General features: G+C 40.5%; 3 protein-coding genes and 1 long non-coding RNA gene across 4 annotated transcripts; 2 read left to right on the top strand and 2 right to left on the bottom strand.

Annotated features, from left to right (window-relative positions):
* Positions 1 to 14307: 14307 nt before the first annotated feature.
* LOC145655655 (protein NDRG1-like) lies at positions 14308 to 16296 on the top strand. The gene is made up of 6 exons (XM_081709150.1): positions 14308 to 14533; positions 14645 to 14765; positions 15203 to 15265; positions 15379 to 15439; positions 15793 to 15879; positions 16288 to 16296. The coding sequence occupies exons 1-6, from the start codon at positions 14470 to 14472 to the stop codon at positions 16294 to 16296; spliced, it is 405 nt and encodes a 134-aa protein (XP_081565276.1). The 5' UTR covers positions 14308 to 14469.
* Positions 16297 to 16385: 89 nt separating this feature from the next.
* On the top strand, positions 16386 to 17253 carry LOC145655664 (uncharacterized). The gene is made up of 3 exons (XR_014121666.1): positions 16386 to 16444; positions 16992 to 17095; positions 17201 to 17253. It is a non-coding gene; the product is annotated as an uncharacterized LOC145655664 (long non-coding RNA).
* An 83303-nt stretch (positions 17254 to 100556) lies between these two features.
* Positions 100557 to 107778, bottom strand: LOC145655654 (homeodomain-interacting protein kinase 1-like). The gene is made up of 10 exons (XM_081709149.1): positions 107562 to 107778; positions 104263 to 104735; positions 103559 to 103932; positions 102777 to 102900; positions 102231 to 102350; positions 102024 to 102110; positions 101542 to 101723; positions 101166 to 101396; positions 100783 to 100909; positions 100557 to 100655 (listed from the first exon to the last, which is right to left on the bottom strand). The coding sequence occupies exons 1-10, from the start codon at positions 107776 to 107778 to the stop codon at positions 100557 to 100559; spliced, it is 2034 nt and encodes a 677-aa protein (XP_081565275.1).
* A 31303-nt stretch (positions 107779 to 139081) lies between these two features.
* Positions 139082 to 285775, bottom strand: LOC145655653 (homeodomain-interacting protein kinase 2-like). Its single transcript, XM_081709148.1, has 9 exons — positions 285699 to 285775; positions 145476 to 145827; positions 144542 to 144909; positions 143865 to 143988; positions 143473 to 143577; positions 143270 to 143356; positions 142787 to 142968; positions 142455 to 142555; positions 139082 to 139116 (listed from the first exon to the last, which is right to left on the bottom strand). The coding sequence occupies exons 1-9, from the start codon at positions 285773 to 285775 to the stop codon at positions 139082 to 139084; spliced, it is 1431 nt and encodes a 476-aa protein (XP_081565274.1).
* Between the last annotated feature and the right edge of the window lie 2583 nt (positions 285776 to 288358).

Below are 288358 nucleotides of genomic sequence, written 5' to 3'. Positions count from 1 at the left end.
TTGTAATGTTTCTGATATTGCTTCTCTCCTGAATAGCTCAGTCAGTACAGCATCAGACTTTTAATCTGTGGTCCCTGTTCAAGTGAAAATATTGTTCTTTGCCACTAAAGTGCGCTTGAGAAGTTTCTTGAAATACCTCTAGATCAACCTAAGTCAAGGGACAGGACCCTGTTGCCTTGAGCCTTGCCGATTAAACTGACATTTCACATCCGTTTCCCCCAGCTGTGATGCTGTGCATTGGCTGTCATCCCAGGTTAGGCTAGCTAGTTCTGCTGGCAAGCTTGAAATATCAAAATCCTTCCTACTTTAAAAAAAAATCATCACTTCTGAGCCTATCCTTTTTGAGTTAATTACTGAGATCATTCTCACAGCAAGTTCATTAGACCTTGTTCACTCATTGTAGTTCGGTGAGCAATTTCTATATTGGATGAGAGAAGGAGCAGACTTGTTCAAGTCACAAAATCCATTTACACTTAAACAACAGGAGCTTGTCAGTGGAGGGTGTACTTGCTCACACCTTTCTTTTCGATTCCTGTTGCATAAGGGAATAAGTGACAAGGGAAGTCATTTTGGAACAAACCTGTGAGGCAACTGTCTTTGAGGCAAAGTGTCTGTATCCAGGGAAGAACATGTGCATGTTCAAGTGCTTGCCCTGTACTTCATTCTCTGAAGTTTACTGAGAAAGACCTGACAGCAGTTGAACACCATTGGTTGTTGTCTGCTACCTTGTCTCTGTCTCTCTCTGTGTTCGCATGATAGGCACCACTGCATGCCATGCACCAGGCCTCCTTTCTTGTGAGGCTGTCCCTCATGACATCTATGGAGTGCATAATTGAAGACTAAGTAAAAGGATTCCCTTAAGATCTGAATACCTTTGGTTGTTGTCGTACATCGTCTCTGGCTCTCTCTGTGTTAAATGCAGACTGCTCAGGTCATGGTGTTGACAGCTTCTAGTATTTTCACTAGATCCAAAGCAGTGTCAAACCTGTTTTTACATTTAAATGTTTTCACTTGGTTTTACATTTTAATGTTAACAAAATAAGAAACAATACACATTATAAATGTTAGATAGCTACATATTTGTACTTCTTGTACAAACTAAGAAAATAATAGAACACTAATTTAGTTATGTGACATATTGACACCTGAGCAAGACATGAGTGAGGGATAAAAAGGCAGGATATTAGTCACACAAAGCACTGCCAAAAAGTTTTAAAAACAGATGTGTGGAAGCTCATGAAGACAGGCTCAGCTTTAGTCCACAGTATGCTAAATGGGAAACACTGGAGGATGGTACATGAGGGGTTTAAATAGGGAGAGAGTTAATTAGAAGCAGGTGATCGTGATGGTTGATAAGTGTGTGATTGTGAACCGAGCAGTGGTCGTCGTGGGTGATTTGTGCGGATATGTGTGTACGTGTCTGTGTCTGCGTTCCTGGTTCGGTGCGGACCAGAACCTGACAACTTGTTTCCACTTGATATCAGAATTAGTTGAAGAGAATTTCTGGTCCCGTCCTTTATTGCAACTTAAATATAAACATGCTTTTGAGGGACCCTCCGGAGAATGTCGGAGGGGTACACAAGAGTTTAATTCTTATAAACTTTTTCAAGGGCAATTATGTAAACAACCCTCCTTTTTTCCATATTGTTCTTTGAAGTTTCCACCATTATGCTCAAATTACAAATGAAATTATAAAAGCTAGTCACCTATGAACCTGCGGGCTTATATAGAAGGGAAAATAAACTATGGACTATTTGTGCTCTGCATTCTTGCATATTTATTTATGCTAGGCTGTACATAACGCAGCCTTAAAAACATGGGATAAAAATCCCCATGTAACACAATTCAGGTTCTGTTTAAATACATGGCTAGCTAGCTAGTTATTTTACAATCCCATTTAGCCCATATATCGTCGTGAATGTCCTGAATAAAACGCGCTGTACCTAATCCCCATAAATGACATATCTCTCAGTGAATAAAAACTCGTATGCTTCAACAGTATACAATGGGAGAAATGGCGATCACCTTTAAAAGGATTTCTTACTGTAGGCCTATTATAAACAACATGGAGGAAATTAAAATAAAAATACTTGAGTCAGACCGTGGGCACAGGCTGCTAATAAATCAGGTAAATGAAACTGGATGGACTGCTTAATTTTGTAACAACACAACATTTATGGTGACAAGGATGTTTCACACATACACTCTTAAGTGATGCTGACCTCAATATCCATATTTCACATTGTTACTGTAACACTATAGATGAACCTAAACCTCGCATTCTCGTCACGTTGATAAGCTTTTTGAAAGTTCCGCTCTGCACGTCTCTGAAAGGCAGGTGAGTTAATCTTCTGGAAACATAAAAGCATGATCTTAAATCTTTCACTTTGTTCTTATATGCGAGTTGTCAATAAGTCAAAAATTCTTGTTAAAACTCTGGAACTCTGTTGCAGCTCAGTCTCTCTGTTTTGCATTGCCAGATCAATGGACAGGAGTATGTCCGGCTTTGACACACGCGCCCTGCGCTGACCAGTACCGCCAGCAACCACAACACATGTGGAGACGAAATGCTCTTTAACTACTTGTCCTTCCTCCACGTATATACACTGAAAACTCCAGTTTAGAGTGGTTAATGGCACTTACGCCAGCGCACTGTACCGGTTTGTTCACCTGTAGTCAGAGATGCACGGACCCGTTGGTGCGTATGCGTAACTCGGAGCAGGTGCTGCTCTACAAGGTTATGCTGCTGCTTATTGTCACTCTCTCACGACCACAAGCCCTCATCTACTTTAACAAGGCTAAGTCACTGATAATGTAATAACAAACATGTTTGACAAAATACTAGGTCATGGTTTGCAGTCTGAAGCACTTCTGACCTGCTGAGAGTTAGCCTGATTTGATTTAGCTTGTTCTTAACCTTTGTTTAGTATGTTACGTAAAAGCTTACTCATTAGGTTTTTTTTTTAATAGGCTGTAGTAATTTCAGGAGCTCAGGCAGGGGCATACTTATATTTATGAGTGGCTATGCAACACCCACTGAAATAAAAGCTGAGGATGTCATTGCAGAGGTAGGAGGAGCCAGAGCAGAATATTACAGAATATTACATTGCTTGAATAGTGGCTCTGTCTGCCCTGGGGGTATTATTGAAACCCAAAGGCTGAAAGGATGGGGAGAGAGAGAGAGAGAGAGAGAGAGAGAGAGAGAGAGAGAGAGAGAGAGAGAGAGAGAGCATGTGTGAACATATTCTTGTCACGGTACGGCCCCTCCCCCCAAACGTCTCCCCGTGTGCGTTTGCTTGTGTGTGTGTGTGTGTGTGTGTTCATCCGTGTGGCCACGCTCCCTTGTGTTTCACGCCTGCCCTTCGTTATGTTGTTATTGTTTGCGTATATAAGTCCTTTGTGTAAACGTTAACGTTGTCAGTGTTTGATCCCACGATAGCCTTATTGCTACGTTGTCTTCCATGTCTCTAAATAAACATCGTTGTATGCATCATGGCTCCTCTTTTGTATCCTGCCAATCCTCCCTGCGTTACAATTATGATAAAATTTGATAAAATACAAGATCATAGTTTGCAGTCTGAAGTACTTTTGACCTGCTGAGAGTTAGCCTGATTTGATTTAGCCTGTTCCTAACCTTTGTTTAGTATGTTGCGTAAAAGCTCATGGAAATATTTCAGATGTAACATACATGTAACTGACCTAGTAGAGCAAAATTACAGAATTTTAAGGAGGAAGTGACGTTCTTGGGGCATATCATTAAGGGAAATACACACAAGCTGTCTCAAAACCGACCACAAGCCATAATTTCGCTACCTAAACCATAGTGGCATACTCCCATCTTACTCTTTTAGTCCCACACGCAGTACACCGAATACTGCAGGATTAAAGATTGTCACACTTCTCAGCCCAGTGGTAGCTGAGATACCACACCACCCTCTTAGATATGCCTAATATAACTGTCAAAAGGTGTATAACACTGAACCCAGCTACACTCCTTCCTACGGAGGAGGATGGAGATCCACAAGACTGCACAGCAATCTTAGCTGAAGTATATATACCGCGGGTTGATCTCTTTGAAGAAGCCATAAGTAACCCAGACCTATGCCTCTATGTGGATGGGTCAGCCAGCAGGGACGACACAGGGGTCAATAGGGAAGCATACGCGGTAGTAACAGATCATGAAATACTTAAAACAGAAGTATTACCATCCTCCTATTCAGCGCAGGCTGCTGAACTAATAGCACTGACGGAAGCATGCAAACTAGCTGCAGACAAAACTGTTAATGATTTTGGAGCCATATGGAAACATAGGCAATTCCTGACAAGCTCGGGGAAATATATTAGACATCGCCATCTTGCTAGAAGCCATTTTGCTGCCAAAGACAATTGCAGTTGTTAAGTGTGCAGCTCACAAGACTACAGAAGACCAAATCAGCAAGGGGAATAATTTTGCAGATAGAGTAGCAAAGGCAGCTGCAACTAAAACCGCTGTGCAAGCAATACAGGAAACCGCTGCTACCCCGCAGGCCACATTACGGGAGATTCAGTCAGGGGCTACCGCCACCGAGCGCACCAGGTGGAGATAACTAGACTGCACAGTGTACAATGGTGCTTGGACACACACACCTACGGGCAAACCTTGCCTACCCAAATCATACGTGCAGGGCCTAATCAGAATTGCTCATGGGCGTAGCCATGTGAGCAAAGGGGGAATCGTGGACAGCATATTAAAGTACTGGTTGAGTTGGAACTGTGTTGAGTAGGGTGTTAAAGGCAAGGCCTACCCTTTCGACACTCGGAACCGTCAAGAAACCCATAAGATGGGTGTGTTGGTGCTTGTGATACTTGGGGTCTGGCATAGTGTCCACTTGAGTACATCCGAACGTATAACCTGGGATACCTCCTCCTCCGCTTATTGGACCAGGTTAAACAACGGCTATTTTAGCACCTCTAACAAGGAACAAATCCCATGGTATCAAGCCTTCAATAAGCCAGTGCAGCAGACAATTACAGGTCACCTAAGAGAAAACACCACAAAGCAGAGTCAAATCATTAGGGTTCCGTCTGGTTCTTATGATTATTCTGCAAACAGAAAATATGTATGGGACATCAGAACTGATAGTGAAGTTAAACAGTCAATCTTACTATTGCCAGTGCGCCTGGGGATGGAAATGCCATTCAGGTAAAGTTACGAGGAAACTGGAACAATCCCAATGGTAGCTATCTGTGCTGTATAGAAAGGGTGGGGGCTGACATTTGTGTGCCACTGACACATGTAGCACTGCCACATAGAGAAAATCAGACACAGCTAACACAGTCAGAACATAGACTGCATATTAACATGGATGAAGAATCCCACCACTTATCAGAAGACTTGTTACCATTTCAGGGTCCCAACGCCACTGAGGCAGAACGATTAGCAGCTAAATGCCAGCAAAATACAGCGTGTATGTCAGTCATTGTGCATGCCCAACATATCGAGCAAGAGTGCCTGGTGTGCCAGCATACCAGTGTTCCATGGACTGTAATCCCTCTGAAAAACGCAGACGTAGGAGAAGTGAATATGACAATCTCTATGTGCCAGGTTATTAACCAGACCTCAAACTGTCCCAGTCCCACTAACCCTGCACCACCGAAAATGATGCTGCATGTGGCAGCTAGTAAGGGTGAGATATTTGTATAGCAGATGAAGCAGCAGGTGCCGGAAGCCTGGTCCAGATGCGTCGACTATGTGCAGGTGCACAGCAACGGCACTTGCAGTGACTCCAATAGCAGTTCCCTCTGGAATTGTTCCATGACAACCCTGCAGGGGTATTGGAATGTAATGTGGGTCTGTGGTTCGGTGGCCTATGGTGAATTGCCACAGAACCGGATTGGTTGTTGTTATCCAGCTGTAGTGCGCCCAAGGACACAGGTGTATACACTTCCCCATGCCAAGCAGCACAGGGTGAGGAGAGACATAACCAGCACAGACTATTGTGGTAGAATTCTGAGGGACCCATGGACCACTCCGGGTGAAACCATTGGTTGGTCCCTTTTCCTGGGCGGTGGCACAGTAGCAGCCCTGCAAAAGATCAATGGCTTAGCTTATCAGTTACTGCAAGTAGTTAATGACACCTTAGCAGCAATAGGTGCCTTAAAGATAGAACAACAAGTGATAAGGGCAGCAGTGCTTCAACATAGATTGGTATTAGATCTCCTAACCATGAAGGAAGGAGGAGTGTGCAAAATGATTAACACTTCCTGCTGTTTTTACATTCCAGATCTCAGCGCTAATATTGCTGATTATATGAATCATGTGTTATCTGCCTTCACTCCGCAGCCTACAGTTCCAGGTGGATTCTGGGACTGGCTGACGGCCTGGTTGGGCAGTTGGGCAGCGAACCTAGCAGCTGTAGCGTTGCCCATTCTGCTACCCATTCTTCTTCTTCTTCTGTGTTTACCTCCTTTTTTGTCATTGCGTGTCAGACGTCTTTCTAGTGTGTTCACCATGCCAGCGCTCAGCAGTCATGCCAATGACCAACCCCAGCTCTGTGAAGACATTCCGCTCCCCAAGATGGGCGGTGCCGGTGATCCACATGAAGACATCGTAGTGCTATTTGCTGAATAAATGTGTGATAATGTGTGATATAGAATAAAAGGGGGAAATGTTGTGGAAATTTACTTTGCTTCATTTTGTGGAAATTTACTTTGCTTTATTTTACTTTGCTTTATGTTTCTATAGTCACAGCATAACAGTCTGCAGATAAGCGTGTGAGTCAGGGACTCCAGCTGCTCACATACCGTTCTAACCATAGAGATAGAAGAAGCCTTCAGCGCTCAGGCTAACCAAAACATGAATTAGCAGATACTCTGTAGGAGTCGTTTTTCTTTTTTTCTCTTTCTTCTGTTCTGTGTATAAGGGGAGGGGGACCGTACTGCGGGTCAGTCCTCTTACTCTGTTATACAGGGGACAGAACTCAATAAACTTTTACTCTTTACTACTCAATGCATAAAGCTGTCTGTGTTTGATGTGCTCTCATTTTCCCACCACATCCATTTAGCAGTACTTCTGAATAACCGAAATGGCTTAAAACAGCTGAGGGGATGTTTGAAACTGAGTGATAAGATGTTCAGCAATTTATATATGATAATACAAGGCAGTAAATTAAATTTGGCTGAACTGGACAATAGTACCTGGCATGAAAAGTATGTCGTAGAAAGAGTAACAAAAAACTCAACCTCTCACCTCGCGCTCTGAGATGTCTTCGTCACTGTCTGTAGTGTCCTCTAGGATACTTCTGCCCTCACTAAAGTGTGTCAACCTGACCGGGTCAAACATCTCTTGAACATAATAACTACACAATGGAAAATCAGCTTCAAGTGCTGCATTGAGCAAGAGTGCACTGTAAATGGCCAGATATAAATGGCAATGTCAGTAGTAAATTTATATATGCAGTCATGGAACAGGACCTAGCTGTAGAGCACAGCTTTAAGGTGCATATTATGATGTGCTCTTACCAATCATCCTCCTGGCTGTGTCTTGCTCTTTTGGCCAAATGTTTCTCTTCCAAAGCAGACAGACCAGACTCGCTGCATATTACTCTGTGCACTATAAATAAACCACATGTATAATGCCTTGTAAACAATGGAAGAAGGGAAATTTGAACTGTGACTACTCTGTTAAAGGGGCGGATAAGGCACCCCACCCAAACCCCCGAAAGCTGTTCTGTTATCCCTAATTGCTATGCAATAGTCCTGTGATTAACTCAAAGGCTGGAGAAGTTTCACCTTTCTCTATTTGAATCCTGAAGGCTGTTCGGTTCCGTCGCCCACAATCCATCCTGTGTAATTAAACATTCACATCATAACTCGACACCGTGTAATAGGGCAAACTCACTCGGATCGGGGAAAGGATCACAGACTACCTGTACTGCTGCTGCAACTCTGCGGCCATTCCAACAACATCCACATACATTCCAGCAACATCCTATTATAGGACACAGTGTATCTGGCTTAAGTACACCCATTTAATAGCATGTTGGACCTTCTTTGGCCTCCAGAACTGCAGCAATTCTTTCTGGCATAGTTTCCACTATATGCTGAAAATACTCTGCAGGAATCTTGGTCCAATCTTCATAGGATATTTTCTCTCAAATTACATAGAGGGACTGACATGTTCTAAACTGCCTGTTATACCTTTACCCAGGGATGTTCTATAGGATTAAGATCTGGGGACTGTGAAGGCCAGGAAAACATTGAAAATTTGCTGTCTTGATACTGGAACAAATCCGTGATTATACAACCCTTGCGGCAGGGTTTCTTGTCTTGTTGAAAGTGTCCTTCTGCCATAGTTTAAGCAGCTGCATGAAGGGATGCACTCGGTCGCAATACATAGGTAAGCCCTTCTGTTCAAACATCTACTGATTTCAGAGGACCCATGGTGTGCCAAGAAAACATTCCTCACACCTTTATGCCACCTCTACCAGCTTGAACTGTTGACACCTGACAGGAAGGACTCTTTAATTCATGCTGCTTATGCCAAATTCTTACCCTCCCATCATCATAGTGCAACAGAATTTTGGATACATCTGACAAGATGATGTTCCACTGTTTAGTTTTCTGCTCTTCTGCCCACTGGAGTCTTGCCGTTCTGTTTGCCTCAGACAGCAATGACACTCGAACAGATCATCTGAACAGGTCATCCAAATGTGCTAAGGTGATGACCTGTGCATTCAGACATGTTAGTTGGAGCAACAGCATTGTATCTGGCTGCAATTTGCTTGACCGTGCACCACTTGATCATCAGAATTATTCTTGATGTCATCCTCCTTTGATCCCTTTCAAAATATTGGTCCTGGTTAGTCTGGTCCATGCCTCGTTCGCAGTTCGCTTCGCTCAGACCACTTGACTTTCCCATTCTAATGTTTACATGGCGTTTTTTGCAATTAGTCAAAACTGACCTTTCATGACCTTCATTATAAACTTTTCTAAGCAGTCATGACCTCACCCTGTCATAATATTTACTATCATATCTTCCCTGTGTCCAAAGTGATCTCATGGCAGGAATTTTCTAGCCAACCATTTCTAAGTCAAGCCAATTCAAGCAGAAATGCCACTGAGAGTGTTTCTGATGAACTCCTGTCATTGTACTAAGTCGGTAAGAAAGGGTTAACTACATAAAAATAAAAGTGAATGACTTAAAAGTTTGATCATTTTAACTGAATCTATATTTTATGGAATGGTGTAATTAACCTTCATTATAAACTTTCCTTAGTCGTCATGGCCTGTCCCTGCCAGAATATTTACTATCAGATTTTCCCTGTGTCCAAAGTGATATCATGGCAGGAATTTTCCCAAGTGTTTACATTAAAGGAATCTGACTATACTGATTACTCTTTGCCAGCTAACAGCAAATAAAAGATGCTGGATTTTGGATTATGTGAGTATATAACGCGTGACTGTGTTTGTGTCAGAGAAGGGAGAGGAGAGGCTTTGTCTCCAGCCTCCCGCTGCTTGCCGCTGTTCAGCTTCTCACTCCTGAGATCCTTCTCGTTCTCCTTCTCCCCATTGCGTCCCACTCCGCCAATGCTGCTGCAACTTCAACCGCTGACAAAGTGCACCAGCTCAAAGCGTGGTCTAGAGCCAAATTTCAACACGGGCATCTTCCTCATTGGCTCATCTCCTCAGAGGGGCAACACATGCACAGTTTCAGCTCCTATCGATGCCCACGTAGAACCTTATAAAATCAAACTGACAATGACAAGGAAACCATATTTTCAACACCTCCAGCACAAGTAGTAGTTTTTAGCAATGCACTACTTTTAGTGGTTGTTGAGCATCTGGAAAGAATGCAAGTCACCAGGGTAACATCATCAAGAAGCCCTTTTAGACTTACTTCCATCAGATGAATTCGGCCTCTTTTTTGCTTCAGTATTTGGGACTAATTCGTAGGAGGGCATTTTGCCAACATGAATCCCCTCTGCCATGTCATGCACTCTCTGCATCAGTTGTGGGCCATACCTGCTAGACCAAACATTTACATTCTGAATACTTTGGCTCAAGTTGTTAAAATCTTAGTATAAAAATCAACACTTTTATCTGTATCTTAATTTCAGGCTGATTTAACAAGTAGATAAGCTAACGTAGTGAGCGGTTGTCTTGGCTTGTCCTAATGGCAGTCAGGGGCCAAAACACTTACTGTAACACTTTATACTTATAACACACTTTCCTTAACTATTACAGATGCCGTTTAACAATGTTCTATTTTTAAAATATGGAAACAGCAACTCAGCACATAAGGCGTTAGACCATACCTGCATGCTAAGAACACATGGTTCACTCAGACCATCGATAGAGACAACAGCTGATCTAAGTCTCTTGCTTCGTAATTTTCAACGTGCTTGTTTATGAATAACTTTCGAGCTAACCACTGCTTATCACTTTCAAAGTGTTGTCAGAATTTATTGATATGAAAGGCTCTCGTCATGCTGATAATTGTCTGGTAGGACCAACTGACAACGTTATTGCCCCGACATACGCCCGGTGAGAAAAGCATTGTGGGAATTTCAAATATGGCCTGTGCAATGCTCGGTTTGCCTGCTAGTGCCTGATCTTCGAGCAGGGAACCTCCAGCTTTGGTCACGTTCTGCCCAGAAATCTATCCGCTTCAAGATTGGTCTAATGGGCCAGTCATTGCTCATCCTCCGCCGCTCTTGTTCAGTCGGCAGAGGGTGGATTTTCGTCCTGCTCTGTCTCTGTCCCATTGTCAAATGCGCTAACATTTGCTGAACTTGAATCTTTTTAATTCTATGGCAGGGGTAACATTCCAGAACTGTTGTCAGTGTAGATCATTTGAATAAATGACTGTTCTGTTTGCCTGCTACGAGCTGCCATAGCTGCAGGTGTTTGGTGACTAGACCAGTCAGCATGCAGGAGTCTGCCTATGTTCAGTTAGAACAGGCATCAGTAAGACAAGACTCGCTGTACTCACTCATTATCTTAATACTGTTCATTAAATTAAGTCAGCGGTTTATATTGAGTTTACGTCATTTGGTACGACGACTCTACAGTCTTGAATTGATTTATGCAGTGTAATATGGATATAAATGTTAAAATGTTCTATTACAGAACACGACACCTGTTGCGTTTTATATTGGTAAATATCTGATATGACCGCTGTAACATAAAGTTGCGGTTATAAGTACGTGAAACATTTTGATCGACTGAAATGTAGATGTATGTACATGCAATATATTTGTGATTATGTAAATCAAACAGCTATTCTTATTCTTATGGCTAGCTAAATTGATTGCAATTTCGTCGTCTTCAAGGCATGGCATGGTGTTTATTCATTCTTTGGCATACAAAATGACACCTTTTCACGTTTTGGAACTACAAATATGGCGGCCTTTTTTCTTTAGCGTTTTAATGACGTAAAAGCAGAGTCTCACCGTAAAGTCGGGCAGGAGGATCTGGACTCATTTATTTCTTCGTATCTTCCCCCATCTAGCGGTCAATAACGGGTAGTCTTGAACTGATTTCTATCGCGTAATACTTCGGATATAAATGTTTAAATTTCCTGTTGCAGAACAGACAAAGTATAGTCAACCAGTTCTAACCTTTTGATAAAAACTTGAACTTCAAAGTAGGTGAATCTATTTCCTTAAACCAATGAGATCACAGTTCATTTACATAACATCAATGCTTTGAGTGCTTTAGATATGAGAACATCACAGTGATCTTTCTGCTCACACATCAGTCAGTCTATAATTCTGTATTATGTGTTTCTATAGCTTCCAACTTTCATGAGTTCCTTGAATCTGTGGAGAAAAGTGCAGACCAATGTAGTTTCTTATTTGTGAACATTTATACATTTATTGTAATTTATTTATCATTTAAATGTTTTAATTCTTTTAATTTATAGACATAAGGATACAGAAAACAGTTCATATATGTATAGTACATCAATCAATGTATAACACTTTTAGTACTTAGTATATGAATCAATGTATAATATTTGGACTGCTTTAACACCAGTACAAAAGTTTAATATAATAAAGAAATAATGCACTGTGATTACGTGTGGCGGCACGAGTGCCGTAGGGCGAGGGGCAGGACGCACAGACTCCACTGACTGGGACGAACATTTATTAACATAAATGACAGCGGCACTCATGTATTAGAAACAATAAACATGGACCTGAAACAAATGAAGTTAAACAAACATAATACACAAGAATACATCTAACATAAACACGTTACATTCAGACATTACACCGACAATGACCAACACCCTGTACACTTTAACACGGGTTTATATACATTGAGACGAACAAGGTGCAGGTGTGGTTACAAACACAGCCCTCCCACTGAACGTGGCAGGCCAAACCACATGACTCGGGGGAGGCTAACATTCCATGACATTATGCTTCATCTTGTAAAAGCTTTACATGACTGACAATTTCAGCTTTTTCAGAGGACCTATTTAATTCTTTCTTACATTGTACTTCTTTCCATTCCTAGTCTAATCTTGAAATAAATTTAATTTTAATGGAAGTCTTCATAATGTGTGTTTCAGGTTATGCAAATACTTTGGGAGTTGTTTAAATCAGTCAATCCACTGAATTCCCCACCAACAACAGTATGAATAATTAATTGTCATTTACATTTATAACTTTTAACATACTAGTAGCATGTGAGTTTCATGAATTTGTACTTCATTAACTATTTGTATCACATTATTTACATTACTGTTGTAATAGTAATAGTAAAAATTCAATGGTAATAGGGCACATTGATTTGACACAGTTCAATGGCATTAAACTGCTATTAAATGAGTTCCAGTGAAGTAACTTGCTACTTGAGTATTCTTGTAACAGATACTTTCTTACTTTTACTTAAGTAATAATTTAAATGACTACTTTTACTTCTACTTCAGTAGTTATTATTTTAAAGTAACAGTAATTTTACTTGATGACAGTTTTGCCTACTCTACCGACCTCTCTCTGTATTACAGTTAATGTCTTGATCTTTATCAAAAACCCATGTAGTGCCTGCATGGAGGGACTTCGTGTTGTATTGGAAAACTGTAATAAATGTCTATATAACTGTACCCATCTTTCAGCTACGTACTCAGCTGCCGCTAAAAATAGGGATTTCACATATTTTTTAAACTTTTGACTTATTTTCCCAATGACCAAAATGTCAGCGCAACCCTGTAGTAACATCACAATGTCTATGACGTCACAATGGCTATGACATCACTACATCTATTTTAAAGGTGAGCGCAAGCATCTATATGTTATTTCACTTGACACACTTCAGCAGTTCAAAGGTTGGGAGACAATAGGGTGAATTAAACCTAACCATAGGTGGTGGATTACTACTGAATTTTACAGAACAAGGTACAGTGGAATCTTTAGTCTCTTAGGGATCATTTTGATGCATTTCAAACAGAGAAGGTCTGTCAGAAAAACAGCTGTAACATCCAAAACATACTTCATCAAGCATTAAAAAGTGGCATGGTGTTCTTGTCATATAGATTTTAGGGAATCTGTCATTAAACTGCTCAAAAGTATTTTAGTGATGTCATAATATTACTATTACAGGAGAGCTGCAAATATTCTAAATTGGAACTGCACAGCCTAATATCCAAATAAGTCTGTACTGAATCTCTGTGACCAAAAGGAAACGACCCTTACAGTGGCACCAGCAATGCAGACGGTATTCAGACAGGGAATCGATTTAGCGAGGAATATTTGCTCGTCAACTTTTGGGATAATGGCAAAAAGGGTAGGTTGGGCAAATGTTTTAAAAAGAGAATACTTGTTTAATACTACCTTACAACCAAGTTTTATCTAACTTTGTACTGAGAATTTTTGCTTCTTAACCCCCAGGCCCTCTATAACCCTCTATTGGAGGATGATGAAGAAACATCTGATGATGCCTTTTGTATGGACCCGTTGTGTCCGGTAAAATAAGGCTGTATTTTCAGACATTGAGTACTGTTAATAGAATAAAGTCTATGGGATGGATCTTTTCACATCCAGAATGAAATGTTACCACTCCAAAATCTATTTTTCTCTGTGTTTTGTCTGAAGGATTTTAAGGGGGCATTTTGGGGTCAAGTTGTGGTAAGTAGCACTACCTTTTCACAGATGTTTCAATAGGCTAAAGCTTTTACCCATAAAGCATGTTTTCAAGCACTGTCATGTGTCTTCTGAGTCAAACATGATCTTTTGTAAACAAATTAACTTGGTTAATGATAAATAATAAATAAATGATTGACATTCCTCGTGATAAGAGGCTCATTCCACAGAAGTAGTTCTAAGTGTGACAGAGTAATGTCCTGACACACAAAACCACTGCAGTGGAATCAGACCTCTTTTTAGAGGTTTTTCTTATACATCTAGACCTAGACCTTTATACTCCACCTGGGTCTTATAGGAGGACAATGTGGAGACCCCCTTTGGCACTGTATGCTGCACCATGGCAGGTATCCCCAGGGATAACCGACCGGTCATCCTCACCTACCATGACATCGGAATGAACCGTAAGACTCTGATACTGTTGCTTGTGGCACGTAGCTGATTGCTCTAAAGTCTAAAACTTAGCATAAGCATCATTTATTGTGTTGTAATGACCCTGGAATGCATGTCTGCAGACAAAACTTGCTTCGACGTTCTTTTCTATGATGAGGACATGCAGGAAATCATGCGACACTTTGCCGTGTGTCAGGTCAACGCTCCTGGGCAACATGAGGGTGCCAGCACCTTCCCTGCAGGGTGAGCGTGAGTGCACCATATGCCACAATGTTCTTTCAGGGGCTGAAAGACATTCCAAGGTTAAATCTAATCTAAAATGTGACCTTCAGCTACCCCATACAATTTTTTCCAGAATGTATATTTATCAGAACCTACTCCATAGCCCTCCGTCTGCCCTCAGACCACTCCTTCCTGGCAGTCAGACAGGACGACTCTATGCCATGGTGTTGGTGCCCACCTAAACTAACATCTGGAGGCCCTGACTGTCAGCATGTCTAGCTGGCACCGGCTTGTCATGCACCAGGGTTTCTTTCATGAACTTTTTTCTTAGCGTTCATATGCTACATTGATGGCTGTGGCTCCCAGTACATCATAGCTAGGTTTAGCAGGTTCAAATCCTGAAGAATCAGTGGCGTCCCTTAGAATTATAACTCACTCAGGGCAATTTTTTCCTGTAGATTCACATATCCCTCAATGGACAAGCTCTCCGAGACCCTCCCAATTGTGCTCAAGCATTTTAAGTGAGTGAACCAGATTAGCCATTTACTCTGAGATTAAACTGTCAATCCTTGTTCTAATCTGAAACCTTGCGCTTTAATGGTTTAAAGTTATGTACATTTTTTTCTCTCCACAGAATTAAGAGTGTTATTGGAATGGGTGTTGGAGCAGGAGCAAACATCCTCACACGGTTCGCTGTGAGTTGTAGCACTGTCTTTCTTCCCAATAGATTTTAACACAATGATCAAACAAGGATTACTCCTTGGTGAAATTCTTGCTTTGTAACAAAGTGTTGATACTTGCAGCATAATCCTAATCATTACACTGTCAAGCTAGCTAGACATCAACTCTCCAGAATACTGACACTTCACTATTGTTCCTCTGCTTGCACATGTAAACAAACCTTTTTCTAAGTGCAATGTAAAGTGCAAGAATGCCAAATATGGAGACTCTTAATTGCTCATTTAACTACAACAGTTTGACATATAGTAAGTAATTTTGCCCTGAAGGTTCATCTCCCTTTGACTGCTCATGCATAAATGTCTTGCAGTTGAAGTACCCAGACTTGGTTGAGGGCCTTGTCCTGATGAACATTAATGCTCAGGCAGAGGGCTGGGCAGACCGGGCAGCATCCAAGGTATCACAGTCTAATGCAATAGTAATTATCATTCTGTTAACACCCTGCTTAATCATCACGATCCCTGTATCTCTACAATTATGTCGTTTAGCTGGTCCCACCTAGCGTCCATGTCTATGGTTTCCCTGTCTCATGTCTTTTGTTTTGCTTTACTTCCTTGTTGTGGTTCCGTTCCTTAGCTTCATTTTCTCCGCTCCTTATTATTTGCACCTGTCTTGTTTAACTCTTATTACTTCATGTATTTAAACTGTCTTGTTCCCTGTGTCTTGGCTGTTCACTGAATCCATATAACTTTCAATGTGATAACAAATAGTTCTCAGCATATTACTCTTAGTTTTCTGCAGTTTCCAGTTAACCTTTCATGCCAATCATATGGTGACAATCGACCCTATATTTTTATTCTTTTAGGATCCTTAGAACAGTGTCAAGCCTCTTTTAATAAAGTAATGTATTTGATCAAAGCTTATGTGTACTCCAGCCACTAAAGATCAACCCACACTTTCCACAGATTTCCAGCTGGGCCCTTGGTCCCCCCAGTGTTGTCATCTCCCACCTGTTCGGTCAGGTACGAAATAACGCCTAAAATGAAATGTATATTGTATGTATTATTGAGCAGTACTTGTCAACCCAGTCCTTGTGATACATCTGACATCCCACATTTTCCCTCTATCCCAGCTCCTGACAACATCATCCTAGCTCCTAAACCAAGCCATTAGGAAAATGAACACCTGGTACAGTTGTACTGGGCTGGGTTAGAATAAACATGTGGGCCATTTCATGTGTACTGTGGACTGGGTCACTAAACACTGAACTAGAATATTTAAAAGTTAAATGCCTTATTACTAAAGATGAGTGTTCCAAATGAGCTGTCCTGAATTTAGACTGTGTCCTTTTCGTAACTAAAGAACCAGATGCCTACATTATTGTCCATCAAAAGGTCAACAATGTTTTTTTTTTTTTTTACATATTCCTTTTATTATACATTTCTGTCTCGAGTGCCTGTGCAGACTGTGCATATAGAGGAAGAGACATTTAAATTCATATTCACATCAAGTTTTAATGTTTTGTGACTGATTGTGTCTTGGACTGACTCCTTTATGGCACCGTGGCAGGAGGAGATTAAGAAGAAGGCAGAATTTGTAAAGACCTTCCGTCACAACATCAGCAAAAGGATTAACCAGACCAACCTTCTGCATTTTATGAAGTCCTACAACAGGTATGACTGACATCTGCATTCTATGGAATCTTCTGAGCTCTCTGCTTCTAGACTTGTTTGTCATATGAACAGCTCCCAGTCTTATTAGATCTGATCAATTTTCAGCCGAAGTAAACTGAACATTAAGAGAACTTCTCTGGGTAGAAAGACTCTAAAGTAAGTGAGAAACTGTTTCTCTTTTATCCTTATTCCATGTTATTTTTTGATGTAAAATGCCCCTGTGCCACCACATGCCTGAAAGGTTTTGTTGCTGTAGGTGTCACACTCTTCTGGTGGTAGGAGATGACTCTCCTGTGGTGGATGCTGTGGTATGTACAGCTTGTTTTACATGCAGAAGTTTAAAAACAACATTCAAAATCCAACCCAGCATTCAAATCAAACTTCTATATGTACCTGGGAGCCTGCGTGCAAATGTTTGTGTTTTCCGTCGTAGGTTGACTGCAATTCCAAAATGAATCCCTCAAAGACAACCCTCCTCAAAGTTAGTGACCTTCAAACCTCAGCAAAGCGATACTTAAAATGTTATGTTTTGCTTTTTTTATTTGACTCTCATTATAAATGCAGAAGTCATTATATGTCACTGGGGGCTTATAAATCTAGAACTTTGTGATGAACTTGTGGTGAATAACATTGTCCTTCATGTTGTCCCTCATGAAGATGGCTGACTGTGGAGGTCTACCACAGCTTGATCAGGTCTGTCGTTACCCATTAAAATAATGCTCTTGCATTCAAACTGAGTGATGCACTGTGTAATCTATTGTGTCCTGTTCTTACCTTATAGCCTGGCAAGCTGGCAGAAGCCTTGAAATACTTCATTCAAGGACTGGGCTACAGTAAGTAAATACTGTAAACACACTGACAAAAGGTCGAAATTAAAAATCGTTCAGCCTCTGCGCAATGTAAAACCCATAAATCCAGTTTAGAAAAGTTCATTACTGCCTGTTGTAGACCTTCAGGCTTTCACAACTATCTTTAAGTTATGCATGCTTTCTAAATGGTGCAGTTAAGTAGGGACCTTGAGCTATGTTACTTCACCTTGTCCTTCTGCTTATCTGCCTCTGACAGTGTCTTCTGCAGGCATGACACACCTGTCTCATTGGCACCCCACCTTCTCCACCAGAATGGCATTCTTCCACCCCTGGGCCATCACTTCCATGGAGAGCACCTCCAAGCAACGCTGAAGATGAGGCTCTCCTACCCGCTGCTCCATCCCAGTGTTGTCATGCTCAGTTCGGCTCCATTTCAAATAAAAAATACTCTAAATTGAGGGACCATTGATGTGTTGGTGTTAGTGTTTGTGTGTCATTGTCCCAGTGGACTAATTTAGACTTGCACAAAAGGAAAAAAAAACCCTAAACGATAAAAAGCTGTTTAAAATGTTTATACTTATCAGGCTCAGTATTGTACCTTTATTTAGTAGCCATAAAAAAGTTGATGTATAGTTTTCTCCGCATCAATCAATGTATAACACTTTTAGTACTTAGTATATGAATCAATGTATAATATTTGGCCTGCTTTAACACCAGTACAAAAGTTTAATATAATAAAGAAATAATGCACTGTGATTACGTGTGGCGGCCCGAGTGCCATAGGGCGAGGGGCAGGACGCACAGACTCCACCGACTGGGACGAACATTTATTAACATAAATGACAGTGGCACTCACGTATTAGAAACAATAAACATGGACCTGAAACAAATGAAGTTAAACAAACATGATACACAAGAATACATCTAACATAAACATGTTACATTCAGACATTACACCGACAATGACCAACACCCTGTACACTTTAACACGGGTTTATATACATTGAGACGAACAAGGTGCAGGTGTGGTTGCAAACACAGCCCTCCCACTGAACGTGGCAGGCCAAACCACATGACTCGAGGGAGGCTAACATTCCATGACATTATGCTTCATCTTGTAAAAGCTTTACATGACTGACAATTTCAGCTTTTTCAGAGGACCTATTTGATTTTTTCTTACATTGTACTTCTTTCCATTCCTAGTCTAATCTTGAAATAAATGTAATTTTAATGGAAGTCTTCATAATGTGTGTTTCAGGTTATGCAAATACTTTGGGAGTTGTTTAAATCAGTCAATCTACTGAATTCCCCACCAACAACAGTATGAATAATTAATTGTCATTTACATTTATAACTTTTAACATACTAGCAGCATGTGAGTTTCATGAATTTGTACTTCATTAACTATTTGTATCACATTATTTACATTACTGTTGTAATAGTAATAGTAAAAATTCAATGGTAATAGGGCACATTGATTTGACACAGTTCAATGGTATTAAGTACCCAATGCTCTGCTTTGAAGAAGAAGAAGTACAACATTGAATTATTTTACTGCACTTGTACTGCATATTTTCAATGTATTTACATCATTTTAGAGAATGCCATATTAAGGAATAAATAAATAAATAAAGTTTATTTACCTGCTATTGTTCTTACGTCCACTGAAGTCCAAAATAATCTTTAAGGCTCTAGGTTACTTAATAGCAAATACATTTCTGTGGTATTCTGATTTATTTTCTACTTGAAAGACAGGGAATATTCTGATGTCTTTATTAGTAACTTTAATGCACCTAATGCACCCTTTTGGGGCACCCTAAAACTCTGACTAGTATTACGTGAGTAATCGCTCTAGAGCAGGGAATTGAAGATAACAGGATAATTGAGGAAAAAAGGGGAAATTTTGTTTTTTTTTCTAAAATGAATGATGTAGCCAGCGATATGAAGCCCACCCAGCCTGTTTCACTATTTGGTATCTATAGGCCACCACGGCCCTACTCAGAATTTATTAAGGAATTTTCAGATTTCCTTTCTAATCTAGTCACTTTTGTAGAAAGAGCCATTATTTTTTGTGATTTCAATATTCACCTTGATAATGCCCAAGACCCTTTGAGATTGGCCTTTAGCTGTATATCAGAATCAATTGGTTTCATCCAATGTATAAGAGAACCCACACACTCTGATGGACATGCGCTTGACTTACTATTGACATACGGTGGACACGGAGAACATAGTCAGACTACCCCAGTCGGATGCCATCTCAGACCATTCCTTAATTTCATTTGAACTACATACAAGCCACAATATAATAACCTCGCCTCGCTATCATAGCAGACGCACGATCACATCAGCCACTGCATCCCCTGTAGATTCACACACTGTTCTTTATAAAGGCATCTCTCACAGTTTAGTTACATGTAACATTTTAGCTTTTAAGCATGTAGCCACCTTTCCATATCCTTTTCTAACCTTTAAAGGGAGATGTTTCTAGCATCACCTTTGACCACATTTCCATACTTTCAAATGCAATAAATTCTTTACAAGAGGTGGTCCCTGTTATTACTGAGGTAATAACATGCGTGTTTACAGGGAAAAGAGGCCTAACAGTGCATTGGACAGATTAATAACATAAAACATAAGGGAGTTTAGAGATTCTGTGTCCTTTCAGAATGACTTACATACAGGGCTTCAGGCTTCAGTAAAGGATCCTGCGTAGGCTTTTGGTGGACCTCAGGGTAAGATATATGAACTCTCCACCAGGCTCAGGACCATATAGAAAAACAATCTTCTTTAGGACAAGGCTAATACAAATCTTCTCTTGGAATGTAGTGGTAATGGCTTCCAACTGGTGTGGGTATTGAATAGCAGTTTGCATATATTGACTACTGTGTGGTTCAGATGTAATGGTGGTGAATGCAAACACTAATATGTAAAGGAAGGTGGGGTGAATACATAACCACTTCTGAAAAGTGTATAAAAATATGGGTTCTCTGTTTGACAGTTAGACCTTCACGAAGGGTGCCTCAATAATGTTTGTTAAGGTTAACCGGCAATAAAGGATGGGACCAGCTATTCTCTTTAACTAATTCTGAAGGCTGACTCTTCATGTTATGTTTGAATGTTTAACTTTAAAACTAACTGACTGGGTATTTAGGAACGACATTACTTTCCAAACTTCATTACTACTTTTCATCCCTTCTCATACCTTTCGGTTTCTACCCTTTATCATCTTTGTTAGCTGCACAGCACTCAATGCAGTATGAGGATGGTCAGATTGTTGTATTTACTAATAGTTACCACTAGTATTAAAATAACAGTAAGCCCAAACTGTTCGACTATGTCCTCTTAAACAAACCTGTGATTTTTTAAATATTTGGACCACATCCTCCTGCAGAATAAAACAATCAGGAAATACAGTTGAGTTGGCCCATACCGCCCTCACATCAGTGTGATTTCCATCAATGACGTGTTATGGCTCTGGGTAAGGAACAATGTTATATTGTTCAATAAACTTTTCACAGGATGCATATTTTTCATTGTTTTAGCAAAGTTTTCGCTACCTCTATACAGCAAACACCAGAATCGACAAGGTTTACATTAATTATAGTCAGTAGAATTAAAGGGAAGAGGCCATATAAAAGGCTGGGATCTACGTTTAGCAGACTCGGCACTGTGTTACTAGATATTGCCCACATTCCAGTAATTTTATTAAGTCCTCTTTAAACAGAAAATAAAGATGCAGACTCAAGAATTAATTGAAGAGAGTAGTAGGTCCATTATTTATTTTGAGCTCAGCGTTACATACAAACGAGGCATAGTCCAGAATATGTCTAATAATCACACAAGGAACACACATTTTTATCCAGTTTTCACAACTGATTATGTGATTGCCACACCTTCTCTACATACTGGTGTTTGAAATCTCCACCACTGTGTTCAACCATACATTATTCAATATATGCAAATTGAGATCTATCATTGTACAAATTGAAGCTTGACCCCAGTATATCCTATTGGAAGATTTTCCTGTTTTTTTTTTTTGTTGTTGTTTTTTTTGTTTTTAACAAAGATGATCTCAACTCATACCATCAAACACCTGCAAGATGATGTTGCAGGTCAGTATCACCCTGCTCTTATGGTAAGATAATGAACCTTGCTTAGCCACAGAACTCTCGAAGAGGCTTTCACGTCTTTTAAAAGCCGGGATCTTTCCCAATACTTAGGAAGCTATTTCTCACGGGAACAGTCCAGAGTCATCTGCCGTAGACTTCCACAGAGGCCTTGAAACCACCTGCATCAGAGCCTCTGCTCTGCACTTACAGACCCAAAAAGGCCTTGAGATACCCCAGAAACATTATTCCTCTTTATGCTTTCAAACACAGTCTTGCACCACTCTGCACCTGTTGCAGAGAGCTTCAAAGCCTATTATAATTAGATCACAGATCGCCTCATGAAAATACCTTTACCCCAAAACATTTTATTACCTCAGGTGGAACAGTGTGTATAGGCCTAGACCTCTTTAGATGTAACTTAGAACCGCCGGTGACCGCTGTATGCGTTTCTTTGGTTGTACAAGCTCCACTGGAGGACTCGATGAATAGTTGATGATGGAAGAGGGGTATATCAGATTCACCCCTTCTGCCTCCATGTGACAAATTAACAAACTGCATAAACCTTTAGAAATAAATCAGTCTTTTAACAAATGGTAAACATTCTCTAGAAAAGATTATCTTGTAACAATTCATTGAGTATATGAACTGTTTTTGTGTCCTTATATCTATAAATGAAAAGTAATGAAACATTATAGATGATAAAAAAATTACATAAAATGTATAAATGTTCACAAATAAGAAAGTACCTGAGTCTGCACTTTTCTCCACAGATTCAAGAAACTCGTGAAAGTTGGAAGCTATAGAAACACATAGTACAGAATTCTAGACTGACTGAGGTGTGAGCAGAAAGATCGCCATGATGTCCTTATATCTAAAGCACTCAAAGCATTGATGCTATGTAAATAAACTGTGATCCGATTGGTTCAATCTAAGTAAATAGATTCACCTACTTTGAAGTTAAAGTTTTTCTCAAAAGGTTAGAACTGGTTGACTATACTTTGCCGTGTTCTGTAATAGAAAATGTAAACATTTATATCTAAAATATTGCACGACAGAAATCAATTCAAGACTAACCTCTAATGACCGCTAGATGGGGTAAGATATTAAGTAATAAATGAGTCCAGATCCTCCTGCCCGACAATACGGTGAGACTCTGTTTTTACGTGTGATGGAAAATGATACGAAACTATGTATTATGTGATTCATATAAAATCACACTGATCCTTGTGTTCTTAAATTAATAATGCTGTTTGCACATTTATATCCGCCTGTTGCTGATTAAGTTGAACATGTATCAGGAACTGTTAACATCAAGGTCAACTTGACACACAACCCACACTGTTTGGAGACAGTTTGGGTTGGTTTGTGGAAAAAAACAAGCTGAGAGCTGATTGGCTTATAGCCACAGCAACAAAGGAAAGAAGAGCTGCTTAAGAAAAGATGATTGGTTAAAGACAGCACAGGAGTAGTATAACTAGCCACGGTTTTGTATACTCGGGGCTCCCTACCTGAGGAGAGCCAAACATTTATTTTATTCTTTTTCTTATTAAATTACTCTCTTAATCACGTCTGACTTGCTGTTTGTTCAAAATTCCACAACATATGTCTTTACTACGCCGCACAAAAAAGACCGCCATATTTGTAGTTCCACAATGTGAAAAGGCGTCATTTTCTATGCAAACGAATGAATAAACACCATGCCATGCCTTGCTGTATCCCCTCTTTGCACCGCTGGACAGACACACTCATGACACTGTACTCATCAAAAGCAGCACCAGAGATGCACTGAGTCATATCCCGCTACACACCTCTCAGGCCAGCTTGTTTGCACGTTTTGTCATAAAACTTAAAATGTCATTTGTTGCCATTATATATAAAATTACCTATTTAAAAAACCAAATAAATCAAAAAGTACTTGTGACTAGAGAAACACGTGGCTAATCACCTACAAGAAATAATGTCAGTGATGTTTAGGGCAGGTGTTTCAAACTTGCCCAGACTCTTGAGAAGCACCTAAACGCTCACACAAGGGTGTCCGCTTGCCATAGTGCTGCAAATACTGCAGGAAGGGCTTTGGTGAAACAGGCCACATGGAGGAGCAGAAGACAATCCACACAACTGAAGAAGCCCATAGCTGCCCAGTATGTCAGAATCCACACGGGAGAAGAACCCTGTAGCTGCCCAGTATGTCAGAAGCAATTTGTGCAGCTGGGTAATGAACCATATTTGTACCCATTCGTATGTTGGGAGCAAATCAGTTGAAGACTTGAACAGTATGTTAACAATCAGTTAAAATTACTGTTGATGACAAGAAAACAATGGCTAATATGTTCCTTCACAGCTATGTCATTGGTTGATCTATTTTTGTCAGATTTAGTGCTTGTTTGGGCAAGTGTGTTAAAGTCTTCCTTTGTTTTTGGTTTTGTTCCTTTTCATATAGTTGTTTATTCCTTTTTGTCTAGTGATGTCCATTATCCATTTAAAATCTGTCAAATTAAACAAATGTGAAACGAATTCCATAGTATTCAGATTTGATTGCAAAAGAGACCAACCACTCCCCGTATTTTGAATTTTGCATATACAGTATATGTGCAGTTCCAGCCTAGTCCATTGATCCAAAATCTGGCCCAGATGTATCTGTTGACTGCAAATTTGAATGATTTCTGTGCTCTGCAGCAAAGGAGCGTTTGGTTACTATCTGATGGATTAAAATAGGCTTGTTGGTAGCAAAGACATCACTAAAGTGTACAGAGCAAAGGTACTCCAGGACCAGGATGGGTAAGTAGCAGCTTGATCAGTGGAATCTTCTGTGAGACGTAACAGGATTTCGGTCTTAAATGTAATGTTAGATCAAGTGAAAAACTTTAGTGGATTGAAATACAGATAAATAAATCCACTAAAAGTGCATCTGCATCATTGGTTAAAAAGTTGTTCTGCTAGTTGTCTGATTTTGTTCCAGTAATCTAATGTTTCCTGGCACTAGGTGGTTCAAGATTATATTGGTGTTTGCTTTATTTCTGTGATTTTTTTAACCATAGTCTGCTTGTTTATACTGTCTACCAAATGCAATACTGAGTAGTGAAACACTGACACAATCCCTTTTGGCGTCAGACATTTGTAATAATTTCAATAATCTACAGTTGTAAGTCAAGAGGGCAGCACCATTTTAAAGTCTAGTTTCCTTTCTCTGTCTCACTTTCTGGAATTTTTCCATCTGTGTTTTTATTAAAGTTAAAAATGGAAAGGGTATTAAAACTCCCTTTCACTGACCTCTCTTCCACTGAACTTGAAGAGAAAGTGATGATATGAAGATGATTATGTTTATCGTTTTCACTCAGAGATCATTGTCTGAGGGTCATGTTGTACAGTTCACGATGCCCCGGGTTGCAATCAGGAGGTTTAACAGTGATGTGCCACACAGTTGTCTGTGGTGTTCTATATGATCATCACAGAACATCACACATAACTGGTCAAATTGTATCTCCAGTAGTATATTTGTGTATTATACTATATATTAGCAGCATATCTTTATGATGCAATTAAAAACATTCCCCATCCCCCTGAATACCAATCATATTACATATCTGGGTATTAAATTCACTTCCCAGTTGTCTGTTATTCAGAATAAATAGTCATCCAATTATTAAAACAATAAGCGACGAACTTCATTGATGGACAAAGTTGCACCTTATACTCTTTGGACAAACTGCAATAATTAAAATGAGAATATAACCTAAACGAAATTGTTTGTTTTCAATTATTCCAGCGCCACCAACCTGTCTAAAATCTTTGGACAACATCATAACTTGATTCTACTGGAAAAATAAATCACATAAAATCAAACTCACAACATTACAGAACTGTAGTTGATTATTGCAAATCAACTACAATATGGAATAAAATGGATAAAACCTAGTATATCAGACAGAATATGGATAGACATAGAGCAAACATTATGCAAAGATCTAAAAGTCAGACTTACCATTTATCAGTCAAATCAATTAAAGAACATTCATGATCAACAATTTGTGGGTGGCCATGATACTAACAGCGTGGTGGAAATTCCACAAGATATCAAACTCCACACTAACATAAACATAACACTGCTTTCATGTCACTTCCACAAGTAGCCCAAACATAAGATATAGAAAGCAGGTAAGAGCGGAGCAGTCAATGTGCCTAATATGACTGCAAAAGCCTGGCAGGACAGGAGGTATTCCTGCTTCTGCTAATCAGCAAAAGGAAGCTCCTGGCAAAGTGACGTGGACTGCAAAAAAATCACCAGGAAGGTCAAGCTACAAATGCCAGAGAGGAGCAGGGAGCACCAAAAGTTCCATAGCATCCTGCGGAAAGAGTACCACATAAGCATGGAAACAGTACAGCAACCCATGGTATGAGCATGGACAGATGAGGAAGAGCTGCTAGAACAGTACGTCCCCAATAAGCAGGCAGGATGTGGATCCGTCTCACTATTTCATCGGCAGAAATGCAGGAGCAGGTGATAATACTCCTGGGCCCAGCACTCTTCAACCTGGGTACTTTAAGGAGAACACGGCAGCCTCCCAAAAGTGATACAAAGTCCCAAAATGGCTATTACCTGTGCTGAATAACAGTATGAAGGACAAATCTACCCCTGTCCAAAGTTTAATTGATTTAACTGAATGCCAACCATACTACCACCATCAATCTGTGTAAGGTGTACTTGCAAGTGCCTTTAGCACCAAAAGCAAAAGAACTCAGTGTTTTCAACACATTTCATCCAAGCATCATCATGTGAAATGTTGTTCTTTTCGGAAATTCTTCATCTAAATATGGTTGTGTTGCTAATGAGATCATATTATTTGTTACTCTTTAAACCTTATTATTCCTTTAAGATTCAGTCTACTGTGTTAGGAAACCTATGTGAGAATATAAAATCCGCAGTTTCTGCATGCTTGTGTGATGAATACAGAAAGTGATCTCTTATACCTGCGGAATTAAGGCTTCAAATGTCTTGGTGTTCAGACGATATGGAGAGGCTCTGGGAATCTGGAAGGATAAACGTTTGTTTCATTTTCAGGGACTGTTGATCATTTATTTGTCCATTCATTTATTACACTATTAAGGGATTATTAATGTGCACTGGGAGAACAGTATAAAGTTATCAGTCTTCTTCATCAGTCTTCTAACTAAATAGCCTGGTCTTGTAAGGTAACCACATCCACACCTTTCCCTCAGTGATGGCAAGGAGTGGTTTAAACTCACCATGTCGTCTGTGATTCTGAGTGTGAGTGCTCCTGCATTTTTCTACACAAAGCCTGCTGAGTTGACAGTGAAGGCAGAGATGCCCATATACAGCATGTTGCTTTCATCAGGTGGCAGTGAAAATGGTGTCGGGGCAAAAGCGGGTTTCTTGTGCACTCCAATGTTGTAAAACTCCCCCTATATAGAGAGCAATGCAGAGATTAACTTATTCTTTTACAGCTCCTGGGTCTTGATTCTTCGTTCAGATTAAACTGTTTTATCAGTGTAACCTTTGTGTAACCTTTTTTTCCTACAAAAGCCCAACAGTGCTTTCTGGATACACTTAGGCACAGTTTTGCAAGTGCTCCTGTTATTCCCTGTTAATTCAGATCTTTGGCTCAGAAAGGCTTTCTTATGATCATTATGGTCATTATTCTTATGCTTTGACAACTTGTGCCTTTTTTAACTTGTGCCTGAAAACCCCTTTACCTATGCCAATGATAAAACACTGATGAACTCCTGCAAACAAGTTGTAGTTTATTAATTAGTGCATTAATCTTAGTTTGGGATCTTTAATGGCCATCTTAATCTGTGTATATTATTTGATTGTTGGTTCTTTCCTAGCTGAATGTAACTTCCTCTCACAGTAGTGTACAACTTCCAAGCTTATCAAAGGATAGTGTTGTAGTCAGGACCATTAAAAAATCATTCAAGCAAAGACCAAGATTTTGTAGTGTTTGAATCTGAGACAAGAATGAGACTTATTTAACAATGATTTTACTTTAATTATACCACTCACTGAAAATGTATTGTAAATTGTCATTGTCATAAATTGTCATAAATAATTGTCATTATAAAGGCAGCTGAATATAAACAAATATAAAGCAAAAAGGTTCATATGGTCATTTTTATTATTAAATTAAAACATAGTAACACTTAAATAATTGCTATCTGCCCTTGGGTCAATCATGGAAAGGATTAACTAGATGTGTTCTGTAATGTGTTAAATCCTCTTGATAAATGCATAGCTTTAGCTATATCATAAAACATATGATGAGTCCTTTTCTCATTATTACTTGTGTACAACAAAAGTTTGTGTGACAAGCAGCAACATGTATATTTACCAATTTATGAAAACGGGAGTATGCGCAGTGGGAGAGTAAAAATATTTTAAAATGACTCTCAATTAATGGCAATGCATTTACAATAAGTCTCTTGCCACAATAACAACACTGTCTGGATTTGCCATCAGCTGGTTGATTGCAGCATCGTGCAGCCTGCAGCCTAGCATTTGTTTGCAGGGGAACATATACTGCCATAATTATTACCATAATGAATTTTTTAAGGAGAAAGAATAGTCTGTACATTAATGTTAAAAATTCCAGATCCAGATAGCAGTGTTTATGTATGTCAGTGGCTGTGCACCAGGACTTGTGAATGTACACACACAAACCTCACCCTTTGGGTCTTCCCCAAGTCCCCTGTCCTGTTCGCACTACTAGTTAAGAGCAACCAGCTAACTTGATAGCAGTTTGACTCAATAATAATAAAAATAATAAAAATAATAGTAATAATAATAATAATAATAATAATAATAATAGTAATAACAATAATAGTAATAATAATAATAGTAATAATAATAATAATATGGTGCTTCCATGCACATCAGCAAGCAAATAGGAACACTAGCACTTGCATGAAATTAAGCATATTAGCATTTCTGAAGGTAGATTATTTAGCCTGCTAAAATAGCAGGTGTGGCAGCAAATGTCTGTTCAAAACACTATGTCACAGGTATGAGTATCATGTATTTGCTATAGTATGATTGTTCATGTTTGTAAATTTAAAGCTTACAAATGCTGTATTTACAGTGTATTACAGGTTATTAAAATGTGGCAGTAATTATTAGGATATAGAGAATTGTAGTGTTTAAACAAATCATTATGTCAGAAGTATGTTTAGGGGAGAACACACCCTGACCCACCCAGAGTTGACACACACTTACCTTACATTATTGATCATAAACTTGAATAGCTACAATACTGTCTGCTAATCATGCAGTTTGAAGTTTGCAAAGTGTGTACCCAGACAAAATCTGTGTTAAAACTTTCCTTTAACACCGAGTCATACATGAGTCAGACATGATTCTGAATAAATGAATGAATGAAAAAATGAAAAGCCTTATTTCATTTCAAACTGCACTTCAGGAACACTGAGCTCAAGTTCTGAGGAAACTTCCCTGCATATTTTCAGGGGTTTTCTGCCTCACCATGCCTGAATCACCTCATAATGAGCTTGATAATGAGGAGACAGGGTGACTGAGGCAGTGAACACTCCTCACTGAGCATACTGGCTTCCAAGAGCTGGAGCTGGGAAGACCTATAGGTCTGTGACACACACTCCCACCCAGTCCTGATACTAAGAAGGTGGAACCTACAGGCTAATATGCAGCTGCTTGTGCATCAATAGGCGTCTGGGGTGTCCATCACTCAGGGAGGCGTGGCTGAAGGCGTGGCCTTGCAGACTCTGAGAGCTGGCTGAGGTAATCTCTAAAGGAGAGAGTAGTCACCAATAATTATGGAAATGTAGCCACAACTGTACAGTATATTTCACAGCCATGTATATTACATATCACAGACAGGCTTACCAGAATAAATATTCCACACATACAGCTCATATATATCTGTGTGTGTGTGTGTGTGTGTGTGTGTGTGTGTGTGTGTGTAAAAACATGCTCCTGTTTTAGTCTCAACACAGACAGATATACATGTAGGAGTAGCAAACTGAAGTAAGAGCTCACCTTCACCAGTACATAGTCTCCAGCTTTAACAGTGACAGGTACGAATTGATGTGCGTAGACAACTACACAGGGTGGCCGGAAGCGTGGCCAACAAAACGGGAAGACAGTGCTTCAGTGGTAAAGTTCCTGGTGAACCAGTACATTCCTCACCATGGGTTTCAGAGAAAGGTGAGATCAGATAATGGCACTCATTTTACAGCGCGCAATTTGCAGGAGTTAGAGAAAATGCTGGGTCTGAAACATTCATTTGGGGCAGTGTATCATCCTCAGTCTCAAGGTAAGGTGGAAAGGATGAATCTAAATGCGAAAAACAAAGTGGCCAAAATCTGTGCACAGACAAAATTAAATTGGGTTGATGCCTTACCTTTGGCATTAATGCAAATTAGATGTTCAGTGAATGCAACAACTGGTTTTACCCCTTTTGAATTGCAGACAGGTTGAGGATTTCCAGGACCCCAGGGACCCTTAACAATAAATGAGAAAAGAAAAACATCTCACACACACATCATACTTTAATGAATTGCAAAGTATCGTTTCAGCTTTCTCCACGCAGGAGGGGGACCGGATGGGGAGCAGACAAACCCAGACGATACCCATTACGGACTCGGGGCTGCTGAGAGTCATAAAGAGAAAATGGAGTGAGCCGAGGTGGACAGGTCCATTCCAGGTGACAGAAAGAACCAGCCACGCCGTACGCCTGAAGGGTAAAGGGGAAACGTGGTTTCATCTGAGCCAGTGCGCCGCCGCAGAGTCACCGCAGAGGAGTCTGCAAGAGACAGCGAGGGACCTTGCTGAAACATCACCTAACTCACCTGACCCGGAAGGGGCAGAATAATCCCCGGGAGCAAAAGGGTCAAGGTAGTCCACCCTTAGACCCCGAAGTAAGAAGAACAGAACACCAGTGATGACTTCTGGACAATTGTGTTGTTTGATTATTTGTTGGTGTATTGTGTTGTGTGTTTCCATTTACAGTTTGGTCACGCTTGGGTTAAATAATAGCATGGCAGTAGGAAAGGATTAAAACATTAACAACAAGACGGTGAAGAAGAATGGGGGTAGAGATTGGTGGATGTGTAGCATGTGCAGCCGCAAGACCCAGACTTATAACCACCCCGGCACCCCTATTCCCACAAAAAGACCCCAAGGGTTATGCGTGCATGATTGGCCTGACTAAGGAAAGAAACCCTAAGAATTGTGACACTTTGAGCGTTATTTTCCCCCCCATCAGTAACAGAACCAGGACAGGACTATTTTCACCCGAAAAGGGGGAGGGGAACTACACGTGCTTCGTTAGAAGTTCAAGCACACCTCAAGTACGCTTGCCGCACATCCCGGCGGAATGGTGTAACCGCACGGTCACTGGGAACGAGTCTGTGGGTTCATGGGCACGAGCAGGATTGTATGATTATTGTGGAAGGATGACTTTGGTTGTTAACATGCCAGAGAATTCGGAGGCGACATGCGCCATGGTCAGGTTAGCAGCTCCTTTATTACTGATAGGCAAAAAACTACACAGGGACCCGGTAACTGATGCAGCAAGACAGTAGCGAGAGGCATACCATTTTGATTTAACAAGGAATACCCCCACATACATAGATGCAATAGGAATACCTCGCGGAGTTCCGGACAGATATAAGTTAGCAGACCAGATAGCAGGGGGATTTGAGAATATTCCGATACTTTCTGCATTATTCCCCATTACTCCAAATAAAAATGTGGATCGGATTAACTATGTACATTATAATGTCCTCAGGCTAGCCAACCTGACTAGGGATGCAGTGGAAGGACTTAGAGATCAGCTGGGACCAACCTCACTGATGGCGGTGCAAAATCGTATGGCATTAGACATGTTGTTGGCGGAAAAGGGGGGTGTCTGCGCTATGCTTGAGGATATGTGTTGTACATTCATTGCTAATAATACCGCTCCGGATGGGTCAGTTAGTAGAGCATTGGATGGTTTGAAGACCCTATCAGAGGAAATGCATGAGAATTCAGGCATAAACAACCAGTTGGAATCCTGAATGGTGAGCCGGTTCGGTCAGTGGAAAGACTTAATTGTGTCATTGATGGTTTCATTAGCCACATTCACGGGAATTGCTGTGACATGCGGGTGCTGCTGTATTCCATGTATTAGGGCGTTAATGGTTAGACTAATCTCAGCTATGATAGAAAGGAAAGATGTGCATGAGGGTACCACGATGATGCCACTGATACAGGGGGAAAGGGACGTAGAGACAGGAGATGCCAGAATAAAGGAGTGTGATTGGTGATCTCTTTGTAGAGATCAAAAGGGGGAATTGTGGAGTTTCAGAAATTAAATGAATGCTAAGCTTACACTAGTAGAGAATAATGTGCAGAATGGAATAGGACTAATGCTTGAATAAATAAAATAATTACTGTATGTCCAGACATAACAGGAAATGCCCTAGACGTGCATATGTGTGATTATGCAAGAAGACATGTGTACGAGACGGTCAAACAGAGGTGACGGCTGAGATGGAAAAACACAAAAGCAGAAGTGGCACAAGGCGAGAGAAATATGTCTGTCTGTTGCAAAGTTATGCTTTAGATCTCACTCGCACTGTGTTGTGAAGTGACATCTCCAGAGCTCTGCATTAATAAAAGGCCACAGGGTAACACACTGTTTCCTGTCTCTTCTTTCCTGCATCAACGGACACGACACTAACTAATGATATAACAGAATCTGACCCTTAGCTATTTTATTAGCTTTTTATCAGGGCACGCTTAGTAAAATGTCACATCTCTACATCAACTTTTTAAAAAAATTAACAGGCAATCAAATTATTTTGGCTATACTAAAACCTGTCCTGGAGCAATGCCTAGCTAGCTGGATAGCTAACACTAACATGCAAGACTGGGTTTGTTTTGCAGAAGTAGCAGATGCGAAATAGCTGCCTTGTAAAAGAGGTTTGCATTGGGGACTGTTTGTATTTGATGCATGCACTTTAGGTATTATTGCATAACGCTATTTGTGATGTATTTTTGTTTTTCAATCAGTCACATTCCGAGCCAAACTTCTCTTAGGTATCTTGTATCAGTGGAGAACTACTTTTGAAGGCATTGTTACTAGCTAACTGTTAGCTAGCAAGGTAACAAGGTAACTCTTTTTAAACAACAAAAAGAAAAAACACTTTACTGTGATTAACAACTATGAATTTACTAAGTTGTGATTGTTTCATAGAAGGTCTGATTAGCTAGCCTAGCTAAAGCTATGTTTGATACGTTTTGATATGTCTAACGACACTAGCATTTTTGGACAAGAGTAGCTTTATAGTTGCTTAGCTAATGTCACATAATTAAAAGTAGAATCAGAGGGAAATGTTGAATATTGTGTCATTGCACCAGCCATGAGGCATTAAAGTGTCTGGACAAGAACATAGCTAGCTAGCTAACTGGCTTAGATCACTACTGCAGCTCTCACACCTCGGTTTATTACATCATAATAGGTAATGTGGAATTTTTAAGGACCATTGTTGCGTCTGATAACGCGTTCAGAAAAGGTGTTCTTCAGCTGAATGAACAGATACTGAAACGAACACTAAAGAGATCATCCAACATTCAAGATATTTCAGTAGACACACTAGTGGAAGAGCTGCTGAGGTTCCTGAGCCATGAATGTCCGGCCTCCAGCATCTACTCTGGACAGGTATGTCACCGCCTTGCACCAGGACGCAGAGATCCATGAGCATGACTGAGATGTAATTATAACTATATACACCTCATTAGTCTGATGCTAATGAGCACACATGCACACCTGCCGTCCAGTTCTTTAACATCCATATCCGTCACCTTGATTTATCTTAGTAAGTTGCTGCTGAAGCTCTGTCTCTCTTTCTCTCTTTCCCCATGCCTCCTTCCCTTCCTGTAGGAGTGTGGATACACCACTGGCGTTGTTGCCTGATGCACCTCCTTTGGAAGAGGACACGGTCCACTGTCAGAACTGGCAGGAGACAGTGGAGCTGCACACACTCGCCTCTCTCGGCTCCCGGGAGATCGAACGGCAGGCTGTCATATATGGTAAAACAGCAAATGTGGTGCACAGCAACTGACTATAAAAGACAACTCCCAGTACACAGTTAACATGTAAAATGAAAAAAATTATTTACTGATCTAACTTAAACTAAATAGCTACTAAATCTTTTGAACATACAGTATTCTATTTATTATGCACATATGATAATTCTATCCTGACTCATGAAAATGTGGAATTCTGAATTGTGTAACGTTTGTAAGAAATTGTAGTGACTTTGCTATATCCTCTTCCTCAGAGCTGTTCACAACGGAAGCATCTCACTTGCGGACTCTCAGGGTTCTCGATCAGGTGTTCTTCCAGAAGATGAGGAACCTTTTGACCGTCGAAGAACTTTCCTGTATCTTCCCCAACCTGCCCCAGGTCTACAGTCTTCATGGTCAGTCTCTCTGTGTGCGAGGTTTTCAAACCTAAATTTCTGAAGCCTACTTGGTGTCTAAATCATAATCAAGATTAAAGAAGTGTAAAACCCACCCAAACTGAGAATTTAATGACAGAACAATATCAGCTATCGGCACCATGCCATTACTGTGAGCAGGTATGGACTGGAGGCTGTACATGTTGTTTCTGCTGTGGCCTTCATGACACAAGTAGAGTTCTGTTGCCCACTGACACAACTTTCTAACAAACCACATATACACTGGCTCGCTTAAACAGATTCTGTTTTGTGGTGTTGCATTTGTGTTTCAGCGAATCTGTGTGAGTCCATGAAGAGGCTGAGGGACTCTTCTATAGTTCAAGGCATCGGAGACATCATGGTGTCTAGAGTGAGAGCTGGCTAGTGTTACTCCCTTTCTAGTTCACATCATCTTTTGGTGCTGTCTAAAATGAAGGGGTTGTTCTGTGTAGTGTGGGATATACTTGTTGCTTTACTTGATATGTCAGTAGCTCATGTGTTTGTGTGTGTGCGTGATAGTTTGAAGACGCTGCAGGAGAGGAGTTCCAGGAGCAGGTGTCTCACCTGTGCAGTCAGCAGAGTCAGGCACTGGAGCTCATTAAAAATAAATGCAAAGACCCGCGTTTCGCGCACCTTATACAGGTAACACTTTTTAGAGGTATAAAGCCTTTGGACAAACCTACAAACACTAGAGCTTCTGCCATATTTGTTAGTGGGCTGGGTTGTGAATTGGTTGACCCATACTTTGAATTGGAGACTATCCAGTCTTTTATATTTGACTTTTATTGCAGCACATAACTTCTAGTGATGCTGTTTTAGGTATAAATTGGTGTTGCTGTCAACAGAATCCACATTTGGACTTAGATGTCCTTGGCTCATTCGTGTGTGTGTGTGTGTGTGTGTGTGTGTGTGTTAGGAATGTGAAGCCAGCCCTCACTGCCGCCGACTACAATTAAAGGACCTTCTAGTGTCTGAGATGCAGAGACTCACCAAATACCCCTTGCTGCTGGATAACATCATCAGACACACAGAAGGCATGTATAGAAACACTCACACACAATGTATTGAACCATGAAAACACTTCAGTATACACACACATACCAGTTTACCAAGGAGGCAAGCACACACACCCTTTCTCCTGGATTAACACTAGTATGTGCCCCCACAACAGCTGGTTCTCCAGACCTGCAGCCATTGGTGAGGGCACAGGCGTGCTGCCGTGGGATACTGCGAGCTGTCAATGAGGTCGTCAGGGAGACGGAGCACCGGCGACTGCTCAGCCGTTATCAGCGCAGGCTAGACTTGTCCCCTCTGGAGAGGCAGGCCAGTCCTGTCGCTGCTCAGTTCAAGGTACGGCCTTACTATGTATCCACCATCTGCCTTCCAAACAGCTTCTCTGGTCTTGGAGCACCTGATCCAGAGTATGAATTATTAACTATATTCTTTTTCTATGTAGAATCTGGACCTGACCACTAAGAAAATGATCCACGAAGGACCGTTGACTTGGAAAGTTAGTAAAGATAAAGCTATAGGTAAGAGATCATCACAGCTGAACAAATCACTGTTCACTCTGGGGAATGCAGCTATTGAGAGCATGGTGCTATGCTGACTTGGAGTTATTTGGTTCCCTGCTACCTCACACATGACATGGTCTGAATAACTGTGTGTGTGTGTGTGTGTGTGTGTGCACCTGCATCTGCCTGTATGCTCATACGTGTGTATGCACATGTTTCAAGGACTTTTAATGTGAATGGATGCTTTCAGTGATCTGTGTGCAAGCTTGCATACATTTTTGTTTTTCCTCTTGCAAATGATTACTTGACAGGTCCATTCTCACTCTGTGTGTGTGTGTGTGTTCCAGACATTCATGCTCTGCTTCTCTCAGACCTGTTGGTGCTACTCCAAAGGGGTCCAGGTGACCGTTTGAACTTGCGATGTCCAGCGCGCTCACTGGGTGGGGTTTGGGGTGGGAACACACACCTCAAAACCACCTTTTGCCCCGTTGTTCGCTTGGATTCATCTCTTGTCAGATCTGTGGCTACAGGTATATTTGTAGTTATTCTTACAGCTATGAATAGCCAGAATAGATGAATGGGTCTGGAATAACTATGTCTTTATTTTATTTTTAAAAAATTAAGAAGCCAGTTAGAAATTGCATGTGGGTTACTTTGAATACATTGTTTGACAACCTGCTCTTCTCTATCAGATAACAAGGCCTTGTATGTGATCAGTACATCAGAGAGACAGATATACGAGCTGGTGGCTGGGACTTCCTCTGAGAAAAACACGTGAGTTTGTTTTTTTTCCTCTCTCTGACCCACCATCTTGTCATCAAGGTCAACCAGTCAGCACTGCTGTGTCTGTATTGTGATTACATTTATGGTGTCGGGCCATTTATGGTTTAAATGACAAACCAGGCACCCAGAAGTATAGAAACCAAGCCTTAAGTGAAGTAGATATTGTGCATGAATGGATAACCATTTGAATTTCCCGCAAAATCAGCTCAGAAATATGGCAAGTATTTCTTTGAATACTATGCCCATATGTTCAGATGATTTTAACAACATTGTGCTGTTGTAGAAATTGGGACCTGATGGCTTTAGCGATGTTTCCACAGATGGAAGAACCTGTTAGAAAAGACCATCTCCTCGGCCTCTGGAGGCATTGAAGCCACCGAGCAAGGATCAACAGCTCCGTAAGTACTCAGGATTTTGAAAGTTTTCTAATGCTGCTGTAATGCTGTTAAGAGAAGGCAGAATTTCAAAGATGCACTTACAATGATTGGACTCCTGACATCTCCTCTAGGTCTGCGGTCCTACGGTTGCACGGTAATCAAGTCGGTCGTCTAGGTAAGCCCATGTTTGTTTTTGTTTGTATACAATGTCATAGGATTTGCTCTCTGTGGTACTTATGGCTGATGCCTTTGGTCCCTAGATGGCTCCTTATCAGAAGAGTCTGGTTCGATAGAGAGAGATTCACAGAGTGATGATGAAAATGTTCTCACACCTACTATCCCAACTGACCAATCAGAAGCCTACATGCATACTGGTGGGCAGGGTTATGTGGGAGGACAAGCTAAAGTGGCTGATGCTGCTCTTCAAGATGGTAAGAATTTGTTACACTCCGTTACACAGTCATTGTTGCACTATGATAGTTAAACAGTATATTTCTGGTGGTGGTGGTGGTGTTTTTATAAATAGAATTTTAGCAGGCTCAGATATTTACCAACTTTTTTGCACCCTTTGTGTTCTGCCAGTCAGGACACTAAGACTGTTGATCCTTGGATCCTTGGATCCTTTAGAGGCTGCCAGTCAGAAGCAGAGAGTGATATCATTGTCCTCACAGCAAGAAGGGCAGGAGATGCCTTGCCAGTCACCAAAAGGCCGTTCACACCTGGAGATGCTGAGGCATGAAACGAGGCCCTGCCAATCACGAGCAAGCATACGGCAGCGCATGATAAAAAATGTGGATGGAATCTTTCAAAGAATGGAGGGACTGATGAAAAACCTGCATCAGCTTAGGGTAAAGTGGATATATTACTCACTCTCTCTCAAACACACACACACACACATACACACACACACACACACACACACACACACACACACACACACTATCATTGCAGCTAACTAGCACTTTCATGTTATGTTTTAAAAGAATGGCTTTGTGCACTTGTGAGATCCTGGTTAACTCCTTGTTTTCATTTTCATAGGAGATTGAAGCACTGTAGACTGCTTACAATGGTGTGAAAAATGTTACCTGTCAGTCAGTTCAGATGACACCATCCATGGGTCTTCCTCCATTATCAGGACACCATCTATTTATCTTGGGTCGAGCGATGGTAAGTGTGTCAAAGAAGCAATTTATAAATACTGGGGCTAAATCTGTTTAATGCTGTACCACAATTCTTTTTGATTGTACCAAAAAAAAGATCTAGTCTGGAATCACTGGGATAATTTTGGGTTGAGTTTAAATGGAGCCCACTGTTTCAGTTGTGAACTGTCTTTTGTGATGTTTCTTTAACCCAGTCCCCCACTGCGAGTAAGCCTGAAAGGCTGGGCCAGGCCAGCACTGAAAGCATGCCTAGACTGCTCATGCAGTCCTCCACCAACGAGCTGCTCACATGCCTGGGTGTGTTCTTGTGCCGGCGTTGCTGCCTGCTGAAGGACCTGACTGCTGACGAGCCTGTGCAGTGGCTGCACATTGTGGACCGCTACGTGACACTGACAGAATGGCAGGAGCAAAGCTTCCTCATTCCAAGCACCATGGTCTTTCTCTACATGCTGTGCCGTGACATCATTTCAGCTGAGGTGGCCACCAAGGAGGAGTTGCAGGCCGTGCTGCTCACATGCTTGTATGTGTCTTGCTCCTACATGTGTGAGGAGATCAGCTACCCAGCCAAAGCTTTCCTGGTGGAGGAAAACAAAGGGGCCTTCTGGGCCCGATCCCTGGACATTGAGTGGCAAGATGCTGCAGATTAACAATGACCCGCAGTATTTTTGACAGGTCTTCACTGACCTGAAGAACAAGATGGTTCATTAAAGGATTAAACAATAAAATATTTTATTAATTAAACATTTTGTTAAAAAGTTCAAGTTCAAGAGGTTTTATTGTCATTTCAGCTATATACAAGTACACAAAAAAAACAAGACAATGTTCCTCCAGGACCATGGTGCAACATAAAAACAACAGTGCAACAGACAACATGCTACACAAGTGCAAACAGTCCAATATACTGCAAAATGTCATTAAATAAACATTAAATAAACAATAATAAATACAGGACAGGACAAATACAAAATACAAAATGAGTAGACAGTGCAATTTAGTACAGTACACAGTACTGGGCATATGTAAAGCGAGTTGTGCATAGCAATCAGTGATATGCTACCCTGAACATAGCAGTCACCGGTAGCAGCCAGAACAGTTCAGAGTACACTGCTGGTTTAGTACAGCACTAGTCCGATGCAAAACAATGTGTGAGTGTGTGTATAGATATGTATGTACGTATGTATGTGTGTATGTGTGTGTGTGTGTGTGTGTGTGTGTGTGTGTGTGTGTGTGTGTGTGTGTGTGTGTGTGTGTGTGTGTGTGTGTGTGTGTGTGTGTGTGTGACTGTCTATAAGCATGTATAAAAGTGCTCATTTTGGAATCTGAATTGGAATTGGAGTTAGCCAGAGTTCAGGAGTCTAATGGCTTTAGGAACGACACTAGCGTTGATTTTGATTCTAGCCACAGTTCTAGTAATAAGCAGAGTTACAACTCTGCATGCAAAGTCACTGAACGTTTGACTGTTAATTCTGTAGCAAGCATAATTGAAAAAATTACATGTCCTAAATGCATGTGTGGTAAATACATTGACATTAGTATTTTTAATTAATTTCTAACATTCGGAGACATTCAGAGGTGTTTCTATTAGGCCCAGAGTTAGCTAGGTCCCCACTGTCTAATTACTCAATGAACCTCAATGGTCTCCCAATCACATCTTATCTAACGGTTAAAGATCTTGGAGTTATGGATCCCACTCTCTCGTTCAAAGCTCATGTAAATAAATAATGTTTCTAGGACCGCCTTTCTCCATTTTTAAATTGACTTTATTAAGAAAATTCAATTCAATTCAATACAAACACTCCATCACAAAAACCTCACAAACAATATCTACCAGAGGACACAGACTACCTTCACTCTATACATTAATAATTAACAATACAATTTACATCTGTAAATTAGGTATACATCCATTTATATGTCCAAAAGAGTCCAGGGAATTTTTCCTCTCATATCAAACGTCTTCAACCTTTTTAACTCACACACAATCTGTTTAAAAACTATTTCTGCAGGTATTATACATTGCTCAATAATCATCTTACATCGTGTTTTCCAAATCTTCGAATTTGGCACACAAACAATCATCCAACAAAGGTCCTTCACATTCTCAGTCAAATTCTCATTAAACACTCCATACATAATACTTTTCCTGTTACGATCCCATTTAAACCCAATACCTCTCATTTTCTCCCAAATTTCAATAGTCCTTGTGCACTGCAGTAATATATGTTCTATCATTTCATCAGCTATGCAATTTTACATCGTACAGGCAATCTTCCAACAGATATAAGCCATGCAGTATCTCGAACATTTTCCAAGATACTTTTAGACTGTACATTTTTAACACAGGTTTCACATTCTGTCACTGTCAGACCCTTATAATTGACATTCCCCCAAAATCACAGTCTTGTATTGTTTTATATATCATTTTATTTGGGGACTTATTCCAATCAATATTAAGCTGCCTATATTTAAACAAAAAATCTCCATATAGTAATTTAAAATAAGGAGCATGTTTCCTTGACTTACCTCTTTTCTTTCCACTGATTTACATCTCCTACCCAAATTGCTTTCTGAAATATAGCTTTCATTACATTTTTGCAAAAGGCATTTTCTAATTTCTGAGCTAACTCAACTCCCCCTAATCCGCCTTTATCTTTTGACTTGTACATAATTTCCCTTTTTGTCACTTCTCTGTTATTTCCCCAAATAAAACGAACACACATTTTATTCAACCTCTTAATACATTTCTCATCCGGAGGGAAAACCGTAGCCAAAAACAACAATTTCGAAAAAATAAAGGTCTTAACCTCCTGTATTCTAGTCTTATAGTTTGACACCCTCCATTTTCCCAATTCTAGTTTAATTTCACACTCCTTTTTCTCCCAATTCCGTTCGCTACATCTACCATTTACTACCATCAAACCTAATATTTTAATTTCAGTTTTTATTTCTACATCTATTGGTACAGGTTGCCCATCTCCTATCCATACCCCTTCACTTTTACTTTCATTTAATTTTGCTCCAGCCACAACTTCATACATTTCAAAGTGCCTCTTAACTATATGAAACTCATTTTGATTCTTGACATAAGGCGTCACATCATCTGCGTACGCAGATATTTTCCATCTTTCCATACCTAACATGTGAACACCTTGTAATTGCTGATCATTTTTAATTTTATATAATAGTGGGCTAATAGCGATGACATATAATGCAGCACTCAATGGGCATCCTTGTTTAACCCCTCTATGTATTTCAAAATCTTCAGTTAACACACCATTAACATTAATTTGGACTTTTGATTTACTATACAATAATTTAATCATATTTACAAACCTCTCTGGAAATCCATAATGTTCCAATCTACACCATAAGTAGTCTCTAGAAATATAATCAAAGGCCTTTTTCTGATCCAGTCCTATTATATAAAAATCCCTCTCAGACCCTTCAATAACCAAACTCCTTATTACTCCTAAACTATCCCACATGTATCTTACTCTTATCGCACATATCTGTTCCAACTCTATGATATCAGTCAATATTTCTGACATCCTATTAACAATTATTTTTGCACAAATTTTGTACTCCAAGTTTAATAGGCTGACCTGTCTCCAATTATCCAACTTACAAGGATCTCCTTTTTTTATATATTAATGATATCACACTATGATAAAATGAATCATGCAATTGCCCCCCATCTAATGCTTCATTAAAAACATCAGCTAGAAGATCAGCAATTTCACTAACGCACACCTTATGAAATTCAGCAGGTAAACCATCGGCTCTAGGATTCTTGCGTGGGTTTCATTCCTCTATTGCTCTGATAACTTCTTTTTTCCTAATTAATTCTTCCAACTCCTTGAATTCTAAAATAATCACCTGGAATGTAAACCTAGCCGAGGTCCACAACGAGGTGAAATTTGTAAAAGGACATTTTTTTTCTCTCAGAGTTAGAAATCTGGAGAAATAAATATATTAATTTATTACCCCTCATCAGAGGACCTTTAGAGCTTTATTATAAAAAAAAGACAGACAGATGAACAGAAAAACGCAAAATGTATATAGAATATTTTTAAGTATTCGCCATCTGCACCAGGAATTAGGACACTTGCATTATGCTTTGACAGGTGTAAAGCTCCCCCCCCCCCCCAGTCAATGAAAACATTTTTAATATCTGTGGGAAAAGAGGGAGACATGTATCCAACAACTTTCTTTTTTAATGTGCAACACAGTCAAAATTGTGAACTCATCTACATGCAAAAACCACAAAAAGCCTTTACAAACTGGAAACTCTTACTGCATAATTAAAACATTATACAACTTAAGAAAAAACATAACATAAAACATAAAACATCGGTAAATATGAGAATTCAAACAACAAAATGAACCAAGCTTATTCAAATTGAGAAGTAACAACAGTAACTCTAGGCATGACCCATGGCCTTGAGGACCTGTTCGGCAGCGGTGTGGTGGGCCTCCTCCTCCATGTTGTTGTTGTTGGGGCAGGGGAGAACTTCGGCAGCACCGCAGAACGGTTCGGATAACCCTGGTACCAGCACGCTGTAGTTGACACAGAGTAAGCCATTGGTGTTGGTATGATAGCGCACGTTGTAGAATGGCACGCCGAACCCATACATTTGACACAGGAAGTGCACAGCATTGCACGTCCGCGAGAAGTGCTGTGGGCGGGGGTCGTGGGAGGCCGCCCCCACTGACTGGAAGCGCGTGGGTGTGAGAAGAGCCTGGCGGACAGGTGTAGGACCCGGAGAGGCGAAGGCGCCCACTTCTTCACGCTCGTCATGTCTGCGCTTGGAGCTGCCAGAGAACCAGTGGGCAGTGATGAAGATTACTCATATAAACCTTACTCATATAAACACCACCTGGATTGGCTTTGACATATTCAGGTGGATTTGGGCATGTCATCCAAAGCACACAGAAGCAATAATCTGTTAATACACCATAATTCTATAATCCCAACCCATCAATAAGAACCCTTAATGGCAATTGAATAGAGAAGGCAGCATACCGTACTGAGTCTGCATTGTCTAGGGTGTTGGAAATTCAGGTTACTGGCCATCATAAATATATTCCAGGTTTACAGTTAATGAGAGGGAGTTTGGTACTCTCTCTCCATCCATCACTACACCTACGAGACAGTCTGTAAGGAGGCCACACTCTAAGTGACGTGAAGGCATTTACTCCAGACCTTTTTGTGTATTAAATGGGTTTGTTCTAGACCTTTGCTAGCTCTCTAGTGCAGGATCTAATAACGTAATGACAAACAGCTAGCTGAGAAACAAGCAGACATGGGGCCAGTTACTCATGGTCCCTTTAAATAAGAGGATTCAGAACAAACTGAGCAGTTATTACTGTATAGTTCATCCATTATTGATGTTAATTTCTCAAATTAAAGATGTGGTTTTGCATCTTAATCTCAATGGAATTTTTTCAATTTAAAATGCTCTGAGTTAGACTACAGAGTCAGTACAGCATATGTGTGTGTGTGTACACATGTGCATGTGTGCGCGAGTGTGTGCGTGTGTGCGCGTGAGCACAAGTGTGTGTGCGTGAGTGTTTGTGCGTGCGTGCGTGTCTAATTGCGCACAAACGTTTCTTGTGCAATGTGAAAAAAACAAAGAGCTAGATAGAAAAAGAGAGGGAGATTGATCAAACAAGGAGGGAGGACCTAGCTAAGCTAGGACTGAGGGGAATGACTTCAGGACAGAGGTGGGGAGATGAATGGCTAAGATGATGGACTATTGGATGGACTGATGGTGTTCAGTGTAGACCCAAAACAGGGCCTTAAAATCCAGCCTATGGGGAAACCCACTTAAAGACAGACAAGTGAAGGTTGTAGGTCACATACCTACAATGTGCTTCCCTCACTGTCTATCCATCGGTACGTTACTGATACATACCTGTAGATGGATAAACAGATACATACATAACAATACATACCTATAGAGCGATAGATACATACAAACATACATGAACACAGAAAGACATAAAGAAGAATTTTAGGTCTACCTTTGATATCGAAGAAATCAAGAATTGTCCTAACTATCACACACACAGGCACTAGGTTAGCTAGCTAACTATTTGAGGAAACTGAGTACACAAACGCTATGGTAAAAACCTGTGTAAAAAGACCAAAACCTGAAGTAAATTGTTAACTGGAGATGGTAAATGTCATTAATGCATTATGAGCGAAAGATAAACTCGTATGTCAAATGAGCCAGTATGAAGCAGAACTAGCTAGCTAGGTTTACTCTTTAGCTTGCTAGCTAGCTGGTTTTTGTGGCTCGTTTAATGGGGGCGAGTCTGCACGCTAATTAGCTGCTATCACGGCGAGCGTATTATAGCAAAGAAACTAATGTTAGACTATAGGCACAGTCTATATTGTGAGAGACACATTACCCCCAGATATTCAGATATGCTCAAAATGTCCCCCATATAACGAGGTAATAAATTAAAATATTGCACACACTAGTTGTGTCAGCTGCTGTTGGTGAGACATTTTATGTTATAACACCCACCACTGCTGTCTATTGTCGCACTTAATTTCAGACAATATTACTTTTTTTCTGTGTAAAGTCCCCTTTACTGTCTTGCTGGAAGCTTAATTCTGGACATGGACATGAGTGTGCCAGTGCAGTGGTGACTTCTCTGGGTTTTAGCCTTTTGAATTTTCCTGTGCCCATAATTACAATAATTTTCTAATAATTAATCTTTTTTTTTTTTTTTTTTTTTTTTTTTTTTGTGTGTGTGTGTGTGTGGTAGAGACATGTTAGGCAAGACAGTACAGGTTGTACCCTTACTGCTTTGCTCAGAACTGGCTTTCAAAACACATGTATTTCATTTTTTTAGCTCTAACATGTTGGCTTTACCTGAAGTTCTTCTAACGACACTTCAGTGTGGCAGATTCTCTTCTGACTGGTTATCACTGGGCTACTACACTGAAGTATTCTCATATGCTATCAGTAAATATGCCACTTACTTCTGTGTCACTCCACATGTAAACATGGTTCTCTTTACAGAAAATAGTTTAGTGGTGCAATAGCTTATCCTCTTTCCTGTCAACTTCCATATCACTTCAACTAAGTCAATCAAATCAAAATCAAAATTTATTTGTATAGCGCTTTTTACAACAGTTGTCACAAAGCAGCTTTACAAATGTCCAAGTCCAAGCCTCCAGTGAGCAAGACAAAGGCAACAGTGGCAAGGAAAAACTCCCTAGAACATGAGGAAGAAACCTTGAGAGGAACCAAGACTCAAAGGGGGGCCCATGCTTCTCTGGCCAACAACGGTCACCACAATAATGACAATTTTAAGAGGGAAAAAAAAGCAATTAATTTCTAGTCTAACTTTCTAGAGGTCCTAATCTTGTCCCTAAGTACACAGAAAAAAAACCAAACAAACTCAGCAGGATTACATGTATATTTACATTTACAGCATTTAGCAGACGCGCTCATCCAGAACGACTTACAAAAGTGCTTTGTCATTTACTCATAGAATATATCCAAGTTCAGTATAGTAGGTTAGAATTAAACATACCATTGAACTAGAATACTGTGGAATACAGGGATAAATGCTGATACCTAGAAGTGCAAAATACATAAGGTCTATCTTAAACAACGATAAGTGATATAAACAATAAGTGCTAGTTTGTATATTTACCCCTAACTAAGCATTTCCTTCTAGCACTAAGTGTTTTCTGCAACTTTACTGTTAATGAAAGTGACTTTAATCCATTGTTTAGGCTACATACTCATCAGTTCCTGGTTCTCACAAAATATGCCTTTAATTGTATTGGAAGCTACATGGTCAGTGTAGTATGACTAAGATGTTAAGTCTCATTTCCTCCCTAGATTGGAGAATTGTCAAGAAGGAAGTGCTTGGGAGGTCTAATGATTTCCAGGGTTACGTTCTCAGGAGTGTTAGCTCCTGGTAGGGTCTCCCATGGCAACCAGGTCTGAGGTGGCGACTAGACAAACACAAGCCATTAACACCCTTATGATCAAAAGTATGAGAAGTATGAGAGGATCAGCCCAAAGAGACAATGTGGGGGGCTGTGCAGTGCCCGGGCAGTGAAACAGATGATCTCTTAAAGGTTAAATCCCTTAAAGGTCTTAGTCCTGCTCATCCCACATGCTGATGTGTGAGTGAAACAGTGCATAGGTGTAGAGACCTGGACTTGGCGAGATGCAGGCCTATCCTCGCAGTCTGGTGCTATTCTGTTACTAGAGGACCTGAACACGCTTCTCCAACAGTACGTTCTTCTGGGCCTGATGACAACGCACACACACATGAACACGCACACACTCGGGCACACAAACAGACATACAGATACTGTTTAATTTCTTCACATCTGTAGATACACTAGCATAAGTTGATATATACGTTTATGAGTTTGATTATGAGCTGATTTCAACTTGACACGTACAGAGTATATAATATACATAGAGAGTGCATAGTTTTACCAGATTGAGTGCTACAGATTCTTGTAATGAAAGGTGACAAACCCAGCCATATGAAGAAAACAAGTACAGGGTTAATCCCTTAAAGGTTTAAAGAAGTCTGCCTTAAAGGTCTTAGTCCTGCTCATACCACATGCTGATGTGTGAGTGAAACAGTGCAGAGGTGTAGAGACCTGGACTTGGCGACATGCAGGTCTTTCCTTGCAATTAGTGCTGCATTCTGCTGCAGGAGAACCAGAACATGCTACTCCACACACACAAAGACACACAGGGGCACAAATATACAGACACACATTCTGTTTAATTTCTTTAAATCTGCAGACTAGAGTAAGCTGAGGGTATAGTGTTAAACCAGGTACTACATACAGAGTATATAGTTTTACCAGATGATCGTGGTGATCTTTGATCTCCTGGTTCTTCATCTCCAGTGCCACTTTCAGGCTCATAATGTCCTCCTCTATGGGCTGGTATAACACACACACACACACACACACACACACACACACACACACACACACACACACACACACACACACACACACACACACACACACACTGATCAATAATACAAAAAGAAAATAGAAAAAAGTGAACACCACCCTCTAGCGATGAACCTCAACCTCAATTATTTCAAGATAACTGTAAAGCATGGCTAGGTTAAGTCGGCGTTAGTTTGCAGCTAGAACAAAAAAAAAAAATGCTCAGATTAACTTGTGTCTAATGGCACGCAGCTGAGTTTAAAATTAAACTCAATTAAATCAAATTAAATCGACCCAGCTGCAACAAGCTCAGGAACCACATTTAATTTCACTGATTGGTCAGTTAGCCAGGCTATACAAAACAGGCTATTGTTAGAAATTCTGCACATGTGATTCGCTTAGCTTCACATCTCACACTGCTTATAATTATAAGATAACGTATCCACGTTCGTAATAACGTGGTGAAATCTGCCAAAAATGCTGAGACTGAGCATAATAAATAATAAGACAATCTGAGCACTTAGTGAACATATTTCTAAATGAGAAGAAAAAGTTCCTCCAAACAATAGAAAGCACACAATTCTATCTGGGAAAACAGTTACATTTGTCATTAAGAGAAGCACTACTTATTACACAAATGTCAATAACTGTCCTAATATTAATAGTTCAACAGTCTTCCTCTGTCTATTATACGCACTGTACACATGTTAAATATCTGCCTTGAAGTTACAATGAAATGACTTCCAGGCGCCCAGAAAATTGTTATATACACACAGACACCCCCATACCAACATAAGCATAGTGCAACTCTATGTTTACGCACCAGGGATTGAGTGGGCAAGTGCGTGTATATGCAAGTTTAAATTATTATACACAAATGTAAGTAGTAGGCTATTTATGTGAAAATGTTTCATATGTATGTACAAGTAGTGTTTCCCTGATTTGTCCCTAAATGGCCCCTCATAGTTCAGCAGTAATGAGGCTAGTTAGATTTTGCTCAGAATGAAGTACACTTTGGGATGTTATATGTATCACAGTCTCCGGTGAGCCGTACATGGTTAATCAATCCAGGTTGAGGTAGAGTCACTGCATTAATGACACATCTGTTTGCATTGCCAGTTGTTGCTATGGCAGCAATGAAATTAGGAAATTCAAAGAAAAACGACTCATCTACACTCTTGGAACTTTAGAACCCCATATGTCCTGTGGCCTGATGTCACATGTGAGGGGAATCCCATCAACACCTTTACAAATCAGTCTGTGGAAAGACACTGAAGAGGACAGAAAAAATGAGGCGTTTCTGGAGATGGTGTACTGGACGCATCGAGGACGAATATACAGACACAAAGGATGTGGAGGGTAAATGTAAATATAATGCCACTCACGCCTGCGGTTGCTGGTGCTGCCACTCATAACTGCGGTTAAAATTCCTTTTTTGTCTTTAGCGCTGCATTGTTGCCTCTATCTCCCAATAATTCATACTCGAGTCTTTAGAAATCAAATTTTTTGGGGAATATATGCCATTTCCTGTTATTTGTGCAGAATACACACACTTTCACTTTGGAATCCACAAAGCTTTATAAATGAGGTCCCTGAATAACATCAATCTATTTCTACCCTATATCGCTTTCTAATTTCATATGTCTGTCTCTCTTTCTGTTTGTCTCTCTGTGTTTGTGTGTGTGTGTGGTTCTGTGTCAGTAGTGGGGCCTGTGGCCCGATTGGAGTGTTTGCGGTGTGAGAAGGAGGAGTTGGAGAACATTTTGTTGGAGCAGCTGAAGGAGTTGAGGTTGCAGAAGCAGAAGGAGCTCCAGGTTCTTCAGGAGATGCTGAAACACGAGCAGCAGGAGGAGACAGAGCTCCTGCAGAAACAGCAGGAGGAGGAGGAGCATAACAGGTCCATCAAGAGTAAGTACTATGGAAATGCAATAATACTAACATAACTAATAATGAATGTTAGCCTTTAGGCTCCAATAAAAGTGATACTAATATATGTATAGTACTATATATAGTATATTTTATATATCCAGTAGTAATTATGCAGTATATAAAATCTGTGTTCTATATATATACAGCAGCAATGATACTTGCTCTGGCAGATATGAAAATGGCCTGTGAACTGGAGAAGAAATCTCTGGAGGAAGAACATGAGAAGCTCAGACTGTCACTGCAGGTAGAGATCCCTTATAGTGTCAGTACACATCCACCAGTACCTCCACCTTTCACTTATAGCAGCAGTACACATTCAGTACACATTCCCACCTTTCCATTGTACTGGCTGTAGTAATGATTCGTGTGTGCGTGTGTGTGTGCGCGTTTGTGTGTGTGTGTGTGTGTGTGTGTGTATGCGTGTGTTTGTGTGCGCGTGTGTGTCAGCACGTGTGTGTGTGCGCGCGTGTGTGTGGGTGTGTGCGTGCGTACGCGTGTGCGTATGTGTGTGTTATACCAGCCCATAGAGGAAGACATTATGAGCCTGAAAGTGGCGCTGGAGATGAAGAACCAGGAGATCAAAGATCAGCACGATCATCTGGTAAAACTATATACTCTGTATATATACTATACACTCTGTATGTACTACCTGGTTTAACACTATACCCTCTGTATATATACTATATACTGTTTATGTAGTACCTGGTTTAACACTATACCCTCAGCTTACTCTAGTCTGCAGATGTGAAGAAATTAAACACAATGTGTATCTGTGTATATTTGCGCAACTGTGTGTGTGTGTGTGTGTGTGTGTGTGTGTGTGTGTGTGTGTGTGTGTATCTGTTTGTGTGTGGAGTAGCATGTTCTGGTTCTCCTGCAGCAGAATGCAGCACTAATTGCAAGGAAAGACCTGCATGTCGCCAAGTCCAGGTCTCTACACCTCTGCACTGTTCCACTCACACATCAGCATGTGGTATGAGCAGGACTAAGACCTTTAAGGGAGACTTCTTTAAACCTTTAAGGGATTAACCCTGTACTTGTTTTCTTCATATGGCTGGGTTTGTCACCTTTCATTACAAGAATCTGTAGCACTCAATCTGATAAAACTATGCACTCTCTATGTATATTATATACTCTGTACGTGTCAAGTTGAAATCAGCTCATAATCAAACTCATAAACGTATATATCAACTTATGCTAGTGTATCTACAGATGTGAAGAAATTAAACAGTATCTGTATGTCTGTTTGTGTGCCCGAGTGTGTGCGTGTTCATGTGTGTGTGCGTTGTCATCAGGCCCAGAAGAACGTACTGTTGGAGAACCGTGTTCAGGTCCTCTAGTAACAGAATAGCACCAGACTGCGAGGATAGGCTTGCATCTTGCCAAGTCCAGGTCTCTACACCTATGCACTGTTTCACTCACACATCAGCATGTGGGATGAGCAGGACTAAGACCTTTAAGGGATTTAACCTTCAAGAGATAATCTGTTTCACTGCCCAGGCACTGCACAGCCCCCCACATTGTCTCTTAGGGCTGATCCTCTCATACTTCTCATACTTTTGATCATAAGGGTGTTAATGGCTTGTGTTTGTCTAGTCTCCACCCCAGACCTGGTTGCCATGGGAGACCCTACCAGGAGCTAACACTCCTGAGAACGTAACCCTGGAAATCATTAGACCTCCCAAGCACTTCCTTCTTGACAATTCCCCAATCTAGGGAGGAAATGAGACTTAACATCTTAGTCATACTACACTGACCATGTAGCTTCCAATACAATTAAAGGCATATTGTGTGAGAACCAGGAACTGATAAGTATGTAGCCTAAACAATGGATTAAAGTCACTTTCATTAACAGTAAAGTTGCAGAAAACACTTAGTGCTAGAAGGAAATGCTTAGTTAGGGGTAAATATACAAACTCTAGCACTTATTGTTTATATCACTTATCGTTGTTTAAGATAGACCTTATGTATTTTGCACTTCTAGGTATCAGCATTTATCCCTGTATTCCACAGTATTCTAGTTCAATGGTATGTTTAATTCTAACCTACTATACTGAACTTGGATATATTCTATGAGTAAATGACAAAGCACTTTTGTAAGTCGTTCTGGATGAGCGCGTCTGCTAAATGCTGTAAATGTAAATATACATGTAATCCTGCTGAGTTTGTTTGGTTTTTTTCTGTGTACTTAGGGAGAAGATTAGGACCTCTAGAAAGTTAGACTAGAAATTAATTGCTTTTTTTTCCCTCTTAAAATTGTCATTATTGTGGTGACCGTTGTTGGCCAGAGAAGCATGGCCCCCCTTTGAGTCTTGGTTCCTCTCAAGGTTTCTTCCTCATGTTCTAGGGAGTTTTTCCTTGCCACTGTTGCCTTTGTCTTGCTCACTGGAGGCTTGGACTTGGACATTTGTAAAGCTGCTTTGTGACAACTGTTGTAAAAAGCGCTATACAAATAAATTTTGATTTTGATTTGATTGACTTAGTTGAAGTGATATGGAAGTTGACAGGAAAGAGGATAAGCTATTGCACCACTAAACTATTTTCTGTAAAGAGAACCATGTTTACATGTGGAATGACACAGAAGTAAGTGGCATATTTACTGATAGCATATGAGAATACTTCAGTGTAGTAGCCCAGTGATAACCAGTCAGAAGAGAATCTGCCACACTGAAGTGTCGTTAGAAGAACTTCAGGTAAAGCCAACATGTTAGAACTAAAAAAATGAAATACATGTGTTTTGAAAGCCAGTTCTGAGCAAAGCAGTAAGGGTACAACCTGTACTGTCTTGCCTAACATGTCTCTACCACAAAAAAAAACCAAAAAAAAAAACAACAAAGATTAATTATTAGAAAATTATTGTAATTATGGGCACAGGAAAATTCAAAAGGCTAAAACCTTGGCATTCACACACCCCTGTTGACCCTGACTATCCTGACCCAGAGAAGTCACCACTGCACTGGAACACTCATGTCCATGTCCAGAATTAGGCTTCCAGCAAGACAGTAAAGGGGACTTTACACAGAAAAAAAGTAATATTGTCTGAAATTAAGTGCGACAATAGACAGCAGTGGTGGGTGTTATAACATAAAATGTCTCACCAACAGCAGCTGACACAACTAGTGTGTGCAATATTTTAATTTATTACCTCGCTATATGGGGGGCATTTTGAGCATATCTGAATATCTGGGGGTAATGTGTCTCTCACAATATAGACTGTGCCTATAGTCTAACATTAGTTTCTTTGCTATAATACGCTCGCCATGATAGCAGCTAATTAGCGTGCAGACTCGCCCCCATTAAACGAGCGACAAAAACCAGCTAGCTAGCAAGCTAAAGAGTAAACCTAGCTAGCTAGTTCTGCTTCATACTGGCTCATTTGACATACGAGTTTATCTTTCGCTCATAATTCATTAATGACATTTACCATCTCCAGTTAACAATTTACTTCAGGTTTTGGTCTTTTTACACAGGTTTTTACCATAGCGTTTGTGTACTCAGTTTCGTCGAATAGTTAGCTAGCTAACCTAGTGCCTGTGTGTGTGATAGGTAGGACAATTCTTGATTTCTTCGATATCAAAGGTAGACCTAAAATTCTTCTTTATGTCTTTCTGTGTGCATCTATGTATGTTTGTATGTATCTATCTCTCTATAGGTATGTATTGTTATGTATGTATCTGTTTATCCATCTACAGGTATGTATCGGTAACGTACCGATGGATAGACAGTGAGGGAAGCACATTGTAGGTATGTGACCTACAACCTTCACCTGTCTGTCTTTAAGTAGGTTTCCCCTAAGGCTGGATTTTAAGGCCCTGTTTTGGGTCTACACTGAACACCATCAGTCCATCCAACAGTCCATCATCTTAGCCATTCATCTACCCACCTCTGCCCTGAAGTCATTCCCCCTCAGTCCTAGCTTAGCTAGGTCCTCCCTCCTTGTTTCATCAATCTCCCTCTCTTTTTCTGTCTAGCTCTTTGTTTTTTCACATTGCACAAGAAACGTTTGTGGGCAATTAGACACGCACGCACGCACAAACACTCACGCACACACACTTGTGCTCACGCGCACACGCACACTCGCGCGCGCACACACACACACACACACATGCACATGTGTACACACACACACATATGCTGTACTGACTCTGTAGTCTAACTCAGAGCATTTTAAATTGAAAAAATTCCATTGAGATTAAGCTGCAAAACCACATCTTTAATTTGAGAAATTAACATCAATAATGGATGAACTATACAGTAATAACTGCTCAGTTTGTTCTGAATCCTCTTATTTAAAGGGACCATGAGTAACTGGCCCCATGGCTGCTTGTTTCTCAGCCAGCTGTTTGTCATTACGTTATTAGATCCTGCACTAGAGAGCTAGCAAAGGTCTAGAACAAACCCATTTAATACACAAAAAGGTCTGGAGTAAATGCCTTCACGTCACTTAGAGTGTGGCCTCCTTACAGACTGTCTCGTAGGTGTAGTGATGGATGGAGAGAGAGTACCAAACTCCCTCTCATTAACTGTAAACCTGGAATATATTTATGATGGCCAGTAACCTGAATTTCCAACACCCTAGACAATGCAGACTCAGTACGGTATGCTGCCTTCTCTATTCAATTGCCGTTAAGGGTTCTTATTGATGGGTTGGGATTATAGAATTATGGTGTATTAACAGATTATTGCTTCTGTGTGCTTTGGATGACATGCCCAAATCCACCTGAATATGTCAAAGCCAATCCAGGTGGTGTTTATATGAGTAAGGTTTGTATGAGTAATCTTCATCACTGCCCACTGGTTCTCTGGCAGCTCCAAGCGCAGACATGACGAACGTGAAGAAGTGGGCGCCTTCGCCTCTCCGGGTCCTACACCTGTCCGCCAGGCTCTTCTCACACCCACGCGCTTCCAGTCAGTGGGGGCGGCCTCCCACGACCCCCGCCCACAGCACTTCTCGCGGACGTGCAATGCTGTGCACTTCCTGTGTCAAATGTATGGGTTCGGTGTGCCACTCTACAACGTGCGCTATCATACCAACACCAATGGCTTACTCTGTGTCAACTACAGCGTGCTGGTACCAGGGTTATCCGAACCGTTCTGCGGTGCTGCCGAAGTTCTCCCCTGCCCCAACAACAACAACATGGAGGAGGAGGCCCACCACACCGCTGCCGAACAGGTCCTCAAGGCCATGGGTCATGCCTAGAGTTACTGCTGTTACTTCTCAGTTTGAATAAGCTTGGTTCATTTTGTTGTTTGAATTCTCATATTTACCGATGTTTTATGTTTTATGTTATGTTTTTTCTTAAGTTGTATAATGTTTTAATTATGCAGTAAGAGTTTCCAGTTTGTAAAGGCTTTTTGTGGTTTTTGCATGTAGATGAGTTCACAATTTTGACTGTGTTGCACATTAAAAAAGAAAGTTGTTGGATACATGTCTCCCTCTTTTCCCACAGATATTAAAAATGTTTTCATTGACTGGGGGGGGGGGGGGGTTTACACCTGTCAAAGCGTAATGCAAGTGTCCTAATGTGAGCTCGGGCAGGACAGAAACCTTCCATGGAGCAGAACAGCAAAAGCTCGTTTAATTTTCATTTTCAGTAGGTATACAGACCGTGAAAATGGGGCTTCTGGCTTTTTGGGTTTTAAGCAGGACGTGTCAGAAAAGTTACCACAGGGATAACTGACTTGTGGCGGCTAAGCGTTCATAGCGACGTCGCTTTTTGATCCTTCGATGTCGCCTCTTCCCATGATTGTGAAGCAGAATTCACCAAGCGTTGGGTTGTTCACTCACTAACAGGGAACGTGAGGTGGGTTTAGACCGTCATGAGACAGGTTAGTTTTACCCTACTGATGATGTGATGTTGCAACAGTAATCCTGCTCAGTATGAGAGGAACCGCAGGTTCAGACATTTGGTGCGTGTGGGATTATGACTGAACGCCTCCAAATCAGAATCCTCCCGGACCCCAGTGAGCAAGGACACGTGTGAACGGACCAGGGATTCAGCTGCAAAGCATGTTTGTGGAGAACCTGGTGCTAATTGACCTTAAATGACCTGATTCTGGGCCAGGTTCTTGTGAGTGGCAGAGCAGCTACGTTGCTGCGATCCATTGAAAATTAGCCCTTGATCCAATCTAAGAGATTTAGCCCGAGGATGGGGGCTTAAGTGTGGTCCCTAAAGGGTCGGCTGGTGCGCTGCATTCCTGGAGGTCTGGAGCTCCGGAATGTAGCGTGGGACATGGTGAGGAGTGTGTCCAGGTGAGTATGTGCTGTGCTGGGCATGAGTGATGGAGCGTAGTGCCCTGGAGGTATGGATGTTCCATAAGGGGAAATGATGTGGAGTGTGTCCAGGTGAGGATGCACTTAGTCGAAGCTTTCTCTCTCCTCCTGCCGTATACTCCCCAACTCGTTGCAGTGCCGACGTAGAGCATGTGGCCGCACGTTTGCTTGCAGCGTCCAGTATTAGTATATCCTATACACACAAACCCCATTCAACCGCCCAGCACGGCTGTCAGAGGGGGTGTGTGACTGTCAATCTACAACAGGTGGTAGTAACACTGAAAGAACTTTTTTAAAGCCAGAATTTACCGAATTTATTTTTTCACATTACATTCTATATTACATAAAGTCATTTACTTCAGATCTCAAGGCAGAGCTGTATGGCAAATAGTAAATTGTTAATACAGATTTTTTTTTGTATTATTAATAGGTTAATAATATTAGTTTATTCGATCAAGTAGGCTAACGCTGGGTATTGTTAACACCATCAACTACAATGTGTTTATTTCCTTACCTTTATTTACATTCTGAGTGTAAAATCTCATATTTACGTAAACATTCACATAAAAGATTCACAATCTTTTCATCATGACTGGGCATACAGAGAAACCGCTTTCCCAACGCGTCAGTCCGGCGGGATCCCAGAGTTTAGAGCATGGACCCCTTCAGTGCACTGGTAGCCTTTACCAGAGCTGAGCTCAAGACCTGCACCACTGGGTTGAGCTCCGGTCCCGGTGACCAGAACAATTTAATCAAATGTGTTGTGTTTTTTGTTCCTCTCCAAGATGTTTCAGACGCGGATATTCAGATTTGAGTCTGAGCAAGTTGAGAAACCCACTATGAGGGTTTCTGGGTGCTCTGGAGGAGCATTCAGAAGTACTTGTGACTAGAGAAACACAGCCAATCACATAAACAAGAAATAATGTCAGTAATGTTTGCGGCAGGTGTTTCAAATGTGCCCAGACTCATATTCAAAAATATCCATGTTTCAACAGTTTGAAGGAGGCCATGACACTAACAGTCTGGTGGAAATTCCACAAGATATCAAACTCCACACTCACACAAACTAGTCATTCTCCCATTTGGAACAGTCCAGACTTTACCATGAACAAAAATATTAAACTTTACCTCTTGGATAGAAAAAGGCATTACACACCTTAAACATATTTATCATAAGACTTCTTTCATGTCACGCCCACAACTAGCCCCAAAATATGGTATAGAAAGCCCCAGTTCCTACAATACCATCAGCTAAGATCACCTATGTGTTCAAAAATCAATTCCGATACCTACATCCATATCAGATTTTATAAACAAACATTCTTAATACAAAAAACCTATTATCTAAGATATACAAAATAATAGTGAAATCAAATCTCACAGTTACTCTCCCATCGAGACAATGGGAGGAAGATTTATTACTAGCCCCCGATGCCACAGTTTGGATTAAAATGTGTAATAATAATTACCACATGACAGCAACACTAACCCACAATGCATTCAGTACAAAATAATACAGAGTACATTATACTACACATTGGATGTTTAAAATTGGTTTCACAAGCTCAGCAATCTGTACATATTTTACTCAAAACACAGCTGACGATTACATTCACGCCACGTGGCAGAGCACACCTATCAAGCAATTTTGGCAAGTCATCATCACCAACATATCCCATGCTTTAAATAACCATATCCATCCAACACCATCTTTATTTCTCCTAGGAGATATATCATCAACCAATATGACAGGATACTATGTATAACATTATTATATTAATATAATAAAAATATTATTGCAAAAAAACAACAAACAAAAAAAACATACTCATGAACTGGAAAACAAAAAATAATATTAGTGTCACCCATTAGAAAAATCTATTGATAGACTATGTATCAATAGAATAATTCTATTAATTATTAATCAATAACAGAACCAATCATCTAGACTGGACACCATTGATAAAATCCATACAGAGCCAATCCATAAACGATAAATATCACACTCTAATACGTGTACATATACAATCCAACATACATGTACTCGCACATAACCATATATATATATATATATATATATATATATATATATATATATATATATATATATATACATACATACATACATACATACATACATACATACATAAACACACACACACACACACACACACACACATCATTCCTGTAATGGTGCAGATGGCGAATACTTAAAAATATTCTATATACATTTTGCGTTTTTCTGTTCATCTGTCTGTCTTTTTTTTATAATAAAGCTCTAAAGGTCCTCTGATGAGGGGTAATAAATTAATATATTTATTTCTCCACATTTCTAACTCTGAGAGAAAAAAAATGTCCTTTTACAAATTGCACCTCGTTGTGGACCTCGGCTAGGTTTACATTCCAGGTGATTATTTTAGAATTCAAGGAGTTGGAAGAATTAATTAGGAAAAAAGAAGTTATCAGAGCAATAGAGGAATGAAACCCACGCAAGAATCCTAGAGCCGATGGTTTACCTGCTGAATTTCATAAGGTGTGCGTTAGTGAAATTGCTGATCTTCTAGCTGATGTTTTTAATGAAGCATTAGATGGGGGGCAATTGCATGATTCATTTTATCATAGTGTGATATCATTAATATATAAAAAAAAGGAGATCCTTGTAAGTTGGATAATTGGAGACAGGTCAGCCTATTAAACTTGGAGTACAAAATTTGTGCAAAAATAATTGTTAATAGGATGTCAGAAATATTGACTGATATCATAGAGTTGGAACAGATATGTGCGATAAGAGTAAGATACATGTGGGATAGTTTAGGAGTAATAAGGAGTTTGGTTATTGAAGGGTCTGAGAGGGATTTTTATATAATAGGACTGGATCAGAAAAAGGCCTTTGATTATATTTCTAGAGACTACTTATGGTGTACATTGGAACATTATGGATTTCCAGAGAGGTTTGTAAATATGATTAAATTATTGTATAGTAAATCAAAAGTCCAAATTAATGTTAAGTTAACTGAAGATTTTGAAATACATAGAGGGGTTAAACAAGGATGCCCATTGAGTGCTGCATTATATGTCATCGCTATTAGCCCACTATTATATAAAATTAAAAATGATCAGCAATTACAAGGTGTTCACATGTTAGGTATGGAAAGATGGAAAATATCTGCGTACGCAGATGATGTGACGCCTTATGTCAAGAATCAAAATGAATTTCATATAGTTAAGAGGCACTTTGAAATGTATGAAGTTGTGGCTGGAGCAAAATTAAATGAAAATAAAAGTGAAGGGGTATGGATAGGAGATGGGCAACCTGTACCAATAGATGTAGAAATAAAAACTGAAATTAAAATATTAGGTTTGATGGTAGTAAATGGTAGATGTAGCGAACGGAATTGGGAGAAAAAGGAGTGTGAAATTAAACTAGAATTGGGAAAATGGAGGGTGTCAAACTATAAGACTAGAATACAGGAGGTTAAGACCTTTATTTTTTCGAAATTGTTGTTTTTGGCTATGAGAAATGTATTAAGAGGCTGAATAAAATGTGTGTTCGTTTTATTTGGGGAAATAACAGAAGTGACAAAAAGGGAAATTATGTACAAGTCAAAAGATAAAGGCGGATTAGGGGGAGTTGAGTTAGCTCAGAAATTAGAAAATGCCTTTTGCAAAAATGTAACGAAAGCTATATTTTGGAAAGCAATTTGGGTAGGAGATGTAAATCAGTGGAAAGAAAAGAGGTAAGTCAAGGAAACATGCTCCTTATTTTAAATTACTATATGGAGATTTTTTGTTTAAATATAGGCAGCTTAATATTGATTGGAATAAGTCCCCAAATAAAATGATAGATAAAACAATACAAGACTGTGATTTTGGGGGAATGTCAATTATAAGGGTCTGACAGTGACAGAATGTGAAACCTGTGTTAAAAATGTACAGTCTAAAAGTATCTCGGAAAATGTTCAAGATACTGCATGGCTTATATCTGTTGGAAGATTGCCTGTACGATGTAAAATTAAATAGCCGATGAAATGATAGAACATATATTACTGCAGTGCACAAGGACTATTGAAATTTGGGAGAAAATGAAAGGTATTGGGTTTAAATGGGATCGTAACAGGAAAAGTATTATGTATGGAGTGTTTAATGAGAATTTGACTGAGAATGTGAAGGACCTTTGTTGGATGATTTGTGTGCCAAATTCGAAGATTTGGAAAACACGATGTAAGATGATTATTGAGCAATGTATAATACCTGCAGAAATAGTTTTTAAACAGATTGTGTGTGAGTTAAAAAGGTTGAAGACGTTTGATATGAGAGGAAAAATTCCCTGGACTCTTTTGGACATATAAATGGATGTATACCTAATTTACAGATGTAAATTGTATTGTTAATTATTAATGTATAGAGTGAAGGTACTCTGTGTCCTCTGGTAGATATTGTTTGTGAGGTTTTTGTGATGGAGTGTTTGTATTGAATTGAATTGAATTTTCTTAATAAAGTCAATTTAAAAATGGAGAAAGGCGGTCCTAGAAACATTATTTATTTACATGAGCTTTGAACGAGAGAGTGGGATCCATAACTCCAAGATCTTTAACCGTTAGATAAGATGTGATTGGGAGACCATTGAGGTTCATTGAGTAATTAGACAGTGGGGACCTAGCAGACTCTGGGCCTAATAGAAACACCTCTGAATGTCTCCGAATGTTAGAAATTAATTAAAAATACTAATGTCAATGTATTTACCACACATGCATTTAGGACATGTAATTTTTTCAATTATGCTTGCTACAGAATTAACAGTCAAACGTTCAGTGACTTTGCATGCAGAGTTGTAACTCTGCTTATTACTAGAACTGTGGCTAGAATCAAAATCAACGCTAGTGTCGTTCCTAAAGCCATTAGACTCCTGAACTCTGGCTAACTCCAATTCCAATTCAGATTCCAAAATGGGCACTTTTATACATGCTTATAGACAGTCACACACACACACACACACACACACATACATACGTACATACATATCTATACACACACTCACACATTGTTTTGCATCGGACTAGTGCTGAAGTCAAACATCACACAAATAAACTATGCACTCCTGTTGCAGTCTTGCACATTATCCTACTTGCTGCTAGAGTACTGTACTAAACCAACACTGTACTCTGAACTGTTCTGGCTGCTACCGGTGACTGCTATGTTCAGGGTAGCATATCACTGATTGCTATGCACAACTCGCTTTACATATGCCCAGTACTGTGTACTGTACTAAATTGCACTGTCTACTCATTTTGTATTTTGTATTTGTCCTGTCCTGTATTTATTATTGTTTATTTAATGTTTATTTAATGACATTTTGCAGTATATTGGACTGTTTGCACTTGTGTAGCATGTTGTCTGTTGCACTGTTGTTTTTATGTTGCACCATGGTCCTGGAGGAACATTGTCTTGTTTTTTTTGTGTACTTGTATATAGCTGAAATGACAATAAAACCTCTTGAACTTGAACTTTTTAACAAAATGTTTAATTAATAAAATATTTTATTGTTTAATCCTTTAATGAACCATCTTGTTCTTCAGGTCAGTGAAGACCTGCCAAAAATACTGCGGGTCATTGTTAATCTGCAGCATCTTGCCACTCATGCGGTTAGCAATGTCCAGGGATCGGGCCCAGAAGGCCCCTTTGTTTTCCTCCACCAGGAAAGCTTTGGCTGGGTAGCTGATCTCCTCACACATGTAGGAGCAAGACACATACAAGCATGTGAGCAGCACGGCCTGCAACTCCTCCTTGGTGGCCACCTCAGCTGAAATGATGTCACGGCACAGCATGTAGAGAAAGACCATGGTGCTTGGAATGAGGAAGCTTTGCTCCTGCCATTCTGTCAGTGTCACGTAGCGGTCCACAATGCGCAGCCACTGCACAGGCTCGTCAGCAGTCAGGTCCTTCAGCAGGCAGCAACGCCGGCACAAGAACACACCCAGGCATGTGAGCAGCTCGTTGGTGGAGGACTGCATGAGCAGTCTAGGCATGCTTTCAGTGCTGGCCTGGCCCAGCCTTTCAGGCTTACTCGCAGTGGGGGACTGGGTTAAAGAAACATCACAAAAGACAGTTCACAACTGAAACAGTGGGCTCCATTTAAACTCAACCCAAAATTATCCCAGTGATTCCAGACTGGATCTTTTTTTTGGTACAATCAAAAAGAATTGTGGTACAGCATTAAACAGATTTAGCCCCAGTATTTATAAATTGCTTCTTTGACACACTTACCATCGCTCGACCCAAGATAAATAGATGGTGTCCTGATAATGGAGGAAGACCCATGGATGGTGTCATCTGAACTGACTGACAGGTAACATTTTTCACACCATTGTAAGCAGTCTACAGTGCTTCAATCTCCTATGAAAATGAAAACAAGGAGTTAACCAGGATCTCACAAGTGCACAAAGCCATTCTTTTAAAACATAACATGAAAGTGCTAGTTAGCTGCAATGATAGTGTGTGTGTGTGTGTGTGTGTGTGTGTGTGTATGTGTGTGTGTGTGTGTTTGAGAGAGAGTGAGTAATATATCCACTTTACCCTAAGCTGATGCAGGTTTTTCATCAGTCCCTCCATTCTTTGAAAGATTCCATCCACATTTTTTATCATGCGCTGCCGTATGCTTGCTCGTGATTGGCAGAGCCTCGTTTCATGCCTCAGCATCTCCAGGTGTGAACGGCCTTTTGGTGACTGGCAAGGCATCTCCTGCCCTTCTTGCTGTGAGGACAATGATGTCACTCTCTGCTTCTGACTGGCAGCCTCTAAAGGATCCAAGGATCCAAGGATCAACAGTCTTAGTGTCCTGACTGGCAGAACACAAAGGGTGCAAAAAAGTTGGTAAATATCTGAGCCTGCTAAAATTCTATTTATAAAAACACCACCACCACCACCAGAAATATACTGTTTAACTATCATAGTGCAACAATGACTGTGTAACGGAGTATAACAAATTCTTACCATCTTGAAGAGCAGCATCAGCCACTTTAGCTTGTCCTCCCACATAACCCTGCCCACCAGTATGCATGTAGGCTTCTGATTGGTCAGTTGGGATAGTAGGTGTGAGAACATTTTCATCATCACTCTGTGAATCTCTCTCTATCGAACCAGACTCTTCTGATAGGGAGCCATCTAGGGACCAAAGGCATCAGCCATAAGTACCACAGAGAGCAAATCCTATGACATTGTATACAAACAAAAACAAACATGGGCTTACCTAGACGACCGACTTGATTACCGTGCAACCGTAGAACCGCAGACCTAGAGGAGATGTCAGGAGTCCAATCATTGTAAGTGCATCTTTGAAATTCTGCCTTCTCTTAACAGCATTACAGCAGCATTAGAAAACTTTCAAAATCCTGAGTACTTACGGAGCTGTTGATCCTTGCTCGGTGGCTTCAATGCCTCCAGAGGCCGAGGAGATGGTCTTTTCTAACAGGTTCTTCCATCTGTGGAAACATCGCTAAAGCCATCAGGTCCCAATTTCTACAACAGCACAATGTTCTTAAAATCATCTGAACATATGGGCATAGTATTCAAAGAAATACTTGCCATATTTCTGAGCTGATTTTGCAGGAAATTCAAATGGTTATCCATTCATGCACAATATCTACTTCACTTAAGGCTTGGTTTCTATACTTCTGGGTGCCTGGTTTGTCATTTAAACCATAAATGGCCCGACACCATAAATGTAATCACAATACAGACACAGCAGTGCTGACTGGTTGACCTTGATGACAAGATGGTGGGTCAGAGAGAGGAAAAAAAACAAACTCACGTGTTTTTCTCAGAGGAAGTCCCAGCCACCAGCTCGTATATCTGTCTCTCTGATGTACTGATCACATACAAGGCCTTGTTATCTGATAGAGAAGGGCAGGTTGTCAAACAATGTATTCAAAGTAACCCACATGCAATTTCTAACTGGCTTCTTAATTTTTTAAAAATAAAATAAAGACATAGTTATTCCAGACCCATTCATCTATTCTGGCTATTCATAGCTGTAAGAATAACTACAAATATACCTGTAGCCACAGATCTGACAAGAGATGAATCCAAGCGAACAACGGGGCAAAAGGGGGTTTTGAGGTGCGTGTTCCCACCCCAAACCCCACCCAGTGAGCGCGCTGGACATCGCAAGTTCAAACGGTCACCTGGACCCCTTTGGAGTAGCACCAACAGGTCTGAGAGAAGCAGAGCATGAATGTCTGGAACACACACACACACACAGAGTGAGAATGGACCTGTCAAGTAATCATTTGCAAGAGGAAAAACAAAAATGTATGCAAGCTTGCACACAGATCACTGAAAGCATCCATTCACATTAAAAGTCCTTGAAACATGTGCATACACACGTATGAGCATACAGGCAGATGCAGGTGCACACACACACACACACACACACACACAGTTATTCAGACCATGTCATGTGTGAGGTAGCAGGGAACCAAATAACTCCAAGTCAGCATAGCACCATGCTCTCAATAGCTGCATTCCCCAGAGTGAACAGTGATTTGTTCAGCTGTGATGATCTCTTACCTATAGCTTTATCTTTACTAACTTTCCAAGTCAACGGTCCTTCGTGGATCATTTTCTTAGTGGTCAGGTCCAGATTCTACATAGAAAAAGAATATAGTTAATAATTCATACTCTGGATCAGGTGCTCCAAGACCAGAGAAGCTGTTTGGAAGGCAGATGGTGGATACATAGTAAGGCCGTACCTTGAACTGAGCAGCGACAGGACTGGCCTGCCTCTCCAGAGGGGACAAGTCTAGCCTGCGCTGATAACGGCTGAGCAGTCGCCGGTGCTCCGTCTCCCTGACGACCTCATTGACAGCTCGTAGTATCCCACGGCAGCACGCCTGTGCCCTCACCAATGTCTGCAGGTCTGGAGAACCAGCTGTTGTGGGGGCACATACTAGTGTTAATCCAGGAGAAAGGGTGTGTGTGCTTGCCTCCTTGGTAAACTGGTATGTGTGTGTATACTGAAGTGTTTTCATGGTTCAATACATTGTGTGTGAGTGTTTCTATACATGCCTTCTGTGTGTCTGATGATGTTATCCAGCAGCAAGGGGTATTTGGTGAGTCTCTGCATCTCAGACACTAGAAGGTCCTTTAATTGTAGTCGGCGGCAGTGAGGGCTGGCTTCACATTCCTAACACACACACACACACACACGAATGAGCCAAGGACATCTAAGTCCAAATGTGGATTCTGTTGACTGCAACACCAATTTATACCTAAAACAGCATCACTAGAAGTTATGTGCTGCAATAAAAGTCAAATATAAAAGACTGGATAGTCTCCAATTCAAAGTATGGGTCAACCAATTCACAACCCAGCCCACTAACAAATATGGCAGAAGCTCTAGTGTTTGTAGGTTTGTCCAAAGGCTTTATACCTCTAAAAAGTGTTACCTGTATAAGGTGCGCGAAACGCGGGTCTTTGCATTTATTTTTAATGAGCTCCAGTGCCTGACTCTGCTGACTGCACAGGTGAGACACCTGCTCCTGGAACTCCTCTCCTGCAGCGTCTTCAAACTATCACGCACACACACAAACACATGAGCTACTGACATATCAAGTAAAGCAACAAGTATATCCCACACTACACAGAACAACCCCTTCATTTTAGACAGCACCAAAAGATGATGTGAACTAGAAAGGGAGTAACACTAGCCAGCTCTCACTCTAGACACCATGATGTCTCCGATGCCTTGAACTATAGAAGAGTCCCTCAGCCTCTTCATGGACTCACACAGATTCGCTGAAACACAAATGCAACACCACAAAACAGAATCTGTTTAAGCGAGCAAGTGTATATGTGGTTTGATAGAAAGTTGTGTCAGTGGGCAACAGAACTCTACTTGTGTCATGAAGGCCACCGCAGAAACAACATGTACAGCCTCCAGTCCATACCTGCTCACAGTAATGGCATGGTGCCGATAGCTGATATTGTTCTGTCATTAAATTCTCAGTTTGGGTGGGTTTTACACTTCTTTAATCTTGATTATGATTTAGACACCAAGTAGGCTTCAGAAATTTAGGTTTGAAAACACACTAAGACAAATGGAGCGGATTTGCACGCACACACACACGCTCGCACACAGAGAGACTGACCATGAAGACTGTAGACCTGGGGCAGGTTGGGGAAGATACAGGAAAGTTCTTCGACGGTCAAAAGGTTCCTCATCTTCTGGAAGAACACCTGATCGAGAACCCTGAGAGTCCGCAAGTGAGATGCTTCCGTTGTGAACAGCTCTGAGGAAGAGGATATAGCAAAGTCACTACAATTTCTTACAAACGTTACACAATTCAGAATTCCACATTTTCATGAGTCAGGATAGAATTATCATATGTGCATAATAAATAGAATACTGTATGTTCAAAAGATTTAGTAGCTATTTAGTTTAAGTTAGATCAGTAAATAATTTTTTTCATTTTACATGTTAACTGTGTACTGGGAGTTGTCTTTTATAGTCAGTTGCTGTGCACCACATTTGCTGTTTTACCATATATGACAGCCTGCCGTTCGATCTCCCGGGAGCCGAGAGAGGCGAGTGTGTGCGGCTCCACTGTCTCCTGCCAGTTCTGACAGTGGACCGTGTCCTCTTCCAAAGGAGGTGCATCAGGCAACAACGCCAGTGGTGTATCCATACTCCTACAGGAAGGGAAGGAGGCATGGGGAAAGAGAGAAAGAGAGACAGAGCTTCAGCAGCAACTTACTAAGATAAATCAAGGTGACGGATATGGATGTTAAAGAACTGGACGGCAGGTGTGCATGTGTGCTCATTAGCATCAGACTAATGAGGTGTATATAGTTATAATTACATCTCAGTCATGCTCATGGATCTCTGCGTCCTGGTGCAAGGCGGTGACATACCTGTCCAGAGTAGATGCTGGAGGCCGGACATTCATGGCTCAGGAACCTCAGCAGCTCTTCCACTAGTGTGTCTACTGAAATATCTTGAATGTTGGATGATCTCTTTAGTGTTCGTTTCAGTATCTGTTCATTCAGCTGAAGAACACCTTTTCTGAACGCGTTATCAGATGCAACAATGGTCCTTAAAAATTCCACATTACCCATTATGATGTAATAAACCGAGGTGTGAGAGCTGCAGTAGTGATCTAAGCCAGTTAGCTAGCTAGCTATGTTCTTGTCCAGACACTTTAATGCCTCATGGCTGGTGCAATGACACAATATTCAACATTTCCCTCTGATTCTACTTTTAATTATGTGACATTAGCTAAGCAACTATAAAGCTACTCTTGTCCAAAAATGCTAGTGTCGATAGACATATCAAAACGTATCAAACATAGCTTTAGCTAGGCTAGCTAATCAGACCTTCTATGAAACAATCACAACTTAGTAAATTCATAGTTGTTAATCACAGTAAAGTGTTTTTTCTTTTTGTTGTTTAAAAAGAGTTACCTTGTTACCTTGCTAGCTAACAGTTAGCTAGTAACAATGCCTTCAAAAGTAGTTCTCCACTGATACAAGATACCTAAGAGAAGTTTGGCTCGGAATGTGACTGATTGAAAAACAAAAATACATCACAAATAGCGTTATGCAATAATACCTAAAGTGCATGCATCAAATACAAACAGTCCCCAATGCAAACCTCTTTTACAAGGCAGCTATTTAGCATCTGCTACTTCTGCAAAACAAACCCAGTCTTGCATGTTAGTGTTAGCTATCCAGCTAGCTAGGCATTGCTCCAGGACAGGTTTTAGTATAGCCAAAATAATTTGATTGCCTGTTAATTTTTTTAAAAAGTTGATGTAGAGATGTGACATTTTACTAAGCGTGCCCTGATAAAAAGCTAATAAAATAGCTAAGGGCCAGATTCTGTTATATCATTAGTTAGTGTCATGTCCGTTGATGCAGGAAAGAAGAGACAGGAAACAGTGCGTTACCCTGTGGCCTTTTATTAATGCAGAGCTCTGGAGATGTCACTTCACAACACAGTGCGAGTGAGATCTAAAGCATAACTTTGCAACAGACAGACATATTTCTCTCGCCTTGTGCCACTTCTGCTTTTGTGTTTTTCCATCTCAGCCGTCACCTCTGTTTGACCGTCTCGTACACATGTCTTCTTGCATAATCACACATATGCAAGTCTAGGGCATTTCCTGTTATGTCTGGACATACAGTAATTATTTTATTTATTCAAGCATTAGTCCTATTCCATTCTGCACATTATTCTCTACTAGTGTAAGCTTAGCATTCATTTAATTTCTGAAACTCCACAATTCCCCCTTTTGATCTCTACAAAGAGATCACCAATCACACTCCTTTATTCTGGCATCTCCTGTCTCTACGTCCCTTTCCCCCTGTATCAGTGGCATCATCGTGGTACCCTCATGCACATCTTTCCTTTCTATCATAGCTGAAATTAGTCTAACCATTAACGCCCTAATACATGGAATACAGCAGCACCCGCATGTCACAGCAATTCCCGTGAATGTGGCTAATGAAACCATCAATGACACAATTAAGTCTTTCCACTGACCGAACCGGCTCACCATTCAGGATTCCAACTGGTTGTTTATGCCTGAATTCTCATGCATTTCCTCTGATAGGGTCTTCAAACCATCCAATGCTCTACTAACCGACCCATCCGGAGCAGTATTATTAGCAATGAATGTACAACACACATCCTCAAGCATAGCGCAGACACCCCCCTTTTCCGCCAACAACATGTCTAATGCCATACGATTTTGCACCGCCATCAGTGAGGTTGGTCCCAGCTGATCTCTAAGTCCTTCCACTGCATCCCTAGTCAGGTTGGCTAGCCTGAGGACATTATAATGTACATAGTTAATCCGATCCACATTTTTATTTGGAGTAATGGGGAATAATGCAGAAAGTATCGGAATATTCTCAAATCCCCCTGCTATCTGGTCTGCTAACTTATGTCTGTCCGGAACTCCGCGAGGTATTCCTATTGCATCTATGTATGTGGGGGTATTCCTTGTTAAATCAAAATGGTATGCCTCTCGCTACTGTCTTGCTGCATCAGTTACCGGGTCCCTGTGTAGTTTTTTGCCTATCAGTAATAAAGGAGCTGCTAACCTGACCATGGCGCATGTCGCCTACGAATTCTCTGGCATGTTAACAACCAAAGTCATCCTTCCACAATAATCATACAATCCTGCTCGTGCCCATGAACCCACAGACTCGTTCCCAGTGACCGTGCGGTTACACCATTCCGCCGGGATGTGCGCCAAGCGTACTTGAGGTGTGCTTGAACTTCTAACGAAGCACGTGTAGTTCCCCTCCCCCTTTTCGGGTGAAAATAGTCCTGTCCTGGTTCTGTTACTGATGGGGGGGAAAATAACGCTCAAAGTGTCACAATTCTTAGGGTTTCTTTCCTTAGTCAGGCCAATCATGCACGCATAACCCTTGGGGTCTTTTTGTGGGAATAGGGGTGCCGGGGTGGTTATAAGTCTGGGTCTTGCGGCTGCACATGCTACACATCCACCAATCTCTACCCCCATTCTTCTTCACCGTCTTGTTGTTAATGTTTTAATCCTTTCCTACTGCCATGCTATTATTTAACCCAAGCGTGACCAAACTGTAAATGGAAACACACAACACAATACACCAACAAATAATCAAACAACACAATTGTCCAGAAGTCATCACTGGTGTTCTGTTCTTCTTACTTTGGGGTCTAAGGGTGGACTACCTTGACCCTTTTGCTCCCGGGGATTATTCTGCCCCTTCCGGGTCAGGTGAGTTAGGTGATGTTTCAGCAAGGTCCCTCGCTGTCTCTTGCAGACTCCTCTGCGGTGACTCTGCGGCGGCGCACTGGCTCAGATGAAACCACGTTTCCCCTTTACCCTTCAGGCGTACGGCGTGGCTGGTTCTTTCTGTCACCTGGAATGGACCTGTCCACCTCGGCTCACTCCATTTTCTCTTGATGACTCTCAGCAGCCCCCAGTCCGTAACGGGTATCGTCTGGGTTTGTCTGCTCCCCGTCCGGTCCCCCTCCTGCGTGGAGAAAGCTGAAACGATACTTTGCAATTCATTAAAGTATGATGTGTTTGTGAGATGTTTTTCTTTTCTCATTTATTGTTAAGGGTCCCTGGGGTCCTGGAAATCCGCAACCTGTCTGCAATTCAAAAGGGGTAAAACCAGTTGTTGCATTTACTGAACATCTAATTTGCATTAATGCCAAAGGTAAGGCATCAACCCAATTTAATTTTGTCTGTGCACAGATTTTGGCCACTTTGTTTTTCGCATTTAGATTCATCCTTTCCACCTTACCTTGAGACTGAGAATGATACACTGCCCCAAATGAATGTTTCAGACCCAGCATTTTCTCTAACTCCTGCAAATTGCGCGCTGTAAAATGAGTGCCATTATCTGATCTCACCTTTCTCTGAAACCCATGGTGAGGAATGTACTGGTTCACCAGGAACTTTACCACTGAAGCACTGTCTTCCCGTTTTGTTGGCCACGCTTCCGGCCACCCTGTGTAGTTGTCTACGCACATCAATTCGTACCTGTCACTGTTAAAGCTGGAGACTATGTACTGGTGAAGGTGAGCTCTTACTTCAGTTTGCTACTCCTACATGTATATCTGTCTGTGTTGAGACTAAAACAGGAGCATGTTTTTACACACACACACACACACACACACACACACACACACAGATATATATGAGCTGTATGTGTGGAATATTTATTCTGGTAAGCCTGGTCTGTGATATGTAATATACATGGCTGTGAAATATACTCTACAGTTGTGGCTACATTTCCATGATTATTGGTGACTACTCTCTCCTTTACAGATTATCTCAGCCAGCTCTCAGAGTCTGCAAGGCCACGCCTTCAGCCACGCCTCCCTGAGTGATGGACACCCCAGACGCCTATTGATGCACAGGCAGCTGCATATTAGCCTGTAGGTTCCACCTTCTTAGTATCAGGACTGGGTGGGAGTGTGTGTCACAGACCTATAGGTCTTCCCAGCTCCAGCTCTTGGAAGCCAGTATGCTCAGTGAGGAGTGTTCACTGCCTCAGTCACCCTGTCTCCTCATTATCAAGCTCCTTATGAGGTGATTCAGGCATGGTGAGGCAGAAAACCCCTGAAAATATGCAGGGAAGTTTCCTCAGAACTTGAGCTCAGTGTTCCTGAAGTGCAGTTTGAAATGAAATAAGGCTTTTCATTTTTTCATTCATTCATTTATTCAGAATCATGTCTGACTCATGTATGACCTGGTGTTAAAGGAAAGTTTTAACACAGATTTTGTCTGGGTACACACTTTGCAAACTTCAAACTGCATGATTAGCAGACAGTATTGTAGCTATTCAAGTTTATGATCAATAATGTAAGGTAAGTGTGTGTTAACTCTGGGTGGGTCAGGGTGTATTCTCCCCTAAACATACTTCTGACATAATGATTTGTTTAAACACTACAATTCTCTATATCCTAATAATTACCGCCACATTTTAATAACCTGCAATACACTGTAAATACAGCATTTGTAAGCTTTAAATTTACAAACATGAACAATCATACTATAGCAAATACATGATACTCATACCTGTGACAATGTTTTGAACAGACATTTGCTGCCACACCTGCTATTTTAGCAGGCTAAATAATCTGCCTTCTGAAATGCTAATATGCTTAATTTCATGCAAGTGCTAGTGTTCCTATTTGCTTGCTGATGTGCATGGAAGTGCCATATTATTATTATTATTGTTATTATTATTATTATTATTATTATTATTATTACTATTATTATTATTATTATTATTATTATCATTACTATTATTATTATTATTATTATTATTATTATTATTATTATTATTATTGAGTCACACTGCTATCAAGTTAGCTGGTTGCTCTTAGCTAGTAGTGCGAACAGGACAGGGGACTTGGGGAAGACCCAAACGGTGAGGTTTGTGTGTGTACATTCACAAGTACTGGTGCATAAGAGACTTATTGTAAATGCATTGCCATTAATTGAGAGTCATTTTAAAAGATATTTACTCTCCCACTGCGCATACTCCCGTTTTCATAAATTGGTAAATATACATGTTGCTGCTTGTCACACAAACTTTTGTTGTACACAAGTAATAATGAGAAAAAGACTCATCATATATTTTATGATATACCTAAAGCTATGCATTTATCAAGAGGATTTAACACATTACAGAACACATCTAGTTAATCCTTTCCATGATTGACCCAAGGGCAGATAGCAATTATTTAAGTATTACTATTTTTTAATTTAATAATAAAAATGACCATATGAACCTTTTTGCTTTATATTTGTTTATATTCAACTGCCTTTATAATGACAATTATTTATGACAATTTATGACAATGACAATTTACAATACATTATCAGTGAGTGGTATAATTAAAGTAAAATCATTGTTAAATAAGTCTCATTCTTGTCTCAGATTCAAACACTACAAAATCTTGGTGTTTGCTTGAATGATTTTTTAATGGTCCTGACTACAACACTATCCTTTGATAAGCTTGGAAGTTGTACACTACTGTGAGAGGAAGTTACATTCAGCTAGGAAAGAACCAACAATCAAATAATATACACAGACTAAGATGGTCATTAAAGATCCCAAACTAAGATTAATGCACTAATTAAAAAACTACAACTTGTTTGCAGGAGTTCATCAGTGTTTTATCATTGGCATAGGTAAAGGGGCTTTCAGGCACAAGTTAAAAAAGGCACAAGTTGTCAAAGCATAAGAATAATGACCATAATGATCATAAGAAAGCCTTTCTGAGCCAAAGAGCTGAATTAACAGGGAATAACAGGAGCACTTGCAAAACTGTGCCTAAGTGTATCCAGAAAGCACTGTTGGGCTTTTGTAGGAAAAAAAGGTTACACAAAGGTTACACTGATAAAACAGTTTAATCTGAACGAAGAATCAAGACCCAGGAGCTGTAAAAGAATAAGTTAATCTCTGCATTGCTCTCTATATAGGGGGAGTTTTACAACATTGGAGTGCACAAGAAACCCGCTTTTGCCCCGACACCATTTTCACTGCCACCTGATGAAAGCAACATGCTGTATATGGGCATCTCTGCCTTCACTGCCAACTCAGCAGGCTTTGTGTACAAAAGGAGCACTCAGGAGCACTCAGACTCAGAATCACAGATGACATGGTGAGTTTAAACCACTCCTTGCCATCACTGAGGGAAAGGTGTGGATGTGGTTACCTTACAAGACCAGGCTATTTAGTTAGAAGACTGATGAAGAAGACTGATAACTTTATACTGTTCTCCCAGTGCACATTAATAATCCCTTAATAGTGTAATAAATGAATGGACAAATAAATGATCAACAGTCCCTGAAAATGAAACAAACGTTTATCCTTCCAGATTCCCAGAGCCTCTCCATATCGTCTGAACACCAAGACATTTGAAGCCTTAATTCCGCAGGTATAAGAGATCACTTTCTGTATTCATCACACAAGCATGCAGAAACTGCTGATTTTATATTCTCACATAGGTTTCCTAACACAGTAGACTTTGAATCTTAAATGAATAATAAGGTTTAAAGAGTAACAAATAATATGATCTCATTAGCAACACAACCATATTTAGATGAAGAATTTCCGAAAAGAACAACATTTCACATGATGATGCTTGGATGAAATGTGTTGAAAACACTGAGTTCTTTTGCTTTTGGTGCTAAAGGCACTTGCAAGTACACCTTACACAGATTGATGGTGGTAGTATAGTTGGCATTCAGTTAAATCAATTAAACTTTGGACAGGGGTAGATTTGTCCTTCATACTGTTATTCAGCACAGGTAATAGCCATTTTGGGACTTTGTATCACTTTTGGGAGGCTGCCGTGTTCTCCTTAAAGTACCCAGGTTGAAGAGTGCTGGGCCCAGGAGTATTATCACCTGCTCCTGCATTTCTGCCGATGAAATAGTGAGACGGATCCACATCCTGCCTGCTTATTGGGGACGTACTGTTCTAGCAGCTCTTCCTCATCTGTCCATGCTCATACCATGGGTTGCTGTACTGTTTCCATGCTTATGTGGTACTCTTTCCGCAGGATGCTATGGAACTTTTGGTGCTCCCTGCTCCTCTCTGGCATTTGTAGCTTGACCTTCCTGGTGATTTTTTTGCAGTCCACGTCACTTTGCCAGGAGCTTCCTTTTGCTGATTAGCAGAAGCAGGAATACCTCCTGTCCTGCCAGGCTTTTGCAGTCATATTAGGCACATTGACTGCTCCGCTCTTACCTGCTTTCTATATCTTATGTTTGGGCTACTTGTGGAAGTGACATGAAAGCAGTGTTATGTTTATGTTAGTGTGGAGTTTGATATCTTGTGGAATTTCCACCAGGCTGTTAGTATCATGGCCACCCACAAATTGTTGATCATGAATGTTCTTTAATTGATTTGACTGATAAATGGTAAGTCTGACTTTTAGATCTTTGCATAATGTTTGCTCTATGTCTATCCATATTCTGTCTGATATACTAGGTTTTATCCATTTTATTCCATATTGTAGTTGATTTGCAATAATCAACTACAGTTCTGTAATGTTGTGAGTTTGATTTTATGTGATTTATTTTTGCAGTAGAATCAAGTTATGATGTTGTCCAAAGATTTTAGACAGGTTGGTGGCGCTGGAATAATTGAAAACAAACAATTTCGTTTAGGTTATATTCTCATTTTAATTATTGCAGTTTGTCCAAAGAGTATAAGGGGCAACTTTTTCCATCAATGAAGTTCGTCGCTTATTGTTTTAACAATTGGATGACTATTTATTTTGAATAACAGACAACTGGGAAGTGAATTTAATACCCAGATATGTAATATGATTGGTATTCAGGGGGATGAGGAATGTTTTTAATTGCATCATAAAGATATGCTGCTAATATATAGTATAATACACAAATATACTAATGGAGATACAATTTGACCAGTTATGTGTGATGTTCTGTGATGATCATATAGAACACTACAGACAACTGTGTGGCACATCACTGTTAAACCTCCTGATGGCAACCCGGGGCATCGTGAACTGTACAACATGACCCTCAGACAATGATCTCTGAGTGAAAGCGATAAACATAATCATCTTCATATCATCACTTTCTCTTCAAGTTCAGTGGAAGAGAGGTCAGTGAAAGGGAGTTTAAATACCCTTTCCATTTTTAAATTTAATAAAAACACAGATGGAAAAATTCCAGAAAGTGAGACAGAGAAAGGAAACTAGACTTTAAAATGGTGCTGCCCTCTTGACTTACAACTGTAGATTATTGAAATTATACGAATGGGTACAAATATGGTTCATTACCCACCTGCACAAATTGCTTCTGACATACTGGGCAGCTACAGGGTTCTTCTCCCATGTGGATTCTGACATACTGGGCAGCTACGGGCTTCTTCAGTTGTGTGGATTGTCTTCTGCTCCTCCATGTGGCCTGTTTCACCAAAGCCCTTCCTGCAGTATTTGCAGCACTATGGGAAGCGGACACCCTTGTGTGTGCGTTTAGGTGCTTCTCAAGAGTCTGGGCACGTTTGAAACACCTGCCCCAAACATCACTGACATTATTTCTTGTAGGTGATTAGCCACGTGTTTCTCTAGTCACAAGTACTTTTTGATTTATTTGTTTTTTTAAATAGGTAATTTTATATATAATGGCAACAAATGACATTTTAAGTTTTATGACAAAACGTGCAAACAAGCTGGCCTGAGAGGTGTGTAGCGGGATATGACTCAGTGCGTCTCTGGTGCTGCTTTTGATGAGTACAGTGTCATGAGTGTGTCTGTCCAGCGGTGCAAAGAGGGGATACAGCAAGGCATGGCATGGTGTTTATTCATTCGTTTGCATAGAAAATGACGCCTTTTCACATTGTGGAAGTACAAATATGGCGGTCTTTTTTGTGCGGCGTAGTAATGACATATGTTGTGGAATTTTGAACAAACAGCAAGTCAGACGTGATTAAGAGAGTAATTTAATAAGAAAAAGAATAAAATAAATGTTTGGCTCTCCTCAGGTAGGGAGCCCCGAGTATACAAAACCGTGGCTAGTTATACTACTCCTGTGCTGTCTTTAACCAATCATCTTTTCTTAAGCGGCTCTTCTTTCCTTTGTTGCTGTGGCTATAAGCCAATCAGCTCTCAGCTTGTTTTTTTCCACAAACCAACCCAAACTGACTCCAAACAGTGTGGGTTGTGTGTCAAGTTGACCTTGATGTTAACAGTTCCTGATACATGTTCAACTTAATCAGCAACAGGCGGATACAAATGTGCAAACAGCATTATTAATTTAAGAACAAAAGGATCAGTGTGATTTTATATGAATCACATAATACATAGTTTCGTATCATTTTCCATCACACGTAAAAACAGAGTCTCACCGTATTGTCGGGCAGGAGGATCTGGACTCATTTATTACTTAATATCTTCCCCCATCTAGCGGTCATTAGAGGTTAGTCTTGAATTGATTTCTGTCGTGCAATATTTTAGATATAAATGTTTACATTTTCTATTACAGAACACGGCAAAGTATAGTCAACCAGTTCTAACCTTTTGAGAAAAACTTTAACTTCAAAGTAGGTGAATCTATTTACTTAGATTGAACCAATCGGATCACAGTTTATTTACATAACATCAATGCTTTGAGTGCTTTAGATATAAGGACATCATGGCGATCTTTCTGCTCACACCTCAGTCAGTCTATAATTCTGTACTATGTGTTTCTATAGCTTCCAACTTTCACGAGTTTCTTGAATCTGTGGAGAAAAGTGCAGACTCAGGTACTTTCTTATTTGTGAACTTTTATACATTTTATGTAATTTATTTATCATCTATAATGTTTTATTACTTTTCATTTATAGATATAAGGACACAAAAACAGTTCATATACTCAATGAATTGTTACAAGATAATCTTTTCTAGAGAATGTTTACCATTTGTTAAAAGACTGATTTATTTCTAAAAGTTTATGCAGTGTGTTAATTTGTCACATGGAGGCAGAAGGGGTGAATCTGATATACCCCTCTTCCATCATCAACTATTCATCGAGTCCTCCAGTAGAGCTTGTACAACCAAAGAAACGCATACAGCGGTCACCGGCGGTTCTAAGTTACATCTAAAGAGGTCTAGGCCTATACACACTGTTCCACCTGAGGTAATAAAATGTTTTGGGGTAAAGGTATTTTCATGAGGCGATCTGTGATCTAATTATAATAGGCTTTGAAGCTCTCTGCAACAGGTGCAGAGTGGTGCAAGACTGTGTTTGAAAGCATAAAGAGGAATAATGTTTCTGGGGTATCTTAAGGCCTTTTTGGGTCTGTAAGTGCAGAGCAGAGGCTCTGATGCAGGTGGTTTCAAGGCCTCTGTGGAAGTCTACGGCAGATGACTCTGGACTGTTCCCGTGAGAAATAGCTTCCTAAGTATTGGGAAAGATCCCGGCTTTTAAAAGACGTGAAAGCCTCTTCGAGAGTTCTGTGGCTAAGCAAGGTTCATTATCTTACCATAAGAGCAGGGTGATACTGACCTGCAACATCATCTTGCAGGTGTTTGATGGTATGAGTTGAGATCATCTTTGTTAAAAACAAAAAAAACAACAACAAAAAAAAAAAACAGGAAAATCTTCCAATAGGATATACTGGGGTCAAGCTTCAATTTGTACAATGATAGATCTCAATTTGCATATATTGAATAATGTATGGTTGAACACAGTGGTGGAGATTTCAAACACCAGTATGTAGAGAAGGTGTGGCAATCACATAATCAGTTGTGAAAACTGGATAAAAATGTGTGTTCCTTGTGTGATTATTAGACATATTCTGGACTATGCCTCGTTTGTATATAACGCTGAGCTCAAAATAAATAATGGACCTACTACTCTCTTCAATTAATTCTTGAGTCTGCATCTTTATTTTCTGTTTAAAGAGGACTTAATAAAATTACTGGAATGTGGGCAATATCTAGTAACACAGTGCCGAGTCTGCTAAACGTAGATCCCAGCCTTTTATATGGCCTCTTCCCTTTAATTCTACTGACTATAATTAATGTAAACCTTGTCGATTCTGGTGTTTGCTGTATAGAGGTAGCGAAAACTTTGCTAAAACAATGAAAAATATGCATCCTGTGAAAAGTTTATTGAACAATATAACATTGTTCCTTACCCAGAGCCATAACACGTCATTGATGGAAATCACACTGATGTGAGGGCGGTATGGGCCAACTCAACTGTATTTCCTGATTGTTTTATTCTGCAGGAGGATGTGGTCCAAATATTTAAAAAATCACAGGTTTGTTTAAGAGGACATAGTCGAACAGTTTGGGCTTACTGTTATTTTAATACTAGTGGTAACTATTAGTAAATACAACAATCTGACCATCCTCATACTGCATTGAGGGGTGATGGGGTGATGGTACCAGATGATGTTTAGGTATGTGGTTATGTTAATTTATTTTTGTTCCTTTATATTCACATATTTTGCAAGTGCGTATGTTATTGAGTTTAAAACCATCCATATATTATGCAATTATAGAAAATACAGAAACTGCATGAGACTTCTCTTGACTTGCTAGAAGTTCAGACGTTCAGGTGTCATTTTAAGGATTCATTTAAAGTATTCATGAGGTATTTCTCCTAACATCGATGTATCGACAGTACCAATAAAATAAATAGCATAACAAGAATTACAGGTGTATAATAGTGTAGTTACCCACAATGGTTGAAGTGTTTGAAAAGAGTTGTATAAAAGAATAGTTGGTTGGTTCGTGGCATAAAGTCATGAAACGGTGAAATGAGGTCATAAAAAGAGTGTTTACAGGGGAAAGTGCTTTAACATTGAATTAGACAAACTAATAACATAAAACAAGGGAGTTTAGAGATTCTGTGTCCTTTCGTAATGATTTGTGCATATGGCAGGCTGCTGCAAAGGATCCTGGGTAAGCTTCAGCAGACCTCAGTGTAAGATATATTAATAATATTAATCATAATAATACTATTCAGAGGTTACTTGACTAGTAATCAGAATGTTGCTAGTTCAAGCCCTACCACTGCCAAGTTACCACTGCTGGGTCCCTGAACAGCAATGAATCCTCAATTGTATTATTAATACAATCCAATACACATGCCTAATGCTCAGCTGTCAACTGCAAAAACTGACATTCTGAGCATTCGAACAGTAAGAGGAACAAAAAGAAAGGAGTCACCGACTGTACACGTGTCAATCATTTAGCCTTTTTACATGTTGTTTTAGTTTACTGTAATCAAGGCCTGAAACTGGAGTCTATGGACCAGGCAAAAATATTTCAATTTTTAATGCGTTTTTATTTTTTCAGTTTCAATGTTTCAATGAGACTCAGGAGACTCCAGCATAAGCAGAAGCTCCAAGTTGTCGATCTCCAGGAGCAAACCCGTCCCTGCAAGGTTGGGGTGCATGTTCTGGATCACGGGAAACAGACCATCGATCACCCAACATCTGCTTCTGCTCCTGCGGAGGTTCCAGATCCAGCACGGAGGCAGTGAGAGGTTCCTGGCCCAGAGATTGGTCTGCAGCGGGCCTGATGGTACTCGGCATGTATTGGAAATGCTGTGGCTGAATGCTGTGCGTAGCCCAGCGGGTGCTGGGGTGGAGCTGTGCCAGTTGCCTGCTCGGGTAGCAGGTAGCCCAGGTCTGAGCCTGTGGAATGGCCACCATGAAGTAGCCGGAGGGCGGGGCGGGCTGGTAGGGGATGAGCACTGGGTTGGGCACGGCACTCACGCTGGCCATGCGCTGCTTGTACTGGTGGGTGAGGTGGGCCTGCCGCTCCTCCTTGCGCTGCGCCAGGGCCACGTACAGCGGCTTGGTGCCTACGATGCACCCGTTCATCTCCTTCATTGCCTCGGTGGCCTCCTCCGGCGAGGAGAAACACACAAAGCCGAACCCTTTGGAGCGGCCGCCCTCCGTCATCACCTTGGCACTCGTGATTGTCCCGAATAGAGAGAACTCTTTACGCAGACGCTCGTCGTCCAGACTGTCGTCTAGGTTTTTAACGTACAGGTTCACTCCCTGGTAGCGAGTCGTGCCGTCCTGCTTCATCTGCTCAAACTTGCGTTTGAGCTCTGTCTGCCTCTCGCCTTTCTTCTGGGCACGAGCCACATACAGCTGCTTCCCATTCAACTCCTTCCCGTTCATCTCATCCACAGCCCTTTTGGCATCCTCGTGCCTCTCGAAGCTCACAAAGCCAAAACCCTTGGACTTGCCGCTCTCGTCTGTCATGACGCGACGGCTCAGCGTTGGGCCGAACTTGCTGAAGATCTCATTTAGCTTGTTGTCGTCCATGTCCTCTGCAATGTTCTTAATGTACACATTGATGAACTCCTTGGCCTTGGCCCCCATCTCAGCCTCACGCTCCTTGCGAGACTTGAAGTGGCCAATGAACACTTTGCGGTCATTGAGCAACATGCCATTAAGTTTCTCAATGGCTCTCTCCGCAGCCTCGCCGGTCTCAAAGTGCACAAAGCCGTAGCTCTTAGAGCCATTCTCATCACACGCCACCTTGCAGGAAAGGATGTTTCCAAAGTTGGAGAATGTGTCGTAAAGGGCTCCGCAGTCAATAGACTTATCCAGGTTCTTGATGAAGATGTTGCCAACTGCGCTCTTCCTCTTCCATCCACCGGCTGCTGAAAGTTCACATACGCATATTCGAGTGAGCGACTGGTCATCATGTCCCTGCAAACTCGGATAGAGACAATTGTGCCAGCAGGGCTCAATTTCTCGAATAGCATGGCCTCGGTAACGTCTGGATGAAAGTCACCCACGTGCAACAAAGTCATCGGCGAACTTGGAGCACTTGGATTCATTTTCGTGAGTATCGTCGGTCAACCTTTCTGGAAATCGTAGTTGAAAGTAGTAAATGAACAAAATAAAATCGTAAATGATTTAACCAAATTATCTAACTACACGAATTATAAAACAGTTTGAAACAGCAATTCAACAGAGCCAGGCAAGTGTCGACCGACCAAAGCGATCAAAGCAACACTTTAGCTTTTGAATAAAAATACATGACAACTTGGTTGTTACGTAAGAGTTATTTTACGTAAATGTTTATTTTTTAATATTATCCAAACGCTATTTATTTATTTATGAATTATTCAATTATTTTAACTTATAACGTTAATAGCGTGAATGAGAGGCTTTAACAACACCTTATATTTCAAAATATTACCTAGTCAAAGCATTTTCCAAAAATCGTCCATATGCTGCTCACACTGGATCACTTACCGCATGGCTCAGAATAAATATTGTAGGGTATTGTTTATGAGGTTTAACAAACTCTAGGACTTATTGTTTATAGCACTTTTCATTGTTTAAGATAGACTTTATGTATTTTGTACTTCTAGGTATCAGCATTCATCCCTGTATTCTACAGTATTCTAGTTCATTGGTATGTTTGATTCTAACCTACTGTACTAGGATATATTTTATGAGTAAATGACAAAGCAGTTTTGTAAGTCGCTCTGGATAAGAGCATCTGCTAAGTGCCATAAATGTAAATGTAATAATACTTTATTAGTCACTTAATAATTAATTAAATAATTAAATAATTTCGTCTCATGAGCTAGTGAAGTCCTGCCCCCTGGGGAGATTTGCTCGCCCAATGTTCAGTTCATGGCTACAGCCTTGACGTAACCTACATCACATGAGGTTATTTTAAAAGCTACAAGTGTGTAAACTAACAAACCCTCTCATAAGCAAAGTAAATAAAAAAAAGGAAGATTTTCTCCACCTGAAATACTATTGTAATGTTCTGAGCACATACAAAGGCGGAGTCGCTCGCAGTAAGACGAATGCAACTTTATTAGAGAACACGCTTAGCCCACAAACAGAAGCCAAAAACAGCAGACCGGGCGTTATCCAAAACACAGACGCTCCAAAACGGAACCCGAGCCAACGGGACTTACCTACCGAGAGCGCTTATATACAGAAAGACTAACGAGGACTAACGCGCTGCAGGTGATTACAGTAACAGGAGGCGGTACTAAGCAGGGGGCGGAGCCGACAGGGACCAAAACAAGGAAGTAAACAAACATGGTGGCGTCGCCGTGGGAACCGCGACCACAATTACGTCAGAAGCACGATGTCATAGAACACTGATAGCGTCTAAATTCTAAAGTCATTTCCAAACATTCATTCGGAACACAGTCACAGCAAGGTGAACGTAGCGACAGTGTTACTAGTTTATGTTTTCAAACAAAACCACGAAACAATTCTGGACTTTAAAAAATGTTCCCGGTCATTAAGCTGCATCGGGTCGACTGCAAAGGTATGTACATACAAAATATTTTACTTTACTGTATTTTTAGAACAAAACCCCAAGTTGGAAGAAAACATTTAACATGAAGGAAGCATGTTTGTGCTTGTGCCACGTTTGCCAGATTTGCCAAAATGACACATGCCGCTTGCAAAAAACAGACCCACATGACCCATTTCATTGCAAAACCTGGCAACAGTGGAGACCTGATGAATTTTTTTCTTTCCTCAGTGTGCGGATCCAATCTGCATGATTGTGTTCAGTGTGGTGTCCCTCTGACCCTTACTGAGAAAGCACCAAGTGAAACCACTGGGCCTCAGCCCCCCGTCAACAATGAGGTAGAGGATGCAGGTCAGGTACCTCTCCCACCTCTCCCAGAAAGCCCCCAGCATCAGGGTGAACAGGCTGAAGAGTCAGAGGATGAAAGCGATTATGATGATGATGAAGCTGATAATGATGATGACTGGACTCTTCAGCAGCAGAGCAATTTCTCATTTCAGCTTCCAGCAGCTTCCACTGAGGGGAACACACAGTTTGTCAGACATCCGGCTCTGGACGGCGTGAGCAAAATCATAGACGATGTCCACGAATATCTACGAAACAGAATTCCAAGAGAGTCCTTTGGCTACATGGCCCCAGGATATGGCAGGGACCACCCTCTGCTGAGCAGGAATGCTTGGAAGGCTGATGCATGGGGTGCCAGCTTTGGGGTGGCAGGGAATAGTTCCACACTTGGATGGTATCCGCTTTACAATACGCTGCAGCAGAGTGTATTGTACAATACACCAGCTACTTATGCCTCCAGTGCACCTAAACCTGCTTTCTTGGTGATGGCACAGAATTACCAACCTCAGTACAGCTCCTGGTCTGGAAACACTGTCAGATTTCCTAATGAGGTCAGAGCTCACAGTTCCAATGCTGCTCCTGCCGTGGGCCAGAGCTGTAGGAGCCAGACGGAGCAAAGGAGCTCCAGGAAGAGGAGGAGAGAGACAAACTCCCCGAGCTCCTCTCACTGCTCCGAGACAGAGAGCGTCCCCAGGAAGATGAGAAGATGAGAGCATGAATGAGAATGAAAAGTCACGTCGATCAAGCAATAATAATAAAAACTTACGCTTGAAGTTTTGTAGAAGTAATAAAGATAAAATAAAATGCAATTATTTCATGTTTAACATAGCCTGTGTTCAATTGTTTTTTTGAGGGTCCAGCTCATATTTTATGATACAAATATAACATCTTTAAGAAATTTCTGTAATCACAAACAATACAGTCCAAAGTCTTAGATGATTACCAAGAACTTCAAGTTTATTCCATGATTTATGCAAAGCTAATATAAATTCAAATTCAAAATTCAAATTCAAAATGTATTTATTCAGTGCCATTTACAACAGATGTTGTGAAAAAGCAGCTTTACAAATGTCCAAGCCAAGAGCGACAGTGGCAAGGCAAAGCTCACTAGAGCATGAGGAAGAAACCTTGAGAAGAACCAAGACTCAAGGCGGGGGGAAGGGGGGGGCATCCTCCTCTGGCTGACAACGGTCACCACAATGATAACAGTTTAAAGAGAAAAATAAATTAAAAATGAAATAAGCAAATGTACAAGTTTACTTAGCTGATACGTACTATTCTGGAAAATATTATTTCATTCATTTTTGATTTTCTTGAGAATTCTTTATAATATACTTCAATATATCTGAATATCTTGAATACATAATATTTTTTCAATTTTTAAAACTGTTGATACAGCACATATTTAATTCAAACTATAGTCTATGTAGACTTCCAACACACACTGTCAGCTGTTAGCATCTCTTAAAGAATAATACTTGATATTGACTCAGTGTGGTAATAATTCTTTGGCTCCCTGTAGCTGCACGCATCAGATTCAAAACCTTGATGTTTGCCTACAAAGCCAAAAATGAACCAGCCCCTTCATACATGAGGTCAATGGTCAAAGCCCGATCCGTACCTGGAGTACTTCGAACCTCAAGTCTGGCTCGGCTTGAAATACCTTGCTTCAGATCTCATGGATGACAAGCATCGAGACTATTTTCTGTCCTGGCTCCAAGATGGTGGAATGAACTCCCACTTGCTGTCCGGACAGCAGAGTCCCTTGCGGTCTTCAAGCGCAGACTGAAGACCCATCTATTTGCAGAATATTTAAAGAACAACTGACACTGCTCCCATATTGACTGACTAAATTAATACTTATTGTAGGGTATTGTTTATGTTGTTTAATAAACTCTAGGACTTATTGTTTATAGCCCTTTTCATTGTTTAAGATAGACTTTATGTATTTTGTACTTCTAGGTATCAGCATTCATCCCTGTATTCTACAGTATTCTAGTTCATTGGTATGTTTGATTCTAACCTACTGTACTGTACTAGGATATATTCTATGAGTAAATAATAAAGCACTTTTGTAAGTCGCTCTGGATAAGAGCATGTGCTAAGTGCCATAAATGTAAATGTAATTATACTTTATTAGTCACTTAATAATTAATTAAATAATTAAATAATTTCATCTCATGAGCTAGTGAAGTCCTGCCCCCTGGGGAGATTTACTCCCCCAATGTTCAGTTCATGGATACAGACTTGACGTAACCTACATCACATGAGGTTATTTTAAAAGCTACAAGTGTGTAAGCTAACAAACCCTCTCATAAGCAAAGTAAATTAAAAAAAAAGGAAGATTTTCTCCACCTGAAATACTATTGTAATGTTCTGAGCACATACAAAGATGGAGTCGCTCGCAGTAAGATGAATGCAACTTTATTAGAGAACACGCTTAGCCCACAAACAGAAGCCAAAAAACAGCAGACCGGGCAAAGAGCGTTATCCAAAACACAGACGCTCCAAAACGGAACCCGAGCCAACGGGACTTACCTATCGAGAGCGCTTATATACAGAAAGACTAACGAGGACTAACGCGCTGCAGGTGATTACAGTAACAGGAGGCGGTACTAAGCAGGGGGCGGAGCCGACAGGGACCAAAACAAGGAAGTAAACAAACATGGTGGCGTCGCCGTGAGAACCGCGAGGCCAACTACGTCAGAAGCACGATGTCATAGAACACTGATAGCGTCTAAATTCTAAAGTCATTTCCAAACATTCATTCGGAACACAGTCACAGCAAGGTGAACGTAGCGACAGTGTTACTAGTTTATGTTTTCAAACAAAACCACGAAACAATTCTGGACTTTAAAAAATGTTCCCGGTCATTAAGCTGCATCGGGTCGACTGCAAAGGTATGTACATACAAAATATTTTACTTTACTGTATTTTTAGAACAAAACCCCAAGTTGGAAGAAAACATTTAACATGAAGGAAGCATGTTTGTGCTTGTGCCACGTTTGCCAGATTTGCCAAAATGACACATGCCGCTTGCAAAAAACAGACCCACATGACCCATTTCATTGCAAAACCTGGCAACAGTGGAGACCTGATGAATTTTTTTCTTTCCTCAGTGTGCGGATCCAATCTGCATGATTGTGTTCAGTGTGGTGTCCCTCTGACCCTTACTGAGAAAGCACCAAGTGAAACCACTGGGCCTCAGCCCCCCGTCAACAATGAGGTAGAGGATGCAGGTCAGGTACCTCTCCCACCTCTCCCAGAAAGCCCCCAGCATCAGGGTGAACAGGCTGAAGAGTCAGAGGATGAAAGCGATTATGATGATGATGAAGCTGATAATGATGATGACTGGACTCTTCAGCAGCAGAGCAATTTCTCATTTCAGCTTCCAGCAGCTTCCACTGAGGGGAACACACAGTTTGTCAGACATCCGGCTCTGGACGGCGTGAGCAAAATCATAGACGATGTCCACGAATATCTACGAAACAGAATTCCAAGAGAGTCCTTTGGCTACATGGCCCCAGGATATGGCAGGGACCACCCTCTGCTGAGCAGGAATGCTTGGAAGGCTGATGCATGGGGTGCCAGCTTTGGGGTGGCAGGGAATAGTTCCACACTTGGATGGTATCCGCTTTACAATACGCTGCAGCAGAGTGTATTGTACAATACACCAGCTACTTATGCCTCCAGTGCACCTAAACCTGCTTTCATGGTGATGGCACAGAATTACCAACCTCAGTACAGCTCCTGGTCTGGAAACACTGTCAGATTTCCTAATGAGGTCAGAGCTCACAGTTCCAATGCTGCTCCTGCCGTGGGCCAGAGCTGTAGGAGCCAGACGGAGCAAAGGAGCTCCAGGAAGAGGAGGAGAGAGACAAACTCCCCGAGCTCCTCTCACTGCTCCGAGACAGAGAGCGTCCCCAGGAAGATGAGAAGATGAGAGCATGAATGAGAATGAAAAGTCACGTCGATCAAGCAATAATAATAAAAACGTATGCTTGAAGTTTTGTAGAAGTAATAAAGATAAAATAAAATGCAATTATTTCATGTTTAACATAGCCTGTGTTCAATTGTTTTTTTGAGGGTCCAGCTCATATTTTATGATACAAATATAACATCTTTAAGAAATTTCTGTAATCACAAACAATACAGTCCAAAGTCTTAGATGATTACCAAGAACTTCATGTTTATTCCATGATTTATGCAAAGCTAATATAAATTCAAATTCAAAATTCAAATTCAAAATGTATTTATTCAGTGCCTTTTACAACAGATGTTGTGAAAAAGCAGCTTTACAAATGTCCAAGCCAAGAGCGACAGTGGCAAGGCAAAGCTCCCTAGAGCATGAGGAAGAAACCTTGAGAAGAACCAAGACTCAAGGCGGGGGGAAGGGGGGGGCATCCTCCTCTGGCTGACAACGGTCACCACAATGATAACAGTTTAAAGAGAAAAATAAATTAAAAATGAAATAAGCAAATGTACACGTTTACTTAGCTGATACGTACTATTATGGAAAATATTATTTAATTCATTTTTGATTTTCTTGAGAATTCTTTATAATATACTTCAATATATCTGAATATCTTGAATACATAATATTTTTTCAATTTTTGAAACTGTTGATACAGCACATATTTAATTCAAACTATAGTCTATGTAGACTTCCAACACACACTGTCAGCTGTTAGCATCTCTTAAAGAATAATACTTGATATTGACTCAGTGTGGTAATAATTCTGCTGAGAAGTTGCAACAATGTCATAGGAGCTCAGTGCAGCAGTATGAGGTCACTCTGTTTCACTGGCAAACTACAGCAGCACAAAATCCCTTCAGTTCTTCAGAGCACCCATCAGACGTTTTTGGACCTGACTGAGCATAGGATGCAGAATATAATGTCATTCAGATAAAGAGGGCCTATGAAACGTCCTAGTGCCTACCAACGGATGGCTATGATGTACCGTGACAACCTGCGCACCGTTGGCTACGTCTACGTCCCACTGACTTTGCTGGTGGAATGCCAGGAATTGGACATGGAAGGCATCTCTGAGTGGATAAAGTAGGCCAAGCCATGCATCTGGTGGAAAGCCATCAGATACTACTATGTGCAGGTTACAAGTGACATGCTAGGGTTGAGGTTGGGGTTGAGGTCGGGGTTAGAGAACTCCTGCCTGACTCAGCACACCTGCGGGTGTCGGCGACTACATGGAATCCCAGGAGAGGATGCACCTAAAGAATGTAGACTTCAGACAGTACACGACTGCCTGTGTGGTGTCTTCTAGAGAAAAGGCAACTTCTCAACATGTACTGTCACTCAGGAATTTTGTGTTCTTGGCCCAGTACCTGCAGGCCAAACCCTGCTATGGGAAAGACGCTTCGTTATAAGACACGCGGGTTTAAACTGAACGGAGAATGCCCTCAGCCCTGTATTGATTCAAGCAGAATATTTTTTTCCTCATTGACATTGACATCCCATTCACTTTAACAGCAATAATCAAAACATAGCTTTGTGTTCTGAACCTTGTTAGAAGTAATAATCTTTTTGTTATGTGGTCCCAATTACAGCTGTAAACTCGCCATGTTAACACCCCATACAAAGAAGCTGTGATTAAAAAGTATTAACCAAAAGCGACGTTTAATTTTATCCAGTGCTTTTTCAAGATGTGGATGATAGGACGTACTGCATTGTGAACATAAGCTGTATATATACAATCTATAGTTATGCACATGCTGCCACCATGTGGTGGTTCTTTAAAATATTAATAAAATTTAAGTAATTATGCATGATTCATGGGACACATTTTACGTAAGAAAATATATGAACAAAAAAACCCATCAAGCATATTTTGAAAAGTGAAATTTCAAGGGTCCTCTATATTTTAGTCAGGCACCAAAAGTCAGTGCTTATTGAAAGACCAAAATCATAGAGAAATGTATCATTCTACTGCATTCAAAACCGGCAGGGTGGTACCAATCCTGAAGAAGGCCACACTTGACAGCTCCAGCGTTACCAACTACAGACCGGTATCACTTCTCTCTTTCCTCTCAAGAGCCCTTGAACGAGCAGTTTAAAATCAATTGTCTCTTTTTCTCACACAGAACCAGCTGCATGATCCCAATCAGTCTGGCTACAAACCGGCACATTCTATAGAAATGGCCCTCATAGCAGTGACTGAGAAACTTCATGCTGCTAAAGCTGTCAAACTGTCATCTGTTTTGATTCTTCTAGACCTTTCAGCAGCCTTTGACACAGTGAACCACAACATTCTTCTCTCTGTTCTCTCCAGGCTTGGTGTGACTGGCTCTGCTTGGAGATGGTTTCAGTCCTACCTGGAGGGACGGTCCTATCAGGTGACATGGAAAGGATCCACATCCAAACCGTGTAGACTCTCCACTGGTGTTCCACAAGGCTAAGTATCAGGCCCCCTTCTCTTCTCTTTGTATACTCGTTCTCTTGGTGATGTAATATCTTCTCATAGTTTGTCCTACCACTGCTATGCTGAGGACATTCGATTATTGCTTTCTTTTCCACTCTCTGACATGCAGGTCTCCAGACGTATCTCAGCATGCTTGACTGACATCGCATCATGGATGACAGTCCAACCCTTGAAGCTCAACCCCAGTAAAACCGAGCTTCTGTTCATCTCAGGTAATCCCAACCCTTACCATGACCTCACAGTTTCCTTCGAGAACTCCCTGGTATCACCATCCGAAGCTGCCCGTAGCCTGGGCATAACTTTGGACAATAGGTTGTCGTTCTCAACTCATGTTTCTAATCTAACACGGTCTTGCAGATTCCTCCTTTGTAGCATACAGAGGATTCGACCCTTTCTCTCGCAGGAAGCTACCCAGGTGCTTGTGCAGTCTCTTGTGATCTCAAAGCTATACTACTGCAACTCGCTACTTGCTGGTCTTCCTCTAAGAGCCATCAAACCTCTACAACTTGTCCAGAATGCAGCAACCCGACTGGTCTTCAATCTTCCGAAGTTCACACGTTACTCCACAGCTGCGCTCCCTGTAGCTGCATGCATCAGATTTATCATTGTTTTTTTGAGGGTCCAGCTCATATTTTATGATACAAATATAACATCTTTAAGAAATTTCTGTAATCACATACAATACAGTCCAAAGTCTTAGATGATTACCAAGAACTTCATGTTTATTCCATGATTTATGCAAAGCTAATATAAATTCAAATTCAAAATTTAAATTCAAAATGTATTTATTCAGTGCTTTTTACAACAGATGTTGTCAAAAAGCAGCTTTACAAATGTCCAAGCCAAGAGCGACAGTGGCAAGGCAAAGCTCCCTAGAGCATGAGGAAGAAACCTTGAGAAGAATCAAGACTCAAGGCGGGGGGGAGGTGGGAGGCATCCTCCTCTGGCTGACAACGGTCACCACAATGATAACAGTTTAAAGAGAAAAATTAATTAAAAATGAAATAAGCAAATGTACAAGTTTACTTAGCTGATACGTACTATTCTGGAAAATATTATTTAATTCATTTTTGATTTTCGTGAGAATTCTTTACAATATACTGCAATATATCTGAATATCTTGAATACATAATATTTTTTCAATTTTTAAAACTGTTGATACAACACATATTTAATTCAAACTATAGTCTATGTAGAGTTCCAACACACACTGTCAGCTGTTAGCATCTCTTAAAGAATAATACTTGATATTACCTCAGTATGGTAATAATTCATTGGCTCCCTCTAGTTGCACGCATCAGATTTAAAACCTTGATGTTTGCCTACAAAGCCAAAAATGAACCATCCCCTTCATACATTAGGTCAATGGTCAAACCCCGATCCGTACCTGGAGTACTTCGAACCTCAAGTCTGGCTCGGCTTGAAATACCTTGCTTCAGATCTCATGGACGACAAGCATCGAGACCATTTTCTGTCCTGGCTCCAAGATGGTGGAATGAACTCCCACTTAAAGACATTGAAACAGCGTTTCCAAGCAGTGTATTCGCCCTAAACACTGTTTCAGGGCAAGAGATTATGTTTTAGACTAAAATGTAATGCATTTTAAATGGTATCTTTACATCGCTACTCTGTTCTTTACCTTTTAAACACATTGAAACAGCATTGTAATCGCCCTAAACACTGTTTCAGGGCAAGAGATTGTGTTTTAGACTAAAATGTAATGCATTATAAATGGTATCTTTACATCGCTACTCTGTTCTTTACCTTTTAATCACATTGAAACAGCATTGTAATCGCCCTAAACACTGTTTCAGGGCAAGAGATTGTGTTTTAGACTAAAATGTAATGCATTATAATTGGAATCTTTACATTGCTACTCTGTTCTTTACCTTTTAAACACATTGAAACAGCATTGTAATCACCCCAAACACTGTTTCAGGGCAAGAGATTGTGTTTTAGACTAAAATGTAATGCATTATAATTGGAATCTTTACATTGCTACTCTGTTCTTTACCTTTTAAACACATTGAAACAGCATTGTAATCACCCTAAACACTGTTTCAGGGCAAGAGATTGTGTTTTAGACTAAAATGTAATGCATTCTAAATGGTATCTTTACATGGCAAGTCTGTTCTTTACCTTTTAAACACATTGAAACAGCATTGTAATCACCCTAAACACTGTGTCAGGGCAAGAGATTGTGTTTTAGACTAAAATGTAATGCATTCTAAATGGTATCTTTACATTGCTACTCTGTTCTTTACCTTTTAAACACATTGAAACAGCGTTTCAAAGCATTGTATTCGCCCTAAACACTGTTTCAGGGCAAGAGATTGTGTTTTAGACTAAAATGTAATGCATTATAATTGGAATCTTTACATTGCTACTCTGTTCTTTACCTTTTAAACACATTGAAACAGCATTGTAATCGCCCTAAACACTGTTTCAGGGCAAGAGATTGTGTTTTAGACTAAAATGTAATGCATTATAATTGGAATCTTTACATTGCAACTCTTTTCTTTGACTTTTAAACACATTGAAACAGCGTTTCAAAGCATTGTATTCGCCCTAAACACTGTTTCAGGGCAAGAGATTGTGTTTTAGACTAAAATGTAATGCATTCTAAATGGTATCTTCACATTGCTACTCTGTTCTTTACCTTTTAAACATATTGAAACAGCATTGTAATCACCCTAAACACTGTGTCAGGGCAAGAGATTGTGTTTTAGACTAAAATGTAATGCATTATAATTGGAATCTTTAGATTGCAACTCTTTTCTTTGACTTTTAAACACATTGAAACAGCGTTTCAAAGCATTGTATTCGCCCTAAACACTGTTTCAGGGCAAGAGATTGTGTTTTAGACTAAAATGTAATGCATTATAAATGGAATCTTTACATTGCTACTCTGTTCTTTACCTTTTAAACATATCGAAACAGCATTGTATTCGCCCTAAACACTGTTTCAGGGCAAGGGATTGTGTTTTAGACTAAAATGTAATGCATTATAAATGGTATCTTCACATTGCTACTCTGTTCTTTACCTTTTAAACACATTGCAACAGCATTGTTTTCGCCCTAAACACTGTTTCATGGCAAGAGATTGTGTTTTAGACTAAAATGTAATGCATTATAAATGGAATCTTTACATTGCTACTCTATTCTTTACCTTTTAAACAGCATTGAAATCGCCCTAAACACTTTTTCAGGGCAAGAGATTGTGTTTTAGACTAAAATGTAATGCATTCTAAATGATATCTTTACATTGCTACTCTGTTCTTTACCTTTTAAACACATTGAAACAGCATTGTAATCGCCCTAAACACTGTTTCAGGGCAAGAGATTGTGTTTTAGACTAAAATGTAATGCATTATAATTGGAATCTTTAGATTGCAACTCTTTTCTTTGACTTTTAAACACATTGAAACAGCGTTTCAAAGCATTGTATTCGCCCTAAACACTGGTTCATGGCAAGAGATTGTGTTTTAGACTAAAATGTAATGCATTATAAATGGAATCTTTACATTGCTACTCTGTTCTTTGACTTTTAAACACATTAAAACAGCATTGTAATCGCCCTAAATACTGTTTCATGGCAAGAGATTGTGTTTTAGACTAAAATGTAATGCATTATAAATGGAATCTTTACATTGCTACTCTGTTCTTTACCTTTTAAACACATTGAAACAGCGTTTCCAAACATTGTATTCGCCCTAAACACTGTTTCAGGGCAAGAGATTGTGTTTTAGACTAAAATGTAATGCATTTTAAATGGTATCTTTACATCGCTACTCTGTTCTTTACCTTTTTAAAAAACATTGAAACAGCATTGTAATCGCCCTAAACACTGTTTCAGGGCAAGAGATTGTGTTTTAGACTAAAATGTAATGCATTATAAATGGAATCTTTACATTGCAACTCTGTTCTTTGACTTTTAAACACATTGAAACAGCGTTTCAAAGCATTGTATTCGCCCTAAACACTGTTTCAGGGCAAGAGATTGTGTTTTAGACTAAAATGTAATGCATTATAAATGGAATCTTTACATTGCTACTCTGTTCTTTACCTTTTAAAGACATTGAAACAGCGTTTCCAAGCATTATATTCGCCCTAAACACTGTTTCAGGGCAAGAGATTGTGTTTTAGACTAAAATGTAATGCATTATAAATGGTATCTTCACATTGCTACTCTGTTCTTTACCTTTTAAACACATTGCAACAGCAATGTATTCGCCCTAAACACTGTTTCATGGCAAGAGATTGTGTTTTAGACTAAAATGTAATGCATTATAAATGGAATCTTTACATTGCTACTCTGTTCTTTACCTTTTAAACAGCATTGAAATCGCCCTAAACACTGTTTCAGGGCAAGAGATTGTGTTTTAGGCTAAAATGTAATGCATTCTAAATGGTATCTTTACATTGCTACTCTGTTCTTTACCTTTTAAACACATTGAAACAGCGTTTCAAAGCATTGTATTCGCCCTAAACACTGTTTCAGGACAGGAGATTGTGTTTTAGAATAAAATGTAATGCATTATAAATGGTATCTTTACATTGCTACTCTGTTCTTTACCTTTTGAACACACTGAAACAGCATTGTAATCACCCCAAACACTGTTTCAGGGCAAGAGATTGTGTTTTAGACTAAAATGTAATGCATTATAATTGGAATCTTTACATTGCTACTCTGTTCTTTACCTTTTAAACACATTGAAACAGCATTGTAATCACCCTAAACACTGTTTCAGGGCAAGAGATTGTGTTTTAGACTAAAATGTAATGCATTCTAAATGGTATCTTTACATGGCAAGTCTGTTCTTTACCTTTTAAACACATTGAAACAGCATTGTAATCGCCCTAAACACTGTTTCAGGGCAAGAGATTGTGTTTTAGACTAAAATGTAATGCATTATAATTGGAATCTTTACATTGCAACTCTTTTCTTTGACTTTTAAACACATTGAAACAGCGTTTCAAAGCATTGTATTCGCCCTAAACACTGTTTCAGGGCAAGAGATTGTGTTTTAGACTAAAATGTAATGCATTCTAAATGGTATCTTCACATTGCTACTCTGTTCTTTACCTTTTAAACATATTGAAACAGCATTGTAATCACCCTAAACACTGTGTCAGGGCAAGAGATTGTGTTTTAGACTAAAATGTAATGCATTATAATTGGAATCTTTAGATTGCAACTCTTTTCTTTGACTTTTAAACACATTGAAACAGCGTTTCAAAGCATTGTATTCGCCCTAAACACTGTTTCAGGGCAAGAGATTGTGTTTTAGACTAAAATGTAATGCATTATAAATGGAATCTTTACATTGCTACTCTGTTCTTTACCTTTTAAACATATCGAAACAGCATTGTATTCGCCCTAAACACTGTTTCAGGGCAAGGGATTGTGTTTTAGACTAAAATGTAATGCATTATAAATGGTATCTTCACATTGCTACTCTGTTCTTTACCTTTTAAACACATTGCAACAGCATTGTTTTCACCCTAAACACTGTTTCATGGCAAGAGATTGTGTTTTAGATTAAAATGTAATGCATTATAAATGGAATCTTTACATTGCTACTCTATTCTTTACCTTTTAAACAGCATTGAAATCGCCCTAAACACTTTTTCAGGGCAAGAGATTGTGTTTTAGACTAAAATGTAATGCATTCTAAATGGAATCTTTACATTGCTACTCTATTCTTTACCTTTTAAACAGCATTGAAATCGCCCTAAACACTGTTTCAGGGCAAGAGATTGTGTTTTAGACTAAAATGTAATGCATTTTAAATGATATCTTTACATTGCTACTCTGTTCTTTACCTTTTAAACACATTGAAACAGCATTGTAATCGCCCTAAACACTGTTTCAGGGCAAGAGATTGTGTTTTAGACTAAAATGTAATGCATTATAATTGGAATCTTTAGATTGCAACTCTTTTCTTTGACTTTTAAACACATTGAAACAGCGTTTCAAAGCATTGTATTCGCCCTAAACACTGTTTCAGGGCAAGAGATTGTGTTTTAGACTAAAATGTAAAGCATTATAAATGGAATCTTTACATTGCAACTCTGTTCTTTGACTTTTAAACACATTGAAACAGCGTTTCAAAGCATTGTATTCGCCCTAAACACTGGTTCATGGCAAGAGATTGTGTTTTAGACTAAAATGTAATGCATTATAAATGGAATCTTTACATTGCTACTCTGTTCTTTGACTTTTAAACACATTAAAACAGCATTGTAATCGCCCTAAATACTGTTTCATGGCAAGAGATTGTGTTTTAGACTAAAATGTAATGCATTATAAATGGAATCTTTACATTGCTACTCTGTTCTTTACCTTTTAAACACATTGAAACAGCGTTTCCAAACATTGTATTCGCCCTAAACACTGTTTCAGGGCAAGAGATTGTGTTTTAGACTAAAATGTAATGCATTTTAAATGGTATCTTTACATCGCTACTCTGTTCTTTACCTTTTTAAAAAACATTGAAACAGCATTGTAATCGCCCTAAACACTGTTTCAGGGCAAGAGATTGTGTTTTAGACTAAAATGTAATGCATTATAAATGGAATCTTTACATTGCAACTCTGTTCTTTGACTTTTAAACACATTGAAACAGCGTTTCAAAGCATTGTATTCGCCCTAAACACTGTTTCAGGGCAAGAGATTGTGTTTTAGACTAAAATGTAATGCATTATAAATGGAATCTTTACATTGCTACTCTGTTCTTTACCTTTTAAAGACATTGAAACAGCGTTTCCAAGCATTATATTCGCCCTAAACACTGTTTCAGGGCAAGAGATTGTGTTTTAGACTAAAATGTAATGCATTATAAATGGTATCTTCACATTGCTACTCTGTTCTTTACCTTTTAAACACATTGCAACAGCAATGTATTCGCCCTAAACACTGTTTCATGGCAAGAGATTGTGTTTTAGACTAAAATGTAATGCATTATAAATGGAATCTTTACATTGCTACTCTGTTCTTTACCTTTTAAACAGCATTGAAATCGCCCTAAACACTGTTTCAGGGCAAGAGATTGTGTTTTAGGCTAAAATGTAATGCATTCTAAATGGTATCTTTACATTGCTACTCTGTTCTTTACCTTTTAAACACATTGAAACAGCGTTTCAAAGCATTGTATTCGCCCTAAACACTGTTTCAGGACAGGAGATTGTGTTTTAGAATAAAATGTAATGCATTATAAATGGTATCTTTACATTGCTACTCTGTTCTTTACCTTTTGAACACACTGAAACAGCATTGTCATCGCCCTAAACACTGTTTCAGGGCAAGAGATTGTGTTTTAGACTAAAATGTAAAGCATTATAAATGGAATCTTTACATTGCTACTCTGTTCTTTACCTTTTAAACACATTGAAACAGCAATGTAATCGCCCTAAACACTGTTTCAGGGCAAGAGATTGTTTTAGACTAAAATGTAAAGCATTATAAATGGAATCTTTCCATTCTACTCTGTTCTTTACCTTTTAAACATATTGAAACAGCATTGTAATCGCCCTAAACACTGTTTCAAGGCAAGAGATTTTGTTTTAGACTAAAATGTAAAGCATTATAAATGGAATCTTTACATTGCAACTCTGTTCTTTGACTTTTAAACACATTGAAACAGCGTTTCAAAGCATTGTATTCGCCGTAAACACTGTTTCAGGGCAAGAGATTGTGTTTTATACTAAAATGTAATGCATTATAAATGGAATCTTTACATTGCTACTCTGTTCTTTACCTTTTAAAGACATTGAAACAGCGTTTCCAAGCATTGTATTCGCCCTAAACACTGTTTCAGGGCAAGAGATTGTGTTTTAGACTAAAATGTAATGCATTATAATTGGAATCTTTACATTGCAACTCTGTTCTTTGACTTTTAAACACATTGAAACAGCATTGTAATCGCCCTAAACACTGTTTCAGGGCAAGAGATTGTGTTTTAGACTAAAATGTAATGCATTATAAATGGAATCTTTACATTGCTACTCTGTTCTTTACCTTTTAAACACATTGAAACAGCATTGTAATCGCCCTAAACACTGTTTCAGGGGAAGAGATTGTGTTTTAGACTAAAATGTAATGCATTATAATTGGAATCTTTACATTGCAACTCTGTTCTTTGACTTTTAAACACATTGAAACAGCATTGTAATCGCCCTAAACACTGTTTCAGGGCAAGAGATTGTGTTTTAAATGGCCCCCTCAGCCATTCAGAACACATCAGAACCTCACGCAGTACCCTGCAGGAACTGCACATGGCCACCTTTGTTTTCTCACCGTGCTGCTGTTGAAGTCCAGGAGCAAATCCTCCACTGATGTTCTCCTGTGCTGTCCTCCACAGGATGCTCATGAGTTCCTGATGCTCTGCTTACTGCAGCTGAAAGAGGAGGGAGAGAGACTCAGGGCCTCTTTCTTCTCTTACATCTGCCCTGTGGCAAACTTTGAGTTTCATATCAAGTCTGTGCTCACATGCACCAGGTAATTAGGTATCACTGTTGCATATCTCCTTTGTGTTAATTGACTGGTCTTAACCAGTCTTAACGTGTTTGTTTAAAGTACATTTTCTCACCGAGAGTAGGCGCTTTCTCCGGACATCTCTGTTTAAAGTATTCATGAAAGTTTCATAACATACATAACTTAAATATGAACATGTAAAATGCTCACAAGTTCAGCTTGTATTCATCATATAGCTTTCAAATCTCAGAGTGTGTGTGAATTTGGGAAAACATAACAGGAGAGAGGAGAGAGAGAGACCAAAAAGAAGAGAGATGCAAGCTGAGAGAGACACAGAGACAGAATGAGAGAGAATGAACGAGGCCTGTTAATACAGAGATGGCGTTCGATCCGTGATGCGTTTTCAGTTAATCGTATGAAAAAAAAGTTGTATTTGTTTGTTGCAGGAATGTGCACCCACTGGCACCTACAGACTCCAGGCGGTGGTTTCTCATTTAGGTGACAGCATGGACCATGGTGAGTAATCTGACATTATTTATACACGTGCAGTGGAAACTATTAAATGATTAAGGACCACCGACTACTCCGACAGGCCACTATATCAGTGACACAGCTGAGGGAGAAGGACAGAGCTGGTTGTCATTCAGTGACTTAAAAGTATCAAGAAGCACTGAGCCAGCCATCCTGAAGAGCAGGACAAAAACAGCCTACCTGATTTTCTACGTGCACAGGTAGAATCTCACCTTTCAGACTTGGGAATGTAGGTACCTCAGTCTAGGAGCACTCTAACAGAAACAAGTTTTACAAGCTTATATATGTAGGGAGTAAATTAGCCTTTACTGTGCCCTGGGACTGCAGGTCTCTTGTGCATGACAGGTGAGTGAGGCCTACTCCCAGCACCGGTTGGCAGGTGCTAACCTTCTTTCTCAGTCCTTTCACCCTTCCCTCTCTGTAAAAGAATTAAAAAAAATTTAACCCATTAAAATGAGCCATTTTTTATTCTCCACAAAATAGTAAATGCCCCCTCTGGCGTTCTTGTTAAAACACTTTTTCCATATTTTTATGCCATAGATTTATAACATGAATAATACTATACTTGTCAAGTCAACTTATTTAGATGAGGTGTCCTAGTGTCAGTTATTGTCTTCTAATCGCTATTGGAGATGTACAAGTCCCCATTCTTTATCCCCAACATTGTTCATACTAAAAGATTAATTTCTTTTCCAAGTAGCACATGGCAGGGATTAAACACCTATTTACATGGACGTCACTTCCATCGCCACATATGAGAACACTACCAGGGTGCTTCACTGACAGAGGAAGAGCTTCAGTCCTTTTTGAGAAATAACCAACTTGTATTTTAATTTGCAGATGTTAGGAGTGAACCAGCATCTGTCTATAGTTCTTTTAATTGTGAGCACACATATTTAAACCCTTGTTTTGTTGTTGCTTGTCAGTGTTTGACCCCATGTATGCTGCTTTGCTGTGTTTTAAGACTGCCTGTTATGTTCTAAGTAGTGTTAATGCTTAATGTTCTTCGTGTTTGGTTTTGTCTTGTTCTGTATGATAATAAACGTCTGTGGCATCTGAACCGCAGCTCATCTTTGCATCCGTCTTCACGTCACAGGAACACCGACCGTTGAAGGTTGCCTCGAGCCAAGGGAAAGAAGAAAAAGGGGAAGAAGCAGTGTAGCTGCTTCTACCCAACCCATGCAGGAGAATCCTCCATGCTTGTGGGAACACTCCCTGTCATCACATCGGGGGAGAGTATCTCTGGAGGATTTTGGGGGGGCCCTGGTGGTGGTCCAGGATCAGATGCTGCAGAGTCCTGCCTACCTTCACTGGATTACCGGGACCCGTACGATTACGACTACCAATATCCAGGGTCTGACTCTGCAGGGTCCTACTCTCCCCCCACGGACTACCAGGAGGACTATGAGGATTACAGCAGGAGTGAGGAGTATGTTGACGTCGGCCTCAGGTCGGACACCGAATCCGACCGCTCTGAGGATCCATCAGTGGAGGTGGAGGAGGCCCGCCATGAGGATCCTTCCTGTGGTTTATAGACCGGGTCAGAGGACTCTGAAAGCAACGAGCCTCCGATGTTAGTGCTTAATGTTCTTCGTGTTTGGTTTCATTTTGTTTTGTGTGTTAATAAACATCTGTCTCATGTGAACCACGGCTCGTCTTTGCATCCTGCCTTGTCTCCCACGTCACAGAACAGCAATTCATCTACACTTCTCACAGATAAAACTATTGCTAACGGCGAAGAATAAACATGTTGCAAAAAAGCAGTAAGAGCTAGTATGCAGAAACAGTGGTGTTAGCGTGAAACAGTTTCAAAAACAGGAGTCTCCTTATGAAGGAAGGAGGTCCTTATGAACCTCTGTATTTTGACAGCAAGTATTGACCATGTGCCATTAAAACCATGCCAGGTATGGTATTAATCCACAAAATAGCACATCAAATCTAATTATTTGGCTAGTACAGGGTTATGCAATATTCCCTCAACTCAGCAAAATGCAACAGCTTGAATTACTTAACTGATTAATAATAATAAAAAATCTTTCCTGACTATAAAAATATAGCTGACCCATTCGAAAGATTAAACATCCAGTGAGTGTGTATCCTGGCATGTTAAGGTAAAAGGCATCTCCGACTGGAATACATTTAAGCGGTTTCGGGCGCCATCTGGTGGCGACTTGGAGTCCTTATCACGCTCTCATTTCTTTTGTATGGCGGGACAAGTGTTTTGTTATCCTACCTATCGAACAGTTCTACCTAGATTTAATGCACTTATGTACATTAGCATTAGTCCAGGCTTCTGGTGTTTATTTTGGATGCATATATTATAATTAGGCTACTGTGGACATTTGTATTTTGTATAGCTACAGCACCTGTACTTCACACACGTGTAGTAATCGGATCTAGAAAGTTGCCAGCCCTATTAAAATATTAGATTTATAGTATAATAGTTTCATTAAACAGACAACGCGTTAATCACAATAATTTGCATGATGATTAATCTTGAACCAAAAATCTCGCCGGGAGCTGTAGTTCTCTTTCCAGACACACACCCAATAAAACTGTGCTTGATCATTTCTTATTGATAGCCACTGACTATAGGATCAATAGAATAGTACAACCAAATAACCTTTAATGTTTTGCTTTACTGTAATACAATTTAGAATTGCGATGTTACCCTTTTAAGAAGAACTGAACACATTGTGACAAGAGCAACTAGATGAAGCTTTATTGACATGCTGGTCAAGGACTCACATCCAATATGTTTAAAATACATTAATTGAGGCCAAGTGCAGCATAAAAAAATATTTTAACTTCACACAGAACCAAAACCATCAACATCAAAATATAAATGTATAAAAATATGGGTATTGTTAAAAAAAATGTTAAAAATGGGGCCTCCCACAGAAAGGCATGGCACAGTCAGCGACTTCAATTCAAAGTTTTTTATTCAAAGTAAAAAAAAACAAAAACAAAAAAACACTTGGGCAGGTTGGTGGCGCTCTACACGAACTTGGACAGACGCTTGGGGCTGAGCGGGATGTATGTGGACATGTCGGAGTGCTGCGCCGTCACCCAGCTCATGACGTTCGCCCGCCGCAGCTGGGAGTTGGGGCCAAGGAAGGGAAGGAAGGGTTAAACAACAAGATGAGTGACAGCAAGGAAAGTGTTAGGAAGGGTTTCATAATGGCTTTAAAAAGACGAGGCGAGGGCACCTGGTGGGCTGGACTTTGGTGTCATCTTCGTCCTCCGAGTCGCTGGAGATGATGATGACGCTCATAGCTGGGCTGGGCGTGTCAGAGATGATAATGGGCTCCGATGCGTCGCCCATGCCATGCACGGGGGAGGACACAGGTCTGGCACAGGGTCAGAGGAGCACGTCAACACTCTCAACACACACTGCACACTCGAGTGAACACACACAACCTATCACCAAAGTGTGATGCCACAGAGCCATCCAGCACTTGTTACAACAGTTGTACCCACAATGCAGACCCACACACTAGACCAGTAGGTCTCGAGTCCTGTTCTAGGGTTCCCTTGCACTGAATTAGTGTGGAGTTTTAGCGTTAATGCCAGCCATTATAAAGTGCAATAAGAAGCAGGGAGTACCTAGCCCGGCTCTCTGCTTGGCGATCTTTTGACCTCTTGAACCCGCCCTGCTGTGCCGGTTGTCCCACCTGGCTGTGCTGGGCGAGCCAGCTGCTGAAGGTGTCATTGAGGTTGGCAGCTGTGCTGGCCCCGCCCCCCGCCCCACCCCCACTGCCAAACAGGCTCTTGCTGCCATCACACCCTGTGCACTGCCGATTGCAGATCTCCATTTTCTGGAAGCAAGATTTCACACTGCAGCGAGAGAGAGAGAGAGAGAGAGAGACATGGGCGGGGGGCAAGTTACAGTACTACCATTTGGATTTGTAAATTAAGATGGTGTTCCTTAATTTTTTTTAAAAACTGTGACATGTAGATTGGAAGGCCTGGAACAACTCACTGGGCACTTTGAGGGAACTGGAGGAGGTGGCTCATGGTGACAAACGGGTGCTTCAGGGCCTTCATCGGCGTGATCCGTTTGTCAGCGTCCAGCGTGAGCATCTTGTTCAGCAGGTCGATGAACTCCCGCCGGTCTGCCTTCTCCGCCGAGACATCTGCGCCTTCCAGACTGGTCGCATTGACCTGCGTGAGAGACCCAGGGGTGAGTCATATTAAACACCAGCAGAGGGCACCGATCCACCTAAGACGCAGCAAGTTCTGCAGCAAGTTACTATGCATTGCTCTGCCTTTCGTAGATGCCGTTCTCCAGAGCGATTCATGTGCGTTCCTCATTATAACGGCACGAACGCTCGACCTTTGAGCTAGCACCTTGCTCGACCTGCTCTACAACGTGAGCCGTGGAAGCTGTTTCTCACGTTCTTCAAATTCACATCACAACAGTAAAGCAATGCGTACAGTTATGTGCACAAAAGCCAAAATAACCTGCATCATGTCGTCAAGACAGGTGAAAATGTACTTCCGTGTCTCTTTGGACTTGATGCCATGCTCTGCCTCATGCTCTGAAGGCGTCTGGAGAAAGGAAAGAAAAAAAATCAACCATTCAGCTCCACCATAAAGTTACATGACATCATTAAGTTACATCCCTTATGAAACAAACACATGGTATTTGGCATTTAAAGACTGGCAAACCTTGAGTCTCCACAGGGGGCAGCTGGAGTCAGGGCTCCTGTGGAAATAATAGTTGCTCTTGGTCCCTGCGCTCAGCAGGTACTCTGCTGGTAGGCCCTGCGTCTGGGAGATGTAACGGATCTGCAGAGACACCACACGGCAAGAGGATTACGACTTTATTTTGTGTTCATCCTTCCATTTTCAAAATGCATGTATAAAAAAAAAAGAAAAGAAAAACAGGCCATAGAAACTCTTATTTATATTATTCCTAAAAATAAGCTAGCCAAAGCAGTAGCTAAAAGCTCAAACCATACATTCACTCTCTTCCTTGCTAGCCATTATGGACTCCCTAACAAACTGCATAGTTAGAAGAACGGCCATTTCCATTAGCAACACTACGCCACTCTTTTCACAAACAAGATTTACGTCTTCATCACACAGTGAGAAAAGTGTGAAAAGAAAGTGAAAGAACCGACCCCAAATCAGCGAAATTCTACAGAGCTCCGTGAATCCAAGCCCAAGATGCGTGAAAAAGACTAGGCACAGCTCAAAGGCCCGTGTGCTTACCTGATCATATTCAGAGGCTCCCGGATACAGGGGGGAGCCCAGAAACAGCTCGGCGATGACACAGCCCAGCGACCACATATCCACGGCCTCGCAGAAAGGGAGACCCAGGATGATCTCAGGTGACCTAGACCAAAAACACAGATATCGCCATCATGAAATCAGTCTCGGCTGATTCCCTAGTTTGTGGTGATTCGGCGGCAATTGCTTTAACACAAAGGGTGCTGAATTCATTCATGAAAATGTAAAAGGTTTAAATAGTATTTTGTTGATGAGTCCAGGTTTTTTTCCCCCCCTACACACCACTTTACATTACACACCCACTATTCTAACATGGAACTATATGCAAAAATGCACTGACACTACAATGATGTTCTGTTTTCCATTAAGTAAATACAGAGTATCAATGCAGTTAAACACTGTTACTCAGTAAACAACACTGTTAATTAATGGTATAGCTACAATGCAACAGCAGTTTTGTATAGACATGACCAATACTAATATTACCAAAGCCTGCAACTCGGAGCATCCTAACTAATCTCAGACACTGAAGAGGGTTCATCAGGTATTTTGCTAAATAACAGCACTCACATGAATCACTAAAATTAAATCACTTATAAATCAAATATGAATCAGTCGTGCTCCAGTTAACTGTAATGCTTATCACGATTTTAATGTGTAGCAGGGTCATCGCAACTGCCAAAATGTGCAGCTCTACTCTAAAGCACACTCGAGTGCAACAAGTGCACACTTATTTCTAACACGCCTCAGCACGTGTCCCTCACCGGTAGTATCTGGTCTGCAGGTAGCTGGAGCACACGGCCTCGGAGACGTGGCTAGCCGAGCCGAAGTCGATGACTTTGACCCTGTACGGCTGCCTGACGGGGTCCACCAGCATGATGTTTTCGGGCTTGAGGTCGGTGTGGATCAGGCCCAGGCTCTTCAGCTTCATGAGCGCTTTGGCGACCTGCTGCAGCACGGGCCGGACGCACTTCAACAGAAGCGGGCTGAACATGCTGTCCTTCAGGAAGTCGTAGAGGCTCTGCCCCAGCATCTCGAACACCAGGCACATGTGCTTCTTGTGCTGGAAGCACTCATACGCACGCACGAAGTTGAACTCGTCTGCGTTCTCCCTGCTCAGCCGTCTCAGGATGCTCACCTGAGGAGGAGCAAATGAGGAAAGACAGATTTAATTTTTCTGCACTTTTTTTTTTAATACACATCCAAACAGGTATGGCTTATGCAATTGTAGCTAAGCCTTCTTTTTATAGTAAGCTTCAAGCTGTCGATGTGTTATCTGAACTAGTTCCTACTGATGCTTTGAAAATTAGAACTAGTGTGCTGATACCAAACACAAGTGTTTTTGTGCTACCCTGGCTGTATACAGATTCCACAGTGTGAGTTAGCACATCTGATACCAACAAACAGAATCGGGGCTACAGCTGATTCCATATCAAAAGCTCCAAAAAAGCAGGCAAAACTTTCCCACCTCGATCTGACCCTGTCGAGCAAAGAATGGATGGTTTTTCAGTATCTTGATGGCAACCATTTCATTGGTGTCCTTCTTGGAGCATTTGGCCACCTGGCCAAAACTTCCACAACCAAGGTAGTGCAGAACCTCGTAGCTGTTGGAGGCAGAGCAGAGGATTTCATTCTGCACCAGCTGGTATTCGCAATCACTTATCGATTTGCTGCTATCTGCGGTACAACCGGAGTACGCAATGGACTGGGTGGAAGAGGTGGTTGTTCCGCTCCTGGCCACGCGCTTGGACAACGAAGGGGTGTAGAGATCCTCCAGGATCTGTACGCTGTCGCTGCTGTGTTCCCCTTCTCTCTTCCTCTTCAGGCTGCACCGCTTCTGACGGGCGTCTTCTCCCCGCTGGCTGGACGACGACGCAGCCTTGTCTGAGGCTCCAGAGGGGGAAAAGACCAGGGCAGGTAAGCCATCGGTTGAACTGAACCCTGGATCCGAGGGCCAGGGCGTCCCCGGCCGAATCCGAGGACCAGGACTCCGCAGGTAGTAATTGCTCTCGAATTTTACTTTCTTGGCGATCCCACTGGAGGAATCTGAAGGGGAAGAGAATATACCTTTAGGGAAAGATGAAAACAGGGCCACTAACCAAAGGAATGCTATGCAGATCTAGTTAGGGGCTATATTCAAAATTAAAACTAAAACAGCAGATTAAAAAACAACAACAACAACAACAAAAAACCACGATCTATGATTTAGCTAACGCTAGCTAGCTAACGCTAACGCTAACCGCTAGTTAACTTCATAACTTACCCTCAGTGTTGATTATTTTCCCACCTTTAACCTTACGGAAAGAAGGCTCAAGAAAACCGAACGGATATAATTCATGATCATCCATGTTGTTCTGTGGTTCTTAATTTAAAGAATTGAAATTATTAGCATGCTATATCGACCGGAGTGAGATTTCCACCAAATATCAATTCGCTACTCTACGGACTCTTCGTTCCATGGCAACAAGGTGACATGGACAGGTGTAACGTCATAAAGTGGAATTTCAAGTGCACGTATTGAACCTGGCCAGTAGACAAGATAAAAGCTCACATTTATTTTACTCTTTGTCCAGACATAATCAAAACTAGTGTCTGCTTGTCCGCCTGCTGCACCTACGGGCCCAAACTGGCAGACTCATATAAATCACTTGATAGCATCGAATATTAAGTACTACATTTATCAACATAACATTTCTTAGGACTAATACATGTACCTGCTTACCGATTTCAGCCGTCTACATGCATCCGTTCTCCAGAATCCCACGCTAAATATTTCGTGCTTTTCTGGTAAATTTCCACAACAATCGTGCCTGTCATTTTAAATGGCATTTTAAAACATGCTTCCAGTATAAGATAACTTCAGATTTTGTCAAAGAAAATTCAATTACATAAAAAGTGGGGTGGGTGACTATTATTTACTTCATATGTTTCCTGGGCAAGTGGCGTGATTGGCAGGTGTTTCAACAAATGGAGGAGGTGTAGATGAAAACGTAGACCCTTCACTTGTCTTATTTAGTTCTCCTTTTAACCGTTTAAAGGTCCGCGTGCTGTCAATCAGCTTCCCATTTATTTGACGCTGTTTGGCGAAACTCATGCAGCCATAAGAATGATTTGAACGCCAATACTTTTGGACATCATGGAAAGGAAGAGGCTTATTTGAGCTGAAGTTTATGTGGAGTTGTTTGGGAGCTTCTAGCATGGACTAGCTACAATGTATAAAGTATACTATTTCTTTACAGTATTATGGTATAGATTCTGTGGATTCCATATATACATTAAATGTAAAATGTTGCCCAGTTATGTCAGAAATAGCAAACAAAAACCACAGGCTCCAAGTTACTGAAAGAGAAGTATTAAATGAGGTCCTGGTAGAGCATACGTGCAGGTTTGTCAGACATGTTCATGAGGAGTTTAACTGAAGCAAAATCCTCATCACACACCCAAGGAGTCAAAGCCTGCAAAATCCCCAAGTAGCAAGACTGCATCCAGGTAGCACTTGCTGATGGAAAGCAAAAAATAGTGCTGTATCCTGCTCTGTGCCTCATCCACTGTACCAGTCTCTTAGTATTGGACTTAGTGTGGTTAATCAATCTTTGACTGTGCTGATTACATTTATGTCATTTAGCTGACACTTTTATTCAAAGCGACAATTATGACTGAGTACGATTTGAGCAATTGAGGGTTAAGGGTTTTGCACGGGGGCCCAACAGTGGCAACGTGGCAGTGAACCAGCAACCTTCCGAGAACAAGTCAAGTACCTTAACCGCTGAACTACCACTGCCTGTGTTTATATATTGTACTATTTAAAGATTTTGCAGTTACTTGGATTTTGTCAATATAGCAACATGCCCTCAGTCCAGCAGAACAGGAAATCTGAAACCTGATAAATTACCCGTTTCAATTTTTGTTTTCTATTTTAAACACACACAATCCCAAAAAGATTTCTCTGTAGTAATACAGTTCACTACTATAGTTATAGAATTAGCTCCAATTAGCCCACAATATCCCTTTAAATTAAGCCAAAATTCAAAGTCTGAGGTGAAGATCCTATAAAGGTTACATAAGAGCTTGATGTTACATGTGTTTTGAACAAATACTGCCACTAAGTGCCAAAGAACTATTTTTTATAGTTACACCTCCCATGGAATTCAAAATACAACAATCAACTTGTTAAACACATTAATCACACATTGCATTTGAGATACATTTAATACAGTTTGTTAGTCTGTTTGTAAAAAACACTATTTTTTTAAAAAAAATGAAGGCATTAAAACAATAAGCCCAGAAACTACAATAATCAAGTTCAATAATCGAGCTGATGTTCAATGTCCGAATCCCTCATGTCTCTCCGTGTTCCTCTTCCTCTCACAGGTAAGGATACAGGCTTTCCTCTGGCTGAGCGAGTAGGCCACGGGCCAATGGTAGGGCTGGTCAGGGAGCTGGTGACGAAGGGAGCTGCTTCCTGATCTATCGTGGGATGACAGCACAGACTGCTGGACCTGTAGGAGGAGCCAAAACAAAAAAAAGGGCACCAAGATATCGATAGGTATGTCAATATTCCCAGCACCCAGCTGAACTACTGCCCAACATTGGAAACCTATTATAGCGTGTAATTATTATAAACCTATTATAGGGTCTAGATTCCACTATTACTGCCTCGTAGTAGCAGGGCTCTGCTGTACTATAAATGTGTTTCTGTCTTCTACTAAAAGTCTCTTTTGGTAGTGTAATTTATGTTGGTCAAATGGCTGCATGACCGTTTTCAACACACATTTATAGAGGTGTTGGTGAGGTGATCCTTCCTGAGTTCCCCGGCCAGCAGAGCATGAATGACCTGAGTGGGCGAGCAGCTCTGCACCATGGCACCGAGCGCAAGGTCCTTGTCCTCCCTGATGAAGAGGTTGCTTTCGCCCGCCTTGTGCGGCAGCATGCAGGGAACCAACTCCGCCTTGGCGTCCATGGCCCTCCACAGGTCGGTGGACATGTGCGCCAGTGTTGTCATGGAAGCACGCGACACCATGGAGCTCAGATTCTTCAACTGGGACAGTGGACATGGGGCTCAGGTGTTCAGGCACTCCATGGGGATGTGCCTGCTTAAACACGCCGATCGGACTCATCCGATATGTGGCAGATTTAGTTGGTGTGTCAGAGAAGGAAAAGCATCAGTTTGTACTACCATGTTTAAGGACAACATATTCCTCGCTAGAACATTCCAAATTGACTCTTCATCAGGTTAGAACCATTTTGGTCACAAAACAGAGCAATTCCAGCTCGGACAGCAAAATGCGAAGCTCCTTTTTGGGCCATTGTTTATATGATTTGATTAGAGAATCTTTTGTCCCTGAGAGGGCCCCTCTGGACCACAGTCAGGCACACATCGTGGATCTTGGGAAGCAGGATGTTGGTGTGGTTCTGGGCCAGAGACTGCACCAGAGTCAAGCTCCCCTTCTTCTTCTCCCTAAAACAGCGTTAGAAAACGGTGTACATACCTGGTGTTATGATATCGGTAATGCTAAACAGGTTTCATTAATAAAATCAACTTTTAAAAACACAGAAACAAATGTATTCGCTGTCAGGGTGACCCTCACTAATTTTTATATTTATTTTTCCAAAGCATGCCATTTGTGTATTTTTAGGTATGCTCTGTAATTATAGCTCTTTGCCACCTGCCTGAAGTGGGGCCGCTCTTCTCTGACAGCAGCCTGTGGGCCGCGGATCCTTCGCTCTCTCTGGGGCTCATCCAGTGGTGGGAAATGGCTCACAGAGGAAGCATCTGCCTCAGAGTGGGAGCTACTCTGGCTTTTCCTCAGGAGATCAAATCAAAAATCAAAATCAAAAGTTATTTATATAGCGCTTTCTAGAACAGATGTCACAAAGCACCTTTACAAATGTCCAAGTCCAAGCCACCAGTGAGCAAGCCAAGGCTGACAGTGGCAAGAAAAAACCCCACTAGAGCATGAGGAAGAAACCTTGAGAGGAACTAAAACTAAACGGTGGGCCCATCCTCCTCTGGCCGACAACAGTCACCACAATAATAACAATTTAAAGAGAAAAATATAATTATAAAATGAAAAAACAAGTAAAGTGTCTTGGTACAAGTAAAGAACCTGCACCTTTCGATCTAAGCAGACATGGTGGTTTATAATGAACTAAGAGTTCTCTAAGGAACTGTGGGGCAAGACCATTCAATGCTTTGTAGGTAATTAGAAGTATTTTATAATCAATATGAAATTTTATTGGGAGCCAATGTAAAGTATCTTAGATAGCCGTGATGGATTCAGATTTTGTCGTTCTAGTGAGCACTCTGCCTGCTGCATTTTGAACTAGCTGGAGCTTGTTTAACCACTTAGTAGTACAGCCTAATAGTAGGGCATTACAATAATCCAATCTTGAAGTAATAAATGCATGGACTAGCTTTTCTGCATCATGTGAGGAGAGCATGTTTCTAATCTTAGAAATGTTCCTAAGGTGGAGAAAGGCCTTCCTAGAAATATTATTTACATGAGCTTCGAACGAGAGACTGGGATCCATGATACCTCCAAGATCTTTATCTGTTAGGGAAGATGTGACTGATTTCACTGAGGTTCATTGAGTAATTAGAGGATCTATTTGTCTCTGTGTCTAATAGAAGCACCTCTGTTTTGTCAGGATTAAGTGAGAGAAAGTTTCTCAACATCCTTTATGCATTCGGTTCTGATTCAGATATGCGCTTAGCTGCTGAACTACAGCTTTTTCTAGGATCTTGGAAATAAATGGTAGGTTTGAGATCGGTCTGTAGTTTGACAGCTGACATGGGTTGAGGTTAGATTTTTTGAGAAGTGGTCTGATTACTGCAAATTTGAATGATTTAGTAACGTAGCCAATATTTAAGGATTAGTTTATTAAATTTAGTAAAGGTTCAATAACTTCAGGTAGAATTTCTTTAAGAAAGTGTGTGGGCAGTGAATCTAGTAAGCACTGGAGGACTTTGAGCGCGACATCAGATATGCAATTTCTGGCTCTTGGACAGGTGTAAAGGATTCAAAAGTCATTTTTGGCTTGGTTGTTCTTGGTTGTACCTAAGTAGTTGCCCGATGTCATATTAATGCTCTTAACGTTATCTCTAATGTGCTTTATTTTCTCATTGTAGAAATTCATGAACTCCTTACTACTATGGTGGTGATGTAATCTGAGCATTGGTGTCAATCTTATTCTTAGTTAGATGGGCAATTGTACTAAAAATAAATCTAGGATTATTTTTTTCTTTTTCTATTAGGTTTGAGAGATAAGCTGTTCGAGCGGTAATAAGTGCTTTTCTAAACTTGAGAAGGTTCTCCTTCCATGCAAGCCGGAAGACTACAAGCTTAGTGTGGCGCCATTTACGTTCAATTTTTTATTTAAAATGTGAAAGTGTTTTGATTTAAATTGCAAATGTGGTCATTATACCAAGGTACCAATTTTTTGTCCCTAATGTTTTTATTCTTAAGTGGGGCAACATCATTAAGTGTGCAGCAGAATACTGATTCTAAGCATTCAGTTATTTGATGAAGTTCTGTGGCGTTTGAGGGCATCCTAGTCACAAATAGTATGTCTGGGAGACTGCCAATGTCATGTTATGGCCCCACCCCCTCCTCAAACGTCTTGGTTTGTGTGTGTGTTCATCCGTGTTGCCATGTCCTCTCGTGTTGTCCACCTGTTCTGCATTATGTGTAATCGTCTTTAATGTATATACATCTCCTGTGTCGTAGTGTGTTTGTTGATGTTTAAGGTGTACAGAGCATGTGGGTTGTTTTATGTATCATTCGTGTGTGTAATAAACGTCTGGTTAATCGTGCCTCTTCCCCGCATCCTGTTTACCTCGAGACGTTACAGAAACACCAACCGAAGAAGGATGCCTGGGAAGGGTAGGAAGAAGGGGAGGAAGGGGAGTAGACACACTTCCCCAGCTCGTGCATGCAATTCCCCCGTGTTCTTGGGTACCCTGCTGACTCCCACAATACGGGAGTGTGGTCCTGGGACGGAAGTGGAGGAGTCACAAGGGACTACGTCCGACTACCATGACTGGTATAATGATTTCCAGTCCTCGGAGTTGTGTGCAGCAGAATACTGATTCTAAGCATTCAGTTATTTGACCAAGTTCTGTAGGGTCTGAGGGCATCCTAGTCGCAAATGATATGTCTGGTAGATTGCCAATAAAACCAGGTGCAGTGGCTGATGTGATTGTGCGTACATAGTTCAAATGAAATTAAGGAATGGTCTGAGATGGAGTAGTATAACTACATCTACAACATAGCTCAGTACTAAGTCAGGCGTATGTCCACCAGAGTGTATGGGTTCTGTTATACATTGGGTAAAACGAACTGATTCTAATATAGAACTAAAGGCCCATCAGAGGGTCTTGGCCACTATCAAAGTGAATATTGTTGAAATCACCAACAAAAATGTAAAGGAAATCTGCAAATTCCTTAATAAATTCTGAGTAGCGTCCTGGTGGCCTGTAGATGCCAATTACTGGAAGAGGCTGGGTGGGCTTTTTATCGCTGGCTACATGATTTATGCTAGTAAAAATAATTTCAAAGGCTTTCTGGTTTATGCTTAATGTGTCAATAGAAATAACTGCAATGTCACCTCCACGGCTAGTTAGACGAGGGTGGTGTACATAGCTGTAGCCAGAAGGACACGCTGCATTTAAAGCTATGTACTCGTTTGGCTTGATCCAGGTTTCTGTTAGGAAAAGTACATTACATCTATGATCTGTTAGTATTTCAGTTATCATGAGCATTTTAGACGCTGATGATCTAACATTTAGTAAACCCAGCTTTAGATAAAAGGAGTTTTCTGTGAATCAGTTACTTTAATACTAATTATGTTATTAAGCGCATACTACAGCATCGGACATCGCCTTCGCTAATTGACACACCTCTTCAATATTATTTTCAGTAATCTCTGACTGACGAAGGCGTATATCGTTAGCTCCTACGTGAATAACTATCTTAGAAAACCCATGCTTGCCTAAAACCTTAACACTACCTGCAACATCCGGCGCCCTGGCACCTGCTATACAGCTAACTGTTGCTGCTGGTCTCCCTAAAGGCCTGCTAATTTCACGTGTCGCAAAATAAAGTCCCCTATAACCAGAGCACTTCTAGCGCTTGAGTCTTCTCCGTCAGACTAGCAATTCAACTACACTTCTCACAGATAAAACTATCGCTAACGACGAAGAATAAACATGTTGCAAAAAGCTAAATGTTAACGTTACTTACGTTTCTGGTAGTTCCTTAGATGTAGTTTGTGATGATAAAGTAGTTTTCGATGGAAGTTGCCACCATACCTGGTATGGTATTAATCCACAAAATAGCACATCAAATCGAATTATTTGGCCAGTACAGGGTTATGCAATATTCCCTCACCTCAGAAAAATGCAACAGCTTGAATTCCTTAACTGATTAATAATTAAAAAAAAATATTTCCTAACTATAAAAATATAGCTTACCCATTAGAAAGATTAAACATCCAGTGTGTGTACCCTGGCATGTTAATGTAAAAGGCAGCTCCGACTGGAATACGTTTAAGCGGTCTCGGGCGCCATCTGGTGGCGACTTGGAGTCCTTATCACGCTCTCATTTCTTTTATATGGCGGGACAAGTGTTTTGTTATCCTACCTATCGAGCAGTCCTACCTAGATTTAATGCACTTATGTACATTAGCATTAGTCCAGGCTTCTGGTGTTTATTTTGGATGTATATATTATAATTAGGCTACTGTGGACATTTTCTATTTTGTAAAGCTACAGCACCTGTACTTCACACACGTGTAATAATCGGATCTAGAAAGTTGCCAGCCCTGTTAAAATATTAGGTTTATAGTATAATAGTTTAATTAAACAGACAAAGCGTTAATCACAATCATTTGCATGATGATTAATCTTGAACCAAAAATCTCACTGGGAGCTGTAGTTCTCTTTCCAGACACACACCCAATAAAACTGTGCTTGATCATTTCTTGTTGATAGCCACTGACTATAGGATCAATAGAATAGTACAACCAAATAATCTTTAATGTTTTGCTTTACTGTAATACAATTTAGAATTGCGATGTTACCCTTTTAAGAAGAACTGAACACACTGTGATAAGAGCAACTGGATGTAGCTTTATTGACATGCTGGTCAAGGACTCACATCTAATATGTTTAAAATACATTAATTGAGGCCAAATGCAGCATAAAAACTTTTTTAATTTATACAGAACCAAAACAACATTAAAATATATAAAATATATAATGTATAAAAATATGGGTATTGTTAAAAAAAAAATAAAAAAATAACCCTAACCCTAACTCTACCCTAACCAAACCCTAATCCTAACCCTAAACCAGTAGCACAGACGTGTGTCCCAATTTGTCTGGGACAGCAAGAGATAGATAGATAGATAGATAGATAGATAGATAGATAGATAGATAGATAGATAGATAGATAGATAGATAGATAGATAGATAGATAGATAGATAGATAGATAGATAGATAGATAGATAGATAGAGAGAGAGATAGATAGAGAGAGAGAGAGAGAGAGCTACTTGAAAAGAAATGTGAGCTATGTCCTAGTTTCCTTTCTTTACTGCAACACTGTCATGGGACCCAATGTTAATGCCTTTCTTTTGTTCCACTTTCCCACTGTTCACTTTACTATGTTATGAGATGCTATGAAAGGAAAAATAAAACATGCCACAACTACTGTACGCATAATAAAGCACAAATAGAACATGAAAGTCCAAGCTATTGTGATCTTTGGCGTCCCAAGAGCTCGTCTGCGACTGCCTCTTGCCGTAGTTGTGACAAGTCACCACAAGAGGTCTCTGTTAAAGCAAACACACAAAAAAGACAGGTCTTCTGTGACCTACGGCATTAATTCTGCTTACTCCAGATACAAAAACAAGTAAAGAATTTTGCAAAAGGTGCAGTCTTGTATGTGAGATTTGTTTATAGATCTGGGAAATGTCAAAGTATATGTATCCATACCCTGCCTGTTCAGACACAGAACAAATGTGTAAATATAATAGATAAATGCATTTATTATAATAATTTTAACAGAATTCAATACATATATTTTGCATAATTGATGAGAGAAACATTATCAAATAAAACCAAGACAAACAGCTGGAAAAGAATCGCGAGGATCCCTTTTTAAGTGCACACTGTTCAAGTTCAAGTTTGGTTTATTCGTCACATACATAGTCATACACAGTATAACTGTTTGCACAGACAGCAGTGCGAGCCACTGCTAACCAGACTGGATCTGCTTCTCCAGAAAGTTGGTTATTTCAGTGATCAGTAACATATAATTTTCTAATTTAAGGCATATGTTTTGAACAGTTTGCATACTTTTAGGGCACGCACACTGGCTTTGAAAATTACGTGAACTGGCTTTGATGTGGTATGAATGAACAAACAGAAATAAAATGGATCATTAACAATGCATTGGTCAAGGAATGTGCAGTCATGCAACCCGCAGTCCCTCGGCCAAAACTAGTCGAGGAATAGCAAAGCCATTCCTGATACGGTAGGCTTGGACAAAACTCCAGTTGTTTCTGCACAGTCCGAGTTCGCTACGTCTCAGCGCCACCGAACCAGAGACAGTAAATCCTCTGGCACTGCAGGTACACGGGCATCTCGTCGTTCACGGAAAAAGCAGGATGTGGTTACTTTACAAGTTTTTTCACACTAGGTTCTTGTCCGTTATCACACTTTGGGCCCTTAACACTTTTCAGTGCATTCCACATCTGAGAGTGGTGTTGGGGAGGGGTGGATTGTAATTTACAGCTTTTATCTGAAAACCATTTCTTTTTTTCCCACCTACACTTCTTTCTTAAAGCCGTGTTTTACGGTACTTCACTCCTTTAGTTCACAGTCGTAATTGTAAGCGATACATCTAAAAACTTTTGTCAAGACCTCTGAACGAACATGGGCATGGCTCATCCGTTTTGAACAGGTAAGCAATTCAGTAATGCTTAACTAATTCATGCTATACTTTATATTAGTATAAGTTACTAAAAAGGCTAAAGTGTATCTAGTTATTTATTTAGCTAATGGTTGAAATAATTTATCATGCACTGTATGATTTAACTCGGTAGGGCTTAGCGTCATAATTAATTTTTAGGTCTAGATAAAACATACATCTTAACAAACGATCATTACATATTATGTACATTATGTACGTATCTATTCTTTTTGCGAGCTAGGAAAGGATATTATCTTTATTCTGATTATTTTTGATCAATATCAAATATGACCATTGTGTTTTAGAGTACGTTAAACATTTTGATTGACTGAAACTCAATGGCTATTCTTATTCTCATGGCTAGCTATACAGAAAAACTTTAACTTCGAAGTAGGTAATTCTATTTACTTAAATGAATCATTAAATGATGTAACATCCATTTGTTCTGGTAAAGAAGATACCATCATGATGATCTTTTTATGCTCACGGTTTATAATTCTATTTTATGTATCTCCGTAGGTTCACACGATCACGAGTTCCTTGTTCCTGATAACATTGTATGGTGTTATACATGTTGGCAACCTCTGTATGATGAGCTGATGAACAAAATAAACCCGAGTTACAATTTTTTTCAGTTTTAAAGGCCACTAAAGTCTTTTGCAGCTCCTCTTCATAAAAGATCCCATCTATATTTTCCCCATCAAAATCCCGTAATTTGTATACAGGAGGGTCTCTCCTTAGACATTCAGAAACGGTAAAATATTCATCCATAAAGTGATTCATCCTGCTTGTACCCTTTCTCAAAATGTATTTTTAATCGTGACATTCTGATGGTATCACCGACTCTAAACTTCAATCTTAGTTTTTCCACCTTTTTCGGTTGAAACAACCCATACAAGGTTTTAAACACTGTGAAGGAATTTCCTTCGTTCACTTCAACGGGTTTCATTTGAATGCTTCTGTGAAAGCTGTTGTTATAAGCATGAACCAATTCTTGTACCACATCGATGTATTTTCTCGTATTGATGGCTGTGAAGTATCTCCACATTCTGGTTTTCAACATCCTGTTGAACCGTTCACACACTGATGCTTTTTGTCCCGTCCCAGTAGCAAATTGATTGACGTTGTTTTTTTCATTAATGTTTTGAAACTTTTATTAAAAAATTCTTTCCCTTCATCAGTCTGAAGTTTTTTAGGAACTCTGCCTTCTTTTAGAATTGAAACAAAGGCTTTGGTAACCTCAGCACCTGTCTTGTTTTTCATCATGCATACCCAAGCATACTTGGAAAGTATATCTATACACGTTAGCATAAATTTCATGTTCCCGTTATGTTGGTCATGTCCACCAAATCGGCCTGGCATTGTTCATCTGTGTTTTTTTACAATGACTCTGTTTCTTTTAAATTTCACAGAGATTGGTTTATGTAGCATGTATGCATCCTGAGCTGCTAACCAGTTTTTGATTTCCTTATCATCAATCCGTTTACCGATTTCATCCACCACGGAACTTTGCAGACTCTTGACCCCTCCATAGGATCCTGGGTTTGAAGGAGTGTAGTAAATATTTTTCAGCAGATGTTCAGTCATGGCGAAATGATTGAAACACAATGAAAAGAGTGCTAGATTGGATTATGGTTTTATTAGCATCTTTTCAGCAAAAGAGGTTATGTTTACATTACATTCAATTAAAAATGAAAGCATGCAATTAAAGGTTTTATATACATCAACCTTTTCATCGTTACTTAGTTTCAAAACACATACATCTATTACATATGTGAATATAGATATATAATGTATGCCCGTTTTTACATTCATCGGGTTTTCAAACATATGTGAAATAACATGACATATATATATATATATATACATATACATATGTGTAAAGGATAACATGTATTATTGGCTTCCGATACTAGAGAACTCCACTGACTAGACTCACATACTACACACATCAGCTTTTCCAAATTATATGCGGATTTGATATTATCAGTTTACGGTTCTGACTCTATTTTCAAGGGTTTTACAGAACAGCGTGATGAACTTCGTCCTCAGCACTCTTTTTTTTTTCTCGGTTAAAGGACCAGCGCTGGTGTCCATGCAGATTCCCATTTGGCTCAAGTACCAGGGTTCAGGCTTGTGTGCAGCTTCCAGTAGTATTCGACATTGTCGTATACCTGCTCCCCGCATGCTATCGTTTTCATTGTTCAGGTTTTCATGCAGCTTCCAATAGTCCATGACGTCGTCTTGTACCTGCTCCCCGCACACGCTATTGTTTTTTACTATGAACTCTTTGAGAGTGCATTTGATATTCTGTTCTTCCTGCAGGTCGGTTACCACTACCTCAGCGATTGCCTGAATCTTGCTAGAGGATGGAGGTATCTGAATGCCACACAGCTTCAAAGCTCTGGCTAGAGTATGTATGAACCACGGCTTGAACAGTTTATTGTATCAGCTTAGGTGCGTTGAGGCTGAAATAGGATTCATCCGGATCGTACAGGCATGTGTGCTGACGCTGACTAGGATGGTCAATAGCACAGCCGTGACAGTTTTCTCTCATATCTTCATCAATAATTCTATACATCAGATTCCTGATCACAGCTCGAACGACGACTGCTAGCACCGGTGGGTTGATGCACCCATCGGTTTCATTGTTATTCATGTTTTCACTAAAGCTTGTTTCAGCGGGTCCGCTCTCACTGTCATTCACACCTGCAAGAGCCACTTTATTGTCATGAGTTCATTGTTGGAGTATAAAATATCGGACCTGTTTCTAGACTCATTGTTTCAAGCTGTAATATTTCGGCGGGTCCATGCCCCCCCTATGCATATTAGATGGGCGGGAGTGTGTGAGGTGGGTGTAGGAAATGTTTCTCTTTGTCTGTTGTTCGTAGGCAGTTGGTTAGGCAGAAGGAATTGTGGGTCTTACCAGGTGGGACCACAGACAAGTTCAAGTTCAAGTTCGGTTTATTCGTCACATACATAGTCATACACAGTATAACACGCAGTGAAATGGTGGAGAGTGCTCTGTCCAAACTGAGGAAGAGAACCAGGGCTGCATAGAGAAAAAAATATATATACAGATAAATATATATATTCTATGTATGTACAAAAATATATTAACAATGTATGTACAATATATGCATATTATGATTATATACACAATGTACAATGTACAATGACAGCACAAGGGACCTTGCATCAATAGATTAAAAATTGCTTCACCAGAGCACTAAAGAATCAAGTTCATTTACGTTCATTTGCGTTTTTATTACATTTTGCTGTTACTTCAACCCAACCCTGCTGGAAGCAGCTTTTGTGCATTGCCAATTGGGGGAGCCTTGCAATGCCATCCATGGTTGAGCACTTGTTCACCAACCTCTGACATTCAGAACTCTAAGGATTGGAGACACCATTCTTTTACTTTGGGAGGAGAAATTTTGAATGAATGCAATTTTGAATATAATCAGTAAATTAATCAGCCTGTGATATTGCTGTTTCTGTCCTTTTCTATCCACCTGTTTCCTGTAGGATGACTAAAGAAAGTTTCGTTCCTAGAGCTTCCTAAGTTCAACACTGTTTAGTCAATACACAATTCAATTCAATAGAAATAAAGATCCAGACTTTGAAATAATTGAAGAGAACTGCTGGTCCTGTCTTTATTCTGAGCTCAATGTTACAAATGAGGCATTGACAGGAGAATGTCTAATAGTCTCAGGTGGGCACATCTTTTATACATTTTCTTCAAGGACCCTTACATAACCATTTTTATTTTTTCATACTTGTCCAGGTTCCAATATTGTTCTCCAAACCATACATTATTCGGTGTTTGCAAATTGATATTCAATACTTACACCAACCGGTTCTTGGTACCATTATGTTCTACCTGAACTACTTTTTTTTTTTTTTTAAAGGCGATCCTATTCTATATCACCGGATGCCCATATTGGTTCTTCCGGTGATGTCCATATTGTTTCTACCAGTGTATTTCTCCGCTTAAGATATCTTTATTACCTCATTTCCCCTCTTTCATGACTTTTGTCATGAACCCATTATAGTCAGCGTTTTTGTTTGCAATCTATCGATGATATATTTTTTTATTGATAGTGTTTTAATAGTTTGTTTATATACTTAATATAACTCAATTGGTTAATTGACTATCCCCAACCTTTCATTCCTTCTTACCTATACGTTGTGTCCAAGGTGGCTATCTCTGCCAGCAGAGACCCTATCTAATCATCATCAGGCATGGGGCAGGATAGTTGAGTTGTTCCTTCTACTAAGATATTACACTTCATAATTTTACTAATACTGTGAGTAACTGTAACCTATTGATATGAACTACTGTATGTGAGCTCACTAATACATTCCTAACCATCTAGGAAGTCAGGAAGGTTCTCTTGCTGTGCTGATTCGGTACACTGGATGATTAGACATAATGTATAAAGCAAAGTAAAAGAAAACAACAAAAGTAACTGGGAAATGCGAGATAAGTAGGAACAAAAAACAAAATTGGATAAAATAAAATAAAAACATAAACTGCCATCAAGTAGGAGCTGAATTTATATCCTTACCCAGCAAGACAAGACAGTATTACCATCGCTCTAATTTAGAACGAAATCTACTGCATCACCATGAATGGTCATGCTAAACATTTTATCCAGCCTCTACCTTAAACAAAAATGACCTAATGTCAATCAAATAGAAGAAGACTAAAACAAAGAAAGTCATCATGTAGTCAAACAGTAAAGAAATGATAACAAAACAAAAAACAAGAAAAAATAAATAAAACCATAAAAGCGAAAAAGCCATCATGTAGCCTCCATGCTCCTCCTCATTTCCCCGAATATCAAATACACAAATTTAAAGACATAATTTATGCTGAGGCCTAGAGAGGTCTTTCCTCTATGAAACCAGTTTATTCCGGACCATCCACACTTTTCTGATACAATATCATTTTATTACCTCAAGAGGGCCCCCAGTACAAATGTAGAAATGTGTCTACATATTTGATCTTTTTATTAACCACTGCTCCTCTAACACACATAGACACATATTTCTTATTGTTTAATTTCTTTCTACTGGACAAATTTGTAACTTGCTATGTTTTTCTCAGAACGACGACTGGTTTCCAAAGTTCTGTCCAGGCAACGAGCAGCTTTTACCTTCTCCTTACCATCATTACTTGGTCTTAACCATCAATATTTGCTCCTTTTCTCACTCACATCCATATCACCCACTCTCTCTGACCTGTCAACATCCTCATACTTTCTGAATGAACCAGAGTGAACAGGAAATAAAAAGTATAGAACGAAATCTAAAAACATTAACGTTGTCTGAATATGACCGAGACCATTGATGAACACTGCATGAATGTGTGACTATTTAACTTTCCAGGAAACTTAGACATGATAAGCTAAAGTCAGTAGTAATGGTTGATTGATTTCGCATTTACAAACTGACCCATTCTCACCAAAAATGTCTGTTTCCACTTAACACAATTACTGACACTTTTAAGTAAAATATTTATTTCTACAACTACAGTTTCAGCGCGAAATGCCGTATTGACGTTAAGGTTGCCTTTTCCTGCAAATCAAGCGTTAGATAGTCAGTAATAGTGAGTGTTATAATAAAAAGTGAATCATTAGCAGATGAGAACACTGATGCATCCTAACACAGCTGGTGAGTGGAATATTTAAATGTATTACCTCGATATAAAGGGGGGGGGGGGCTAATTTGAGCATATCTGAATATCTGGGGGGGATGTGTCTCTCACAATATGGATTGTGACTACAGTCTTGCATAACATTCATTTTTGCAGACTTGCCCCTCAATTAAACGATACACAAAATCAGCTAGCTAGCAAGATATAGAGTTAACCTAGCTAGCTAATTCTGGTTCATACTGGGTCATTTGACATACAGCTGGTCATAACGACATAGCTACAAGTTTATCCTTCGGTCATACAGTTTGATGCATTAATGACATTTACCATCTCCAGTTAACATTTTACTTCACGTTTTGGCATTTTTACCACAGGTTTTTACCATAGCGTTTGTGTACTCAAAGTTTCGTTGAATAATTAGCTAGCTGGCTAGCCTAGCTAACGCTAGGCCAAAGGCAGTGATCTAACAGAAAGAAACAAAGCAGAACAAAAATGGATTTTCACATGAATCATTGAAAAATAATTAATCATATTGGTGACCCTTGTTAATAAAAGGGGACAGAATAGCCTCGCCATTACTGGAATTTTCTATGTTTACATTGTGTTTTAGTGCCATTTCTGACGATTTTGTATCATGGCAAGTTTTAGCCACCTACCGTTAGCTAACTGAAGGCTAATCGGTTAATGTAGTTATAACAGGAGGAAAGCAGCATAGGCTACGGTGAAATTTAGGTTACCTTCACATTACGATATATTAATTAGTTAACGTTAGTTTAGTTTGTTTAAGATAAATAAATAATACGATTAGTTTAATTTTAAGTAATTAACATGTCACTGGCCAAATGAACACAGAAGTATCAAGAAGACGTGGGCAAAGTAATGTTAGCTTTATTACTGGCTTGGCCCACAATGTGAGGAGGGTCGAACTGCTGGCGTGTGGTTCAGTTTAACATCAATATTAACGAAAAGGTAACCAGTATTCTGGTTATTCGATGTATCCTGTTTTGTCGAAATGTCATTTTACTTTTTATGTTATGGTTAAGCACAACATCGAAAAGAACTACGCGGGTCCACCAGAAACCTGACCTGATGGTGATTGATGTACCTGTGTGTTAACGCGTGGTTGCACCGCTCCGTAGGTAATAGAAATCGACCGAACACTGGCGCTTTATGTGGACATAATTTAAGCCCTGCCCTTGAGAGAAAGCAAGATATTTATAACTTGGCTATAGAGCAAAACATCCGTAACCCAGTCCCGTAAGTAGCATATTTTAATCACGATAAAACGAGACAGTCGTGTGTATATTTATGGCATTTGGCGGAGGCTATTATCGAGAACGACTTACAAAAGTACTGTTGTCGTTTACTCATAGAATGAAAACATTCTAGCCAGTATAGTAGGTTAGATACCAATGAACTAGAATACAGTATATTAGCATACAGTAGAATACAGTATATTAATGTGATGCCTAGAAGTGCAAAATACATATAATCTCTCTCAGACAACAATCGGTGCAATAAACAATAAGCACTAGAGCTTCCTTTAGTCAGCATCAGTGCAAAAAACAATACCCTATAATAAGTACTAGAGTTTCAGTTAGTCAGCATAGGAGCATGGAAAGTGTTCATTTAAATATTCCACAAATAGATGGGTCTTCAGTCTGCGTTTGAAGATTGCAAGGGACTCTGCTGTCCAGAGAGCAAGCGGACATTTGTTCCACCATCTAGGATACAGGACAGAGAATAGTCTCCATGCTTCTCTTCCATGAGACTTGAAGCATGGTGTTTCAAGGCGAGCCGTACTTGAGGTTCGAAGTACTCGAGGTACAGATCAGGCTTTTACCATTGACATCATGTATTGAGGGACTGGTCCATTTTTGGCTTTGTAGGTTAACATTAAGTTTGTAAATCTGATGCAGGCAGCTACTGGAAGCCAGTGAAGGGAGCGCAGCAATGGAGTAATGTGTGAACCTTTGAAGACTGAAGACCAGTCATGCTGCTGCATTCTGGACAAGTTGTAGAGGTCTGATGGCTCTTAGAGCAAGACCACCTAAATGCTGTCACCTAAATGAGAAACCACAGCCAGGAGTCTGTAGGTGGGTGCACATTCCTGCAACCAACAACTACATCTGTTTTTTTCATACGATTAACTGAAAATGCATCATGGATCGTTGAAACCCCATCTCTGTATTAACAGGCCTCTTTCATTCTCTCTCATTCTGTCTCTGTGTCTCTCTCAGCCTGTATCTCTCTTCTTTTTGGTCTCTCTCTCTCCTCACCGGTGGGCTTACGTGCTGTCTTCTAGCTCCCTGTCCTTCTCCTCTCTCATTTACTACTGATGGATTAAAAGAACTTAGTCATTATGGCAGATACTTATACACAGCCATATTATCACTCCACTGAAAGAAAATGGCACAACTCTACCTGGCTGGGGACTGGAGTTTTCCCCCAGTTTATCATTTTGCTTTTCTTGGGGTTTTTCCTGGGTTCCCGCTGCTCCACTGAGGACAAACCACAAAGCCATTCAGTCAGCATTTTGTAGCTAAATGGGAATGGGTGGACAGAGAAGTATGTGGGCACGGGTTGATGGTACGAGCTCACCTCGACTGCTGTCTGAGAGAAGCCACCCCAGGAAGGGCAGAGAGATCCAGCTCGGACGGGACGTCCATCACGTCTGAGAGCTTTTGGCCCAGCATGTCAAACCGCTTAATATGGAGGATGAGAATACTGTTCCAAGAGGAAAAGTGACTTAAGGACTGGAAGTGTGTGTGAGTGGAGGAGGGTGTGTGTGTTGGACTGGTTTAAAACTCATTCTTTAAGGTCATCTACGTCAGACGAGACTCACTGTGGCAGTGTGAAAAACTCCACCTCTTCAGTTGCCTTGCAGCCTACTTCACACACAAAAACGCTCAAGTAGTGTTGGCTGAAAAAAGAAAGAGACCCTTTCATTGAGAGTGATAAAATCAAAATGGCAGCATGTCATAACTGTATTCTCTCCTTTACAACACAGTAATGAAGCGTTATCCAAAGAGGGTGTGTGACGTGACAGACCTTAAAGTAAGTGTGTAGACTGTCGGTCATAGTAGGGCTCAGATTAACAGAGAGGTAGTTGTAGACATCCACTCTGCAGCTCTGCTGTCCACAGCTTTCACAAAATGGAGAACAGAAATATTAAAACATTTGCACAGAAATAACTTGCTGCATCCCTTATACAGTGTGTGAGTTATCACATGCTAATATGCTTGTGTATGTTTTACTAGTAGATAACAGCTTATCTAATGTGGAGCATCAAAACAGTAAACATGTACACTAATGCAAAGCCAGCAGAGCACGTAGAATGCTCAGTCCATGTCAGTTATGTTTTCCCAAACTCACACACTCTGGGATTTGAAAGTTATGTGATGAATAGAAGCTGAACTGGTGAGCATTTTAAATGTTCACATTTAAGTTATGTATGTTATGAAACTTTCATGAACACTTTAAACAGATGTCCGGAGAAAGCGCCTGCTCTCGGTGAGAAAATGTACACTTTAAACAAACACGTTAAGACTGGTTAAGACCAGTCCATTAACACAAATGAGATATGGAACAGTGATACATAATTACCTGGTGCATGTGAGCACAGACTTGATATGAAACTCAAAAGTTTTCCGCAGGGCAGATGTAAGAGAAGAAAGAGGCCCCGAGCCTCTCTTCCTCCTCTTTCAGCTGCAGTAACTCAGGAACTCATGGGCATCCTTTGGAGGACAGCACAGGAGAACATCAGAGGAGGCTTTGCTCCTGGACTTCAACAGCAGTGAAAAAACAAAGGTGCCCGTGTTCAGTTCCTGCAGGGTACTGCGTGAGGTTCTGAGGTGTTCTGAATGGCTGAGGGGGCCGTTTAACTGGACATGATCATAATCTTCTTCAAATGCAGGGCAGCGGGCTGAAACACACTCAAGCAGGGCTCCCAGGAGCTGAACCTTCTGCTTTGTGCTCCGACTGGTGAGGCGGGCCTGCTGCAGATCTGCAAAACATCTACACCCAGCAACAGGGAGACCAAGTGGTTTATATCTCTGAGCTTCACAGCACCTCCTTAAGCACTCATGATTAAACTGTTCATTTAGACCCATGTGAAGCCTCTGGTTCTGAACGGACATGTGTGCTGGTGTGTGTAGACATGCCTGGAAGAGCAGGATGTTCAAATATATGGCACAGAAATCCAACCGGAGGGCTCTCGATTGGAAGAATGTGGTTGGACCAAATCCATATAAGAGTCTGAAAGTGTGTGAGTAAAGTGCACTTTTGCGGCAATTAAAGTGTGTAAGGCTCACTCTAGCAATGATGAAAGTGTGTAAAGTGCACTCTAGTGACGATGGTGCGCTTTAGCAGGCCCGTCCAGAGCGCTCTGTATTTGTCCATGACGTCTGCAGTGTGGATCAGCGCTCAAGGAACAGCTCACATCACACCTAACCTCAGCAGAAAACACCAGACTCCACATGCTGATTGCCTTGCGAAAGCACAGACTGCCTGCATGATCCCAGCAATGTTCCTCTTTAGGACTTTGGGAGCAAGTCCCTCCTACCACACAGTAAGTCCAGTGCTCCCAAATTATATAATCATTTCTGCATTAACCTTTGAGTTTTAATTGGGTTTTTCAGCAAAACATATTTACTGAGCTTTTGCTGAAATTTAGGATATTCTATTAGTCATATAATGCTAATGTTCTTCTTGCTGTCCTGGTTGCCATGCTGGTTGCTGTTCTTCTTGCTGTCCTGGGTGCCATGCTGGTTGCCATGCTGGTTGCTCTTCTTGTTGCCATGCTGTTGGCCGTTCTTGTTGCCATGCTGGTTGCTTTTCTTGTTGCCATGCTTGGCGCTGTTCTTGTTGCTGTGCTGGTCGATGTGCTGGTTGCCATTCCTGTTGCCGTGCTGGTTGCCATTGTTGTTGCTGTCCTGGTTGGAGTGCTGGTTGCCGTGCTGGTTGTGGTTCTGCAGAACTGAGTCTTTGCTCCTCCATTTCCTGTACCATGTAGGTATGCTCAGAGATTGCCCTGTATGCACTCTCAACATCATTTGGTCTTTGCAGCCTTACAGCTACTTCCAATTCATTCCTCATGATTGGTGTTGTGTATTTTGAATACGCTATGTCTGCTTTTTCCCTGGCAATTTTCTTCATTTCCTGCAACAAAATGCTGTTGGTTGTCTCAGAGAGGAGTGTATCGTAGTGCTGCTTGTAGCTGTTCCATTCACAATTGCATTTAAAGCAAACCTAAAGGCAAAATGAGTCGTGAGTAACACCACAGCTGCTTAAGAGGTACCATAGAAACAATCCACCAGCCATGAGGATCAAGCCATACGTCTACATTTTCTCTTTCATGAGCATAATTTCTTTCTCTGTTTATAAACAGTATAATTACAGGAGGTAAAAGCAGATACAGTACTCCATTTACATGTACACCAGGTTTGCAGGAGCAATGAAATTCCATTTCAAAGATGCTCTGGAGGATGTAGAAACTATGAAGATGAGAAAAGCGTTGGCAGCCGTTGAGAGGAGGCTGAATAGTTTCTGTGGTACATGAGGTTACTTCACTCAATTCACTCAGTTCAACTTCAGATGAAGAAAAATTGTGAGAAAAAGTTGATGTCCAGCTGCCCAAAAGCCCTGCATCCCGTCTTTAACTTGTGTGATCGGTTTAGAGGTGTCAGCAGTCCAAACAGAGTCTGATTCCAAAGGCGAATCCCTCGGAATGCTTCAATTATGGAATGTATCATGAGGAGGACATTGGGTATCCACAGGTTCCTCTTGGAAATATTTCCAACCACATTAGCAAGTTTCAGTATAAGTAACATATGTTAGAGACTTATTGTTAATTTCATATTGATGTGTAAAATTTCTTTTTGTTTTCAGTACCTATGAAAGATTTTGTCTGTTTTCTTGCTTTTTTTTTACCAAGTTTATTTTTTTGTATGTCATGTTGTTATTAATTCCATTCTTTTCTAGGCTTATTTACATTTCCATTCACGATATTTAGCAGATGTTTTTATCCAGAGTGACTTACAAAAGTGCTTTATCATTTACTCAAGGAATGAATACATCCTAGCCAGTGCAGTACGTTAGAGTCCAAGATACCATTGAACTAGAATACTGTTGAAATACAGGGATCAGTGCTGATGCCTAGAAGTGCAAAATACTCTATAACAGATATCGATAAGTTCGGAAAACAATACTCTATAATAAGTACCAGAGGTTCAGTTACTCAACATAGGTGTAGGATCAGTGCTCATTTAAATATTCCACAAATAGATGGGTCTTCAGTCTGCGTTTGAAGACCACAAGGGACTCTGCTGTCCAGACAGTAAGCAGACATTTGTTCCACCATCTAGGATCCAAGATAGAGAATACTCTCGATACTTGTCTTCCATGAGACTTGAAGCATGGTGTTTCAAGCCAAGCCATACTTGAGGTTCGACGTACTCAAGGTACAGATCGGGCTTTTAACATTGACATCAAATATTGAGGGACATTTTTGGCTTTGTAGGCAAACATTCAGGTTTTAATCTGATGTGTGCAGCTATTGGAAGCCAATAAAGGGAGACCAGTCGAGACCAGTCTTGCTGATGTGTTTTGGACAAATTGTAGAGGTCTGATGTCTCGGAGGAAGACCAGCAAGTAGCGAGTTGCAGTAGTCTAGCCTTGAGATTACAAGAGACTGCACAAGCACCTGGGTAGCTTCCTGTGAGAGAACGGGCCGAATCCTTCGTATGTTACAAAGGAGAAATCTGCAAGACCGTGTTAGATTAGAGAAGAATGTCAAAGGCTGCTGAAAGGACTAGAAGAATCAAAACACATGACAGTTTGGCAGCTTTAGCAGCAAATTTTTCCGTCACTGCTATGAGGGCCGTTTCTGTAGAATGTGCCGGTTTGTAGCCAGACCGATTGATCACTTTATGCAAGTGCATGTACAACCAATGTTTCAGGAACTGCTTAAATATTAGGTTTCATACCTCAAATGTTAATCAAAATGAAGATTTTGAGGAAAATAAGTTTAATATGTAACTTTTCTCTGAAATATACCACCACTTTACTGGATATTATTGTTACTGACTTGTTCACAAACAGTAAATGTCATTCTTTGCAGTACAAATCTTTGTAAACTTTGCAGAGAATTAATTTATTATGATTATTCTTTATGTCTTTGGTTTGGCCTTTTTTGGGGCAAATATTGTTTGAAACTGGATGTTTGACAAATCACATTATTTTTTTTTACACACAAAAGGGTCTCTATACGAAAAAAAAGTTGATAGTCATATAAGGGTTCTTTTGAAGAAAGATGCGCCCATCTACCAGTACCCATCTATCAGCTACTTACTTGGCTGCTGCTAAAAATAGGGATTTCAAATATTTTTTGAACTATTGACTTATTTTCCCAATAACCAAAATGTCAGTGCAGCATTCTAGAAATGTCACAATTGTCACAATGTCACAATGATTATTCTTTATGTCTTTGGTTTGGCCTTTTTTGGGGCAAATATTGTTTGAAACTGGATGTTTGACAAATCACATTATTTTTTGTTACACACAAAAGGGTCTCTATATGAAAAAAAAGTTGAAAGTCATGTAAGGGTTCTTTTGAAGAAAGATGCACCCATCTACCAGTACCCATCTATCAGCTACTTACTCGGCTGCTGCTAAAAATAGGGATTTCAAATATTTTTTGAACTATTGACTTATTTTCCCAATAACCAAAATGTCAGTGCAGCATTCTAGAAATGTCACAATGCATATGACATCACAACAGCTTTGACGTCACTACAAGTATATAAAGGTGAGCGCAAGCATTTATATGTCATTTCACTTGACAGATTTCAGCAGTTATAAAGTTGGAAGACAATAGAGTGAATTAAACCTAATCGTAGGTCAACTTTCCAGAACAAGGTACGGTTGAATAAGTCAATTTTGTAATTACAGAAGGCTATTTTCCATCTAATTGTATGTGTATGTATCTGTCTGTCTGTCTAAATGTCCGCTTAGCTACTATAGCTAGAGCTTTTCTAATTTTATGATGAACGGTCTGTCTGCTGTAGTTTTATATAGTTATGGAATGCACTGACGTTCCACCTGTTTTCTCACACAAGGCTTTATGTCAAGCATAAGCGACTGCTTTTTATGCTATTTAGATTTTGCTGTTTTAAAGGTACAAGACAAGTAATATAAGTGATTAAACCAAATTTCATCACCATACCCGCCCTTTCTTGTCTGCCCACAATTGGTGACGTATTTCGATGTGGTACGTCCACGCTGCAGGTGCGTATAAGGTTCCTAAGTGCGGGCAGTTTGAGACGAACAGCTCTACTTAGCAGAGAAGAGTCGATCCACAGTAGCGCCCCTCTCTCTGCGTCTACCTCTGTTCACTCACTAGAGAGAATCTGCTTAATATAAACAATTTAATTTGATAATTTTGACCATTAACACTTTGTGCGCTGTGTGAGCAAAAACAATGTATGTATTCTGTGCTTTCTAACTTTCACAGCAGTTGTCGGTTATGTGTTGATTCTGTCAGATGCCCTCACGGTTATAAAATCATTTTAGCGGTGCCGAGCCACAGGTTGAATATTTGGAAGTGACTGTTGGTTAACACGTAAGCTAGTGTTAATGGGTGCGTTTCAGTCGCTGTCATACTCGGCCCGTTGTCTGAAACGGAAAAAAAATATATGTAATAGAATTATCAAAAAAAAAAGGACTTATTACTTGAAGCAGTGAAGCGAAAACGGGTTTTATGTTAAGAGCAAATTTTTTGGCCCTTAACTCAAAAGAGAGTTCCATTTGAGAGTTCCAAAGTCTAGAGTTTAACAGTACCTTGTTAATGGCTATAAATGAACAGTTTAAATGCGTAAAAAGAGCAGCTGACCTGTTGCTTGCCATATGGGCTAGTTAGCTCACCTTCATATGTACCGCTAACCTGACTGGTTACTTATCTTAGTTTGCCTTCTCCAACAGTCACCATTACGTGGGGTCAGATATTTGTTAGCTAATAAGTTACTTCCATATACCCACCAACACATTCTACAGGTCGACACATTCCTGCTGCCCCTTTTGTGTATGTGTCATGACTGTTTACTTAATGATGTTTAAGTTGTTTGTGACCTAATTATTAACCACTAATAAAATCAGTTTAAACCATTCATAAACTTTTTGTATTCAATGCAGTAAGATTTAGCCTTTGGAACTAATGGTTTAGGGATATGCATACCCAGCTGCTTGCCTGTTGAAATTTGCCTGTAAAGGTGTCCTGCCATTCTGATTGCTTTCTTGCCTGTTTTCTGTCCTCCATGAGTGTTGGTCTGCATACTGACAGTCTTTCTGAACTGACTGCCATTCACATGTATAACTGTCTGCCTTCTGATCCTCAAGCCTGCCTGCTTACATGTTAGATTGCTGTCTGTCCACCAAACTGTAAAAATGATTTATGCTTTTGACTTCATATCGCCTTTTCAGAACAAAGTATTCCAGGAGAGTCCTAAGAAAACTTGGACCAGGACAAATGGAGAAACAGAAGCGTCTTTTTGGCAGGAAGATGTAAGGCCTTTGCACTACAATGTTAAAAAAATCTTAGAATAACAATATTAATTTAAAATGATTCTTATTTATATAGCATATTCCTTATAGAACCCAAAATCTCAAGGTGCTTTACACTGCAATGAACGAACAGTATTCAGTAATAAAACATTGATCAAATAAAACAGTTAAAAGTCACAAAATATAAATGTAGAAAATGAAATTAATTGAAACAGAATTTAAATTAAACCGGCTAAACAAGCTGAACAGTTAGATCAAGCTAAACAAGCCACTCTTTAATCTGTATTAAACACCAATAGAGCTTGCACTCTAAATACTTTCTGGACTATTCCAAAGTATCGGAACGATGAAACATGAAACAGATGAAACATGTTTCATCAGCCTTGTTATTTTAAAAGATTAGGAAGTAATGTTAAAGGAATTAGTCTTATTTTCCTTATAATGTGCTAAAGTAGAATAAAATAATTTTGATTGTATTGTGCAATTAACAAAATACAACATGGACCTGAGCTCTATGAGTGATTCATCCATTAAATAGAGAATAAGAATAACAATCTATAAACTTAGACACAAGCTCTCTCAAAATAATTTTATCATGGATTTTAGTTCAGGCTGTTGATGTTTGAAGAATAACAAACGAACAACATTTCCTTATATATTTTTGTTGTTTCCATAGTAAAATTCCTTCACCTCCAAAAGTGGCACGGGCTTCTTCAGTATTTAAAAAGGTGAGTTTAAAATGGCCAAATTTGTTTTTCATCAGAAAATCGAATTGTTGCTAATAAGTGAGATGTCAGCACAGTTGTTATGTTATCCTGATATTTAATTTCTTTTTATTCAACCTCTTCTATGGTTCTCAAAACAAGAGCAAGTCAAAAAGCACAAGACAAGACGAGAATAAACCTGTGAGGAATGACAGCAAAATGCTCCTTGATAGAGCCAAAAAAATCATCCCAGACTTGGAGAAGCTCGATATTGCACCAATCTTGACCCATTTTGTGATGGATCTGACTAATGAGTATGCCATTTTTAAACCTTTTCTTCTTCTTCTTCTTCTTCTTCTTCTTCTTCTTCTTCTTCTTCTTCTTCTTCTTCTTCTTCTGCTTTTTCAATTTATCATTTTTATTTTTGGTATACTTTTGAATGTATGAGATTTTTAGAATAAATATTAATTGTAGTTCTAAAGAATGCTTTTATTCACATTCTTTTAGGCAGTGGACATCTATCCGGAAAGCAATCCCTAGTCCAGTAAGTCATACTACATTGCTTACACATCAACATATTTTAAATGGGATTCATATTAATTCTAAACCAAACAACCAAAACCATTTTGGAGCAATTTTCAATGTTCGCCTTTCTATGTTATCTCTCCTTTCTTTCACAGGAGACAAAGGTCATGATCTCTCATATGGGTTCATTCATTGCCGACATTGTCAGTGAAGTAACTGTGATGGGTCTTCTTTCATCTCTGGAAGAAATGTTAGATGTTGATCTAAGATCAGTGTTGCTTGCAAATTCCAAGAAGGAAACTGCAGATTTGCTGAATGCTTTCCGTACCAGATCTTGTGAGATAAATCATTCAGCTTCAGTCCACGTGAAGGAGGGGACAGCTCATATAGACTCTCTAAGCAGAGATGTTAGGACTGCAGTTATTGATACGCATCGCAGTTGCCTGGATGACCATGAGAGAGACCAAATTGTGATGAAATTCCACTCGACTATGGAAGATACAAATTCAGAAGCAATGAGTGAGCTTCTGATAGGAGATACTGAGAGTTTGACATCGTTATCCTCAGATGTCCATGACGATGGTACATCTAGACCTATAAGTACCATTCCTATAGCTGGCTCTCCGGTTTCGGATATGCTTCAGCGCTTTGATGATGAGATGGAGGAATTTGCTGAACTGTCGCAAGACATCAATCCCCGCATAAAAGGAAGGACACATTTTTTGTCCCGTCATTTAATAAATCCTGACCTTGAAGGGGTCTCATCTTGTGAGCTCTGTGGTATGGTCATGCCAATCTACCTAGAGCAGGATGACTTGAAATCATCACAGGCATCATCAGAGCTATGCACAGATAGTAGGAACACCTCCTCCGACGTCATGGCAAGCCAAGTTATGGAGTTGGTTGTCCCACCCTCTGTGGAGAAGGCTCAAGAGTCCCCCAGTGTACACAATGACTGGTCTTCCCTGTTCAGCATCGATATACATAGCTCTCCATCACTACAGTCTGAGATGTCTGCTAGGTCACCATGTACTGAGCCTTCTCTGGACAATCAGAGCAAAACCATGAAAGCCCAGAAGGGGAGATTGCATTTCCTATTCCCCTTCAGTAAGGTCTCAAAGAACTTAAAGGTAAAACATTTGACTTATTTCTTATTTAGATTTTGTTACATTATTCATTTTTAAAGTAGTGCATATTTGAATTTCATTTCACACTGAATGTGTATATATCACTTTGCATAAATGACATAATTTGTTCTAAATTATATTCTGTTACATTATTACTGGTTTGTATCTGTACTTTTAGTTATAAATTTACTTATGCTCTGATATTTTTCTACTAAATCATTGTTTTGTTTTTGTTAGAAACTCAAAAAGAAAAGCAAGGAGCACCCTAACACTGTAGCTGCTGCTGCAACTACAGGTAAGAACATATTGCTAGAAACACATATGACAATTTAGTTGTTAGACAGAATATCACAGTTATATCCATTTTTTAAAAATCAATAACTTTTTTGTCTTATGATAGGTAGTGAAGATGTTTCGCCCATCTCGTCACGTTTCACGAGGATGTTATCGTTCTTTACAAGGCAACGCTCAAATCATCAATAAAGCCTGAAACATCAATTTGCTGAAAATGTGCAAAAATGGCTGGTTTTTGATTACATTTACATTTACATTTACAGCATTTAGCAGATGCTCTTATCCAGAGCATCTTACAAAAGTGCTTTGTCCTTTACTCATAGAATATATCCTAGTACAGTACAGTAGGTTAGAGTCCAACATACCAGTGAACTAGAATACTGTAGAATACAGGGATCAATGCTGATACCTAGAAGTACAAAACACATAAGGTCTATCTTAAACAATGATAAGTGCAATAAACAATAAGTGATAGAGATGTAATGTGGCCATAATTATCATATTTTTACATTTGATATTGTTTTGCAATACAGCAGAAGTTCAAATTTGGTTATGCTGCTGTGTTGGTTACAGATCATCACAGACTGGTCCCAAACAACAAACAACAAATTAGGGCATAGTTCACAACATAATCTACAAATAGTTTTAACGAAAATAAAGCATCTGCAAGTCCTAAAATGTGTTTTATATTTCTGTTGAAACATGAATCATATTAATTGCCAGCCCTTTTAAAGTTTCATATATTTTTTTTCCTATTTTAAACACACAGAATCCCAAAACGATTTCTCTGTAGTAATACAGTTCACTACTGTAGTTGTAGATTTAGCTCCATTTAGCCCACAGTATCCCTTTAAATGAAACAAAGATTCAAAGTCAGAAGTTAAAATCCTATAGGAGTTAAATAAGAGCTTGATGTTGGATGTGAGATGTGTTCTGAACACATACTGCCAGTAAGTGCCAAAGAACCATTTTTAAATACAGTTACACCTCCCATTGAATTCAAAATACGACAGCCATCTTGTTAAACCCAACACTCACACATTGTATTTCAGATACATTTAATAGAGTTTCTCTGCCCAGAAACTACAATAATCAACTTCAATAATCCATCTGATGTTCAATGCAGGAATCCCTCCTGTCTGTCGCTGTTCCTCTTCCTCTCACAGGTAAGGGTACCAGTTGACTTTCCTCCGGCCGAGCGAGTAGGCTGCGGGCCGGTGGTGAAGAACGGAGCCGCTTCCTGACCTATCGTAGGATGACATCACAGACTGCTGGAACTGTGGCAGGAGCCAAGGCAAAAAAAAAATGGCAACAAGATATCGATAGGCATGTCAATATTCCCAGCACCCAGGTGAACTACTGCCTACCATGGGACTGTTGGAAACCTATTAAGATAGTATTGAGATTTTTATTTTAATTTTTTTACAAATCTATAAACTAAAAACAACATTATCTACTGACATACAACAATGTACAAAACAAGACACAACATATAAGAATTTGAATTTTAAAACATGTAATACATATCGATCTTCTTTCAGCCCTACAAAAGACTTCTTGATGAATCAGAAAAGAAGATCGACGGCCGTGGCCCGACGACGGAGGTGGTCGTAGCAGTGGTGTTGGTTCGGGCGGGCTGAGGACTCACACAGTGGCATGCCCTTGAGGTAATAAGGAGTGTTTACAGGCAAAAGAGACCGAACAATGCATTAGACATATTAATAACATAAAACATAAGGGAGTATAAAGATTCTGTGTCCTTTCAGATTGATTTGCGTACAGGGCAGAGGCATCTGCAGGCTTAAGCAAAGGATCCTAGGTAGGCTTTGGTGGACCTCAGGGTAAGATATATGACCTCTCCACCAGGCTCAAGACCATATAGAAAAACAATCTTCTTTAGGATAAGGTCAAGAGAAGCCTTCTCTTGGAATGTGTTGGAACATATTGATTAATGTATGGTTTGTATATAATAGTGCCGAATGCAAATAACAATATGTAAAAGTAGATTTGGTGAATACATTGTAACATTGGTAGTGGGATGGACAATTCTTTGTGCAAGAATGATGTTATTGGTTCATTTTTCTGCGGTTGCATTTAATATCACTATCCTTATGTATTTATATATCGCTTTTTACTGCAGATGTTGTCACAAAGCAGTTTTACAAATGTCCAAGTCCAAGCCCCCAGTGAGCAAGCCAAGGGCGACAATGGCGAGGAAGAACTCCCTAGAGCATGAGGAAGAAACCTTGAGAGCAACCAAGACCCAAAGGGGAAGCCCATCCTCCTTTGCCTGGCAACGCTCACCACAATAATATCAATTTTAAGAGAGAAATAAATAAAAAATGAAAAAATAAGCAGTTAATGTCCAGTCCAATTTGCTAGAGGCCCTAGTCTTGACGCGATGGTGTGCATGTGTCCAAAGCCCATCCCACAAGAGAGCATCCATTAAGGGCAAGGGAGAAGCAGTTGGCTAGGGTGGAGCTGTGGTGGCCTACAGCAGGGCACATCAGGGGGTGGTGGGAAGAGCCATGGCAGCTGAGACGGGTTGAGGCTCAGTAACATCATGACATCAGGAGTAGGTGTACCTCGGCAGAAAGAGAGACTAGATTATTAGGCATGTCCAGGTACAAGGGTGTGTAAATTAGGGAACTATAATGTGCAAAGATGGGCTCCGGCAGATCTAGCTATGGCAGCACAGCTAAAAGGAAAGAGCCAGAAGGAAACACAGGCACGAGGGCACCCTGGAACATCAGCACTCCGCCGCTCTCAGTCAACACACTCGAGTGACAAAAGAGAGGTGAAGTGACAGCATCATAACATCCCAGTTTATCATAACTCTCAAAACCCATGGACCCCCAAGATGGGAAGTAGTTAATAAAATACCTGACTGTACAGATACTAAAAAGAAATCTAGGATTATTTTTGTTATTTTCTATTGGGCTCAAGAGATAAGATGTTCGAGCAGTAATAAGTGTTTTTCTATAGGTGAGTAGGCTCTCCTTCCATGCAAGCTGGAAGACTACGGGCTTAGTGCGGTGCCATTTATGTTCTATTCTTTGAGTGTTTTGTTTTAAATTGCGAATGAGATCATTATACCAAGGTACTACATTTTTGTAGCTAATTTTTTTATTCTTAAATGGAGCAACATCATTAGGTGCACAGCAGAATACTGATTCTAAGCATTCAGTAATTTGATCAAGTTCCGTTGGGTTTGAGGGAATCCTAGGCGCAAATTATTAGTCTGGGAGATTCCCAATAAATCCAGGTGCAGTGGACGATGTGATCGTGTGTCTGGTATGATAGCGAGGCGAGGTTACTATAGTGTGGCTCATGCATAGTTTAAATGAAATTAGGGAATGGCCTGAGATGGCACCTGACTGGGGTAGTATAACTACCTTCTCCATGTCTACACCGTATGGCAGTACTAAGTCAAGCGTATGTTTACATTTACATTTACAGCATTTAGCAGTACGCTGTTATCCAGAGCGACTTACAAAAGTGCTTTGTCATTTACTCATAGAATATATCCTAGTACAGTACAGTAGGTTAGAGTCCAACATACCAGTGAACTAGAATACTGTAGAATACTGGGATCAATGCTGATACCTAGAAGTACAAAACACATAAGGTCTATCTTAAACAATGATAAGTGCAATAAACAATAAGTGATAGAGTTTGTTAATCAACATCATTGTAATAAACAATACCCTACAATAAGTACTAATTTAGTCAGTCAATATGAGAGCAGGGTAAGTATGTCCACCAGAGTGTGTGGGTTCTCTTTGTACATTGAAACCAATTGATTCTAATATAGAACTAAAGGCCAAGCTCAGAGGGTGTTGGGCACTATCAAAGTGAATATTGAAATCACCAACAATAATGGCACTTTCTACTAGAGCAGATCCCTCTCAGTATCTACAGCTAGACAAAACGCACCTGCCACCTTGTGGTCAGTTGAAGTATTTGCTAGTGATTCTAGACAGGTTTTCCAAGTGGACTGAGGCGTTTCCTTGTTCTAAGGAAGATGCCCGCGCTGTGGTTAAAATCCTAGCCAAGGAGATAATACCGAGGTACGGTGCGCCTCGGGTAATAGATTCAGATCAGGGACCCTGCTTCATTTCTATGGTAACTCAGAAACTATGCACCTACCTAACTATTGACTGGAAGTTTCACATCCCTTACCATCCTCAGTCATCTGGCATTGTTGACAAAATGAATTATACATTGAAACAAAGGCCATGATGGAAAACAGGAAAGAAATGGATAGATCTTGTCCTTCCTAGGTCTTCCTAAGTTCAAGACTGTTAACTCAATACACACTTTAAAACACTCAATACACAATTTAATTTTTTAATAATACTTGTTCAGGTTCCACTATTGTTCTCCAAACCATACATTATTCAATGTATGCATATTAATATTCAATACTTACACCAACCGGTTCTTGGTACCATTATGTTCAACCTGAGCTACTTGCATTTTATTTAAAAGGCGATCCTCTTCCATATCACCGGATGCCCATATTGCTTTTATTACCTCAATCTACTGCCAGCAGTGTTGTGTGAGATCAGAATGATGCCCAGTGCCACCACCAAATTGTCACTATTTGAGGTCGTTTTTGGTAGACCATTTACCACCCCATGGGTCAGAGGTAACCCAGGTGTTTCTCAGTCAGGTGACACAGCCATAACTGATGACTGACAGACAAATCCTCTAAGACTTGGCTTGCGTTGCTTTGGTGTTACAGGAAAGGTTTGAAGCCCTTGTTTTTGTCTGTCTGGCATTCAGATTTCCTGAGCAGCCATGTTGTGGTTCCTAATTAGGAACATGTTCCAGCCTACTCCATGCAAGCTGGAGCACTGGATCCACTCTTTAAATGTGCCTTTTTAAGGTGACGGCTTATAAAAGTCATCTCTGATTATTTTTTTTGTTGTTAGCTTTTTAATCTGTCAAGTCTGTAATTTTCCAGATTTATATCCATTAAAAAAACAGATGCTCTAAAGGGAGGGGGTGGACTCCTTCAGTGGTACAGCAGAAGTTGATAACTTCAAAATCATTTACAGCAGCTTCAACCTTGTACTAACAGAACAAATACGGACACAGCATTAACTAAACTATGGCCTGAGTGATTTAAGTAATTAGTGAAACTGGCACAGCACCACCAACCGTTTATTAAAGAAAACGTGTATGACACATGATTATCTTAATTCTTTTAATTAAAATAGTCCCTTGCAAGGCATATTATTCAATTATGTTCAAAGAGGTACATAGAGCATGCTGGCAAAACCGAACCGTTGAAGATACTACAGGAAATAAGAAATTTCCATAATGTGAATGAAACATTTATTTAAATGTATTGAATATTGCACATCTCAGAGCCTCCAGAGGTGGAAAAGACCAGGCCAGGTGAGCCATAGGTTGAATTGGACCCCGAATCCAAGGGCCAGGGCGTCCCCGCCAGACGCATGACGCTCAAATTTGATCTTCTTGAAGCAATTAACTAGAGTTAATTGAAAGCGGAAGAGGATGCCTGGAGCTGCGATGCCATACCTTTAGGGAAAGATGAAAAAAGGAACACGAATCAAATAAATGAGACTGTTTGTTCTTCGAGGCTCAATGGGATGTGCCATAATAACCTTCAATTACTATACTGGTGTCCAAGCTGAAATTCAACTTGATTACAACAGCCGCAAGCCATGCAGATCTAGTTATGGGCTTTATTCAAAATTAAAACTAAAACAGAAGTAGATTTTAAAAAACACAACCACAATTCTGTGATTTCTCTAATGCCAGCTAGTTAAATTCATCACTTACTCTCTGTTGATTTTCCCACCCTTAATCTTGCAGAAAGAAGGCTCAAGAAAATCAAGCGGATGTAAATCACAATCTTCCATGTTGTTTTGCCTCCACATCACCCTGAAAGCGCTTTATTTAAATAATCTAGCTGTGCTGTATCGACAGGTATGAGAAGATTCCCACAGAATATCAATTTACTACTCTATGGATTCTTCATGACTTGGCAGTAAGGTAATAATAACAGGCAGGTGTAGCATCTAAAAGTGGAAAGTCCAAGTGCACGTGTTATTAGCTAGCCAGTAGACAAGATCAAATACAAGGTCACAAATTTTAACCTGCCCTTTATATGGAAAATCTGCAATATTTTATATTTGCCACATCGTTAGTGGATAGGTAGCTAGCTATAGTAATTAACCTGCAAAATGTGTTCTTAATCTGTTGATTGCAACTGTCAAACATTTTTTAAAAATGTGTTGAATATTACCCACTCACAGCCTACAGAGGTGGAAAAGACCAGGCCAGGTGAACCATAGAACAAGTTGAACCCTGAATCCGAGGGCCAGGGCGACCCCGCCCGAACCCGAGGGCCAGGGCTCCCGCCAGACGCATGACGCTCGAATTTGACCCTCTTGAAGCAGACGAGCCCACTAGAGGTAACTGAAGCGGAAGAGGATGCCTGGAGCTGCGATGCCATACCTTTAGGGAAAGATGAAAAAAGGAACACGAATCAAATAAATGAGACTGTTTGTTTTTCGAGGCTGAATGGGATGTGCCATAATAACCTTCAATTACTATACTGGTGTCCAAGCTGAAATTCAACTTGATTACAACAGCCCCAAGCCATGCAGATCTAGTTATGGGCTTTATTCAAAATTAAAACTAAAACAGAAGTAGATTTTAAAAAACACAACCACAATTCTGTGATTTATCTAATGCCAGCTAGTTAAATTCATCACTTACTCTCTGTTGATTTTCCCACCCTTAATCTTGCAGAAAGAAGGCTCAAGAAAATCAAGCGGATGTAAATCACAATCTTCCATGTTGTTTTGCCTCCACATCACCCTGAAAGCGCTTTATTTAAATAATTTAGCTCTGCTCAATTTCAGCTTGATTACAATAGCCGCAAGCCATGCAGATCTAGTTATGGGCTTTATTCAAAATTAAAGCTAAAATAGAAGTAGATTTTAAAAAACACAACCACTATAGTAATTAACCTGCAAAATGTGTTCTTAATCTGTTGATTGCAACTGTCAAACATTTTTAAAAATGTGTTGAATATTACCCAAGTCACAGCCTACAGAGGTGGAAAAGACCAGGCCAGGTGAACCATAGAACAAGTTGAACCCTGAATCCGAGGGCCAGGGCGACCCCGCCCGAACCCGAGGGCCAGGGCTCCCGCCAGACGCGTGATTCTCAAATTTGACCTTCTTGGAGAGGGAGATCCCACTGGAAGAAACTGAAGGGGAAGAGAATATAACTTTAGCGAAAGATGAAAACTGACCACTAACCAAACGAATGAGAGAGATTGTTCTTTGAGGCTGAATGTGATGTGTCATAATAACCATCAATTACTATAAAGGTGTCCAAGCTGAAATTCAACTTAATTACAATAGCTAGCCAGCAGCCAAGATAAAAGGTCACATGTCACAATTTTAAGCTTCCCTTTATACGAAAGAACTGCAGTATTTTAAATTTGCCACATCGTTGGCAGGCAGGTACCTAGCCATAGTAGCTAATTATCCTAGCTAGTTCACACTTCATTCTCCCCCAAATGATCCCATTATCGACAGGTATCCGTGCTTAGACATGAAGACAGTTCAGCGACCGAGGACTGACATGCAGCTGTCACAGCTCTTTTAGAGCAATCCGACGGTTAGCGAGCCAATGCTAGATAATAACGTTAATCGCAGCTACAGTAAATAGTTGGCAGTTAATCTGCTAGTTAACTAACGTGCTCCATCGCCATGAAAATTAGAGTCTGTTACCGCAAGAGATGTGCATAAGTAATGTGTGAACTAGCTAAGTTAACCATCTCAAATAGACAGCTTGTCTGCTAGCTAACCTAGCTAGAGAGCCCAATGTTACCTGAGTCGTTGAATTCAAGTCCGACTTGACACTTTAGCCTTTCCCATTAGGCCTCATCGTCTTTTTAAACAAAATTAACATACTATTCATAAAATCCATATAGAGCAAGTTTTATGGATGATCTGCTCAGTGAAGCTGCATTATTTCTGTTATAATACGGACACGGCAGCATTTTCACGGCATGTTTTCTTAATCTGTTTATTGCAACTGTCAACACATACGAATGATTAATAATTAATGTAAACTGTTATGCAGCGAATTAAAGATACTATATTTTCCTGTTTCCCTAGAAATAATCCAAACTGCAGTGTCTGCTTATTTATGCTGAAGCACACTTAAGTGGGTATATTTTTTGTGGATTCCACATATACATTAAAAGGAAAATGTTGCCCAATCATGTCAGAAATAGCAAAACAAAAAAACACAGGCTCCGAGTTACTGAAAGAGAAGTACGCGATGAGGTCCTGGTAGAGCATAGGCACAGGTTGGTCATACGTGTTTATGAGGAGTTTAATTTAAGCAAAATCCTCATCACACACCCAAGAAGTCAAAGCCTGCAAAATCCCCAAGCAGCAAGACTGCATCAAGTTAGCACTGGCTGAAGCAAAAATAGTGCTGTGTCCTGCTCTGTGGCTCATCCACTCTACCAGTCTCTTAGTATTGGGCTTAGTGTGCTTAATTCATCTTGATGTCCTAACTGACATTCAAAAAGAAATGGATGTGAGAAGACAGTGTAGGAGTTCAAATTTGAATTGGCTTGAAATGTAGGTTGAAGTGCTCTTCTGCAGCTGAGCAGCTCATTTTCTGCTGAGCATCTTCACAGCCCTTACAAGGAGAGCATGAAAATGATGGAGGGGACAAGAAAAATCAGAATAATGCTTTAAGGACTGGACACATTTACAGCTTCTCACACTAAACAAAGTACTCCAAGGTAAAAAGTTCATCAAAGTAAAACATGTTTCATCCATCTTTCTGTGAACTGATATTTTAATGACTGACAGACAAATCCTCCAAGACTTGGCTTGGGATGCTTTGGTGTACAGGAGAGGTTTGAACCCCTTTCATTAAAGAAAACGTGTATGACTCAGGTGCTAGGGTATTATCAGAATGTAATTTATTCCAAATGTAAACACATGATTCTCTTAATTAGAGATTCCCTTATAAGGCATATTATTCAATAATGTTCATAGAGGTACAAAAAACAAAACAAAACAAAACAACAAAACCCTACTGAGTCTGGAAAAGAACATCTTTATCAATAAAAAGTATCAAATGACCTGAACACAGTTGTACCACCATTACAAACTCCTTGCTTGAGTCTGCATGTATACATGTATGATAGTAACATATCAGCCAATGAATGATGGACTCGAGTTTGTACTCGAGGAAAGAAAGAAATTTTCATAATGTCATAAAGAATCAAGTGTTTGGAAAACGTCTAGGAAAAGAAAGAAACATTTATTTAAATGTGCTGAATATTGCACAAGTCGCAACCCTTGAAAAACCAAGAAGAGTTCTCGGTCTGCTTAAGTACTGTGTACTGCAAAAACACAAGTAGAATTGAATTTTCCACAAATACACATACAAGAACCATAGAAGAAAGCATAGTGTTGGTCTTATAGAACGAGAGACACAAAAACCTCAGCTACAATGATCAACAATTACACAATGAAGTTTGGATTCAACGGAATTTCGTTTTGAACTACGGTAGAGGGGCCTCTTTATCGGCTACTCGAATACTAGGCAACAACCTGATTCACCATTTGTGGATCACATTTGAGCAGTAACATGATTTGGTAGAACACTTGCATTTGAAACCATTTTTGTCTTCTTTTATAGGTGGAATCGGAGGCCAGTTTGGTGATGTTTTAAATCTACTTGAAGAATAACAAACAAACAAAAAGCCAACCCTAATGTAACATTTAAAAGAAGCACCAAAGTGGGCATCAGATTTACCATCAAACAGGGTCTTGCTGCTGTCGAAGCCTGTGCACTGCCGCTTGCAGATCTCCATGTTCTGCAAGCAAGATTTCACACTGCAGCGAGAGACACACACACACACACACACACACACACACACACACACACACACACACACACACACACACACACACACACACACACACACACACACACACAGGTGGGGGGGGGGGTTACAGTACTAGCAGAGAAACTCTGATGCTATTTGGATTTCTAAATTAATACGGTGTTCCTTAAAATGTTTTTGAAACACTGACATGTAGATTGGAAGGCCTGGAGCAACTCACTGTGCACTCTGAGGGAAGTGGAGGAGGTGGGTCATGGTCAGAAACGGGTGGTTCAGGGTCTTCACTGGCGTGATCCTTTTGTGAGCGTCTAGCCTGAGCATCTTCTTTAGTAAGTCGATGAACTCCCGCCGGTCGGCCTTCTCCGCCAAGACGTCGGTGCCTTTCAGACTGGTCATATTGACCTGCGAGAGAGACCCATGGGTGAGTCATATTATTCACCAGCAGAGGGCGGCAATGCACCCAATACGAACGAAGTTCTGCAGCAAATTTCTACGCACTGCTCTGCCCTTCGCAGATGCCGTTCTCCAGAGCGACTTACATGCGCTACTCATTATGACAGCAGAAACGCTCGACCTTTCAGCTAGCACCTTGTTCTACCTGCTCTATAATGTGAGCTGCGGGAGCCCTTTGTCACGTTCTTCAATTTCACATCGCAACACTAAAAGAAATGCGTATAGTTACGCGCACAAAAGCCCAAATAACCTGCATCATGTCGTCAAGGCAGTTTAAAATGTACTTCCGAGTCTCTTTGGACTTGATGCCACGCTCCGCCTCATGCTCCGAAGGTGTCTGGAGAAAGGAAAGAAAAAACAAACCATTCAGCTCCACCATTAAGTTACATGAAGTCATTAAGTTACGTCCCTTATAAAAAACACATGGCATTTGGCATTTGAAGACAGGCAAACCTTGAGTCTCCACAGGGGGTAGCAGTAGAAATAGTAGTGCGTCTTGGTCGCTGCGCTCAACATGCACTCTGCTGGTAGGCCCTGCGTCTCGGAGATGTAACGGATCTGCAGAGACACCATACGGCAAAAGGATTATGACTTTATTTTGAGTTAATCCTTTCATTTTCAAAGTGCATGTCTAAAAAAACAGGCCATAGAAACTCATTTATATTAATCCTAAAAATGAGCGGGCCGACAAAGCAGCTAAAAGGTCAAACTATACACACACAAACACACACACACACACACACACACACACACACACATATCACTACAGCCACAAAACCACTACAGGTCTGCACCACTGATGCTGTACGGGCGTTAAGGCACAGCTCAAAGGACCATGTGCTTACCTGATCATATTCGGAGGCTCCGGGATACAGGGGCCAGCCCAGGAACAGCTCAGCAATGACACAGCCCAGGGACCACATATCGATGGCCTCACAGAATGGGAGACCCAGGATGATCTCAGGCGATCTGGACCAAAAACACAGAGATCGCCATCATGAAATCAGCCTCGGCTGATAATTCCGTGGGGGGGTGTTTGTGTTCCTAGACATTACACACCCACTATTCTAGTGTAACATGGAACCAACACTACAATGCACCAACACTACAATAATGTTCTGTTTTGCATTAAGTAAATACAGAGTACCAATGCAGTTAAACACCCGTTACTCAGTATATTACACTGTTAATTAACAGTGTAGCTACAATGTAATAGCGGTTTTGTACAGACTCGCTAAATACTGATATTACCAAAGCCTGCAGTTCAGCGCATCCTAACTAATCTCAGACACCGAAGACGGTTCATTAGGTGTTTTTGCTAAATAACAGCACTCACATGACCCAATAAAAATAAACCACTTATAAATCAATCGTGCTCCAGTTAACTGTAATGCTCATCATAGGCTTTTAATGTGTAGCAGGGTTATTACAACTGTCCACAACATGCAGCTCTACTCTAAAGCACACTCGAGTGCAACAAGTGGACACTTATTTCTAACACGCCTCAGCACGTGTCCCTCACCGGTAGTATCTGGACTGCAGGTAGCTGGGGGCCTTGGAGAAGTGGCTAGCTGAGCCGAAGTCGATGACCTTGACGCGGTACGGCTGCCTGACGGGGTCCACCAGCATGATGTTGTCGGGCTTGAGGTCGGTGTGGATCAAGCCCAGGCTCTTCAGTTTCATGAGCGCTTTGGCGACCTGTTGCAGCACGGGCCGGATGCATTTCAGCAGCAGTGGGCTGAACTTGCTGCGCTTGAGGAAGTCGTAGAGGCTCTGCCCCAGCATCTCGAACACCAGGCATATGTGCTTCTTGTGCTGGAAGCAGTCGTACGCGCGCACGAAGTTGAACTCGTCGGCGTTCTCCCTGCTCAGCCGGCTCAGGATGCTCACCTGAGGAGGAGCAAAGGAGGGAAGACGGAATACGCGTTAAGCCGAAGCTACGTGGTCACAGCTTCAAAGTTTGATACTGCTGACAAATAGCCTACTTATTTTCAATAGCATCAAGCACTTTGTGTACTTCCCTTCAACCATTTACTTCTACAGGATTTGGGAGATGCAATTATGGAAGTGGTCCCTTGGAAATGAACCCATGAACTTGCTTTTGGTACTCAAACAATGCAGATTAATGCTCTTTCATAACAATAACATTTTTAATGCACATCCAAACAGGTATGGCTTACACAACTGAAGCTAAATCTTCTTTTTAGAGTAAGCTTCAAGCTGTCCGTGTGTTATCCGAACTAGTTCCTACTGAACTAGTGAAAATTAGAACTAGTGTGCCAAACAAGTATTTCTGTGCTACCCTGGCTGTATACAAATTCCACAGTGTGCGTTAGCACATCTGACACCAACAGAACATATGTTGTAAAAACTGAAACAAACAATAACAGAATCAGGGCTACAGCTGATTCTAGGCCATATCAATAGCTCATTTAAAGCAGGCACAACTTTCCCACCTCGTTCTGGCCCTGTCGAGCATAGGACGGATGACTTTTCAGGATCTTGATTGCGACTACTTCACTGGTGCCCCGCTTCCAGCACTTGGCGACCTGGCCAAAGGTTCCACGGCCCAGGGACTCCAAAACCTCGTAGCTGTTGGAGACGGAGCGGAGGATCTCGTTCTGCACCAGTTGGTACTCGCAATCGCTGCCCCTGGCCACACGCTTGGACAACCCAGGGGAGGAGAGCTCCTCCAGGATCTGTACACTGTTGCTGCTGTGTGCCTCCTCTCTCTTCCTCTTGAGGCTGCCCCGCTTCTGATAGCCGTCAGCACGCCGCGAGGTCAATGCCTCGTCTCCGCCCTGCCAGCTGGAAGAGGAGGAAGACGACGACGAAGCCTCGTCCGAGGCTCCAGAGGGGGAAAAGACCATGGCAGGTAAGCCATCGATTGAATTGAACCCCGGATCCGAGGGCCAGGGCTCCCGCCCCGCGCAGGATTCTCAAATTTAACCTTCTTGGAGTGGGAGATCCCACTGAAGGAATCTGAAGGGCAAGAGAATATATCATTATGGAAAGATGAAAACAGGACTACTAACCAAATGAACGAGAGAGATTGTTTGTTCTTTGAGGCTGAATGTGATGTGCCATAATAACCATCAATTAGCTAAATTAGCTAAATCACAGAGCTTTGATTTTTTTTAAAACATCTACTGCTGTTTTAGTTTTAATTTTGAATATTTCTGTCTGAAGCAGAGCAGAGCCCTGATCGATGCCATTGTTTTTTGGGCAGGCTTTAGCAAGTGATTGCTTTCTCTTTACACGCTTCTCAGAAAAGACAAGTTCTTTGTCTTGCGTTACTCAAAGGTGGTTCTGTGTGCTAAAACAACATCTTGACCTTTCAGCGATGCTGCCACACTGAAAAACAGAAGGCCAAGAAAAAAACAGCTTCTATTCTTAGACTCTCTGGCACTCTAAGTGCTTGCTGATACCTTGCTGACTGCAGTATTTCCTACACCTTTCCAACTGAGAGGCTCCTGAACTTGCAGCACCTCTGTCAATTAATCAATTGCATAACAAGAGTTCATCCACTCTATAATTGAGGGAGATACCCCCTCTAATCATTAATGCTCATCATTACAAAGACCATTAGTGTAAGCTGATGAAAAATGTTTCAATGTATTTAAAAGGTAAAGAACAGAGTAGCAATGTAAAGATACCATTTATAATGCATTACATTTTAGTCTTTAACACAATCTCTTGCCCTGAAACAGTGTTTAGGGCGATTACAATGCTGTTTCAATATGTTTAAAAGGTAAAGAACAGAGTAGCAATGTAAAGATTCCATTTATAATGCATTACATTTTAGTCTAAAACACAAACTCTTGCCTTGAAACAGTGTTTAGGGCGATTACAATGCTGTTTCAATGTGTTTAAAAGGTAAAGAACAGAGTAGCAATGTAAAGATACCATTTATAATGCATTACATTTTAGTCTAAAACAAAATCTCTTACCCTGAAACAGTGTTGTTGGGCGATTACAATGCTGTTTCAATGTGTTTAAAAGGTAAAGAAGAGAGTTGCAATGTAAAGATTCTACTTATCATGAATTACATTTTAGTCTAAAACACAATCTGGGTTTGTGTGTATATAAATGATGTAATGTTACTGTTGTGGAACAAATTACTTCCATTTCCATTTTTTAAGGCAAAAATATTAAATGTTGGAATTTATCATTACATATTCATATGAATATGACTTTAATTTGTATACATATTTGTTGACATTAGCTATTTTGATCAGTCATTTTTGTGTCTGGTTGTTCTAGCTCATATTTAGCACGTTGTCCTTGACCATGTCCCTCTGTCCACAGGGTGGTGGTGTTGGACTGTGTTACAGACACGCTGCTGTTTTCCTGCAAGGTGCTAGTGGTCGGATTTGTAGGTGAGAAATATAGAGTGAAGTCATGTGTATATTACCCATACTACACTTCATCACATTCTGACCATGATGGCACATGGCAACACACTTTAATAGGTAACTCTGAGGGTTTTTCTACATTCCCTGTAAGGTCTGCTGGCTTTCTTCTTCTTCTCTGGGAGAATCAGGCTGCCATATGACAATTTCCAGCTTCAGCTGCTGCATTATTACTGGTTGCCCGTTATTGTACGTATTGTAACCTCAGAAAAGCTCAAGTGCTGACACTTGCGTCTGTGTGAGAACAAAACATCAGCATATTCAGTACACTGAAGAAATGGTTCTTTCTTTTTTAGATTCCAAAATGCTTATTGACAGTGATTGTAAAGTCACTTTGTTTGTAAATAACCATGATTTACACATTTATTCTGGACAGCAGTTCCTCTCATAATACTGAAGGCCCAGCATGTATATCTACTACGGCTGTTTTTTTAGACGGTGATTGTGGGAGCTTATTTCATCGCGCAGGGCTTCTTTAGTGTGTACAGCATGTGTGTGGACACCCTTTTCCTATGCTTCTGTAAGCTGCTGCACACACACACACACACACACACACACACACACACACACACACACACACACTCTCTCTCTCTTCATTCCAGCAGTTCATAATGACATTGGGCACACACAGTCGAAAGCTTGTATGGTCTCGTCCCTTTACTTCAGGGAGAATAGAATTATAAAAAACATTATTAGCTCACATTTCACTCTCAAGCTACTACACATATGCCAATCATGAGGACTATATTGGTTTTATTTCCACTATGATGTTTCTGTCTCCTCTAGTGGAGGATCTGGAGCGTAACGACGGCACCGTGCAGAGACCATACCTCCGATTTACTCCTCCACATCAGCCGACTTTAAAAAACTATTTAAAGCTCTACACATCATGGATCACAGAATGTCTGTTATTAACGCTATACAAGAACTATACTAAGGCCATAGATCTAGACTAAGACTATAAAGTTATTTCACTTAGCTAAATAACTTTAATACATAATTTAAATCATGCAATGTGTAATAATATTTCTTGTTTTTGTTCAGGAGATGTGCAGACATTATCTGCTGTATTATTTTTGTGGCTGCCATTGTCACCTATATTCTTATTCGCTCCCTGGGTAAGAAACATTTCCAACTACACTTTCATGGGGGAAAAAAAATCATTATTATTGTGGGCTCAAGCGGAAGGTCTTTTACCCATGTATGGCTTGTGAGATATCCTTCTAACGGAGGTTCTAACACAGCGTGGCTGCTTGGAGACTCTCGTCATGTCGTGTTGCCCCAGAACTCCACTGGGATGTTTTGTGGAGCTGGAGTCAATGTGTAAGTCCCTCACATACTGGATAAGTATTTATATCTTCACAGGAATACCAAAACAGCACACCCAGTATGTAAGGAACACCGTCAGTATTCTTTCGAATGGACTTTAGTGAGTCGGACTAGGGTTACAATGGAGCTGTGCAGGTGCAAATCATGTGGAAACATGAAACATCAACAAGACAAGATGGGTTAGACTTTAGCTTTAAGATTTTCATGATTGGCACTGCACAGCAACAAGTGGAACCAATCAAATCACTTGTGTTTAATGATTGTCTCTAAACCAAGGGGTCCAAACTCAGGTCTAGGAGTGTCACAACACTGCAGAGTTTATTGGTTACCCCAGTCCAATTCACCCTCGAAGAAAGAACACTTAGCTGGGTAGTGGTGTGACTCTCCAGCACTGAATCCTGATACACATACTCAAAAAATTGAATAAAAATTGTTTATTTAATTGGCTAATATTCATGTGTCAAGCTGCATTTGTTTCCTGCATCCTCTCGTGTTTCAGTGACAAACCAAACGTCCTCTACTTTGACCTTCTGAAGTGTGCCAGAGCAACGACAGAAATGGACGCCATTCTAGAGGGTCTCCAGTGTCCAACCACTCAAGTGAGATTTCCACACAAATGTCCTGTTGACATTGTACAGAAACCAAACACGTATGTCAGTAGCCTTTTAGAAATATGCACATGAGACTCATTTATTACAAAACAGTTTAGCATGTAGTATGTGAATGCCAGTTTGTAAGTCTGGGGGCTTGGGTCTCCTTTTGCTGCTTGGTTTGGGAGCCTTTTGCTCTATCATGCAATGAACAATGTGTAAATAGTGTAGATAGAAATATAAAAAGCAACACTATGTTTAGCTACTCAAATAAGATCTCCTTCACTCTGTGTGTTTGTGCGTTGGTTTGCAGGTCTGTGTTAAAAAATGCCCTTCAGAGTTCTGGAAGTTGCCCCCAGAGGCGTATGCCCCAAATGCCCTGCCTAAAGACTTCTTTCAGCAGCAGTATTGTGACCCTAGACTTGACCTCGCCCAAACCACATTGGTAAAACCTCACACTGCAAATAAGCAATGTAACCAGCTTCATCTCTGAGAAATAAACCCTCACCTCACTCTTGACAGAACAGAATTTGTCGTATCAAAAGTCTTTGCAATATGCAACTCTTTGTACATGTAATTCATGCATTGGCTTAGCCACTCACGCATACATAGCATTTGTGCATACATAGCATTCTGCATGTTAATGAGATTTTCACATGCATTTCCACTACAGAGTGTCCAAGACATCCTCAATCAAGAGCTTTGTCCATATTTCTACACGCCAAGTAAACCAGGTAAAGACAGCAGGATTACACAACTACCTGTTAATTTGTCCATTCTGTTTTGTAACAGTTTGACTATGCTATGTACCAAAACATAACCAAACCACCAGGAAAGTACTTATACCTGCAGTGATAAGTCAGCAGGTTTAATTGTTAGTCATATTATTTTCTGTCTCTCCCTCCACCCAGAACTAGGGAGATGTCTGCCTAGCTTTGACTGGCAGGACGTTCCTCCAGACTTCTCTCTCCCTGGATTCGCTTCCGTTAATGAAACAGTCGAGCACATAAAGGGATATATGGAGTAATCCTTCACACACACTCACACACACATTTCACTCTCAAGCTACTACACATATGCCAATCATCAGGACTATATTGTTTTTATTTCCACTGTGATGTTTCTGTCTCCTCTAGTGGAGGGTCTGGAGCGTAATGACGGCACCGTGCAGAGACCATACCACATGCCCAGGTCTCTGTGGCAAATCCTCCACAAGAGAGACAGCTTTCTCCCTTAATGAATAAACCATCCAGCATATATTTGAGTCTTTTTTCTGTTGTTGTAACTGTAAAACTGTTCTCAACAGCATTTCGACCACTGTTTTGTTCAAAAGAGATCTGACGGGGCGGCCTCTGGACTGATCCAGTTTTGACCGAACGGCAGACACACACTGGATGTTCTGGCAAACATTTACATATCTGGCTGGACCTTAACCATGTTGCTCTGTTTATTTGATACGCCTACTCTTTTCATATACCGCACTGCTTATTGTGTAGGAGTAGGCTTGCTCCTAAATGTGGAGTATATGAGAGGCTTAAGGGGAAGTTGATATATTTAATTGAGTTTTAGTTCTTTGCCAACCTCTCTCATTATGTGTGAAAGATCACATTTCATGGGATGCTACAATATATATTTTTTAATTCCTGAGTGTAATAATGTCAAGATTGGCCACCCTCCTGGACTCCCTCTTTCCGTGGTTTCACGTCTTGCGCTGCAGGCCGCTCCCCCCTGCAGCGTTGGTCAAGACGGGTAGACGCTTACCTGGGATCTCGTCGTTATCAAAATAAACGTGAGCCTGCTTCTTCCGGGAACGACGAGATGCCCGTGTACAGGCAGCCACGACCAAGGCACACAGCAGGGTTTAAATACATGAACTAGAAACGAGGGACAGGTGTACGCAATCAGTGTGAGGACAAAATGAAACCGTGGAACGGAACAAAACACAAGACATGGAAAACACGGAACATGGAAGGGACTGATCGTGACAATCAGCATAGATTATTTAACACAAAGATTCAGAACTGCTGGTGCTGTGTATTTAATCATCTAATATAGACACCAGTACCTCCACTAAAGCCTGCCATAATGATATCAACATCAAATGCAAAAAAAGTAATTTTGTTTCCAATAGTAAAACCAAAAAAAAAAGCCAAACAAATAAAACGTGATGATGGACATGCGCCTCTTTAAAGGATTTTCTCAATAAATATATGTAGAATTTATGACTATAACAGAAAACAGCAAAGAGAAAAATGCAAGAATGCATATGGCGAAGGACGTATGGCAAGTATGGCAAATTCCTCCTAAATGTCTATATGGTTCCATCAATGCAATATTTGAAGCTCTATGAAATAAACAAACCAAATTGTTATCAGAACACTCCACTATATTCATGAAAAACACTTTCTCATGTACTCATGGTATAACTCATTTTTACTGTAGGAATTTGGAATAATAGGATGGCAAAATCCTGTTCATGCCTATTCTGTTCCATATATGCAATAGTTGAAGCACTATAAAATACACAATTCATATTGTTATCAAATCCTTCCAATATATTCTTGAAATACACTTTCTTGTGTATCCATACTATTACGTTCCAATGTTTTTACTTTAATTTGGAGTAAAAGGATGGCAAAATCCTCATAAACATGTATTCGTTCCACTATATAATCAGTTTTTGAAACTCTAGAAAACAAACTAGTCAAATTGTTATCAGATCCCTCCACAATATTCATGAAATCCACTTTCTCATGTACCCATGGTATGACTTTCAAGTGTTTTACTGTAGGAAGCTTGAGTAATAGGATGGCAAAATCCTCTTAAACATCTGTTCAGTTCAACATATATCACTACTCGAAGATCTATAAAATACACAATTCAAATTGTTATAAAATCACTCCACTACGTACTTGAAATAAACTTCCTCCTGTACCCATGATATGACTTTCAGTCATTTTTACTGCAGGAATTTGGAATAATGGAGTAGCAAAATTCTGTCGAATGTCTATTCAGTTCCATATATGTAATAATTGAAGCTCTATAAATAAATCAAATCAAATTGTTATCAGATCACTCCACTAAATTCTTGATATACACTATCTTATGCACCTGTGGTATGACTTTCAGTCATTTTTACAGTAGGAATTTAGAGTAATAGGATGGCAATATCCTGTGAAATGTCTATTCAGTTCACTATATATCACTACATGAAGCTGAGTGAAATGCACAAATCAAATTGTTATCAAATCACTTCATTAAATTCTTGAAATACAGTTTCTCTTGTACTCATGAATGACTTTCAGTCATTTTTACAGTAGGAATTTAGAGTAATAGGATGGCAATATCCTGTGAAATGTCTATTCAGTTCACTATATATCACTACATGAAGCTGAGTGAAATGCACAAATCAAATTGTTATCAAATCACTTCATTAAATTCTTGAAATAGTTTCTCTTGTACTCATGAATGACTTTCAGTCATTTTTACTGTAGGAATTTGGAGTAATAGGATGGCAAAAGCCTGTTAAATATCTATTTGGTTCACTACATATCACTTTTCCTTGTACCCATAATATAATGTTGAATATATTTACTGTAAAAATTTAAAGTATTGGGATGGCAAACTCATGTAAATTGCCTGTTTGGTTATATACATGCAACTTTAGAAAGTCTTTAAAATAAACAAATCAAATTGTTATCACATATCACTACTATACTCTTGAACTACTATACTATACTACTATTCTCATAGTCAGTGTAGACGTAGTTTAGGTAGGGGACGGGAGACGTTGTCACTTAGGCTCACAGGTTACATCTTGGCGATAAGCCTAAGGTTACATTATTATGTAAAGATTATTTTATTATTTGTGTAGCTTTTTTTGTACGTTAAAAGCACAGTAACCACGGACAGTTTAATCGTATAGGCCTAAATATTCGATACAGGACATGGAAAATTGAGCGCGAGCATCCCATAGCATGGAAAGCAGGTGCTCGTGACCAAGCTGCCTTTGTTGATGAGCTAAGAACGAGAACGTGCTGTGACTTCCAACATCACAATGTGTCAATAACCTGGAATGATGCGTCATAAGAATAGATTATCGAATGCAAGATTATTTTTTACTGAAACATTACACATTGCGGACTCTGTGTGATGGCGCTTATCGAAAGTGCAAGGGAGTGTACTGTAGTCAGCATGCCAGATTATTGCGGTGAGTTTTGTTGTTGTTGTTTTTTCCAGATATAGCCATATGCCAAAGATTTTATGAGAACCCATACGTCAAATACAATGGTTAAAAAAGAAAAAAAATGTACAAAACTAGCTTGTACATTTCATGTTAAAATAATAAATGTTCTTACGTACTTGGTAGGTCTACCTTATATTAAAAACATTTATATAGTCTACGATCTGTAACTGTGTATCAGATCGAAAGCGTATGTGTGCAGAAGGTGTCATAAAAAAAAAATAAAAGTGTTGTAACGGCCCTAGTGTCGCTGGACAAGGAGCAGGACGGACAGACGTGTATTAACACACGATAAAGACACCGGCGCTCATATGCAACATAAACAGTGAACATAAAACACGAATACAGATAACGAACTATGTGAACACGAACATGGGCATTGACCGACTAAGATGCACACTCCCACAGCGGTTTAAACACACAGACGTTACAAGACTAAACCATGTGCAGTTGCGCGTTAATTACACAGGCGTGGTTACAAACAAGACTATGAACTCCCACTGCACGCGGCGGGCCGTACCACATGGCTAGTGTGAAGGGGAGCGTTCCATGACAACTGTATATAAAATGTGTTAGACAAAATATAGCGTACCGGTCAAAGGTTCAGACACGCGTGACTGAATATATGTTTTTCATAGGTTTAAATTCATTCTAATGTAATGGTATATACTTAGAATTTATAGAATATATATATTCTTCATTTCTATCTTCTCAGGGGAACCTCCTCCGTATGAGCCCATTTTCAGGCGACCAGTTAACAAGAGGCGAGTCCGGCAATCTCTCAGTGCTTCTCCGATTTACTCCTCCACATCAGCTGACTTTAAAAAACCATTTAAAGCTCTACACATCATGGATCACAGAATGTCTGTTATTAACGCTATACAAGAACTATACTAAGGCCATAGATCTAGACTAAGACTATAAAGTTATTTCACTTAGCTAAATAACTTTAATACATAATTTAAATCATGCAATGTGTAATAATATTTCTTGTTTTTGTTCAGGAGATGTGCAGACATTATCTGCTGTATTATTTTTGTGGCTGCCATTGTCACCTATATTCTTATTCGCTCCCTGGGTAAGAAACATTTCCAACTACACTTTCATGGGGGAAAAAAAATCATTATTATTGTGGGCTCAAGCGGAAGGTCTTTTACCCATGTATGGCTTGTGAGATATCCTTCTAACGGAGGTTCTAACACAGCGTGGCTGCTTGGAGACTCTCGTCATGTCGTGTTGCCCCAGAACTCCACTGGGATGTTTTGTGGAGCTGGAGTCAATGTGTAAGTCCCTCACATACTGGATAAGTATTTATATCTTCACAGGAATACCAAAACAGCACACCCAGTATGTAAGGAACACCGTCAGTATTCTTTCGAATGGACTTTAGTGAGTCGGACTAGGGTTACAATGGAGCTGTGCAGGTGCAAATCATGTGGAAACATGAAACATCAACAAGACAAGATGGGTTAGACTTTAGCTTTAAGATTTTCATGATTGGCACTGCACAGCAACAAGTGGAACCAATCAAATCACTTGTGTTTAATGATTGTCTCTAAACCAAGGGGTCCAAACTCAGGTCTAGGAGTGTCACAACACTGCAGAGTTTATTGGTTACCCCAGTCCAATTCACCCTCGAAGAAAGAACACTTAGCTGGGTAGTGGTGTGACTCTCCAGCACTGAATCCTGATACACATACTCAAAAAATTGAATAAAAATTGTTTATTTAATTGGCTAATATTCATGTGTCAAGCTGCATTTGTTTCCTGCATCCTCTCGTGTTTCAGTGACAAACCAAACGTCCTCTACTTTGACCTTCTGAAGTGTGCCAGAGCAACGACAGAAATGGACGCCATTCTAGAGGGTCTCCAGTGTCCAACCACTCAAGTGAGATTTCCACACAAATGTCCTGTTGACATTGTACAGAAACCAAACACGTATGTCAGTAGCCTTTTAGAAATATGCACATGAGACTCATTTATTACAAAACAGTTTAGCATGTAGTATGTGAATGCCAGTTTGTAAGTCTGGGGGCTTGGGTCTCCTTTTGCTGCTTGGTTTGGGAGCCTTTTGCTCTATCATGCAATGAACAATGTGTAAATAGTGTAGATAGAAATATAAAAAGCAACACTGTGTTTAGCTACTCAAATAAGATCTCCTTCACTCTGTGTGTTTGTGCGTTGGTTTGCAGGTCTGTGTTAAAAAATGCCCTTCAGAGTTCTGGAAGTTGCCCCCAGAGGCGTATGCCCCAAATGCCCTGCCTAAAGACTTCTTTCAGCAGCAGTATTGTGACCCTAGACTTGACCTCGCCCAAACCACATTGGTAAAACCTCACACTGCAAATAAGCAATGTAACCAGCTTCATCTCTGAGAAATAAACCCTCACCTCACTCTTGACAGAACAGAATTTGTCGTATCAAAAGTCTTTGCAATATGCAACTCTTTGTACATGTAATTCATGCATTGGCTTAGCCACTCACGCATACATAGCATTTGTGCATACATAGCATTCTGCATGTTAATGAGATTTTCACATGCATTTCCACTACAGAGTGTCCAAGACATCCTCAATCAAGAGCTTTGTCCATATTTCTACACGCCAAGTAAACCAGGTAAAGACAGCAGGATTACACAACTACCTGTTAATTTGTCCATTCTGTTTTGTAACAGTTTGACTATGCTATGTACCAAAACATAACCAAACCACCAGGAAAGTACTTATACCTGCAGTGATAAGTCAGCAGGTTTAATTGTTAGTCATATTATTTTCTGTCTCTCCCTCCACCCAGAACTAGGGAGATGTCTGCCTAGCTTTGACTGGCAGGACGTTCCTCCAGACTTCTCTCTCCCTGGATTCGCTTCCGTTTATGAAACAGTCGAGCACATAAAGGGATATATGGAGTAATCCTTCACACACACTCACACACACATTTCACTCTCAAGCTACTACACATATGCCAATCATCAGGACTATATTGTTTTTATTTCCACTGTGATGTTTCTGTCTCCTCTAGTGGAGGGTCTGGAGCGTAATGACGGCACCGTGCAGAGACCATACCACATGCCCAGGTCTCTGTGGCAAATCCTCCACAAGAGAGACAGCTTTCTCCCTTAATGAATAAACCATCCAGCATATATTTGAGTCTTTTTTCTGTTGTTGTAACTGTAAAACTGTTCTCAACAGCATTTCGACCACTGTTTTGTTCAAAAGAGATCTGACGGGGCGGCCTCTGGACTGATCCAGTTTTGACCGAACGGCAGACACACACTGGATGTTCTGGCAAACATTTACATATCTGGCTGGACCTTAACCATGTTGCTCTGTTTATTTGATACGCCTACTCTTTTCATATACCGCACTGCTTATTGTGTAGGAGTAGGCTTGCTCCTAAATGTGGAGTATATGAGAGGCTTAAGGGGAAGTTGATATATTTAATTGAGTTTTAGTTCTTTGCCAACCTCTCTCATTATGTGTGAAAGATCACATTTCATGGGATGCTACAATATATATTTTTTAATTCCTGAGTGTAATAATGTCAAGATTGGCCACCCTCCTGGACTCCCTCTTTCCGTGGTTTCACGTCTTGCGCTGCAGGCCGCTCCCCCCTGCAGCGTTGGTCAAGACGGGTAGACGCTTACCTGGGATCTCGTCGTTATCAAAATAAACGTGAGCCTGCTTCTTCCGGGAACGACGAGATGCCCGTGTACAGGCAGCCACGACCAAGGCACACAGCAGGGTTTAAATACATGAACTAGAAACGAGGGACAGGTGTACGCAATCAGTGTGAGGACAAAATGAAACCGTGGAACGGAACAAAACACAAGACATGGAAAACACGGAACATGGAAGGGACTGATCGTGACAATCAGCATAGATTATTTAACACAAAGATTCAGAACTGCTGGTGCTGTGTATTTAATCATCTAATATAGACACCAGTACCTCCACTAAAGCCTGCCATAATGATATCAACATCAAATGCAAAAAAAGTAATTTTGTTTCCAATAGTAAAACCAAAAAAAAAAGCCAAACAAATAAAACGTGATGATGGACATGCGCCTCTTTAAAGGATTTTCTCAATAAATATATGTAGAATTTATGACTATAACAGAAAACAGCAAAGAGAAAAATGCAAGAATGCATATGGCGAAGGACGTATGGCAAGTATGGCAAATTCCTCCTAAATGTCTATATGGTTCCATCAATGCAATATTTGAAGCTCTATGAAATAAACAAACCAAATTGTTATCAGAACACTCCACTATATTCATGAAAAACACTTTCTCATGTACTCATGGTATAACTCATTTTTACTGTAGGAATTTGGAATAATAGGATGGCAAAATCCTGTTCATGCCTATTCTGTTCCATATATGCAATAGTTGAAGCACTATAAAATACACAATTCATATTGTTATCAAATCCTTCCAATATATTCTTGAAATACACTTTCTTGTGTATCCATACTATTACGTTCCAATGTTTTTACTTTAATTTGGAGTAAAAGGATGGCAAAATCCTCATAAACATGTATTCGTTCCACTATATAATCAGTTTTTGAAACTCTAGAAAACAAACTAGTCAAATTGTTATCAGATCCCTCCACAATATTCATGAAATCCACTTTCTCATGTACCCATGGTATGACTTTCAAGTGTTTTACTGTAGGAAGCTTGAGTAATAGGATGGCAAAATCCTCTTAAACATCTGTTCAGTTCAACATATATCACTACTCGAAGATCTATAAAATACACAATTCAAATTGTTATAAAATCACTCCACTACGTACTTGAAATAAACTTCCTCCTGTACCCATGATATGACTTTCAGTCATTTTTACTGCAGGAATTTGGAATAATGGAGTAGCAAAATTCTGTCGAATGTCTATTCAGTTCCATATATGTAATAATTGAAGCTCTATAAATAAATCAAATCAAATTGTTATCAGATCACTCCACTAAATTCTTGATATACACTATCTTATGTACCTGTGGTATGACTTTCAGTCATTTTTACAGTAGGAATTTAGAGTAATAGGATGGCAATATCCTGTGAAATGTCTATTCAGTTCACTATATATCACTACATGAAGCTGAGTGAAATGCACAAATCAAATTGTTATCAAATCACTTCATTAAATTCTTGAAATACAGTTTCTCTTGTACTCATGAATGACTTTCAGTCATTTTTACAGTAGGAATTTAGAGTAATAGGATGGCAATATCCTGTGAAATGTCTATTCAGTTCACTATATATCACTACATGAAGCTGAGTGAAATGCACAAATCAAATTGTTATCAAATCACTTCATTAAATTCTTGAAATACAGTTTCTCTTGTACTCATGAATGACTTTCAGTCATTTTTACTGTAGGAATTTGGAGTAATAGGATGGCAAAAGCCTGTTAAATATCTATTTGGTTCACTACATATCACTTTTCCTTGTACCCATAATATAATGTTGAATATATTTACTGTAAAAATTTAAAGTATTGGGATGGCAAACTCATGTAAATTGCCTGTTTGGTTATATACATGCAACTTTAGAAAGTCTTTAAAATAAACAAATCAAATTGTTATCACATATCACTACTATACTCTTGAACTACTATACTATACTACTATTCTCATAGTCAGTGTAGACGTAGTTTAGGTAGGGGACGGGAGACGTTGTCACTTAGCCTCACAGGTTACATCTTGGCGATAAGCCTAAGGTTACATTATTATGTAAAGATTATTTTATTATTTGTGTAGCTTTTTTTGTACGTTAAAAGCACAGTAACCACGGACAGTTTAATCGTATAGGCCTAAATATTCGATACAGGACATGGAAAATTGAGCGCGAGCATCCCATAGCATGGAAAGCAGGTGCTCGTGACCAAGCTGCCTTTGTTGATGAGCTAAGAACGAGAACGTGCTGTGACTTCCAACATCACAATGTGTCAATAACCTGGAATGATGCGTCATAAGAATAGATTATCGAATGCAAGATTATTTTTTACTGAAACATTACACATTGCGGACTCTGTGTGATGGCGCTTATCGAAAGTGCAAGGGAGTGTACTGTAGTCAGCATGCCAGATTATTGCGGTGAGTTTTGTTGTTGTTGTTTTTTCCAGATATAGCCATATGCCAAAGATTTTATGAGAACCCATACGTCAAATACAATGGTTAAAAAAGAAAAAAAAATGTACAAAACTAGCTTGTACATTTCATGTTAAAATAATAAATGTTCTTACGTACTTGGTAGGTCTACCTTATATTAAAAACATTTATATAGTGTACGATCTGTAACTGTGTATCAGATCGAAAGCGTATGTGTGCAGAAGGTGTCATAAAAAAAAAAGAAAAGTGTTGTAACGGCCCTAGTGTCGCTGGACAAGGAGCAGGACGGACAGACGTGTATTAACACACGATAAAGACACCGGCGCTCATATGCAACATAAACAGTGAACATAAAACACGAATACAGATAACGAACTATGTGAACACGAACATGGGCATTGACCGACTAAGATGCACACTCCCACAGCGGTTTAAACACACAGACGTTACAAGACTAAACCATGTGCAGTTGCGCGTTAATTACACAGGCGTGGTTACAAACAAGACTATGAACTCCCACTGCACGCGGCGGGCCGTACCACATGGCTAGTGTGAAGGGGAGCGTTCCATGACAACTGTATATAAAATGTGTTAGACAAAATATAGCGTACCGGTCAAAGGTTCAGACACGCGTGACTGAATATATGTTTTTCAAAGGTTTAAATTCATTCTAATGTAATGGTATATACTTAGAATTTATAGAATATATATATTCTTCAATTCTATCTTCTCAGGGGAACCTCCTCCGTATGAGCCCATTTTCAGGCGACCAGTTAACAAGAGGCGAGTCCGGCAATCTCTCAGTGCTTCTCCGATTTACTCCTCCACATCAGCTGACTTTAAAAAACCATTTAAAGCTCTACACATCATGGATCACAGAATGTCTGTTATTAACGCTATACAAGAACTATACTAAGGCCATAGATCTAGACTAAGACTATAAAGTTATTTCACTTAGCTAAATAACTTTAATACATAATTTAAATCATGCAATGTGTAATAATATTTCTTGTTTTTGTTCAGGAGATGTGCAGACATTATCTGCTGTATTATTTTTGTGGCTGCCATTGTCACCTATATTCTTATTCGCTCCCTGGGTAAGAAACATTTCCAACTACACTTTCATGGGGGAAAAAAAAATCATTATTATTGTGGGCTCAAGCGGAAGGTCTTTTACCCATGTATGGCTTGTGAGATATCCTTCTAACGGAGGTTCTAACACAGCGTGGCTGCTTGGAGACTCTCGTCATGTCGTGTTGCCCCAGAACTCCACTGGGATGTTTTGTGGAGCTGGAGTCAATGTGTAAGTCCCCAACATATTGGATAAGTATTTATATCTTCACAGGAATACCAAAACAGCACACCCAGTATGTAAGGAACACCGTCAGTATTCTTTCGAATGGACTTTAGTGAGTCGGACTAGGGTTACAATGGAGCTGTGCAGGTGCAAATCATGTGGAAACATGAAACATCAACAAGACAAGATGGGTTAGACTTTAGCTTTAAGATTTTCATGATTGGCACTGCACAGCAACAAGTGGAACCAATCAAATCACTTGTGTTTAATGATTGTCTCTAAACCAAGGGGTCCAAACTCAGGTCTAGGAGTGTCACAACACTGCAGAGTTTATTGGTTACCCCAGTCCAATTCACCCTCGAAGAAAGAACACTTAGCTGGGTAGTGGTGTGACTCTCCAGCACTGAATCCTGATACACATACTCAAAAAATTGAATAAAAATTGTTTATTTAATTGGCTAATATTCATGTCAAGCTGCATTTGTTTCCTGCATCCTCTCGTGTTTCAGTGACAAACCAAACGTCCTCTACTTTGACCTTCTGAAGTGTGCCAGAGCAACGACAGAAATGGACGCCATTCTAGAGGGTCTCCAGTGTCCAACCACTCAAGTGAGATTTCCACACAAATGTCCTGTTGACATTGTACAGAAACCAAACACGTATGTCAGTAGCCTTTTAGAAATATGCACATGAGACTCATTTATTACAAAACAGTTTAGCATGTAGTATGTGAATGCCAGTTTGTAAGTCTGGGGGCTTGGGTCTCCTTTTGCTGCTTGGTTTGGGAGCCTTTTGCTCTATCATGCAATGAACAATGTGTAAATAGTGTAGATAGAAATATAAAAAGCAACACTGTGTTTAGCTACTCAAATAAGATCTCCTTCACTCTGTGTGTTTGTGCGTTGGTTTGCAGGTCTGTGTTAAAAAATGCCCTTCAGAGTTCTGGAAGTTGCCCCCAGAGGCGTATGCCCCAAATGCCCTGCCTAAAGACTTCTTTCAGCAGCAGTATTGTGACCCTAGACTTGACCTCGCCCAAACCACATTGGTAAAACCTCACACTGCAAATAAGCAATGTAACCAGCTTCATCTCTGAGAAATAAACCCTCACCTCACTCTTGACAGAACAGAATTTGTCGTATCAAAAGTCTTTGCAATATGCAACTCTTTGTACATGTAATTCATGCATTGGCTTAGCCACTCACGCATACATAGCATTTGTGCATACATAGCATTCTGCATGTTAATGAGATTTTCACATGCATTTCCACTACAGAGTGTCCAAGACATCCTCAATCAAGAGCTTTGTCCATATTTCTACACGCCAAGTAAACCAGGTAAAGACAGCAGGATTACACAACTACCTGTTAATTTGTCCATTCTGTTTTGTAACAGTTTGACTATGCTATGTACCAAAACATAACCAAACCACCAGGAAAGTACTTATACCTGCAGTGATAAGTCAGCAGGTTTAATTGTTAGTCATATTATTTTCTGTCTCTCCCTCCACCCAGAACTAGGGAGATGTCTGCCTAGCTTTGACTGGCAGGACGTTCCTCCAGACTTCTCTCTCCCTGGATTCGCTTCCGTTTATGAAACAGTCGAGCACATAAAGGGATATATGGAGTAATCCTTCACACACACTCACACACACATTTCACTCTCAAGCTACTACACATATGCCAATCATCAGGACTATATTGTTTTTATTTCCACTGTGATGTTTCTGTCTCCTCTAGTGGAGGGTCTGGAGCGTAATGACGGCACCGTGCAGAGACCATACCACATGCCCAGGTCTCTGTGGCAAATCCTCCACAAGAGAGACAGCTTTCTCCCTTAATGAATAAACCATCCAGCATATATTTGAGTCTTTTTTCTGTTGTTGTAACTGTAAAACTGTTCTCAACAGCATTTCGACCACTGTTTTGTTCAAAAGAGATCTGACGGGGCGGCCTCTGGACTGATCCAGTTTTGACCGAACGGCAGACACACACTGGATGTTCTGGCAAACATTTACATATCTGGCTGGACCTTAACCATGTTGCTCTGTTTATTTGATACGCCTACTCTTTTCATATACCGCACTGCTTATTGTGTAGGAGTAGGCTTGCTCCTAAATGTGGAGTATATGAGAGGCTTAAGGGGAAGTTGATATATTTAATTGAGTTTTAGTTCTTTGCCAACCTCTCTCATTATGTGTGAAAGATCACATTTCATGGGATGCTACAATATATTTTTTTTAATTCCTGAGTGTAATAATGTCAAGATTGGCCACCCTCCTGGACTCCCTCTTTCCGTGGTTTCACGTCTTGCGCTGCAGGCCGCTCCCCCCTGCAAGCGTTGGTCAAGACGGGTAGACGCTTACCTGGGATCTCGTCGTTATCAAAATAAACGTGAGCCTGCTTCTTCCGGGAACGACGAGATGCCCGTGTACAGGCAGCCACGACCAAGGCACACAGCAGGGTTTAAATACATGAACTAGAAACGAGGGACAGGTGTACGCAATCAGTGTGAGGACAAAATGAAACCGTGGAACGGAACAAAACACAAGACATGGAAAACACGGAACATGGAAGGGACTGATCGTGACAATCAGCATAGATTATTTAACACAAAGATTCAGAACTGCTGGTGCTGTGTATTTAATCATCTAATATAGACACCAGTACCTCCACTAAAGCCTGCCATAATGATATCAACATCAAATGCAAAAAAAGTAATTTTGTTTCCAATAGTAAAACCAAAAAAAAAAGCCAAACAAATAAAACGTGATGATGGACATGCGCCTCTTTAAAGGATTTTCTCAATAAATATATGTAGAATTTATGACTATAACAGAAAACAGCAAAGAGAAAAATGCAAGAATGCATATGGCGAAGGACGTATGGCAAGTATGGCTAATTCCTCCTAAATGTCTATTTGGTTCCATCAATGCAATATTTGAAGCTCTATGAAATAAACAAACCAAATTGTTATCAGAACACTCCACTATATTCATGAAAAACACTTTCTCATGTACTCATGGTATAACTCATTTTTACTGTAGGAATTTGGAATAATAGGATGGCAAAATCCTGTTCATGCCTATTCTGTTCCATATATGCAATAGTTGAAGCACTATAAAATACACAATTCATATTGTTATCAAATCCTTCCAATATATTCTTGAAATACACTTTCTTGTGTATCCATACTATTACGTTCCAATGTTTTTACTTTAATTTGGAGTAAAAGGATGGCAAAATCCTCATAAACATGTATTCGTTCCACTATATAATCAGTTTTTGAAACTCTAGAAAACAAACTAGTCAAATTGTTATCAGATCCCTCCACAATATTCATGAAATCCACTTTCTCATGTACCCATGGTATGACTTTCAAGTGTTTTACTGTAGGAAGCTTGAGTAATAGGATGGCAAAATCCTCTTAAACATCTGTTCAGTTCAACATATATCACTACTCGAAGATCTATAAAATACACAATTCAAATTGTTATAAAATCACTCCACTACGTACTTGAAATAAACTTCCTCCTGTACCCATGATATGACTTTCAGTCATTTTTACTGCAGGAATTTGGAATAATGGAGTAGCAAAATTCTGTCGAATGTCTATTCAGTTCCATATATGTAATAATTGAAGCTCTATAAATAAATCAAATCAAATTGTTATCAGATCACTCCACTAAATTCTTGATATACACTATCTTATGTACCTGTGGTATGACTTTCAGTCATTTTTACAGTAGGAATTTAGAGTAACAGGATGGCAATATCCTGTGAAATGTCTATTCAGTTCACTATATATCACTACATGAAGCTGAGTGAAATGCACAAATCAAATTGTTATCAAATCACTTCATTAAATTCTTGAAATACAGTTTCTCTTGTACTCATGAATGACTTTCAGTCATTTTTACTGTAGGAATTTGGAGTAATAGGATGGCAAAAGCCTGTTAAATATCTATTTGGTTCACTACATATCACTTTTCCTTGTACCCATAATATAATGTTGAATATATTTACTGTAAAAATTTAAAGTATTGGGATGGCAAACTCATGTAAATTGCCTGTTTGGTTATATACATGCAACTTTAGAAAGTCTTTAAAATAAACAAATCAAATTGTTATCACATATCACTACTATACTCTTGAACTACTATACTATACTACTATTCTCATAGTCAGTGTAGACGTAGTTTAGGTAGGGGACGGGAGACGTTGTCACTTAGCCTCACAGGTTACATCTTGGCGATAAGCCTAAGGTTACATTATTATGTAAAGATTATTTTATTATTTGTGTAGCTTTTTTTGTACGTTAAAAGCACAGTAACCACGGACAGTTTAATCGTATAGGCCTAAATATTCGATACAGGACATGGCAAATTGAGCGCGAGCATCCCATAGCATGGAAAGCAGGTGCTCGTGACCAAGCTGCCTTTGTTGATGAGCTAAGAACGAGAACGTGCTGTGACTTCCAACATCACAATGTGTCAATAACCTGGAATGATGCGTCATAAGAATAGATTATCGAATGCAAGATTATTTTTTACTGAAACATTACACATTGCGGACTCTGTGTGATGGCGCTTATCGAAAGTGCAAGGGAGTGTACTGTAGTCAGCATGCCAGATTATTGCGGTGAGTTTTGTTGTTGTTGTTTTTTCCAGATATAGCCATATGCCAAAGATTTTATGAGAACCCATACGTCAAATACAATGGTTAAAAAAGAAAAAAAAATGTACAAAACTAGCTTGTACATTTCATGTTAAAATAATAAATGTTCTTACGTACTTGGTAGGTCTACCTTATATTAAAAACATTTATATAGTGTACGATCTGTAACTGTGTATCAGATCGAAAGCGTATGTGTGCAGAAGGTGTCATAAAAAAAAAAGAAAAGTGTTGTAACGGCCCTAGTGTCGCTGGACAAGGAGCAGGACGGACAGACGTGTATTAACACACGATAAAGACACCGGCGCTCATATGCAACATAAACAGTGAACATAAAACACGAATACAGATAACGAACTATGTGAACACGAACATGGGCATTGACCGACTAAGATGCACACTCCCACAGCGGTTTAAACACACAGACGTTACAAGACTAAACCATGTGCAGTTGCGCGTTAATTACACAGGCGTGGTTACAAACAAGACTATGAACTCCCACTGCACGCGGCGGGCCGTACCACATGGCTAGTGTGAAGGGGAGCGTTCCATGACAACTGTATATAAAATGTGTTAGACAAAATATAGCGTACCGGTCAAAGGTTCAGACACGCGTGACTGAATATATGTTTTTCAAAGGTTTAAATTCATTCTAATGTAATGGTATATACTTAGAATTTATAGAATATATATATTCTTCAATTCTATCTTCTCAGGGGAACCTCCTCCGTATGAGCCCATTTTCAGGCGACCAGTTAACAAGAGGCGAGTCCGGCAATCTCTCAGTGCTTCTCCGATTTACTCCTCCACATCAGCTGACTTTAAAAAACCATTTAAAGCTCTACACATCATGGATCACAGAATGTCTGTTATTAACGCTATACAAGAACTATACTAAGGCCATAGATCTAGACTAAGACTATAAAGTTATTTCACTTAGCTAAATAACTTTAATACATAATTTAAATCATGCAATGTGTAATAATATTTCTTGTTTTTGTTCAGGAGATGTGCAGACATTATCTGCTGTATTATTTTTGTGGCTGCCATTGTCACCTATATTCTTATTCGCTCCCTGGGTAAGAAACATTTCCAACTACACTTTCATGGGGGAAAAAAAAATCATTATTATTGTGGGCTCAAGCGGAAGGTCTTTTACCCATGTATGGCTTGTGAGATATCCTTCTAACGGAGGTTCTAACACAGCGTGGCTGCTTGGAGACTCTCGTCATGTCGTGTTGCCCCAGAACTCCACTGGGATGTTTTGTGGAGCTGGAGTCAATGTGTAAGTCCCCAACATATTGGATAAGTATTTATATCTTCACAGGAATACCAAAACAGCACACCCAGTATGTAAGGAACACCGTCAGTATTCTTTCGAATGGACTTTAGTGAGTCGGACTAGGGTTACAATGGAGCTGTGCAGGTGCAAATCATGTGGAAACATGAAACATCAACAAGACAAGATGGGTTAGACTTTAGCTTTAAGATTTTCATGATTGGCACTGCACAGCAACAAGTGGAACCAATCAAATCACTTGTGTTTAATGATTGTCTCTAAACCAAGGGGTCCAAACTCAGGTCTAGGAGTGTCACAACACTGCAGAGTTTATTGGTTACCCCAGTCCAATTCACCCTCGAAGAAAGAACACTTAGCTGGGTAGTGGTGTGACTCTCCAGCACTGAATCCTGATACACATACTCAAAAAATTGAATAAAAATTGTTTATTTAATTGGCTAATATTCATGTGTCAAGCTGCATTTGTTTCCTGCATCCTCTCGTGTTTCAGTGACAAACCAAACGTCCTCTACTTTGACCTTCTGAAGTGTGCCAGAGCAACGACAGAAATGGACGCCATTCTAGAGGGTCTCCAGTGTCCAACCACTCAAGTGAGATTTCCACACAAATGTCCTGTTGACATTGTACAGAAACCAAACACGTATGTCAGTAGCCTTTTAGAAATATGCACATGAGACTCATTTATTACAAAACAGTTTAGCATGTAGTATGTGAATGCCAGTTTGTAAGTCTGGGGGCTTGGGTCTCCTTTTGCTGCTTGGTTTGGGAGCCTTTTGCTCTATCATGCAATGAACAATGTGTAAATAGTGTAGATAGAAATATAAAAAGCAACACTGTGTTTAGCTACTCAAATAAGATCTCCTTCACTCTGTGTGTTTGTGCGTTGGTTTGCAGGTCTGTGTTAAAAAATGCCCTTCAGAGTTCTGGAAGTTGCCCCCAGAGGCGTATGCCCCAAATGCCCTGCCTAAAGACTTCTTTCAGCAGCAGTATTGTGACCCTAGACTTGACCTCGCCCAAACCACATTGGTAAAACCTCACACTGCAAATAAGCAATGTAACCAGCTTCATCTCTGAGAAATAAACCCTCACCTCACTCTTGACAGAACAGAATTTGTCGTATCAAAAGTCTTTGCAATATGCAACTCTTTGTACATGTAATTCATGCATTGGCTTAGCCACTCACGCATACATAGCATTTGTGCATACATAGCATTCTGCATGTTAATGAGATTTTCACATGCATTTCCACTACAGAGTGTCCAAGACATCCTCAATCAAGAGCTTTGTCCATATTTCTACACGCCAAGTAAACCAGGTAAAGACAGCAGGATTACACAACTACCTGTTAATTTGTCCATTCTGTTTTGTAACAGTTTGACTATGCTATGTACCAAAACATAACCAAACCACCAGGAAAGTACTTATACCTGCAGTGATAAGTCAGCAGGTTTAATTGTTAGTCATATTATTTTCTGTCTCTCCCTCCACCCAGAACTAGGGAGATGTCTGCCTAGCTTTGACTGGCAGGACGTTCCTCCAGACTTCTCTCTCCCTGGATTCGCTTCCGTTTATGAAACAGTCGAGCACATAAAGGGATATATGGAGTAATCCTTCACACACACTCACACACACATTTCACTCTCAAGCTACTACACATATGCCAATCATCAGGACTATATTGTTTTTATTTCCACTGTGATGTTTCTGTCTCCTCTAGTGGAGGGTCTGGAGCGTAATGACGGCACCGTGCAGAGACCATACCACATGCCCAGGTCTCTGTGGCAAATCCTCCACAAGAGAGACAGCTTTCTCCCTTAATGAATAAACCATCCAGCATATATTTGAGTCTTTTTTCTGTTGTTGTAACTGTAAAACTGTTCTCAACAGCATTTCGACCACTGTTTTGTTCAAAAGAGATCTGACGGGGCGGCCTCTGGACTGATCCAGTTTTGACCGAACGGCAGACACACACTGGATGTTCTGGCAAACATTTACATATCTGGCTGGACCTTAACCATGTTGCTCTGTTTATTTGATACGCCTACTCTTTTCATATACCGCACTGCTTATTGTGTAGGAGTAGGCTTGCTCCTAAATGTGGAGTATATGAGAGGCTTAAGGGGAAGTTGATATATTTAATTGAGTTTTAGTTCTTTGCCAACCTCTCTCATTATGTGTGAAAGATCACATTTCATGGGATGCTACAATATATTTTTTTTAATTCCTGAGTGTAATAATGTCAAGATTGGCCACCCTCCTGGACTCCCTCTTTCCGTGGTTTCACGTCTTGCGCTGCAGGCCGCTCCCCCCTGCAAGCGTTGGTCAAGACGGGTAGACGCTTACCTGGGATCTCGTCGTTATCAAAATAAACGTGAGCCTGCTTCTTCCGGGAACGACGAGATGCCCGTGTACAGGCAGCCACGACCAAGGCACACAGCAGGGTTTAAATACATGAACTAGAAACGAGGGACAGGTGTACGCAATCAGTGTGAGGACAAAATGAAACCGTGGAACGGAACAAAACACAAGACATGGAAAACACGGAACATGGAAGGGACTGATCGTGACAATCAGCATAGATTATTTAACACAAAGATTCAGAACTGCTGGTGCTGTGTATTTAATCATCTAATATAGACACCAGTACCTCCACTAAAGCCTGCCATAATGATATCAACATCAAATGCAAAAAAAGTAATTTTGTTTCCAATAGTAAAACCAAAAAAAAAAGCCAAACAAATAAAACGTGATGATGGACATGCGCCTCTTTAAAGGATTTTCTCAATAAATATATGTAGAATTTATGACTATAACAGAAAACAGCAAAGAGAAAAATGCAAGAATGCATATGGCGAAGGACGTATGGCAAGTATGGCAAATTCCTCCTAAATGTCTATATGGTTCCATCAATGCAATATTTGAAGCTCTATGAAATAAACAAACCAAATTGTTATCAGAACACTCCACTATATTCATGAAAAACACTTTCTCATGTACTCATGGTATAACTCATTTTTACTGTAGGAATTTGGAATAATAGGATGGCAAAATCCTGTTCATGCCTATTCTGTTCCATATATGCAATAGTTGAAGCACTATAAAATACACAATTCATATTGTTATCAAATCCTTCCAATATATTCTTGAAATACACTTTCTTGTGTATCCATACTATTACGTTCCAATGTTTTTACTTTAATTTGGAGTAAAAGGATGGCAAAATCCTCATAAACATGTATTCGTTCCACTATATAATCAGTTTTTGAAACTCTAGAAAACAAACTAGTCAAATTGTTATCAGATCCCTCCACAATATTCATGAAATCCACTTTCTCATGTACCCATGGTATGACTTTCAAGTGTTTTACTGTAGGAAGCTTGAGTAATAGGATGGCAAAATCCTCTTAAACATCTGTTCAGTTCAACATATATCACTACTCGAAGATCTATAAAATACACAATTCAAATTGTTATAAAATCACTCCACTACGTACTTGAAATAAACTTCCTCCTGTACCCATGATATGACTTTCAGTCATTTTTACTGCAGGAATTTAGAATAATGGAGTAGCAAAATTCTGTCGAATGTCTATTCAGTTCCATATATGTAATAACTGAAGCTCTATAAATAAATCAAATCAAATTGTTATCAGATCACTCCACTAAATTCTTGATATACACTATCTTATGTACCTGTGGTATGACTTTCAGTCATTTTTACAGTAGGAATTTAGAGTAACAGGATGGCAATATCCTGTGAAATGTCTATTCAGTTCACTATATATCACTACATGAAGCTGAGTGAAATGCACAAATCAAATTGTTATCAAATCACTTCATTAAATTCTTGAAATACAGTTTCTCTTGTACTCATGAATGACTTTCAGTCATTTTTACTGTAGGAATTTGGAGTAATAGGATGGCAAAAGCCTGTTAAATATCTATTTGGTTCACTACATATCACTTTTCCTTGTACCCATAATATAATGTTGAATATATTTACTGTAAAAATTTAAAGTATTGGGATGGCAAACTCATGTAAATTGCCTGTTTGGTTATATACATGCAACTTTAGAAAGTCTTTAAAATAAACAAATCAAATTGTTATCACATATCACTACTATACTCTTGAACTACTATACTATACTACTATTCTCATAGTCAGTGTAGACGTAGTTTAGGTAGGGGACGGGAGACGTTGTCACTTAGCCTCACAGGTTACATCTTGGCGATAAGCCTAAGGTTACATTATTATGTAAAGATTATTTTATTATTTGTGTAGCTTTTTTTGTACGTTAAAAGCACAGTAACCACGGACAGTTTAATCGTATAGGCCTAAATATTCGATACAGGACATGGCAAATTGAGCGCGAGCATCCCATAGCATGGAAAGCAGGTGCTCGTGACCAAGCTGCCTTTGTTGATGAGCTAAGAACGAGAACGTGCTGTGACTTCCAACATCACAATGTGTCAATAACCTGGAATGATGCGTCATAAGAATAGATTATCGAATGCAAGATTATTTTTTACTGAAACATTACACATTGCGGACTCTGTGTGATGGCGCTTATCGAAAGTGCAAGGGAGTGTACTGTAGTCAGCATGCCAGATTATTGCGGTGAGTTTTGTTGTTGTTGTTTTTTCCAGATATAGCCATATGCCAAAGATTTTATGAGAACCCATACGTCAAATACAATGGTTAAAAAAGAAAAAAAAATGTACAAAACTAGCTTGTACATTTCATCTTAAAATAATAAATGTTCTTACGTACTTGGTAGGTCTACCTTATATTAAAAACATTTATATAGTGTACGATCTGTAACTGTGTATCAGATCGAAAGCGTATGTGTGCAGAAGGTGTCATAAAAAAAAAAGAAAAGTGTTGTAACGGCCCTAGTGTCGCTGGACAAGGAGCAGGACGGACAGACGTGTATTAACACACGATAAAGACACCGGCGCTCATATGCAACATAAACAGTGAACATAAAACACGAATACAGATAACGAACTATGTGAACACGAACATGGGCATTGACCGACTAAGATGCACACTCCCACAGCGGTTTAAACACACAGACGTTACAAGACTAAACCATGTGCAGTTGCGCGTTAATTACACAGGCGTGGTTACAAACAAGACTATGAACTCCCACTGCACGCGGCGGGCCGTACCACATGGCTAGTGTGAAGGGGAGCGTTCCATGACAACTGTATATAAAATGTGTTAGACAAAATATAGCGTACCGGTCAAAGGTTCAGACACGCGTGACTGAATATATGTTTTTCAAAGGTTTAAATTCATTCTAATGTAATGGTATATACTTAGAATTTATAGAATATATATATTCTTCAATTCTATCTTCTCAGGGGAACCTCCTCCGTATGAGCCCATTTTCAGGCGACCAGTTAACAAGAGGCGAGTCCGGCAATCTCTCAGTGCTTCTCCGATTTACTCCTCCACATCAGCTGACTTTAAAAAACCATTTAAAGCTCTACACATCATGGATCACAGAATGTCTGTTATTAACGCTATACAAGAACTATACTAAGGCCATAGATCTAGACTAAGACTATAAAGTTATTTCACTTAGCTAAATAACTTTAATACATAATTTAAATCATGCAATGTGTAATAATATTTCTTGTTTTTGTTCAGGAGATGTGCAGACATTATCTGCTGTATTATTTTTGTGGCTGCCATTGTCACCTATATTCTTATTCGCTCCCTGGGTAAGAAACATTTCCAACTACACTTTCATGGGGGAAAAAAAATCATTATTATTGTGGGCTCAAGCGGAAGGTCTTTTACCCATGTATGGCTTGTGAGATATCCTTCTAACGGAGGTTCTAACACAGCGTGGCTGCTTGGAGACTCTCGTCATGTCGTGTTGCCCCAGAACTCCACTGGGATGTTTTGTGGAGCTGGAGTCAATGTGTAAGTCCCTCACATACTGGATAAGTATTTATATCTTCACAGGAATACCAAAACAGCACACCCAGTATGTAAGGAACACCGTCAGTATTCTTTCGAATGGACTTTAGTGAGTCGGACTAGGGTTACAATGGAGCTGTGCAGGTGCAAATCATGTGGAAACATGAAACATCAACAAGACAAGATGGGTTAGACTTTAGCTTTAAGATTTTCATGATTGGCACTGCACAGCAACAAGTGGAACCAATCAAATCACTTGTGTTTAATGATTGTCTCTAAACCAAGGGGTCCAAACTCAGGTCTAGGAGTGTCACAACACTGCAGAGTTTATTGGTTACCCCAGTCCAATTCACCCTCGAAGAAAGAACACTTAGCTGGGTAGTGGTGTGACTCTCCAGCACTGAATCCTGATACACATACTCAAAAAATTGAATAAAAATTGTTTATTTAATTGGCTAATATTCATGTGTCAAGCTGCATTTGTTTCCTGCATCCTCTCGTGTTTCAGTGACAAACCAAACGTCCTCTACTTTGACCTTCTGAAGTGTGCCAGAGCAACGACAGAAATGGACGCCATTCTAGAGGGTCTCCAGTGTCCAACCACTCAAGTGAGATTTCCACACAAATGTCCTGTTGACATTGTACAGAAACCAAACACGTATGTCAGTAGCCTTTTAGAAATATGCACATGAGACTCATTTATTACAAAACAGTTTAGCATGTAGTATGTGAATGCCAGTTTGTAAGTCTGGGGGCTTGGGTCTCCTTTTGCTGCTTGGTTTGGGAGCCTTTTGCTCTATCATGCAATGAACAATGTGTAAATAGTGTAGATAGAAATATAAAAAGCAACACTGTGTTTAGCTACTCAAATAAGATCTCCTTCACTCTGTGTGTTTGTGCGTTGGTTTGCAGGTCTGTGTTAAAAAATGCCCTTCAGAGTTCTGGAAGTTGCCCCCAGAGGCGTATGCCCCAAATGCCCTGCCTAAAGACTTCTTTCAGCAGCAGTATTGTGACCCTAGACTTGACCTCGCCCAAACCACATTGGTAAAACCTCACACTGCAAATAAGCAATGTAACCAGCTTCATCTCTGAGAAATAAACCCTCACCTCACTCTTGACAGAACAGAATTTGTCGTATCAAAAGTCTTTGCAATATGCAACTCTTTGTACATGTAATTCATGCATTGGCTTAGCCACTCACGCATACATAGCATTTGTGCATACATAGCATTCTGCATGTTAATGAGATTTTCACATGCATTTCCACTACAGAGTGTCCAAGACATCCTCAATCAAGAGCTTTGTCCATATTTCTACACGCCAAGTAAACCAGGTAAAGACAGCAGGATTACACAACTACCTGTTAATTTGTCCATTCTGTTTTGTAACAGTTTGACTATGCTATGTACCAAAACATAACCAAACCACCAGGAAAGTACTTATACCTGCAGTGATAAGTCAGCAGGTTTAATTGTTAGTCATATTATTTTCTGTCTCTCCCTCCACCCAGAACTAGGGAGATGTCTGCCTAGCTTTGACTGGCAGGACGTTCCTCCAGACTTCTCTCTCCCTGGATTCGCTTCCGTTTATGAAACAGTCGAGCACATAAAGGGATATATGGAGTAATCCTTCACACACACTCACACACACATTTCACTCTCAAGCTACTACACATATGCCAATCATCAGGACTATATTGTTTTTATTTCCACTGTGATGTTTCTGTCTCCTCTAGTGGAGGGTCTGGAGCGTAATGACGGCACCGTGCAGAGACCATACCACATGCCCAGGTCTCTGTGGCAAATCCTCCACAAGAGAGACAGCTTTCTCCCTTAATGAATAAACCATCCAGCATATATTTGAGTCTTTTTTCTGTTGTTGTAACTGTAAAACTGTTCTCAACAGCATTTCGACCACTGTTTTGTTCAAAAGAGATCTGACGGGGCGGCCTCTGGACTGATCCAGTTTTGACCGAACGGCAGACACACACTGGATGTTCTGGCAAACATTTACATATCTGGCTGGACCTTAACCATGTTGCTCTGTTTATTTGATACGCCTACTCTTTTCATATACCGCACTGCTTATTGTGTAGGAGTAGGCTTGCTCCTAAATGTGGAGTATATGAGAGGCTTAAGGGGAAGTTGATATATTTAATTGAGTTTTAGTTCTTTGCCAACCTCTCTCATTATGTGTGAAAGATCACATTTCATGGGATGCTACAATATATTTTTTTTAATTCCTGAGTGTAATAATGTCAAGATTGGCCACCCTCCTGGACTCCCTCTTTCCGTGGTTTCACGTCTTGCGCTGCAGGCCGCTCCCCCCTGCAGCGTTGGTCAAGACGGGTAGACGCTTACCTGGGATCTCGTCGTTATCAAAATAAACGTGAGCCTGCTTCTTCCGGGAACGACGAGATGCCCGTGTACAGGCAGCCACGACCAAGGCACACAGCAGGGTTTAAATACATGAACTAGAAACGAGGGACAGGTGTACGCAATCAGTGTGAGGACAAAATGAAACCGTGGAACGGAACAAAACACAAGACATGGAAAACACGGAACATGGAAGGGACTGATCGTGACAATCAGCATAGATTATTTAACACAAAGATTCAGAACTGCTGGTGCTGTGTATTTAATCATCTAATATAGACACCAGTACCTCCACTAAAGCCTGCCATAATGATATCAACATCAAATGCAAAAAAAGTAATTTTGTTTCCAATAGTAAAACCAAAAAAAAAAGCCAAACAAATAAAACGTGATGATGGACATGCGCCTCTTTAAAGGATTTTCTCAATAAATATATGTAGAATTTATGACTATAACAGAAAACAGCAAAGAGAAAAATGCAAGAATGCATATGGCGAAGGACGTATGGCAAGTATGGCTAATTCCTCCTAAATGTCTATTTGGTTCCATCAATGCAATATTTGAAGCTCTATGAAATAAACAAACCAAATTGTTATCAGAACACTCCACTATATTCATGAAAAACACTTTCTCATGTACTCTTGTTTTCTGTATGGCTTTAGCCACTCCTGCTGCATGGTGGGTGTCTTTTTTCCATGTTGTCTAGCTGTGTGCTCACATGCATGAGTACTTGTCTCTCTCCCCCTTTCTTAGCTCACAATCTGATTCCAGTTTTCGAGTGCAAAATACAATCCTTGCTGTCACGTAGGAACCCAAACCAGGCGAAACTCTCTCTCCTGGGGGCTACGTGTTGACATACAAGCTGACAGCAGGGCCCAAACTTCGGGAATTAAACCTTAACAAGCTTGCCTCTCTAGGTAACTCAATTAGCGAGTAGGCTTAGTTAAAATAACAGCTTTAGTGAGCAAGGCTCCGATGAATAACGCAAGTTATGATGGCCATTCACACTCCAGACACATTTTTTCGTAACTCAACAATGACTCCTAAGTTCTTTCAAACTTCTCAGTAAGGAATTCAAATCTGAAAAAGGACGTTCAAGAATAGTTTTGAGATGTCATTCACCTGGTTCTGAAAACTTGACTTGTAGAGTAACATACCATGCTGATGAGGTTACAGTGTCAAGCGTGAATGTGTGGAAGCTTGACTTGGAAAAAAGACAATGAATTGGCCATCAAGTCTACAACAAAAGCATGCCAGCTAACATTGGTACTCACCCCAACCTGCCTTTGCACTGTGCAATTCCAGCAGTCTTAAACATTGTTTTGCATTTCAAACTGTACAAGACGATGCATCTGAAACCTTGACCAAACTCCATGGCACAGTGCTCCATCGATAGTTGTTCTCAATATTGCACTACAGATTTTCTGGAAACTATCATGCTAGATCATTAAGATATTGTGCTTTTGTCACAACAAATGTGAAATCAAAAAGGCATTCTATCTGCTGCCACAACTGCACAAAATATTTTTGTGTCCCACATACTTCATGCTCATTTCGCTATACCGCTGTTATTTGTAGTTGGCATGTGAGCTATGGCAGGCTGTTTCCTATTGGTTGTTTTTATACGCGTGTTGCGTATATGTGTACTGCGAGATTTTAGAGCAAAATTTCTGACACTGCATGAGGAGACATGAGATGCTCAGTCCAACATTTCAGTAAAAAAAAAAAAAAAAAAAAAAGTCAATCATTCATATTTTGAAGCACTATAGACTTTTTATGGTCTGAAGCTATAGTGGAATGGTTTTCCAGGCTGGACGAGGTATGAAGTGAAAACACGGACTCGATCATCTCCACGTGTGGACTCTGTGTCCAGCAGGGCCTCTCCAGGAGCCTGGATAGTGACCAATTTGTCCCCTCTGCTGTCCCTGCTCTTAGAGCGGTGCCTGTCTCTCCGATCCCTGAAACACCACCACACACGCACGCGCACACAGATGTATATAAACATTTATATACACAGTATACTCCAAGTTGGTACATAAAGCAACATAAAATGGATAATCGTTAAATAACGATACGGTGGTACCCTCAGTGTTTGCAGTAGTGTACATTCACATTTGTATGTTCTAGACAAAACATCAATGCCCGCCCACATTTAGGCAAAAGGGAAGAATGTCGGGAAATGGCATACGCACCTGTGCTTGCGAGAGCTACGGGAATGGGAGGACTTGTAGGAGTAGCCTGAGTACTGTGACTCGTTGTCCATGTCTGGGGCCAGTGCCTGGGGTTTGTGGACCTCAGCTCCGCCCCTGGAACGTTCTGTTGCTCTGCGCAGTTGAGTTTTGCGCTCTGAGATAGATTTAGAGGATAGCGCCAGCGGCAGCTGCAGCAGTTCAACCTTACTCCTGAGAGAATCTATTTTGAAGGCTGAAGAGGAGGAGGACTAACCTGAGGGAGGAAGAGAAATAAGTATACCTTTAAAGCAAATACCATAATCCAGAGCAACACATCTCAGAGTGAACACACTCCCTGTTAATCAAACCAAAGACTGGTGGTGTCAGCACAAAGCTCTATCTGCTCTTAAAGGTGAGCTACAAGTGCCCACAATTTCATTACAATCTGTTCTCATTCAGAATGAACAAGTGCATATAAAATCAGAGCAACACCATAATATGTAGAGATCTATAAAGATCTCTTTTTATATATTTCAATGAATCCATTAATGTCCCGGAACAGTGATAGTATAAAATTAAGTCACATTTTGAAAATGAACATCTTGAATACACACTGAAAATTCAAACAAAGGTTGTAGTCTTCATCTATTAATTGAACTGTGCAAGAATAATGAACAAACCAGAAAATAGCATTACACACTACTTCACCTTCAAGGTATTAAATGTGTTTCACCCTAAGGAAGCAATTTACAAAAACAGGCCCATCATTCAACAACTTTGTGAATCAGTGCTTTCACAATTCTCACACTCACCACAAGGTCTCATCACACACACACACACACACACACACACACACACACACACACACACACACACACACACACACACACACACACACACACACACGCATTCCCCAGCCATCTCCCATCATCTCCAGGGTTACCAAGCTTGGCTCTTACCAAGGGAATGAATAAGGGGGTACAGGAGCAGTGAACAGTGTGGGGGCTACGTTTCTATGGTTACATGACCTTTAACCACACAACCCTATTTCTGGGGAGAGCAAAAATATGTCAGTGAGCTGTTTGTATGTTTACCTGGGTCTTTGTGTGTGTGGTCAGCTCTAAAATAACAGCAGCAACTGTCATTGAAGAAGCTGTTGTGTGTGCCTGAGTAGGTACTAAACACATTCTTAAGAATAGTGACTCTTAATCCAATTCCTTTAATGAAGAACCACAACTTTCCTCACTTTCTATTTCTAAATGTCTGTCCCCTTCTCTCTGATTGGCTGTATATGAAGGGAACGCAAACTTGATTAGGAAGCCAAAAACACAGACCTCCTCTTTCTGCTGTGTCTATGTGCATGTACTTCTCACTCACCCACTTGTCAGGGATTGTTTACAAAACTGATAATACAGTCAAGGATACTATTTGTCGAGGGCAGACTCCCAACACATGCCACTCATCAATCTCAAATAGGGGCTCTTGGATTCTCTCACACACACACACACACACACACACACACACACACACACACACACACACACACACACACACGCTTCTCACAGGAATTGTAAAAACAGTAGGCCTACATTTGAACAGAATAGAATGGGACCATAACCCCATACATTTTATGATAAAGTTTAAAATAAAAACTCATATATAAAAACATAACTCTCGAAGAAAATTAAGAGATCAGTCCAAATTAGTATCTCTGCGTTTGGCAATGATTTCAATTCCACAGTCTGTTGAATTCCACCACATGTACAGCTCTTTGTATTTAATGAGATTCTGATTAGGTAATCAAAGCTTATTTAACAAGCAGTGTGAAAGACTGGTGGAGAACACCTCAAGATGCATGAACAAGCTGCAATCAAAATCTGAGATATTCCACCAAATACTGATTTCTTAACTAATCCTAAATTAAAACATTAGTACCATAATCCTTAGTCCTTAACACTGATCTTAGACTATTTCATTCTTTTTTGAACCATAACATTAGCCATTATACAACAAAGGCCAAACTGGAGTCAGTGTAAAGGAGCCACTTCTACCAACATCTTAACAGATCAAAGTATAAATCCTTTCATATGTGTCAAAAACCAACCCTGGCATCACTGAGCCATTTCAAGAGGTGAGGGATGAGCTTCACAGTATTTACACTACACAGAATGTGCCTCTTCATCGGTAATGACATGATATCAGACAACAAATATGTTCCTTTTTGTCCCCTGCAATGTTGACAGGAGTCAGTCCAGAACAGGGCTGCACAAATAAGTATACAGTAATGAGCAGTGAAGATGATGTCTTGCCACAACACAATGGCAATCCCAGTAAGCCCTGCCTTATCCATTGTGCGTAAAGAGAGGCCAAACCTTTATTTTCTATTCTGTAGAACGCTTAAAGAAATAAAATAAACTCCTTCCACACTCTTTATTCTTTGCTCTCGCATAGTGTTAATTTATAAAATAAAGGATACAACATAGACATATGATGATATTAATGCAAAATACCCTCTTGGAGCCCATGTGTCTTGCAGGGGTCCCAGTGCAAAAGAACCTGAATTTGTTTAAGTCACCCATCCACACATTCCATAAGGCGAAGAGAGATGAAGACCACCATCTTGCCTCAAGTTGACATGGGCACATTATAGGTTCTCGAGCAAAATGGTACCTGTTGGATTGCCAGTTTGTCACTGATGGCGTGAGTGAGTATTAACATACATGTATTGGGCAAAGTGCTTGGGGGGGGGGTCCCTTTAGTGGGCAGATTCATTTCCTCAGCCATACATTTTCAGTCTCATTTTAGTTCCATTTCTTCATCTTCACTGACTAATCTTTTTTTTAAACTGTCACCTCAGTTCCCTTGTTCCAACTTTAGCTTTACCTGATAAAAAAAAACACCTCACATATCTGGACTTTCATTTGAATGCTTTTTATTCCAACTCGGTGCATGTGCTGAAGGTTCGTCTGTCCTGTCTCTCTCTTCTCAGTTGCAGACAATACAATATTTGCAGGTTTCTCCCAGGAGAAAGGCATGCTGGGATAGTAAAGAGCTACACCGGATGTATGAAATGGCAGGAATGCCACACCCTTATTGTGTGTGTTCATGTTTCAAATGTGTAAGTAAAACTCTTTACAATGTCTCGTGTAATAAATCAGAATCCTGTAGAATGGCTCTCGGGCTGAGCTGGTTCTGTTGGCCCTTCTTCGTTACCTAAACAGGTTGGAAAGATGACCATACAATTGCCACAGTCTGCAGGGGTAGTACACCATAAGCAACATAATTACATCAACTCCAAAATCAATACTAAACATTATTCAAATACATACATAAAATTCTTAAAGTTGAAATTAGGAATTGCTACAGGTTTGAAGGCCAGTTTTCAGTCTGGCAATAGCAAGACCCAAGATCTGCGGTGATGTTTTAATATTCAACTGTGTGCTCCATTTAAACTCAACCCCAAATTATCCCAGTGATTCCAGATTAGTTCTTTTTGTTTGGTACAATCAAAAAGAATTGTGCTACAGCATTAAACAGGTTTAGCCCCAGTATTTATAAATTGCTTCTTTGACACACTTACCATCGCTCGACCCAAGATAAATAGATGGTGTCCTGATAATGGAGGAAGACCCATGGATGGTGTCATCTGAACTGACAGACAGGTGACTTTTTTCTCACCATTGTGAGCAGTCTACACTGGTCTGCTTCAATCTCCTATGAAAATGAAAACAAGGAGTTAACCAGGATCTCACAAGTGCACAAAGCCATTCTTTTAAAACATAACATGAAAGTGCTAGCTAGCTGCAATGATAGTGTGTGTGTGTGTGTGTGTGTGTGTGTGTGTGTGTGTGTGTGTGTGTGTTTGAGAGAGAGTGAGTAATATATCCACTTTACCCTAAGCTGATGCAGGTTTTTCATCAGTCCCTCCATTCTTTGAAAGATTCCATCCACATTTTTTATCATGCGCTGCCGTATGCTTGCTCGTGATTGGCAGGGCCTCGTTTCATGCCTCAGCATCTCCAGGTGTGAACGGCCTTTTGGTGACTGGCAAGGCATCTCCTGCCCTTCTTGCTGTGAGGACAATGATGTCACTTTCTGCTTCTGACTGGCAGCCTCTAAAGGATCCAAGGATCCAAGGATCAACAGTCTTAGTGTCCTGACTGGCAGAACACAAAGGGTGCAAAAAAGTTGGTAAATATCTGAGCCTGCTAAAATTCTATTTATAAAAACACCACCACCACCACCAGAAATATACTGTTTAACTATCATAGTGCAACAATGACTGTGTAACGGAGTGTAACAAATTCTTACCATCTTGAAGAGCAGCATCAGCCACTTTAGCTTGTCCTCCCACATAACCCTGCCCACCAGTATGCATGTAGGCTTCTGATTGGTCAGTTGGGATAGTAGGTGTGAGAACATTTTCATCATCACTCTGTGAATCTCTCTCTATCGAACCAGACTCTTCTGATAGGGAGCCATCTAGGGACCAAAGGCATCAGCCATAAGTACCACAGAGAGCAAATCCTATGACATTGTATACAAACAAAAACAAACATGGGCTTACCTAGACGACCGACTTGATTACCGTGCAACCGTAGAACCGCAGACCTAGAGGAGATGTCAGGAGTCCAATCATTGTAAGTGCATCTTTGAAATTCTGCCTTCTCTTAACAGCATTACAGCAGCATTAGAAAACTTTCAAAATCCTGAGTACTTACGGAGCTGTTGATCCTTGCTCGGTGGCTTCAATGCCTCCAGAGGCCGAGGAGATGGTCTTTTCTAACAGGTTCTTCCATCTGTGGAAACATCGCTAAAGCCATCAGGTCCCAATTTCTACAACAGCACAATGTTGTTAAAATCATCTGAACATATGGGCATAGTATTCAAAGAAATACTTGCCATATTTCTGAGCTGATTTTGCGGGAAATTCAAATGGTTATCCATTCATGCACAATATCTACTTCACTTAAGGCTTGGTTTCTATACTTCTGGGTGCCTGGTTTGTCATTTAAACCATAAATGGCCCGACACCATAAATGTAATCACAATACAGACACAGCAGTGCTGACTGGTTGACCTTGATGACAAGATGGTGGGTCAGAGAGAGGAAAAAAAACAAACTCACGTGTTTTTCTCAGAGGAAGTCCCAGCCACCAGCTCGTATATCTGTCTCTCTGATGTACTGATCACATACAAGGCCTTGTTATCTGATAGAGAAGAGCAGGTTGTCAAACAATGTATTCAAAGTAACCCACATGCAATTTCTAACTGGCTTCTTAATTTTTTAAAAATAAAATAAAGACAGTTATTCCAGACCCATTCATCTATTCTGGCTATTCATAGCTGTAAGAATAACTACAAATATACCTGTAGCCACAGATCTGACAAGAGATGAATCCAAGCGAACAACGGGGCAAAAGGTGGTTTTGAGGTGCGTGTTCCCACCCCAAACCCCACCCAGTGAGCGCGCTGGACATCGCAAGTTCAAACGGTCACCTGGACCCCTTTGGAGTAGCACCAACAGGTCTGAGAGAAGCAGAGCATGAATGTCTGGAACACACACACACACACAGAGTGAGAATGGACCTGTCAAGTAATCATTTGCAAGAGGAAAAACAAAAATGTATGCAAGCTTGCACACAGATCACTGAAAGCATCCATTCACATTAAAAGTCCTTGAAACATGTGCATACACACGTATGAGCATACAGGCAGATGCAGGTGCACACACACACACACACACACACACAGTTATTCAGACCATGTCATGTGTGAGGTAGCAGGGAACCAAATAACTCCAAGTCAGCATAGCACCATGCTCTCAATAGCTGCATTCCCCAGAGTGAACAGTGATTTGTTCAGCTGTGATGATCTCTTACCTATAGCTTTATCTTTACTAACTTTCCAAGTCAACGGTCCTTCGTGGATCATTTTCTTAGTGGTCAGGTCCAGATTCTACATAGAAAAAGAATATAGTTAATAATTCATACTCTGGATCAGGTGCTCCAAGACCAGAGAAGCTGTTTGGAAGGCAGATGGTGGATACATAGTAAGGCCGTACCTTGAACTGAGCAGCGACAGGACTGGCCTGCCTCTCCAGAGGGGACAAGTCTAGCCTGCGCTGATAACGGCTGAGCAGTCGCCGGTGCTCCGTCTCCCTGACGACCTCATTGACAGCTCGCAGTATCCCACGGCAGCACGCCTGTGCCCTCACCAATGGCTGCAGGTCTGGAGAACCAGCTGTTGTGGGGGCACATACTAGTGTTAATCCAGGAGAAAGGGTGTGTGTGCTTGCCTCCTTGGTAAACTGGTATGTGTGTGTATACTGAAGTGTTTTCATGGTTCAATACATTGTGTGTGAGTGTTTCTATACATGCCTTCTGTGTGTCTGATGATGTTATCCAGCAGCAAGGGGTATTTGGTGAGTCTCTGCATCTCAGACACTAGAAGGTCCTTTAATTGTAGTCGGCGGCAGTGAGGGCTGGCTTCACATTCCTAACACACACACACACACACACACACACACACACGAATGAGCCAAGGACATCTAAGTCCAAATGTGGATTCTGTTGACAGCAACACCAATTTATACCTAAAACAGCATCACTAGAAGTTATGTGCTGCAATAAAAGTCAAATATAAAAGACTGGATAGTCTCCAATTCAAAGTATGGGTCAACCAATTCACAACCCAGCCCACTAACAAATATGGCAGAAGCTCTAGTGTTTGTAGGTTTGTCCAAAGGCTTTATACCTCTAAAAAGTGTTACCTGTATAAGGTGCGCGAAACGCGGGTCTTTGCATTTATTTTTAATGAGCTCCAGTGCCTGACTCTGCTGACTGCACAGGTGAGACACCTGCTCCTGGAACTCCTCTCCTGCAGCGTCTTCAAACTATCACGCACACACACAAACACATGAGCTACTGACATATCAAGTAAAGCAACAAGTATATCCCACACTACACAGAACAACCCCTTCATTTTAGACAGCACCAAAAGATGATGTGAACTAGAAAGGGAGTAACACTAGCCAGCTCTCACTCTAGACACCATGATGTCTCCGATGCCTTGAACTATAGAAGAGTCCCTCAGCCTCTTCATGGACTCACACAGATTCGCTGAAACACAAATGCAACACCACAAAACAGAATCTGTTTAAGCGAGCCAGTGTATATGTGGTTTGTTAGAAAGTTGTGTCAGTGGGCAACAGAACTCTACTTGTGTCATGAAGGCCACGGCAGAAACAACATGTACAGCCTCCAGTCCATACCTGCTCACAGTAATGGCATGGTGCCGATAGCTGATATTGTTCTGTCATTAAATTCTCAGTTTGGGTGGGTTTTACACTTCTTTAATCTTGATTATGATTTAGACACCAAGTAGGCTTCAGAAATTTAGGTTTGAAAACCTCGCACACAGAGAGACTGACCATGAAGACTGTAGACCTGGGGCAGGTTGGGGAAGATACAGGAAAGTTCTTCGACGGTCAAAAGGTTCCTCATCTTCTGGAAGAACACCTGATCGAGAACCCTGAGAGTCCGCAAGTGAGATGCTTCCGTTGTGAACAGCTCTGAGGAAGAGGATATAGCAAAGTCACTACAATTTCTTACAAACGTTACACAATTCAGAATTCCACATTTTCATGAGTCAGGATAGAATTATCATATGTGCATAATAAATAGAATACTGTATGTTCAAAAGATTTAGTAGCTATTTAGTTTAAGTTAGATCAGTAAATAATTGTTTTCATTTTACATGTTAACTGTGTACTGGGAGTTGTCTTTTATAGTCAGTTGCTGTGCACCACATTTGCTGTTTTACCATATATGACAGCCTGCCGTTCGATCTCCCGGGAGCCGAGAGAGGCGAGTGTGTGCGGCTCCACTGTCTCCTGCCAGTTCTGACAGTGGACCGTGTCCTCTTCCAAAGGAGGTGCATCAGGCAACAACGCCAGTGGTGTATCCACACTCCTACAGGAAGGGAAGGAGGCATGGGGAAAGAGAGAAAGAGAGACAGAGCTTCAGCAGCAACTTACTAAGATAAATCAAGGTGACGGATATGGATGTTAAAGAACTGGACGGCAGGTGTGCATGTGTGCTCATTAGCATCAGACTAATGAGGTGTATATAGTTATAATTACATCTCAGTCATGCTCATGGATCTCTGCGTCCTGGTGCAAGGCGGTGACATACCTGTCCAGAGTAGATGCTGGAGGCCGGACATTCATGGCTCAGGAACCTCAGCAGCTCTTCCACTAGTGTGTCTACTGAAATATCTTGAATGTTGGATGATCTCTTTAGTGTTCGTTTCAGTATCTGTTCATTCAGCTGAAGAACACCTTTTCTGAACGCGTTATCAGACGCAACAATGGTCCTTAAAAATTCCACATTACCTATTATGATGTAATAAACCGAGGTGTGAGAGCTGCAGTAGTGATCTAAGCCAGTTAGCTAGCTAGCTATGTTCTTGTCCAGACACTTTAATGCCTCATGGCTGGTGCAATGACACAATATTCAACATTTCCCTCTGATTCTACTTTTAATTATGTGACATTAGCTAAGCAACTATAAAGCTACTCTTGTCCAAAAATGCTAGTGTCGTTAGACATATCAAAACGTATCAAACATAGCTTTAGCTAGGCTAGCTAATCAGACCTTCTATGAAACAATCACAACTTAGTAAATTCATAGTTGTTAATCACAGTAAAGTGTTTTTTCTTTTTGTTGTTTAAAAAGAGTTACCTTGTTACCTTGCTAGCTAACAGTTAGCTAGTAACAATGCCTTCAAAAGTAGTTCTCCACTGATACAAGATACCTAAGAGAAGTTTGGCTCGGAATGTGACTGATTGAAAAACAAAAATACATCACAAATAGCGTTATGCAATAATACCTAAAGTGCATGCATCAAATACAAACAGTCCCCAATGCAAACCTCTTTTACAAGGCAGCTATTTAGCATCTGCTACTTCTGCAAAACAAACCCAGTCTTGCATGTTAGTGTTAGCTATCCAGCTAGCTAGGCATTGCTCCAGGACAGGTTTTAGTATAGCCAAAATAATTTGATTGCCTGTTAATTTTTTTAAAAAGTTGATGTAGAGATGTGACATTTTACTAAGCGTGCCCTGATAAAAAGCTAATAAAATAGCTAAGGGCCAGATTCTGTTATATCATTAGTTAGTGTCATGTCCGTTGATGCAGGAAAGAAGAGACAGGAAACAGTGTGTTACCCTGTGGCCTTTTATTAATGCAGAGCTCTGGAGATGTCACTTCACAACACAGTGCGAGTGAGATCTAAAGCATAACTTTGCAACAGACAGACATATTTCTCTCGCCTTGTGCCACTTCTGCTTTTGTGTTTTTCCATCTCAGCCGTCACCTCTGTTTGACCGTCTCGTACACATGTCTTCTTGCATAATCACACATATGCACGTCTAGGGCATTTCCTGTTATGTCTGGACATACAGTAATTATTTTATTTATTCAAGCATTAGTCCTATTCCATTCTGCACATTATTCTCTACTAGTGTAAGCTTAGCATTCATTTAATTTCTGAAACTCCACAATTCCCCCTTTTGATCTCTACAAAGAGATCACCAATCACACTCCTTTATTCTGGCATCTCCTGTCTCTACGTCCCTTTCCCCCTGTATCAGTGGCATCATCGTGGTACCCTCATGCACATCTTTCCTTTCTATCATAGCTGAAATTAGTCTAACCATTAACGCCCTAATACATGGAATACAGCAGCACCCGCATGTCACAGCAATTCCCGTGAATGTGGCTAATGAAACCATCAATGACACAATTAAGTCTTTCCACTGACCGAACCGGCTCACCATTCAGGATTCCAACTGGTTGTTTATGCCTGAATTCTCATGCATTTCCTCTGATAGGGTCTTCAAACCATCCAATGCTCTACTAACCGACCCATCCGGAGCGGTATTATTAGGAATGAATGTACAACACACATCCTCAAGCATAGCGCAGACACCCCCCTTTTCCGCCAACAACATGTCTAATGCCATACGATTTTGCACCGCCATCAGTGAGGTTGGTCCCAGCTGATCTCTAAGTCCTTCCACTGCATCCCTAGTCAGGTTGGCTAGCCTGAGGACATTATAATGTACATAGTTAATCCGATCCACATTTTTATTTGGAGTAATGGGGAATAATGCAGAAAGTATCGGAATATTCTCAAATCCCCCTGCTATCTGGTCTGCTAACTTATGTCTGTCCGGAACTCCGCGAGGTATTCCTATTGCATCTATGTATGTGGGGGTATTCCTTGTTAAATCAAAATGGTATGCCTCTCGCTACTGTCTTGCTGCATCAGTTACCGGGTCCCTGTGTAGTTTTTTGCCTATCAGTAATAAAGGAGCTGCTAACCTGACCATGGCGCATGTCGCCTCCGAATTCTCTGGCATGTTAACAACCAAAGTCATCCTTCCACAATAATCATACAATCCTGCTCGTGCCCATGAACCCACAGACTCGTTCCCAGTGACCGTGCGGTTACACCATTCCGCCGGGATGTGCGCCAAGCGTACTTGAGGTGTGCTTGAACTTCTAACGAAGCACGTGTAGTTCCCCTCCCCCTTTTCGGGTGAAAATAGTCCTGTCCTGGTTCTGTTACTGATGGGGGGGAAAATAACGCTCAAAGTGTCACAATTCTTAGGGTTTCTTTCCTTAGTCAGGCCAATCATGCACGCATAACCCTTGGGGTCTTTTTGTGGGAATAGGGGTGCCGGGGTGGTTATAAGTCTGGGTCTTGCGGCTGCACATGCTACACATCCACCAATCTCTACCCCCATTCTTCTTCACCGTCTTGTTGTTAATGTTTTAATCCTTTCCTACTGCCATGCTATTATTTAACCCAAGCGTGACCAAACTGTAAATGGAAACACACAACACAATACACCAACAAATAATCAAACAACACAATTGTCCAGAAGTCATCACTGGTGATCTGTTCTTCTTACTTCGGGGTCTAAGGGTGGACTACCTTGACCCTTTTGCTCCCGGGGATTATTCTGCCCCTTCCGGGTCAGGTGAGTTAGGTGATGTTTCAGCAAGGTCCCTCGCTGTCTCTTGCAGACTCCTCTGCGGTGACTCTGCGGCGGCGCACTGGCTCAGATGAAACCACGTTTCCCCTTTACCCTTCAGGCGTACGGCGTGGCTGGTTCTTTCTGTCACCTGGAATGGACCTGTCCACCTCGGCTCACTCCATTTTCTCTTGATGACTCTCAGCAGCCCCCAGTCCGTAACGGGTATCGTCTGGGTTTGTCTGCTCCCCGTCCGGTCCCCCTCCTGCGTGGAGAAAGCTGAAACGATACTTTGCAATTCATTAAAGTATGATGTGTGTGTGAGATGTTTTTCTTTTCTCATTTATTGTTAAGGGTCCCTGGGGTCCTGGAAATCCTCAACCTGTCTGCAATTCAAAAGGGGTTAAAGCAGTTGTTGCATTTACTGAACATCTAATTTGCATTAATGCCAAAGGTAAGGCATCAACCCAATTTAATTTTGTCTGTGCACAGATTTTGGCCACTTTGTTTTTCGCATTTAGATTCATCCTTTCCACCTTACCTTGAGACTGAGGATGATACACTGCCCCAAATGAATGTTTCAGACCCAGCATTTTCTCTAACTCCTGCAAATTGCGCGCTGTAAAATGAGTGCCATTATCTGATCTCACCTTTCTCTGAAACCCATGGTGAGGAATGTACTGGTTCACCAGGAACTTTACCACTGAAGCACTGTCTTCCCGTTTTGTTGGCCACGCTTCCGGCCACCCTGTGTAGTTGTCTACGCACATCAATTCGTACCTGTCACTGTTAAAGCTGGAGACTATGTACTGGTGAAGGTGAGCTCTTACTTCAGTTTGCTACTCCTACATGTATATCTGTCTGTGTTGAGACTAAAACAGGAGCATGTTTTTACACACACACACACACACACACACACACACACACACACACACACACACACAGATATATATGAGCTGTATGTGTGGAATATTTATTCTGGTAAGCCTGGTCTGTGATATGTAATATACATGGCTGTGAAATATACTGTACAGTTGTGGCTACATTTCCATGATTATTGGTGACTACTCTCTCCTTTAGAGATTACCTCAGCCAGCTCTCAGAGTCTGCAAGGCCACGCCTTCAGCCACGCCTCCCTGAGTGATGGACACCCCAGACGCCTATTGATGCACAGGCAGCTGCATATTAGCCTGTAGGTTCCACCTTCTTAGTATCAGGACTGGGTGGGAGTGTGTGTCACAGACCTATAGGTCTTCCCAGCTCCAGCTCTTGGAAGCCAGTATGCTCAGTGAGGAGTGTTCACTGCCTCAGTCACCCTGTCTCCTCATTATCAAGCTCATTATGAGGTGATTCAGGCATGGTGAGGCAGAAAACCCCTGAAAATATGCAGGGAAGTTTCCTCAGAACTTGAGCTCAGTGTTCCTGAAGTGCAGTTTGAAATGAAATAAGGCTTTTCATTTTTTCATTCATTCATTTATTCAGAATCATGTCTGACTCATGTATGACTCGGTGTTAAAGGAAAGTTTTAACACAGATTTTGTCTGGGTACACACTTTGCAAACTTCAAACTGCATGATTAGCAGACAGTATTGTAGCTATTCAAGTTTATGATCAATAATGTAAGGTAAGTGTGTGTCAACTCTGGGTGGGTCAGGGTGTGTTCTCCCCTAAACATACTTCTGACATAATGATTTGTTTAAACACTACAATTCTCTATATCCTAATAATTACTGCCACATTTTAATAACCTGTAATACACTGTAAATACAGCATTTGTAAGCTTTAAATTTACAAACATGAACAATCATACTATAGCAAATACATGATACTCATACCTGTGACATAGTGTTTTGAACAGACATTTGCTACAACACCTGCTATTTTAGCAGGCTAAATAATCTGCCTTCTGAAATGCTAATATGCTTAATTTCATGCAAGTGCTAGTGTTCCTATTTGCTTGCTGATGTGCATGGAAGCACCATATTATTATTATTATTACTATTATTATTATTACTATTATTGTTATTACTATTATTATTATTATTATTATTATTATTATTATTACTATTATTTTTATTATTTTTATTATTATTGAGTCAAAATGCTATCAAGTTAGCTGGTTGCTCTTAACTAGTAGTGCGAACAGGACAGGGGACTTGGGGAAGACCCAAAGGTTGAGGTTTGTGTGTGTACATTCACAAGTCCTGGTGCACAGCCACTGACATACATAAACACTGCTATCTGGATCTGGAATTTTTAACATTAATGTACAGACTATTCTTTCTCCTTTAAAAATTCATTATGGTAATAATTATGGCAGTATATGCTCCCCTGCAAACAAATGCTAGGCTGCAGGCTGCACGATGCTGCAATCAACCAGCTGATGGCAAATCCAGACAGTGTTGTTATTGTGGCAAGAGACTTATTGTAAATGCATTGCCATTAATTGAGAGTCATTTTAAAAGATATTTACTCTCCCACTGCGCATACTCCCGTTTTCATAAATTGGTAAATATACATGTTGCTGCTTGTCACACAAACTTTTGTTGTACACAAGTAATAATGAGAAAAGGACTCATCATATGTTTTATGATATAGCTAAAGCTATGCATTTATCAAGAGGATTTAACACATTACAGAACACATCTAGTAAATCCTTTCCATGATTGACCCAAGGGCAGATAGCAATTATTTAAGTGTTACTATGTTTTAATTTAATAATAAAAATGACCATATGAACCTTTTTGCTTTATATTTGTTTATATTCAGCTGCCTTTATAATGACAATTATTTATGACAATTTATGACAATGACAATTTACAATACATTATCAGTGAGTGGTATAATTAAAGTAAAATCATTGTTAAATAAGTCTCATTCTTGTCTCAGATTCAAACACTACAAAATCTTGGTCTTTGCTTGAATGATTTTTTAATGGTCCTGACTACAACACTATCCTTTGATAAGCTTGGAAGTTGTACACTACTGTGAGAGGAAGTTACATTCAGCTAGGAAAGAACCAACAATCAAATAATATACACAGATTAAGATGGCCATTAAAGATCCCAAACTAAGATTAATGCACTAATTAATAAACTACAACTTGTTTGCAGGAGTTCATCAGTGTTTTATCATTGGCATAGGTAAAGGGGTTTTCAGGCACAAGTTAAAAAAGGCACAAGTTGTCAAAGCATAAGAATAATGACCATAATGATCATAAGAAAGCCTTTCTGAGCCAAAGATCTGAATTAACAGGGAATAACAGGAGCACTTGCAAAACTGTGCCTAAGTGTATCCAGAAAGCACTGTTGGGCTTTTGTAGGAAAAAAAGGTTACACAAAGGTTACACTGATAAAACAGTTTAATCTGAACGAAGAATCAAGACCCAGGAGCTGTAAAAGAATAAGTTCATCTCTGCATTGCTCTCTATATAGGGGGAGTTTTACAACATTGGAGTGCACAAGAAACCCGCTTTTGCCCCGACACCATTTTCACTGCCACCTGATGAAAGCAACATGCTGTATATGGGCATCTCTGCCTTCACTGCCAACTCAGCAGGCTTTGTGTACAAAAATGCAGGAGCACTCACACTCAGAATCACAGACGACATGGTGAGTTTAAACCACTCCTTGCCATCACTGAGGGAAAGGTGTGGATGTGGTTACCTTACAAGACCAGGCTATTTAGTTAGAAGACTGATGAAGAAGACTGATAACTTTATACTGTTCTCCCAGTGCACATTGATAATCCCTTAATAGTGTAATAAATGAATGGACAAATAAATGATCAACAGTCCCTGAAAATGAAACAAACGTTTATCCTTCCAGATTCCCAGAGCCTCTCCATATCGTCTGAACACCAAGACATTTGAAGCCTTAATTCCGCAGGTATAAGAGATCACTTTCTGTATTCATCACACAAGCATGCAGAAACTGCTGATTTTATATTCTCACATAGGTTTCCTAACACAGTAGACTTTGAATCTTAAAGGAATAATAAGGTTTAAAGAGTAACAAATAATATGATCTCATTAGCAACACAACCATATTTAGATGAAGAATTTCCGAAAAGAACAACATTTCACATGATGATGCTTGGATGAAATGTGTTGAAAACACTGAGTTCTTTTGCTTTTGGTGCTAAAGGCACTTGCAAGTACACCTTACACAGATTGATGGTGGTAGTATAGTTGGCATTCAGTTAAATCAATTAAACTTTGGACAGGGGTAGATTTGTCCTTCATACTGTTATTCAGCACAGGTAATAGCCATTTTGGGACTTTGTATCACTTTTGGGAGGCTGCCGTGTTCTCCTTAAAGTACCCAGGTTGAAGAGTGCTGGGCCCAGGAGTATTATCACCTGCTCCTGCATTTCTGCCGATGAAATAGTGAGACGGATCCACATCCTGCCTGTTTATTGGGGACGTACTGTTCTAGCAGCTCTTCCTCATCTGTCCATGCTCATACCATGGGTTGCTGTACTGTTTCCATGCTTATGTGGTACTCTTTCCGCAGGATGCTATGGAACTTTTGGTGCTCCCTGCTCCTCTCTGGCATTTGTAGCTTGACCTTCCTGGTGATTTTTTTGCAGTCCACGTCACTTTGCCAGGAGCTTACTTTTGCTGATTAGCAGAAGCAGGAATACCTCCTGTCCTGCCAGGCTTTTGCAGTCATATTAGGCACATTGACTGCTCCGCTCTTACCTGCTTTCTATATCTTATGTTTGGGCTACTTGTGGAAGTGACATGAAAGCAGTGTTATGTTTATGTTAGTGTGGAGTTTGATATCTTGTGGAATTTCCACCACGCTGTTAGTATCATGGCCACCCACAAATTGTTAATCATGAATGTTCTTTAATTGATTTGACTGATAAATGGTAAGTCTGACTTTTAGATCTTTGCATAATGTTTGCTCTATGTCTATCCATATTCTGTCTGATATACTAGGTTTTATCCATTTTATTCCATATTGTAGTTGATTTGCAATAATCAACTACAGTTCTGTAATGTTGTGAGTTTGATTTTATGTGATTTATTTTTCCAGTAGAATCAAGTTATGATGTTGTCCAAAGATTTTAGACAGGTTGGTGGCGCTGGAATAATTGAAAACAAACAATTTCGTTTAGGTTATATTCTCATTTTAATTATTGCAGTTTGTCCAAAGAGTATAAGGGGCAACTTTGTCCATCAATGAAGTTCGTCGCTTATTGTTTTAATAATTGGATGACTATTTATTTTTGAATAACAGACAACTGGGAAGAGAATTTAATACCCAGATATGTAATATGATAGCTATTCAGGGGGATGGGGAATGTTTTTAATTGCATCATAAAGTTATGCTGCTAATATATAGTATAATACACAAATATCCTACTGGAGATACAATTTGACCAGTTATGTGTGATGTTCTGTGATGATCATATAGAACACCACAGACAACTGTTTGGCACATCACTGTTAAACCTCCTGATTGCAACCCGGGGCATCGTGAACTGTAAAACATGACCCTCAGACAATGATCTCTGAGTGAAAGCGATAAACATAATCATCTTCATATCATCACTTTCTCTACAAGTTCAGTGGAAGAGATGTCAGTTAAAGGGAGTTTTAATACCCTTTCCATCTTTAAATTTAATAAAAACACAGATGGAAAAATTCCAGAAAGTGAGACAGAGAAAGGAAACTAGACTTTAAAATGGTGCTGCCCTCTTGATTTACAACTGTAGATTATTGAAATTATTACAAATGTCCGATGCCAAAAGGGATTGTGTCAGTGTTTCACTACTCAGTATTGCATTTGGTAGACAGTATAAACAATTAGACTATGGTTAAAAAAATCACAGAAATAAAGCAAACACCAATATAATCTTGAACCACCTAGTCCCAGGAAACATTAGATTACTGGAACAAAATCAGACAACTAGCAGAACAACTTTTTAACCAATGATGCAGGTGCACTTTTAGTGGATTTATTTATCTGTATTTCAATCCACTAAAGTTTTTCACTTGATCTAACATTACATTTAAGACCGAAATCCTGTTACGTCTCACAGAAGATTCCACTGATCAAGCTGCTACTTACCCATCCTGGTCCTGGAGTACCTTTGCTCTGTACACTTTAGTGATGTCTTTGCTACCAACAAGCCTATTTTAATCCATCAGATAGTAACCAAACGCTCCTTTGCTGCAGAGCACAGAAATCATTCAAATTTGCAGTCAACAGATACATCTGGGCCAGATTTTGGATCAATGGACTAGGCTGGAACTGCACATATACTGTATATGCAAAATTCAAAATACGGGGAGTGGTTGGTCTCTTTTGCAATCAAATCTGAATACTATGGAATTCGTTTCACATTTGTTTAATTTGACAGATTTTAAATGGATAATGGACATCACTAGACAAAAAGGAATAAACAACTATATGAAAAGGAACAAAACCAAAAACAAAGGAAGACTTTAACACACTTGCCCAAACAAGCACTAAATCTGACAAAAATAGATCAACCAATGACATAGCTGTGAAGGAACATATTAGCCATTGTTTTCTTGTCATCAACAGTAATTTTAACTGATTGTTAACATACTGTTCAAGTCTTCAACTGATTTGCTCCCAACATACGAATGGGTACAAATATGGTTCATTACCCACCTGCACAATTTGCTTCTGACATACTGGGCAGCTACAGGGTTCTTCTCCCATGTGGATTCTGACATACTGGGCAGCTACGGGCTTCTTCAGTTGTGTGGATTGTCTTCTGCTCCTCCATGTGGCTTGTTTCACCAAAGCCCTTCCTGCAGTATTTGCAGCACTATGGGAAGCGGACACCCTTGTGTGTGCGTTTAGGTGCTTCTCAAGAGTCTGGGCACGTTTGAAACACCTGCCCCAAACATCACTGACATTATTTCTTGTAGGTGATTAGCCACGTGTTTCTCTAGTCACAAGTACTTTTTGATTTATTTGTTTTTTTAAATAGGTAATTTTATATATAATGGCAACAAATGACATTTTAAGTTTTATGACAAAACGTGCAAACAAGCTGGCCTGAGAGGTGTGTAGCGGGATATGACTCAGTGCGTCTCTGGTGCTGCTTTTGATGAGTACAGTGTCATGAGTGTGTCTGTCCAGCGGTGCAAAGAGGGGATACAGCAAGGCATGGCATGGTGTTTATTCATTCGTTTGCATAGAAAATGATGCCTTTTCACATTGTGGAACTACAAATATGGCGGTCTTTTTTGTGCGGCGTAGTAATGACATATGTTGTGGAATTTTGAACAAACAGCAAGTCAGACGTGATTAAGAGAGTAATTTAATAAGAAAAAGAATAAAATAAATGTTTGGCTCTCCTCAGGTAGGGAGCCCCGAGTATACAAAACCGTGGCTAGTTATACTACTCCTGTGCTGTCTTTAACCAATCATCTTTTCTTAAGCAGCTCTTCTTTCCTTTGTTGCTGTGGCTATAAGCCAATCAGCTCTCAGCTTGTTTTTTTCCACAAACCAACCCAAACTGACTCCAAACAGTGTGGGTTGTGTGTCAAGTTGACCTTGATGTTAACAGTTCCTGATACATGTTCAACTTAATCAGCAACAGGCGGATATAAATGTGCAAACAGCATTATTAATTTAAGAACAAAAGGATCAGTGTGATTTTATATGAATCACATAATACATAGTTTCGTATCATTTTCCATCACACGTAAAAACAGAGTCTCACCGTATTGTCGGGCAGGAGGATCTGGACTCATTTATTACTTGATATCTTACCCCATCTAGCGGTCATTAGAGGTTAGTCTTGAATTGATTTCTGTCGTGAAATATTTTAGATATAAATGTTTACATTTTCTATTACACAACACGGTAAAGTATAGTCAACCAGTTCTAACCTTTTGAGAAAAACTTTAACTTCAAAGTAGGTGAATCTATTTACTTAGATTGAACCAATCGGATCACAGTTTATTTACATAACATCAATGCTTTGAGTGCTTTAGATATAAGGACATCATGGCGATCTTTCTGCTCACACCTCAGTCAGTCTATAATTCTGTACTATGTGTTTCTATAGCTTCCAACTTTCACGAGTTTCTTGAATCTGTGGAGAAAAGTGCAGACTCAGGTACTTTCTTATTTGTGAACTTTTATACATTTTATGTAATTTATTTATCATCTATAATGTTTTATTACTTTTCATTTATAGATATAAGGACACAAAAACAGTTCATATACTCAATGAATTGTTACAAGATAATCTTTTCTAGAGAATGTTTACCATTTGTTAAAAGACTGATTTATTTCTAAAAGTTTATGCAGTGGGTTAATTTGTCACATGGAGGCAGAAGGGGTGAATCTGATATACCCCTCTTCCATCATTAACTATTCATCGAGTCCTCCAGTGGAGCTTGTACAACCAAAGAAACGCATACAGCGGTCACCGGCGGTTCTAAGTTACATCTAAAGAGGTCTAGGCCTATACACACTGTTCCACCTGAGGTAATAAAATGTTTTGGGGTAAAGGTATTTTCATGAGGCGATCTGTGATCTAATTATAATAGGCTTTGAAGCTCTCTGCAACAGGTGCAGAGTGGTGCAAGACTGTGTTTGAAAGCATAAAGAGGAATAATGTTTCTGGGGTATCTTAAGGCCTTTGTGGGTCTGTAAGTGCAGAGCAGAGGCTCTGATGCAGGTGGTTTCAAGGCCTCTGTGGAAGTCTACGGCAGATGACTCTGGACTGTTCCTGTGAGAAATAGCTTCCTAAGTATTGGGAAAGATCCCGGCTTTTAAAAGACGTGAAAGCCTCTTCGAGAGTTCTGTGGCTAAGCAAGGTTCATTATCTTACCATAAGAGCAGGGTGATACTGACCTGCAACATCATCTTGCAGGTGTTTGATGGTATGAGTTGAGATCATCTTTGTTAAAAACAAAAAAAACAACAACAAAAAAAAAACCCAGGAAAATCTTCCAATAGGATATACTGGGGTCAAGCTTCAATTTGTACAATGATAGATCTCAATTTGCATATATTGAATAATGTATGGTTGAACACAGTGGTTGAGATTTCAAACACCAGTATGTAGAGAAGGTGTGGCAATCACATAATCAGTTGTGAAAACTGGATAAAAATGTGTGTTCCTTGTGTGATTATTAGACATATTCTGGACTATGCCTCGTTTGTATGTAACGCTGAGCTCAAAATAAATAATGGACCTACTACTCTCTTCAATTAATTCTTGAGTCTGCATCTTTATTTTCTGTTTAAAGAGGACTTAATAAAATTACTGGAATGTGGGCAATATCTAGTAACACAGTGCCGAGTCTGCTAAATGTAGATCCCAGCCTTTTATATGGCCTCTTCCCTTTAATTCTACTGACTATAATTAATGTAAACCTTGTCGATTCTGGTGTTTGCTGTATAGAGGTAGCGAAAACTTTGCTAAAACAATGAAAAATATGCATCCTGTGAAAAGTTTATTGAACAATATAACATTGTTCCTTACCCAGAGCCATAACACGTCATTGATGGAAATCACACTGATGTGAGGGCGGTATGGGCCAACTCAACTGTATTTCCTGATTGTTTTATTCTGCAGGAGGATGTGGTCCAAATATTTAAAAAATCACAGGTTTGTTTAAGAGGACATAGTCGAACAGTTTGGGCTTACTGTTATTTTAATACTAGTGGTAACTATTAGTAAATACAACAATCTGACCATCCTCATACTGCATTGAGGGGTGATGGGGAGATGGTACCAGATGATGTTTAGGTATGTGGTTATGTTCATTTATTTTTGTTCCTTTATATTCACGTATTTTGCAAGTGCGTATGTTATTGAGTTTAAAACCATCCATATATTATGCAATTATAGAAAATACAGAAACTGCATGAGACTTCTCTTGACTTGCTAGAAGTTCAGACTGTAGCAAGCTTAGCATTAGTAAATGGAATAGGTGTCATTTTAAGGATTCATTTAAAGTATTCATGAGGTATTTCTCCTAACATCGATGTATCGACAGTGGCAATACAATAGATAGCATAACAAGAATTACAGGTGTATAATAGTGTAGTTACCCACAATGGTTAAAGTGTTTGAAAAGAGTTGTATAAAAAAATAGTTGGTTGGTTCGTGGCATAAAGTCATGAAACGGTGAAATGAGGTCATAAAAAGAGTGTTTACAGGGGAAAGTGCTTTAACATTGAATTAGACAAACTAATAACATAAAACATAAGGGAGTTTAGAGATTCTGTGTCCTTTCATAATGATTTCTGCATATGGCAGGCTGCTGCAAAGGATCCTGGGTAGGCTTCAGCAGACCTCAGTGTAAGATATATTAATAATATTAATCATAATAATACTAGTCAGAGGTTACTTGACTTGTAATCAGAATGTTGCTAGTTCAAGCCCTACCACTGCCAAGTTACCACTGCTGGGTCCCTGAACAGCAATGAATCCTCAATTGTATTATTAATACAATCCAATACACATGCCTAATGCTCAGCTGTCAACTGCAAAAACATTGACATTCTGAGCATTCGAACAGTAAGAGGAACAAAAAGAAAGGAGTGACGGACTGTACACGTCTCAATCATTTAGCCTTTTTACATGTTGTTTTAGTTTACTGCAATCAAGGCCTGAAACTGGAGTCTACAGACCAGGCAAAAATATTTAAAATATTTAATGCGTTTTTATTTTTTCAGTTTCAGTGTTTCAATGAGACTCAGGAGACTCCAGCATATGCAGAAGCTCCGAGTTGTCGATCTCCAGGCGCAAACCCGTCCCTGCAAGTTTGGGGTGCATGTTCTGGATCACGGGAAACAGACCATCCATCACCCAACATCTGCTTCTGCTCCTGCGGAGGTTCCAGATCCAGCACGGAGGCAGTGAGAGGTTCCTGGCCCAGAGATTGGTCTGCAGCCGGCCTGATGGTACTCGGCATGTATTGGAAATGCTGTGGTTGTATGCTGTGCGTAGCCCAGGGGGTGCTGGGGTGGAGCTGTGCCAGTTGCCTGCTCGGGTAGCAGGCAGGCCAGTTCTGAGCTTGTGGAATGGCTTCCATGTTGTAGCCGGAGGGCGGGGCAGGCTGGTAGGGGTTGAGCACGAGGTTGGGCAAGGCACTCACGCTGGCCGTGCGCTTCATGTACTTGTTGGAGAGATGGGCCTGCCGCTCCTCCTTGCGCTGCGCCAGAGCCACGTACAGCGGCTTGGTGCCTACAACGCGCCCATTCATCTCCGTCATGGCCGTGGCGGCCTCCTCCGGCGAGGAGAAACACACGAAGCCAAACCCTTTGGAGCGGCCGCCCTCCATCATCACCTTGGCACTTGTGATGGTCCCGAACGGAGAGAACTCCTTACGTAGACGCGCGTCGTCCAGACCGTCGTCTAGGTTCTTGACGTACAGGTTGTCTCCCTGGTAGTGAGTCATACCGTCCTGCTTCATCTGCTCAAACTTTCGTTTCAGCCCTGTCTGCCTCTCGCCTTTCTTCTGGGCATAACCCACATACACCTTCTTCCCATTCAGCTCCTTCCCATTTATCTCATCCACAGCCCTCTGGGCATCCTCGTGCCTCTCGAAGTTCACAAAGCCAAAGCCCTTGGACTTGCCGCTCTCGTCGGTCATGACGCGAGTGCTCAGCGTTTGGCCGAACTTGCTGAAATCATCATGTCTCCACCCCAAGGGAATGTTAGGTCTCTTCTAGAATATCCTTCATCATCTCTGGAAGGTCAGGCAAGACCTCACAGATGGCGGTGTGTAACCATGTTTGCCCCAAGTCAGTCATTTCTGGAATCATGGATGATTGCTTACTGTACAAATAAAAGGAAAAACTGTCATTACACTGATATCAAGTATGTGTATATATAAAAAAAACCTTTTCATTTTGTGATACGTTTCTTACATAGTATGTGTGAATTTTTAGTATGGTTTCCATCACAGATCATGTTTACCTCGACAATACACTGTGTTTCAGTGGAAGGACTTGGTGCCCATTAACAATGTACAATGGTAAAAATCTACCAAGTTGTTAATGTTAAGACATTCCAGCCTTGAACTGTGTTTTGTCACAAAGTACAGATGGTATTCAAAATGAACGTCAGCGTTATGTATATCCATTACAAAATACACAGATGTATCATTTTGAATTAAAATAATGAGAAGTTCTCCAAACTCCATGTGCTCATCATTTTTTGACACAAGAAAATGTCCTTTTTTATATGATGCACCCTTACACTGCACCTCTGTGGAAACACTAGTATTGTGTTCTGAAAAGCCAAACTCTCTAACTGCATGTTTAATTGCATCACTGTAAAGGTTGGGGTAGAAGGTACAACTGTCTTTGACTTGCAGAAGCTGACAACGTCCAGGTCCAGCTGAAAGACATGCCTGAAACATCTTCTGTCTTTTGGATAAATTTAGGCAGATATTTTTTAAAGTTTTTCAAATGCCTGGCACACCTTTTGAAGTAGCTGCGTTTACTTTCAAAACGCATTGTCCACAACCTAATCAAGGGGCCAAATTTAAAAATTAGTGCTGGATAGTGTCGCAAGAAATTATGTTTTGGTCTTAGTGGACTCTCACTGTCACGGAACGCTCGCCTCCCCCGAGTCACGTGGTTTGGCCCGCCACGTGCAGTGGGAGGGTGGTTTTGTTTGTAACCACACCTGCACCTTGTTCGTCCTGCCTCTCATCCTGCGGCACCCGGGCCACCGCACGCTACACTCAGGAAATAAACGCAGATTCCAGATATTCTTGGATTATAATGTCAAGATAGGCCACCTGTGACAAAGAAATCGTCTGTGTGCAAATCATATCAACAATATCTTTAAGCTGGAGAGTTAATTTACACACATCATCATCTGGATTTTGCACTTTGTCACCAATTAATAAAGGCAGCAACATTAGGAAATTCCAATTCTGGATAGCTTGACCTGAAAGCTTGGACACCCCAGAGTTAACAGAACATAGCTTTGTAAAAGCATCAGATCCTTTGCACTTGAACTGCTTGATGTGCCAGTTCAATAATGAATATGTAAGGCATTTTTTTTTCTTAATGAAATGCTTCAAGTACAGTGCAACGTCATAGAACAACACACACTCAAATATGTCAAGGCCTAAACAAGGTGGGAGACCAGGCTGACAAACATGAAAAGATATCAGAGTATTGAAAACAGTTTACCTTTATGCCTTTGATATCTCGACTGTCCACAGCTTCAATGTCTAGATCACCAACAGCATAATTAGAACTTTCAGGGGTGCCCTGGGGACCACGTACATTTGGATCATCACTCTGAAACTCACTTCGTATGATTTCACAGTACCTGCAAAATTAAAGTAAGTTTTCAGTAAACCCACCAATGCTGTGTAAACCCAAATTATAACCAGCAATACAACAAAGAGCCCCGTGGATCGTTTCACCACCTACAATAATTCCATTTACATCCAAATCTTTTAAATCCACTAACATCTCTGAGAAAACCTTAGCACTTCCAATTTTCCAATTAAGTCATTTAATTTTCCAATTAAGTCATTTTCTCCACACAGTAAGACAAGGGACGTGATCGATATCGGACCGTACACGAACAGGTAAATTTGCCAAAAAAAGACAGACTGCGACAACGTTGTCTTTTTTCTTAGCAGAGCTGAAGGGATTTACAATTTCAAAAGCATTCTGGTACAGAATTAGCATCAGGCATCATGGATTTTCAATGAAGAACTGGTTGGACTTCACAAGACTGAAGACACAAGACACTGAATTCGTCCATAATTCTGATTCTAATAAACTACTTCATGTTTGTAACACAGGTATGTATTTGAACATCTTTTTGAATACTTGAGCTCTTGAATATGTTGTCCTTAGTGGTCCCGGATGACAGACAGAACAGATCTGAATCCTTAACACAATCACAGATTTTAGCAATAGCATTATCTGTTAGACACATGTCAAAACATGTTTTTTAAAAGTGAATGTAGTTTACCCAAAGTATATTCCTGTCTCTACTTATGCACATTTTACATCTCTTCAACAACAGTCTGTATTGTTGAAGCTGGAAGAAGGTGATGCCCTTCTAACTGTAGGTAGAATAGACATACATTCCCAAGAAAGGTCTCCTTCAAATTCGGTGGCAACTGAATGCTTTCATTTGTTGTTGCATCATTTGAGCTCTGGGAAGCATCCTCAAGTACAAATGAGAGAAATTGTTTTCTTGTACATGTCACATAGGTTATGCTAGCAGTCGAACATTCTTGATGTTTCCTAGACATATGAGCAGTAAATGATGATTTCACGGTGAACGTATTTTTACAACCAGTTACTGGACATGCCACAGGTCGTCCCTCCACTATATGTTCTTTTAAGTCACAAGTTCTTCGCTGTGTGAATTTGACGCTCACAGCGAAATTGCACATTTCAAATCTGTAACAACGGCTCTAGCAGTAACAGAGGGTGCAGGCACACTGTGAACACAATAGAAATGAGCTTTAAAAGCTGCATAAGTACAAAACGTCTGCTTGCAGTCAATGCTAACACATTTGAAAAAACAAGTGGCTTCGTTTCTATGAACTTTACAGTGCAGCACACAACCCTTCAAAGCATCAAGTTCTTTGCTACAAAAACGGCAGGTAATCATTGTTTGGCAAACAAACTAACAAAACAACCCGTTAGGGTTTTAGCCTCCTCGACTGATACTACAAAACTACCGCAGCACAACAGCATGAAAAAAAAAACGAACTGAAAAGCTTTAACACGAAACCCACCTTTCGGCGTTATAACTATGACTGAAAAATATACCCTCGATCGAAAGGAGAAGCTAGTATATTTCTGACAACAAACGTTAGCATTATCGTATTTCCAGTCTGAAGAAATTAAATTGCTAGCGTACAAGTGCTGCATGCGGTGAGTCTACCGTATCTTCAAGCGCGAGCAGCTCGGCCGCGCACTCACCGACTTCGCCTAAACGGTCGCTCTCGCGACAATGAACCAGTCCAATAAAAGAACGGAAACAAACTCTACTGCTCCGTAATTTGACCATTCGGAGCTCATATGTTTAAACATTGAAAATACAGACCTTTATTTTTGCAGGAATGCAAATTTACGCTGAAAATCCATTACTGTTAAATTTGAAATGGCCTTAAGGCACTATAAATATGACCAAATGACATTATTTCGTAATGAAAACGCAGAAACTTTTTTTATCATTAGCAAATTATTAACAATTAATATGATGCAAAAATAAAGAACATGCTGTCATCTATCTAAATATTGACAACATATTCCTTGTTCACTGCAGTCACATGCACTTATTTTATTTTATACAGCGAACATAAATAGGAAAGTGTTAACATTTCAGCTTAACCCTCAAATGTTTTTTCAGAGGCTGTAAAAATAGTGCATATAATACATTTTTGAAACCTATTACTACAGTATTACTACTATCCTACTGATATGCTGTTAAATATAGGTCCGGTTGCAGAGGTCTTTTTTTAGCAGCCGTACTAATACGTGTAGTAAGACAGGTAAGCGTGGTCGGGTCGGTCCGGGGTCGTACACGAGGTGGCGTTCAGGAGGTGACGGAGGGTCAGGCAGGAGACGAGGTCTAGAAAGCAGGCAGGAGTCAATAACCGGGAAACCACACAGGATGAGGAAACGCTCGTACGCCGTATAGGAAAGCAATACTTCGCGACTAGTATGCGATGAGGAGAAGCTTATTAAAGGGGTTGGTAATGAGGGGAATAGGACTCAGGTGTGGGCAATATTTGAGACAGGGATAGGTGCGGTGATCAGGATAGGTATGTGATCAGGACTACATAAAGAATTACTAAACAGTCCAGGGAAGTTATCATCAGGAGCTCCAGCCAGTCTTCCTATAAGGAATTACTAAACAGTCCAGGGAAGTTATCATCAGGAGCTCCAGCCAGTCTTCCTATCTTCGGCTGGGTTGGACCGGCTGGGCGGGATCTTCCCTCGATGACTTGGGTGGAGGCGGCTGCTCACGATTTGTCGCCCGCAGGTCCGGAAGCGCACCAGCTGATTTGTCCGTTTCAGGGGTGGGCACTGGTGACGTTGCCTCCTTGTCTTTACGAGGCTTAGGCGTAGGCGCTTTAAGTTCTGGGGCTGCGAGACTTCACGGAGGGAGTGTCCTCATAGGACAACGACGCTTCTCTGAAAGCCCCCCCAAGGGAGAATCCCCATGGAGGACCAGCTCCACCTGCCTCTCAAAGGCATTCAGGTCCAGGACACTGCAGTCCCTTACTCACCTAACTGACACACACACATACAAACAAGGAGACGTTTGGAAGCAGGGGCCGTATCGTGACAGTATGTAAGTAGGATTGCTGAGCTTGTGAAACAATTACATTTACATTTACGGCATTTAGCAGACGCTCTTATCCAGAGCGACTTACAAAAGTGCTTTGTCATTTACTCATAGAATATGTCCAAGTACAGTATAGTAGGTTAGAATTAAACATACCAATGAACAAGAATACTGTAGAATACAGGGATAAATGCTAATACTTAGAAGTGCAAAATACATAAGGTCTGTCTTAAACAATGATAAATGCTATAAACAATAAGTGCTAGAGTTTGTTAAAAAGCATAAATGCCCTACAATAAGTATTAAATTGGTGAGTCAATAAGGGAGCAGTGTCAGTTGTCCTTTAAATATTCTGCAAATAAATGGGTCTTCAGTCTGGGTTTGAAGACTGCAAAGGACTCTGCTGTCCGGACAGCAAGCGGGAGTTCATTCCACAATCTTGGAGCCAGGACAGAAAATAGTCTCGATGCTTGTCGTCCATGAGACCCGAAGCAAGGTATTTCAAGCCGAGCCGTACTTGAGGTTCGAAGTACTCGAGGTACAGATCGGGCTTTGACCATTGACCTCATGTATGAAGGGGCTGGTCCATGAAACCAATTTTAAACATCTTATGTGTAGTATAATGTACTCCATGCATTATTTTGTAGTGAATGCATTGTAGATTAGTGTTGCTGGTCATTTGGGTGCTTACTATATCATACTTTTGGGATACTTGTGGAAGTGACATGAAAGTAGTGTTATGAGGAATATGTTTGCCTTTTTCTATCCAAGGTGTAAAGTTTAATAATTTTTGTTGTTGTTGAAGGTAAAGTCTTGATTGTTCCAAATACGAGAATGAATAGTTCTTTGTTATCTTGTGGAATTTCCACCAGGCTGTTAGAGTTATGGCCTCTGTCAAACAGTTGAAACATGGATGTTTTTAATTGATTTGCCTGATGGTAAGTCTGACTTTTATATCTCTGCATAATGTTTGTTCTATGTCTATCCATATTCTGTCTGATATACTGGGTTTAATCCATTGTATTACATATTGTAGTTTATTTGCAATAATCAACTACAGTTCTGTATCATTGTGAGTTTGATTCTTTGTGATTTATTTTTCCAGTTATGATGGTGTCCAAAGGTTTAAACCAGGTTGCTGGAGCTGGATAGCAATAATTGAAAACAAATCATTTATCTTAGGCATTATCACTTTAATTGTTGCAATTCTTCCAAAGAGTATAAGGGGCAAATTTGTCCATCAATGAAGTTTGTCACTTATTGTTTTAAAAACTGGAATGATATTAAATTTGAATAACTGACAACTGCAGAGAGAATCTAATACCCAGATATGTAATGTGATTGGCATTCAGAGGGATGGGGAATGTTTTTTAATTGCATCATAAAGTTATGCTGCTGCAATAGTATAATATACAAATATACTAATTGAGATACAATTTTACCAGTTATGTGTGATGCTCTGTGATGGTCACAGAGAACACCACAGACAACTGTGTGGCACATCACTGTTAAACATGCTGATTGCAACCCTGGGCATCATGAACTGTACAATATTAACCTCAGACAACGTTCTCGGAGTGAAATCTATAAACATATTCATCTAACTATCATTACTTTCTCTAACAGCTCATTGGATGAGAGGCCATTAAGTGAAAGGGAGTTTTAATATCCTTTCTATTTTTAAGTTTAAAAAAACACAGACATAAAAATTTCAGAAAGTGAGACAGAGAAAGGAAACCAGACTTTAAAATGGTGCTTCGCTCTTGAGTTACAACAGTAGTGTAACGAGGGGTGGCCCGAGTGCCGCAGGGTGAGGGGCAGGACGCACAGACTCCAACGTCTGGGACGTACATTTATTAACATTTAACACAGAACACTAACGGCACTCACAAGAATCACACGCGATTAATACAAACAAGAAACGGTTAACTGCAAATGCACTGTATATGCAAAATGAAAGATGCAGGGAGTGGTTGGTCTCTTTTTCAATCAAATCTGAACAGAGTGAAATCTTCACATTTGATTAATTTGACAGACTTTAAAGGGATAATAGACAACATATAAAATGGAACAGAACACGATATAAAAAGGAACTAAATGAAAAACAAACCAAAAAATAATTTTTATCACACTTGCCCAGACAAGCACCAAATCAGACCAAAATAGATCAAGCAAAGGCATAACTGGGAAGAAGCATATTAGCCATTTATTACTCTATTGTTAACAACCTAACAACAGTAATCTGATTGTTAACTGATTGTTAACATACTTTTCAAGTCTTTTACCGTTTTGCTCCCAACATCCTATATGAATGGGTACGAATGCGGCTCATTACCCGCCTGCACAAACTGCTTCTGAAATACTGGGCAGCTAAAGGGTTCTTCACCTGTGTGGATTCTCATATGCTGCTTTCTGTGGCCTGTTTCGCCAAAGCCCTTCCTTACAGTACTATGACAAGCAGACACCCCTGTGTGAGGGTTTAGGTGCTCCTCAAGAGCCTGTGCATGTTAGAAACACATGTTGCAAATATCAGTGACGTTATTTCTCATTTTTGTGATTAGCCATGTTTTTCTGTAGCTACAAATACTTTGATTTTGAAAAAAAGTTTTTGGTAATTTAATAAAACAGACATCTTAAGTTTTACGACAAAATGTGCAAATAAGCTGGCCTGAGAGGTGCGTTCGGGAATATGACTCAGTGCGTCTCTGGTGCTGCTTTTGATGAGTGCAGTGTCATGAGAGTGCGGCCATCTAGCAGTACAAAGAGGGGTTACAGCTTCTCCCGGACGTTTCCAATAAATGTCTAGATTTGTGAGTTATAGAAAGACAGCTGGAAGAGAAGTCCTCCCAGCCCAGCACACAGGGCCAAGTGTCAAAGCGCTGGGAGGTGAACTGAACTTTCATCTTAGTCAGGTACTCCTGAACCCTCTTACAGTCATCAGACAGCAGCAGCCACGCATGTTTGGTCATGGGGTCCAATGTGACCTCATCCACAGCACTGCAGATCCAGTTCCACAATGAATTTGGAATGGATTTTGAAGTTCTCCAGGATCGCTGTTTACTGAGGACCCAAAGCTGTGAAACTACATCCTGGTTATGTTTGAGTAGAGACCATGCGATGAAGTCCAGGACAGGCAGCATGGGTTCCAGCTTCTTCTTAAGCTCCAGCTGCCTGAAATTCTGTGCCAACTCTGCCCTCATCATGCCGCACCGCTCTGAGACTGTCTGGAGTTCTTTAGCCCATTCAGTGTTTCTCTGCTTGGTCTCCTTCACTGCCTAGGTCCTTCACTTCCTCTCTCCTGCTGCCCTTCACGTGGACTGAACAATGTATCAACAGCTTTGAGACGGCTGGCCCACTGAAAAATGTGCTGGCAACAGTGTGGGGGTGTACGGTTCCACCGCAGTCATTACTGCTACTGGATGCAGCTGCAGCGCCCTCGTCAGGCTTACAGACACGCTCCACCTCTTGTTTCCACTGAGCGATAAACTTCACGCACTCCTTGAGACCGGCAAATTCCTCAGGTCTGGTGCTTGAGGTAATAAAAAGAGAACAGAGGTTTAACATTGAATTAGACATATTAATAACATAATCACAGAATGGTATGTGTCCTTTCAGAATGATTTGTGTACAGGGCAGAGGCCTCTGTAAAGGCCTCTGCAGGCTTCTGCAAAGGATGGTGGATAGGCTCCAGCACACTTACAAGTATGAGATATTATTTCCATCAGGCTCAGGACCATCTCTTTAGGATAAGGTCAAGAGAAATCTCTTGGAATGTGGTGTTAACAGGTTCCAACTGGTGTGGGTGTTTTATATTACTTTGCATATATTGACAAATGTATGGTTTGGATGCAATGGACGTGAAGACAAACGCAAATATGTAAAGGAATGTGGGGTGAATACATAACCACTACTGAAAAATGTATGAAAATGTGGGTTCTCTGATTTTTAGACATTCTCCAGAGGGTGCCTCAATAATGCGTGTTAATGTTAACCTACAATAAAGTACGTGCACAGTTATGCTCTTTAACCAATTCTGAAGTCTGCATTTTTATTTAATATTTGAATTGAACTTTAAAACTAGCCGACTGGGCACCTAGGAACCACATACTGTTGCTATGTGCAGAGATGTGGGCTTGCAGCCCATTGTTGGGCAGAGTCCATCGCACTGCTCCAATAGACCTGCTCTGACTGCTACTTTCCCACGTCGGCAGTCGAAGTCGTTTCTCCTTCACAATGCTTTTCACCTGGTTGGCCAGTTTCACCGTCTCAGTAGACAAGCTAAAAGAAACTGTTGGCAGCCTCTCGTTGCTCCTGTAATATGACCGTCGCCAGACCAGAGAGTGGAACTGGATGGCAGTGTGGCACTTGCAGCTGCAGTTTGTTTGCTTCAAGATTTAATACGTGTAAGTGACCTTTGCTTCTCATCCTGTCTTTACTGGTTTGTTAATAAGGTGATTAGAAATTGTGTTGTACATAAAGGAATATTACAGAATTATTCTCTATTTTAAGCTACACTGTTGGGTTTTGTTTTTTTGATCTTTACATTTATATTAATGCAACCCAATACACTTATCTAATGATCAGCTATGACCTGTAAGAACTGACAATCTGAACATTCAAACTTTAAGAGGAATAAAAACAAAAAAATGATCAGCTGTTCATGTCAAAATCTGTAATATGTAATAGAAATAACTGTAATATGTTCAATATAACTATAATATGTTCAATTACCACCATGTAACATATAACTGTAAATATGTCAATTGCAAGATGGGACTGTACATTCTGTACATACATATATAAATATCCATATATACATTGTACATATAAACATAATATATATATATATATATATATATATATATTGTACATGCACTATTAATATATTTTTGTATATATATAGAATATATTTCTCTATGCACCCCTGTTTTTCTTTTTCCTCAGATTGGACAGAGCACTCAACCATTTCACTGTGAGTTATACTGTGTATGACTATGTATGCGACAAATAAACCAAACTTGAAATGATTTTACCTTTTTCTGTCGTTTTCATTTTAAGCTTAGAATAACCAAGGCCTGGAATTTGTAAGGTGGTTTTGAATCCAGGTCAGCTAGGTGAGGACACCAATAGCTTACTGGGTAAGCAGCCACACTCTAACAATGGTGGGCTCGTGTGCAGAACAGTTAGAGCTTGGATCAAGCAAAACAAGAGGAAAAAACGAAACACCTCGGTGAGCGTGGAAAAGGGGAGAACAAAGAACGCCACGGAAAGAAATGGCAACCCCGATGCACTGGGGAAAACTCGAACTAAAAGCTCCCAAACAAAACCAGAAAACGGGGAGAAACTTGAATGGCTAAGGGAAGCCTCAGGAGAGAGACAGACTCGAGAGGGGAAAACTGGAGAAGGGAGGGGACGTGTAAAAACACTGACACCCTCGCAAAACAGAAAAGAGGCATAGCACAAGGGCTCACAGACCTCAATACCCAGAGTTACCGGCTAGGAGCTTGGCTCAAAACTTTATCAAAAACCCAGCACTGAATGATTGGGTCACTGGGCTTATATAAGGTCTAGCCCAGCTGTTGGGTGTTGATCCTGATCAGTGGCGTGGTTGACTCGACGCCTCCCTCTGGTCGAGGGGGCCTCGGCCTGGTGCCAACCCTTACAGGCTTGATGTCTACAGACATGGCAAAAATATTTCAATGTTCAATGCATTTCAGTTTCAATGTTTATTTTTTTCAGTTAAAATGTTATTTTTTTTTACTGCTTATTCTTCCATTAGACAGCCAGAAGCGCAGCACTGGTTAAAGTTTTTGAGCGGCTTCCTGCGCGCACTGGTCCTGGAGCACAGCGACTGCCTCATCCACCTTAGGGTGCAGAGACTCAGGAGACTCCAGCATATGCAGTAGCTCCGAGTTGTCCAGTTCCAGGAACAGACCCGTGATCTTCCCTGCAAGGGTGGGCTGCATGTTCTGGATCAGGGGAAACAGACGCTCACCCATATCTGCTTCTGCTCCTGTGGAGGTGCAGCAGCCAGCATGGAGGCACTGAGAGGTTCCTGACCCTGCACATGGACCGCAGCCAGCTGCACGGGCACCTGGAGCTCTGCCCCCAGGTGCTGCTGTGGGTTGAGAAACATAAATGTTTTATAATTGATTTGACTGATAAATGGTAAGTTCGACATTTATATCTAAGGGCTGTGTGCCCAGGTGTTGCTGTGGGCTGTGAACGCCTGAGGTGGTTTTGTACTGTGGTACTGCTCTCACCAGCGACGCCTTGTTGGCAGCTTCCGCGCTGGCCATCCCTGTCCCCGGAGCCTCAGATGCCATGGTCTGATAGGCCATCGTGCGTGGGACCTGGCAGGCGGTGGTTGGTCGGATGGCGCTGAAGGCCTGCGGGCAGGATGCGGCTGGACCGATGGCACTCGGCATATCCTGGACTTGCTGTGGGTGGACGCACTGCATGGCCCAGCAAGGGCTGGGGAGGAGTTGTGCCAGCTGGCTGCTTGCGCAGTAGGCAGGCCAGTTCTGAGCTTGTGGAATGGCTTCCATGTTGTAGCCGGAGGGCGGGGCAGGCTGGTAGGGGTTGAGCACGAGGTTGGGCAAGGCACTCACGCTGGCCGTGCGCTTCATGTACTTGTTGGAGAGGTGGGCCTGCCGCTCCTCCTTGCGCTGCGCCAGAGCCACGTACAGCGGCTTGGTGCCTACAACGCGCCCATTCATCTCCGTCATGGCCGTGGCGGCCTCCTCCGGCGAGGAGAAACACACGAAGCCGAACCCTTTGGAGCGGCCGCCCTCCATCATCACCTTGGCACTTGTGATGGTCCCGAACGGAGAGAACTCCTTACGTAGACGCGCGTCGTCCAGACCGTCGTCTAGGTTCTTGACGTACAGGTTGTCTCCCTGGTAGCGAGTCATACCGTCCTGCTTCATCTGCTCAAACTTTCGTTTCAGCCCTGTCTGCCTCTCGCCTTTCTTCTGGGCATAACCCACATACACCTTCTTCCCATTCAGCTCCTTCCCATTTATCTCATCCACAGCCCTCTGGGCATCCTCGTGCCTCTCGTAGTTCACAAAGCCAAAGCCCTTGGACTTGCCGCTCTCGTCGGTCATGACGCGAGTGCTCAGCGTTTGGCCAAACTTGCTGAAGATCTCCTTCAGCTTGTCGTCGTCCATGTCCTCTCCAAAGTTCTTGACGTACACATTGGTGAACTTTTTGGCCCTGGCCCCCATCTCAGCCTCTCGCTCCTTGCGAGACTTGAAGTGGCCAATGAACACTTTGCGGTCATTGAGCAACATGCCATTAAGTCTCTCAATTGCTCTCTCCGCAGCCTCACGGGTCTCAAAGTGCACAAAGCCGTAGCCCTTAGAGCCATTCTCGTCACACACCACCTTGCTGGAAAGGATGTTCCCAAAGGCAGAGAATGTGTCGTAAAGAGCTTCGCTGTCAATAGACTTGTCAAGGTTCTTGATGAAGATGTTGCCAACTCCACTCTTCCTCAGAGAGGGGTCTCTCTGGGACCACATAATTCGCACAGGTCTGCCTTTGATGATGTTAAAGTTCATAGTGTCCAAAGCACGCTCAGCATCTGCCTGCTGCTGAAAGTTCACGTATGCGTATCCAAGTGAGCGGAGGGTCATCGCGTCCCTGCAAATCCGTACGGAGACTATTGCGCCAGCAGGACTGAATTTCTCGTATAGCATGGCCTCGGTAACGTCTGGATGAAGGTCACCCACGTACAACGAAGTCATCGGCGAACTTGGAGCACTTGGATTCATTTTCGTGAGGATCGTCGGTCAACCTTTCTGGAAATCGTAGTCGAAAGTAGTAAATGAATAAAATAAAATCGTAAATGATTTAACCAAATGATCTAACTGCACGAATTATAAAACAGTTTGAAACAGCAATTCAACAGAGCCAGGCAAGTGTCGACCGACCAAAGCGATCAAAGCAACACTTTAGCTTTAGATTCAAATACATGACAACTTGGTTGTTACGTAAGAGTGCTTTTACGTAAATGTTTATTTTTAAATATTATACAAACGCTATTTATTTATTTATGAATTATTCAATTATTTTAACTTATAACGTTAATAGCGTGAATGAGAGGCTTTAACAACGCCTTATATTTCAAAATATTACCTAGTCACAGCATTTTCCAAAAATCGTCCATATGCTGCTCACACTGAATCATTTACCGCATGGCTCAGAATAAATACTTTTAGTTTGATAAACGCAGCAACATTCATTTTCTTTAGCCTAATGCTCGGCAAAAAACATCGCATTAAAGTTAATTAATGGGATGAAATCAGTTTGCCTTGGAGCAGGCCTATGTTCTTTGAGGTTAAAAATCATCGCCTGGATTGTAAACCTTAGTAGAGTTCCACAACGAGGTGCGATTTGTAAAAGGACGTCTTTTTCTCTCCGAGATAGAAATCTGGAGAAATAAATATATCAATTGATTTCCGCCCATCGGAGGACCTTTAGAACTTTATTATTTATTCATTATTTATTTCTAACTTCTCACTGTGTCCAACTATATCGGGTGTATAAAACGTATGAACAGACATAAATAACGTGGGGGAAACGGGAATAGGGGAGAGAGGAAAAATAAGACGAACAGAGACGAAACAGACAAACGGGAAATGCAGATAGAGTATTTTAAGTATTAGCCACCTGCACCATTACGGGAATGTGTGTGTGTGTGTGTGTGTGTGTTTGTGTGTGTGTGTGTGTGTGTGTGTGTGTGTGTGTGTGTGTGTGTGTGTGTGTTCGTGTGTGACTGCTTGTGTGCGTCTGCCTGTGTGTGTGTGTGAGAGAGAGAGAGAGAGGCTATGTGCGAGTGCACTGTATATGTACACGTACTAGATTGGGATATTTATCATTTATGGATTAGCTCTGTAAACTTTTTATCAAAGGAGTCCAGTCTAGGTTATTGGTTCTTATTGATTCATTCTGAGATTTTTTTCCATTGATATGTAGTCTATCAATAGATTTTTCCATTCGGTGACACTAATATTATTTTTTGTTTTCCAATTCATGAGTATGTTTGTATTTGCAATTAATAATGTTATATATATATTATCCTGTTTTTTTTCTATTGTCACATTGGTTGATGACATGTCTCCTAGGAGACATAAAGATGGTCTTGGATGGATAGGGTTATTTAAATCATGGGACATGTGTGTGATTACTTATTGCCAAAATTGCTTGATAGGTGTGCTCTGCCACACGATGTGAATGTAATCGTCAGCTGTCTTTGGAGTAAAGTATGTACAGATTGCTGAGCTTGTGAAACCAATTTTAAACATCCAATGTGTAGTATAATGTAATCTATGTATTATTTTGTACTGAATGCATTGTAGGTTAGTGTTGCTGTCATGTGGTAATTATTATTACACATTTTAATCCAAACTGTGGCGTCGGGAGCTAGTAATAAATCTTCCTCCCATTGTCTCGATGGGAGAGTAATTATGCGATTTGATTTCATTATTAGTTTGTATATCTTATGTGATAGTTTTTTTGTATTAGGAATGTTTATAATACTGATATGGATGCAGGTGAGTTTAATGTCTCTGAACTGATAGTTGCTCTTACCTGCTTTCTATATCTTATGTTTGGGCTACTTGTGGAAGTGACATGAAAGCAGTGTTATGTTTATGTGAGTCTGGAGTTTGATATCTTGTGAAATTTCCACCAGGCTGTTAGTATCATGGCCACCCACAAATTGTTGATCATGAATGTTCTTTAATTGATTTGACTGATAAATGGTAAGTCTGACTTTTAGATCTTTGCATAATGTTTGCTATATGTCTATCCATATTCTGTCTGATATACTAAGTTTTATCCATTTTATACCATATTATAGTTGATTTGCAATAATCAACTACAGTTCTGTAATGTTGTGAGTTTGATTCTATGTGATTTATTTTTCCAGTAGAATCAAGTTATGATGTTGTCCAAAGATTTTAGACAGGTTGGTGGCGCTGGAATAATTGAAAACAAATAATTTCGTTTAGGTAATATTCTCATTTTAATTATTGCAGTTTGTCCAAAGAGCATAAGGGGCAAATTTGTCCATCAATGAAGTTCGTCGCTTATTGTTTTAATAATTGGATGACTATTTATTTTTGAATAACAGACAACTGGGAAGAGAATTTAATACCCAGATATGTAATATGATTGGTATTCAGGGGGATGGGGTTTTTAATTGCATCATAAAGTTATGCTGCTAATATATAGTATAATACACAAATATCCTACTGGAGATACAATTTGACCAGTTATGTGTGATGTTCTGTGATGATCATATAGAACACCACAGACAACTGTTTGGCACATCACTGTTAAACCTCCTGATTGCAACCCGGGGCATCGTGAACTGTACAACATGACCCTCAGACAATGATCTCTGAGTGAAAGCGATAAACATAATCATCTTCATATCATCACTTTCTCTACAAGTTCAGTGGAAGAGATGTCAGTTAAAGGGAGTTTTAATACCCTTTCCATCTTTAAATTTAATAAAAACACAGATGGAAAAATTCCAGAAAGTGAGAGAGAGAAAGGAAACTAGACTTTAAAATGGTGCTGCCCTCTTGATTTACAACTGTAGATTATTGAAATTATTACAAATGTCCGATGCCAAAAGGGATTGTGTCAGTGTTTCACTACTCAGTATTGCATTTGGTAGACAGTATAAACAATTAGACTATGGTTAAAAAAATCACAGAAATAAAGCAAACACCAATATAATCTTGAACCACCTAGTCCCAGGAAACATTAGATTACTGGAACAAAATCAGACAACTAGCAGAACAACTTTTTAACCAATGATGCAGATGCACTTTTAGTGGATTTATTTATCTGTATTTCAATCCACTAAAGTTTTTCACTTGATCTAACATTACATTTAAGACCGAAATCCTGTTACGTCTCACAGAAGATTCCACTGATCAAGCTGCTACTTACCCATCCTGGTCCTGGAGTACCTTTGCTCTGTACACTTTAGTGATGTCTTTGCTACCAACAAGCCTATTTTAATCCATCAGATAGTAACCAAACGCTCCTTTGCTGCAGAGCACAGAAATCATTCAAATTTGCAGTCAACAGATACATCTGGGCCAGATTTTGGATCAATGGACTAGGCTGGAACTGCACATATACTGTATATGCAAAATTCAAAATACGGGGAGTGGTTGGTCTCTTTTGCAATCAAATCTGAATACTATGGAATTCGTTTCACATTTGTTTAATTTGACAGATTTTAAATGGATAATGGACATCACTAGACAAAAAGGAATAAACAACTATATGAAAAGGAACAAAACCAAAAACAAAGGAAGACTTTAACACACTTGCCCAAACAAGCACTAAATCTGACAAAAATAGATCAACCAATGACATAGCTGTGAAGGAACATATTAGCCATTGTTTTCTTGTCATCAACAGTAATTTTAACTGATTGTTAACATACTGTTCAAGTCTTCAACTGATTTGCTCCCAACATACGAATGGGTACAAATATGGTTCATTACCCACCTGCACAATTTGCTTCTGACATACTGGGCAGCTACAGGGTTCTTCTCCCATGTGGATTCTGACATACTGGGCAGCTACGGGCTTCTTCAGTTGTGTGGATTGTCTTCTGCTCCTCCATGTGGCCTGTTTCACCAAAGCCCTTCCTGCAGTATTTGCAGCACTATGGGAAGCGGACACCCTTGTGTGTGCGTTTAGGTGCTTCTCAAGAGTCTGGGCACGTTTGAAACACCTGCCCCAAACATCACTGACATTATTTCTTGTAGGTGATTAGCCACGTGTTTCTCTAGTCACAAGTACTTTTTGATTTATTTGTTTTTTTAAATAGGTAATTTTATATATAATGGCAACAAATGACATTTTAAGTTTTATGACAAAACGTGCAAACAAGCTGGCCTGAGAGGTGTGTAGCGGGATATGACTCAGTGCGTCTCTGGTGCTGCTTTTGATGAGTACAGTGTCATGAGTGTGTCTGTCCAGCGGTGCAAAGAGGGGATACAGTAAGGCATGGCATCGTGTTTATTCATTCGTTTGCATAGAAAATGACGCCTTTTCACATTGTGGAACTACAAATATGGCGGTCTTTTTTGTGCGGCGTAGTAATGACATATGTTGTGGAATTTTGAACAAACAGCAAGTCAGACGTGATTAAGAGAGTAATTTAATAAGAAAAAGAATAAAATAAATGTTTGGCTCTCCTCAGGTAGGGAGCCCCGAGTATACAAAACCGTGGCTAGTTATACTACTCCTGTGCTGTCTTTAACCAATCATCTTTTCTTAAGCAGCTCTTCTTTCCTTTGTTGCTGTGGCTATAAGCCAATCAGCTCTCAGCTTGGTTTTTTCCACAAACCAACCCAAACTGACTCCAAACAGTGTGGGTTGTGTGTCAAGTTGACCTTGATGTTAACAGTTCCTGATACATGTTCAACTTAATCAGCAACAGGCGGATATAAATGTGCAAACGGCATTATTAATTTAAGAACAAAAGGATCAGTGTGATTTTATATGAATCACATAATACATAGTTTCGTATCATTTTCCATCACACGTAAAAACAGAGTCTCACCGTATTGTCGGGCAGGAGGATCTGGACTCATTTATTACTTAATATCTTCCCCCATCTAGCGGTCATTAGAGGTTAGTCTTGAATTGATTTCTGTCGTGCAATATTTTAGATATAAATGTTTACATTTTCTATTACAGAACACGGCAAAGTATAGTCAACCAGTTCTAACCTTTTGAGAAAAACTTTAACTTCAAAGTAGGTGAATCTATTTACTTAGATTGAACCAATCGGATCACAGTTTATTTACATAGCATCAATGCTTTGAGTGCTTTAGATATAAGGACATCATGGCGATCTTTCTGCTCACACCTCAGTCAGTCTATAATTCTGTACTATGTGTTTCTATAGCTTCCAACTTTCACGAGTTTCTTGAATCTGTGGAGAAAAGTGCAGACTCAGGTACTTTCTTATTTGTGAACTTTTATACATTTTATGTAATTTATTTATCATCTATAATGTTTTATTACTTTTCATTTATAGATATAAGGACACAAAAACAGTTCATATACTCAATGAATTGTTACAAGATAATCTTTTCTAGAGAATGTTTACCATTTGTTAAAAGACTGATTTATTTCTAAAAGTTTATGCAGTGTGTTAATTTGTCACATGGAGGCAGAAGGGGTGAATCTGATATACCCCTCTTCCATCATCAACTATTCATGGAGTCCTTCAGTGGAGCTTGTACAACCAAAGAAACGCATACAGCGGTCACCGGCGGTTCTAAGTTACATCTAAAGAGGTCTAGGCCTATACACACTGTTCCACCTGAGGTAATAAAATGTTTTGGGGTAAAGGTATTTTCATGAGGCGATCTGTGATCTAATTATAATAGGCTTTGAAGCTCTCTGCAACAGGTGCAGAGTGGTGCAAGACTGTGTTTGAAAGCATAAAGAGGAATAATGTTTCTGGGGTATCTTAAGGCCTTTGTGGGTCTGTAAGTGCAGAGCAGAGGCTCTGATGCAGGTGGTTTCAAGGCCTCTGTGGAAGTCTACGGCAGATGACTCTGGACTGTTCCCGTGAGAAATAGCTTCCTAAGTATTGGTAAAGATCCCGGCTTTTAAAAGACGTGAAAGCCTCTTCGAGAGTTCTGTGGCTAAGCAAGGTTCATTATCTTACCATAAGAGCAGGGTGATACTGACCTGCAACATCATCTTGCAGGTGTTTGATGGTATGAGTTGAGATTATCTTTGTTAAAAACAAAAACAACAACAACAAAAAAAAAAACCCAGGAAAATCTTCCAATAGGATATACTGGGGTCAAGCTTCAATTTGTACAATGATAGATCTCAATTTGCATATATTGAATAATGTATGGTTGAACACAGTGGTTGAGATTTCAAACACCAGTATGTAGAGAAGGTGTGGCAATCACATAATCAGTTGTGAAAACTGGATAAAAATGTGTGTTCCTTGTGTGATTATTAGACATATTCTGGACTATGCCTCGTTTGTATGTAACGCTGAGCTCAAAATAAATAATGGACCTACTACTCTCTTCAATTAATTCTGCATCTTTATTTTCTGTTTAAAGAGGACTTAATAAAATTACTGGAATGTGGGCAATATCTAGTAACACAGTGCCGAGTCTGCTAAACGTAGATCCCAGCCTTTTATATGGCCTCTTCCCTTTAATTCTACTGACTATAATTAATGTAAACCTTGTCGATTCTGGTGTTTGCTGTATAGAGGTAGCGAAAACTTTGCTAAAACAATGAAAAATATGCATCCTGTGAAAAGTTTATTGAACAATATAACATTGTTCCTTACCCAGAGCCATAACACGTCATTGATGGAAATCACACTGATGTGAGGGCGGTATGGGCCAACTCAACTGTATTTCCTGATTGTTTTATTCTGCAGGAGGATGTGGTCCAAATATTTAAAAAATCACAGGTTTGTTTAAGAGGACATAGTCGAACAGTTTGGGCTTACTGTTATTTTAATACTAGTGGTAACTATTAGTAAATACAACAATCTGACCATCCTCATACTGCATTGAGGGGTGATGGGGTGATGGTACCAGATGATGTTTAGGTATGTGGTTATGTTAATTTATTTTTGTTCCTTTATATTCACATATTTTGCAAGTGCGTATGTTATTGAGTTTAAAACCATCCATATATTATGCAATTATAGAAAATACAGAAACTGCATGAGACTTCTCTTGACTTGCTAGAAGTTCAGACTGTAGCAAGCTTAGCATTAGTAAATGGAATAGGTGTCATTTTAAGGATTCATTTAAAGTATTCATGAGGTATTTCTCCTAACATCGATGTATCGACAGTACCAATAAAATAAATAGCATAACAAGAATTACAGGTGTATAATAGTGTAATTACCCACAATGGTTGAAGTGTTTGAAAAGAGTTGTATAAAAGAATAGTTGGTTGGTTCGTGGCATAAAGTCATGAAACGGTGAAATGAGGTCATAAAAAGAGTGTTTACAGGGGAAAGTGCTTTAACATTGAATTAGACAAACTAATAACATAAAACAAGGGAGTTTAGAGATTCTGTGTCCTTTCGTAATGATTTGTGCATATGGCAGGCTGCTGCAAAGGATCCTGGGTAAGCTTCAGCAGACCTCAGTGTAAGATATATTAATAATATTAATCATAATAATACTATTCAGAGGTTACTTGACTAGTAATCAGAATGTTGCTAGTTCAAGCCCTACCACTGCCAAGTTACCACTGCTGGGTCCCTGAACAGCAATGAATCCTCAATTGTATTATTAATACAATCCAATACACATGCCTAATGCTCAGCTGTCAACTGCAAAAACTGACATTCTGAGCATTCGAACAGTAAGAGGAACAAAAAGAAAGGAGTCACCGACTGTACACGTGTCAATCATTTAGCCTTTTTACATGTTGTTTTAGTTTACTGTAATCAAGGCCTGAAACTGGAGTCTATGGACCAGGCAAAAATATTTCAATATTTAATGCGTTTTTATTTTTTCAGCCAGCATAAGCGGAAGCTCCAAGTTGTCGATCTCCAGGAGCAAACCCGTCCCTGCAAGGTTGGGGTGCATGTTCTGGATCATGGGAAACAGACCATAGATCACCCAACATCTGCTTCTGCTCCTGCGGAGGTTCCAGATCCAGCACGGAGGCAGTGAGAGGTTCCTGGCCCAGAGATTGGTCTGCAGCGGGCCTGATGGTACTCGGCATGTATTGGAAATGCTGTGGCTGAATGCTGTGCGTAGCCCAGCGGGTGCTGGGGTGGAGCTGTGCCAGTTGCCTGCTCGGGTAGCAGGTAGCCCAGTTCTGAGCCTGTGGAATGGCCATCATGAAGTAGCCGGAGGGCGGGGCGGGCTGGTAGGGGTTGAGCACTGGGTTGCGCACGGCACTCACGCTGGCCATGCGCTGCATGTACTGGTGGGTGAGGTGGGCCTGCCGCTCCTCCTTGCGCTGCGCCAGGGCCACGTACAGCGGCTTGGTGCCTACGATGCACCCGTTCATCTCCTTCATTGCCTCGGTGGCCTCCTCCGGCGAGGAGAAACACACAAAGCCGAACCCTTTGGAGCGGCCGCCCTCCGTCATCACCTTGGCACTCGTGAATGTCCCGAATAGAGAGAACTCTTTACGCAGACGCTCGTCGTCCAGACTGTCGTCTAGGTTTTTAACGTACAGGTTCACTCCCTGGTAGCGAGTCGTGCCGTCCTGCTTCATCTGCTCAAACTTGCGTTTGAGCTCTGTCTGCCTCTCGCCTTTCTTCTGGGCACGAGCCACATACAGCTGCTTCCCATTCAACTTCTTCCCGTTCATCTCATCCACAGCCCTTTTGGCATCCTCGTGCCTCTCGAAGCTCACAAAGCCAAAGCCCTTGGACTTGCCGCTCTCGTCTGTCATGACGCGACGGCTCAGCGTTGGGCCGAACTTGCTGAAGATCTCATTTAGCTTGTTGTCGTCCATGTCCTCCCAAGTATGAGATATTATTTCCATCAGGCTCAGGACCATCTCTTTAGGATAAGGTCAAGAGAAATCTCTTGGAATGTGGTGTTAACAGGTTCCAACTGGTGTGGGTGTTTTATATTACTTTGCATATATTGACAAATGTATGGTTTGGATGCAATGGACGTGAAGACAAACGCAAATATGTAAAGGAATGTGGGGTGAATACATAACCACTACTGAAAAATGTATGAAAATGTGGGTTCTCTGATTTTTAGACATTCTCCAGAGGGTGCCTCAATAATGCGTGTTAATGTTAACCTACAATAAAGTACGTGCACAGTTATGCTATTTAACCAATTCTGAAGTCTGCATTTTTATTTAATATTTGAATTGAACTTTAAAACTAGCCGACTGGGCACCTAGGAACCACATACTGTTGCTATGTGCAGAGATGTGGGCTTGCAGCCCATTGTTGGGCAGAGTCCATCGCACTGCTCCAATAGACCTGCTCTGACTGCTACTTTCCCACGTCGGCAGTCGAAGTCGTTTCTCCTTCACAATGCTTTTCACCTGGTTGGCCAGTTTCACCGTCTCAGTAGACAAGCTAAAAGAAACTGTTGGCAGCCTCTCGTTGCTCCTGTAATATGACCGTCGCCAGACCAGAGAGTGGAACTGGATGGCAGTGTGGCACTTGCAGCTGCAGTTTGTTTGCTTCAAGATTTAATACGTGTAAGTGACCTTTGCTTCTCGTCCTGTCTTTACTGGTTTGTTAATAAGGTCATTTGAAATTGTGTTGTACATAAAGGAATATTACAGAATTATTCTCTATTTTAAGCTACACTGTGGGGTTTTGTTTTTTTGATCTTTACATTTATATTAATGCAACCCAATACACTTATCTAATGATCAGCTATGACCTGTAAGAACTGACAATCTGAACATTCAAACTTTAAGAGGAATAAAAACAAAAAAATGATCAGCTGTTCATGTCAAAATCTGTAATATGTAATAGAAATAACTGTAATATGTTCAATATAACTGTAATATGTTCAATTACCACCATGTAACATATAACTGTAAATATGTCAATTGCAAGATGGGACTGTACATTCTGTACATACATATATAAATATCCATATATACATTGTACATATAAACATTTTATATATATATATATATATATATATATATATATATATATATATATATATATATTGTACATGCACTATTAATATATTTTTGTATATATATAGAATATATTTCTCTATGCACCCCTGTTTTTCTTTTTCCTCAGATTGGACAGAGCACTCAACCATTTCACTGTGAGTTATACTGTGTATGACTATGTATGCGACAAATAAACCAAACTTGAAATGATTTTACCTTTTTCTGTCGTTTTCATTTTAAGCTTAGAATAACCAAGGCCTGGACTTTGTAAGGTGGTTTTTAATCCAGGTCAGCTAGGTGAGGACACCAATAGCTTACTGGGTAAGCAGCCACACTCTAACAATGGTGGGCTCGTGTGCAGAACAGTTAGAGCTTGGATCAAGCAAAACAAGAGGAAAAAACGAAACACCTCGGTGAGCGTGGAAAAGGGGAGAACAAAGAACGCCACGGAAAGAAATGGCAACCCCGATGCACTGGGGAAAACTCGAACTAAAAGTTCCCAAACAAAACCAGAAAACGGGGAGAAACTTGAATGGCTAAGGGAAGCCTCAGGAGAGAGACAGACTCGAGAGGGGAAAACTGGAGAAGGGAGGGGACGTGTAAAAACACTGACACCCTCGCAGAACAGAAAAGAGGCATAGCACAAGGGCTCACAGACCTCAATACCCCGAGTTACCGGCTAGGAGCTTGGCTCAAAACTTTAACAAAAACCCAGCACTGAATGACTGGGTCACTGGGCTTATATAAGGTCTAGCCCAGCTGTTGGGTGTTGATCCTGATCAGTGGCGTGGTTGACTCGACGCCTCCCTCTGGTTGAGGGGGCCTCGGCCTGGTGCCAACCCTTACAGGCTTGATGTCTACAGACATGGCAAAAATATTTCAATGTTCAATGCATTTCAGTTTCAATGTTTATTTTTTTCAGTTAAAATGTTAATTTTTTTTACTGCTTATTCTTCCATTAGACAGCCAGAAGCGCAGCACTGGTTAAAGTTTTTGAGCGGCTTCCTGCGCGCACTGGTCCTGGAGCACAGCGACTGCCTCATCCACCTTAGGGTGCAGAGACTCAGGAGACTCCAGCATATGCAGTAGCTCCGAGTTGTCCAGTTCCAGGAACAGACCCGTGATCTTCCCTGCAAGGGTGGGCTGCATGTTCTGGATCAGGGGAAACAGACGCTCACCCAGTATCTGCTTCTGCTCCTGTGGAGGTGCAGCAGCCAGCATGGAGGCACTGAGAGGTTCCTGACCCTGCACATGGACCGCAGCCAGCTGCACGGGCACCTGGAGCTCTGCCCCCAGGTGCTGCTGTGGGTTGAGAAACATAAATGTTTTATAATTGATTTGACTGATAAATGGTAAGTTCGACATTTATATCTAAGGGCTGTGTGCCCAGGTGTTGCTGTGGGCTGTGAACGCCTGAGGTGGTTTTGTACTGTGGTACTGCTCTCACCAGCGACGCCTTGTTGGCAGCTTCCGCGCTGGCCATCCCTGTCCCCGGAGCCTCAGATGCCATGGTCTGATAGGCCATCGTGCGTGGGACCTGGCAGGCGGTGGTTGGTCGGATGGCGCTGAAGGCCTGCGGGCAGGATGCGGCTGGACCGATGGCACTCGGCATATCCTGGACTTGCTGTGGGTGGACGCACTGCATGGCCCAGCAAGGGCTGGGGAGGAGTTGTGCCAGCTGGCTGCTTGCGCAGTAGGCAGGCCAGTTCTGAGCTTGTGGAATGGCTTCCATGTTGTAGCCGGAGGGTGGGGCAGGCTGGTAGGGGTTGAGCACGAGGTTGGGCAAGGCACTCACGCTGGCCGTGCGCTTCATGTACTTGTTGGAGAGGTGGGCCTGCCGCTCCTCCTTGCGCTGCGCCAGAGCCACGTACAGCGGCTTGGTGCCTACAACGCGCCCATTCATCTCCGTCATGGCCGTGGCGGCCTCCTCCGGCGAGGAGAAACACACGAAGCCGAACCCTTTGGAGCGGCCGCCCTCCATCATCACCTTGGCACTTGTGATGGTCCCGAACGGAGAGAACTCCTTACGTAGACGCGCGTCGTCCAGACCGTCGTCTAGGTTCTTGACGTACAGGTTGTCTCCCTGGTAGCGAGTCATACCGTCCTGCTTCATCTGCTCAAACTTTCGTTTCAGCCCTGTCTGCCTCTCGCCTTTCTTCTGGGCATAACCCACATACACCTTCTTCCCATTCAGCTCCTTCCCATTTATCTCATCCACAGCCCTCTGGGCATCCTCGTGCCTCTCGTAGTTCACAAAGCCAAAGCCCTTGGACTTGCCGCTCTCGTCGGTCATGACGCGAGTGCTCAGCGTTTGGCCAAACTTGCTGAAGATCTCCTTCAGCTTGTCGTCGTCCATGTCCTCTCCAAAGTTCTTGACGTACACATTGGTGAACTTTTTGGCCCTGGCCCCCATCTCAGCCTCTCGCTCCTTGCGAGACTTGAAGTGGCCAATGAACACTTTGCGGTCATTGAGCAACATGCCATTAAGTCTCTCAATTGCTCTCTCCGCAGCCTCACGGGTCTCAAAGTGCACAAAGCCGTAGCCCTTAGAGCCATTCTCGTCACACACCACCTTGCTGGAAAGGATGTTCCCAAAGGCAGAGAATGTGTCGTAAAGAGCTTCGCTGTCAATAGACTTGTCAAGGTTCTTGATGAAGATGTTGCCAACTCCACTCTTCCTCAGAGAGGGGTCTCTCTGGGACCACATAATTCGCACAGGTCTGCCTTTGATGATGTTAAAGTTCATAGTGTCCAAAGCACGCTCAGCATCTGCCTGCTGCTGAAAGTTCACGTATGCGTATCCAAGTGAGCGGAGGGTCATCGCGTCCCTGCAAATCCGTACGGAGACTATTGCGCCAGCAGGACTGAATTTCTCGTATAGCATGGCCTCGGTAACGTCTGGATGAAGGTCACCCACGTACAACGAAGTCATCGGCGAACTTGGAGCACTTGGATTCATTTTCGTGAGGATCGTCGGTCAACCTTTCTGGAAATCGTAGTCGAAAGTAGTAAATGAATAAAATAAAATCGTAAATGATTTAACCAAATGATCTAACTGCACGAATTATAAAACAGTTTGAAACAGCAATTCAACAGAGCCAGGCAAGTGTCGACCGACCAAAGCGATCAAAGCAACACTTTAGCTTTAGATTCAAATACATGACAACTTGGTTGTTACGTAAGAGTGCTTTTACGTAAATGTTTATTTTTAAATATTATACAAACGCTATTTATTTATTTATGAATTATTCAATTATTTTAACTTATAACGTTAATAGCGTGAATGAGAGGCTTTAACAACGCCTTATATTTCAAAATATTACCTAGTCACAGCATTTTCCAAAAATCGTCCATATGCTGCTCACACTGAATCATTTACCGCATGGCTCAGAATAAATACTTTTAGTTTGATAAACGCAGCAACATTCATTTTCTTTAGCCTAATGCTCGGCAAAAAACATCGCATTAAAGTTAATTAATGGGATGAAATCAGTTTGCCTTGGAGCAGGCCTATGTTCTTTGAGGTTAAAAATCATCGCCTGGATTGTAAACCTTAGTAGAGTTCCACAACGAGGTGCGATTTGTAAAAGGACGTCTTTTTCTCTCCGAGATAGAAATCTGGAGAAATAAATATATCAATTGATTTCCGCCCATCGGAGGACCTTTAGAACTTTATTATTTATTCATTATTTATTTCTAACTTCTCACTGTGTCCAACTATATCGGGTGTATAAAACGTATGAACAGACATAAATAACGTGGGGGAAACGGGAATAGGGGAGAGAGGAAAAATAAGACGAACAGAGACGAAACAGACAAACGGGAAATGCAGATAGAGTATTTTAAGTATTAGCCACCTGCACCATTACGGGAATGTGTGTGTGTGTGTGTGTGTGTGTTTGTGTGTGTGTGTGTGTGTGTGTGTGTGTGTGTGTGTGTGTGTGTGTGTGTGTGTGTTCGTGTGTGACTGCTTGTGTGCGTCTGCCTGTGTGTGTGTGTGAGAGAGAGAGAGAGAGGCTATGTGCGAGTGCACTGTATATGTACACGTACTAGATTGGGATATTTATCATTTATGGATTAGCTCTGTAAACTTTTTATCAAAGGAGTCCAGTCTAGGTTATTGGTTCTTATTGATTCATTCTGAGATTTTTTTCCATTGATATGTAGTCTATCAATAGATTTTTCCATTCGGTGACACTAATATTATTTTTTGTTTTCCAATTCATGAGTATGTTTGTATTTGCAATTAATAATGTTATATATATATTATCCTGTTTTTTTTCTATTGTCATATTGGTTGATGACATGTCTCCTAGGAGACATAAAGATGGTCTTGGATGGATAGGGTTATTTAAATCATGGGACATGTGTGTGATTACTTATTGCCAAAATTGCTTGATAGGTGTGCTCTGCCACACGATGTGAATGTAATCGTCAGCTGTCTTTGGAGTAAAGTATGTACAGATTGCTGAGCTTGTGAAACCAATTTTAAACATCCAATGTGTAGTATAATGTAATCTATGTATTATTTTGTACTGAATGCATTGTAGGTTAGTGTTGCTGTCATGTGGTAATTATTATTACACATTTTAATCCAAACTGTGGCGTCGGGAGCTAGTAATAAATCTTCCTCCCATTGTCTCGATGGGAGAGTAATTATGCGATTTGATTTCATTATTAGTTTGTATATCTTATGTGATAGTTTTTTTGTATTAGGAATGTTTATAATACTGATATGGATGCAGGTGAGTTTAATGTCTCTGAACTGATAGTTGCTCTTACCTGCTTTCTATATCTTATGTTTGGGCTACTTGTGGAAGTGACATGAAAGCAGTGTTATGTTTATGTGAGTCTGGAGTTTGATATCTTGTGAAATTTCCACCAGGCTGTTAGTATCATGGCCACCCACAAATTGTTGATCATGAATGTTCTTTAATTGATTTGACTGATAAATGGTAAGTCTGACTTTTAGATCTTTGCATAATGTTTGCTATATGTCTATCCATATTCTGTCTGATATACTAAGTTTTATCCATTTTATACCATATTATAGTTGATTTGCAATAATCAACTACAGTTCTGTAATGTTGTGAGTTTGATTCTATGTGATTTATTTTTCCAGTAGAATCAAGTTATGATGTTGTCCAAAGATTTTAGACAGGTTGGTGGCGCTGGAATAATTGAAAACAAATAATTTCGTTTAGGTAATATTCTCATTTTAATTATTGCAGTTTGTCCAAAGAGCATAAGGGGCAAATTTGTCCATCAATGAAGTTCGTCGCTTATTGTTTTAATAATTGGATGACTATTTATTTTTGAATAACAGACAACTGGGAAGAGAATTTAATACCCAGATATGTAATATGATTGGTATTCAGGGGGATGGGGTTTTTAATTGCATCATAAAGTTATGCTGCTAATATATAGTATAATACACAAATATCCTACTGGAGATACAATTTGACCAGTTATGTGTGATGTTCTGTGATGATCATATAGAACACCACAGACAACTGTTTGGCACATCACTGTTAAACCTCCTGATTGCAACCCGGGGCATCGTGAACTGTACAACATGACCCTCAGACAATGATCTCTGAGTGAAAGCGATAAACATAATCATCTTCATATCATCACTTTCTCTACAAGTTCAGTGGAAGAGATGTCAGTTAAAGGGAGTTTTAATACCCTTTCCATCTTTAAATTTAATAAAAACACAGATGGAAAAATTCCAGAAAGTGAGAGAGAGAAAGGAAACTAGACTTTAAAATGGTGCTGCCCTCTTGATTTACAACTGTAGATTATTGAAATTATTACAAATGTCCGATGCCAAAAGGGATTGTGTCAGTGTTTCACTACTCAGTATTGCATTTGGTAGACAGTATAAACAATTAGACTATGATTAAAAAAATCACAGAAATAAAGCAAACACCAATATAATCTTGAACCACCTAGTCCCAGGAAACATTAGATTACTGGAACAAAATCAGACAACTAGCAGAACAACTTTTTAACCAATGATGCAGATGCACTTTTAGTGGATTTATTTATCTGTATTTCAATCCACTAAAGTTTTTCACTTGATCTAACATTACATTTAAGACCGAAATCCTGTTACGTCTCACAGAAGATTCCACTGATCAAGCTGCTACTTACCCATCCTGGTCCTGGAGTACCTTTGCTCTGTACACTTTAGTGATGTCTTTGCTACCAACAAGCCTATTTTAATCCATCAGATAGTAACCAAACGCTCCTTTGCTGCAGAGCACAGAAATCATTCAAATTTGCAGTCAACAGATACATCTGGGCCAGATTTTGGATCAATGGACTAGGCTGGAACTGCACATATACTGTATATGCAAAATTCAAAATACGGGGAGTGGTTGGTCTCTTTTGCAATCAAATCTGAATACTATGGAATTCGTTTCACATTTGTTTAATTTGACAGATTTTAAATGGATAATGGACATCACTAGACAAAAAGGAATAAACAACTATATGAAAAGGAACAAAACCAAAAACAAAGGAAGACTTTAACACACTTGCCCAAACAAGCACTAAATCTGACAAAAATAGATCAACCAATGACATAGCTGTGAAGGAACATATTAGCCATTGTTTTCTTGTCATCAACAGTAATTTTAACTGATTGTTAACATACTGTTCAAGTCTTCAACTGATTTGCTCCCAACATACGAATGGGTACAAATATGGTTCATTACCCACCTGCACAATTTGCTTCTGACATACTGGGCAGCTACAGGGTTCTTCTCCCATGTGGATTCTGACATACTGGGCAGCTACGGGCTTCTTCAGTTGTGTGGATTGTCTTCTGCTCCTCCATGTGGCCTGTTTCACCAAAGCCCTTCCTGCAGTATTTGCAGCACTATGGGAAGCGGACACCCTTGTGTGTGCGTTTAGGTGCTTCTCAAGAGTCTGGGCACGTTTGAAACACCTGCCCCAAACATCACTGACATTATTTCTTGTAGGTGATTAGCCACGTGTTTCTCTAGTCACAAGTACTTTTTGATTTATTTGTTTTTTTAAATAGGTAATTTTATATATAATGGCAACAAATGACATTTTAAGTTTTATGACAAAACGTGCAAACAAGCTGGCCTGAGAGGTGTGTAGCGGGATATGACTCAGTGCGTCTCTGGTGCTGCTTTTGATGAGTACAGTGTCGTGAGTGTGTCTGTCCAGCGGTGCAAAGAGGGGATACAGCAAGGCATGGCATGGTGTTTATTCATTCGTTTGCATAGAAAATGACGCCTTTTCACATTGTGGAACTACAAATATGGCGGTCTTTTTTGTGCGGCGTAGTAATGACATATGTTGTGGAATTTTGAACAAACAGCAAGTCAGACGTGATTAAGAGAGTAATTTAATAAGAAAAAGAATAAAATAAATGTTTGGCTCTCCTCAGGTAGGGAGCCCCGAGTATACAAAACCGTGGCTAGTTATACTACTCCTGTGCTGTCTTTAACCAATCATCTTTTCTTAAGCAGCTCTTCTTTCCTTTGTTGCTGTGGCTATAAGCCAATCAGCTCTCAGCTTGGTTTTTTCCACAAACCAACCCAAACTGACTCCAAACAGTGTGGGTTGTGTGTCAAGTTGACCTTGATGTTAACAGTTCCTGATACATGTTCAACTTAATCAGCAACAGGCGGATATAAATGTGCAAACGGCATTATTAATTTAAGAACAAAAGGATCAGTGTGATTTTATATGAATCACATAATACATAGTTTCGTATCATTTTCCATCACACGTAAAAACAGAGTCTCACCGTATTGTCGGGCAGGAGGATCTGGACTCATTTATTACTTGATATCTTCCCCCATCTAGCGGTCATTAGAGGTTAGTCTTGAATTGATTTCTGTCGTGCAATATTTTAGATATAAATGTTTACATTTTCTATTACAGAACACGGCAAAGTATAGTCAACCAGTTCTAACCTCTTGAGAAAAACTTTAACTTCAAAGTAGGTGAATCTATTTACTTAGATTGAACCAATCGGATCACAGTTTATTTACATAGCATCAATGCTTTGAGTGCTTTAGATATAAGGACATCATGGCGATCTTTCTGCTCACACCTCAGTCAGTCTATAATTCTGTACTATGTGTTTCTATAGCTTCCAACTTTCACGAGTTTCTTGAATCTGTGGAGAAAAGTGCAGACTCAGGTACTTTCTTATTTGTGAACTTTTATACATTTTATGTAATTTATTTATCATCTATAATGTTTTATTACTTTTCATTTATAGATATAAGGACACAAAAACAGTTCATATACTCAATGAATTGTTACAAGATAATCTTTTCTAGAGAATGTTTACCATTTGTTAAAAGACTGATTTATTTCTAAAAGTTTATGCAGTGTGTTAATTTGTCACATGGAGGCAGAAGGGGTGAATCTGATATACCCCTCTTCCATCATCAACTATTCATGGAGTCCTTCAGTGGAGCTTGTACAACCAAAGAAACGCATACAGCGGTCACCGGCGGTTCTAAGTTACATCTAAAGAGGTCTAGGCCTATACACACTGTTCCACCTGAGGTAATAAAATGTTTTGGGGTAAAGGTATTTTCATGAGGCGATCTGTGATCTAATTATAATAGGCTTTGAAGCTCTCTGCAACAGGTGCAGAGTGGTGCAAGACTGTGTTTGAAAGCATAAAGAGGAATAATGTTTCTGGGGTATCTTAAGGCCTTTGTGGGTCTGTAAGTGCAGAGCAGAGGCTCTGATGCAGGTGGTTTCAAGGCCTCTGTGGAAGTCTACGGCAGATGACTCTGGACTGTTCCCGTGAGAAATAGCTTCCTAAGTATTGGTAAAGATCCCGGCTTTTAAAAGACGTGAAAGCCTCTTCGAGAGTTCTGTGGCTAAGCAAGGTTCATTATCTTACCATAAGAGCAGGGTGATACTGACCTGCAACATCATCTTGCAGGTGTTTGATGGTATGAGTTGAGATTATCTTTGTTAAAAACAAAAACAACAACAACAAAAAAAAAAAACCCATGAAAATCTTCCAATAGGATATACTGGGGTCAAGCTTCAATTTGTACAATGATAGATCTCAATTTGCATATATTGAATAATGTATGGTTGAACACAGTGGTTGAGATTTCAAACACCAGTATGTAGAGAAGGTGTGGCAATCACATAATCAGTTGTGAAAACTGGATAAAAATGTGTGTTCCTTGTGTGATTATTAGACATATTCTGGACTATGCCTCGTTTGTATGTAACGCTGAGCTCAAAATAAATAATGGACCTACTACTCTCTTCAATTAATTCTTGAGTCTGCATCTTTATTTTCTGTTTAAAGAGGACTTAATAAAATTACTGGAATGTGGGCAATATCTAGTAACACAGTGCCGAGTCTGCTAAACGTAGATCCCAGCCTTTTATATGGCCTCTTCCCTTTAATTCTACTGACTATAATTAATGTAAACCTTGTCGATTCTGGTGTTTGCTGTATAGAGGTAGCGAAAACTTTGCTAAAACAATGAAAAATATGCATCCTGTGAAAAGTTTATTGAACAATATAACATTGTTCCTTACCCAGAGCCATAACACGTCATTGATGGAAATCACACTGATGTGAGGGCGGTATGGGCCAACTCAACTGTATTTCCTGATTGTTTTATTCTGCAGGAGGATGTGGTCCAAATATTTAAAAAATCACAGGTTTGTTTAAGAGGACATAGTCGAACAGTTTGGGCTTACTGTTATTTTAATACTAGTGGTAACTATTAGTAAATACAACAATCTGACCATCCTCATACTGCATTGAGGGGTGATGGGGTGATGGTACCAGATGATGTTTAGGTATGTGGTTATGTTAATTTATTTTTGTTCCTTTATATTCACATATTTTGCAAGTGCGTATGTTATTGAGTTTAAAACCATCCATATATTATGCAATTATAGAAAATACAGAAACTGCATGAGACTTCTCTTGACTTGCTAGAAGTTCAGACTGTAGCAAGCTTAGCATTAGTAAATGGAATAGGTGTCATTTTAAGGATTCATTTAAAGTATTCATGAGGTATTTCTCCTAACATCGATGTATCGACAGTACCAATAAAATAAATAGCATAACAAGAATTACAGGTGTATAATAGTGTAATTACCCACAATGGTTGAAGTGTTTGAAAAGAGTTGTATAAAAGAATAGTTGGTTGGTTCGTGGCATAAAGTCATGAAACGGTGAAATGAGGTCATAAAAAGAGTGTTTACAGGGGAAAGTGCTTTAACATTGAATTAGACAAACTAATAACATAAAACAAGGGAGTTTAGAGATTCTGTGTCCTTTCGTAATGATTTGTGCATATGGCAGGCTGCTGCAAAGGATCCTGGGTAAGCTTCAGCAGACCTCAGTGTAAGATATATTAATAATATTAATCATAATAATACTATTCAGAGGTTACTTGACTAGTAATCAGAATGTTGCTAGTTCAAGCCCTACCACTGCCAAGTTACCACTGCTGGGTCCCTGAACAGCAATGAATCCTCAATTGTATTATTAATACAATCCAATACACATGCCTAATGCTCAGCTGTCAACTGCAAAAACTGACATTCTGAGCATTCGAACAGTAAGAGGAACAAAAAGAAAGGAGTCACCGACTGTACACGTGTCAATCATTTAGCCTTTTTACATGTTGTTTTAGTTTACTGTAATCAAGGCCTGAAACTGGAGTCTATGGACCAGGCAAAAATATTTCAATATTTAATGCGTTTTTATTTTTTCAGCCAGCATAAGCGGAAGCTCCAAGTTGTCGATCTCCAGGAGCAAACCCGTCCCTGCAAGGTTGGGGTGCATGTTCTGGATCACGGGAAACAGACCATAGATCACCCAACATCTGCTTCTGCTCCTGCGGAGGTTCCAGATCCAGCACGGAGGCAGTGAGAGGTTCCTGGCCCAGAGATTGGTCTGCAGCGGGCCTGATGGTACTCGGCATGTATTGGAAATGCTGTGGCTGAATGCTGTGCGTAGCCCAGCGGGTGCTGGGGTGGAGCTGTGCCAGTTGCCTGCTCGGGTAGCAGGTAGCCCAGTTCTGAGACTGTGGAATGGCCATCATGAAGTAGCCGGAGGGCGGGGCGGGCTGGTAGGGGTTGAGCACTGGGTTGCGCACGGCACTCACGCTGGCCATGCGCTGCATGTACTGGTGGGTGAGGTGGGCCTGCCGCTCCTCCTTGCGCTGCGCCAGGGCCACGTACAGCGGCTTGGTGCCTACGATGCACCCGTTCATCTCCTTCATTGCCTCGGTGGCCTCCTCCGGCGAGGAGAAACACACAAAGCCGAACCCTTTGGAGCGGCCGCCCTCCGTCATCACCTTGGCACTCGTGATTGTCCCGAATAGAGAGAACTCTTTACGCAGACGCTCGTCGTCCAGACTGTCGTCTAGGTTTTTAACGTACAGGTTCACTCCCTGGTAGCGAGTCGTGCCGTCCTGCTTCATCTGCTCAAACTTGCGTTTGAGCTCTGTCTGCCTCTCGCCTTTCTTCTGGGCACGAGCCACATACAGCTGCTTCCCATTCAACTTCTTCCCGTTCATCTCATCCACAGCCCTTTTGGCATCCTCTTGCCTCTCGAAGCTCACAAAGCCAAAGCCCTTGGACTTGCCGCTCTCGTCTGTCATGACGCGAAGGCTCAGCGTTGGGCCGAACTTGCTGAAGATCTCATTTAGCTTGTTGTCGTCCATGTCCTCCCAAGTATGAGATATTATTTCCATCAGGCTCAGGACCATCTCTTTAGGATAAGGTCAAGAGAAATCTCTTGGAATGTGGTGTTAACAGGTTCCAACTGGTGTGGGTGTTTTATATTACTTTGCATATATTGACAAATGTATGGTTTGGATGCAATGGACGTGAAGACAAATGCAAATATGTAAAGGAATGTGGGGTGAATACATAACCACTACTGAAAAATGTATGAAAATGTGGGTTCTCTGATTTTTAGACATTCTCCAGAGGGTGCCTCAATAATGCGTGTTAATGTTAACCTACAATAAAGTACGTGCACAGTTATGCTCTTTAACCAATTCTGAAGTCTGCATTTTTATTTAATATTTGAATTGAACTTTAAAACTAGCCGACTGGGCACCTAGGAACCACATACTGTTGCTATGTGCAGAGATGTGGGCTTGCAGCCCATTGTTGGGCAGAGTCCATCGCACTGCTCCAATAGACCTGCTCTGACTGCTACTTTCCCACGTTGGCAGTCGAAGTCGTTTCTCCTTCACAATGCTTTTCACCTGGTTGGCCAGTTTCACCGTCTCAGTAGACAAGCTAAAAGAAACTGTTGGCAGCCTCTCGTTGCTCCTGTAATATGACCGTCGCCAGACCAGAGAGTGGAACTGGATGGCAGTGTGGCACTTGCAGCTGCAGTTTGTTTGCTTCAAGATTTAATACGTGTAAGTGACCTTTGCTTCTCGTCCTGTCTTTACTGGTTTGTTAATAAGGTCATTTGAAATTGTGTTGTACATAAAGGAATATTACAGAATTATTCTCTATTTTAAGCTACACTGTGGGGTTTTGTTTTTTTGATCTTTACATTTATATTAATGCAACCCAATACACTTATCTAATGATCAGCTATGACCTGTAAGAACTGACAATCTGAACATTCAAACTTTAAGAGGAATAAAAACAAAAAAATGATCAGCTGTTCATGTCAAAATCTGTAATATGTAATAGAAATAACTGTAATATGTTCAATATAACTGTAATATGTAACATATAACTGTAAATATGTCAATTGCAAGATGGGACTGTACATTCTGTACATACATATATAAATATCCATATATACATTGTACATATAAACATTATATATATATATATATATATATATATATATATATATATATATATATATATATATATATATATATATATATATATTGTACATGCACTATTAATATATTTTTGTATATATATAGAATATATTTCTCTATGCACCCCTGTTTTTCTTTTTCCTCAGATTGGACAGAGCACTCAACCATTTCACTGTGAGTTATACTGTGTATGACTATGTATGCGACAAATAAACCAAACTTGAAATGATTTTACCTTTTTCTGTCGTTTTCATTTTAAGCTTAGAATAACCAAGGCCTGGACTTTGTAAGGTGGTTTTGAATCCAGGTCAGCTAGGTGAGGACACCAATAGCTTACTGGGTAAGCAGCCACACTCTAACAATGGTGGGCTCGTGTGCAGAACAGTTAGAGCTTGGATCAAGCAAAACAAGAGGAAAAAACGAAACACCTCGGTGAGCGTGGAAAAGGGGAGAACAAAGAACGCCACGGAAAGAAATGGCAACCCCGATGCACTGGGGAAAACTCGAACTAAAAGCTCCCAAACAAAACCAGAAAACGGGGAGAAACTTGAATGGCTAAGGGAAGCCTCAGGAGAGAGACAGACTCGAGAGGGGAAAACTGGAGAAGGGAGGGGACGTGTAAAAACACTGACACCCTCGCAGAACAGAAAAGAGGCATAGCACAAGGGCTCACAGACCTCAATACCCAGAGTTACCGGCTAGGAGCTTGGCTCAAAACTTTATCAAAAACCCAGCACTGAATGATTGGGTCACTGGGCTTATATAAGGTCTAGCCCAGCTGTTGGGTGTTGATCCTGATCAGTGGCGTGGTTGACTCGACGCCTCCCTCTGGTCGAGGGGGCCTCGGCCTGGTGCCAACCCTTACAGGCTTGATGTCTACAGACATGGCAAAAATATTTCAATGTTCAATGCATTTCAGTTTCAATGTTTATTTTTTTCAGTTAAAATGTTAATTTTTTTACTGCTTATTCTTCCATTAGACAGCCAGAAGCGCAGCACTGGTTAAAGTTTTTGAGCGGCTTCCTGCGCGCACTGGTCCTGGAGCACAGCGACTGCCTCATCCACCTTAGGGTGCAGAGACTCAGGTCATAGAGAACACCACAGACAACTGTGTGGCACATCACTGTTAAACATGCTGATTGCAACCCTGGGCATCATGAACTGTACAATATTAACCTCAGACAACGTTCTCGGAGTGAAATCTATAAACATATTCATCTAACTATCATTACTTTCTCTAACAGCTCATTGGATGAGAGGCCATTAAGTGAAAGGGAGTTTTAATATCCTTTCTATTTTTAAGTTTAAAAAAACACAGACATAAAAATTTCAGAAAGTGAGACAGAGAAAGGAAACCAGACTTTAAAATGGTGCTTCGCTCTTGAGTTACAACAGTAGCGTAACGAGGGGTGGCCCGAGTGCCGCAGGGTGAGGGGCAGGACGCACAGACTCCAACGTCTGGGACGTACATTTATTAACATTTAACACAGAACACTAACGGCACTCACAAGAATCACACGCGATTAATACAAACAAGAAACGGTTAACTGCAAATGCACTGTATATGCAAAATGAAAGATGCAGGGAGTGGTTGGTCTCTTTTTCAATCAAATCTGAACAGAGTGAAATCTTCACATTTGATTAATTTGACAGACTTTAAAGGGATAATAGACAACATATAAAATGGAACAGAACACGATATAAAAAGGAACTAAATGAAAAACAAACGAAAAAATACTTTTTATCACACTTGCCCAGACAAGCACCAAATCAGACCAAAATAGATCAAGCAAAGGCATAACTGGGAAGAAGCATATTAGCCATTTATTACTCTATTGTTAACAACCTAACAACAGTAATCTGATTGTTAACTGATTGTTAACATACTTTTCAAGTCTTTAACCGTTTTGCTCCCAACATCCTATATGAATGGGTACGAATGCGGCTCATTACCCGCCTGCACAAACTGCTTCTGAAATACTGGGCAGCTAAAGGGTTCTTCACCTGTGTGGATTCTCATATGCTGCTTTCTGTGGCCTGTTTCGCCAAAGCCCTTCCTTACAGTACTATGACAAGCAGACACCCCTGTGTGAGGGTTTAGGTGCTCCTCAAGAGCCTGTGCATGTTAGAAACACATGTTGCAAATATCAGTGACGTTATTTCTCATTTTTGTGATTAGCCATGTTTTTCTGTAGCTACAAATACTTTGATTTTGAAAAAAAGTTTTTGGTAATTTAATAAAACAGACATCTTAAGTTTTACGACAAAATGTGCAAATAAGCTGGCCTGAGAGGTGCGTTCGGGAATATGACTCAGTGCGTCTCTGGTGCTGCTTTTGATGAGTGCAGTGTCATGAGAGTGTGGCCATCTAGCAGTACAAAGAGGGGTTACAGCTTCTCCCGGACGTTTCCAATAAATGTCTAGATTTGTGAGTTATAGAAAGACAGCTGGAAGAGAAGTCCTCCCAGCCCAGCACACAGGGCCAAGTGTCAAAGCGCTGGGAGGTGAACTGAACTTTCATCTTAGTCAGGTACTCCTGAACCCTCTTACAGTCATCAGACAGCAGCAGCCACGCATGTTTGGTCATGGGGTCCAATGTGACCTCATCCACAGCACTGCAGATCCAGTTCCACAATGAATTTGGAATGGATTTTGAAGTTCTCCAGGATCGCTGTTTACTGAGGACCCAAAGCTGTGAAACTACATCCTGGTTATGTTTGAGTAGAGACCATGCGATGAAGTCCAGGACAGGCAGCATGGGTTCCAGCTTCTTCTTAAGCTCCAGCTGCCTGAAATTCTGTGCCAACTCTGCCCTCATCATGCCGCTGTAAAGGCCTCTGCAGGCTTCTGCAAAGGATGGTGGATAGGCTCCAGCACACTTACAAGTATGAGATATTATTTCCATCAGGCTCAGGACCATCTCTTTAGGATAAGGTCAAGAGAAATCTCTTGGAATGTGGTGTTAACAGGTTCCAACTGGTGTGGGTGTTTTATATTACTTTGCATATATTGACAAATGTATGGTTTGGATGCAATGGACGTGAAGACAAACGCAAATATGTAAAGGAATGTGGGGTGAATACATAACCACTACTGAAAAATGTATGAAAATGTGGGTTCTCTGATTTTTAGACATTCTCCAGAGGGTGCCTCAATAATGCGTGTTAATGTTAACCTACAATAAAGTACGTGCACAGTTATGCTCTTTAACCAATTCTGAAGTCTGCATTTTTATTTAATATTTGAATTGAACTTTAAAACTAGCCGACTGGGCACCTAGGAACCACATACTGTTGCTATGTGCAGAGATGTGGGCTTGCAGCCCATTGTTGGGCAGAGTCCATCGCACTGCTCCAATAGACCTGCTCTGACTGCTACTTTCCCACGTCGGCAGTCGAAGTCGTTTCTCCTTCACAATGCTTTTCACCTGGTTGGCCAGTTTCACCGTCTCAGTAGACAAGCTAAAAGAAACTGTTGGCAGCCTCTCGTTGCTCCTGTAATATGACCGTCGCCAGACCAGAGAGTGGAACTGGATGGCAGTGTGGCACTTGCAGCTGCAGTTTGTTTGCTTCAAGATTTAATACGTGTAAGTGACCTTTGCTTCTCGTCCTGTCTTTACTGGTTTGTTAATGAGGTCATTTGAAATTGTGTTGTACATAAAGGAATATTACAGAATTATTCTCTATTTTAAGCTACACTGTGGGGTTTTGTTTTTTTGATCTTTACATTTATATTAATGCAACCCAATACACTTATCTAATGATCAGCTATGACCTGTAAGAACTGACAATCTGAACATTCAAACTTTAAGAGGAATAAAAACAAAAAAATGATCAGCTGTTCATGTCAAAATCTGTAATATGTAATAGAAATAACTGTAATATGTTCAATATAACTGTAATATGTTCAATTACCACCATGTAACATATAACTGTAAATATGTCAATTGCAAGATGGGACTGTACATTCTGTACATACATATATAAATATCCATATATACATTGTACATATAAACATTATATATATATATATATATATATATATATATATATATATATATATATATATATATATATATATATATATATATATATTGTACATGCACTATTAATATATTTTTGTATATATATAGAATATATTTCTCTATGCACCCCTGTTTTTCTTTTTCCTCAGATTGGACAGAGCACTCAACCATTTCACTGTGAGTTATACTGTGTATGACTATGTATGCGACAAATAAACCAAACTTGAAATGATTTTACCTTTTTCTGTCGTTTTCATTTTAAGCTTAGAATAACCAAGGCCTGGACTTTGTAAGGTGGTTTTGAATCCAGGTCAGCTAGGTGAGGACACCAATAGCTTACTGGGTAAGCAGCCACACTCTAACAATGGTGGGCTCGTGTGCAGAACAGTTAGAGCTTGGATCAAGCAAAACAAGAGGAAAAAACGAAACACCTCGGTGAGCGTGGAAAAGGGGAGAACAAAGAACGCCACGGAAAGAAATGGCAACCCCGATGCACTGGGGAAAACTCGAACTAAAAGCTCCCAAACAAAACCAGAAAACGGGGAGAAACTTGAATGGCTAAGGGAAGCCTCAGGAGAGAGACAGACTCGAGAGGGGAAAACTGGAGAAGGGAGGGGACGTGTAAAAACACTGACACCCTCGCAGAACAGAAAAGAGGCATAGCACAAGGGCTCACAGACCTCAATACCCAGAGTTACCGGCTAGGAGCTTGGCTCAAAACTTTATCAAAAACCCAGCACTGAATGACTGGGTCACTGGGCTTATATAAGGTCTAGCCCAGCTGTTGGGTGTTGATCCTGATCAGTGGCGTGGTTGACTCGACGCCTCCCTCTGGTCGAGGGGGCCTCGGCCTGGTGCCAACCCTTACAGGCTTGATGTCTACAGACATGGCAAAAATATTTCAATGTTCAATGCATTTCAGTTTCAATGTTTATTTTTTTCAGTTAAAATGTTAATTTTTTTTACTGCTTATTCTTCCATTAGACAGCCAGAAGCGCAGCACTGGTTAAAGTTTTTGAGCGGCTTCCTGCGCGCACTGGTCCTGGAGCACAGCGACTGCCTCATCCACCTTAGGGTGCAGAGACTCAGGTCATAGAGAACACCACAGACAACTGTGTGGCACATCACTGTTAAACATGCTGATTGCAACCCTGGGCATCATGAACTGTACAATATTAACCTCAGACAACGTTCTCGGAGTGAAATCTATAAACATATTCATCTAACTATCATTACTTTCTCTAACAGCTCATTGGATGAGAGGCCATTAAGTGAAAGGGAGTTTTAATATCCTTTCTATTTTTAAGTTTAAAAAAACACAGACATAAAAATTTCAGAAAGTGAGACAGAGAAAGGAAACCAGACTTTAAAATGGTGCTTCGCTCTTGAGTTACAACAGTAGCGTAACGAGGGGTGGCCCGAGTGCCGCAGGGTGAGGGGCAGGACGCACAGACTCCAACGTCTGGGACGTACATTTATTAACATTTAACACAGAACACTAACGGCACTCACAAGAATCACACGCGATTAATACAAACAAGAAACGGTTAACTGCAAATGCACTGTATATGCAAAATGAAAGATGCAGGGAGTGGTTGGTCTCTTTTTCAATCAAATCTGAACAGAGTGAAATCTTCACATTTGATTAATTTGACAGACTTTAAAGGGATAATAGACAACATATAAAATGGAACAGAACACGATATAAAAAGGAACTAAATGAAAAACAAACGAAAAAATACTTTTTATCACACTTGCCCAGACAAGCACCAAATCAGACCAAAATAGATCAAGCAAAGGCATAACTGGGAAGAAGCATATTAGCCATTTATTACTCTATTGTTAACAACCTAACAACAGTAATCTGATTGTTAACTGATTGTTAACATACTTTTCAAGTCTTTAACCGTTTTGCTCCCAACATCCTATATGAATGGGTACGAATGCGGCTCATTACCCGCCTGCACAAACTGCTTCTGAAATACTAGGCAGCTAAAGGGTTCTTCACCTGTGTGGATTCTCATATGCTGCTTTCTGTGGCCTGTTTCGCCAAAGCCCTTCCTTACAGTACTATGACAAGCAGACACCCCTGTGTGAGGGTTTAGGTGCTCCTCAAGAGCCTGTGCATGTTAGAAACACATGTTGCAAATATCAGTGACGTTATTTCTCATTTTTGTGATTAGCCATGTTTTTCTGTAGCTACAAATACTTTGATTTTGAAAAAAAGTTTTTGGTAATTTAATAAAACAGACATCTTAAGTTTTACGACAAAATGTGCAAATAAGCTGGCCTGAGAGGTGCGTTCGGGAATATGACTCAGTGCGTCTCTGGTGCTGCTTTTGATGAGTGCAGTGTCATGAGAGTGTGGCCATCTAGCAGTACAAAGAGGGGTTACAGCTTCTCCCGGACGTTTCCAATAAATGTCTAGATTTGTGAGTTATAGAAAGACAGCTGGAAGAGAAGTCCTCCCAGCCCAGCACACAGGGCCAAGTGTCAAAGCGCTGGGAGGTGAACTGAACTTTCATCTTAGTCAGGTACTCCTGAACCCTCTTACAGTCATCAGACAGCAGCAGCCACGCATGTTTGGTCATGGGGTCCAATGTGACCTCATCCACAGCACTGCAGATCCAGTTCCACAATGAATTTGGAATGGATTTTGAAGTTCTCCAGGATCGCTGTTTACTGAGGACCCAAAGCTGTGAAACTACATCCTGGTTATGTTTGAGTAGAGACCATGCGATGAAGTCCAGGACAGGCAGCATGGGTTCCAGCTTCTTCTTAAGCTCCAGCTGCCTGAAATTCTGTGCCAACTCTGCCCTCATCATGCCGCACCGCTCTGAGACTGTCTGGAGTTCTTTAGCCCATTCAGTGTTTCTCTGCTTGGTCTCCTTCACTGCCTAGGTCCTCTCTTCACTTCCTCTCTCCTGCTGCCCTTCACGTGGACTGAACAATGTATCAACAGCTTTGAGACGGCTGGCCCACTGAAAAATGTGCTGGCAACAGTGTGGGGGTGTACGGTTCCACCGCAGTCATTACTGCTACTGGATGCAGCTGCAGCGCCCTCGTCAGGCTTACAGACACGCTCCACCTCTTGTTTCCACTGAGCGATAAACTTCACGCACTCCTTGAGACCGTGCAAATTCCTCAGGTCTGGTGCTTGAGGTAATAAAAAGAGAACAGAGGTTTAACATTGAATTAGACATATTAATAACATAATCACAGAATGGTATGTGTCCTTTCAGAATGATTTGTGTACAGGGCAGAAGCCTCTGTAAAGGCCTCTGCAGGCTTCTGCAAAGGATGGTGGATACGCTCCAGCACACTTACAAGTATGAGATATTATTTCCATCAGGCTCAGGACCATCTCTTTAGGATAAGGTCAAGAGAAATCTCTTGGAATGTGGTGTTAAGAGGTTCCAACTGGTGTGGGTGTTTTATATTACTTTGCATATATTGACAAATGTATGGTTTGGATGCAATGGACGTGAAGACAAACGCAAATATGTAAAGGAATGTGGGGTGAATACATAAACACTACTGAAAAATGTATGAAAATGTGGGTTCTCTGATTTTTAGACATTCTCCAGAGGGTGCCTCAATAATGCGTGTTAATGTTAACCTACAATAAAGTACGTGCACAGTTATGCTCTTTAACCAATTCTGAAGTCTGCATTTTTATTTAATATTTGAATTGAACTTTAAAACTAGCCGACTGGGCACCTAGGAACCACATACTGTTGCTATGTGCAGAGATGTGGGCTTGCAGCCCATTGTTGGGCAGAGTCCATCGCACTGCTCCAATAGACCTGCTCTGACTGCTACTTTCCCACGTCGGCAGTCGAAGTCGTTTCTCCTTCACAATGCTTTTCACCTGGTTGGCCAGTTTCACCGTCTCAGTAGACAAGCTAAAAGAAACTGTTGGCAGCCTCTCGTTGCTCCTGTAATATGACCGTCGCCAGACCAGAGAGTGGAACTGGATGGCAGTGTGGCACTTGCAGCTGCAGTTTGTTTGCTTCAAGATTTAATACGTGTAAGTGACCTTTGCTTCTCGTCCTGTCTTTACTGGTTTGTTAATAAGGTCATTTGAAATTGTGTTGTACATAAAGGAATATTACAGAATTATTCTCTATTTTAAGCTACACTGTGGGGTTTTGTTTTTTTGATCTTTACATTTATATTAATGCAACCCAATACACTTATCTAATGATCAGCTATGACCTGTAAGAACTGACAATCTGAACATTCAAACTTTAAGAGGAATAAAAACAAAAAAATGATCAGCTGTTCATGTCAAAATCTGTAATATGTAATAGAAATAACTGTAATATGTTCAATATAACTGTAATATGTTCAATTACCACCATGTAACATATAACTGTAAATATGCCAATTGCAAGATGGGACTGTACATTCTGTACATACATATATAAATATCCATATATACATTGTACATATAAACATAATATATATATTTATATATATATATATATATATATATATATATATATATATATATATATATATATATATATTGTACATGCACTATTAATATATTTTTGTATATATATAGAATATATTTCTCTATGCACCCCTGTTTTTCTTTTTCCTCAGATTGGACAGAGCACTCAACCATTTCACTGTGAGTTATACTGTGTATGACTATGTATGCGACAAATAAACCAAACTTGAAATGATTTTACCTTTTTCTGTCGTTTTCATTTTAAGCTTAGAATAACCAAGGCCTGGACTTTGTAAGGTGGTTTTGAATCCAGGTCAGCTAGGTGAGGACACCAATAGCTTACTGGGTAAGCAGCCACACTCTAACAATGGTGGGCTCGTGTGCAGAACAGTTAGAGCTTGGATCAAGCAAAACAAGAGGAAAAAACGAAACACCTCGGTGAGCGTGGAAAAGGGGAGAACAAAGAACGCCACGGAAAGAAATGGCAACCCCGATGCACTGGGGAAAACTCGAACTAAAAGCTCCCAAACAAAACCAGAAAACGGGGAGAAACTTGAATGGCTAAGGGAAGCCTCAGGAGAGAGACAGACTCGAGAGGGGAAAACTGGAGAAGGGAGGGGACGTGTAAAAACACTGACACCCTCGCAGAACAGAAAAGAGGCATAGCACAAGGGCTCACAGACCTCAATACCCAGAGTTACCGGCTAGGAGCTTGGCTCAAAACTTTATCAAAAACCCAGCACTGAATGATTGGGTCACTGGGCTTATATAAGGTCTAGCCCAGCTGTTGGGTGTTGATCCTGATCAGTGGCGTGGTTGACTCGACGCCTCCCTCTGGTCGAGGGGGCCTCGGCCTGGTGCCAACCCTTACAGGCTTGATGTCTACAGACATGGCAAAAATATTTCAATGTTCAATGCATTTCAGTTTCAATGTTTATTTTTTTCAGTTAAAATGTTATTTTTTTTACTGCTTATTCTTCCATTAGACAGCCAGAAGCGCAGCACTCGTTAAAGTTTTTGAGCGGCTTCCTGCGCGCACTGGTCCTGGAGCACAGCGACTGCCTCATCCACCTTAGGGTGCAGAGACTCAGGAGACTCCAGCATATGCAGTAGCTCCGAGTTGTCCAGTTCCAGGAACAGACCCGTGATCTTCCCTGCAAGGGTGGGCTGCATGTTCTGGATCAGGGGAAACAGACGCTCACCCAGTATCTGCTTCTGCTCCTGTGGAGGTGCAGCAGCCAGCATGGAGGCACTGAGAGGTTCCTGACCCTGCACATGGACCGCAGCCAGCTGCACGGGCACCTGGAGCTCTGCCCCCAGGTGCTGCTGTGGGTTGAGAAACATAAATGTTTTATAATTGATTTGACTGATAAATGGTAAGTTCGACATTTATATCTAAGGGCTGTGTGCCCAGGTGTTGCTGTGGGCTGTGAACGCCTGAGGTGGTTTTGTACTGTGGTACTGCTCTCACCAGCGACGCCTTGTTGGCAGCTTCCGCGCTGGCCATCCCTGTCCCCGGAGCCTCAGATGCCATGGTCTGATAGGCCATCGTGCGTGGGACCTGGCAGGCGGTGGTTGGTCGGATGGCGCTGAAGGCCTGCGGGCAGGATGCGGCTGGACCGATGGCACTCGGCATATCCTGGACTTGCTGTGGGTGGACGCACTGCATGGCCCAGCAAGGGCTGGGGAGGAGTTGTGCCAGCTGGCTGCTTGCGCAGTAGGCAGGCCAGTTCTGAGCTTGTGGAATGGCTTCCATGTTGTAGCCGGAGGGCGGGGCAGGCTGGTAGGGGTTGAGCACGAGGTTGGGCAAGGCACTCACGCTGGCCGTGCGCTTCATGTACTTGTTGGAGAGGTGGGCCTGCCGCTCCTCCTTGCGCTGCGCCAGAGCCACGTACAGCGGCTTGGTGCCTACAACGCGCCCATTCATCTCCGTCATGGCCGTGGCGGCCTCCTCCGGCGAGGAGAAACACACGAAGCCGAACCCTTTGGAGCGGCCGCCCTCCATCATCACCTTGGCACTTGTGATGGTCCCGAACGGAGAGAACTCCTTACGTAGACGCGCGTCGTCCAGACCGTCGTCTAGGTTCTTGACGTACAGGTTGTCTCCCTGGTAGCGAGTCATACCGTCCTGCTTCATCTGCTCAAACTTTCGTTTCAGCCCTGTCTGCCTCTCGCCTTTCTTCTGGGCATAACCCACATACACCTTCTTCCCATTCAGCTCCTTCCCATTTATCTCATCCACAGCCCTCTGGGCATCCTCGTGCCTCTCGAGGTTCACAAAGCCAAAGCCCTTGGACTTGCCGCTCTCGTCGGTCATGACGCGAGTGCTCAGCGTTTGGCCAAACTTGCTGAAGATCTCCTTCAGCTTGTCGTCGTCCATGTCCTCTCCAAAGTTCTTGACGTACACATTGGTGAACTTTTTGGCCCTGGCCCCCATCTCAGCCTCTCGCTCCTTGCGAGACTTGAAGTGGCCAATGAACACTTTGCGGTCATTGAGCAACATGCCATTAAGTCTCTCAATTGCTCTCTCCGCAGCCTCACGGGTCTCAAAGTGCACAAAGCCGTAGCCCTTAGAGCCATTCTCGTCACACACCACCTTGCTGGAAAGGATGTTCCCAAAGGCAGAGAATGTGTCGTAAAGAGCTTCGCTGTCAATAGACTTGTCAAGGTTCTTGATGAAGATGTTGCCAACTCCACTCTTCCTCAGAGAGGGGTCTCTCTGGGACCACATAATTCGCACAGGTCTGCCTTTGATGATGTTAAAGTTCATAGTGTCCAAAGCACGCTCAGCATCTGCCTGCTGCTGAAAGTTCACGTATGCGTATCCAAGTGAGCGGAGGGTCATCGCGTCCCTGCAAATCCGTACGGAGACTATTGCGCCAGCAGGACTGAATTTCTCGTATAGCATGGCCTCGGTAACGTCTGGATGGAGGTCACCCACGTACAACGAAGTCATCGGCGAACTTGGAGCACTTGGATTCATTTTCGTGAGGATCGTCGGTCAACCTTTCTGGAAATCGTAGTCGAAAGTAGTAAATGAATAAAATAAAATCGTAAATGATTTAACCAAATGATCTAACTGCACGAATTATAAAACAGTTTGAAACAGCAATTCAACAGAGCCAGGCAAGTGTCGACCGACCAAAGCGATCAAAGCAACACTTTAGCTTTAGATTCAAATACATGACAACTTGGTTGTTACGTAAGAGTGCTTTTACGTAAATGTTTATTTTTAAATATTATACAAACGCTATTTATTTATTTATGAATTATTCAATTATTTTAACTTATAACGTTAATAGCGTGAATGAGAGGCTTTAACAACGCCTTATATTTCAAAATATTACCTAGTCACAGCATTTTCCAAAAATCGTCCATATGCTGCTCACACTGAATCATTTACCGCATGGCTCAGAATAAATACTTTTAGTTTGATAAACGCAGCAACATTCATTTTCTTTAGCCTAATGCTCGGCAAAAAACATCGCATTAAAGTTAATTAATGGGATGAAATCAGTTTGCCTTGGAGCAGGCCTATGTTCTTTGAGGTTAAAAATAATCGCCTGGATTGTAAACCTTAGTAGAGTTCCACAACGAGGTGCGATTTGTAAAAGGACGTCTTTTTCTCTCCGAGTTAGAAATCTGGAGAAATAAATATATCAATTGATTTCCGCCCATCGGAGGACCTTTAGAACTTTATTATTTATTCATTATTTATTTCTAACTTCTCACTGTGTCCAACTATATCGGGTGTATAAAACGTATGAACAGACATAAATAACGTGGGGGAAACGGGAATAGGGGAGAGAGGAAAAATAAGACGAACAGAGACGAAACAGACAAACGGGAAATGCAGATAGAGTATTTTAAGTATTAGCCACCTGTGTGTGTGTGTGTGTCTGTGTGTGTGTGTGTGTGTGTGTGTGTGTGTGTGTGTGTGTGTGTGTGTGTTCGTGTGTGACTGCTTGTGTGCGTCTGCCTGTGTGTGTGTGTGTGAGAGAGAGAGAGAGGCTATGTGCGAGTGCACTGTATATGTACACGTACTAGATTGGGATATTTATCATTTATGGATTAGCTCTGTAAACTTTTTATCAAAGGAGTCCAGTCTAGGTTATTGGTTCTTATTGATTCATTCTGAGATTTTTTTCCATTGATATGTAGTCTATCAATAGATTTTTCCATTCGGTGACACTAATATTATTTTTTGTTTTCCAATTCATGAGTATGTTTGTATTTGCAATTAATAATGTTATATATATATATTATCCTGTTTTTTTTTCTATTGACACATTGGTTGATGACGTCTCCTAGGAGACATAAAGATGGTGTTGGATGGATAGGGTTATTTAAATCATGGGACATGTGTGTGATGACCTATTTCCAAAATTACTTGATAGGTGTGCTCTGCCACACGATGTGAATGTAATCGTCAGCTGTGTTTGGAGTAAAGTATGTACAGATTGCTGAGCTTGTGAAACCAATTTTAAACATCCAATGTGTAGTATAATGTAATCTATGTATTATTTTGTACTGAATGCATTGTAGGTTAGTGTTGCTGTCATGTGGTAATTATTATTATACATTTTAATCCAGACTGTGGCGTCGGGGGTTAGTAATAAATCTTCCTCCCATTGTCTCGATGGGAGAGTAATTATGCGATTTGATTTCATTATTATTTTGTATATCTTATGTGATAGTTTTTTTGTATTAGGAATGTTTATAATACTGATATGGATGCAGGTGAGTTTAATGTCTCTGAACTGATAGTTGCTCTTACCTGCTTTCTATATCTTATGTTTGGGCTACTTGTGGAAGTGACATGAGAGCAGTGTTATGTTTATGTTAGTGTGGAGTTTGATATCTTGTGGAATTTCCACCAGGCTGTTAGTATCATGGCCACCCACAAATTGTTGATCATGAATGTTCTTTAATTGATTTGACTGATAAATGGTAAGTCTGACTTTTAGATCTTTGCATAATGTTTGCTCTATGTCTATCCATATTCTGTCTGATATACTAGGTTTTATCCATTTTATTCCATATTGTAGTTGATTTGCAATAATCAACTACAGTTCTGTAATGTTGTGAGTTTGATTCTATGTGATTTATTTTTCCAGTAGAATCAAGTTATGATGTTGTCCAAAGATTTTAGACAGGTTGGTGGCACTGGAATAATTGAAAACAAACAATTTCGTTTAGGTAATATTCTCATTTTAATTATTGCAGTTTGTCCGAAGAGCATAAGGGGCAAATTTGTCCATCAATGAAGTTTGTCGCTTATTGTTTTAATAATTGGATGACTATTTATTTTGAATAACAGACAACTGGGAAGAGAATTTAGTACCCAGATATGTAATATGATTGGTATTCAGGGGGATGGGGAATGTTTTTAATTGCATCATAAAGATATGCTGCTAATATATAGTATAATACACAAATATACTACTCGAGATACAATTTGACCAGTTATGTGTGATGTTCTGTGATGATCATATAGAACACCACAGACAACTGTGGCACATCACTGTCAAACCTCCTGATTGCAACCCGGGGCATCGTGAACTGTACAACATGACCCTCAGACAATGATCTCTGAGTGAAAGCGATAAACATAATCATCTTCATATCATCACTTTCTCTACAAGTTCAGTGGAAGAGATGTCAGTGAAAGGGAGTTTTAATACCCTTTCCATTTTTAACTTTAATAAAAACACAGACGGAAAAATTCCAGAAAGTGATACAGAGAAAGGAAACTAGACTTTAAAATGGTGCTGCCCTCTTGATTTACAAGTGTAGATTATTGAAATTATTACAAATGTCTGACGCCAAAAGGGATTGTGTCAGTGTTTCACTACTCAATATTTGGTAGACAGTATAAACAAGCAGACTATGGTTAAAAAGATCACAGAAATAAAGCAAACACCAATATAATCTTGAACCACCTAGTCCACAGGAAACATTAGATTACTGGAACAAAATCAGAGAACTAGCAGAACAACTTTTTACCAATGATGCAGGTGCACTTTTGTTGGATTTATTTATCTGTATTTCAATCCACTAAAGTTTTTCACTTGATCTAACATTACATTTAAGACCGACGCCCTGTTACGTCTCACAGAAGAGTCCATTGATCAAGCTGCTACTTACCCATCCTGGTCCTGGAGTACCTTTGCTCTGTACACTTTAGTGATGTCTTTGCTACCAACAAACCTATTTTAATCCATCAGATAGTAACCAAACGCTTCAAGGACACTTGCATAACCATTTTTATTTTTTCATAATACTTGTCCAGGTTTCCACTATTATGTTCAAACCATACATTATTCAATATATGCTAATTGATATTTAATAGTTACACCAACAAGTTCTTGGTACTATTATGTTCAACCTGAACTACTTCTATTTTTTTAAAAGACGATCCTATTCTATATCACCGGATGCCCATATTGTTTCTTTTGGTGATCTCCATATTGTTTCTTCCAGTGCTTGGCCGGGATGTCCCATCCTTGAACCAAGGCTCTCCCTTCAACGGAATCCCCTAGAGGCTTTTTCAAAGAGGCCTCCTGAAGATTTATGCTGAAGCCTACACTGGTCTTTCCTGCATGAAACCAGTTTATTCGGGACCATCCATACTTTTCTGCTTACAATATCATTTTATTACCTCAGCATTTTCATTACTAATTTAAAAATCAATCACTTTATACTTCTAAAGCTTTCACAGACACATTTAGACTTTTCAGCACTCTCAATGTCCAATGCTAAATGCTACAAACCACTCATACCCAAACAGAAGAAATAGCCCAAATATAGCCACACATATTCCTCCAACCTCTACATACTTCTAAGCTATATATAACGTTTAAAGCCATTAAAAGCAAAGTTATGAACATTTAAAATACACCTTGATAACACAGTTTATAGCTCTTCAAGAATGTTTAGTTGTCATGGCAACTATTCCTTTCTCGACTCTGTTTTGTTTTGGGGTTTTTTTGGCATACCTTTCTTTTTCAGTCATGAATTCCCTTTTTTGTTAAAATCTCCTCACCTTTTCTACAGCGCTTTCTCTCTCTCTAATTTCACAGGTAATTGTCTCTTTCCTCCAAGGGTCTGCATCTCACCTGGACCTTTTCCTCTTTGCTACTTCAGCTCCTGTCGTAGCTGAACATCAATAGTTTAATAGTTATTAGGAAATATTACTTAAAACAAAACAACAAGAAAACAGCAAAGAAGGTATATGCAAGTATATGTTCACTGTATTGTGCAACTGTCATGTCAGCAGGTGGACAATTTTAGCTAAAGTTAGCATTTCAAACATATATTTTGATATTCTAAAATAATGTTTATTAACTCAATATTTCATCACAATGGGGTGGACATTTTTAGCTTTAACTCATCTGAGTATGGGGACAAAGTGAGAAATTCAAATGAACTGACATACTATAGGAGCATGCAGTTTATGCCTTTAGGCGAATGAAGATAGACCTTTTTTAAAGTTGTGAGGTCACTGATGTCAAAGGTCGCATTTTTACCAAGATGGTTATCCAAAGATGAGAGAGTGGACAGCAATTCTTGGACATGTTTAAATAACTTGATTTTTAATTTTATTTATTTATTTATTTTTAATCAAAATTGCAAAATGAATAATCAAAATACCTAAAATATTAATGAACGTATTTACAACCTTACGGTAATATTTAAAAGTTTAAAAGGTTAAAACATGTTTAAAAGGTTAAAACATCCAAAATACCCATTTCCTCATCAAAGACAATGTAATAAGGTTAACATTCCTATATATTCGTAAAATGTGTTCATTCAGAGTAAAACTTTAATCAGTTAATTAAAAACATTAATTGTTTCACAATCTTTGTATCAGCACATTTAAACGAGTATGTTGTACTGACCCTTAGGTAACAGAACGAAGTGTGAAGTCCACTTATAAAATAAATTACGCATTCGTCATTAGATCAGAGTAGGTGAGGGACAGAGAGCCATGTGTGAAAACGAACAATCATCTCACAAAACACTACTTATGACTAACAAGTAAACACTTGCAAAATAAAAGTAGCCGTTTATGTTAAATATAAGATTTCACAAAACTATTAATTAAAAAAATATTAATTAAAAAATATTAATTACAAAAATATGAATTAAAAAACGTAAATCGATATTTTTGCGATTGATCTCCCTCCCAAGTTACACCGTTTACTTGTCTTAGAACTGAAACACGAGTATCACTGTTACGTTTTAATGAAACCGTTATTTTGAAAATTACAAAACTGCATGTCAATGTTAACCGTGTGGGGTCATACGTGAGTGTATGTTACAGCTGAATTATTAGGTTACCTAACTAAGCTACAGATATTTTTATATTTATTGGCTGCTTGTACAGATTTGTTAGCTCGCTGATAATATACTTTTGTATATAAAATTGTTCTGCGCAAACCACAGCACCATTGCTAAGTTAGCACTTAGCCTTAGCTAACGTTACTTTTAAAGTTAAATTGAGTTTCTTGTCTTGTTCATGGCTTTGTAGCCGAATCTCCCGTTTAGACATGATGTCTGCCCGCAGGCTTAGACTTCTAGTGTTTTCTGTTCAAAAGTGTTTATCTCGACTCGCCGACAAATGCAGAGGTTATTGCTCAGTGTCTCTATCTAGCACTCCTACTAATGAGACTGATGAGACGAGAGTGAGCACATTTAAGACCAAGCTGTCGTCATTAAGAGTTCTTCAGGCAAAAGTTCAACTGAGACGCAACAGGAACATGAGGAATCGTATCTTCCTGAAGAAAGTGGTCTGGCGCAGCTACGGAAAGGTATGTAACTGCATTTGTTGCCATGATAGTTCAGGCTTTAGGATTTTAATTCCCATGTGTCAGTATGCCGGTAGTCGTTGCCAATTTTATTTTGGTGTTTACATCTTGCAGTGTATTTCGAAACATACGGCTGTCAGATGAACGTCAACGACACTGAAATTGCGTGGTCCATTCTTCAGAAGGGTGGATATGTTCGGACCCACGAACTATCAGAGGTAAGTGTCAATGCCTTGACCTTTGACCCTTGATAAACACAGCGCTTCCTTTATTTGAAAGCTTTCATTCTCATCTTTCCTAATTTTTTTTTTTATACAGGCAGATGTGGTGCTTCTTGTCACATGCTCCATAAGGTAGGAAAAGCCTATTTCTGTTTGTATTTTACACAGTGAATCTATACGTTGCCAATCTTGTGCAACTTGACAGCAGTCCTTGACTTCAGTGACATTTTTTGCTTGGATGTAATGCTATTTTCTGTTGGAAAAAATAAAAATCATTGTGACAGGGAAAAGGCAGAGCAGACCATCTGGAACAGACTCAAACATCCAGCAGTTCTGAAAAAGAAGTGTCTAAAGAGCAGCACTCCATTAAAGATAGGAGTCCTGGGTAACTTCTCACTTCACCATAGTTCTTCATTCACGTTCAAATGTATCTCTCAGTCTGAAATGTTCGTATGTGCGCATGTATGTTTGTGTGTGGGTTCACGTGCCCGTATACGCATATGTGTGCTTGCTCTCTTGTAGGTTGCTTGGCAGAGAGACTGAAGACTGAGTTGCTGGAGAAGGAGAGGGTGGTGGATGTTGTAGCAGGGCCAGATGCCTACAGAGATCTTCTCCGACTCCTTGCACTGGCCCATGGGGGTCAGAGGACCAGCAATGTCCTGCTCTCCCTGGAAGAGGCATATGCTGATGTCATGCCCATTCACCATTCAGGACACAGTGCCTTTGTGTGAGTGCCATAATAATATCTGGCTGATTTATAAGGGAGGAGTTCCTACTAAACACTAACTCTTAAATTAACTTTGCACTGTGTGATTTTGTAAAGATGGTAAAGAGTAAAATAACAGTCTCACATGTACAGTTCAATTTTTAAGTTAACATGTATAGACAGTTTTTGGTGTTTTCATATTCAACTCTAATACACTGAATTTAATCTGAACAGCAACTGTTAGATTAAAATACAGAAAAGTCAGCTATAATTTAAAGGCATTTGCTACCATATTGGATGAAACATGGGACTTGCATCCACAATAAAGCCAAAAACAGCAAATGCTCATAGTTCAGTTGTTTATTATTATCATTTTACTGAACACTTGTCAATCTGCATTTTTTGGTTAAATATTTATACATGACTGACCCTCCTACACTTATGAAGGGATATAAAACTTCAAACACCGTGGTGGCTCATCTTCAGCTCCTTCATGCTTTTAGATGTAGCACTTCAAACAATGGTTTGATATCAGGGGGTCGATACTTTTAAAGTCCTTTCACGCTGTTGACAGTACAGACCTTGTGTACTGCAAGCCTTGTTGGTGGCACCTTGTCTTACAGTGGGATTATCCAGTATATTTTGTCCCTCTTTGACTGCTGTAGGTCTATCACGCGGGGCTGTGACAACATGTGCAGCTACTGCATTGTGCCGTTTACCTGGGGGAAGGATAGGAGCAGACCTGTGTCCTCCATACTTGAAGAAGTGCGCATGCTGTCTGACCAGGTTTCTTCCCTTCAGCGACTATGTGTGCAGTCTGGCTTTACTAGTTTCTGTGTGTGAAACTTGGCCAGATGTGAACACTAAGTATATGAAATGATCATGGCCATAGGGGGTGAAGGAAGTGACCCTGCTGGGTCAAAACGTGAACAGCTACAGAGACGTGTCTGGGGACGGGGCCAGCAACTCGGAGCTTGGTTCGCACCTCAGCCGTGGTTTCAGCACCGTGTTCCCGTGATGAGCAAGGAGGCCTACGATTCTCTGACCTGCTACACCACGTCTCCCTCGTAAACCCTGACAAGGATTCGCTTCACCTGGCCACATCCTAAAGACTTTCCTGATGAGGTAGAAACCCCAGAGTCATGGATGTGAGCATGTGGTTTTTGGTTGGGATACCCATGACTAGTGTGGGGAAGGTACTTTTAAAATGTATTTCATTGCAGGTGACAAAATACAGAACACAGAATACATGCTGTTAAATGTAATTTAAATGTAATTAAAGTGAGTTATATTTGAAATAGTCTTGGACAATGTTGACGTATTCCAAAGTTTTTAAAGTATGTTCCTCGTTTGAGTAATGTAATGGAATATGTTACCAATTACATTTAGGGGCATGTACATGTACACTGCCTACAGTGGCAGATTAAACCCTGTGGAGGCCCCTAGGCAGTCATAATCTTGGGGCCTCCCTTGCAAATTATCTCCTAATATGTTTGTTTTTTTTAATTCCTTGTTGCATGGCCCCTAAAAGGTGTGGGGCCTACAGGTCACTGCCTGCTCTGGTAATCTATTGGTAATCCGGCCCTGACTGTTTATGGCTTGTGTGGTGTAGTGGATGTTCAAAGAGTTTAAGTATTTAGTTGAACGGTTTCTTATAGTCTGAATTCATGTGCAGATATTGCTCATAGGCCATTTTAAGCAGCAGATTGGATAATAATTTAGGATTCGCAAATTTGGATGTGAGCAGTAGAAGAGATCATTAATAGATTATCAGATTGAAAAAGCCTTATGCTTATCAGATATGTGAAATAAGGTTTGACTGCCATAGTCAATTTGTGCTGTTTTCGTTTGACCTGTGCTGGGGTGGGTGAGTATGTTTCCTGAAGGTGTTATAGCTAATCCAAGAGCGGAGGAACATCTGTAAGCAGATCCACTTGCCAGCTCAGAGCGGCAGCAGCAGAGTCTTACAGACCATGAGGCGTGGGTGAGAAACGCTCCTAGAACGACAGCACTCACCACAAGCACAGTAGAGATTAGCCTGCTTATCTCAAATCTCTTGATGTCTCATGTGTTAAAACTTAGTTCTCACTTTAAGTCATCATGCTCTGGGATGTTTTCATAGGTATACTAGGGAAGCCTACCTTGAGCTTGTGGAAAACATTCGAAAGATAATACCAGGTGTCCTATCATTACCAAACATTCAGTATGTACTTATAAAATTATTGTAGCTATAATAGGTCTTGTGTGAATAAATATCTATGTATAATTTCTTTTTACAGGGGTCAGTCTGAGCAGTGACTTCATCACAGGCTTCTGTGGGGAAACAGAGGAGGACCACCAGCAGTCGGTCTCTTTGATCAGGGAAGTGGGCTATAATGTAGCCTTCCTGTTTGCCTACAGCATGAGGAAGGTGAGATCCTATTTTGTCATTGTGTTTAACACTATCAAAAAACAGACATTCTCCCTGGTTCATGTGATGGTTCTATCAAGAAATTCACCATTGTCTATTATCATTTGGAGAATTGAAAGGGTCTTGTGGCTGCCAGTTGGGCTTTACCTTCTGACATGAAGATGTGTGTACCACACCCACAGAAAACTCAGGCATACCACCGTCTCGGGGACGATATCCCAGCTGAGGTGAAGAAGCTGTCGCCTGGAGGAGCTTATCTTTACATTCCGAGAAGATGCGGCTAAGGTCAACACCAGTTTCATCGACAGCAAACAGCTTGTCCTAGTGGAGGGAGTGAGTACTGCAGTGGGTTGAAGCCATGCTGTGTTACAACTGTGTTTGGAGCACTTCTGCTGTTAATAATTTGGGATTGCTGCATCTGTGTGTCTTGGTCATCATGTTTTGCATATCGATTTAACTAGATTTCTGCAAGAAAATAAATAGTTGCAGTAAATTCTCCTCCCTTATCTTATTTAGACCTGCTGGATCAACATCATGAGGTCTGTCTGACAACGATGATGAACAATGGCATTGTCTATCAGCTCAGCCCTAGCACCTTTTGGCATTTCATTTTGGTTTTGGCTGTTCTTTTCTGGAGGGCAAATAGAGTTTATGTGTTTATGTATTTAGGGCATTGTTTGGTCTATTTTAGTCTATTTGAGTTGTATGGTCACTTTCCCGTTTGTGGTGTTAGTTTGCGATTGCCGCATGGGTTTCTGTGGCCCTTTCATTTGAAACCCTTCCCTGGTTAGGCATAGCATTGTGTCTGTTTTGGATGCTTTGAGCTTTTTGTTATTTTTGAAGTGTTGAGAGCAGTTCACATCTTTGGTACCGGGAAATCCCAATGACTGGTTTCCCTGTGCTTGTGGTCTTTAGTGTATTACCTGCCATCAATAACTGTTTGAAGATTGGGGTCTTAGTTAATTTTGATTCTTGTTAGTGTCCTTCTTTTGAGGACATGCCTGGCGAATGCACAGAAAACTACCACAAGGTGTTTGCCACTTGTGTGTTAATATGCGCTACCAGTCATGCTGAGATTGGATCTACCGATATACACACTGATAACAGAATTTTATGACCATCTACATAACAGTGGGAATAACCACCCTTGGTTTGGATAACACTAGTGAGACGTTGTGGCATGGTATCTGGAGGCAGTGTAAGAGCAGGAGAGAATTTCTGTCTGCTACAGTGCTTAGTCAAGCCTTTTATATTGTACAAATGTTATCTGCTGTTTTTGCTTGACTGAGTCTGTTTTCTGCAGGAAAGTAAGAAGTCATCTCAAGATCTTTGTGGTCGGAATGATGGGAATGTGAAGGTTATTTTTCCAAGAAAGGATTTGCTTTCTTATCCCACGGATACCAACCCTGTCACTGTTAAAGCTGGAGACTATGTACTGGTGAAGGTGAGCTCTTACTTCAGTTTGCTACTCCTACATGTATATCTGTCTGTGTTGAGACTAAAACAGGAGCATGTTTTTACACACACACACACACACACACACACACACACACACACACACACACACACACACACACACACACACACACACACACACAGAGAGATATATATGAGCTGTATGTGTGGAATATTTATTCTGGTAAGCCTGGTCTGTGATATGTAATATACATGGCTGTGAAATATACTGTACAGTTATGGCTACATTTCCATGATTATTGGTGACTACTCTCTCCTTTAGAGATTACCTCAGCCAGCTCTCAGAGTCTGCAAGGCCACGCCTTCAGCCACGCCTCCCTGAGTGATGGACACCCCAGACGCCTATTGATGCACAGGCAGCTGCATATTAGCCTGTAGGTTCCACCTTCTTAGTATCAGGACTGGGTGGGAGTGTGTGTCACAGACCTATAGGTCTTCCCAGCTCCAGCTCTTGGAAGCCAGTATGCTCAGTGAGGAGTGTTCACTGCCTCAGTCACCCTGTCTCCTCATTATCAAGCTCCTTATGAGGTGATTCAGGCATGGTGAGGCAGAAAACCCCTGAAAATATGCAGGGAAGTTTCCTCAGAACTTGAGCTCAGTGTTCCTGAAGTGCAGTTTGAAATGAAATAAGGCTTTTCATTTTTTCATTCATTCATTTATTCAGAATCATGTCTGACTCATGTATGACTCAGTGTTAAAGGAAAGTTTTAACACAGATTTTGTCTGGGTACACACTTTGCAAACTTCAAACTGCATGATTAGCAGACAGTATTGTAGCTATTCAAGTTTATGATCAATAATGTAAGGTAAGTGTGTGTTAACTCTGGGTGGGTCAGGGTGTATTCTCCCCTAAACATACTTCTGACATAATGATTTGTTTAAACACTACAATTCTCTATATCCTAATAATTACTGCCACATTTTAATAACCTGCAATACACTGTAAATACAGCATTTGTAAGCTTTAAATTTACAAACATGAACAATCATACTATATCAAATACATGATACTCATACCTGTGACATAGTGTTTTGAACAGACATTTGCTGCCACACCTGCTATTTTAGCAGGCTAAATAATCTGCCTTCTGAAATGCTAATATGCTTAATTTCATGCAAGTGCTAGTGTTCCTATTTGCTTGCTGATGTGCATGGAAGCGCCATATTATTATATGTTTTGGTCTTAGTGGACTCTCACTGTCACGGAACGCTCGCCTCCCCCGAGTCACGTGGTTTGGCCCGCCACGTGCAGTGGGAGGGTGGTTTTGTTTGTAACCACACCTGCACACACCTGCACCTTGTTCGTCCTGCCTCTCGTCCTGCGGCACCCGGGCCACCGCACGCTACACTCAGGAAATAAACGCAGATTCCAGATATTCTTGGATTATAATGTCAAGATAGGCCACCTGTGACAAAGAAATCGTCTGTGTGCAAATCATATCAACAATATCTTTAAGCTGGAGAGTTAATTTACACACATCATCATCTGGATTTTGCACTTTGTCACCAATTAATAAAGGCAGCAACATTAGGAAATTCCAATTCTGGATAGCTTGACCTGAAAGCTTGGACACCCCAGAGTTAACAGAACATAGCTTTGTAAAAGCATCAGATCCTTTGCACTTGAACTGCTTGATGTGCCAGTTCAATAATGAATATGTAAGGCATTTTTTTTTCTTAATGAAATGCTTCAAGTACAGTGCAACGTCATAGAACAACACACACTCAAATATGTCAAGGCCTAAACAAGGTGGGAGACCAGGCTGACAAACATGAAAAGATATCAGAGTATTGAAAACAGTTTACCTTTATGCCTTTGATATCTCGACTGCCCACAGCTTCAATGTCTAGATCACCAACAGCATAATTAGAACTTTCAGGGGTGCCCTGGGGACCACGTACATTTGGATCATCACTCTGAAACTCACTTCGTATGATTTCACAGTACCTGCAAAATTAAAGTAAGTTTTCAGTAAACCCGCCAATGCTGTGTAAACCCAAATTATAACCAGCAATACAACAAAGAGCCCCGTGGATCGTTTCACCACCTACAATAATTCCATTTACATCCAAATCTTTTAAATACACTAACATCTCTGAGAAAACCTTAGCACTTCCAATTTTCCAATTAAGTCATTTAATTTTCCAATTAAGTCATTTTCTCCACACAGTAAGACAAGGGACGTGATCGATATCGGACCGTACACGAACAGGTAAATTTGCCAAAAAAAGACAGACTGCGACAACGTTGTCTTTTTTTCTTAGCAGAGCTGAAGGGATTTACAATTTCAAAAGCATTCTGGTACAGAATTAGCATCAGGCATCATGGATTTTCAATGAAGAACTGGTTGGACTTCACAAGACTGAAGACACAAGACACTGAATTCGTCCATAATTCTGATTCTAATAAACTACTTCATGTTTGTAACACAGGTATGTATTTGAACATCTTTTTGAATACTTGAGCTCTTGAATATGTTGTCCTTAGTGGTCCCGGATGACAGACAGAACAGATCTGAATCCTTAACACAATCACAGATTTTAGCAATAGCATTATCTGTTAGACACATGTCAAAACATGTTTTTTAAAAGTGAATGTAGTTTACCCAAAGTATATTCCTGTCTCTACTTATGCACATTTTACATCTCTTCAACAACAGTCTGTATTGTTGAAGCTGGAAGAAGGTGATGCCCTTCTAACTGTAGGTAGAATAGACATACATTCCCAAGAAAGGTCTCCTTCAAATTCGGTGGCAACTGAATGCTTTCATTTGTTGTTGCATCATTTGAGCTCTGGGAAGCATCCTCAAGTACAAATGAGAGAAATTGTTTTCTTGTACATGTCACATAGGTTATGCTAGCAGTCGAACATTCTTGATGTTTCCTAGACATATGAGCAGTAAATGATGATTTCACGGTGAACGTATTTTTACAACCAGTTACTGGACATGCCACAGGTCGTCCCTCCACTATATGTTCTTTTAAGTCACAAGTTCTTCGCTGTGTGAATTTGACGCTCACAGCGAAATTGCACATTTCAAATCTGTAACAACGGCTCTAGCAGTAACAGAGGGTGCAGGCACACTGTGAACACAATAGAAATGAGCTTTAAAAGCTGCATAAGTACAAAACGTCTGCTTGCAGTCAATGCTAACACATTTGAAAAAACAAGTGGCTTCGTTTCTATGAACTTTACAGTGCAGCACACAACCCTTCAAAGCATCAAGTTCTTTGCTACAAAAACGGCAGGTAATCATTGTTTGGCAAACAAACTAACAAAACAACCCGTTAGGGTTTTAGCCTCCTCGACTGATACTACAAAACTACCGCAGCACAACAGTATGAAAAAAAAACGAACTGAAAAGCTTTAACACGAAACCCACCTTTCGGCGTTATAACTATGACTGAAAAATATACCCTCGATCGAAAGGAGAAGCTAGTATATTTCTGACAACAAACGTTAGCATTATCGTATTTCCAGTCTGAAGAAATTAAATTGCTAGCGTACAAGTGCTGCATGCGGTGAGTCTACCGTATCTTCAAGCGCGAGCAGCTCGGCCGCGCACTCACCGACTTCGCCTAAACGGTCGCTCTCGCGACAATGAACCAGTCCAATAAAAGAACGGAAACAAACTCTACTGCTCCGTAATTTGACCATTCGGAGCTCATATGTTTAAACATTGAAAATACAGACCTTTATTTTTGCAGGAATGCAAATTTACGCTGAAAATCCATTACTGTTAAATTTGAAATGGCCTTAAGGCACTATAAATATGACCAAATGACATTATTTCGTAATGAAAACGCAGAAACTTTTTTTATCATTAGCAAATTATTAACAATTAATATGATGCAAAAATAAAGAACATGCTGTCATCTATCTAAATATTGACAACATATTCCTTGTTCACTGCAGTCACATGCACTTATTTTATTTTATACAGCGAACATAAATAGGAAAGTGTTAACATTTCAGCTTAACCCTCAAATGTTTTTTCAGAGGCTGTAAAAATAGTGCATATAATACATTTTTAGAAACCTATTACTACAGTATTACTACTATCCTACTGATATGCTGTTAAATATAGGTCCGGTTGCAGAGGTCTTTTTTTAGCAGCCGTTTTAATACGTGTAGTAAGACAGGTAAGCGTGGTCGGGTCGGTCCGGGGTCGTACACGGGGTGGCGTTCAGGAGGTGACGGAGGGTCAGGCAGGAGACGAGGTCTAGAAAGCAGGCAGGAGTCAATAACCGGGAAACCACACAGGATGAGGAAACGCTCGTACGCCGTATAGGAAAGCAATACTTCGCGACTAGTATGCGATGAGGAGAAGCTTATTAAAGGGGTTGGTAATGAGGGGAATAGGACTCAGGTGTGGGCAATATTTGAGACAGGGATAGGTGCGGTGATCAGGATAGGTATGTGATCAGGACTACATAAAGAATTACTAAACAGTCCAGGGAAGTTATCATCAGGAGCTCCAGCCAGTCTTCCTATAAGGAATTACTAAACAGTCCAGGGAAGTTATCATCAGGAGCTCCAGCCAGTCTTCCTATCTTCGGCTGGGTTGGACCGGCTGGGCGGGATCTTCCCTCGATGACTTGGGTGGAGGCGGCTGCTCACGATTTGTCGCCCGCAGGTCCGGAAGCGCACCAGCTGATTTGTCCGTTTCAGGGGTGGGCACTGGTGACGTTGCCTCCTTGTCTTTACGAGGCTTAGGCGTAGGCGCTTTAAGTTCTGGGGCTGCGAGACTTCACGGAGGGAGTGTCCTCATAGGACAACGACGCTTCTCTGAAAGCCCCCCCAAGGGAGAATCCCCATGGAGGACCAGCTCCACCTGCCTCTCAAAGGCATTCAGGTCCAGGACACTGCAGTCCCTTACTCACCTAACTGACACACACACATACAAACAAGGAGACGTTTGGAAGCAGGGGCCGTATCGTGACAGTATGTAAGTAGGATTGCTGAGCTTGTGAAACAATTACATTTACATTTACGGCATTTAGCAGACGCTCTTATCCAGAGCGACTTACAAAAGTGCTTTGTCATTTACTCATAGAATATGTCCAAGTACAGTATAGTAGGTTAGAATTAAACATACCAATGAACAAGAATACTGTAGAATACAGGGATAAATGCTAATACTTAGAAGTGCAAAATACATAAGGTCTGTCTTAAACAATGATAAATGCTATAAACAATAAGTGCTAGAGTTTGTTAAAAAGCATAAATGCCCTACAATAAGTATTAAATTGGTCAGTCAATAAGGGAGCAGTGTCAGTTGTCCTTTAAATATTCTGCAAATAAATGGGTCTTCAGTCTGGGTTTGAAGACTGCAAAGGACTCTGCTGTCCGGACAGCAAGCGGGAGTTCATTCCACAATCTTGGAGCCAGGACAGAAAATAGTCTCGATGCTTGTCGTCCATGAGACCCGAAGCAAGGTATTTCAAGCCGAGCCGTACTTGAGGTTCGAAGTACTCGAGGTACAGATCGGGCTTTGACCATTGACCTCATGTATGAAGGGGCTGGTCCATGAAACCAATTTTAAACATCTTATGTGTAGTATAATGTACTCCATGCATTATTTTGTAGTGAATGCATTGTAGATTAGTGTTGCTGGTCATTTGGGTGCTTACTATATCATACTTTTGGGATACTTGTGGAAGTGACATGAAAGTAGTGTTATGAGGAATATGTTTGCCTTTTTCTATCCAAGGTGTAAAGTTTAATAATTTTTGTTGTTGTTGAAGGTAAAGTCTTGATTGTTCCAAATACGAGAATGAATAGTTCTTTGTTATCTTGTGGAATTTCCACCAGGCTGTTAGAGTTATGGCCTCTGTCAAACAGTTGAAACATGGATGTTTTGAATTGATTTGCTTGATGGTAAGTCTGACTTTTATATCTCTGCATAATGTTTGTTCTATGTCTATCCATATTCTGTCTGATATACTGGGTTTAATCCATTGTATTACATATTGTAGTTTATTTGCAATAATCAACTACAGTTCTGTATCATTGTGAGTTTGATTCTTTGTGATTTATTTTTCCAGTTATGATGGTGTCCAAAGGTTTAAACCAGGTTGCTGGAGCTGGATAGCAATAATTGAAAACAAATCGTTTATCTTAGGCATTATCACTTTAATTGTTGCAATTCTTCCAAAGAGTATAAGGGGCAAATTTGTCCATCAATGAAGTTTGTCACTTATTGTTTTAAAAACTGGAATGATATTAAATTTGAATAACTGACAACTGCAGAGAGAATCTAATACCCAGATATGTAATGTGATTGGCATTCAGAGGGATGGGGAATGTTTTTTAATTGCATCATAAAGTTATGCTGCTGCAATAGTATAATATACAAATATACTAATTGAGATACAATTTTACCAGTTATGTGTGATGCTCTGTGATGGTCATAGAGAACACCACAGACAACTGTGTGGCACATCACTGTTAAACATGCTGATTGCAACCCTGGGCATCATGAACTGTACAATATTAACCTCAGACAACGTTCTCGGAGTGAAATCTATAAACATATTCATCTAACTATCATTACTTTCTCTAACAGCTCATTGGATGAGAGGCCATTAAGTGAAAGGGAGTTTTAATATCCTTTCTATTTTTAAGTTTAAAAAAACACAGACATAAAAATTTCAGAAAGTGAGACAGAGAAAGGAAACCAGACTTTAAAATGGTGCTTCGCTCTTGAGTTGCAACAGTAGCGTAACGAGGGGTGGCCCGAGTGCCGCAGGGTGAGGGGCAGGACGCACAGACTCCAACGTCTGGGACGTACATTTATTAACATTTAACACAGAACACTAACGGCACTCACAAGAATCACACGCGATTAATACAAACAAGAAACGGTTAACTGCAAATGCACTGTATATGCAAAATGAAAGATGCAGGGAGTGGTTGGTCTCTTTTTCAATCAAATCTGAACAGAGTGAAATCTTCACATTTGATTAATTTGACAGACTTTAAAGGGATAATAGACAACATATAAAATGGAACAGAACACGATATAAAAAGGAACTAAATGAAAAACAAACGAAAAAATACTTTTTATCACACTTGCCCAGACAAGCACCAAATCAGACCAAAATAGATCAAGCAAAGGCATAACTGGGAAGAAGCATATTAGCCATTTATTACTCTATTGTTAACAACCTAACAACAGTAATCTGATTGTTAACTGATTGTTAACATACTTTTCAAGTCTTTAACCGTTTTGCTCCCAACATCCTATATGAATGGGTACGAATGCGGCTCATTACCCGCCTGCACAAACTGCTTCTGAAATACTGGGCAGCTAAAGGGTTCTTCACCTGTGTGGATTCTCATATGCTGCTTTCTGTGGCCTGTTTCGCCAAAGCCCTTCCTTACAGTACTATGACAAGCAGACACCCCTGTGTGAGGGTTTAGGTGCTCCTCAAGAGCCTGTGCATGTTAGAAACACATGTTGCAAATATCAGTGACGTTATTTCTCATTTTTGTGATTAGCCATGTTTTTCTGTAGCTACAAAGTTTTTGGTAATTTAATAAAACAGACATCTTAAGTTTTACGACAAAATGTGCAAATAAGCTGGCCTGAGAGGTGCGTTCGGGAATATGACTCAGTGCGTCTCTGGTGCTGCTTTTGATGAGTGCAGTGTCATGAGAGTGCGGCCATCTAGCAGTACAAAGAGGGGTTACAGCTTCTCCCGGACGTTTCCAATAAATGTCTAGATTTGTGAGTTATAGAAAGACAGCTGGAAGAGAAGTCCTCCCAGCCCAGCACACAGGGCCAAGTGTCAAAGCGCTGGGAGGTGAACTGAACTTTCATCTTAGTCAGGTACTCCTGAACCCTCTTACAGTCATCAGACAGCAGCAGCCACGCATGTTTGGTCATGGGGTCCAATGTGACCTCATCCACAGCACTGCAGATCCAGTTCCACAATGAATTTGGAATGGATTTTGAAGTTCTCCAGGATCGCTGTTTACTGAGGACCCAAAGCTGTGAAACTACATCCTGGTTATGTTTGAGTAGAGACCATGCGATGAAGTCCAGGACAGGCAGCATGGATTCCAGCTTCTTCTTAAGCTCCAGCTGCCTGAAATTCTGTGCCAACTCTGCCCTCATCATGCCGCACCGCTCTGAGACTGTCTGGAGTTCTTTAGCCCATTCAGTGTTTCTCTGCTTGGTCTCCTTCACTGCCTAGGTCCTTCACTTCCTCTCTCCTGCTGCCCTTCACGTGGACTGAACAATGTATCAACAGCTTTGAGACGGCTGGCCCACTGAAAAATGTGCTGGCAACAGTGTACGGTTCCACCGCAGTCATTACTGCTACTGGATGCAGTTGCAGCGCCCTCGTCAGGCTTACAGACACGCTCCACCTCTTGTTTCCACTGAGCGATAAACTTCACGCACTCCTTGAGACCGTGCAAATTCCTCAGGTCTGGTGCTTGATGTAATAAAAAGAGAACAGAGGTTTAACATTGAATTAGACATATTAATAACATAATCACAGAATGGTATGTGTCCTTTCAGAATGATTTGTGTACAGGGCAGAGGCCTCTGTAAAGGCCTCTGCAGGCTTCTGCAAAGGATGGTGGATAGGCTCCAGCACACTTACAAGTATGAGATATTATTTCCATCAGGCTCAGGACCATCTCTTTAGGATAAGGTCAAGAGAAATCTCTTGGAATGTGGTGTTAACAGGTTCCAACTGGTGTGGGTGTTTTATATTACTTTGCATATATTGACAAATGTATGGTTTGGATGCAATGGACGTGAAGACAAACGCAAATATGTAAAGGAATGTGGGGTGAATACATAACCACTACTGAAAAATGTATGAAAATGTGGGTTCTCTGATTTTTAGACATTCTCCAGAGGGTGCCTCAATAATGCGTGTTAATGTTAACCTACAATAAAGTACGTGCACAGTTATGCTCTTTAACCAATTCTGAAGTCTGCATTTTTATTTAATATTTGAATTGAACTTTAAAACTAGCCGACTGGGCACCTAGGAACCACATACTGTTGCTATGTGCAGAGATGTGGGCTTGCAGCCCATTGTTGGGCAGAGTCCATCGCACTGCTCCAATAGACCTGCTCTGACTGCTACTTTCCCACGTCGGCAGTCGAAGTCGTTTCTCCTTCACAATGCTTTTCACCTGGTTGGCCAGTTTCACCGTCTCAGTAGACAAGCTAAAAGAAACTGTTGGCAGCCTCTCGTTGCTCCTGTAATATGACCGTCGCCAGACCAGAGAGTGGAACTGGATGGCAGTGTGGCACTTGCAGCTGCAGTTTGTTTGCTTCAAGATTTAATACGTGTAAGTGACCTTTGCTTCTCGTCCTGTCTTTACTGGTTTGTTAATAAGGTCATTTGAAATTGTGTTGTACATAAAGGAATATTACAGAATTATTCTCTATTTTAAGCTACACTGTGGGGTTTTGTTTTTTTGATCTTTACATTTATATTAATGCAACCCAATACACTTATCTAATGATCAGCTATGACCTGTAAGAACTGACAATCTGAACATTCAAACTTTAAGAGGAATAAAAACAAAAAAATGATCAGCTGTTCATGTCAAAATCTGTAATATGTAATAGAAATAACTGTAATATGTTCAATATAACTGTAATATGTTCAATTACCACCATGTAACATATAACTGTAAATATGTCAATTGCAAGATGGGACTGTACATTCTGTACATACATATATAAATATCCATATATACATTGTACATATAAACATTATATATATATATATATATATATATATATATATATATATATATATATATATATATATATATATATATATTGTACATGCACTATTAATATATTTTTGTATATATATAGAATATATTTCTCTATGCACCCCTGTTTTTCTTTTTCCTCAGATTGGACAGAGCACTCAACCATTTCACTGTGAGTTATACTGTGTATGACTATGTATGCGACAAATAAACCAAACTTGAAATGATTTTACCTTTTTCTGTCGTTTTCATTTTAAGCTTAGAATAACCAAGGCCTGGACTTTGTAAGGTGGTTTTGAATCCAGGTCAGCTAGGTGAGGACACCAATAGCTTACTGGGTAAGCAGCCACACTCTAACAATGGTGGGCTCGTGTGCAGAACAGTTAGAGCTTGGATCAAGCAAAACAAGAGGAAAAAACGAAACACCTCGGTGAGCGTGGAAAAGGGGAGAACAAAGAACGCCACGGAAAGAAATGGCAACCCCGATGCACTGGGGAAAACTCGCACTAAAAGCTCCCAAACAAAACCAGAAAACGGGGAGAAACTTGAATGGCTAAGGGAAGCCTCAGGAGAGAGACAGACTCGAGAGGGGAAAACTGGAGAAGGGAGGGGACGTGTAAAAACACTGACACCCTCGCAGAACAGAAAAGAGGCATAGCACAAGGGCTCACAGACCTCAATACCCAGAGTTACCGGCTAGGAGCTTGGCTCAAAACTTTATCAAAAACCCAGCACTGAATGATTGGGTCACTGGGCTTATATAAGGTCTAGCCCAGCTGTTGGGTGTTGATCCTGATCAGTGGCGTGGTTGACTCGACGCCTCCCTCTGGTCGAGGGGGCCTCGGCCTGGTGCCAACCCTTACAGGCTTGATGTCTACAGACATGGCAAAAATATTTCAATGTTCAATGCATTTCAGTTTCAATGTTTATTTTTTTCAGTTAAAATGTTAATTTTTTTTACTGCTTATTCTTCCATTAGACAGCCAGAAGCGCAGCACTGGTTAAAGTTTTTGAGCGGCTTCCTGCGCGCACTGGTCCTGGAGCACAGCGACTGCCTCATCCACCTTAGGGTGCAGAGACTCAGGTCATAGAGAACACCACAGACAACTGTGTGGCACATCACTGTTAAACATGCTGATTGCAACCCTGGGCATCATGAACTGTACAATATTAACCTCAGACAACGTTCTCGGAGTGAAATCTATAAACATATTCATCTAACTATCATTACTTTCTCTAACAGCTCATTGGATGAGAGGCCATTAAGTGAAAGGGAGTTTTAATATCCTTTCTATTTTTAAGTTTAAAAAAACACAGACATAAAAATTTCAGAAAGTGAGACAGAGAAAGGAAACCAGACTTTAAAATGGTGCTTCGCTCTTGAGTTACAACAGTAGCGTAACGAGGGGTGGCCCGAGTGCCGCAGGGTGAGGGGCAGGACGCACAGACTCCAACGTCTGGGACGTACATTTATTAACATTTAACACAGAACACTAACGGCACTCACAAGAATCACACGCGATTAATACAAACAAGAAACGGTTAACTGCAAATGCACTGTATATGCAAAATGAAAGATGCAGGGAGTGGTTGGTCTCTTTTTCAATCAAATCTGAACAGAGTGAAATCTTCACATTTGATTAATTTGACAGACTTTAAAGGGATAATAGACAACATATAAAATGGAACAGAACACGATATAAAAAGGAACTAAATGAAAAACAAACGAAAAAATACTTTTTATCACACTTGCACAGACAAGCACCAAATCAGACCAAAATAGATCAAGCAAAGGCATAACTGGGAAGAAGCATATTAGCCATTTATTACTCTATTGTTAACAACCTAACAACAGTAATCTGATTGTTAACTGATTGTTAACATACTTTTCAAGTCTTTAACCGTTTTGCTCCCAACATCCTATATGAATGGGTACGAATGCGGCTCATTACCCGCCTGCACAAACTGCTTCTGAAATACTGGGCAGCTAAAGGGTTCTTCACCTGTGTGGATTCTCATATGCTGCTTTCTGTGGCCTGTTTCGCCAAAGCCCTTCCTTACAGTACTATGACAAGCAGACACCCCTGTGTGAGGGTTTAGGTGCTCCTCAAGAGCCTGTGCATGTTAGAAACACATGTTGCAAATATCAGTGACGTTATTTCTCATTTTTGTGATTAGCCATGTTTTTCTGTAGCTACAAATACTTTGATTTTGAAAAAAAGTTTTTGGTAATTTAATAAAACAGACATCTTAAGTTTTACGACAAAATGTGCAAATAAGCTGGCCTGAGAGGTGCGTTCGGGAATATGACTCAGTGCGTCTCTGGTGCTGCTTTTGATGAGTGCAGTGTCATGAGAGTGTGGCCATCTAGCAGTACAAAGAGGGGTTACAGCTTCTCCCGGACGTTTCCAATAAATGTCTAGATTTGTGAGTTATAGAAAGACAGCTGGAAGAGAAGTCCTCCCAGCCCAGCACACAGGGCCAAGTGTCAAAGCGCTGGGAGGTGAACTGAACTTTCATCTTAGTCAGGTACTCCTGAACCCTCTTACAGTCATCAGACAGCAGCAGCCACGCATGTTTGGTCATGGGGTCCAATGTGACCTCATCCACAGCACTGCAGATCCAGTTCCACAATGAATTTGGAATGGATTTTGAAGTTCTCCAGGATCGCTGTTTACTGAGGACCCAAAGCTGTGAAACTACATCCTGGTTATGTTTGAGTAGAGACCATGCGATGAAGTCCAGGACAGGCAGCATGGGTTCCAGCTTCTTCTTAAGCTCCAGCTGCCTGAAATTCTGTGCCAACTCTGCCCTCATCATGCCGCACCGCTCTGAGACTGTCTGGAGTTCTTTAGCCCATTCAGTGTTTCTCTGCTTGGTCTCCTTCACTGCCTAGGTCCTCTCTTCACTTCCTCTCTCCTGCTGCCCTTCACGTGGACTGAACAATGTATCAACAGCTTTGAGACGGCTGGCCCACTGAAAAATGTGCTGGCAACAGTGTGGGGGTGTACGGTTCCACCGCAGTCATTACTGCTACTGGATGCAGTTGCAGCGCCCTCGTCAGGCTTACAGACACGCTCCACCTCTTGTTTCCACTGAGCGATAAACTTCACGCACTCCTTGAGACCGTGCAAATTCCTCAGGTCTGGTGCTTGATGTAATAAAAAGAGAACAGAGGTTTAACATTGAATTAGACATATTAATAACATAATCACAGAATGGTATGTGTCCTTTCAGAATGATTTGTGTACAGGGCAGAGGCCTCTGTAAAGGCCTCTGCAGGCTTCTGCAAAGGATGGTGGATAGGCTCCAGCACACTTACAAGTATGAGATATTATTTCCATCAGGCTCAGGACCATCTCTTTAGGATAAGGTCAAGAGAAATCTCTTGGAATGTGGTGTTAACAGGTTCCAACTGGTGTGGGTGTTTTATATTACTTTGCATATATTGACAAATGTATGGTTTGGATGCAATGGACGTGAAGACAAACGCAAATATGTAAAGGAATGTGGGGTGAATACATAACCACTACTGAAAAATGTATGAAAATGTGGGTTCTCTGATTTTTAGACATTCTCCAGAGGGTGCCTCAATAATGCGTGTTAATGTTAACCTACAATAAAGTACGTGCACAGTTATGCTCTTTAACCAATTCTGAAGTCTGCATTTTTATTTAATATTTGAATTGAACTTTAAAACTAGCCGACTGGGCACCTAGGAACCACATACTGTTGCTATGTGCAGAGATGTGGGCTTGCAGCCCATTGTTGGGCAGAGTCCATCGCACTGCTCCAATAGACCTGCTCTGACTGCTACTTTCCCACGTCGGCAGTCGAAGTCGTTTCTCCTTCACAATGCTTTTCACCTGGTTGGCCAGTTTCACTGTCTCAGTAGACAAGCTAAAAGAAACTGTTGGCAGCCTCTCGTTGCTCCTGTAATATGACCGTCGCCAGACCAGAGAGTGGAACTGGATGGCAGTGTGGCATTTGCAGCTGCAGTTTGTTTGCTTCAAGATTTAATACGTGTAAGTGACCTTTGCTTCTCGTCCTGTCTTTACTGGTTTGTTAATAAGGTCATTTGAAATTGTGTTGTACATAAAGGAATATTACAGAATTATTCTCTATTTTAAGCTACACTGTGGGGTTTTGTTTTTTTGATCTTTACATTTATATTAATGCAACCCAATACACTTATCTAATGATCAGCTATGACCTGTAAGAACTGACAATCTGAACATTCAAACTTTAAGAGGAATAAAAACAAAAAAATGATCAGCTGTTCATGTCAAAATCTGTAATATGTAATAGAAATAACTGTAATATGTTCAATATAACTGTAATATGTTCAATTACCACCATGTAACATATAACTGTAAATATGTCAATTGCAAGATGGGACTGTACATTCTGTACATACATATATAAATATCCATATATACATTGTACATATAAACATAATATATATATATATATATATATTGTACATGCACTATTAATATATTTTTGTATATATATAGAATATATTTCTCTATGCACCCCTGTTTTTCTTTTTCCTCAGATTGGACAGAGCACTCAACCATTTCACTGTGAGTTATACTGTGTATGACTATGTATGCGACAAATAAACCAAACTTGAAATGATTTTACCTTTTTCTGTCGTTTTCATTTTAAGCTTAGAATAACCAAGGCCTGGATTTTGTAAGGTGGTTTTGAATCCAGGTCAGCTAGGTGAGGACACCAATAGCTTACTGGGTAAGCAGCCACACTCTAACAATGGTGGGCTCGTGTGCAGAACAGTTAGAGCTTGGATCAAGCAAAACAAGAGGAAAAAACGAAACACCTCGGTGAGCGTGGAAAAGGGGAGAACAAAGAACGCCACGGAAAGAAATGGCAACCCCGATGCACTGGGGAAAACTCGAACTAAAAGTTCCCAAACAAAACCAGAAAACGGGGAGAAACTTGAATGGCTAAGGGAAGCCTCAGGAGAGAGACAGACTCGAGAGGGGAAAACTGGAGAAGGGAGGGGACGTGTAAAAACACTGACACCCTCGCAGAACAGAAAAGAGGCATAGCACAAGGGCTCACAGACCTCAATACCCAGAGTTACCGGCTAGGAGCTTGGCTCAAAACTTTATCAAAAACCCAGCACTGAATGACTGGGTCACTGGGCTTATATAAGGTCTAGCCCAGCTGTTGGGTGTTGATCCTGATCAGTGGCGTGGTTGACTCGACGCCTCCCTCTGGTCGAGGGGGCCTCGGCCTGGTGCCAACCCTTACAGGCTTGATGTCTACAGACATGGCAAAAATATTTCAATGTTCAATGCATTTCAGTTTCAATGTTTATTTTTTTCAGTTAAAATGTTAATTTTTTTTACTGCTTATTCTTCCATTAGACAGCCAGAAGCGCAGCACTGGTTAAAGTTTTTGAGCGGCTTCCTGCGCGCACTGGTCCTGGAGCACAGCGACTGCCTCATCCACCTTAGGGTGCAGAGACTCAGGAGACTCCAGCATATGCAGTAGCTTCGAGTTGTCCAGTTCCAGGAACATACACGTGATCTTCCCTGCAAGGGTGGGCTGCATGTTCTGGATCAGGGGAAACAGACGCTCACCCAGTATCTGCTTCTGCTCCTGTGGAGGTGCAGCAGCCAGCATGGAGGCACTGAGAGGTTCCTGACCCTGCACATGGACCGCAGCCAGCTGCACGGGCACCTGGAGCTCTGCCCCCAGGTGCTGCTGTGGGTTGAGAAACATAAATGTTTTATAATTGATTTGACTGATAAATGGTAAGTTCGACATTTATATCTAAGGGCTGTGTGCCCAGGTGTTGCTGTGGGCTGTGAACGCCTGAGGTGGTTTTGTACTGTGGTACTGCTCTCACCAGCGACGCCTTGTTGGCAGCTTCCGCGCTGGCCATCCCTGTCCCCGGAGCCTCAGATGCCATGGTCTGATAGGCCATCGTGCGTGGGACCTGGCAGGCGGTGGTTGGTCGGATGGCGCTGAAGGCCTGCGGGCAGGATGCGGCTGGACCGATGGCACTCGGCATATCCTGGACTTGCTGTTGGTGGACGCACTGCATGGCCCAGCAAGGGCTGGGGAGGAGTTGTGCCAGCTGGCTGCTTGCGCAGTAGGCAGGCCAGTTCTGAGCTTGTGGAATGGCTTCCATGTTGTAGCCGGAGGGCGGGGCAGGCTGGTAGGGGTTGAGCACGAGGTTGGGCAAGGCACTCACGCTGGCCGTGCGCTTCATGTACTTGTTGGAGAGGTGGGCCTGCCGCTCCTCCTTGCGCTGCGCCAGAGCCACGTACAGTGGCTTGGTGCCTACAACGCGCCCATTCATCTCCGTCATGGCCGTGGCGGCCTCCTCCGGCGAGGAGAAACACACGAAGCCGAACCCTTTGGAGCGGCCGCCCTCCATCATCACCTTGGCACTCGTGATGGTCCCGAACGGAGAGAACTCCTTACGTAGACGCGCGTCGTCCAGACCGTCGTCTAGGTTCTTGACGTACAGGTTGTCTCCCTGGTAGCGAGTCATACCGTCCTGCTTCATCTGCTCAAACTTTCGTTTCAGCCCTGTCTGCCTCTCGCCTTTCTTCTGGGCATAACCCACATACACCTTCTTCCCATTCAGCTCCTTCCCATTTATCTCATCCACAGCCCTCTGGGCATCCTCGTGCCTCTCGAAGTTCACAAAGCCAAAGCCCTTGGACTTGCCGCTCTCGTCGGTCATGACGCGAGTGCTCAGCGTTTGGCCAAACTTGCTGAAGATCTCCTTCAGCTTGTCGTCGTCCATGTCCTCTCCAAAGTTCTTGACGTACACATTGGTGAACTTTTTGGCCCTGGCCCCCATCTCAGCCTCTCGCTCCTTGCGAGACTTGAAGTGGCCAATGAACACTTTGCGGTCATTGAGCAACATGCCATTAAGTCTCTCAATTGCTCTCTCCGCAGCCTCACGGGTCTCAAAGTGCACAAAGCCGTAGCCCTTAGAGCCATTCTCGTCACACACCACCTTGCTGGAAAGGATGTTCCCAAAGGCAGAGAATGTGTCGTAAAGAGCTTCGCTGTCAATAGACTTGTCAAGGTTCTTGATGAAGATGTTGCCAACTCCACTCTTCCTCAGAGAGGGGTCTCTCTGGGACCACATAATTCGCACAGGTCTGCCTTTGATGATGTTAAAGTTCATAGTGTCCAAAGCACGCTCAGCATCTGCCTGCTGCTGAAAGTTCACGTATGCGTATCCAAGTGAGCGGAGGGTCATCGCGTCCCTGCAAATCCGTACGGAGACTATTGCGCCAGCAGGACTGAATTTCTCGTATAGCATGGCCTCGGTAACGTCTGGATGAAGGTCACCCACGTACAACGAAGTCATCGGCGAACTTGGAGCACTTGGATTCATTTTCGTGAGGATCGTCGGTCAACCTTTCTGGAAATCGTAGTCGAAAGTAGTAAATGAATAAAATAAAATCGTAAATGATTTAACCAAATGATCTAACTGCACGAATTATAAAACAGTTTGAAACAGCAATTCAACAGAGCCAGGCAAGTGTCGACCGACCAAAGCGATCAAAGCAACACTTTAGCTTTAGATTCAAATACATGACAACTTGATTGTTACGTAAGAGTGCTTTTACGTAAATGTTTATTTTTAAATATTATACAAACGCTATTTATTTATTTATGAATTATTCAATTATTTTAACTTATAAAATTAATGGCGTGAATGAGAGGCTTTAACAACGCCTTATATTTCAAAATATTACCTAGTCACAGCATTTTCCAAAAATCGTCCATATGCTGCTCACACTGAATCATTTACCGCATGGCTCAGAATAAATACTTTTAGTTTGATAAACGCAGCAACATTCATTTTCTTTAGCCTAATGCTCGGCAAAAAACATCGCATTAAAGTTAATTAATGGGATGAAATCAGTTTGCCTTGGAGCAGGCCTATGTTCTTTGAGGTTAAAAATCATCGCCTGGATTGTAAACCTTAGTAGAGTTCCACAACGAGGTGCGATTTGTAAAAGGACGTCTTTTTCTCTCCGAGTTAGAAATCTGGAGAAATAAATATATCAATTGATTTCCGCCCATCGGAGGACCTTTAGAACTTTATTATTTATTCATTATTTATTTCTAACTTCTCACTGTGTCCAACTATATCGGGTGTATAAAACGTATGAACAGACATAAATAACGTGGGGGAAACGGGAATAGGGGAGAGAGGAAAAATAAGACGAACAGAGACGAAACAGACAAACGGGAAATGCAGATAGAGTATTTTAAGTATTAGCCACCTGCACCATTACGGGAATGTGTGTGTGTGTGTGTGTGTGTGTGTGTGTGTGTGTGTGTGTGTTCGTGTGTGACTGCTTGTGTGCGTCTGCGTGTGTGTGTGTGTGTGTGTGAGAGAGAGAGAGAGGCTATGTGCGAGTGCACTGTATATGTACACGTACTAGATTGGGATATTTATCATTTATGGATTAGCTCTGTAAACTTTTTATCAAAGGAGTCCAGTCTAGGTTATTGGTTCTTATTGATTCATTCTGAGATTTTTTTCCATTGATATGTAGTCTATCAATAGATTTTTCCATTCGGTGACACTAATATTATTTTTTGTTTTCCAATTCATGAGTATGTTTGTATTTGCAATTAATAATGTTATATATATATTATCCTGTTTTTTTTTCTATTGTCACATTGGTTGATGACATGTCTCCTAGGAGACATAAAGATGGTGTTGGATGGATAGGGTTATTTAAATCATGGGACATGTGTGTGATTACTTATTGCCAAAATTGCTTGATAGGTGTGCTCTGCCACACGATGTGAATGTAATCGTCAGCTGTCTTTGGAGTAAAGTATGTACAGATTGCTGAGCTTGTGAAACCAATTTTAAACATCCAATGTGTAGTATAATGTAATCTATGTATTATTTTGTACTGAATGCATTGTAGGTTAGTGTTGCTGTCATGTGGTAATTATTATTACACATTTTAATCCAAACTGTGGCGTCGGGAGCTAGTAATAAATCTTCCTCCCATTGTCTCGATGGGAGAGTAATTATGCGATTTGATTTCATTATTAGTTTGTATATCTTATGCGATAGTTTTTTTGTATTAGGAATGTTTATAATACTGATATGGATGCAGGTGAGTTTAATGTCTCTGAACTGATAGTTGCTCTTACCTGCTTTCTATATCTTATGTTTGGGCTACTTGTGGAAGTGACATGAAAGCAGTGTTATGTTTATGTGAGTGGAATTTGATATCTTGTGAAATTTCCACCAGGCTGTTAGTATCATGGCCACCCACAAATTGTTGATCATGAATGTTCTTTAATTGATTTGACTGATAAATGGTAAGTCTGACTTTTAGATCTTTGCATAATGTTTGCTATATGTCTATCCATATTCTGTCTGATATACTAAGTTTTATCCATTTTATACCATATTATAGTTGATTTGCAATAATCAACTACAGTTCTGTAATGTTGTGAGTTTGATTCTATGTGATTTATTTTTCCAGTAGAATCAAGTTATGATGTTGTCCAAAGATTTTAGACAGGTTGGTGGCGCTGGAATAATTGAAAACAAATAATTTCGTTTAGGTAATATTCTCATTTTAATTATTGCAGTTTGTCCAAAGAGCATAAGGGGCAAATTTGTCCATCAATGAAGTTCGTCGCTTATTGTTTTAATAATTGGATGACTATTTATTTTTGAATAACAGACAACTGGGAAGAGAATTTAATACCCAGATATGTAATATGATTGGTATTCAGGGGGATGGGGTTTTTAATTGCATCATAAAGTTATGCTGCTAATATATAGTATAATACACAAATATCCTACTGGAGATACAATTTGACCAGTTATGTGTGATGTTCTGTGATGATCATATAGAACACCACAGACAACTGTTTGGCACATCACTGTTAAACCTCCTGATTGCAACCCGGGGCATCGTGAACTGTACAACATGACCCTCAGACAATGATCTCTGAGTGAAAGCGATAAACATAATCATCTTCATATCATCACTTTCTCTACAAGTTCAGTGGAAGAGATGTCAGTTAAAGGGAGTTTTAATACCCTTTCCATCTTTAAATTTAATAAAAACACAGATGGAAAAATTCCAGAAAGTGAGAGAGAGAAAGGAAACTAGACTTTAAAATGGTGCTGCCCTCTTGATTTACAACTGTAGATTATTGAAATTATTACAAATGTCCGATGCCAAAAGGGATTGTGTCAGTGTTTCACTACTCAGTATTGCATTTGGTAGACAGTATAAACAATTAGACTATGGTTAAAAAAATCACAGAAATAAAGCAAACACCAATATAATCTTGAACCACCTAGTCCCAGGAAACATTAGATTACTGGAACAAAATCAGACAACTAGCAGAACAACTTTTTAACCAATGATGCAGATGCACTTTTAGTGGATTTATTTATCTGTATTTCAATCCACTAAAGTTTTTCACTTGATCTAACATTACATTTAAGACCGAAATCCTGTTACGTCTCACAGAAGATTCCACTGATCAAGCTGCTACTTACCCATCCTGGTCCTGGAGTACCTTTGCTCTGTACACTTTAGTGATGTCTTTGCTACCAACAAGCCTATTTTAATCCATCAGATAGTAACCAAACGCTCCTTTGCTGCAGAGCACAGAAATCATTCAAATTTGCAGTCAACAGATACATCTGGGCCAGATTTTGGATCAATGGACTAGGCTGGAACTGCACATATACTGTATATGCAAAATTCAAAATACGGGGAGTGGTTGGTCTCTTTTGCAATCAAATCTGAATACTATGGAATTCGTTTCACATTTGTTTAATTTGACAGGTTTTAAATGGATAATGGACATCACTAGACAAAAAGGAATAAACAACTATATGAAAAGGAACAAAACCAAAAACAAAGGAAGACTTTAACACACTTGCCCAAACAAGCACTAAATCTGACAAAAATAGATCAACCAATGACATAGCTGTGAAGGAACATATTAGCCATTGTTTTCTTGTCATCAACAGTAATTTTAACTGATTGTTAACATACTGTTCACGTCTTCAACTGATTTGCTCCCAACATACGAATGGGTACAAATATGGTTCATTACCCACCTGCACAAATTGCTTCTGACATACTGGGCAGCTACAGGGTTCTTCTCCCATGTGGATTCTGACATACTGGGCAGCTACGGGCTTCTTCAGTTGTGTGGATTGTCTTCTGCTCCTCCATGTGGCCTGTTTCACCAAAGCCCTTCCTGCAGTATTTGCAGCACTATGGGAAGCGGACACCCTTGTGTGTGCGTTTAGGTGCTTCTCAAGAGTCTGGGCACGTTTGAAACACCTGCCCCAAACATCACTGACATTATTTCTTGTAGGTGATTAGCCACGTGTTTCTCTAGTCACAAGTACTTTTTGATTTATTTGTTTTTTTAAATAGGTAATTTTATATATAATGGCAACAAATGACATTTTAAGTTTTATGACAAAACGTGCAAACAAGCTGGCCTGAGAGGTGGGTAGCGGGATATGACTCAGTGCGTCTCTGGTGCTGCTTTTGATGAGTACAGTGTCATGAGTGCGTCTGTCCAGCGGTGCAAAGAGGGGATACAGCAAGGCATGGCATGGTGTTTATTCATTCGTTTGCATAGAAAATGACGCCTTTTCACATTGTGGAACTACAAATATGGCGGTCTTTTTTGTGCGGCGTAGTAATGACATATGTTGTGGAATTTTGAACAAACAGCAAGTCAGACGTGATTAAGAGAGTAATTTAATAAGAAAAAGAATAAAATAAATGTTTGGCTCTCCTCAGGTAGGGAGCCCCGAGTATACAAAACCGTGGCTAGTTATACTACTCCTGTGCTGTCTTTAACCAATCATCTTTTCTTAAGCAGCTCTTCTTTCCTTTGTTGCTGTGGCTATAAGCCAATCAGCTCTCAGCTTGTTTTTTTCCACAAACCAACCCAAACTGACTCCAAACAGTGTGGGTTGTGTGTCAAGTTGACCTTGATGTTAACAGTTCCTGATACATGTTCAACTTAATCAGCAACAGGCGGATATAAATGTGCAAACAGCATTATTAATTTAAGAACAAAAGGATCAGTGTGATTTTATATGAATCACATAATACATAGTTTCGTATCATTTTCCATCACACGTAAAAACAGAGTCTCACCGTATTGTCGGGCAGGAGGATCTGGACTCATTTATTACTTAATATCTTCCCCCATCTAGCGGTCATTCGAGGTTAGTCTTGAATTGATTTCTGTCGTGCAATATTTTAGATATAAATGTTTACATTTTCTATTACAGAACACGGCAAAGTATAGTCAACCAGTTCTAACCTTTTGAGAAAAACTTTAACTTCAAAGTAGGTGAATCTATTTACTTAGATTGAACCAATCGGATCACAGTTTATTTACATAGCATCAATGCTTTGAGTGCTTTAGATATAAGGACATCATGGCGATCTTTCTGCTCACACCTCAGTCAGTCTATAATTCTGTTCTATGTGTTTCTATAGCTTCCAACTTTCACGAGTTTCTTGAATCTGTGGAGAAAAGTGCAGACTCAGGTACTTTCTTATTTGTGAACTTTTATACATTTTATGTAATTTATTTATCATCTATAATGTTTTATTACTTTTCATTTATAGATATAAGGACACAAAAACAGTTCATATACTCAATGAATTGTTACAAGATAATCTTTTCTAGAGAATGTTTACCATTTGTTAAAAGACTGATTTATTTCTAAAAGTTTATGCAGTGGGTTAATTTGTCACATGGAGGCAGAAGGGGTGAATCTGATATACCCCTCTTCCATCATCAACTATTCATCGAGTCCTCCAGTGGAGCTTGTACAACCAAAGAAACGCATACAGCGGTCACCGGCGGTTCTAAGTTACATCTAAAGAGGTCTAGGCCTATACACACTGTTCCACCTGAGGTAATAAAATGTTTTGGGGTAAAGGTATTTTCATGAGGCGATCTGTGATCTAATTATAATAGGCTTTGAAGCTCTCTGCAACAGGTGCAGAGTGGTGCAAGACTGTGTTTGAAAGCATAAAGAGGAATAATGTTTCTGGGGTATCTTAAGGCCTTTGTGGGTCTGTAAGTGCAGAGCAGAGGCTCTGATGCAGGTGGTTTCAAGGCCTCTGTGGAAGTCTACGGCAGATGACTCTGGACTGTTCCCGTGAGAAATAGCTTCCTAAGTATTGGGAAAGATCCCGGCTTTTAAAAGACGTGAAAGCCTCTTCGAGAGTTCTGTGGCTAAGCAAGGTTCATTATCTTACCATAAGAGCAGGGTGATACTGACCTGCAACATCATCTTGCAGGTGTTTGATGGTATGAGTTGAGATCATCTTTGTTAAAAACAAAAAAAACAACAACAAAAAAAAAAACCCAGGAAAATCTTCCAATAGGATATACTGGGGTCAAGCTTCAATTTGTACAATGATAGATCTCAATTTGCATATATTGAATAATGTATGGTTGAACACAGTGGTTGAGATTTCAAACACCAGTATGTAGAGAAGGTGTGGCAATCACATAATCAGTTGTGAAAACTGGATAAAAATGTGTGTTCCTTGTGTGATTATTAGACATATTCTGGACTATGCCTCGTTTGTATGTAACGCTGAGCTCAAAATAAATAATGGACCTACTACTCTCTTCAATTAATTCTTGAGTCTGCATCTTTATTTTCTGTTTAAAGAGGACTTAATAAAATTACTGGAATGTGGGCAATATCTAGTAACACAGTGCCGAGTCTGCTAAACGTAGATCCCAGCCTTTTATATGGCCTCTTCCCTTTAATTCTACTGACTATAATTAATGTAAACCTTGTCGATTCTGGTGTTTGCTGTATAGAGGTAGCGAAAACTTTGCTAAAACAATGAAAAATATGCATCCTGTGAAAAGTTTATTGAACAATATAACATTGTTCCTTACCCAGAGCCATAACACGTCATTGATGGAAATCACACTGATGTGAGGGCGGTATGGGCCAACTCAACTGTATTTCCTGATTGTTTTATTCTGCAGGAGGATGTGGTCCAAATATTTAAAAAATCACAGGTTTGTTTAAGAGGACATAGTCGAACAGTTTGGGCTTACTGTTATTTTAATACTAGTGGTAACTATTAGTAAATACAACAATCTGACCATCCTCATACTGCATTGAGGGGTGATGGGGTGATGGTACCAGATGATGTTTAGGTATGTGGTTATGTTAATTTATTTTTGTTCCTTTATATTCACATATTTTGCAAGTGCGTATGTTATTGAGTTTAAAACCATCCATATATTATGCAATTATAGAAAATACAGAAACTGCATGAGACTTCTCTTGACTTGCTAGAAGTTCAGACTGTAGCAAGCTTAGCATTAGTAAATGGAATAGGTGTCATTTTAAGGATTCATTTAAAGTATTCATGAGGTATTTCTCCTAACATCGATGTATCGACAGTACCAATAAAATAAATAGCATAACAAGAATTACAGGTGTACAATAGTGTAGTTACCCACAATGGTTGAAGTGTTTGAAAAGAGTTGTATTAAAGAATAGTTGGTTGGTTCGTGGCATAAAGTCATGAAACGGTGAAATGAGGTCATAAAAAGAGTGTTTACAGGGGAAAGTGCTTTAACATTGAATTAGACAAACTAATAACATAAAACAAGGGAGTTTAGAGATTCTGTGTCCTTTCGTAATGATTTGTGCATATGGCAGGCTGCTGCAAAGGATCCTGGGTAAGCTTCAGCAGACCTCAGTGTAAGATATATTAATGTTATTAATCATAATAATACTATTCAGAGGTTACTTGACTAGTAATCAGAATGTTGCTAGTTCAAGCCCTACCACTGCCAAGTTACCACTGCTGGGTCCCTGAACAGCAATGAATCCTCAATTGTATTATTAATACAATCCAATACACATGCCTAATGCTCAGCTGTCAACTGCAAAAACTGACATTCTGAGCATTCGAACAGTAAGAGGAACAAAAAGAAAGGAGTCACCGACTGTACACGTGTCAATCATTTAGCCTTTTTACATGTTGTTTTAGTTTACTGTAATCAAGGCCTGAAACTGGAGTCTATGGACCAGGCAAAAATATTTCAATATTTAATGCGTTTTTATTTTTTCAGTTTCAATGTTTCAATGAGACTCAGGAGACTCCAGCATAAGCAGAAGCTCCAAGTTGTCGATCTCCAGGAGCAAACCTGTCCCTGCAAGGTTGGGGTGCATGTTCTGGATCACGGGAAACAGACCATCGATCACCCAACATCTGCTTCTGCTCCTGCGGAGGTTCCAGATCCAGCACGGAGGCAGTGAGAGGTTCCTGGCCCAGAGATTGGTCTGCAGCGGGCCTGATGGTACTCGGCATGTATTGGAAATGCTGTGGCTGAATGCTGTGCGTAGCCCAGCGGGTGCTGGGGTGGAGCTGTGCCAGTTGCCTGCTCGGGTAGCAGGTAGTCCAGTTCTGAGCCTGTGGAATGGCCATCATGAAGTAGCCGGAGGGCGGGGCGGGCTGGTAGGGGTTGAGCACTGGGTTGCGCACGGCACTCACGCTGGCCATGCGCTGCATGTACTGGTGGGTGAGGTGGGCCTGCCGCTCCTGCTTGCGCTGCGCCAGGGCCACGTACAGCGGCTTGGTGCCTACGATGCACCCGTTCATCTCCTTCATTGCCTCGGTGGCCTCCTCCGGCGAGGAGAAACACACAAAGCCGAACCCTTTGGAGCGGCCGCCCTCCGTCATCACCTTGGCACTCGTGATGGTCCCGAACGGAGAGAACTCCTTACGTAGACGCGCGTCGTCCAGACCGTCGTCTAGGTTCTTGACGTACAGGTTGTCTCCCTGGTAGCGAGTCATACCGTCCTGCTTCATCTGCTCAAACTTTCGTTTCAGCCCTGTCTGCCTCTCGCCTTTCTTCTGGGCATAACCCACATACACCTTCTTCCCATTCAGCTCCTTCCCATTTATCTCATCCACAGCCCTCTGGGCATCCTCGTGCCTCTCGAAGTTCACAAAGCCAAAGCCCTTGGACTTGCCGCTCTCGTCGGTCATGACGCGAGTGCTCAGCGTTTGGCCAAACTTGCTGAAGATCTCCTTCAGCTTGTCGTCGTCCATGTCCTCTCCAAAGTTCTTGATGTACACATTGGTGAACTTTTTGGCCCTGGCCCCCATCTCAGCCTCTCGCTCCTTGCGAGACTTGAATTGGCCAATGAACACTTTGCGGTCATTGAGCAACATGCCATTAAGTCTCTCAATTGCTCTCTCCGCAGCCTCACGGGTCTCAAAGTGCACAAAGCCGTAGCCCTTAGAGCCATTCTCGTCACACACCACCTTGCTGGAAAGGATGTTCCCAAAGGCAGAGAATGTGTCGTAAAGAGCTTCGCTGTCAATAGACTTGTCAAGGTTCTTGATGAAGATGTTGCCAACTCCACTCTTCCTCAGAGAGGGGTCTCTCTGGGACCACATAATTCGCACAGGTCTGCCTTTGATGATGTTAAAGTTCATAGTGTCCAAAGCACGCTCAGCATCTGCCTGCTGCTGAAAGTTCACGTATGCGTATCCAAGTGAGCGGAGGGTCATCGCGTCCCTGCAAATCCGTACGGAGACTATTGGGCCAGCAGGACTGAATTTCTCGTATAGCATTTCCTCGGTAATATCTGAAGGTCTCCGACGTACAACGAGGCCATCGGATCACTTGGAGCACATGGATTCATCTTCGTGAGCCAAATGATCTAACTACACGAATTATAAAACAGTTTTTCAAAATGAACCAGCATTCAACAGTGCCAAAATGTTTCATGGAAGAATTTAGCTTCATAATGGAGATCAACCACAACTTGCTTTTTATGTAACAGTGGACGTTCTTTTAAAAAACAATTAACCGAACGCGTTAATAGCGTGAATGCGAGGCTTGGGTCTGTTTTAGTCTATTAACTATACTAGGCTTTAACAACGCCTAACATTTCAATATATTAGCTAGTTAAAGCATTTTTCGAAAATCGTCCATATGCTGGTCACACTGGATCATTAAATAAATACTAATAGTTTGATAAACGCAGCAACCTTCATTTTCATTAGCCTAATGCTAGGCAACATAAATCGCATTAACGTTAGTTATTGAATGTATCAAAAGTAAACATTTAGAAGTAAATCATAACTAAATATTTTATTTAAAGTACGTGCGAAATATTAAAAATTTATAAATTTGTTTTTGCTTTACCCCCCCGCCCCCGACCATCGGAGGACTTTTATATATATATAAACTTATCGGAGGAACTTTATATATATATATATATATATATATATATATATATATATATATATATATATATATATATATATCTTATAGCTAGATAATAAAAGGCCACCACATTAACTTTTCAAATGCAAGCCTTCTTTTACAGTAAAAAAAAAGATTCAAATATTTTTCTAATTATGCATACTATCCCTTCTATCAGAATAAATTAGAGCTGCATCTAAAGATAATTTTCATTTTTTCATTTTTTCTGTTGATTTTTAATGCAAATTAAATAATTACTGGCTATTTCACACAGCCCTAGTAGTATGTGTTAAGTGCTAAGATACCTCTTTACTCTGTGCACTTCACTGTTTCCTTCCCTTTATAGGCTTATAGACTACCACACCGCTGTGGAACTCACAATAACTAACGCGCCTTTTATCGGTGCGACTTCCTCTTTAAATTTTACACAATCAATATTCTTATGTGTTTCCCTACTTTGGCACAGGTGTCTGTTCTTGAATGGTGAGTATTGTGTGAGTAATGGTGAGTATTTTGAATTGTGTGTTTTTGCTCTGCATCTTGTTCATCAGGATGTGCAGTTCTTAAACATGCCGTTGAATATTTGCATATAAACATGTCTAGCATGCATATAACTGGCAGTTCATAACGGACTAGACAATGACATTGTTTTGTTGTTTTAGCTTTATGCTCTTTAAAATTAGAATATAGATGAATCGGTAAATACGAGATTAAGTCTAGAATGTCAGTCTTAATTGGAGTGTATATAGAACTCTCGCTATACTGGGTAAGCCATACAGTCATCAGTCCATTTGTTTAAAATGTTCTTTGATGTGAAGCTCATATTATTTTTCCCCCACTTACGCAGAACTTGACTGTGAAAATGTCTGTTGGAAGAATACAACAGGGGAACTCTCAGTTGTACTTCACATCACTGACACTGTGTAGACTTTAACTAATGTACAGTTGTGTAGATTTACAGTTGTGTACAATTAGAGCAAGTGACCTAAGCAACATGTATTGCATACTCAGTTTGCCTTAACCAACCTATCACTTCATCATGGTCAGAATATTTGCTATAGATATTTGCTATAGATACATGTAATGCTTCAGCAGTGCTACTAGTTCTAATACACTCAAACTAGTGCACCAGAGTGGGTGATGTTAATGGTACTGTTAGAAGCAAACCTACATGACTGGGGTTGGGCTTCCACACACTGTCCCTTTCTCCCAGTTCACCGAGCGGAAACGACTTGTTCTCAGCCTGGTTGGCTGGGTTAAGAACACAAGCAAGCGGACAGTTGTGGGGCGGGTCCAGGGGCCGTGACATCTTGTCAATGAGAAGTGGCTACTGTATGCTGTGCACCAGGATGCCTTTCCATTGAGGATGTCTTTTGTGATACCTACAGAGTGCATAAGACTAGGTGAGAGGATTCCCTTAGCAGCTGAATACATTTGGTTATTTTCTGGTACCTTGTCCCCCCCGTCTCTCTTTGTGTTTGTACGGCAGGATACGGCAGAGCCTACGCAACAGGACACCTTTCCAGTGAGGACATCTCTCGTGACAGCTGCGGAGTACACGATTGTAGACAAGTGAGAGGATTCTGTTGGCAGCTGAATACATTTGGGTTTTTTTTCTGGTACCTCGTCTCTGTCTCTCTCTGTGTTCGCATGGCAGGGACCGCCACATGCTACGCACCAGGATTGCTTTCCAGTGAGAGCATCTCTTGTGACCCCTAAGAAGTGTGCAGTTGACGACAAGGTGAGAGGATTCCCTTAGTTGCTGGACCTACTTAATTCTTCCTTTCATTCCTTGCCTAATATTCCATGAATTCAACTTTATTTTAATGGATGTGTTCATAATGTATGGTTCAGGTTATGCAGATACTTTGAGAGTTGCTTGAATTAGTCAACCTACTGAATTCCCCACAAAGAACAATATGAATAATTAATTGACATTTATAACTTTTAACAAAGTAGCAGCTACTTGTGAGTTATATGAGTTTGTACTTCATTAGCTCTATTTGTATCACATTATTCACGTTACAATTGTAATAGTAATAGTAAACGTTCAATCGTAATAGGGCAAATTGATTTGACACAGGTCCTTGGCTATAAGTACCTAAGGTCCTGCTTTGAAAATAATATAGTACAACACTGGATGATTTTACTACACTTTTATTCATATATTCAATGTATTTACATTATTTTAGAGAATACTATATTAAAGAAGTAAGTTATATAGCTCCAATATCATCATGTAGTTTCATATTAATTACAGTCCATAACTGTCTGTGGTTATATTTCAACTGGCCTTTTTACAGTAACAGCAAAGCTATATAGTGGGCTTCATGGGCTTCCCCACATCTGTGTTTTTAAACCTTTTTGGCAGTACTTTGTGTGACTAATATCCTGCCTTTTTATCCCTCACTCATGTCTTGCTCAGGTGTCAATATGTCAAACAACTAAATTAGTGTTCTATTATTTTCTTAGTTTGTACAAGAAGTATAAATATGTAGCTACCTAACATTTATAATGTGTATTGTTCTTATTTTGTGAACAAAACCAGGTTAAAACATTTAAATGTAAAAACAGGTTTGACACTGCTTTGGATCTAGTGAAAAACCTAGAAGCTGTCAACACCATCATCTGAGCAGGCTCCATTTAACACAAAGAGAGACAGAGGCGATGTACCAGACAAAAACCAAATGTATGCAAATCCTAAGGGAATCCATTTACCTTGTCTTCAATTATGCACTCCATAGCTGTCGTGAGAGACAGCCCTACAAGAAAGGCGGCCTGGTGCATGGCATGCAGTGGTGCCTATCATACGAACACAGAGAGAGACAGAGACGAGGTAGCAGACAACAACCAAAGGTATTCAACTGCTGTCAGGTCTTTCTCAGTAAACTGCAGAGAATGAAGTACAGGGCAAGGACTTGAACATGCACATGTCCTTGCCTGAATACAGACACTTTGCCTGAAAGACAATTGCCTCACAGGTTTGTTCCGAAATGACTTCCCTTATGCATTAGCTAATAGCCGGCACACGTGCACAAGTGTTAATGTTCAACTTTCATTCAAGTGTAAATGGATTCTGTGACTTGAACAAGTCTACTCTAATAGAGAAACTGCTCACCGCACTACAATAAGTGCACAAGGTGTAATGAACTTGCTATGAGAATGATCTCAGTAATGAACTCAAAAAGGATAGGCTCAGAAGTGTTGATTTTTTAAAGTAGGAAGGATTTAGAGTTTTCATCCTTGCCAGGAGAACTAGCTAGCCTAACCTGGGATAACAGCCAATGCACAGAATCACAGCTGGGGGAAACAGATGTGACATGTCAGTTTAATTGGCAAGGCTCAAGGCAACAGGGTCCTGTCCCTTGACTTAGGTTGATCTAGAGGTATTTCAAGAAACTTCTCAAGCACATGTTAGTGGCAAAGTAACAATATTTTCACTTGAACAGGGACCTCAGATTAAAAGTCTGATGCTCTACTAACTGAGCGATTCAGGATAGAAGCAAAGCTTCTTAGCTACTTCAGGAAGGATTCAGGACACAAAAAATAAGTCTCAAGCTTTGATATGGTATCTGTGTGCCAGTCTTCTCAAGCGACACAAAGGCCCACATGGTTTGGTTTGTTCATCCTCCCCAATCCAGGGCATCGTAACTGACATGACATGTTAAGAGCTTTCTAACAGTGAACTCTTTCAGTGAACTATCGAATGGGGAATGATGAAACATCTGTCAGCTAACTCCTTTGGCAGTGCAGTGTTAAAGCATGTAGTATATAAAGTTTGCATATTATGAATGCTCTTCTTCTCCTCTTAAAACTCTGTAGCTCTGATGGCAAAGGAGAGGCAGAGGCACTTTGCCCGAGCCCATGCTAATGGGCAGCTTCCAAGGCAGAT

This window comes from Electrophorus electricus, unplaced genomic scaffold (genome assembly GCF_041902795.1).
Source record: "Electrophorus electricus isolate QZ-2024a unplaced genomic scaffold, ASM4190279v1 Scaffold31, whole genome shotgun sequence".
In the NCBI taxonomy this organism is placed as follows: Eukaryota; Metazoa; Chordata; class Actinopteri; order Gymnotiformes; family Gymnotidae; genus Electrophorus; species Electrophorus electricus.
This window is presented reverse-complemented; position numbering and strand designations above follow the sequence as displayed.

Coding starts and splice junctions, on each gene's coding strand:
- LOC145655654 (XM_081709149.1), bottom strand. CDS start 107,778: ATGTCCACCGACCTGTGGAGGGCCATGGACGCCAAGGCGGAGTTGGTT. Junction 103,933..104,262: donor CTCGACAGGGTCAGATCGAG/GTGGGAAAGTTT, acceptor GCTCCTCCTCAG/GTGAGCATCCTGAGACGGCT. Junction 102,351..102,776: donor GAGCCTCTGAATATGATCAG/GTAAGCACACGG, acceptor GTGTCTCTGCAG/ATCCGTTACATCTCCCAGAC.
- LOC145655653 (XM_081709148.1), bottom strand. CDS start 285,775: ATGTCACGGCCCCTGGACCCGCCCCACAACTGTCCGCTTGCTTGTGTT. Junction 144,910..145,475: donor CTCGACAGGGCCAGAACGAG/GTGGGAAAGTTG, acceptor GCTCCTCCTCAG/GTGAGCATCCTGAGCCGGCT. Junction 142,556..142,786: donor CACTTCCCTCAGAGTGCACA/GTGAGTTGCTCC, acceptor CTCTCGCTGCAG/TGTGAAATCTTGCTTGCAGA.
- LOC145655655 (XM_081709150.1), top strand. CDS start 14,470: ATGGCAGGTATCCCCAGGGATAACCGACCGGTCATCCTCACCTACCAT. Junction 14,766..15,202: donor GCCAGCACCTTCCCTGCAGG/GTGAGCGTGAGT, acceptor TTTTTCCTGTAG/ATTCACATATCCCTCAATGG. Junction 15,440..15,792: donor ACATCCTCACACGGTTCGCT/GTGAGTTGTAGC, acceptor AATGTCTTGCAG/TTGAAGTACCCAGACTTGGT.